Raw genomic sequence first — 288,358 nt, 5'->3', positions numbered from 1 at the left:
TCGTATCTATTCCCGCATCTGGAATGGTGAGGGAGGCCAAGGGGGCATAGCTATGGTGAAAGTAATTTGGTAGTGACTATCCCAGTCCTTGAGACCTAGAGGAAATGTGTATCAAGCAGATTAGGGCCAAAGACAACAGAAGGAAGCAATGTAATACAGTGGGTAAAAATAACTTTATCTCATGCATTTGTTTGCTTGCTTGTTTCCTTGGTGTTTGTAATAGTGCTAAGTAGTGGTTTTAAAAGGGAAATTCATGATTGTTAGAAACTTCTAAAATAAAAAAAAATCTTCATAAACTGACATTAATTATCTTTAGTAGTGTGCAGAAGCCTGGGAACCAGCTTGTTCTGCCCAGCCCACCTATGCTCTGCTTGAAAGCTGCCAGGGAAAGAAAACCTGATCAGTATTAAAAATTACCTAAAGTTCCTCATCCAGGGATCCTAGACACTTAAACTACACTTTGGTGTCCTTTTTTGATGAAGCTCAAAAATATAAGGGATAAATCAATAGGGAAAAATGCAACAGAACTTCACGGCTATCCTCATATCTAAGTTCCTCTTTCTTTTGTGTTCCACTTTGTTGGGTTTTTTTCAGCCAAAAAAAGAAGAATAGATCTTCTAGTTTAAGATGTGATATGTTACAGTTCTAACAAATTACTCATTCTACCAAAAGGATAGTGTGGGTTTAATCAAAGTGAGCAGCAAACCTCTGCAAAGGAAATTTCCTTGTTTCCCACTGGAGTCTTGTGTTTCTGGGACACAGTTCAGTAGCTGGACATGCGGGTGCAGCTTAGCAATCACCTTGGGAATTCTAATATTTGATTTGCAGGCATCTGTACACAGCTTGATTTTAGCAAGGAAAACAAGCTTGTTCAAACCACCTCTCCAGACTGTACAATTGTAATTTTTTTGGTTCCTACTTAGAGATTTTCAACATCCTTGTAATCAATTCTAATAGTCCCACTTTTAAGAGAGATAAAGAATGCCCTTTATTAACTCAGTGTATTTGAATGGGGGTTTGTGGTTTTTTATAATAGTTTTCTCCAATGCTTTACCTTGAAAATTAGCAGCAGCTGCTAATAAATGTAGTCAGATGATTAAATGAAATTCTGATCTTTGCACTCACATATTTCTAATCCTCTAGAGGAAAATAAGAACTATATTCAGAGGCCATGTGGGTTCTCTCACCAAACAGAGCTCAACAAGATACTGTTCCTTATTATACCTATTCAGTGGCAGCACAGGGACAGTACTTTGTGTCATATAGGAGTTTAAGTAATAATACCATGTGCCCTGGCTTTCTCTTTGACAATTTGTCATCAAAACAAATTGCTGCAAAGCGTTTTATATATAAAAGCATTTGCAGAGATTTGTATCCAGGCAACAGTTGTAAGCTTCTTGTAAGTTGTAAGTAATAAATTGCCTATTACTCATTGCTTGTAGATTAGTTCCAGCTAATTTCTCCTAGAAAACGAGGGCTGCATAGACCTGATAAAGGAAAGTGATTAAAGCCCATTGTAGGTAATCTGACAGAACAAGTATTGTTTAACCAGTCTTTGGCCCTACTTTTCCTGTGGATTATAAACTGAGAAGGACTTCTGTGTGATATTCTTGGCAGTGCTGTAAATTCTGACCATTGCAGAGTTGCTGATGAGGCTGCACATTTCTTTTCTGTAGATGGAAATGCTGCCTATTATTTGCACTCTTAAGAATTATAATGATAATATAAGCAAAGCATAAACCAGCTGAAAAAGCATCCCAATAGAAAACAAGTAACAAGGTGAGTACAGTCCCCCATGGCTGCTGAAGATGCCCCAGTGACCCCAAAACCCACTGATGGCTACTGGTGCATAACAGCAGTGTGCATGCTTTTGTCATAAACTGACCACAGTTATCTCTAGCTTCAGGATATGGTTTGTGGCTGATGTCTCCAGAAGACAGAAATAACCCACAGCAGTTTAGAAACCACTGCTTTGTTTGCAGACCAGTTGCTGGACTTTGTGGTCACATCTCTAATGGGAAGTAAAATGGAATGGAGGCTGTTCCTTGGTTCTGAAACAAATGCACTGGCGCTGTGCAGGTATACATCTAAACCCTCTGATTTGCCCTAAATAAAGCAGTTATATTAGCAATACATAGAGACCAATATTAATATATTATCATATTATTATATAATTAGTATTAACACATTGATAGATTGTTATGTCTATAGAGTAATTATCTACATAATAATTAATAGTATTACTCTATGACTATAATATTCTATTAAACTACTATATCAATATTGATGTATTATATAAATATATTTTATTTATTACATATATTCTATATGGTAAAATAATGTACTAATATTACTATTATGCATAAAACTTAATATATTGACATGGCTGTTTAGGGATAGTCTCTGGCTTGTGGTAATCACCCGAAGTCCAGAGACTGTTTGGGAAGCACTAGCTGACTGAAGAACTGGGCCAAAATCTGTGCAAATATTTTAGCAGATGGTGAACTCATACCAGAGCTCAGCCCTGGCCCTGTTAATGTACTAATGCACACAAAGCCTGTAATGCCTTCAGCCTTAGACAAATGCCTTATAAAAGACAGATCTTGATTTTAATCCTGTTGGATCAGTTTAGCTTTCAGGACACCAGCCATGGACAGAGGAGGAGGAGGAGATATTGCCTGGACTTGTGGATCTGGAAAGGGAGGCAGACATGAGTCTTTTACAAGTCATGCTATATTGCACCTCTGGGGCACAAATGGCATGAACTGTGCTGGGGTAAAGCGTAGTTTATATCCTGCACCTCCTGGCTAGGGAAAGCCCTACTGAGGATGCTCACTCTGCGCCTAAATCTGAAACACAATCACTGCCTCTTTATGGAAGCAGATCGGATAAGAGCCTGTCTCAAAGACCTGCATGATTTGTTTCTTTAAAAGAAGGTGCAGGGAGCCGTGTATCAGACAGTCAACAGCTTGAAATCGGAGTCCTCTTGTCTAGGGCTGCTGAATATGCATTTGATGCTGATAGGATTTCAAAATACCCAAGAAGGAGCAACATAGCGCTTCCGCATGTGTTCATCCTTTTTTTTTTGCTTTCCTGTGCTTAGATGCTTTTATCTGTAAGCTCTGTAGGAAGAATTTTTTCTTTTTACATTAAAAAATGCTAATTTGTAGAAACTTTTGATAAAAACAAACTTCCATGACAACAAATCCACTTCAATTCATAGGAAAATCAACTTATGAAGGATGGCAAGAATAAGAGTCTTTAAAGCACTGGAAATATTTTAATGTCTTTGCTTCCCTTTTGAATTAATATACCATAATATTCACAGTGTATTCTAATAGTGCATACTTTCTCTATTTGCAAACATTTGCCCATTGAAATTATTCAGGTATAATTAATTTAGATATAATCTATATTTATAAAGCCAGATAAAAATTGTAACACGGGAACTGTAAAGTTTATAGTAAGCTGTTAAAATACAGAAAAAACTATTCACTCACATGCAGAGACATGCTGTGTCTCACAATAACTCTGATTGTAATTAAGGCTTTTCAGGATTTAATTAGAGAAATCTGATTTTTAAAAGCTTTCTTTTCTTTCAACCCTCCAAAGCATTATGCCTTTTTTGGTTGTCTCCTACTAGTTTTGTACAGGACTTTAATAGAAAAATATCCTGATTTTTACAAAGGCACTTTTAGGTACAATCCAGATCTTGTTCCTGAATGTAAGTTTATTTCTATATCTCAAGCCAGTCTTCTCAGTTATGAAATAGATACTTCATCTAAGTCCTGCAGTTAGAACTATTTCCTGTGGCTCTAGTAGGATTTAGATAAAGTTTTATGTAAGGAATTAGCTTGTGTGAACCTCTGAGACAGCAAGGCCATGAGAAAGCAACAGTGTCTTTGTATGTGCTAAAACTAGCTGGTAAACAGGAGGTTGGCATTAGCAAAACAAAGGCAACTGAAGAGCCACCTGTGTAAACAATGGAAGGGAGTAGAGATGATATCACCACTTAAGTAAGTACCAATAATGAGCTTAATCCCTCCAATATGTATGAACCCATTATGGAGTGTATATTAAGCTGTTGTCAATCTGTAATAAAGGAAGTTTGTGGATTCTCATATTGAGCGTCCCGTGTCTTCCCTCATCGCGACAAAGTAAGAAAACAGGAATAAATCTTCTATGTAATTTGTCTCTTCACCCTTCTTTTGTGGCCCAGTGAATACATATAAAAGAGAAACAATTCACCTGTCTCCTAACCTGATGGTTAATATGCACAAGAATGTCATTGAGCCATTGTTCATGTTCTGTATTCTAGAAGTTGGGACTTCTGTATTCTAGAAGTCGACAGAGAGACCTAGATTTTAAAATGCAACTTGCATAATTCACCTTCTTGATCAGTAACACAGTAATGTCATGTTTCTTGAAGGCCCCAAGAGCAAAAGCAAAATCCCCCTCCTCCTTTCTTCCTTTAGTTTTAACAGGACTAGAGTCCCCTCCCAGCTACAGACTATTTTAAAACTAGTTTGGATATATTTTCCTAGTTGGAACTGACAGATTAGAAATACCACTTCTAACTATTAAATGCTAACTCTCCCATCCAGAGAAGCTTGTTTTCCTGTTATATTTATTTATAGATAATGCATATGTAGGAATGTCCTTACCAGAAACATTGACTCAGTTGATTAGCTTACCAGCTGCTACTGCTCACCATGGTTGTTCAACTTCCACCATTTGGTTATCTATCCTGAAAGCTAGATTTGCCAAAGAGGGAGAATATAAAAATAACTGCTTTGTTAAATAAGCTATAATAGTTGTTTAACTAAATAAGGTCCACTGTGCTTTGGAAGGAATATATTTCCTGCTTCCACATTCTTCTGTTCCAGTTCTTTCCCTTCTGTTTCTCTGCTTAGACATTAGCTGTGTTTTCTTCCTTTGTTATGGACTATTTCTGTTGATATCATTAGTTTGCCATTCTTATCTGGCAGTGTATCTGTAGGGCTTCTACCGTGGCTATTAAGCTTCTTCAGAAAATCCCTTCCCTTAAGCCTCTTCACAAAAATAAGATAAGTGGCATATATATATGGATGCTGGGGTTTACCCCTCAAATTTTCTTTGGAAGGCAAAAAAAAGAAGACATTTTCGTCTTTATTCAGGCAGTCAAGGCAAAAAAACAAAAGAAGGATAGGTGTGAGCTTCAACCATCAAACCACTTTCCAGGGAATAGTCTGGGCTGTTGATTTCACTTGCCCAAAAATAACATTTTTGCTAGAAAGATGTTATCCCTAAATCTGTCAATATACTTCCAAGGAGCATAATATTTGCTTTTGAAACAGATTAAAGATGACAGGCTTTGAGGAGGAGGTGAGGAAGCTGAGGAGGAGTGTTAGGACAGTTGACCTTGAAATTCACATTTCAGGATTTTCAGGTACCCACTCCATACTTCAACGTATGAAGTGTGATGAAGTGTAACATTCTAACCTCCCTTTGGCGTTCTTTTCTTTTTTTTTCCTGATTTCAACATGCTCACAGAGAAACATCTCTACAAAAAAGTTGTTTTCAGCCTCTGCAACATTCTTGAAAGTCTAGCAATAAATAACATACTAAAGCCCAGGCTACAATATTTAAAACATTTGCAGGAGAGCAGTATACCATAATATGGGGGTTTGAAGTCGGCCATAAGTCCTGAATCTAGCTAGCACCTTCCTCACGCTTGAAAAGTGGAGCAGAAGGAAACTATGAAACTGATGTCTGGCTCCTCATTATTTATGAAGAAAATTCTGCAAGACTTCCAGTCTTATCATATCTTTGGGACATGGTTATGGGGTGTTCCAGCAGCTATGCAACCACATTGAGACTGACTTTGAAGGTTTCAGTCAGGAGGATACAAGGGAGAAGTGAATGCTGGAAGCTGGCTGGGCAGGAGCCCTGTTTACTTATCTTCTTAGCCAGACTTTCCCAGGATCCCTGAAGCATCTGTCTCCTTAAAGTTGACAGGGAAAATGCCTCTAGATTGAGTAGTCCTAATCTTCTGTTTTTGCAAGAAAAGTGGGTAGAGTCCTTCCCAAATCTTCGTTCGCGAAGCCTAGCCATGATGAATCTTCTGTTTGCATTAAGTCACAGACAACCCTTTCACTGTGGTTAGACAAAACCTGAAGCCTAGCCAGAAAGGAATTATGGAAGCTCTTGTTTAACCAGAGAGGAGTTTTAGTGCATTTTCTGGATGGAGTTTTTCAACCTTTGAAAGTGTCCTGTCTCTGCTAGTAAATGTTCTGTCCAACCAGCAGGAGAAATTCTCAGACATCTGAACAAATATGAAACCAAATTTAATAAAACTACTCGACTGCATTCTCTTCAAATTATTGAAATTGCCAAAGGCAACATCTTAGACTTGAGGAAGTGAATGGTTGTTAAATGGTAGTATTTCTAAAGATTAAGTGAACAGCTATGGAGAATTCATTATCACTAGACTAAACTGTCTCACTCGGAAAGCATCCCAATAAATCAATTGTCTTGGCTAAGCCAGTTTCAATGAAGTGGAGTAATGGCACCTTCAAGCAAATACAGAAAGAGAGTTAAGTATAACCTCAGTGTGGAGCTGTACCTTTGAAAGACTTTTAGAAGGTATCCAGGTGAGTTAAGGACATTGAATGAATAAAATATACTTCTGTTCAATCTTTGGCTGTTAGCAATCACTGAATCCATAATCAGGAGTGTCAGGCATATGATATAACAGGAATAAAATCGAAACAGTTCCCCAAGAGGAAGGCTAGAATGAGTAAAGCCTCCGCAGAAGTGAAGATTTATAGTACCAAATACAGAACACAACTAAAGAAGATTTCAAGATACATAAAAAAACCACAAAACCTACATTAAAAATGTCCAATAAGCCAGTGAAGCTTTAGTCATTCTACATTCAATCAGGAATAAGGGGCTAAAAACTATTCCCCTATATCTGAGTAGTTCGACACATAGCATTGTATACAACAACAGCCTACAGGCCTAGAGTAGACTGAGCGCGGAGGTGAGGGTTGTAAAATTACCAGCATTCATGTTAAACCCAGTATTTCAGTAAAAACATAAGGCAGGGGATCAAACAGAACAAGATTCGGGATGTGTGTTAAAGAGCAGTTCTTCAGCAGCAGTCGAGGTGTTCTCAACAAACCCCAGACCAAAGCTGAAAGAGCCTATAAGTTTTATTTAATTCTATTGGCTCTAAAATAGACTTAGAAGACAAGATGAAGGGTTAATTGCTCATTAAGCTGCAGAGTAATTCCTTATTTTTTCCTCAGTGGAAAATTCTTATATCTTTGCGTGGAAGGACCTGCATTTATTTCTCTGTACAAACCTAGTGCTGGTAATAGTGCCAGCAACATTTCTACTCTCTTCTATCCCTGTTCAAATAATATCAGTGCACACACACATTTGCATTAGAAAAGGACATCTGTGGACCTGCTATTTACATTGCTGAGGAGTGCAGGAGAATTTTGAGTAAATTCATTAAAACTTCCAGCAAGAAGAAATGGACTGTACTGTGCACAGGATCATCCTTCAATGCTGTGTGATTTGTCAGCCTCACAATCTGAGCAGAAAACTGAACCTAACTTTCCCCCTTCCTGAACAAATAGTTTCAGCATTAGAGTATAATTTCAGAACTAAACAGCACTAATAATCCACCAGATAAGGAGCCTTTGGCACATCTGAGAAGGGAACAAACTAAATATTGCTTCTGTTCGGTTTTCTGGTGGAAAACAAAAGGAAAAAAGAAGAGAACCATCTCCGTAAGAAAACTCAGCTTTGGAGAGAAAAATCCCAGAACAAAAGAATTTTAGGTCTTTCTTGAATATTTGCCTGTTGGTTTGCGTGGGCCTTGACACGTTCTTTGCAGTCTACTCTGTGTGTAGGCACCACTTGACTCATGGCAAGGTCCACAAAGTTCTTCGATGGATCTTGCTCTTACCTGGAATCCCCCTCCACTTGTTGAGTGCTCATTTTGTACATTCATCTCAATAAATCTAGTGCAGTTTTACAACCGTAAAAAAACAGCTAGACAATAAAATTGCAGTAATCCCTTATGACATCAAGTACAAAAATTACATACATATTCCTAAAACCTTTTAGTCATATATGATTTCTTCCAGCCATCGTTCTGACTATGTCATGACTTTATACTTTCCACATCTATAAACATTCATAACAGAATTAATCATACCGTCTGGTTTAGCTGATAAAAACCTTTTTAGATAAGACCATTTGCCATCCAATGGATCCTAAAAGACCTAACTATGAGACAGTTGTTGTCAGAATGGCACCAAAGTTTACCAAGAGTTGATGAAAATTTGAAAACAAAATGATCTATCTTGTGCAGGTCAAATCCTCTGCTACCTGTGAATGAAGTCACATCTTTTTATCCATCATGAGCCACAAGAGGAACAGATGAATTCAAATGAATTACTCTTCCTAGGGTCCACTTCAGCATAGGGCAGGAACCCCTGTGCATCTCTAGAGCTGGCTTGAGCTTGCTCCCAAGTACAGACTTGCCTCTTACCACATTTTTTGTCAATCAAATTTTACCAGAGGAATACTCATACTCACTTGCAGTGTGATGAGGCAGATGTCACCCTCTTCTGAAACACAAGAAGACGCATCAGCTCCCAAGGAGTGCCGCTGACCGTATACATTAGCTTCAGTCTTCAAGTCCCTAATGCATCTAACCAGATCATTCCAGTGGGAAAGACTACACTTACATTCTTGTATATCAACTGTCTTGTAAAAATATTCTCTACATCAACTGTCTTGTAAAAATATTCTCTAATGATGCTCTAATTGAGTTCCTTCTAGAAGGACTCAATATTTCTGCAAGGATTGCACATGGGATTTCTCAACAAAGGAGAGATATATGGAAGTTAAATTTCCTGTAAACAAAGTTATAAACTAATAAAAGAAGATGCTAGTGATGACAAGCAGGATTCCTCTTCTAATGAAATATATGGCATGGTGAGAGATGAGTCTTACGTTTTTCATAATGGAAGGAAGATCTATCTCAAAAATAAAGGGTGTCACATTTGAAACAACACCAACAATTAAAAAGGAGACCATTTTTGTTCATTTCCACTAGCCTCTGTACATGCTTTATAAAGTTGACGTGTAGCATTGGAAAATCTATGCTGCCTATGCTTGCCCCACTACTCAATGGGCAGGTGTAGAAAGTCATGACAATACTCTGAGATGGATGTCTTAATCTCCAAGACATGCAAGAGTTCTCAGTCTGTCCTACATTTTCCTATTGGACCCATGCACAATTTTCTATAAATAACGCTCAACCAAACTGAATATGTAGTATAATGTAGTTTTATTTTCCTCAGGCAGCTTTTCCGGTGTGTCATTTACACATATTATATGTTACATATATGGCAGAACCCATGAAGGAAAGTAGATAGAAATAAAAATCAAGCTGTGGTATAGTTTACTTGTTTTCATGTTAGCAGTTCTGTGCTGGTATGTCTTTAGCTAACCTGAAGGGCTTATATGCTTGTCTGTATTGCTTTATATATCACTTTGAATATACCAGTTTCAATATAATTAGCACACACACACAGAGACTACGAATTTCCAATTTTCTGTGTTCTCCCAAACCATATCCTATGACTGGGACAGGCTAGCGGCTTTTTAAGACCACCTTCTGTGATCATAGTTCACTTAGGACAGCAGTCAAATTGGCTCCGACAACTATCCCAAGCAAGGGAGAGTTAAATGCAAAATGGTTTTGCTAGCTTGAGATGCAGGTCATTAGACAATAAAATGTTGCTAACAAAGCTTCTGGCTGACGCTGTAGCCAAGCTGTGTGTTGATCTGTTGTTGAATTAGGGGAATGTAACACCTGAAGCAGCATTTTCCTCCACGCTTAAAGGTGCAACCCCCTTTGAAGCACACCACAATGGCTCCCTAGCAATCCTGCCTTTTGCCACCCTTTCTAAAGCCTGCTTCGTAAAAACAGCAAGTTGTGTCTTGACTTTGGATGCACGTACACTGCACAGTGACTGAAGGGAAGAGTAACACATCTTCTGTTCAGCATCTGCTACCCCCTCCTTTCTCTGGCTAGAACTGTCATGAATCTGATTAATAACTGTGTTTTAGTTTCATGCAACTCAGGGGAGGTTATCTTGCATTTGTCATTGATATCTTAAACAGTGTTCTTTTACTTTCCTTAATTGAATGTTAGAATAAGAGGCAAAGAAGGAAGTGGCTATTTGTTTCTTGGTCCAGCTCCTCTAGAAACAACCTTTTAAAATCCTTTAGAAATCCTTCACACTCAAATGGCTACATTCTTTCCCTGCATTTACCTGATATTAACTTATCCAAAATATGATTTATTTTCCACAAAGGATGATGTAAAAATTATACAAGCCATCCTCAGACCTGCTGCAAAGCTTTGTTCCAAGCCATTGCTACGGTCTTCCACAGGAAAATAAGATTATTCTTATCCTGCTCCTATTTACTCCAAACTGGATGTGGCTATCTTAGAATGATCTGAACCCCACTGTATGTCATTGTTTATAAACAACAAAATCACTTACATATGCCAAGATTCTCTGTCTGGGCGCCCTTTTCTTCTTCCTCCCTTCCTCCCTCCCTCCCTTCCTTGTTTTTTCCTACCTTTTTTTTCCCTACCTTGTTTTTTCTTTTCTTCTTTTTTTTCTTTCCTTCTTTATCTCCTCTCCCCTCTCTCCTCCCCCTTTATTTGAATGGCAGCAATCAGATTTTCCAAAACAAAAAAGATAATAGTTGCTTTTTGCTGGCCACTTGGGAAACAGCTGCTACTTAATTAAGGGACCAAATGGATCTTTGTAGGCTTTAGCTTCAGGATCTCCTTTATTGACATTATTCCACTACATCTGAAGATACTGTTGGAAATCAGCAAGGCTCTCTGGTTGACATGAAAACAGCCTACAGAACACATCCTACAGAAACTTCCACAGTTGATGCTGCTGATGCTGATGGAGATGAGCAAGCAGAAGAACTTCCGGGTTATTTTTACTTCTTTTATCATTCAAGTATTCCTTCAAGCACATCTGTGTGTCTCTAAATGCACTACAATGGTGGATGATGAGCCTGTTGCTAGGCTACAAACCACATGTCCTTTTATATGTCTAAAAATACATTTAACTCCTGTATTTAATGATGATACTTCCTCTGTATTCTAAAGCACACATGATTATTGCAGAGCACATTGAGGATTCATGAAGATGTTTTTAAAATTGTTACAGAATCTGGGATGAGGCACGAGTGTCCCTGGTTCCTAATTCATACATGCTGTCCTTTCTTGGCAATCATAAGAAATAGAGCTGCAAAGGACTTTAGAGTTCCTATTACTTATCTGTCTGTATAAGTCAGGATCAACTAAATAGCTCTTGGGGGACATTTGTCAATCAAGAGTCTGGAAGTTTATAGTGATAAAGATTCTTTTACCTTCCTAGGCAACCTAATCCTATGCCTAAATACCTCCACTAGAAGGTATTTCCACAATATTCAACCAAGATGTCTGTGGGGTTCATATTAAGGGTGCCGAATAGCACTCTGAGAGTTGTGGTCTCCCAAGTGATCTATCACACTTGCAGTGGAGTGCCTTGGTGTGATTGGTTGAAAGGTCACGTGTTACAGTTTGAACATTGTATTTAAACCGCTGTTCTTGGTAATAAAGCTAATTCAGCACCACACTTCGTGCAAGCTGGGTTTGTGCCCATACAAGTGCTACAGATGTCCCTCATTGCTCTTGAAATTCATTAATGCTTTAAATAAATGCAGTTCATGGGTGTTGTCTGACTAGACATATTGAAAAAGCACAGCCAACAACAGCAAAATTAGATACCAGGCCTTTTTCAGACTACAAAAAGACAGTTATTTCCAATAAATAAAGGCAGCTGCTGCTCCTGTTTCAAACTGAGATGCAAGTCTCTTAAACAGTTTAAAAAAGAAAACTTCCATATGATCAGAATTCTGCATCTGGTTCATTCTCTTCCTGAGGGAAGGAAACACCATAGAAGAGAACTGATATGAGTTTGAGGGATTATTGAGGGAAGTCAACATGGAGGCCATGCTGAAAACTTACTGCAATTTTATTTTCCCACTTGTCCAGATTGCTCCACATAAGTACAAGTGAGTAAAAGTGAGCGTACACATAAGTCCTTACAAAGTCAAGTCCTTGGCTGTTGTGGGCCAGAGAACCAGGTCTTTGTCAACAAAAGCGGATAATGAACAGGACCCTACAGTCCTGTATGAGTAAAAGAGCAGATTTTCCCTGTCACAACAAGGAAAACTGCAACAACCTGCTTCAAAAGGATACATGCACAAAGCCCAGATTCGTGCTGGGTGGTGATGGATTTCTAACACTGTCACTGTGAATAATATATTTTTAGCAGCTGAACCAGAAGAGGAAAAGATCAGAAAATGAAGCAAAAAATACACAAGTGGTAGTACCAATGAAGTCTGATGCCTATAGATTTACATATAAAGCATGGATTCTCTCCAGCCTATTCATCAGGTCGCAGGACGATCTCTCTCATCTGTCAAGATACAAACTTTCATGAAACCTGTAAGACCTTATCCTACTCTCACGTTTGGCCAAACAAAAGTTATTTCCATGACAGACACAGGTATGCTCTGATTAGGAAGGACTCCAAAATTAGGTCAATGTTAAAACTATTGCTTTAATGCTAACAATAAACAGCACTTTGAAAATACCACAATGAAACATTATCATATTTTAAAAATGAGAATGAAAACCACAGCCTCAAAAAACACAGAAAAAAAAAGTTAAACTGAGTCCTTATTAACAAGAAAAAAAAATCAAATTAAAAAAGCAGACTAACAAGAAAATGGCACTGTCTACCTCTTGGCAGAATGCATGTCCTACCCTGGAAAATGATAAAAGAAAGAGAGGACGCATACAGGTCAGAAAATCTAAGAGAGGACCAAAAAATAACATGAAAGAAATCAATGTGTTGGAAGACTTGAAGAGGTGAATGATCCTTTGATATGACTTACTCAGGTTTTTTCCTTTTTAATAGTGGCTGGATGGAATCACCAGAAAAAGTTCAGGATTAATTGGGGTTTCTTCTCAGAAAAGACAGTTCTTCACAGGAAAAAGAAAAAAAATCTTGAAGCAGTGACCTCTTCATTCTTAGCGTAGCACAGATCTCTACAACTTCTCAACACTCATACTCCCCCACAGCTACACTTTCCAGACTGCATAATCCCTAACTAAGCAAAACCCCTTCTGTTTGTTAGTTAATTGCCTTTCATACATATAGTTGAGCTATAAATGTGCCTGTATTTTACTACAAAAGCAGAACCTTCCTGATAATGATTACTAAAAGTGGCAGAAGTGAGACTTTGTGTTTCTTCTATGGATTGTCCAAGACTTTTGTGTCAAAATCCTCTTCCAGGATAACTGGTACAGTAAATAATTCAGAATTAAGAACTTCAGTAGCTTCTTCTGACAGAGACAGAGATTTGATCATCCTATTCTAGTAAACACCTGCCGGGTTCACCTGGAGTACTGTATTCAGTCCTTGTCCCTGCAATTCAAGAAAGATGAGGACGGAGTGTAGAGGGTCCAGAGAAGAGCCACAAAGATGTTCAAAGAGCTGGAGAACCTTATCTATGAGAAAAGGACTGAAAGAGTTACATATCTTTTCCCTGGAAAAGAGAAGGTTCTGGGGGACCTCACCACAGCATTCCAGTACTTCAATGGCAGCTACAAAGAGGACAAAGGCTCCCTCATCACAAAGAGCCACATGGAGAAGACAGGGTGCAACATGTACAAGTTTCATCAGGAGAAGTTTCATGTCATTATAGGAAGAAATTTTTTACAGAGAGAAAAATCATTCGCTGAACAATGTCCCCAGGGGCATGGTAGAGTCCCTATCACTGAGGGTTTTCAAGACTCGATTGGACAGGATGCTAGACAATCTCATCAAGGCTCTTATCTCATCTGGTTGGACCATATGATATTCTAAGCTGGGCTGTCCCAAGATTCTGTGATTCCAGGAAAATGTAAGTTTACATTAGGATTCCTCCTGTTACTTTGACTGAAGATATCAGATATCAATTGAAGCTTTTAGCTGTATGTTTGCACATACAACAAAAAGAATAGTATTACCTGTGAGGTCTCATTCAACCATCATTCATTCTAACTAAGGAAAGATACTGACACTTCCTTCCTTCATTCCAGCAGAAATAATCAAACATCAGATTAGGAACCAAGTTGAACTTATATATGTTCTTTGAGCTGACATGGCCTGAAGCAGGCAAAGTATTACAGCTGCATAATTTGCTTTCTCAGAGAAAGCAGTTTGCCAACTCATTTGGTGGATTGCAGAAGCAGAGTGACCAAAGAGAAAAGAGAGCAGAATGCCATCTGTACATGCATATGGCATACTCACAAAACCTTTAGTCCTATTGATGCTGCTGTTACACAGTGATACTGCTTTACTTGTAACAGAAATATTTAATCTGTCACATCCGACTGCATTTGTGGCTTATTGATTGTAAGAATGTTCCTTTGCACAAATCCAAACTGTAATAAGCCAAACCAATGCTTCAATTTTTACAATGTAGTCATGACCCAGATAATGTGAGAGCGCAAAATTGCTTCAAAAATGTTGGAGGTGCCCGGTACAATTCTCTCCAAGGAGAGAAAATCAAGTATGTGAAAGATATTCTTCATGCTCTGAACAGCACTTTATGTCCACGAAGGTACATTCAAAACAACTTTGATCATTACATCTTTGTCATTGATCCATGTAATCAGAGTGGTTAAATTTCTTTTCTTTCAAATCAACAAAATTCCACCTAATTTAATTATTTAAGTTGTCATAATAGCATAAAAATTTTAGAAGAACATGGCATTCAGTGGTAATAGACTAAGATTGTCAAAGCTGTAAATAAACCAACAATCTAATCTTTTCAATAACTAACACCATCATGTATGAATTTTCAAAATAAATGTATTTCAAAATATATATATATATATTTCCTGGATGTTTCTTTGATTTACAAAACTTAGGTTAAGAAAAGAGATATTCAAATAGTGGTATGGACATGGAAAGCGATAGAAAAGAAAAAAAAAGAAAGTCTTGGATAAACCCCTTAAACTTTTAATGTTTAACTTTTAATGTTAACTTTTCTATGTCTAATATTGGAGAGCTAAAATTAAAATGTCCCAGAGTTTGGGCATCAGGATCAGTCATTGTAAATTAAAGCAGTTCTTCTTCATTTTGGATATGTAAATTAACAGCCAGCATGGTTCACCATTGAATGTGACTCTAAAAATCACTTATACTTGTGCAGAGCACTGTAGCAATAATTTAGCTGAAGACCGTATGAGGTGCAAATCTTTGAATAACAACCTCTTATTAGCATTTCATTTTATTTGGTTGCTGTTTTCCACAAATTGTGGTCAGTGCTGGCATACCTTATAATATCTCTCAGAAGGACATTCAAATACAGATTTCATGTGTAATAGAAGGGAAGGTTGCATGCAAAAAAAAAAAAGGAAAGCTTAAAAGACTGTGGTCTCTGGAATTCATCTCAACCCATCTTTACATGAGTGAACTACTCATTCCAGGCTCACACTATAACCACTTTTGAATAAAGAAAACTTCCAAAGAGGATTTTGCATAATCCAGCATAGTAATTTACTGAATGATGAGATGAACTGCCTTTTGGAGTTGTTCACTGACTGGAAAAGAAACTAAAGGTAATCTGGTTCAATATCTTCTGACTTTTAGATACCCAAATTGGAGTCTACATATCATAGCCTTAAGCACATGAAAGGGGAGTGTGTCCCTCTGTCAATACTTAAAGCAGTTCATTTGATGTTCTACATCTTCTTTGTTTAAATATTACCTTGTTGCCAGTGGCTGAGGTTCACCCCATACTAATGTCCAGAACTGCTTTGGTTGAGGACACACAACACAGCACATAACTCCAACAAAATCCTATTAGTTTCCAGAAGGAAGTCCTCCAAAGAGATCAATTCTTTAAGAAAATTAAATAGTGGTATTTAAAAATAGTGCTCTCAATAACTCTAAGTCTCTGACTGGACAGTGTAAACAAGTTTTGGAAGGAGGGGAAGAATGTTCCCAGCATTTACATCATTTCACATATAACTTTGTGAACTGACTTTTATTAGCAGTCTGGAATCAGTTTCTGTATCAATGCTTGTATTTTCTGTATTGCTTCCCTAAATCAGTTAGACTTCCAAGACTGTGTAAAAGCCCAGGTATTAGTGGGCCTTATTCTACACTGTGAAGGACCAAACAGTTGACATGTAGCAACTGCCTCAACTAACTTTGAGAGTTTACAGGTAGAATCACAGGAGCTCTTTTAATTAAATTAGAGCAGTCTAAGAAGCAGACCTCAGATACTCCTTTCTTTGGACTTGAGATTACAGACATCACAGGAGGACATTGGGATAGAGGGTGAATCTACTTTAGTACATGCTCACTGAAATGTGCACATTTAGTTTGAATCACTTTCGTCAGTGACTTAACATCACTAGGATAGATCAGGTATGTTGGTATTGTCTCTAATAAAGTCTTGTGTTAGTTGGGAAACAATTTCCTGCTGAAAGGGGCTGTTTCTGTATTGAAAAGCTGCTACAAAGGATGCATGTGTAGCTTGACAACCACACAGCCTTGTCACATCACTTGGAAGGTTTGAATTGCACTCAGTAAGGCATATAGTGAACAGCACTCCCAGATACCCACTGTCCCCAGTACCTCTCAGTAATAAACAAATGGAGTTTGGGAGAAAAATGTAATATTCAAATCCCACAGCTGTTTCTAAAGTGAACATGCTTTTTCTGTTGTAAAGCACATCAGATTGGCTTTAAAACCATGGAGCTCCACATCTAAGGAGCACCTTATTGGGAATGGCACCATTGTACAACTAATGTCAAGACAGTTTCATATGCACACAGATTTATTAGGGTGTTTCATAGCTGGTGGTGCACATCAATTGTAAGAGGGCAAGTTACTTCTCATGTAGAATAAAAACAGGCCAGGGGGCAAGGGGGGGAGAGAAGGGAGGGATAAAGGGAAAGGATGAAGAGTGAGATAAAGTGGGAAAGAGGGAGAAGGAGAAGGAGAGGAAATGGGAGAGGAAGGAAAGAAGCTGTACATGTATCCAAACAGGAAAAGCAGCAACAGTCCTCCTCTGGATGCTCTCTCCAGTACAGCGGGTAGCAACACTGAAGATGTCATGAAGGATGATTTCCATCATGCTTTTGCCCTCAGTACTTTCCATTGTCACTTGTTCCAGTTTGGAATATATTAATTAAATGTAAGTCCTGCATAACCATTGTCTGCTAAGTTCCTGCACACATGTATAATTGGATAATATTTAATTCATTTTTAAATTATGCCTTTGACCTTGCTGTGCTCTGTGCTTGCTTTTTCTCTGCTAGAAACTAAAGTCTGCAAAGCAAGAGGTGAAGGAAAGGAGCAAGAGGCAGAAAAGGGTGCGGTTCTCAGGCTCGTGGTAGTACCACCCATGAGAACCTAACCTAACCACAATAAAGAGGTCTGTAAGCACAAAATCATGGGACCAAAGACAGAATAATAACACATGGGGAAAATACTACCTCTGTGGCCCTGCAAAAACAGTGCCCTGGCATTTCAGGGGAGAGATTCTATCAGTGAGGCTGAGATATGAAGACAATTGTTCAACAGCACTGTGATACTGGGCATCTTCAAAGCAGAGCAGGATTAGCAGAGAAAGGCTGCTTTTCAGTTTCTTCTGTGAGAAAGTCTCACCTAATAGCAAGAACACAACCATGGAATACAAATATACAATACAAATCTAAAGTCAGCAAACAGATCTGAATCAAGTCTTTCCTTCTCTGATGGTTAAAAAAAAAAAAAGAAACCAAGCAGAAAGTAATAGTAAATGAACTCACTGGCATACATCTGTGGAGTGATGCAGATTTGATTGTGTCTGTGAGAAGCAATCATTAATATTTATAAAGAAACTCAGCAATGGCTGCTAAAGGATGAAGGGAATGTTCAGGAAATTTCAGACTGGCAATAAAAAAAGTTAGGGTTATAAGAATGGCAGGTTTGCATATGAAAGCAAAATGTGTCAATTTACTGAAGGTCTTGCAATATATATTCCTCCACAGTTGCAGTATTCCTACACTGAGAGTAAGAAGACATTTTTTAAATAAACCATTGCATTGATATCTGACAGGTTTTGGTGACTTGGGAAATCAGTACTGGGAATCTTTATTTAATTCCTGCAAAATATATCAAAAAGTTCAACTAAAATACAGTCAAAATGAGTCCACAGCCAAATCTTTCAAAAGATAAATTACTTTTGGAGTTAAAAAAATACAAAAAATTGTTCCCTCTTTCCTACAAAACAGACACAGTAAGAGCTGAGTGCTCAGATGAGATTCCCACAAGATATGCAGCAGAGGGACTATTCCCCTCCATATATTGTTCCATGCAGTAAATTTTATATGTAGAAGTTTTACAAACTGAAAATGCCACTGTTTGAAACACAGTGGAAAAAGAAATGTTCTGGTATAAAAGTCTGTAAAAGCCACAAAGGAAAGCAGCTAACACCAAAGCTGGAGAAGGGGTCACTTCCTCTCACTGCCAGTGACAGCGTGTGTCTGTGCTAGCATGTTACTGCACTGGCGTCTCAGGAATCCTTTTATTCATAAGAAATTAATGTCTATGTAAAAGGCTATCACATGTCCTATACAAAACTTGCATTTCCACTTAAACATGTCATAAGAATAACAAGGCACAAGTCATGTATGGGCTTTTCAACTTGGAAACAAGGTTAGAACATTGACAGAAAAACATGCTTTTGTATAGCCTGACATTTTTCCTTCCTTACCCACAATGCTCACACTCTCTGCTTCAGGCAACCATGTTCTGCCAAAGGACCACAGTTCCCTCCTTGCTCTGTAGCCATGTTTTGCCCCTCTCCAGACACAGACCTTAGGCTTCTCCAGCTGCACACAACTGGGTCCAGAAAGAGGGAATACTGCCAAGGAGGTCAGAGCAAATTTTTCATTCTCCCTCAGTACTGATGAACACTATCAAAGCTTGTATCTGAGAGAAATAACACAGGGCTCTTCTTAAATCATATTATATTCTAAGCTAGGGTCAAGCAGAAGCCAAATTAAATGGATTAATGTTATAAGAACTACTTCAATAACAAGTTACTGTGATATGAAGTTTCCTTGAGAGACATTTCAAGCAAAAATAATTTTCATATATGGCTAAAATTACTGATTTGGGCAGCACACTTTTTTTTTCTGGGACACCATAAAGAATGCCTTAAATACCATTTAGAAAACAGATGCAGACCCAGGACAAATATGCAACTAAGATATATTAATATAATTAAGCTTCTGTCTCTACAAAAAAAAAGGTAGCAGATATGGTGTTTAATTGCAATAGTTTTAGGCAGATGGGACTGATTTGTTACCCTGTAAAGGCCACACTTGAAATATTCAGAAAAAAAATAAATCAATCTATATTTCCAAGATCACCAGCAAATAGCATCAAATGCCTTGACACCCAGAAGGATAAATTATTGCATTAATGGAACAGTGACAGTTGCAAAGTAACAGATTTTGGCAGATGCAAAGTCATAAACCCAGGAAAATACGGCTCCAATCCTGACAGGCCTGAATGTGAAAAGGTTTATGCATCTTCTCAGGATGAAATATACCCAAGCAGTGATGCATTTGACCCCTTTATTACAGATCCTAAGTTCCAGTTTCCTTCATTTCATTTCCCCTACCTCTCAAGGACATTTTCAAATAAGAGCATATACATTCAGGTATGTATGCCCCGTTGGTATCTGTGAATCCTTTACTGATAAATGGAAGAATATCCACTCCAGTCTCAGTGGCTTGGAATTGACCATATTTGACCAGAAAGAATGTCTCCAAAAGAGGTTACAATAAGTAATATCGCAATATTCATAATTTTGCAATTTTCTAATCTATTGAGACTGGAAATACCCAATGAAAATCTCTGCTAGAGCAATAATAATTGAATTAAATATAAATGAAAGATCCATATCTGACAACAGAAAAGATCAGGAAAAAACCCCAACCAAACTCAAACATTAGTACAGGCAGAAAATCATCAGGCTGTGAATATTGTCTTTTGAAGATTAAGCCACATTTGGCCAGGTAATGATGAGGTTAATCTTTATGCAAGCTGCAAAAATACAAAGGAACATCTCACCTGCATATAGTCACTTATGTACAATAAACAAAATTTTATTTCAATATACACAGACACGAACACTAAGGCTTCAAAATAAAATGGTTAAATGGACTAGCATATGCTAATCTGCATAGTCATAATGCACACCATGACACATATATTGGTAGACAATGTAGAAGCCTGTGTCTTCCCTGTGCCTATAATAGGGATTAAATTTAATGCCTAATTGCTATTTTTTTCTCAGATCTTTGTTACTTGGTTCATAGACAAAAAGACTTCAAATCCTTGCTATTTGATGATCAGCTGTTACATGCAATCAAACTTTGCATTGAACATGAGAATTCCTCGCGGACTTCCTTTATAATACTTTTCTTTCCAGTATATGTGCTGTGAATACATATAATTGCATTTTCACAGCATCCTGTTGAGATAGTGGGTGTTATGAATTCTACTTTACAGATGTGGAGCTGAGGCACAAGAAAAACAAGACTAAAAATAGACACTAATTTTCAGAGCCTGGTTTGAGTTGCACATCGCTTGAACTTTCAGAGTACTTATTCTTATGCAAAAAATTGTACCTATAAAACGTACAACACATTACTTCTTATGCCATAGCAAACAAAGAAGGAAAGATGTTTTTACCCTTAAACTTTTGACAATATTTGAGATTATCTGGACTTACACTTTCAAACGTATCAATATAGGGACTGAAACCCCAAACTCAGCTGTGGCAATGAGTGTAAAGAGCTGAATTCAGATCAGAAATGTCCAAAGTGGCCTGTGTTGCTGAGGAACACATGGTCACATTGTGTACTATCTGGATTTTCCTAGCAATTGTAAATCTCTTGGCTAAATATACCCAAATATGGTTTTGTCCTGCATTTCCCACTGTGCTGTAGTGGGAAATGATTAAAAATAGACATAAGTAATGAAAGATTGCCAGGGAGCCATATTTCACTACACCGCTTTGCTGCAGAACTTCCAATGGCCTCACTAAGGACTGTTGAGAAAGTGAGATAAGTCTACAATGATGCATATTGCCATATTATATGAAAAGCCAAAACCTTGCATTTTATCTGATTTCCTAATCCTAATTAACCAACTAAACAACAAATCATCTACAACAAGCTGGAATATCTGTGACACTTTTAAAACAATCAATAGGTGGTTTTCATCGTTATCTTAAATTCTGCATGACAGCCAAATAATAATGGTAGTCAGAAATAAAATTATGGCTATTGTTTTAAATTATTGATGGCAGAATTATGATTATACAAGTAGGATTTTTTGAGATCACCTCTCATGGCATAAAAAAGATTGTCTCACGGTACTTTACTTGTACTGCCAATAATTTTTAATGAAATCTTTCTAATAAGGATGATCAATCCTTTATACAAACAGACTTCAGTATTCTTCACATCAATACCTATCACATGGGAAATATTTTCAGGTTATAATTGGAGTTTCACTTCCCAGTTAAATTCTGATGAGTTATATATCATATCTATGCTGTTCATGTCAGTGCCACAAGCTAATAAATAGTGTATTTTTGGAGTGTTCATTGTTTTGGCCAAGCTAGAAGCTTAGTCAAGCTTTAGTAATTCAGTTTGTAGTTAAACATAAGATATTAACTTTTTCTACCATTCATCGCCCATGCAAAAGAGACATTTACAGAATGTTTTGAGGATTTTTTCAAACATGAGAGGCATTCTTCTGGATAACCTACTCAAAAACAAGGAAGAACTGTTCAGGGATAAGACAGTCAAGGGCAGCCTTGGGCTGCAGTGACCACGATGTGGACCCTGAAGCAAGCTGAGAATGGTAAGTAGCAGAGTACTTCATGCAAGGGTCTAGGGAAGATGAAGCCAGACTCTTCTTGAAGGTACTCAGTGATGAGAGTCAAGGGTCACAAGTTAAAACAAGGCAAATTCTGAGTAGATAGACAAAATTTTTTTAGCACTGAATGTAGTCAAACATGGGAAGACATGGCCCAGAAACTGCATGGAACATCTGTCCTTGGTCCTGAGCAACCTGAGCTAGGTTGGACCCACCCTGGATGTGGGACTGGACCAGATGACTCCCAGAGGCCTCTTCCAACCTAAATTATTCTAAAAGCTGTGACTAAAGACTCTGGACTTTAGGATAGTAGAGTTATACTTGTTCAGGGAATTGATAAATTGGTCCTCCTGGGAGGCTGTTCTTACAGGCAAAAGTGCCCAGGGAAGCTGGCTGATCCCCATGAACAATCCTCATGATGTATAAGTGCAATTCATCCCAGTTTGCAAGAAAATAGGTAGACAGAGCAGAAGACCAGCTTGGCTAAACAAGAAATGCTTAAATTCCTAACCGAGCTAAATAATGACCAGACTGATGACGAGATAAAGGCAACTGCTACACATATCTTTATAAAAAAATGTCAAAAAAGAGCATTTGGAGAAGTATAGGCTGGTGAATATATCCCTAGCCCCTAGAGATCTAGAATGTTTCTATAGCAAATCCACATGGAAGTCATTCTACATGAGATAACCCTCATTTCAAAATAGCTGTGACAGATGACAGGTGACAGAAAGGAAAATTATTATTCCGTATGAAACTGAGGAACGAAGTGACTAATGATTTATTTAACTTCTTAAGGGTTGTGGATGCTTAGTTCTCATCCATTTAAATAGAAGCTGAGTTCAAAAACATGAAAAGACTCTGTAAATTCTACCCTGAATGGATTCCCAAAAGCATCTTTGGAATTCAACATATCTAATTTTTATAAACATTTAAAATAGCATATGTATGCTTATGTCTGTATCTGTTCATGCACTCTCTGGCTTTCAACAAGCAGTCTGCTCATCATATCTTTGCCTGAGTCAGATTTATTTGTATTGCTATATAGAATATCACATAATCCATTAATAGGACAGTTTGTAAATGTTTTGGGTAATATACAGCCTGAACAGTTTATCCTCATATACTTATAGAGATGTGGGCCCTGTAAACTGCTCAGCTTTCTCTACTGATTGAATTTTCTAAATGTCATTTTCAGCTGTGATTTCATTTTAGATTTGTAGGACACCACAGGCAAATTTTCCACGGTGATTTCAGTGCCAATGGTCTCTGGAAAATTCGCTCTCTGTGGGGTATTGCCGTGGTCCAAACTGCAGGCATAGGCAGGCTCCAGACTTCACAGTCACCCATTAGCCACAGGCTTGGCCACTCCAGCTTCTTCTCTGGCCATTCCAGAAATACTGGATGCCAAAGCTGTACACGGCCCACTACTGTCCCTCACACATCTTGCATAGATAGAAGACTGTGCAGGTTTCAAAGTAAACCCGAAGGAGAAATGAACCCAACTCAAGAGACATTTTTTTAACACCCAGCTTGTAGCCTGAGATGTCAGGGGTGCTCTGGGCAGCTGCTGCAAACAATCCATTTATTAACTGTCCATCAGAAATGACATAGAGGGTGTAGAATACACAGTTTTGGCTATACCCACATAGTGATAAACTGGTCCCAGCCCCCGTAACTGAGACAGAGACTTAAAGTAGACATACACATAATAGATTTGAAATCACTAGGAAGTTTGCCTTTTGGCTTTTCACTCTCCCAGTTTCACCCTTTCCTCTCAGTCAAACCTACAATCCATACAAGGCACTAGTGCTTGGAATATGACTCACAACTGTGTCCTCAAAAATCTCAGTGAAGATTTCACATAACATTGACAGTGAAATGAAGTAAGCATTTCCTTGATGTACCCTGTAGACTAATTGAGAGAAGACAAACTAAGAAAAGATATCTGAAAGACAGAAGACCTCTCTGGAGATGTTTTGGGCTTAGGACCTAAGACTCAGAGTGAAAATTACAGTGAAGACAAGAATATGATAAAAGACAGTCAAAAAACAGACAAAAGAATCTAATTGTAACTAGGTTGGCTTTAAGCTAGTAAATTATGAGCAGAAGGAACAAAGGAAAATAAGAAGCAGAGCACCATTATTCTCCTAAACAAACATGGGCTGACTGAATGGGAGGGACATTGTTTGATGGACTTGGCAGTGCTAGGTTTCACAGAATTTCATGGAATATTCTGAGTTGGAATAGAACCACAAGGATCATGAAGACAACTCTTAAGTGAATGGCCCATATGGGGGTTGAACCCACAACCTTTAGTATTAGCACCATGCTCTAACCAACTGAGCTAATCTCAGGGTCAAAGGTTAAAGGTTGGACTGGATGATCTTCACGGTATTTTGGAAAATAAATGATTCTATGTTTCTATACAAATCACTAAACACAATATTTTTAATGTTTAAATGAAATAAAGGTTTAAAATATTTATCATACTTCCTTTACACACAATTCTATCTCAAAAAAAGCAAAGACAAGGACAAGAAATTATCTGTCCCTTGGATGTCACAAGTATAACCATCTTACTATCACTCCTCCATTTGTAAAAATGTAGCCTACTTGTCAATTATTGATAAATGAATCTACTTCTACTACTGTCTGCCCCTGTTAAAGGAAAAATGTTCTCTCTCTCTCCCCTGTCATGTATTTTCTCACTGAACATTTCATCTTACCCAGATAAAAAAGCTCACTTTTATCATCCACAGTATTAAATTTTTCCACTCAGGGCTTATGTGGACCCCTCAAGGCAGCATGCTTGTTAATCTTGTACCCATCTTGCTGTGATTTTGGACATTTTTGAGACACCTTTTCAAATAATTATATCCCTGGGTGTGTATAGCAGAGAAGTAATACAGAGCAGCTTTAGATAAATATATTAGTCATCTCACCAGCATATGCTGTCTGAATAGTTAACAGAATGGTGATTTCTCTAGGGATGATCTCCAGACATTCAAGATAGGCTCCTGATCCTTCCGTCTGTCCGCCCCCTAACCACAGACAAAACCTTCCAGCTAGAGCTCCTATGCCAGCTTTTCCACAGGGCTGGTGCACCCTCAGGCTGAGAAAGTGATGGAGAGCAGCACAGTCGCTTCTCATATTTGTGGACATCAGTGTGTAAGTAGAAAGGATGAGGAGTATGGTGTCCTTATCTCATTGCCTCATTCAGATGTTTTGGGGTTCATACCTGAGCCAAAGGGTGGACCCCACTCCCACATTCAAGAGGAGAGTTGTGGCTTAAATTAGATATTGGCTTCAAAACACATAACAAGCAGCATGAAATTTTCTGGGGCAGGTTCAGACAATCAGGCACAAAGAGTGACTCCAGATATTTGAGTGATTGTTTTCACTTTATTCACTAAACCTCCATTCTAGCAGTGTGCTAGTAGCAGGTCAGAAGTAGTGATGAACTAGCTCTGAAGATAAGAGAGTTATGTTTCAATGATTGCCTTGTTCATTTTCATTTGAAGTCCAAGAAGTTTTAGCTTGTAATTCTTTTTCATATAATGCAGGTTTTAATAGCTGTTCAGAAGGACAGCATATCTAGCAGAAATATCCTTCAGAATCTCAGTTGGCTGCAACAGCATAAAGGAGGCACAAAAACTAACACAGACATATAGTCGTAGAGGGGTTATAATGCTCTCTATATTTGCAGAGTGCCCACTCATCTCTAGTCTTTTCAGGAAGGGCTGAGGGGTGACTCAGATCATTCTTCTGAAACACGTGTGTACCCAGTTCTTTCATATTTGGTAGTACATTGGGCCAACTGTTTTCTCAGAGACAGAGTCGAGTAAGTAATGCATATTTTTTAAGCTAAAACATTGACAACAACATAGCAATCGATTCAGAATTAAAAGGTTCTTTCAATTTATTGAAAGAAAAATTGAAAACTAATCATCTTGTTTCATTTTTCAGGTGAATTCCTATTTACTTTTTCATAAAGTGATAGTCTTTCAATGAAAAACTGATCATTTTGACATTGGGCAATTTTTTCTTACACTTTTTTAGCTGAAACCTTTCACTCTACTTGAACCAAATACTCCAACTGATTTGATTGTCTCAGACAAAGACAGCAAACAAAGTCCATACTCATCTTCTCATAGAGTGTCAAATGATGTACAGGGACTCCCCTAAATTCCTTTATTATGATAGCTATTAAAAAATTAAATACTTTATACACATTTCTGTGTCAATGTTAAAGGAAAGTTAAAAGTAATCCTTATCTCAAATCTGAGGAATAACCCAGTATGGAGGATACAAGGCAGCTGCTCTGACCTCACAAATGTCTAGTCAAACCTACCTATTTTCCTCAAGTAATCACACTTGACCACAAATCCACAGCAAATATTCCATCCTGCTGCTGATCTTGTTTGGACCAGTTGCCCTAACTTCATCTACAGCCAAGCCCCAGGGGCTCTGCCTCCACCATGCCTAGTGCTTGAGCCGGCTTCTGATTTCCAGTGCTACTTCTTCCTACTTTTAGTTCTTGTTGGAGGCTGAACTGGGTCGAATACCACTAGCAGTCTACTGCATTGCTACCAAAAACAATCCAGCATATTCACAATCAAATTCACTTTTCACTGTTCACTTTCTTCAAAGATGAGAGAAAAGCCCTGAACTCTTAACTGGACACTTATTAGTTTGAGAAGCCTCTGTTCATTTAATTGCCATTCCATAAGACAAGTATAGCATGCTTAATGAAGATAGGGATGATATATTCACACTTCTTTTAACACTCAGTTTCTTTGACATAGGCTGGCTTGCTAAGATACTAAAACTAGAACTGAGACAACATTACAAGCTTCACATTCTTAAAATTTGCTGTAGTTCCCATTTAAGAACATTTTATAGACATATGACGTGTGTCTTAGAATAAGCCACCAACACACTTTTCCAAATAGGCATATAAGAAGATAATGAGATTTACAAGAAATTTTGTATCTGAAGCTATGAAGTTAGGTTGAACTCCTGAGGAAGTGCATTCACTGGTATCCTTGGGTCCATCCCTGTTTATTCTCCTTGATTACGGTATTCACACTTTTATTTAGAGAACACTTTTAAGGGTCTTACTCCTTTCTCCCATCTCATTTTTTCTTTTCTTACCCATTTCAGTCCCCCTGTTTTCATATTCAGGAAGACAAATAGAAGTGGTTCTAAGAATGAGATATAGTATAACTGATTTGTATTTAAAATAATGCCTGTAATTAATCTCTGTTCTTTGATAAACAAGCTGGTTTTTTAAAGACTTGCACTTCAAAGATTGCTTTTTTGCTAAAATGACACATATCTTGGCCTCTTTCTTTAACCACACCACTACGGGTATCTAAGATACACATTGTATATCACACCGCATTGTGACTTGAAGATATAGTGCTATGGGTAGCTGATGCAGGCAGAAAGAGATGCACTCTCATTTAATTGCTAGCATTAATTCTTGGTGTAGTGTTGCTCTTTGGGATTTGAGTTCTTGTATCTGGGCTGAGACTGCTGAAGGACAGGACAGCTCGAAGTCTCTGTGTTCGACATCTGATGTATAGAGTAAAAAATCAAATAACCTATGTTGGGAAAATATTCACATTTCTAGATTCCCCACTGAGTGAAAAGGATCCATAATTTCTCTCTTTGGTCATCTGATAATGTGGTATTCAGTCTTAAAAAAAAAATGGACAATATTTTCTGGAAGGAATAGTTTATCTGTTTATACAGCACTCAGTATAATCAGATTTAAGACTGTTTTAAAGGTCTTCTTTCATAGTGTGGATGATAAGGGGATAATAAAGAAAATAACTGGTTTATATAATGGTCCCTCCCTGTCTGACACATTAGTGTGGACCAGAAATCTACTTATATGGCCACATACCCCTTGCAGAAGAATAAGATGGGTATCACCCCTTCCTTCAGAAATTCTGTAGAGCATGCCAGGGATCAGGGCAGTCCCTGAGGGCAGTTCCCAAAGGTTCTTCCAGACCCCTGCATTACTTCGAATCCTGAGTTTTCAACCAGACCTAAGATGAGGTGGCAAAAGGTGGCAGGTTGTTGTCAGCCACTAGATACTCATTGTTCTGACATTATGATTCAGCCACTGAAACTTTAATTTTGAACAGAACACTGTCAAAGTTTAGAAAAAATCCCAAGGCTTAGGAAGAAAGAGGTGCCAGTTTGTCCAAGCAGCAATCAACTTCAAACAGACATAAAAAAGAAAAGTCATATAAACAACCTAAAATTTGAACTGTTCTTCTGCCAAGGAACAAACTGCAAACTTTAATAGTTATTATGTAATTTGTAGATGTTCTCAGGGACATAGGAAAAAATTGGCACAGATGTTTCTGTAGTTGTGTCATGCAAATTGGCATTGTTCACTGACCCTCAAACCTATATTTTCATCTCTCTGTTACAATTTGTTGTTCTGTAGCATATGTGCTGCAAAAAGCTTGGTTGGTAACTGCCTGCTGTCAACAATCTGTGCTTCCTTTAAATGTATTTGCTTGGTATTGAGACAGGCTGCAAATGGGCCACTCAATTACACAGCAACCCAACAACTGGCAGCACACACAGACATTGGGCTAACATTGCATGGGAATGGCTCCTAAACATCATTCTGCACATGACACACTAAGGTATTTGACAATATTGTTTTAAAGCTTGCTCAGGGACAAATAGTCCCATTTTCCCCAGAGACCACAAAGGAAACCACAGATTTTCACATGATGCAGCCTTATGACAAACCATGCTTTAACCCAGATAAATGAGACAAACTTCTTGTCTTAGAAATGTTATATGATTGGGAAAAATCATGTTTGCAGTTTACTGTATTTTTATTCTTGTAGTAAGTGGTCCAGTTCTAAATAGCCTAAAACATAAAGAAGCTTTTAAAATATTTCTTCTGAATGGCAGCTTCTCCTTGCCTTTTTGCTAAATGGAGAATTCATTTGTTTTTATGCCTAAAGATATGCATATGGACTTTGTTTCAGACCTTGGTTCAGATCATTTTTTTTTTAATCAAGCCATTTTTCGGATTTATCTTGTTCACTGATGTACATAAAATACATGAAGCACTTTCCTCTGTGGGTGATCTTTCACATTCTTAGTGTACACCATACCTTACAGAGCACAGTCATATTGGGTCTGTGTGGCCACATTTAGGTAGTAGAAAGGCTACAGGCGTGGCTTCTGTGAGAAGCTTTTAGAAGCTTCCCCATGTCCAATGCAACCAGTGCCAGTGAGCTCCAAGATGGACCTGCCACTGGCCAGGATCATCAGCAAGGGTGGTAGCACCTCCAGGACAACAATGTTTAAGTAGGACGAAAAAAACCAGCAACCTCATCCAGAAGAGAGGAGTGAAAATACATGAGATAAACAACCCTGCAGACTCCAGGGTCAGTGGAGGAGGGGGAGGAGGTGCTCCAGGCACTGGAGCAGAGATTCCCCTACAGGCCTTGGTGCAGACCATGGTCAGGCAGGTCTTGCAGCCCATGGAGATTCTTGGTGGAGCAGAGATCAACCTGCAGCCCCTGGAGGACCCCATGACAGAGCAGGAGGATGCCCAAAGGATGCTGTGACACTGTGGGAAACCTATGCTGGAGCAGGCTCCTGACAGGACTGTAGTCCCATGGAGAGAGGAGCCCACAAACAAGCAGGTTTGCTAGCAGGATTTGTGACCCCGTGTGTGACTCACACAGGAGCAGGCTGTTCCTGGAAGACTGTTACCCAGTGGAAGATATCCATGCTGAAGCAGCCTGTGAAAACTGCAGCCTGTGGGAAGGATTCCTCAACAAATTAGAGGACTGGGAGATCACAATCATATGAGGTTCAACAAGGGAAAGTATCGTATTCTACACCTGGGAAGGGGCAACCCCAAATGCACGTACAGACTGGGGAATGAGATGCTGGAAAGTAGTCCCATGGGAAGGGACCTGGGGGTTCTGGTGGATGGCAAGTTGAATATAAGTCAGCAGTGCTCTGGTGGCCAGGAGAGCCAATCATGTCCTGGGGGGCATCAGGCAAAGCATTGCCAGCCAGTCGAGGGAGGGGATTGTCCTGCTCTGCTCTGCACTGGTGTGGCCTCGCCTTGAATATTGTGTGCAGTTTTGGGCACCACAATGTAAGAAAGTTCTTAAGCTGTTAGGGACCCCTGGTGGCCTAGTGGTTAGCATGCGGCACTCTCACCGCTGTGACCCAGGTTCGATTCCAGGTCCCCCGGGCAGATGGAGCTCGTTAGCCCTGTGAGGCCATCCATCTATGAGAAGGACACTCTAAACAAACCTACGTCCTGAGGACCTCACTGCCATTGTCCAAGCTCGCTTGGCCCCGGCAGATGAACCTTAGGATTAAAGTTCAGCTCAGTTCAGCGTAAGCTGTGTCTCACCTAAAAAATCCATTGCGCAGGCTGGAAAGGTAAAAGACCTTTCCCAAAATCTTCGTTCGCGAAGACTGGTCATTATTATATATATATATATATTAAGCTGTTAGAGAGCATCCAAAGGAGGTCAATGAAGGTGGTGAAGGGCCTTGAGGGGAAGCTGTTTGAGGAGTGGTTGAGGGCATTTGGTGTGTTCAGCCTGAAGGAGACTAAGAGTAGACTTCATTGCAGTCTACAACTTCCACTTGAGGGGAAGAGGAGGGGCAGGCACTGATCTCTTCTCTGTGGTGACCAGTGACAGGACCTGAGGGAACGGCCTGAAGTTGTGTCAGGGGAGGTTTAGGTTGGATATTAGAAAAAGGTTATTCACCCACAGGGTAGCTGGGCACTGGAACAGGCTCCCCAGGGAAGTGGTCACAGCACCAAGCCAGACAGAGTTCAAGTGTTTGGACAATACTCTCAGGCACATGGTGTGACTCTTGGGGGTGGTCTTGTGAAGGTCTAAGGGTTGGACTTGATGATTCTTAGGGGCCCCTTCCAACTTATCATATTCTGTGATTCTGTGACTCACACTGGAGAACTTTGAGGAGGACTGTCATCTGCAGGAGGGACCCCACACTGAAGCAGGAGAAGAGTGTGAGGATTCCTCCCCCTGAGGAGGAATGAGTAGCAGAGACGTGTGATGAACTGACTGCAGTCCCCATTCCCCATCTCCCTGTGCTGCTGGTGGGGAGGAAGGAGAGAATTCGGGAGTGAAGTTGAGGCTGGGAAGAAGAAGGGAAGGGTGGGGGGAAAAGGTGTTTTTTAGGGTTTAGTTTTTTCCTCATTACCATTCTCTGATTTTGACTGGCAATATGCTGAGTCAATTCCCCAAGTCAAGTGAGTTTTGCCCATGACAGTAATTGGTGAGTGATCTCTCCCTGTCCTTATCTAGACCCTCGAGCTTTTCATTCTATTTCACTGTCCAGATGAGCAGGGGAGTGATAGAGTGACTTGGGTGGGCACCTGGCAACCAGGTGGGGTCATCCCACTGCAACAGTGAGGTGAAAATGTTTTTGCCACTAATGAAAACTCTTCTAAAACACTTGCATTACCTTTTACTCCAGAGGAGTGAGACACTTTAAAATAACTAGAATTAATAACATTAACATTAATTTTTAGAGTTCTGGGGCATTCCATGAAGAGCAGAATTTTAAAAAGCAGTTTAAAACAATTTTCAGATAGAATTTTCAGAATTATTTCTGTTCCATTTTTCCATTTTTATTATTATAAGGTAAATCATATTTGATAACAATGTGAAATTATACATTGCTAAAATATTAACTATGAAGGTAAAGGATACACTACTATATTTTGACACTTTTTAGCTACTTAGCATACTCACAATACATTTTCATAATGTTCAGTGCTAGAGAAATGTTGAAACTTCTAGAAAAAACAACACTGCTTGCACAATTCCTTTCTCTTACAGACACAGAAATGTCATGAACAATTTGAATGCAGTTCAATTCTGAGACTTTTGTCTGAATCAACTCTGCATTTCTCTCCAGGACAAAAATGCATGCATAAACTTGTAATTGACTTCTTAACCTGAAGGCAGAGAAAATATTTCAGCTCTGGAGCACAGCATAGAAAAAAGCCAGAGTATTACAATATACACTTTGCATCAAATCACAAGATTAAATTTTAACGTATAAACACATCTATATCTGATATGGATATTTTTATTAAAAATTATTGACTTACCTTAGAAATTGATTGATAAAACAGTATTCTATAGCTTTCTTATGGGTACTTTTTTGCCTCCAGATATTTTACAGACAGTGCACATAAAATACTTTATTTCTTTTGATTAAAGTCCCAAGTTAACTCTTTGTCTGATATCAATTATTTAATTCTATCTTGCAGCCTTGGCAGAGCTTAAAATTCAGGAGGATTAGTCCAGTTCTATATTGATGATGTTCCTCTCATCTCCTTTGATTTATAGAAAAGAATCTTTAATAAAGGAAAACCTGAAGCTACTGAATTAATAGATAAGTCAGCTATTCAATCAGTCTTGTTCCTTCATTTCAGAGACTGAAAATCTAATTTTTATGTCTCCAGGTAATTAATACAAAATTCAACTCCTTGTGGCATACAGTCCTTGCTTAAATTGCAACTAAGATGAGTTTAACCGTCTCATTCTCAGCAGAACAAAACCCTATCATATAGTAATCCCCTTCTCTTGCAGAGTCATTCAGGAGTTTCTACCAGAAGTATCAGACTAAGGTGACATTGTGGGGAAAGGAGTCAAAAGATAAAGATAGCTACACATCTAGATGTTTCTAAGTTGCAGAGATGCAACTATGTGTTGTCTCCTCCTTTTATCCCCATGGAATAAGGAAGAGGTGGAGGTGAGGGGAGTGCTGGGCAGTAGAGCACCTCTGACCTCTGGGCTCCTGAAATAGGCAGTGGCACCCCAGTAAGACTTGTCCACACAGTCACCAGTACCTGCTGTGCAATGATGTCAACTTCCACACACTCGCTTTTAATCTGTTCATGCCCAGACAGATATTTAGTGCACTATTTCATGACACAAAAAAAAAAAGCATAGAAAGTAGTTAAGGATACGCCTGTACTAGTACCTTCAATATGGACACCACCTGAGATACTTAATCACTTTGCCTGTTTCTGTGCATATTTCCATGGGCAGACAGCCTTGTTAATAATACACATCCTTGTTAATAATACACATGTCCAGTTCTGATCATCTGTTGTCACCACTGTTCACAACATAAACACAATATGCTTTAGCCATACAGTATGCACCTTCAGTGCATATGCACTCTTAGTGCCATCTTACTCCTATTTGGGGAGCATTTGGGAGGGAAATTTCCTAAAGACTGTGTGTATGCTGGGCATGCCTCATCCATGATCCACAGGAGCAGCTGCAGAGCAGTCCTATGGCAGATCCATGGCATTAACTAGTTTATTATGCACATGCATACTGACATTCGAGCAGGAGTGAGGTGAGGGTTGGTCTCTTTTCCCAGGTAGCAAGAAATGGGACTGCACAAAATGGCTTTAAGTTATAGCAGGGCAGGTTTAGATTAGATATTAAGAAAAAGCTTCTTCACTGAAAGGGTGGTCAGGCGTTAGAAGAGGCTGCCCACAGAAGTGGTGGAATCACCATCCCTGAAAGTGTTCAAAAGGCGTGTGAAGGTGTGACTTGGGGATACAGTTTAGTGATGCACATGACGGTGCTGGGTTCATGTTTGGACTTGATGATCTTGCAGCTCTTTTTCAACCTTAACGATCCTATGAGTTTGTGATTTGAGAGCTCAAAGTGTTTGACTTTCCATGATATCATTCCTTTAACATAGTCTACATGAAAGGATCATACAATCCAGTATTATTTCTCTGTGTAAATGGAAACAAAACAAGCCCAAATGCTACAGTAGTGTTTTTAACCCCATCTTTCACAGCAAATGTATTAACTCCAAGACTCAGCACTCCCAGGTGCTGAGAAAAAAATAAGTATTCCTTTTCTGAGGTTTTTCTCAATTTTTTGAGAAGATAGTTACATCTAAACACATATCACTTCAGAACATGAGATGGCATGATTCATATTCCTAATCAAGAAAGGATTAGGAATATGAATCATATTCCCAATAGACTGTAATTGGTATTAAATGTATCAATAAGCAATGAGTTCACATCATGACTCTGCTTGCCAGAAGGCTTGTATTCTCCATGATGAAGTACAATTTTTCCCATCAGGAAGTCAAAAGCTGGATCCACTCTGCATCAAAACATTTGAGGCCAGACATCTATTAACACATTTAGAGACATGGGCAAACATTTTCAATACACTGCAATAGCTGGCAGATAATTTATTCCTAGTATCTCTTCAAAGGTGGTGATATTGATAATAACTGAACTCAAGAATAAGCTAAGGAATAGCAGAGTACCCTCTTAAAGAAAAAAATTTTTTTAACACATACACAAGTAAAATGTACAAACATGAAATACTTTTTTAATGTTTTGTGCCAAAATTCATCTTAAGGCACTCTTATGGAATTCAACACACAACAATATACTTGGAACCAAAGAATATATCTATATCCTTTTAGATAAATAAATAGCAACATTGTATATAAAGCTTGCATTTGAGATTGAAATAAGGTCTTTTATATTATTTCAGCTTCAGAACTGGTCTACATATGTCACACTGTGCCAAATCTGTGCTTTGTTTTAAAACTTATTGTAGGTTATATGCTGATTTCTTTTAAGTAGTCATGATGATGATTATGATGGCAATGACGATGATGACAAAATATCAAGTCTTCCGCGTGTCCAATATTTGTTACTATATCAATTGTCTTGAAAAGTCATTGCTGAGTAGTAAGAAGATGTCTCTCTAGTTGTATCCAACTCCCCAGCCATAGCCTCCAAAGATGTTCAAGGTCAAATGTTTTTATCTGGCATGTTTTCAAACTTCTTTTCAAATGGTGTTGAAATGTTTCCTCCACAAAGGCCTACTGATTCCTGTGTTGTTAACTCAGAATTCAGATTTGTTGCTAAAATTTGGGTAATACACAATTTTAACAATTTTTGGTATACTGAAATGGATGCAATAAACATAAATCCACAATTCTGAAGGTCTTTTAAAGTGTCAGTCATTATAGAAAAAAGCACTTGATGAATACAATAGCATTTGAATATGTTCGCACTGCATCTCTAGGACAACATCTGGATGGAAAGGCCTTTAGTTAGAGTTTCATTACCTTCAAAGTTCATTATGGAGATGGATGATAGACTATATTGGTTAAATTATTTGCTATGATCCAGTGGTGGAAAGCATATGCTTTGGACTTCTGTGCTGGCAAAAAAAAAGAAGCAAAAGGGAGTGGTTGTGGCCACTTCATTTTGCTCCTAAAGAGTGAAGGGCAAAATAATGAAAATTTTACAGAGGGCTTTTAAAAATGCCCAGAATTTGCCCTCTTAGTGAGATGACCTTCAGAAAGTCCTCAAGTGGCAATTGTAGGATCATCATACAAGCCTAAGGAAAAAACACAGCTTCTACCATTCTGTTTCAGAGAGGCAAAGTGAAGACAACCTGGCGTACCCCAACAACAGATTAGGGCAGGTAGAATTTGGGAACTATATTGTAGATCATGAGGTTCTACCTGGGACTGTGAGAGCATAGAGGGGCCTGCTGCTGACACACATAGGATTGAAGAAGTAGGATTTGGAATGCAGTTGGAGTTTTCATGTGGTAGCACAAATCACATCAGATTTTATTTCTGATTTTCTAACAGAGGGATTTCCTTTCAATTCAAATCTATATGGATCAGCTATGGATCATCATATATGGATCATCCGTAGAGAATAAATAAACCCTCTACTTCATAGAGAGTAACATTTGAAATGTTTGCAATCCTGTTTTGCTGCTTTATGAGCAAAATGTTTCATAATCATGTATGTTTCCTGAAGGTAGCCAGGGCATTCAGTACCAAACCTCTACCTTATGAAGTCAGAAAATGGCTTGCTTTCTTTTTCTTTTTTTTTTCCCCTCTAAGGAATCCAACTCAAACTGAATTTGCCTGAAAGAATGAGTAGCTGGATCATCTTGCTCTGCCTTTGTCTGCTAATGCTACCCGTAAGCCTAGAATAGCTAAAATTTGCAACCTCTTGAAGATACTTTTGTCCTGGCCATGTGTTGGAGAACTAGACAATGCAGCCATGTCTGCATGCCATGTCTGCCTCACAGAATAAACTCTGCTAGTTCCAGCTTTGATCTCCACATCACTCTGCCAGTCTTCCCCCAACAATGCAGAGACAGGAGCAGTTTATTTGACTCAGTAACTGGTTCCTGTTGCTAGAACTAAATGACCAAAGTGAAATTGGCAGGACATTAGTTTGGCACCATCTTTGAAATTTGTCAGCATTATTTCATTGAAAGATTAAAAAGTTTATCTCACAACACATCTGGCTTCAGTGTTCACCATTTTCAAGAATGTGAACTGGGACTTACAATGCAAATATAGGAGTAGTTCTATAGAACAACAGAATTATCAAAATACACTTAAGAATGCAAAACACATGTTGAGATTTTGCTTTTATTCTACTGTTTTTTGTGAGTTTTTCTGTAATAAATCTATACAGAATCAATAGATTACATTGTCTTTGATTCTTCTTATCTGTACTGCAACACATAAAATAATAATTTTTAAGAAAGTATCTAATTCCTTTTATTGAACTATGCCTTTCCCAAGTGGCAACAAAACCCTTGAAAGTCAAAAAAAATCCCCACCCAGATAACCAGAAACCATATTGCAGTGCCAGCATCAACAACATAGCTATTCACTTCAAGAGTGGGAACTTGTGCACTAGGTATTTTTCTACTCAGAAATTATTTGTGTGAGAAAACAGAATCTAGGCTTTGATAAGAAAGACTTTCATCTGATAACTGGATTTTTTCATTTTTATGAGCTTCCACAGTGTCTCCAGGGACTCGTACGTTTCAGTTTCTGATTCTCCCACATTGACTAAACACCCTGGACAGATTACACTGTTGTCCCACAGTCAATCCTCTCTCTTAATGAGATAATCTAATACCTGTTGAAAATCTAAGTGATAGTAAATTGGAAAGATATAGTCCAAATGAAGAATCCAACTATAGAGGAAAAGAAGTGCACAAGATGTTCAAACTACAATTTCCAAAAATACTGATGGCCAAATTTACAAAGAGAAAAATTTAATTATATTTTTAAATGTCATTTCTTTAAGAAAAATTCTGTAAGGGGCACTTTACTAAGAAAAAAAAAAAAAAAAAAAAAGAAAAATGTTATCAAAATGGAATTTTCCGTCATTTGAAAATGAGTTTTGATAGAAAATTGCGGGCCTGAACCAAACTCCCCACTGAGTGTGTCTGTCACTGCTGCCCATGGGGTAAGCAGGGCAGGTCATTTAGGATAACGAATTCCATCTGAAAAATGCAGCCTAGTTAATTTTGCTAAGAAAAAAAGCAGGAATACCTGTGTTCAAATACCTCCTGGCAGACTGAAACTAAAAGTGTCCATAGCCTGTAGCTTGTACCATAATACAGTAATATTTATTTTTCTCCTTAATGGCAGAACTGATCTCAGGGGAAAGAAAATGAAAAAAATCAGAAAGAAAGCACTTGAAAGACAAAAATATAATTGTTTTGAACATTGCAAACAATAAACAACCATTACCAAATTTAAGAAGTTTTGACATTTCATTCAACACATGATCAAAATATCTGAAATATGGTCAGTTAATATTGCTCTCAGACTTTTAAAGAACAGATTAAGCTACTGTTATTTAAGCTACCAGCTCTACCAAATTATTTATAAAGCCAGTAACAAATATATGAGCAATGCAGAAATATAAGTAGAAGTTACACTTTTTAACTTTAATTGGAGGCCAGAGCAGGTGGTGTCAAATAGCACAGCTTCACTGCAGTGTCTGAGCAGAACTGTGACTTCTGTCAGTTCTGGATCTGGATGACTCTTCGCGCATTATTTGAATGCCTGTTTTTCTTGCAAATGAATGCCTTTAGAGGAGTTTTGCTGCAAATACAGTTGTACAGTGACAGGTAATTCCTTGCAACATTTCTGTTTACACCACCTTTCAACACTGCATGTTATACTATGTAACTAACTGCAATCAACAGAAGTAGAAAAACTAAAAATCCCACCATTAACCATTATATTCAGTCATAAGGGAAAACCTAACTGAGAGCTAATTGATTGAAAGTCTTAGAAAGTCAGTGAATGGCTGAATATAACAAATACCCTATCAATTGTATGGATTATAACTTGGATGTTCTTACCCCAAATAACAACACTGTCACTTGAGTTAGAGAATTGCTCCAACAATGAATTTGTTGTGGGGTAGAATTAATAACTATTGATTAAAGAGAGGGGGAAAACACAAGCAAAAATATCAATTGCAATTTTTATAAGAGACTTCATAGACTCTTCTCATTCCTGTCTGGCACTGGTACTGCCTTGGTCCACCTTCCTTCTCTTTCTACTTGCCCAAGATCCATTCCTTTTGCCAGCTGGACTGGGACATTAGCTTTTCCTATCACAAAGGACAGCAATATTTGGTCTAACAATACAGGCAATAGAAAATATAAAATATTCAGTCATATCAGCACAGATTAACCTGAAGCGTAACTATTCACTGTACAGCAGTACTTCTCATAATCTGATCAGTATTTAGTTTAAATCAATATTTGAATATGATTTAAAGACAATTAAACCCCCACAATTTTATAGCTTTTCCACCAATATTTGAGACTGCTAGTATTCAGAAAAATGACATGTGAATAGCACTGCTGAAACACAGTACAATGTAGGCAGATGGTATGCAAGTGTCACCAAAGATCTCTGGGAATGCAGCTCTATTCTCACCAGAAAGAGCCTTGCTAATATTCCTACCATCCTCCTCTGATTAGATTGCATACATTGAAAGGGAATAACTAGCTACCTGCATATAACACCCACAAATCAGCAACCAAACAGCATTTTGAGATAAAAATATGCAGAGCCATTTTTACCATGAAGGGAAATAATTAAATTTGAGCCTGAAGGGGGTCTAAGCACACTCAGCCAATAAATTTCATGCCAGAACAAATAGGTCTGAATACCAAATGAAAGTGTACACTCCTAACACCCGTTTTTAGTTAAAGTATGTATAAGCATGTGTACGGGGTGTAGGGAGGTGTCCAGTTAACTGCTTGCACATCAGGGAATTCATGGAAGATAAAATCCCATGGCGTGAAGCCAAAAACCTGGACTGCTGCTATGCTGCTGATACCTGCCACCACAATGGAATTTGAAACTGAAGTAGATGTTGTGTAACAAGCACAAATTCCTTTTTTTGTTTTAATTATATTAAGCGGCTTGGCATTTTATAAATGTATATAAGGAATTGATTTAAACCAGTTACTATTAATAGCTGGCAAAAGATTTTTCTGACTTTGTGCTGCCCTTTTAAGATTTGTCAGACTGTTCCCCAATCAGACCACAATGATGAACAATTCGTTGTTCAATTTGAAAACATATTCAAATTTAGTCACGTCAGGTTCCTTCACAATTATGTCTCAATTTGTTGGATCAGTTAGTTGCAAAATGTTACTACTTAGAAATCCAGAATCACAGACCAGAAAGTACTTTTGGACACAAAACATGTAAGATGCTTTTTTTTTTTTAACAAAAATCCATTCTGATAAGACAGTGGTGATGGAAGCACTGAGTCTGGCTTGCACAACACAGAAACTTCCTGTGTATGCTACAGAACTGCAGAGAAATATATATTTGTGCAGCAAAAGACAATTTTCCAGCTTCCTTATCCGCAAAATAAGGGATGATCATAAAATATGGATATGTCTTACAAATAGAGGGAATGCAGCAAAACATCAAAAAGCATTCAGTATTTATGCAGAAGTACTGTTTTCCTCAGGGTCTCTGTCTACAAGGTGAATGCTCCCTGTGATCATCGATTCCTCTTGAGCTGAGGTATTCTCCACTTGCTTATTTGTGCAATATGGAATGTGGCCACAGAAATACATGTAAATCCATGGGTTGGTGCAACTATTTAAATTGCCAAGGAGCATGATAATGGTGAATGCCGAACCTAGAATGAAATAGTTAAAGGAATAAGAGAGTAAATAAACACTTGTACAAATAAGTACCATTTTCACAGTCTGCTGCTTTCTGCTGTACCTATTCATATATTGAAGTTAATCTAATAGTAGAAAATTCACATTTTAACGCAGTTTGCAATTGCTGAAGATATGAAGCACACTATTGCATGCATTTCAGAGTTAAATAGTTCCATGTAGCTCTTTTTTGATGTAGCTGCATTAAATTTAAAAGCAATTACTAACCCTTTATACAAATACAGATAAATACAGATATAGATATATATATAAATGTATATAGAATAAGACTCCAAGTCACATGGACAGGAATAATTCTTAAAACAAAGATCAGAAGATTTTTCTATCAGACAGAGCTATTATCTTCTTTTTCTTTTGTTTTTTATCTCTGAGTTTAAAACAGGTGAATTTATAGTCTGCCTTTCACAAAGAGGCAATAGCATAAGTTTGACAAGATTAATCTTGTTTACCACCTGGTGTTCTTTGTTAACTCTCTCAGGCTTGCTGTTTAGCTTTATAAACATCTGATTTACAACTTCCAATGCTACAGTGTGTACTACAGAGATTTCATCAATATGATTTCAATATTAAAAAAAAATCAGATGTCTTATAACACCCCTCTTCTATCCAGTAAATAAGAAACATTTATCTCATTCCTTTGGATAGTCAATTACTCCTTTTCATCTCAAAAATAAATACTAAATACAACCCAAATACTGTTGCTATACTACCTAAAACCTCTAAAAGTCTGAACCTTTCTGGAGCACATGATACTTTTCACCCCACTCTTCATTAATCTTTAAATTGTTAATCACACAAAACACACACATGGTGTTTTCATCATATAACACATGAAGTTCCCTGAACCTAATTAAATAAATGAGATAACCAATCCAGAAATTTCTTTTTAATCCTACTCAAATGATCACATGTAACTTTTACACAAAAGCAAAGTGCAAACATAAAGCAATTGATGGCAATGTGCTAGCCTGCTATGCAGTTAGTAATGAGGATGGAGAGTATCTTACCTTCAGTCACGACACTGGGGAACCACACAGACCACAGCTGCGCAATGAAGAAAGGTGACCAACAGAGCACATATGCAACAACTGTCACCACTGTCATTTTTACTGTCTTGATCATAGCCTTTGAAATACAGTTCACATTGCTTGCTCGGGATGGCAGGACTTGCTTCTGATTTGTTGCTTCACATTCATTCTGTTTTTTCACATATATATTTCTTCTGATTATTTTACAAATCTTAACCTGGCATGTGATAAGGATGGCTGAGGGAATGAAGAATATAACTACAAAAATCCAAGTCACATATGCCCTTGGGCCCCATGGTTGAATAAATTCACCCCAACATTCAAAGATACCTGGAGATATTTCAGTCTTAGAAAAGATAAATACCTGTGGTAGGCTAAGAATCAGTGCTATAAACCAGCTGGTGAAAATGGGGATGTTCCAGAGAGCTCTCTTCTTTTGGAATGTGACCATAGGGTAGCAAACTGCTTGATATCTGTCCACTGTCATGACCACTATCATATAAGTAGAGGCAAACATGCCCAGCAATTGTAGGTACTTGATAATTCTGCACAAGAAATCTGGCCCTATGAAAACATCTGTAACATCCCATATGAGTTGAGGCAGCACTTGAAAAAAGGCTACTACTAAATCAGCAATGCTGAGGTGAAGCATGAACACATACATCCTAGAGAGCTTCTTTCTTCTTCGCCACAGAACCAGTATGAGAATAAAATTGCCCACAGATGCTGTCAGAAATATGACCCCCAGTACAGCAATCTCTACTTGAGCTAATTGTTCATCTCTTTCTGGTCTTCCAACAGGATCTGACTGATTTGTCAAACTCGGGAATCTGTGAGAAGGACTCTCGGTCTGATATGTGTTATCCTGCGTAGGAAATGAAAAATTCTTCATAGTGCACAGAAGCTACTTACAGTAGCTGCCACTTACAACTCAGGTTGACAGCTGTGAAGCACCTGCTGGCAAACAAACCAGGCTGGGGTTCGAGTTTCAGTATATCTTCAAGCAAAACTCCTCCTGCTTGTGCAAACTAAAGCAGTGGGACCTGAATCTTGATGAAATTCTGTCTTGCTGGCGTGCACAAAGGCTTTATATAGGCTCCCAGCAGACAGAGCCTTATGTAATTGCAGAGCCCTCGGGTAGGCTGCAGGGACCGCAGCCAATGGCAGACCGAGCCACACAATTGGGGGAAATATATAAATAAAAGGCAAACTTCAGAGGCTCAACATGATTCAATTACTCACTTCAGTCAAAACCCTAACTTGTAAACAGCTGTGGCCAAAGTCATCCTCAAATGACCTTACTCAGGAGACCTCTTGCAAGAATTTTTCTACGCAAACCGGAGGAGCATTCTTCAGCTGAACTGGGAGGAATGCTTATAAGCAGAAAAAAGTTGGGTCCCTGAGCTCAGGAGCATCTCTCCAGGCTCCTGGGGCACAACCACACCCTAAATCCAGCACAGACAAATAAATGCCTTTTTCCATAGCCCCTTTTTTTCCTTCTCTTTTTGGAGTCACCTGATTCTAAAATGAAAAGTATTTGAACTGCCCTAAAAATAGTCTTTTTATTTCAAGATGGGGTCAAGACTTAAAGGTTTTTTCTCAGAAAAATGAAAAATAACACATGAAATAAATTACTTTTATTGGGACTCTGAGTCTACTGAGAATTTAACAGTAAAATAAGTGAAAATTCAGTGGGAAATCCAACTGAGGAAAAGGTCTCTATGATGAAACAATTTCCAAGCATCTTTATTCTACTATAGTGCTAAAAGCTAGGAGGTAATTTCTCAGTACCTAAACCTTTTCATTTTTGTGGTGCAACTTATATCATGACCACAGGAAATTCATTGTTCTTCAACCTTCCAGTATGACTTGCATATTGTTAGTCACAGATAAGTATAGGAATTTTGAATTCATTTCAATTTTTTGTCCCTCAGCCTTGCCCTCTTAATCACAAAAGAGAGATTTAATAAAATGAATTCACTTATTATGAAAAGAGATATTTGTATGCAATCTTATTTGAAGCTAGGGCACTCATATCTTTCTGGTTACAGTCAGGACACTAGTAATTTGAAGTCTTTCTGACGAGGAAACCAGTAAGGTTGAAAGTAATATCCATGCTGCATAAAGAGTATAGTGCACCTAAACTGATAGATCACTGTGATCATGACTATATTATAAGACCAGCTCAGGAAGCTCACAGACAGACTACTATCTCTTTACCACCAAAGGTTTTCGTGTATCAACAGACAGGTGAAGGACAAAATTCATAAACAGGATGGTGAGGTAGACTAGAACAGTTTACAAAAACAACGTGATCTCTTTTCTCTTCCTCTTTCCCCCTTACATCACACCGTGGGATGGATGTTAACAGCTCATGCAAGGGTAAGACTATGAGAACAGATAACAGACAAGCTGAACAATCTCAGGAAACTTTTCCACCAACAGCGGCTATAAGTATGTGTAATCCATAGTTGGCTAAACACTGCTGCAGCTGCCTGAGTCTACAACGGCTTTTCTCTAAGACTATGTTGCAAAGAGTATGAATCACAACCACTCAATCTAATATACCTGATAATTTTTTTTCCTAAATTAAAGCCTATTTGTAGTAAACTTGGATTCCTGAGGTTGTTTCCGTTTAGTTTCCTCTCTCAGTTTGGAACCTATCTCGTTTAGTGGGAAACAGGTATAGCAAGATCATAAAGGAACAAATGGGTTTGTCTTAACCCTCATTCTCCCTTCAACCAGAAACTTGCAGAAGAGCAATTAAACTGGTCACAAGTCATGAACCCCTGGCAATTCCACTGACAGCAAACACTGTGCTGTAGAGTAGGTGGGCTGATCTCAGGTTCTGCCTTCTGATGGAGACCAAGTTTCAGGCATGTACTCCATAATCATTTACCTTGACCATCCAGACTCCATGAGACAACAAAAAGCCAGCTGGGATCTTTATTCTTCTAGCAGGATACAGACCGAATATGTACATCTATGCAGAGCTAGGTCTAAGTGGGTTGAAATAAGAATACGTGAACAGAAAATTAAGCCCAGGGTCAGGCCTGGAAAATAAACATAAATAATCAAGCAATTGTATGTAAGAAGACCAGAATATGCAACACAAGTCAATTCTGAGATACTATTGAAAGACTAACCAGAATGTTATACCAGAAGCATACATTCATACAATTTGTCACAATGCATAATGTATGGGTAGACATATATTTCAGGCAAAGGTGTTTTGTCACCTGGAATCATTCAACAAGATCCATGGGAACAGGCAACTCTTCCTAGGCCTACACACATACAGAGCACACAGTGTCTGGGCAGCAGCCCTGGCGTCAGATTCAGCATGTGGACACAGGTTAAAGGGTAAGCACACTGAGAAACAAGTAGCCCTTGCCATGTTTATAAAAAGGGTGGTGGACCTGATTGTACAAATTGTCCTAGTGGTGTAAGACTCTATCTTGTATATAATCAGTTCAGTATATATTAATGGCTTCATAATTTTGGAATTGTGTCCTTTCAATCTTTTTCATGCATGCTAGCAGATAGTCAGGATAGTGTTATATTGAAATTTGATCCACTCTGGGAATCTAACTCACTGAGAAAAGAAAATTAAGATAATAGATAAAAATGTTTAAGTAGTCTTAGCGATTCTTTCACTCCAGTAGTGTCCTTCTCCCATTGCTCAGCTTTGCTTCATTCCAAGCTGTATCTGTCCAAGTTAAATTTTATTCCTAAATTATTTGCTTTCAGTAGTGTGGGAAGGCACATTTTAATTAACTTCTGCTGAACTTCTCAGTGTGGGCTCTCATCTAATGTTTGTCAGATAGCTAGAAGGAAGAGATTCAGCTCACAATTAAGTCTCAAAATTAGGTATCTTCTCAGAACTTCAGAATCACACAGCTGCTCAAGACAGTGACAATAGTGAATTCAGACCACTTTACCAAGGGTTTGTCCAGTCAGGTCTTGAAAACCTCCAAGAGCTTAGAATCCCCAAACCTCCCTGGGTAATTTTTCGCAAATGCTTATTTTCACTGTGAAAGAACTTTCCTTATGTGCCACTAGACCCTCCCCCAATTCTGAACATGTCCTCTCATTCTTCTGTCATAACCTCAGTAAAAGCCTGGTTCAGACCTCTTTGCCAGCATCCTCATAGGTATAGGAGGGCAATGTTAGGGCCTCTGAAGCCATCTCTCCTCCAGGATGAACAACCTATATTGGGAGCATTGTGGAAAATACTGTATTCAAGGAGTTAGTGATCTTGAATAAGATATGTCTGCTCTACTGAGCCTTGTACTTAAAGCCTGTGCTGGTGCTGGGGAACGTTATGACTCGGATGGCATCCCAGACTGTCAGGAGAAAAAACATGTGATTGTTTGCCCCACAAAATAAAAGGCTCCACATGGAAGGAAGGAGGAATCCCTGCACAGACAGCATCTGTGCAATGCGTTGGGGAAGATCTACTAGATGTCTGTCCAATGCTGCACAACAGCAGAGCTTCCCAGCATTGGAAGGGACCTAAGATTTCCTCACTATATATATTTCTGGGTTTTACCCTATCTTACAAGAACACCTATTTTACCTCTATATTACTGTGCCACCCTGGTGAGGAGCACAAGCCCAGCTCACTCAGCCTCCCTCACTAGGTTACATCTTCATAGCCCTATGCTGAGTTCACTCAAGCTCATCAACACCTTTACTGTGCAGGGTCTCCACAACCAGAGGCAATATTCCATATGTGGTGAGTAGTGAGTGCTGAGTAGGGGGGAATAAACACCTCCCTTGATCTATGTATTTCATGTGAGTTGTGCGTGTCAACTCCCATCACAATCTTTGTCTTCCAAAAACTGTATGAATTGCAGTGCATTGCAAATCTTTTTGCCAAGCCAGGCAAGGAATATATGCTGAAGCAGAAATACATGCATTTTAGGGTTAAAAGCCCCCCACAAGCTTCTAAAACCCAGAAACTGTTTAAACTCATGACAGATATTACTTATTAAATACAACTTGTGAAGATAATAGGTTTGCACACTTTTACTTTGGAATGCATAAACAAGTTCTAAAAAGTTCCTATTTAAAAAACCCCCATCATTAATTCAATAGTTATATTGTACAAGGTTCTTTGGACCAGGCTTAACGGTGCACTCCTATATCGTTAGAAAGTTACTAGACCGGCTCTGTGAAACTAAAATAGCCTCAAATGCAACAACTAAAGGCAATGTGTCAACAAAAACCAGAGAAAAATACGTTGCAGAAACCATTACAGACAGCATAAATCCAATCATGCAATGTAGGCAGCTAACATTGTCACCACACAAGAAGACACAAAATGAAGAATAGTGTCAATAACTTCACTCCTCAGAAAGAGTTAAGCTTTGATTTGGACAAAATCACTTTGGGGCAGGAAGTAGAGCTTTTAATGAAGCCAAAAGACTATTAGAAAATGTCAGGACAACCCAAAATCTCATTCATTTCCAGTCAAGATGAACTACAAACCACCCTTAACTTGTCAAATTAACATTATAATGAACATGGGGCAACATTCTGTCCTGCTAGCCCTGTTTATATCCCCAAAGTGGAATCACACATATTTATGTGTTGTGTACATGTGTATGCCTTTCACTTTCCATGAAACTATGTTCATTTCTCAAATGAGTAAATTAACTATTTAAAGGAAGGGGGTGTTACTTTAGTAAGATTAAAATCTACATAAAAACAAATTCAGCTTTATAGCCTTAAAATGTAAGACTGCAACATATCAAATTATTATATTTACTGTTAGGCAATATTTTGGAACAAGACCTTCCTAAATTAAGTGCATCCTTCAGTAGGAATTAGCCAGAGGCATTAAAGCCAGAGAAAAAAACAACGGGTATGGGTCCCCTGTGACTCATAACTAGTCATGTCCCAGATACTCACCATAAAACAGGACCACTAACTACGTACATTGCTACGCACCTCTTTTAAATCCCTAAGGAGATTATGTCTGAAACAATATTTTTTAAACTTGTTTCAGTAAAAGATTTATTATTCACTATTGCTGGTCTCATTCTTTAGCTTTGTTTCTGATTTCACAGCTGTTACTGAGGGCAGTGAGTGAAGGTAGCACTCAGTTCAAAGCTTGGAACCAGATTTCTTCATTCATGTATTTGCATTATGGTGGTAGAATTATCTTCCACAATTAGCAAATCATTTTCTAAATAATTCCTTCTTCCTATTGCTGCTGTAAAATTTTGTGCGACTTTAATAGTGTTCACTTGTAGAGTCCTGAGGTTTTACTGTTACTTCTACAACTTCCATCAGGCTACTTTAAGATAGAAAAAAAATCATTACAAATCAGTTACGTAGGCTTCTGCCAAAAATTATCTATTTCATTTGCAGCATTCCAGACAGTCTGGATTCCCTTTCAGGACACTTAATGGTCTGACAGCTCACCTGCCACCACAGTCGCAGGAAACTGACAGATAAGGAGCCTCACCAAGGCTGGTCAGAGTGAAGAAAAATTCAGAAATAATGTGTAACTTCAGGAAAAAGGAACTATCATGGACTGGTTTTGAAGAAGAATTACAAAATACTTTTTCCACAGATAAGAAGCTATGAACAGAGCTTTTTAATAAAGGCAAAAATGCTAAGATGGAATCTAATACAATACTTCAAGATCTGGAGCAAAGGTCAGCCATATGTCAATGTTTTAATTAAAAGATAACATAAATAACAATGACAGTAAATTCCACGAGCAATACTGAATAAGCAATTGCAAACACTGTGGACAGTGAATTCATTCCAGTAGACCTAAAGTGACTTTATGTTTTGAGCTCCTTCCATTTACACCAAGAACCTTGTATGACACTTGCACAATCATACTGTCAACCAGATGCTGCAGTTACAACATTCACATCTATCACTTCTTGAGTGCTGAAAGGTAAGAAAATGACTATTATGATAATCACAGGGGGCTGAAGAAGAATTTGTAATACGACCTCTAGCATGAGTCTGAATTTCAAATTCTAAGTAATCAACTGCATTATTCATAACTAGTATATAATGAAGTGATTGGTACAGGCAGGTAGATTTCTACAATGCACAAAAGCACTGATCAAGGACAAAGCCATAGACCCTTATGAGCTGTAGAGGAACAGGAAATTAAGGATAGATGCATAAAGGACTTCAGGTACCAATTCCCTGAGTAGAATCCAAACCCCTGATTTAGGGGTCCAAGCACCTTTATATTGTGTGGGAAGCAGAAAACTTCTTGGATTTAGTGAAGCAGGAAAATGAATAGAGCAGGGCATAGCTAAATTACAGATCCTAATTACAATCTAGAATCTTAATTCTGCACAAGAGCCAGGTACCTTTACACATTGAAAATGCAGAGCCTGTAACTCTTAACAACACCTTACAAGCATTCCTTCAATGAACAGACTGAAAATTGTCCAGTCCTTTCAAATGGGGTGAGAAAATGAAGGCCACTGGATGAGGAGAGGAGGAACAGTAGGAATTGGAAGGAAGAGGAACAGGAATAAGGTCATTGACAATATCTAGTGTAAGATTATTTTCAATGGAGTATTTACCCAGGTGATGCAAGAAAAGGGGATCAGTGCTATTTTTAGCCTGAGAAGGTTTAAATACACATTTCTGAACAATAAGTTCACCAATTTATTGGCAAGGCAGAATGGAAAAAGCTTTCTCCTCTTGTTGAAACTAGGTGACTATGCACAAAAGAATGGAAGATTCATGAAACCAAGAAGAAACCCTGGAAAAAAAGGGGCATGTATCCCTGTGGGTAAAGCACTCCTGTGAGAAAGGCAATGCCACAGTCTGGTGTTTGCTGCTATATATACATTTTATACCAAAAGCTATGGTGTAATGAGAATGATATAAGGAACTTAGACCAGAAGCTATGGATATCTTTGTAGCTGACTTTCTAACCACAAGGCAGGAAAGTCATACCTACTTTTGCACTTACCCTTCTGTTCCAGGACACTTACTTTTCTCATTTGGAACAACTCCAACAGGAAAATCACCATGGGAATAACTTGGGTCTTTTCTGATTTTAGTCCATAAGGCTGCCCAAATGAGGCACTGGAGATAGCCAGTCTGGCTTGGTGTCTGTGCAGTCACAGCAGCAGCAGCACTGAGTGGGAGAGATGAGGTGGAATTTGGTGGAATTTGTTACAGTTCTAGTATGGTATATGCACATCACTGCTAGCTAGAAGGACTGACATTTTAGCGTGGGATTCAGTGTGGGATGCAGAATCTTGAGGATTCTGACCGTCCCGCCACACCTCTTTTAGAGGATATTTCTGGGAGAGGAAGGGGGTAACAACCCAAAATATTCACTGGTTATTAAGTGAACTGATTACATAATATTTAGTACAACAATTTATAATATTCTATGAAAAGAGTTGCCTCCTTAGCAAACGTGTTACTTCCATACTATTGTCCAAGATTCAGTGACAATAAGGAGCAAAGGAACCATAATTACTTTAGGCAACCGACATAAGGCAAAGACACTAAACAGTTACAATATAAGTCTTCACTTTGGAAGGCAATTTCACAACTGTGTGACCACCTGGCGAGGACAGTTTTCTCTGTAAGCTTCTCTTTTATTTGAGTTGCTTAAGCCTTTCTAAGGCTTCTAGAATTTTTAGTTCTTTCACAAGAGCAAAATATTGAAGGGAAGTAACAGAGATAAAAAAGCAATATGAAAATAATGTAGAAATGTTCTACTTGATTATTTTCAGTGTTTGTGCCAAAAACCACAGCCAAATAAAAGGCTGCAGAAAGCATCCATGCTGTTATAAGCATGATATTTGTGTCATGTGTTCAATGGTCTTAATTCTTATTGAGAACTTTCAGTGAACATTCATTCAAGTTGCAATTTAATTTTTCCACATTCTATCCCTGAAACTAAGGAAATGTTTTCCCATTTTTGTCTGCCATCTAGTGTTAGGAGACAGAATCCATGTGTTTACAAAGCTGAGTATATTTGGTGGCACTAAACAGCTTCTGTCTATGTCATACTATACTGACGAAAATAGAAAACAGTATTTTCCCTAAGGCTTGATTGAAGAAGTTAGATTTAAGCAATTATCTCAGCATTACTAGCAGAGTACTGCTGCACTAATATATGTTAATTTGTCATAGCGCTTTGAAATACTTCGGGGTTTTTTTAATTTTTCAAGCCTCTTAGGTGACACTGCTGTGTTTCCAGGATACCATCCATAATCAATATGGCAAGTAAAAAACCCCATTTATATATATTCAAAGGCTATTCATATTATAGCTTTGTATCAAACCTACAGTGAAAGTATGTGGCTAACTCCATTCATAGTCATTTTCACATGATATGGATGATCCCATTTATGACATTTTGAGATATATTTTATTTTAATAACTATTTTCTCAACATTAACATCTCATCCCGGAAGATGTTCTATTCGGGTATAATTCACCTAAGATGAAGTCACTGAACTCTGCAACTGGAATAGCAACAAAGAGAAAACTTAATTTTGTAAGGAGTTCTAGAATTAATTAATTTCAGTGTATTTGTGCCACCTTTTATAGTGAAGGAGAGTGTAATATTTCATATTTCATAGATCAAGACAGAGAACCCTAGAAAGACAAATTTTGGAACCATTATTTCTGGTAAATATCCAATTTTTATCAAACTCTCCCATAACCCATTAGGACTTTCTCTCCAAGCAGCAGTCCAAGACACACATACAAATGTGAGGGTTAAAAATAATTAATAGCGATTAAAAATATAGCTTGCATATAAATGAACACAGTCAACTCACTTGCAGTATTGACACCACAATACTTCAGCTATAACAAGACAAAAGTCACATACACCAAAGAAGTCTCTTTCATAAAAGCAGGAAGATTTATCACAATTTACTTGTAACTGGATTTACAAAAGTTTGCATCTTACCTGCAAAAACATGTACAATGAGAAAACCTTTTGAAAGCCTTTGATTTTTTAAATTAAGTTACAGAGATAGAACTCACCAAAATCGAACTACTTTCAATGTTGTCCTAAACTGAAAGCAATCATGTTTCAAGGGACCACTATGAAAGAACCTGAGTGCTGGGTATGCAACCTAATAGAGATCAGCAAAAACCCATCAATAATAACAACAGATTTCTTTCTTGAGACTTCCCATGGAAAGTACTGAAATGGAAGTATTTTTAAAACAGCTAATGTACATCCTATTAGAATTTAAATGTATCTTAAAATGTCATAAATGGGATCATCCATATTATGTGAAAATGGCTAAAATTGGAGTTAGCCACTCTGAATACCGTAGGTGGATTCACCTCTCTTATCTAAAAAGCAGGTGTTTAATCAAACAGGATGAACTCACCTTTGACTGCCAAGAGAGCTTATAAAATTAGCTTAGTTGAAGTGTCTATATCTTTTAAATAAATTTGAGATATTTTTTCTTAATATCATGACTGCAGTACAGAGAAGGCTAAATTGGCAAAATGTTTGGGAAGGCATGGATGCAGAATTTTTGCCTGGCAATACATAATTTTATCTTTTCTTGTCCAGTGTTTTCCAGTTCTTTCTGAGTTGCATGAGAAGCTGATGAATCATGCACTTCTGAACATGTCAGATCAGACAGGTCTGCTTGTCCTTGAGGAGAGCCATGTGGCAAGAACACATAGGTCTGTGATTAGAACTGAAATGCGAAATCCTTGAATTTTTTCCTTAGCAAAGGTATGAACCAACATACCACTGTACATATCCCACTAGTGAGACAAACGTCTGAGCAGGCACAGGAGAGAATTTTACAATGAGATTATGGGAGAAAGTGTGAGTGTTTAGGAAGTGGGCATGTGCAGCAAGAAGGGATCAGTTGCCTCCTACCTCCAATATCTTATTTGCCAGTCAAAGAGAAGCAGGATGTGTCCTGGCAGCATGAAGCTTATCGTGTCCAAACTTCCTTCTTACTGAAGTTGTAGGTCTCATTTTGCCTAACCCTTTGTTGTCATAAGAATGCAAGTCAACCTGTTTTAAGCCAGCTCAGACTCTAGTTTCAGTTGGGCCACTGTCTCAAGTCATCTGATGAGATACAATTTGGTTCACCTCACTGGCAAATACACAAGAGTCCTGGGGCTTACAGAAGGGCAAACACACCCAGGGAAGCTGCTTAAGCAAACACTGCTACCACACTCTAAAATGTATCAGTACCGTGTTGCTCTCATAAGAGTAACTGGCCTTTACCTAACTCATACAGCAAGGGGCAGCGAAACCTCCCTGCTTAGCTGCATCTGGCAGGCACCACTGCTGTTTGAGCTATTTGGTTTAAAAACGAGCTTAACCATATATAATGAAATGTCATGGTAAATTAAAGAATAGCACACAAGCCCTAAAAACAGCTCCCAGGAGTAAGCTACCACTAGATAATACAACCAGATGTGTAGTAATCCACAAACAAGACAGGCAGACCATACCTGCAGAACAGGCCAGAAAGTAGCAGCTCTAAAAGCATTTTGGAGGGAACAGATGAGCACCTGGGTGTGAACTGCCACTGTCCTATGCAAAAGGATCCTAGATAATATGTGGCTCATGAGCTATTTGTGGCCACTGAGTACTTCACTGAGGAAGTGGCACGCCTTGAGTGTAAAAAGTTCATTGCATTGGGTTAATGTGACGAGGTTTTGGTAGGGGAGGGGGAGGAACTACTGGGGTGGCTTCTGTAAAAAAAAAACACCAGAAGCTGCCCCTGTGTTGGAAGGTGTCAATTCCAACAGGCTCCAAGATGAACCCATCACCGGCCAAAGCTGAGCCCATCAGCAATAGGGGTAGTGCCTCTGTGATAAAATAGTTAAGAAATGGAAAAAATTTCTGCACAGCAGCAGCTGGGAGAGAGGAGTGAGATTATGTGAGAGGAACAATTCTGAAGACATCTGGGGCAGTGAAGAATGAGGGGGAGGAGGTGCTCCAGGCACCAGAGCAGAGATTCCCCTGCAGCCCCTGGAGGAACTCACGCCAGAGCAGGTGGGTGCCTGAAGGAGGTTGTGACTCTGTAGGAAGCCCATGCTGGAGTAGGCTTCTGGCAGGACCTGTGGACACATGGAGAGAGAAGCCCAAAGCCCACACTGGAGCAGGTTTTCTGGCAGGACTTGTGCCCCCATGGGGCATCCACACTGGAGCAGTCTGCTCCTGAAGGAAGGAACACCATGCACCCCATAGAAGGGATCCATGCTGGAGCAGTTTGTGAAGAGCTGCAGCCCATGGGAAGGATTCGCATTGCAAAAGCTCATGGAGGTCTGTCTCCTGTGGCAGGAACCCCACGCTGGAGCATGAAAAGGGTGTTAGGAGTCCTCCCCCTGAGGAGCAAAGAGCAGCAGAGACAATGTGTGACAAACTGACTGCAGCCCCCATACCCCGTCTCCCTGTACCACTGGGTGAAGTTGGGCCTGGAAAGAAAGAGGGTTGGAGAGTGGGTGTTTTAAGACTTGATTTTATTTCTCATTACCCTATTCTGATTTAATTGTTATTATATTAAACTAATTTCCCCAAGTCAAGCCTGTTTTGCCCATGATGGTAACTGGTGAGTGATCTCTCCTTGTCCTTATCCCAACTCATGAGCCTTTTGTTCTATTTTCTCTCCCCTGTCCAGCTGAGGAAGGAAGTGACAGCGCAGCTCCAGTGGGCATCTGGCATCCAGCCAGGGATGTCCTGCAGTGGGAGATGTGTAGAGTTTAACCTGTTCAATTTATTAAAAAATACGTTATATTAATTACAGCATGTAATAAATACAAATTTTCCTGTGGGGAATAAAATGCAAGCTAAGAAAACTAATTTTACTTTTTTATTTGTGAGAAAGAACAGAAGCACATAACTGGTATCTGAAACTACAAATGGGATGTGACCTTCTAACACTGGGGGCAAGGATCCTATCACTCCACCCACACACACAGCACATCCATGCTCCCTTGCCATCATCATCCAAAGTCTTTGCAACTTCACTAAAATTGTGTTTCAGACAGGCCATGCAGACAGGAAGCTCATGGTTTTGCTGCTGCTCTGAAGCCTAGCTGTAAAAGAGCAAGGTGCCCACTAAGCCTATGAAACCATGAAAACCACTCTGTCGTCATTGCCCAAGAGTTAAGTAGGAGACGCCACGAGATATTCCCACAGCACCTGCACCAAGCGGCCACAGAGGTTGGGTAGGGGCTCTTCTCCTTCTCCCAGCCCCTCACTCACAGCGCCTCTGGCAGGGGACAGCACCAAGAACCCAACACCACCAGCAGCGTGGGACACAATGAGCTCCACTGCGCCCAACCAGAAAGCCAAACAAATCCTGGGCTGTGTCAAAAGCAGTGGGGCCAGCAGGGGATTCTGCCCTTTTACTCTGCACTTGTGAGACCCCACCTGGAGTGCTGCATCCAGCTCTGGGGTCCCCAATACAAGAAGGACATAGAACTGTTGGAGCACGTCTAGAGGAGGGCCACAAAATTCATAAGAGGACTGGAACACCTCCCCTGTGAAGACAGGCTGAGAAAGTTGGAGCTGTTCATCCTGCAGAATAGGTTGTGTGGAGACCTCATAGCAGCGTCCAGTACCTGAAGGGGGCCTACAGGGAAGCTGAAGAAGCACACTTTGTCAGGAACTGTAGTATTAGGACAAGCAATAGCAGGTACAAATTGAAAGAGGGGAAATCGAGGCTAGACATTAGTAATAAATTCTTTAGTGTGAGGGTGGTGAGGCACTGGAACAGGTTACCCAGGGAGGACGTGGATTCCTCAACCCTGGCAGTGTTCAAAGCCAGGTTGGATGAGTCTTTGAACAAGCCGTTCTAGTGAGAGAGAGGCTGGGACCGGTTGATCCTTTTGGTCCGTTCCAAGCCCTTCCCATTCCGTGATTTCGTCACGGTCACCGGGCGGCGCACCCCCCCGGCGTGCCGTCGCGCACGTCGCCGCCCGCCACGCCCGTCCCCGCCGGCGCGCACGCGCAGCAGCTCCGCCCCGCCCCGGCCGTGATCTCGCGTCACCGCCCCGCCCCCCGCGGCGACCCGTGAGGCGGTGGCGCGTGCCCCAGCTGTTTCCGGCACCCGAGGCAGCGCAGGCGCAGTAGTGCGGTCTGGCGCGGCGAGTGTTGTCGTTCCCGGTTCGGTCGCTCGCGCCCGCTCCCCCCGGGCGGTACCACTCGTGAGGGCGCGGCCCCGGACCGCGCTCGGCCCCTGACTGGGCTCGGCGGCGGCGGCCGGGGCAGAGGGGGAAGGCGGAAGCCGCTGCCCGGCAGGTATCGCCGCCGGGACGGGCCGTGTCGCGTCGCCACCGGGTCATGGGGGGAACGGGGGCGGGGGGAACACGGTGAGCGCGTGCCGGGCATACGGTGCTTGCGCGCGTGACGCGGGGTGGGCCAGGGACAGCGGGGACGGGACGGGACGGGACGCCGTGCTTGTTTACGCGGCCGCTCTCGGCAGCGATTCTGCGAAATGGCGCAAGGCAGGAACAGCGCCCGCTCCCCCCCGGGACAGGAGGAGCCCCTGTGCCTTTATAACACGGCCCACCGGCGGGGCCCGCAGCCCGGAGCGTGGCGCGGACCCAGCGGGACAAGCACAGCTCAGGCAGAGGAGACCGTAAGTAACGACGCCGCAGGGTGCGGCGGTGTCATCTCTTCTGTCACTGTGGCGTCGGCCTGCGCAGAAGTTGGCCTGCATGCCTACCTGGCAGCCCTCCTCGGCACTTGTCACGGGGGCTAGAGAAGCCTGGACTTGCCATTTGGGCAGGTAATGGATTTGTGCCTGAAGTGTCAGCGCAGCTCTGGTGTGCTGTGTAAAACGCTGCTCCGCCCGTCGCATCTTTCTTTGCAGAGCAAGGATTATATACTGCCCTTGGCTCTTGGGATAGACGTGTCCCATTGAACTTTCCTCAAAGAATTGGCGTCCCTCCTCCCCTGTGAGGAATTCTGCAAAGGGGTTGTAATATAATGACATTTCAAATGTGATTTCTGAACGAGGTAATTTGGTAAAGAAAGAGAAATTTCTCTCTATAGGAAAAAATAGCAATCAATTTTCTGTATGTCACTAAATGCTTTTGAGAAGTGTAACATTGCTTAAGATAGGCTTAAACTGGCCTTTAGGGAGTAGCATGTTGAAATGTTGGGGTGGCGCTACCAAATGTCCTGAGCAGTAAATATTCCCATGAGCTTATTTGATTTGAATGTTTATCTGTCTTTACAGAAAGCGTAAATAAGCTGCATCTGCCTTAAACCACTCTGTGATTTTTAGTTTACTTGTTACTGTATATGGGTCTCCATTGTTGGTTTTTTGTTGTTTTTTTTTTCTTTTTCAGATAACACTACAATATGAGACTTATTTATTGAAATATATTTTCTGGAGTCAAGTAGAAAGCAACATAGAAAAGGTGTAATTATTTATAAGTAATGACAGTTCAATTATCTTTGGACGCATATTTGGTCTTTTTTATTAACCCAAAAAATCTTTGGTGGAAGCAAAGAAACAAATATCTGTGTTTGTATAGACCTAAAGTCTGCTGGAGGATAAATCATGCCACACACCTGAGAGTTTTGCATACAAGCGAACCTCGGTGTAAATGGGCCAGAAGCAGAACATTTTGGTATAGCAAATATATTTACAGTCATGAGTTTTTATACTGTAGAATTTCTAAACTTCTGACTTCTTCCAAAGGACTTACAAAGGTGAGCATTCGCATGTCACGAATTAAGAATACTATAGAATCTGTTTCAAAGGCTGTGTCTGGCACTCACAGTGAACTGGTGTCACGAATAGCTCGACTAAAGTCACACTCGGGTACTTTGGGAAAAGCAAATAAAAGCAGTGCAGATGTAAATAACATCAATGCAGATCTAGGCAATGATAAAAAAGTCACAGATGCCAGAACTCGGGAGGATTGCAACAGAGGCCCAGCTGCAAAGAAATCCACTTGTGCAAGTGAAAGCGTGGAATCTGTGTTAGTAAGTTCAAGTGGTACTTGTCAAGATACTCCAGAAGTTTCAGCATCTACTAAAAACCACCTTTTTCATATAAGCTACTTTTCTACAAATTTTGGAGAGACTTATAACTTTGTAGCTGATCATATCAACTCCTACTTTGGTAATTCTGTTATGGAACAAGAGAAAAAAAGGAATGCTTCATTACAGGACTCTAAAAGTGAAGAGAGGAATAACCTTGATTCATCAGAATATACTGTAACGAGTGAAAAAAAGACAGTGGATTCAGCAGCTACTTTAGCTCCTGAAGCAGAGACTCTGGGTGCTGAAAAGACAAATACTGCCCTTCCAGTTTCCACTAAAAAAAGTATTGCAAACTTTCTTTCGTATCCCAGTAACAGCGTACAAGCTTTTGTAGACAGCTATATTGGGGGGCTGGTTCCCAAGTTAAGATCTGAATCAAAAGTTGTTTCACCAGAAAAGAGTAAACAGCCAGAACAAGAAGTGTCTGAGAAGACTGATGAGGAGAAATCAAAAGAGGCCAAGACTGCAGAAGAGAGGGAAAAGCATCTGTCTCTTCAGAGGGAAAAGGCAAGTCTTTGTTTAGTGTTAATTATTTATGTATTATTTCTATGTATATTTTATACAAGTGTATATATACACTGCACTAGTGTATATACCTATATGGAACCATACATATACATACATGCTTACGTAAATAAGTATATACCTGTGTCTGTACTTACATATGTGCACATACTTTTATTCATATGCATACCTACATATAAGTACATATGTGGTGTCCCTGTCCATGGCAGGGAGGTTGGAACTAGAGGGTGTTTAAGGCCCCTTCCAACCCAAACTGTTCTATGATTTATTCTATGTACTTTGATAAATAAGTGTATGTGTAAAACTGTATAAATTTTCATATATATGCATACTATATATAAACTTACAAATACATATATGTACTTAAAAATAGGTATATATACATCTGTATACATGTATAAAAATACGTATATACTTTTTATAGAAGTACACATATGTATATGTAAGTTTATATATAAAGCATGTCTGTATATATATAAATATACACACGTGTGTGTACGTGTGTGTGGTATATACATATATTTAGTTCGTGTATACGTAGAGAGACTCCATAAATACAGACAGATCGAATTGTGGGGGTTTTTTGTAGTTATAGTAATTTCACAGTTCATGGTTTGTTTATGGTTCAAATACCATGATTTCAGAGTTGCCCTGAAAATACACCTGAGTACATGCTGACACGTTTGTTTGGTGTATTCTTGCTGTGAGCTGACTTTATTTAGTTTCCTAGTTGAGAATCAAAAGGTTGTCTGTTTCCAGTTTAAGCAATGCTTACTTGGAACGTGTAGCAGGTCTCTAGTACAACATTCTGTTCATTCCTTCTGAGAAATCTTAAAATAACACATTGGAATTGGTGTTGACATAATTTGACACATTTCTTAGAGTAGTTTTATATTATCTGTTTATCTTTTTTAGATTATTGCAAGAGTGAGTATTGATAACAGGACTCGAGCTTTAGTTCAAGCCCTACGAAGATCCACTAATCGAAGAGTCTGTATCAGCAGGGTTGAAGAACTGACCTATCATCTTCTGGAATTTCCAGAGAGCAGAGGAGTTGCAATTAAGGTGCAAATAGTCCTTATGCTTGGATAAAAATTAAATATCTGACAGATGATTGATATAGAATAACATAAAACCTTGTTATTTGCTTCTGTGGACTAGTCTTATTTGTAAAGATTACAACTTGAATGTCTCTTTTTGTAACTCTTTAGCTGGTTCAAGCAGATTCGTGTCCAAACTATCAGCAGTTTAGCTAAAGGCTCCTAAGATTGCCATGTTTAATTTAGAAGCCTACGACATGGTCATGTGGGGAGGTGGTATAGCTTTTTCTAATGGTAGGGGAAGGTCGTACGCTGTGTCCTCTGTGGCAGTTGACCAGATGGGAATGTGCTGTACAGTTGATCTGCACATGCACAGTACTTTCTATGCTTGTTTACATGCTTCCTTCAAAGAGAGAAGGCAAGAGTGAAGTGTAACCATCAAATAAGTGCATCTAATCTAGTCCTACTCATTTTCTTCCCTGCAGTGAGGGGACAGGAGGTGGGTGGTAGACTATTCGAGAAGTACTAGCTCAATCACAACATTTGTCAGCCTTATGCCTTTTTCCACAAGATGTGATAAATGTGTGACATAGATTGTAGAATTTCTGAGAAAGCAACCTTTGGGAGTGGAGTGCAGGCCAGATGAATCATTTGGGCAGGGTACAGGTCAGGAGTCCACATAAATATATGTGACTTACTTTATTATGAAAGAGTATATCCACTCTTCCCATTTTGATTGTAATGCTCTATATATTTGTAGTAATGTACATTTAAAAAGTACTCCATGTGAGGAAGAATTTTAATATTTGTTATTAGTGTACTTAGAAGGCATTTCTTGTTTTGAAACAATGTGATACTTTTTAAGCAAAATCTGGGCTTTTACGTATACTTGATATGCTACATACTCAAATCTATATTTGGCTAATGTGACATTAGGCCAATTAAACTTAATTCCTGGTGAATGTAGCTTTTCTAGCTATTCGAAAGATTTGCGTTTCACCTTGATTGCTGAATTTTGATAGGTAGTTACTTTTAGCAATGAGGTGTGTACAACATAATATTGCCATCCTTTATTTCCATTTTTAGAGAGAGAAAGATAGGTAAATACAGTTTTGAAGAAGTTTTCCTTCAAGTTTAACTAATATTACTTCTATACTTAAATGCCAAACTAGTAAATTTAAGCACGGATTCTTTTGCTATAAACATATGGTTGGAATGAAATACCTTTGTATTCATCAATAGGAAAAAGTAATCCCATGCCTGCTGCGACTGAGACAGGCTAATGATGAAAGTCTTCAGGCTGCTGTTAGAGAAACTTTAGCTTTAATTGGATATACCGACCCTGTGAAAGGCTGGGGAATTAGAGTCCTCACCATTGATGGAGGAGGAACAAGGTAAAACTTCTGTAGCCTTTTTTGTACTGTAATTAGAAATAAAATTTCAGTTTCTCTTTGATAAATGTATGCCCAAAGAGGCAGTTCATGATTTACATTTGTGTTACATGGATATTGTTTTTGTATGGATTGGTACTTGACCGGTGCTCTGTTTGGTGCTTGTTTTGCCATACACAATTATCTTGCTCTATCCCAACTGAGTTAGCACGCTTGCATGCCAGAAGCACAAGTCTGTGGTCTGTAACGCATCTCTCCCATTATTTCAGACACATTGAATTGGGGTCATACAAACCCCACACAGAAAAATACTGTACCCCAAGGGGCATTGTACAGCCCTGTTAAGACCAAACTTAAAGTGCTGTGTGGTGTGGATGCAGCTAAAATCTCGAGTCTACATCCACAGAATGATCATCCCCAAGCCTTTACTACAAACCAATATGGCTGAAGCTGTTGAGTACTATTTTTGATATGTCTGAGTATGTAATTTATATTTAGTATTCATCATTCTATTTTAATTGTGTTCTGCTACTCTTTTATTCCCCGAATTATTCAGTATTCTTACTGTTGTAGTTATTGAATTATAATTAGCTCCAAGACCACCTTTAGTTAATTATGACTGTGTAAGATAAAACTGCCATTTCATGTGAGGGGGATTTTTGTGTTTCAGGGGCTTAGTTGCACTTCAGACTCTACGGAAACTAGAAGAACTAACTGGAAAGCCAGTTCATCAACTTTTTGACTACATCTGTGGTGTAAGCACAGGTAATTATTAAGCCACAATTTGGAATTTTGCTGTGAATATAGTAAAAGAACATCTGAGAATTAAATGTAGGTTTTACAGTTTCTGACTTAGAGGGTAAGCTGGGAAAGCATAGGTGTGATTTCTAAAGCCTGTCTTTTTTTTTCTATATAAGAACTTCGGGTGGTTTATGATAGTTGTGACTTCAAACTGATTTGTCATTGTTTTCAATTAATGTGAAATCTTCACTTTGCACACAGATACAGTTATCTTAGATATTTATGGGACTTCACAGACAACTAAGGTAATGCCCCTCAGGAACTCATATTGAGTCAGTAATGCTTCCCATCTTTGTTAATGACCTGCACAGCAGGACAGAGTGTGCCTGTAGCAAGATCTTGGATGATTTAATTTAGAGGAAGTGGTCAGTATAGTGGTACCCCTGTTCAGATTGGCCTGTACAGGTTTGACAAGTTCAGTAAAGCTAAATACAAAGCCCTCCATCTAGAAACCAGCTTTAAAGAAAAAGACCTGGTCTTGATTGGTACGAGCTGGACATGAATCATCAGTGTACCCTTGAGCACAGAAAGCCGACCACACTGGCTTGCATGGACAAGAACATACCTGACAGATGAAGGGTCTCTGTTTGGCTATAAATGTCTAGTTTGGGGCTTCTCTGTAAACCCTGAATTTGTGGGGTGTGTTCTTGTACATACTGAGTGAGTCTGGCAGAGGTCAAGTAGATAATCAGGTGACTGGATCTCATGACATGTAAGGGAGAGAGTGCAAAAACTGGGTTTGTTCAGCCTTGAGAAGAGCAGGCTAAAGTGAGGCCTTTTTGCTGTTTCAGTTAATGAGAAAAAATAAAGATGGAGCTAGAGTCATCTTGAAGGTGCACAGTGATAGGAGAAAAGCCAACGGACAAGCTGTAGTATGGGAAGTTATAATTAGGTTACAGAATCTTGTTTTTCTTGCAGAGATGGTCAGACACTGGAAGGAATTGCCTGCACAGGCTGGGGAATCTCCATCCATGGAGATATTCAAAACTTGGCTGAACAAGTCCCAAGTAACCTATTCTAATTGAACCTGTTTGAACAGAGGCTGGACTAGATGACCTCTACAGGTCCCTCCCAGACTTAATTACTCTTGTGACTCAGAGTTAAGTTACTCCTCCCTAGAAAGTAAGAAACTAAAGCATAAGTTTCTCTTTAAAGGATAGTCGTCTCCTTCAGAAATGGTGCTAGACCATTAGCCACGCAATGCTGATTTCTAACATAAGGTATATGCTGTAGTTCAATAGCTCAGTTTCCTTTAGAAAATCATTCAACATTATTCAAGTTTTTTGCACTATACTTATATTCTATACAGTTTAATTCAGAAATTATATTAAACACAGATGACCATGACAAGAGAAAATGTTTGTGTTTCCAGAGATTTGCTTAATAGACTCAGTAGTAAAGGAGAATGTTTAGGTCTACCAGACAGAATTTGTTAGTAGGCACAATATAGTTCCCTGTTTTACAGTTTAAATAATCTTGCAAAGAAATCCTTCGTTAGTTAATTTAGCAGTAAGTGGTTGTTTCCTTGGAAGATAGTTTCCCTGCAAAATACTTCGCCGATTTCTTCAATCATAACAAAGACATTTTATCTTGGATAGAGAGGCCTAGTGTTCTTAATTTGATCCCACTACTCTCACTAGAACTAACTTTATTTTTAATTCTTCCCCAAATTTTTGCTTTTGTAACTGCTACTAAGTACTTAACATATTCTTTTAAATGTTGTTTATACTATCAAGCTTTTGTCTGCAGTAGTCCAGCTCACAATAATAGATGACAAGACGTGGCTGGGAGAGGTTATGCACATCTGTCAGCATGTACTAGCAGTTCTGTTTGTGTTGACAGTACATATGCCAGTGAACCTGGATGAATTGTGCTTTACAGGAGTGATGTGTTAAATGATAAGAAAGGATGCCTCTTGTGCATTGCACTTCTCTTTTCTGCTGTGCTTTCTGTATTTCTTAATATCATTTGCCTTTGAGGTTTAGAAATAATCAGTTTTCTGTGAATTCAGCATCACAGAGTCTGTCTTTGTAGTTAGCTTTCGTGTACTTGTCTTCACTGGGGGCCAGAGCATTTCAATGCAGCAGTCACAGAGAAAGGTCACTGCGATGATGCTGTAATAGGCCCTGAAACCTTGGAAACTGCTCACCAAAATAGCAAATGTGTGGTAATGTAGAAGTGATGCTGGAGAGTTTAGAGGAAAACAAGATAGCAGAGGATTTGCATGATGTGGGAAAATGGTATTTCTCTGCTGCTAGGTGTTAGAATACAGGCATTTGGTGATTTGGCAATTAAGTTTCTCTTGATGAAACTTAGTGTCAAAGAGGCCCAAGTTTCCTTAAGCGTTTGTGCTACTTTTTAAGAAACTGAGACCATCAATGCACTGATGCTCAGCTATCAGGGTGGTGGGGTTTGTGAGAGCGAGGGGCTTGGAAGTCACGTTTCCTTTAAAGCCATCTGTAATTCCTGCATGTAGTTTGTTCTGCACATGTGTTGTACTCTTACTCTGTTTAAAACGTTTGCACCTTTTAGAAATAATTTTATTCAAACCTATTGCATTTATTTGCAAATTGAAAAAATCATGTGTCCTAACTATTCCTAACGCTTAATTACATGCTCTCACAGTATTGCACAATTAGATTTAAAGCTTATATGTGTCCCTTTCAGTTTATTATATCTAAGAATTGTATAATGCGTTAATTGTATTTCTCCGCAGTCTTTATTGGTATTCAACAGCCATGCTTTTTAGATGCTGTTGTTTTTTCTCCTATAAGGCTAGGTTTTTGTTAGGCATACACTAGATGGCAGCATGCATGAGACTAACTGTAAATGATTGCAACCAAATCCTAACTACTCAAAACTCCCTTATTTTTAAAGAATTTTCTGAGAATTTTTCTCTACTGACTTAAGAGTTTTCAAAATAGCAAGTAATGCTCCAAATATGTTTCTAATATCACAACATAGATTTCTCTTACTTATTTCTCTTTCCAAGTAAAGCAGTGGATTTAATTTGTTTTCTGCCCTGTACTTGTTTGCAGGGATGAAATCTGCAAAATGAAATAATGTCACTTTTCAACTTCTCATATTTCAGGTTTTGAAAGTAGACTGTTTCTATCTTATATATGTCCCTTTAAAACGTGGTCTGTGATGTCTGAACAGAAATTTAGCGATATAAATGTAAATTGGTCTTCCTATTTCCAGACAGATACTCTGCTAACCTATGACCTACATTAACTGTAATCCATCTTTGTAATCTCACTTCAGGCTACATTTTATATTGCAAAATATTTGTTTTTCAGGAGCTATATTAGCTTTTATGTTGGGGTTGTTCCATATCCCTCTGGATGATTGTGAAGAACTGTACCACAAATTAGGATCAGATGTTTTTAAGCAGAATGTCATTGTTGGAACAGTCAAAATGGGTTGGAGCCACGCCTTTTATGACAGTGATATATGGGAAAAAATGCTCAAGTAAGTAAATAATGATCGGGTGAAAAATAATTAATGTAGTGCCTGAGTGCATTTGGTTTTGTTATTGCTTCACTGGTAATGAAAATTCTTAAAACAATTAGAAAGGAGTAGCATATACTCTAATTCTTTTGAAATAGCTGCTTTCATATTTACCAAAACACTGAAAGCCTTTAACGTAATGGTTTCTGTTTCTGGGGAATAAAGTAAGCTTTAATGCACTGATTTCTGATTATATTCCTGTATGCTTGCCAGCTCTGTTTGATCTGACTCATTGCAGATTTGCTGCAAAATTTACTAGCCACCTGCTGTGCCTTTTTTCTTATAGGAGATTGGTGAGAAATGAAATTATGTGCTCTAGTAGGGATTTTTAATGTTGGGGGTTTGCCCATTGTCCCTTTCTTTGAAAAGGGAAATGAGCTGTAAGGATCACAATGAAAAAATGTCCTCAGTGTCAGAGTTGCCCATTAAATGGTATTTGTTCTTAGAAATGTATACACATGCATTAATGGCTACACAGGAAAAGTCACTGTAAGGAAGTACTGTATTATGTGTTTTACTCATCTGTATTGGTATTGATAGTTCAATTGTTTATAATTTTTAGCAAACTAGTATCATAGTCTCCCAACCAACATAAGCTGGCACTACCACTGAAAGAACTGAAACAGCCTTTTCTGAGAGAAAATGTAAAAAGGTAAAAGGTTCCTTCTGATAAATAATAAGTTCCTTTGGGAACATGATTAGTGTGTTTTATGAGATTGAAAGAGGTTTTTTTCTAGACTTTTTGTGGGAATACCTGTGCTGTTTGAGTTTTAAGCATATCACATCTTTGAAGCACCACTTCTCTGTGCTCTTGCATGTTTTTAGAAATAAATATGTTTATCAAATTAATATCATGAACTTTTCAGGTATCTGGAAATCTTTTTTTTAGAAATGAGATTTTTCTCTGCCTTTCGTCTTTCCCCCCCGCTCAACTAAAAGAAGTCTTGTGAAAATCACGATAACCTCATATGAAAGTATTTTACATGCTTTTAATTAAAATGCTATTTTTTTTTTGCAGCTGTAGCACATTAGGTGAAGAATTCCAGTGCAATAGACAGAAGCCAGGCAATTAATATACTATCTATAGACTGAATTAAAAATTAAATGTGCTGATCAACAAATGACTTCTTGTTGACCTAATTTTGCAGTGTTGAAGGGAGATTCTATGCCTACCCAACATTTTATTGAAGGGATTCCTGGAGGCTTCCTTGTGGTGTGGGAGCCTGGAACTAAGAAAGGGAATTAAAAGGCTGTATAGCATCTCTTTACACCAAGTGAAGGAGAGGTCTAACTTTCAGTCATAGTGTGAGGAAACTGCTCTCTATGTTTTGTTTTAAATTTAAAAGCCTTACTTGTGCTGGGTGGGTTTTTGTTGCTTAAATGCTAGCTTGTCTCCCTTCCTTGAAATAGAGAATATCCATTGACAATATACAGGCATGCAATATATGTTTAGCCATACCATGGTATCAGTGGTTATATTTTTTGACAGAAAGTATTCCCGCTGAAAATAATTAAGCTGATGTTACATTAGGCTAATGTTCCATGCATTCATGAGGTATGTTATAAATTCCATTTCAGAAAATGGCAACTAATTTTAGTTAACTGACTTTTTATTCAGAGTGCTATAGGGAATTGCTTTTAAGTCTTATGTATTTGTCTGTTTTAACTTTTCTTATATATTTCTCGAGTTGCAGTTTGAGGACTGGTTTTAATCAGTTACATTGTGCAGAAAATTATACTTACCACATATCAGTCTTACGTAGTGCTGTATTGAATTGCATTTGTAAGAAGAACCTGGCTTATAGTTCCAACTTTTCTGTTTTCTTTTGACTGTTGTTTGCATATACGATTTTTTTCTTGCATATGTCTGAAGAAACTACTGGAGAAATTTGGTGAGCAGCTAGGGGTTTTCACAAGCTAGCTAAAATACTGGAATTGAGAAGCACTCAATCACTTTATGGAGCGTAGGATAAAAGCTACATGTTCTCTTTTGGTAGGAAAATGGATAATGTATGTGTTTGGGAATGCAAGTAATAATACTTCAAACCAGTATTTGTTTTGCAAATTGAACACTGTTTTCTAGCAAGTGGATGGGCAGCACATTCTGTACCAGCATGTGCTATAAAAGTCTCTCCTGTAGGTTTGGTAAGGATGTAATAGTTTCCTGGTACTACTGTTGTTGTTAGAAGAGGGTGAAAGGTACAATTTTGCCTTTCGCATTGAATGCTCTTTCTCAAGTGTTTGATTGCACCGTTGCTGTAGCCCATTAGAATGTTTCTTCAAGCATGTTGTTGGCAGTATGTTGTTCACAGCGTTACTGAAATAGGTGTTGCAATATTAGTGACTTGAAGCAATGAAACAGCAACGTTTGTGAAAGAGACTTATGTAGGTCACGTCTAGAGGACATAAGCACAGACAGACACAAGCAAAGTAGATAAATGCAAAAATAGGGAAATGAAATTATGTGTAAAGTAATAACCTGTGAGTGGAAAAATGTAAAATGCTTACAGGATTTAAAGTAGCTTTAATATCAAAAGTGATTTGGGTGCTGTCATGGACAGTTTAATGAAATGTCTGTATTCTTGTGGTCAAACAAGGTGATTGTCAGTTGGGACTGAAAATACAGAAAATATTATGATGCCGTTATATTAATTTGTAATACAGTTTCACTTAAAATACTATTTACAGTCCCGGTTACCCCATTTTAGAAAATGTTTCTGTTGCAAGATTGTTAAAAAGTAGCCAGTGACCTAAAGACAACATACACAAAGGCACTAGGAGTCTTCAACTTGTTTGCTTTTTTTCATGATAAAGTGGTAATTTGAGATAAATAAGGTATCTTGAGAATTACCAGTCTCCTCTTTTCTTTGTGATCAAGGGAATATTCAATAAAAGTAAAATTAGAAGACTTTCTTTTTTTACTGCAGTATGTGAAGAAACTGTGGAATTACTTCTGCTGTGACTTAGTTAAAATAACTGAACAGCGAGGCTTGACAAAAACATTTATATAATATGCAATTACTGTATTAATGCTAGTAAGAGAACTGAAATAAATTTGGAGGTGATATTAAACTTTTATCTTTAGACCTTAATGTCTAAAGTTGCATAGTAGTTTAAGGGATTTCTTGTACCTACTCTGAAGCATCAGTTCCTGGCCTCCATAAAAAACAAGATGTGAGGAGATAGTTATTCGGTTTGATGGTTCCTATAATTAAGCAGTGGGTATTGCTTATGCATTTTTTTAATCTTTGCATTCAGGGCTTGGGAAAAAATAGCTAATATAGATATTTCAGAAGTAGATGAAAGTGATGCAAATCAGCAGATGTCTTTGATATCTCACCTCTGTCAGTCTCATGTCTTTTATTCTTACTTCATGGTTCTGTGTGCCTTCGTCTCCTTCTGTAATCAGTTAGGGAGTGCAGATGGCACTTTTCCCCTCCTGGCTGCTGACTGAGACTGGAATGAATGCATTTATTGAAAAAAAATAAAATAAAACAGTGCTACTGATAGAAGAATTGTGTCAGCAAGTGTTTTCAGTCATAGGACTGGAAGCTGTTTTTCTTCCTTCTTCCCTCTCAAGAACATGTACACAGCCATCCTTCGAGCACAGATATCCACTAGTGGAGCAGTAAATTGTCCTAGCTACAAGTACAGTCTACTGTCTGCATGGAGGACTGCTGCTATTGTAGCATGTAAAGCTTCTTTTATCTTCTGACCTGACTAGGTTGATAAAGGTGTTGTTTTTACCAGTGGAAGTGCTACCACCTAGTATCAAAACAGGTGTGAGCTGTAGGTGGATGATCTCATAAAAACAACACATGGAATATCCCTGCTTTAAAAGTGTGGCAATACTGACAACAGTCTTTGCAGAATAAGGCAAATGTACCACCAGTGTTTGGGTGGGCTATGTTCTAGGGGAGGAAGAAAACTTGCTTAAAGGACAGCCTGTTTTTAGAATCATTATGGATGACCACCAACTCTGTAAGAGTTTTAGACCTTTACTGTAAGCAAATCGAAGCTGAAATAGATGCTGAGGTGAGATTATTGGCTAGTGTGGTAATTTACTCCAGTCTCCTCTATTATACAGGAGGGCTACCTTCTAGTTAGCAATTGGAATACTGACCCTACTGCTAATGTGATGGTACATTACAATGCTGTCCATTCATGTGATTTATAAAAATGTATGCATCTGAAAAATTTTTTCCTCAAAAAGGGATATTAAATGCATATTGGATTACTGTTATGGAAGATTACATGTAGGTGTTTTAACTTTCTTTGAATCATGTGGAATGACATCTTTCTCTCCTTAGCTTTTGTTTTTGTAACAGTGCAGAAGAGTAATTTTCATTACTATGAAACTGCTTAATAAGGATGTTGAGTTTTTGATTCCTAAATGTAGCAAAGTGCTTAATCTAATTAAGTAGTTGAGTAATCCTAATGATTATTGTTAAATATGTGACGAAGTAACTTGAATCAAGACCTCAAACACTCTTCAGATTTATTTCCAACAGCATAGAAGGTTTGAAATATTGGTCCATTGAAGTCAGCTGCAGAAATCTGATTAGTAAAGTGAAATTCAAGCACTCCTTTTAAATGCAAAGGTTGCAGAAATAAGAATGATTAAAAATGTACATCTTTTTAATGCTAAACTGATGGAGCATTTTCAGTTTTGTCACTTTTTTTGTAGAGAAAAAATGGGCTCAAATCTTATGATTGAAACTGCAAGAAAGTCCAAATGTCCAAAGGTAAGTACAGTTTTCTAAGGTAAATACTAATTGTGTATTTCACAAATACTGTTAAGAGTTCTGAGTAAATTCTATCCCTTTAAGAATATTGGATAAACAGCACGAGTGTTGCTAGCTCTTCAGGCTTCCATTGCAATAACCTGGGCTTTTACAAGATAAAAATTAATTAGATTCTTAAACTTTTGGATCAGTTTCTCATATTTTTAATACTTCAAGTTGGAATACATTTCAGAGATGTTAAAAGCCTTGAAAGCATAGAAATACTAGATCAACATTTTGAGGTTGTGTAAAGCTTTTTTTTTTCATTTAAGAATTCTAGTGTCTGGAGATCCTGTCATGTCATCTGTGATCTGTGTTACTGTGTTGTGAGAGGACAGGGTTTCTTCTCACTTTATTTGGAGTACCCAGTTTTCTCCAGGCACATTCTTAAGCCTAGAGATCTCTTCTCTTCCTGTATGGTAGAAAAGGCACCAAGTCAGTGGAGGGGTGTTAGATACAGCAGCAGCACGAGAGTGAAAGATGAGAAAGCCTGGGTATTTTATTTTTGGTGAAGGATAGGGTGTGAAGAAAGAAGAGAAATATAATAGGACATATTTCAGAACAATCTGTAATTAACAGGTGTTTTGGTGTCATAGCACTATATTCATTGCTTTACTGTTAAATGGAAGATTTTCACATTTTTCTAAACATAGAAACATGTGCCTGACTGACTACGTTCCTAGTCCATGTCTAAAACAAGGACATGAAAAGGCTGGTGTGGTATGTTGCTTTCTGAGAGAGAAGCTATCCTATGTTGACTTGAAAGTTATCTTTGAACTGGGATCTTTGGCTTCCTTCCATGTTCTTCAGTAATAAAATGTGAATATAAATAGAGTTGAAACTAGCTGTTCCCAGTAATTGCTTTGTAGTGCTCTCAGTGGTGGCACTCTTTACAAGGTATAGCAAAATCAAAATAAAACATGCAGTTGCGTGCTCTGCTGCTGTAAAATCATGGCAAGATGGATTTTTCCTGAAGGTGCTGAGCACTTGGCAACTTAGACTGCATCATGAAGTGGAAGAATACATGGGTATTGCCAAAAATAAAATCAAACATCTGTTTAATAGGTTTTTTATTAAATTTCCTGAAGTTATTTTTCTTTCTTCTTCTAGTAGTACTTAGAACTAAACCTTCCTTTTGACAAAAACAGGAAACTTTCCCTCCATCAAATGATTGAGTATGAACCAGGCACGTGTTTTGCTTTTGCATTGTCACGTAGAAGTTACTCTTTTGTTTTCTTTTCTGTAAGGATGAATCTACTGTGAATAAAATTATTTAAATTAAGTAGCTGAAGAATGAAAATGCATAGAGTGATATCACAGCATCAGCTGTGCTCTTGGGTAAATTTCATGAAAACACTACTCTGTAAAATAGTAAACAAAACAGAACTGAGCAGCCACTTGGCTGCTAAAGAGTGTTTTTCTGATAGTGCCAGCCAGGCTGACTGCAACAACTCTAAAAGGTCTTGCATATTCTAACACTCATAACTGTAGGCACCTTTCTCTCGTGATTATAGCTGTAAGATGCATTTTTTTTGTCATACTTTTTTTGGTTTTTAATGGAAATACCATTTTGGCCTTTCACTTTGATATACTTATTGTGATTTCTGTTACTGACATTTCAGTGTCCTTATAAAAAACTTGAAAGACTTACATTTGATTCTTTGGGTTTTTGGATGGGTTTTTGATTTCTTTTGGGGGGGGGGAGATTCTTCCTGCAATTCTTTAACTCAGGTTTTGTTATTAAGTAATCATTTTTTGGGGGAAAGCAATTGATTGACAGTTCTGATATTCATATTTAATGGCATTGTTGCATTGCTGATTACAGACTTCTGAGAATAAAATACTGTTCCTAAAAGCAAAATATTCTGTAATCATATAGTTGGCAGCAGGTTTTTATTTAAACATTGTAGATATTTGTAGAAACAGAGTAGCTAGTGGAAACTATTTCAGGTTAAAAATAGCATTTTCTTTAGGGAATTGGGGTTTTTGTTTGTTTTTTACTTTAACTTTTTAAAATTTAGATAGACTTTATAAAAATGTAAATAAATAATGAACCTAGTAAGATTCCAGAAATGTTCTTAATGTATAGATACAATTTCGCATTGTGGGAAGCTGTCATTCTTATATTAATATTATCATCATATGTAACTAATTTTGTTCCTCCTCATCACTAGGTAGCTGCAGTAAGCACCATTGTAAACAGAGGAACACCACTGAAAGCATTTGTGTTTAGAAACTACAACCACTTTCCTGGTGTTAAGTCCCATTATATTGGAGGCTGTCAGTATAAGCTCTGGCAGGCCATTAGAGCATCATCTGCTGCACCAGGTTACTTCCAGGAATATGTTTTGGGCAGCGATCTTCATCAGGTGAGTTGAAATCTCCTTTAGTAAATATTTTCGATTTTACACTTGAGGAAAAAAAGTGGTCTGAATCTCTAAATCAAAACTAAACAAATAAATTGATAGCACAAAGGAAATCTAGGACAGATAGGGGTAAGAAAGGATATTTTCAGCTTCTATAGCCTTTCTAGAACTAGAAAGGTTATAGGCTTAAAAATCTTAGTGTTCTCATTACAAACTTAAGCTCTTCTACTGTTTCTTTCTTCTCTGCCTGGACGGAAACCTTATATGAGTTGTAAATTGCCTCTGTCTTCCTGCTTACAACTGGTATTTCATTGAGCATTATTTCACTAAACAGGTGGTGTGACTTAAAAATCTAACAGTATTGTGAAGTGGGAAAAGAACAGGTTATACACTTCAGTATTCTTTTTATTAGTGCATACTTTCAGTTTACTGAAAGGACTACTTTTTAATTCTTTCCATTGATAGCTTATTCAGCTCTACCCTGGTTCTGGGCTAGTAAAAGGAATAAGAGATGTCATGGCAGTAAGATTAAACTCAGGACAACTGCAAAAGAAATTTCCTTGAGGATAAAGCAGTGTCTCCTATTAACAGTGTATTCTGTTTTATTGTATTACAGCTTCTGTTGGTGACCCTGCTAAGAAAAGAGCAAGGCAAATTAATTTCTTTAGTAGTTTTTTTAACCGTAGTGGTTTCGTCCTCCAGTGCCCCTTTATTGTTCTCTACAGAACTCTACAGAAACTGAAGGGTGGAGGGGAAGGGCTCCCATGGACATCAACCGGATTCTGAGATTTCTTTCATTTTACTGTTTTCCCTTTTTATTTATGGCATTTTTTCCCCCACTCCCTCCCTTGCCTGCCTCTCACCCCACAGTCTCCCCAGTATGGTACATCTTGTTATCCTCCAAACATTTTAATCAAATAAGCCAGTAAGTTTTGGGGCTTTTTTAAAGCTAAAAATGGAGCAACACATTAAATTCCAAGCCAAAGCACAGCTTGAAATCCTGAAACATGTTCATCTTCCATCTGGCCAAGCAAAACTGGGAAGGGAGTTGCTTTAGCCTTTGGAGCTATTCCAAGCTGGTCCTTACTACTTGCATGGGTCAGTATTAAGCTATGCGAAGCAGTTTTCTTCCTCTTCTCACCTTTCCACACCCTATTTCCTTGAATTGAGAATACATCAAAATTGGTCTGTGCTTTTGTATGAAGAATAGCTGAATAAACAACATGATTCTTAACTTCTACACAGTGCTTACACAATTCTTTGTCTTAGTATTGTTTCTGAATTGCCAGACCTGTGTGATAGGCAGTAAGGCTGGTATTAATTTCATCTGTTCACTTTCAAGTCCAATTTACCAGACTAGAGGATGTGTAATGAGTGTTAATAGAGATCAGATCCAGTATTTTCAGACACAGAGGGCTGGAATGAAGTATAATTTATTTTTTCCTTGCTGCAGAGTTTTTGGACAAAGCCTTTACATCTGATCTTACAAACATCATTTTGCGAATTCACCATTCTTCTCTATTTCATGTATTTTAATTACTAGAAAGAAAGGGCTTAGGATGTGATTCACCTTTGTAAGCCATAAAGAACTAAATCTGTTTTCAGTAATAAAACTGTTTATTGTAGTAGAACTAGATGCTGAATTTTCTGACTCGAACTTCCCTATCATGTGAAAATATCTCTTCTACGCAGGCAGGAATATTTAAACTTGAATTCTTATAGAATCCGTCTTTCCAGTCATGTGTGCTTTTTTTCCCCTCAGATTACACTTTTTCTACTACATCTGTTTCCATAATTGTCTGGTTTGTGTGGGATGTACTTGGATGCCCAGCTAGCAAATTACCACATGGCAAATGCTGCAGGACTGTCTTCCTGCAGGTTTCTATCTCAGATTATAAATCCACCACTGCAAACTCAAGCAACCTTGAATTACCTTGTTTTAACCCTGGGGTAAGAGCCTCTGTGCATGTAGCAGACTGTTACCCTTTTTTCCTGGGTGTTAATAGTGCCTCAGTGGAAAATGCAAGGTAATCAAGAGCTTTATCTCCTTATCTCTGCTAAAGTATCCAAAGTGAATTGAAAGGAATACATATGCATAAGTACATTTTAAAATAAATAGAATCCTAAATGCAGTAATATTCCCGCTTACAATAATTTTCTTATTAAAATATGTTAATATTAGCAAATCTTTGTTCTTGATTATAGTTCATATCATAAATGCAGGAATAGTAGATTATTGTTAAGCATCTTTATTCTGAAAGTGCACTGCAATTGTAATTTTAAGTTCCTCGGCCAGATGAGGTATGATCCTATCCTTTGTAGTATATATGGAAATTCTTGCTCTTTTCTGTATTATCACTTTACACTATATACCATCTAACAGAATGGACTGCTTTTTATATGAATAAATGAAGCATAACTCTGTTAGACATTCTCAATAGTACCATGGTTTTCAAAATTGCATCAGCATAGTGTGCAGTAAGTATAAGTAATAATTTATGCCAAAGGCTTCAAAATTGTAGTACAGTGTCAGAAAGATGGTCTTTTGAGGATTTTTTTTTTCATGGATTGGAGACTTGCATTAATCACCATAATCTGTTTTCTGGACATAAACTGTACTAGTTTCTTATTAATTTATTTATAATTGGCCTTGCAGTGTTGATATTTCTAGACAATTCCAAGAACAGAGGTTGCCAAAATGTACATGAAAATTCAGAACAGTACATATATTGAAATTTGTTTCCTGACTTTGAAGTTTGGGACTCCTAAAGAATTATATATAGAGGCCAGGTTTTGTATTATCAGTCAGTTGTACATTTAAATTTGAATTGAGAAGCACTCTGGCATTTCATCTGATTTAAGACTCTTCAAAGGTGTGAAAATATTTATTTTGAAAATGGAAATTTAGTGGATTTGTTTCAGGGTCATCCTGCATATTCTTGTCTTATGGTATCTAGCTTTTGTTGGAATTGGAGTCCTTTCACAAACCTATGAAGTAGCTGAAAGGGAGTTATGCTTAAGGTTGACATGGATTCATGGAGTTTTTATGTATGACTCTAGACGTCTGTGCTGGAGTCGTGCCTGAACTGAACTATAGCTGTTGTCTTTATGACTTGCTTTTCCATAATCTATATAGTTATATGTGTATGTGTATTTGTGTACACACATACATATGCCCTTTCTCTGGAAACATTCCAACCTGACTTCTGTAATATAGTCACTGTAAATGTTCAAGGGGATTGTTAAGTGTGTTAATTTTTTTAGTGAGGTAGTAAATTAATTTTAAAGTTATTTTGATGTCATTGTTCAGAATGGTGTTTCTAGGTGCCTGCACGCTTATTTGTGCTGCAGGTGAGCTGATCTTGGTTTGTTAAATTTCCACAAAAAGTCAGCAGTTCCAAACCAAACAGCAATATTTACATTCAGGTCAATCGTGCCATGCTATCTGGTTTCGCTCTGTCAAGTAGGAAAAAACAGCGCAGCTGTTGGTAGATGAGGAGAGGAGGATTAATATTCTTTGTGGTTCAAAAGAGGAACACATTAACATTCAAAGGGATTTAATCCCTGTAACATGCTTCTCCAGGAACTGTGCAAGTCAAGAGAGACTAAGTCATGATGTTACAATATAGAAGCCGTATTGCCACATGTCAGCTCTTTTATTTTGAAATGTATTTATGAAGCTCTTAACCTCTTCCCAGTCCTGCTAAAAACCAGTGATTTTTTTTTTCCTACTTCCCACAGTAGGGTGTTATTTCTTATATTATATATTCTTTTTCTTTTCTTTTTTTGCCCTTTTTATTTTTCTGTAGTGTGAAAAACATTTGAGGTACTCAATGTCACTTCAGTAAACAGTAAAGTATGCTGAGGAAATTATCAATTAATTAAAAGAGCAAAATCATTATGCACACTTCATTTACTAGGTTTTACAGCAAAAACTAAATTTGTCCCACTGGATTAATTCAAAGGGCAGCAGGGATTATGTGTGTGATGGTGGTAAATTCAACAAAGCCACAGATTTTTCTCAAATAAAATATAGCCAATTTAATACAAAGGGCTTGATCACCTTTTTCTTGACAGCTTCCCATGATTTCATTCTTGTATTACAGTTCCATTTATTATAGTGCTGATGGTAATTTATAACACTGTTCAAATAACTGTTTTCTTTGAGCAAGATCACATAGTAAAGCAGTTAAATTGACACGTGGTCGGTTAGTGGAGTTTTAATAATGTAGGTGTAGCAGGATGTGAGGTGAGACTACAACCTAGAAATAAAAAATATATATGGTACAATAGTATGATGTAACTAAAGTTTCAAGTCACACCTTCATTGAGAAAAGATATTTTGTGATTTCTTCATATTTTTCAAACTTTCCCCTTCCTTTGATTAGACAGTAAATCTGTAAAACCACTTCATCTTTTGTAGCTTGTTACAGGAGAGGCCTTCAAAAGTGATTCGCTTAGTGGATCCTACCCTAATTGGTTTTACACGGTAGCTTTTAAAATTAGATTCAAGGGTGCTTCTCAGGCTCTAAGAAGACACAGAATATAGGTCACATTGAAGTTCTTTTCATTCTTAGGATATGCCACGGTGATCAGTATGCGCCAGAGCTTATGCAGACTCTGGTTTAGTAGGTGTATCTTGTTCTCACAATGATAGAAACAAATATTTCTTTGTTTCTCTGTCTACTTGTTGCCATACACATTTTCCTACAGCCATCAAGGCAGTGTCACATACTATTTAAGCAAGAGGGAACGTGTTAGCTACGTGGATATCTGCATTTATTTCTTTCCTATGGATTTTATAGGTTTGGTTAGCAACTCTGAAGGTGGACATGCATGATGTGGTTTACCAGCCTTTGTGGAATTGCTGGTTATTGCACCAGTAGTATTTTGCAGAGCAGACTGCTTGTAAAATTCCACAGAGGGCCTTGCTAAGTGAGATGCTACTGGAAGATTTGTTTAGTGATGTGAGAGTGTATTTTGTTTAGGCATTTAACTTGGAAGCATTATAATTTTTTTCTCAATTGATTCAGAGTGCTTATTTAAAAGAAAAAACAAAACCTCACTCAAATGATCTGTATTACATTTAACTACTTTTTTTTTTGCTTAGATTTCTGAGTCCATATGTCTTCAGTGGCACTGTTGACCAGCTAATATTTACTGTAAAACAAATTTTGTAAAGTCTAAGGAGGCTGGGTAGAGTGAAAAATTATGAACTGAGTCAATTCAGTAATCTCTGTACAAACAATTCAGGTTGTTGCACTCAAGTTCTAATGGTACTGGCTACCATTCCTTAGATCAAAAAGAACAATTTGTCAGTTCTTGATGGCTTATAGTTTTCAGTGTCCCTGATTGTGTGTTTGTCTAATACTGACTTAAATGGGGCCACATTTCAAAATGAAATAGACTGGTGATATTCATTGCAAATAAGAGCCTAAGAATGTAGTGGGATTATACTTTTACCTCTTTCCTTAAGGAAAGCTGGTTTATGATGCATAGTAGTCTGGTGCTTAATGTGAAAAATCATTTAATGTTTTGTCAGCTACCGTCAAGCCTCTAATTTGCCTTCTTTGTTGCAATTTAGGAAACTGCCCTTGTCTTGCCATGGATACATGTGATAGGAATAATTTTCACCATGCATACAAATGTGCATGAAGCCAATTAGTTCAATACTGAGTGCATTCCCATTCATTGAATAGGGCACAATATCTAAGCCCTATTTCCTGTACTGAGCTTCTCTTCCAATATAAGGATTAATCTGTGGTATTAATTTTCCAAATCTGAAATAATTTGGCAATCTCTTCAAAGATTCTTTGCATTTCAATGTTTCTTTTACTTGGGGTATGTTTACAGTGTTGTTTTTAGTAGCAGATTTGGATTTTAGATTTCTAACGTGGCTCAAACTGCTACACAGATAATTCTAGATTTTTGGTTACAGAATTCAATTATTTCAGCTATCACTTCCTTAGGAAAAAAAATAAGGGAAAACAGAACAAACCAGTTTCTCTCAGGTCAAATTGGGTCCTCTGTCGTGGTTACCAGCTGCAATAGAGGTTGCTGTTGATAAAATGTAAAGCTGTCTTTGCTGTTGCTGCTCTTGTAGAAGGTTATTTCAATAAGGTATCTCTTAATTTTTCTCATGGCCACAAAATTTTTCATTTTCATTCTTAAGTCTGTTCCTAGCTAATGGATACCAATTTTCCTTGTGCCAGTACTTACTGTTCTCTAGTTTAATTTACTTTTCTTCTTGAAGTATGTACCCTTCTGATGTTTATATACAAAACACTCATATCCTTTTTTATTTTGTTAGTCTGTCTCAATTTTGCAAAACAGACTTGTCATCCTAATACTCCTTTACTGCACCTGCTGCAGTGTGAGTAATCTTTCTTGAAAATGGACTATCCAGTATGGTTTTGGCATGACCCGAGACACATTGTGCAAAGTCAAATGATATACCAGATTTAAAATCGGCATTTCTAAATTAGAAGCAAAATTCAGAGGAGTTTATCTGGTCAGGCTGGAACACTGTATTCCACATGTTGTCTTAATTGTGTCATATATTTCCTTTTTCAGAGAAAGGCATACCGTAGAATTACGGTTGCCTTTTAACAGCAACAGTTGGTAGTTTAAACCATTCTGTGGTAGCTCTACTCAGACCTTTCTCATGGTGGTTCTGATTCCGACTGTATTTTGTCATCTAGTTACTTCTTAACTTAGGGGACCCATGAAAGCACAGAACTTTTCCTTCAGTTCTTTTCCCCCTCCCCCTGCCCCCACTGTGTTAGCTTGTTAGCTTGGGAAGTAAAATTAAAAGAATTTCGAAATTGTGAAAATCTGACATGGATCTGTGATTTCTTGTTTGCATGAGGAGGGTTTATATTAGTGTGCTTCTTTAGTGCAACACTCTGCCATAGCAAATGGAGTATTTATGTGCTTCCTAAGTTAAATGTTGTCAGAAAGGACGAATATTCTAGACTTGAGTACCCCAAACATCATCTGAATCCAGAAGGATTTTATTCAGACCCATGGGTTGGGATTTTTTGGTTGGTTGGTTTGGTTTGTGGGTTTTTTAACTGTCCTGTTGAACCTTGCCTGTGCTTCACGCATGTCATAAGGAGAACTTGAGTTCGGGCCTGTGTCTGGAGTCAGTGTAGGTTCAACCATGGGCCAGGTTTTTTTCTTATGTTACACACCATGATCTTTGCTTGTCATACTACAAGCAGTTCGTCATTTGGGAAACGCAGTTATAAGATATGTACTGTTTTGGTGATGTGTGCTGTTGTTCATTGCAGAATTCATTTAATTAGATCTGTTATGCACAGACTTTTAATGAAATATCTGACAATATATTTTAATGCCAAATAATTCTTTCTTTTATGGTGCCTGCTAATATTTAGCAAACTTCATCAGTACCCTGTAAGAGTACATTTTCTGTGTCTTATATCAACCCATGAATTCAGTGATGTTTTCAGAGCAACTGGTCATTTTCTGTGAATTAATGACTCACTGGGATGAGTTAATAATTGAAGATAATCACCTAGGAGCCTACCTCAGCTAACCATTCATTCTGAAGAAATGTCAAGAGCAAACATGTCTAATGTAGGGTAAAACAATGTAAAATATATTATTAAATGTTTAGCATATAATAGCAATAGTATTGACAGTTCTCAGAAGCATTTCTGTGTATGACCAGTGTATTATGGTGTTGCTGTTTTATTAGGAGGAAATAATAGTAAATACCTCATGGGAAAATAGTTGTGCTGAAAAGGAAGCTTTTCAATAAACTGTCAAACTTTATTAGATTTTTTTTCTTTGTCATGATCTCAGTCTAAAGTCTCTCTTTGTAACTTGTGTAGCAGAAGTACAAATGTAGCTAATGCATCTTTAGATTTTTTTTTTAATTGTCAAAGACTGCAGTAATGGAAGTTTTAATATTGGTGTCATTCAATAATGTACATACAAATGCATTTATTTTTCATATTCTATACAAATGTTTTCTAAAGAATTTTTTCGTTTGCCAGTTCAAGGGGAATCTCTTTTTCAGTGCATGTTTTAGAACTGTGACAAGTAACTGCTTATGTGTTTATTAGTGTTTGAAGAGAAATCATAATTTGGAGATAGCATTTCAAAGTAATGAGCACAAGATATTTATTTCAGGAATTTAAAGCAGTAAGTCTGTCTTGTCTTCCCTTAAATAAGGGAATTGGTTCTTTCTGTAATTGTTAGAAATTTGTTGTACAGGAGGATTGTATTAATATCTGTCTCCAATTAGGGTCTCTGTTGGGAATCAGCCTAGTGCAAACTGTATTATAAATTGTATGTAGTTGACCCAATAGCCTCCCTATTAGCATGATTATAAATTAAGGACGGATCTTTCCAAATAAATTGGGTGAAATGTTTGTAGGAAGAGAGAACTGCATATCATTGTATGCGTTATGGAAAATTACCTAATTTATTAAAAACATTTTTTCACTCTCCTAGAGCAAAGTGGATCAGACACACTATTAGATGAAGCTAAAACAAATTGTTTTAGGACACTATACATTTTAGATGGAGATTTTTTAGAAATATTAACACCACCATCCATTGCTTGTCAGCAAGATAAAGAGGAAACAGTTCTGTTTCTGTCCTGTTCCATGTTTATAAAACATCATATATTTTGTCAAATGCTTGTTCAGAAAAATAAAGATTTCCTGTCTTACTGGGAGCTCTTATTCAGCAGTTTCATCCTCAGTAGCACTGTGACCAGACTGACTGATTACTCCCAAGAGAAGAGCCATAATTAATGTACATTTCAAACATTTTAGTATATATTTAAAAGAACAGTATGATCATATAAGCTTTGTATTGAGGAGAGTGTATTAGTGCTGAATGTGATAGGGGTTAGTTTATTTACTGTTAAGTCTGAATGTATAGATTTCTTTTTCTCAAAGCATATATTAAAAACTGTAATTTGTTAGCCCAGTTATGCTTGAATGAGTAAGCCTTAAAGCCTTAGGGTGGATGTAGTGACATTTTCATAATGGGTGCACAGTGCAGTGAGAGGACTAGGCTGGGATGTGAATCTTGAAGTTATTTGTATTGATAGATCATCTGGGTAGTGAAAGAATTTTTCCATTTCTCATTCCAGTCTTCTACTCTGAGGATATTTGCTGCTACTTATATAAATGTATTGAGCTGATTTTACAGAATGATTTGACAAGGTGTACCTATTTTACTTATAAACAAGAGTAAATGTTTTTAGAGTAGTTATCTTAATTTTTCTAAGAAGCAATCCATTGTTGTAATGCAAATTTTCTTCAAACTCCTCATTTGCATTAACAAGCCTTATCCTTAATCTGTGTATTTATCATATTTATGTTGACTTTAACCATAGAATTTAAAAAATGCTTTTCAGAAGTCCATTCAAAATCTTAGCCTGTGATAGCTTTGTACTAATTCTGTCTCTACTTTTTTGCAAAGACAATGAAAGTAAACAACAGACCAAGTCTGTAAGAGTGAACTAAAATGCAAAGCATGTCTGCATAGGCAGTGAGGTGAAGTGGTTACTATGGAGCAAGCAAATGCAGCTTCCAAATATCAGACTTGGCTTTCTTACATTATATATCCTTAACAGTGCTAGATTATTTTCTTCACAAAGTTTAGCATCATTTAAGTGAAACCGTGCAACACACGAGATGTTACGCAGAATTATTACAAGACACAACTTGAGTCTGACAGAATTAGGAAATGCAGTAAGAGCCTGTGAATGTAGAGACTGTTCTGAACTTATGGGAAACAACTGCCCTAGCCACAGTAAAGTGTGGTTCAAACTGATTTTTTAATTTTAATATCTTAATTTTAAATAACTGTTTTCAAAGTATTGACTTAAATATATCACTGGTGACTTTATACACATTTACCATAATCATTTCAGTGGGACAAGATTTTCAGGAAGTTCTGTGCTACTAGGCTCCTAAGTGCTCTGGAGCACATTCTTTGAGACCTCCCAATCTATTTTGCTTCTGATGGCAGAATTTGCACCCACCTGTTTCACAATATTTAACCAGGCCTTTCTTTACCCCTAGAACTAGGCAAGCAGAGTATCTCCACCAGAGTATTTTTATTGGAACATATGCTTACAAAAGGTGCATTTTCCCTGCTTTAAGCAATTTAAGATCTGTTAGTCAAATCACAAGGGAGCCTTGCCTGACTATTTTGCAACAGTCAAAGCACTAATAGAAAATTTTAGCTACAGCTTTTGACTTCTTGTTACCAATCAGCAAATCCTAAATATATGCTCACAGTTGCATAGGGAATTTTCGTAAAAAATCTTTATGAAAAAAATTAATTTACTTCATCTGGGAATTAGCTGATAGGATATTAAATAAAACATAACAATTGAATGTTTACTACTTGGAAAGCCTTTGGCAAAAGACTGAAAATAATGTCCTAGTCCCTGAGTTCAGTGCTTTGCTATCACTAACAAAACTGGGGGTTTATTATTACTAAATTCCATTTTAAAATTAATTTATTTAATTACTTCCGTTATTTTTATTAGACATTTTAAACAATCCTTCTTCCCTACTGTCTGCCTACGTGATGTCATTGGGGGAGTTACCCTTTTTCAGTACTACCTTGCATTAGCATTCCTGCTATGGCACTTTGTGTTTGGTGTACTGCCAGCAAATTAAGTTGACTCAAGTGTGGGGTGGTTTTGCAAAGTTCAGCATATGAAGAAACATCTGGTACTTGCCAGTGCACTGACCGTGGCAGCAGAGAACACAAAAGGGAAGGGGTGACTCGTGTGTTTGGGAACTGGAAAAGACAGCTTGTGATTGGATTGAGAACTGGCTGAAAAAGAGATTGTGAAAGGTAGGGAAGGCCAGGCAATCTAAGAATGGGAGAACAGGCAGAATAAGGGATGTGCCCTGGCTGTTTGCCCAACACTGAGTCCTGTGTCCGAACTTGGGCCAGTGGCACTTTTTTGTGGATCAATAGTTTAGTAATTTGAAGAGCCCCTGTAAGTTACCCTTTCTGTTACAGATTCCAAGTGTGAATCATAGACTCATTTAGGCTGCAAAAAGACATCTAAGATCATCAAGTCCAACCATTAACCCTGCACTGCTAACACCACCACTAAACATTATCCCAAAGGGCCACATCTGCAGGTCTTTTAAATACTTCCAAGAATGGTGTATCAACCACTTCCCTGGGCAGCCTGTTCCAAGGCCTCACAACTCTTTTGGTGAACACATTTTTCTTAAATGTTCAACCTAAACCTCTCTTGGTACTACAAATGTTTGCGTTTTCCACAAGACTGAGACTAGACTGACAAATTTAAATTTCTAATAAAAATGGCTTTTAAAATGTAATTTCATTTTACAGCTAAAATAACATGCATCTATGATTCATACAGTATTTCTTTCAAATAGAGTAGAACCTTAGGAAAATTGGAGGAGGACAGGGCCTTAGGGGGCTCATTGGTCCAGCCTCCTGTTCGAAACAGGCTAAACCTCAAAGTTGAGTTGGGTTGCTAGAGGCCTTGCCCAGTTTAGTTTTGAAAATATCCAAGGATGAAGATTCCACAGCTTTTCTGGCTCTTATTCTGTACTTTTTGAAGGAATCTAGCTGTTTCTTCTCCCACTTTAGATAGGGGAAGACACTGATTAGATTCCTCCTTAGCTTTTTCTTTTTTCCAGGGCAAGGAAACCTAGTTGTGGGCATCCCTTCTCATATGTCATATGCTTCAGCCCCCCAACCATCTTAGTGGTTCTTTACTGTGTGTGTTCCAGCTTTTCAGTGCCTTGTAACTAGGTATCCAAAGCTGTACATAGTATCTATCAGCAGTTTGACCTTGTGAGTACTCAATAAAAGGGGATAATCACTTAACTTGATCTACTGGTTTTGCTTTAGATCAAGTGTATGTTGATAATGTAGTAGTTTATCCAATATTCTGTTCATATTCTCTCTCTTTTTCTTTGTGCACATGGGCAGTACCATACCATAGTGATAGAGCTAGCAAAATAGATGAAAGGAGGGACACAGTGAAGACATTCCCATCTCTCAAAAAGAAACTGATAAACTTATTAGGAACCGAAAAGGTTTAGGGCTGCACATAAAATTAGTGATGCTCTGTAGAATTTGAATTGCACCTGTAGCTTATAGTATAATTTAAAATATCACTTTATAGCAATAAGATTTTTACACTGTCATATGTGGTATAAAGATCCTTATTTTGTTTGTATTATTTTGTTTTGAGATTAAACAAGAATTCAGATTGCATCTCTGTACCTGTAGATCTGATAAATTGGCCTTGTTTACTTCCAGTTGTTTAATTACATGGAAATTTAAAGTGGGAAGAAAGTTCATAGAAACCAAAATGGAAGAGGAAGCTGTTGTGTTAGTTACCAAGACATTCCATACTACTGGCAATCATTCAGTCTTTTGGTTATATTGCATTTTGGTTAATGTGTTTTTATAAACATATTCTAAAAGCTGAGTGCCTATAAAAAATAATTTAATTAACAAGTTATAAATAATTTAGATTAGTTTATGTAGTATTGTATAGCTATAGAACAACAGAATTAGAAAGAAATTTAAGATACCAGGTTCAGCAGTTCTCCAAAACAAATTGTCAGGCTAAATACATAGAAATTTGGAGCAAGGATCAGTGAAGTTTCTTGTGATTTCAGTATCTTATGTATAAAACCACAAAGTTGATCACTTGGAATTCTATTCCAGTGTTTCAAGGACAGGCATGGAGAAGGATATGTCAAGATTTCTTAAAGTTACTTTTAAAAAAATTAGATCTGGCTTTCATATTTCTGTATTGCTAGTTTGATGTAGTTCTTGAGAAGGACTTTTTTCCAGTTTTATGAAGATAGAGGAATTATTCAGAATCAGAAAGGTTAATGTCTAGTTTTTAATCTTCAGAATGGAAAATTCTTTGTTTATGGTTTTTTTAGAATTCACATACATGTGAAATCATTGTAACTAATTTTAAAACTTGTGAAAATACTTTTTCACAGGAATTTCAGGTTTTGACATAATTAGCTCTGTGGTTTCTGGAGCTGCAGAATTAAATAAGTTACTGCAGTATTTCTTTCACTGAGTCCTTAATAGTACAGTTTAACTAATAGCTTTATTTACTGCTTTAGTAGTTCATCATTGTAAGCAAAAGAGCAATATGATGAGCACCACTTTTTTAACAGAGTAATCTGATTTGAAGCACAACAGGGATTGAGATGTGGTCATTATCAACCATTATCTCTTTGGAGGGGAAGAAAAAAAATCAGTTGCCCTTTTTACTGAGTCCTACTTCTAACTTTCAAAAAATCACATGTATCTATTATCTAAATAAATGCTAGAAGTTATGTGTCTAAATTGAAAATTATTAGGAATGTACTATCATTACCAGAAACCTAAATTGGAGAAGGTGCAATGATTTCCATATTTAAACAAAGCTGTTAGTTCTCATCACAAACTGAATGTGATATGTGTAGTTATGTGTACTTTATGTTCCTTTGATCTTTTATTTGTTAGTGTTACAAAAATATTGTAGGATTCTGGTATTATATACCCCCTAACTTCTGATAACACTGATTTTCTCATGATAAAGCAGTCATGTGTAATTTATTTATTCACAAGATCAGTGGAAATTATTCTGTAAGCATGTTTTTAATCTAGGATTTAAAGAAAGAAGGTAAGCACCACTAAGATAACTATGAAGATTTTAGATTAAGATTCATGGGGAGTTATATAGAGGACAAAAACATCCTTGTATTTAGTTTTCTGTGTAGAAGCTAATTTAAACATAAGCAAAGGATAATGGGCACTGAAGAGACCATTCATTTTAGCAGTGTTTTTAGTGTTTTGAGGAAAACGGATGATATCCAGAAGGAGTTCAAAGAGCTTTTTGTAGGCTGAAATGAAAGCTTAATTAAAAGAAAGTAAACTCAAAAAACTAAGCTCAGTAATCCTGGTTTTACTTATTTATCTAGCACAGCTGTAGTTAAAAGGAATTTTTCTGTAAAATGTTTATCAGCTCCAAAACCTTTTTTATTCTAAGCTATTCCTGAGTAGAGTTACTTTTCTTTATTATTCTAGTAATGTAATGGTCAGATATGGGATAGAGGGAGTTCAGGGAGCTTTAGAATAGGGGGGTGCTTGCATAATGCTTATTGTAGTCAACATTTTGTTTCTTTTATATTTTACATGTTTGTATAGATTTTGAATGGATATAAAGATATTCATCTCTGTTCTTGATAATGTTTTCAGCTTAAGTCTTGCCTTTATAACTGCTCCCTTTAAGGCATTACCAATATAGAAAGTTCTATTGAATTCAGATTCCAAAATAATCTATTTATTAGCTGGAGTCAAGGTCATTTTACTTTCAAGAAGTGTTGAACATACTTTTTGTGATTCTCTGGATGAAAATCTCATTGTCTGAATGCTTCTCAGACTTATTGTCAGTCACACTGATTCTTATTAGTCCTAAAGTGGTTTATCCCAGTTTTTAACATGTTGGTAGCAAAAGACATCTCTCCTCAATTCCAGACTAGCATTTGTTCCTGGTAGTATTGAGCTGAATTATGATCTTCAGATAACTTAGAGAGACTTCACGTTCCCTGGCCTGGTCCTCAGGAGGCCTTGAATCATCCTGAGACCTGATGAAAGGACAATACAGAAGAGCTCAAGCCACCAAGGAGATTTCTCAAGTGCATTGATGACAGCCACTGTTACAGTTGATGGAGGAACCAACAAGGAAAGGTGCTTTGCTGGACCTGTTGCTTACAAAGAATAAAGGACTGGTCAGGGCTGTGAAAGTTTGAGAAAGCCTTGGCTACAGTGACCATGAGAGGATGGAGTTCAGGATCCTAAGAGAAGGGAGCAGGGAAAAAAGCAGGACTACAGCACTGCATTTCAGGAGAGCAGACTTCATCCTCTTCAGAGCTCTGCTCGGAAGGATCCCATGGACTATGAGCTTAAAGAGAGAAGGGGTCCAGGAGATCTGGCTGATACTCAGTGATCACTTCTCCAAACCCAGGAAAGGACCACCCCAACCAGTATGAAATCGAGTGAAGGTGGCAGGCAGGGACAAGCAAGGTGGTCCTAACTGAACTCCAGCATAAAAAGGAAGTGTACTAAAGGTGGAACCGGGGCAAGTGACCCAGGAAGGGGTATAGATCTCCTGACCAGTCTTGCAGAGATGGGGCTAGAAAAACAAGGACTAGCCTGGAGGGTGATGTGAAGAGCAACAACAAAGGATTCTGTAAGTACATACACAGCAAAAGAAAAACTAGGGAAAATGTGGGCCTGCTACTGAATGGGACAACACAACTTGTGACAAGTGATGTGGAAAAGTCCAAGATGCTTTAATGCTGCCTTTGTCTCAGTCTTTGCCAGTAAAAATGGCTTTGAGGAATCCCCAGACCCCTGAAGCAAGAGGAAAAGTGGTGCAAGGAGGACTTGCACTTGGTGGAGGAGAACCCTATTAGGGAGCAGTTAAATGAACTGGTCATACATAAATTCATAAGCCTGATGGGTTGCACCCATGAGTGCTGATGGAGCTGGCTGATGCCATTGTGAGGTGACTCTTGATTATTTTTAAATGGTCACGGTAATTGGGAGTGCAGATATTATTCACGTCTTCAGGAACAGCAAGAAGAAAGCTCTGGGGAACTACAGGCTAGTTGACTTCAGCCCAATCCCTTAGGAGGTAATAGAGGAAATCCTCCTGAAAAGGACTTCTAAAGTCATGAGGACAAAAAGGTGATCATGAGTAGTCAGCGTGGATTTACAAAGTCGTTTACCCATGATTTACCAACCTGGTAGCCTTCTGCAATTGGTGAACAAGTGGAAAGCATCGGATGTTGTATACAACAACTTTGGTAAAGCCTTTTACATTTACCTCCCATAAAGTGGGGTTTAGCTAAACAAACAGTGAGGTGGATGCAAACTAGCTGAATGACCAGGACCCAGAGACTGGGATCAGTGTCACAAAGTCAAGTTGGAAGCAAGTCACTAGAGGTGTTCCTAGGGGTCATTACTGGGGCAAATTCTATTTAACATCTTCATTAGTGAACTGAATGATTAGACAGAGTGCACCTTCAGGAATTCCATGGGTGATACAAACGTGAGAAGAATGGCTGATACATGAATGGTTGGACCACCACTCAAAGGGACCTCAGCAGGCTGGAGAATTCTCATGAAGTTCAAAAAGAGGAATGGCAGAGTCCTGCCTCTGTGGAGGAATAACCCCATGCACAAATCCACACTGAGTTGTAAAGCAGCTTGGCAGAGAATGACCTTGGGGTGCTGGTGGACAAGAAGCTGAACATGAGCAATGCACACTTGTGGTAAAGAAGGCCAACAGCATCCTGGGCTGCATTAACAGCAGTGCTGCCAGTGGTCACAAGGGGTGGTCCTGCCTCTCTGCACTGCTGAGGCCGCAGTTACCCAATACAAGAGAGACATGAGCATATGGGAACGAGTCCAGTGCAGGGCCTCAGAGATCATGAAAGGACTGGAGCATCTCTCATATGAGAAACTGAGACAGCTGAAATTATGCAACCTAGAGAAGAGAAGGCTCAGGGGGGAACTTACCCTTGTGTACAAATAAAGGATGGGAAGGAATGAAGATGAGGGAGCTGTGGTCTTCCCAGTAGTGCCCACTGGTAGGACAAAAGACAATGGCATAAATGAAAATATATGAAATTCTATCTGAACACAGGAAAAACTTTTTCTATGAGAGTAGTCAAACACTGGAACAGGTTGCTGACAGAGGTTTTGGAGTCTTCATTTGTGGAGATAGTCAAAACCCAAGTGGACATGGCCTTGGGCAGCATGCTGTAGCTGAACCTGCATGGGCAGGGAGCTTGGACCAGATAAGCTCAATAGGTCCCTTTCAACCTAAGTGATTTTCCATGTCTTAAAACCAGGCTATAGCATCCTGCGTAATGACTGTCCTTACGAAGTAGCTTTGGCCAAGCTTAACTCTTGTGATTTTTCTTTTTTAATTTATTTTAGAATCTGCAGGTAGTGATTTAGATTTTGTTACAGAATATATCCTTGTGATATCAGTAATAAGCATTTTGAGGCACAGACTTTTTGATTGCTTGAAGTTGTCAGTATGCATATCTGTCTTACAAAAAGGGTCTTCAAAAAATGAAGTCATAACTTCTTCCAGTACTCCAGTGAACACTGCTGTTTCAGCCTACCTCTTCTATATAATGCTCACAACAGCAGAACCAAGCACAGCCCCAGCAGCTGCTCTGACAGTGTCCGTGAGCCCGGGAGGCCGAGTTACGCAGCTGCTGCATAGCACAAAAAGAAAATTACACTGAAGTTGGAAATTAATGCTTGTTGAATTTAATTGGTTCTGTATATGAGGGCTATGCTAGTTCAATTTATAGCTGCAGTTTATGAACATATGTTATGTATAGTACCAATATTTGTATTTCTTTTTAATTTACAGGATGGAGGTCTGCTTCTAAATAATCCTTCTGCACTGGCAGTTCATGAGTGCAAATGTCTCTGGCCAAATGTTCCACTGCAGTGTTTGATATCACTGGGCACTGGTCGATATGAAAGTGAGGTGAAGACCAATGTCACACACACCAGTTTGAAAGCCAAACTCACAAATGTTATCAACAGTGCAACTGATACGGAAGGTTGGTGTCTTAAGATATATTTGTATTGTGACTGTCTTCAGTTTTATGTTTCTTAGAATTATAGTTCCAATGCAGAGAGCAATCTACAACCTTTTGTCTTTTCCCTTCTCACCTCTACCAGCCCCACGAAACTAATAGAAGCATGTCTCTTCGTAGTTCCTCATGTATAGTGTTTTAGTACCAGTATTACAGGTTTTCTGGAGATGATGGTATGAATCTTTTTCTTAGCCTATTTTCCTTAATCTTCATCTTCACTATGTTGTTGCTAAGCTCTTTTAGTTTATGTGTTCTCAACTGTTAATATGAGGTTGATTTGTCAGAATCACAAAGATAATCTAATAGGATTTATACAAAGTGATACATTTTTACTTGTGCTTGAGGATAAAGGCATACTCAGGAATTCATTTGAAAATCCTATTTTCTTACATTTTATTTATTTTTCATGTAACAAAGAAATGCTTAATAGTTAATATAGAACATTGATTTTTAACAGCTTCAGAAGTAGAATTTTATTTATGATCTCTTTTTATATGTGCTTTTATACCTGGACTTTTCTAAGGACTAGACTGTATCTGCCAATGGTCATGACTTCAATTGCTGCCAGGAAGAGCCAAGCATCTGTTTTCCAAAATAAACTTGCTTCCTAGATGGGAGTACACTAGAACTCTATCAGTAGCAGTTTACATCTGTTTTGTTTTTACAAACAGGAAATATTGATAAACAGCTGCTTTCCCCTCCCCCTTACAAAGGAAACTGATACTGCAAAAAGGGAACAAGAAATGCTCTTACAGTCTAGATCCCTTACTGTATAGTCTTTGTCAACTGACTGTCATTAGTAAGAAAAAGCTAGATTTGGGTTGCCTTTTGATTTTTGCACAGTCATGGAAAGGCAGTGGGAATTGTGAGAAGGAGATATGTGGTGTCCCCTTCCTGTCGAGGGAAGAAAAAGTTTCATTGCAGCTGAAAAATGAGGCAAGAAATTAGATGGGAAGAGGAGGAGAAACTACATTGTGGAGACCAAAGGTGAGGAAATGGAAAGAGGGGAGAGTAGATTTGAGCAAATGGGAACTTATATTATGAGGGGAAAAAAGGGAGAGCATTAAATAGGACAAGAAAGACTGGATGTGGTGAGACAAGAACAGACATAGCTGAGTAATTTGCAGGAAGAGAGGCCAAGCCAACAAGATTTCAGGTTTACAGGAATCTTTTGCTGTGATCTTACCCAGGATATTTTTTTCACTTTAAATTTTTTATATGAGAGTAGGTGTTTAAAAGAATGGAGGAATACAGTAAGAATGCAAAGAAGACAGAAACAGAATGAAAGCTGAAGGAAGTCATAGAAATGCAGTTTTAAGGGAGCCAACAAAGAGAAGAGAGATCTAAAGGGAGAGAGAAAACAGATTATAAAAGACAAGAACATACAAATGCATGATATAGCCAGTTTTTTATTAATATACTAGTTAACTGAAGTCTAATAACTTAACTTGAACATTTTAAATTAAATGAATGTTAAATTCAACCCCCAAATCTGTAGTAATATATAAAAAATTAATTAGTTGCAAACAAAAGAAAGTTTTAATCCCACATATTTTTACTTAGCAGTCTTTGAGATTACAGAAGAACGTGTATCTGTGGTTTTCACAACAGCTGCTTCTCTTAGTACTGAGTGTAACAAATCATGGGTATCCTGAATGGGAATATGTAAGTTACATTCCACTCTTCATGATGCGCTCTCACTTGTAAAGGAATGGAATGTAATTAAAAATCTAGATAGCTGCAAAGCCTGCTTAATTGCCATACCAGTAAAGTTGTCTTGGAATGAGAGATTAAGCTTTTCCAGAGTAAGCAGAGTTGCAGAGACATTTACAAAGATTCTAATGAGAAAAGGGTTTGGTAAGGCTGTGGTGGAAAAATGTTTACTCAGCAAAGCAGCACATATTTACTCTTACTGTGTCACTCCAGAGCAGTTGTTGTTCAGAGCACTTGTAGGACTATTTGTCTACCAATGTGAATATAACTGTTTCCTTCATTTGTTTTCAATACAGAAGTTCATACCATGCTGGATGCACTGTTACCTCCGGATACTTACTTCAGATTTAACCCTCTTATGAATGAGGACATCCCTCTGGATGAAAGTCGTAAGGAGAAACTCAATCAGCTGCAGACAGATGGAATTCGCTACTTAGAGCGAAATGAAGAAAAATTGAGAAAAGCTGCAAAAATATTAACACAAGAAAAAACAACTTTGCAGAGGCTTCAGGACTGGATGAGATTAAAGGCTGACATGTATGAAGGCCTTCCTTTTTTTTCCAAATTGTGAATATGTAATGCATGAAAGATAAATATAAATCTTGTTCCAGAAAATCCATTTGGTACTGTAAAGGAAGAATGTTTATTCAGGGTAAATGACATCTCTGGAAAGCTATCAGAATTTCACAGAAAGCAATTTAAGATGGCTGTTTTGTGCACACTTACTTGTTACAAGGTTTAATGGTGTTAATTATTTTTTGAACCTAATGGATCTTACTGTTGCTCTACTTAAGTTTCTTCAAGTTGGTAAAACTGAAAATTATGAAAACAATTGTGCAATGCATTTTTGGATGTATGTACCATAATTACGGTGGCAGAAAACCTTTATTTATCAACTACCAGGCTTATTCAAAATTAACAAATAAAGAATCATCATTCACTTTAGTGTAGACAACATACCTGTTAGGCTCTTATGTAGCCAGTGAATTTAATAGCAATGTAATGTTCTTACAAAAACTTTGCCTATGTTAATTGCACTTTTACATCGGAAAGATAACTTTTTTTTTATTTTAATGGATTTTGTACATAACTGTATTGAGTAAGATGTTTGGATGACTGTAAATGGCCTATTAAATTATCAAAATTAACTGATATTTTTAGAACTTGCTTCTTTTTTTTTTTTATGGGGATAACTTCCAATTGATTGATTCATTATTTGAAAATAATCCCAAACCCCAAAATGTCACTTGACTAGCTATTCCAGTCACAGGATAAAGAAAATATAATCATGAAGTAGTTCACATGAATGAGCAGCTTTTTTTATAGAAGCTTCAGTTTTTGCTGCCAAACTTCAGGTGTATCTAGTCAAGAAGAAAATTAGCAGGAAATTGATACATGAAATAATATGCATTTCTAACTTCCACATGTGTATTCTCCTGAAATTATCTCAGAGCTGTGAAGTTAACATTTAGATCTTACTACAATCTTACTGCCCATTCCTTTGCAACATTCTGCGTATGCCATGGGGGGGTGTGTGGTGTGCTGTGACAACATAGTGTGTCAAACAGCATTGTCAACCACAGGAAGGTACATGGGAGTGCTTCAAAATGGTGCAGCAAAATTTGCGTTAGACACAGCAGCTGTCACGTGTGGGCACATACCTGTTAATAAGATTGTTTGAATGCTTGCCAGGTGCCTAAGTTTTTGTCTCCTAGTAGACAGCTACAGTGCATGAACTTATTGACTAGATAAAAATGGATGTTCTATGCAGTAGCTAAAATGTCCAGTTTCACCAAAAAACAGTGCATTTGTCACTTCGCTTTTTGGGAATAATCACTTGCCATTGCATTACCTACTAAAAACAACATTTTGATAGTGACTTTCTGTATTTGTTGTCTTAAAACATTAAAAATGTTATTAAACTGCCTTTAGGAAAGGAATTTGTGGAAGACAGCTGAGATCCTTTGTTATCCTTGGAGCTGTTGCATAGTATCCTGTGACTGTGCAAGAAAACATTTGATTGAGATGTTCTTTTTTTAATTTGACATATTTTTTATTTTTACCTGTGTCATTTTACTTAGATATCCATACTTTTGTTGTTCTCCCTCAGTTCTCTGCCTTGGATTTGCCAATGAAGCTGGTAACTATTATTAGTGCAGAAGCTGTAGCCTTCACCTTTTTTAAGTTGTTCCCAATGCAAACAAATTCTAGGTGCATAAGGCCTATAGAAGCCTTTGTCATTCAGTGTGTGAGGAAGGGAAAAGAGGAGAAATGGAGAGAAAGAAAAGTTAAAAAGATAGAGCAATTTAAAGATAAGTGAAAGAATGTGTGTTATTCATCCTTCCCTTTTTAAAATATAAGCACTAAAAGTAATGCCTTGAGTAGGGCAATAAACATACTAAGAAGGAATGTTTTGTGATTTTAATGCAACTTAAATTCATACAACTTACCTTTTTCATTCCAATGACTAAGAACTGAGTAAAAGTGTAAAGAGATCAAACTTTTTCCATAGATGTGAGATGATTGGAGCATATAAAAAAGAAATGTCAGCATTATTCTAATGAAGGCACCTTGTATAGAGTTGAACTGTGTTGCCAGCATCCTAAGTCAAAACAGACAATATCAGGTAGTCTCATGTAACAGCACACGTAAGACAGTTCTTTCCCTGGCAAAGAGCAAAGTCACAGCATCGTCTGTGAGATATCTGAATTCATTTTTCCAGTCACAGCTTTTTTGGGGCAAGTATTATTTAAGAAAACACGGACCTTTGGTGAACAAAGTCATAACATTTCCATTTAATTTTTTTATACAAATAAAACCTCCTCATGGAGGGAGGCATTTATTTCCATCAGGGCAAGATTGGGATTTGTGATGACACTGTTTTTGCTGCGAGCTACTATCTTGTCTTCATTCACCCTTTTTCCCTCCTCTTTAGTTCTGTAACAGTATTTTCCTTAGGTGTGGCTTTTAAAAGTATGGATGGAATTGAGTTGAGCTATAGAGTAATTAATTCAGACTGGTTTAGGCTACTGTGTATAGAAATTCACAAGATGCATGTATCGAATCCTTTCAAACTAAACTCTTTGATCCTCAGTGCCACAAGTGCTGCACTATCAGGCACTAATTAGCAGTTTTCTCCTCTCTAAACCACATTAAAATGTGGAGATGCAACAGTTGTATCACTCAAGCTGTAATTAGTCTTTAGTTACTTCAAAAACTTAGCAGTTTGCAAGGAATCCTAACTATTGTGGGTGTCTTCCTACAATATATAAAGTAAAACTATTTTCAGGAAGTTTACGCAGGATCACCCTTGAGGAGAAAAGACAACGCAGAAAGAATTGAGCCTTGCAGAATATACCACCTAAGGAGTCTTTCTGCTGTGTCTTTTGCAACCAGACATGCCTATCTCGTATTGGCCCTTTTTAGCCACCAACGCGCTTGCAAGAAACGTGGGTAGAGCCTTTCCCAAATCTTCGTTTGCGAAGCCTAGCCATGATGGATGTGGAATACTGCATAATACTTTAACAGAACAGAATGGAATAGTGAGAACTGTAGAGGAATCAGGACTGGTGAAATAAGGAAATAAGGAAAAAGAATTTTAAATTAAGGGAGTTTATTGATAGCAAGCAGGAGGATTAGTGCTGGGTCAAATACTAGCAGCTTTTAACTGATCATTTGAATGGGCCAAAGAGCATAATTCCCTTTACGGATGAATCTAGGGGGGCTCATGAATATTTTGAACGATAGGATTTCAGTGCAGCATGGATTTGAGAAGAGAATAGCTAGAATGAAAAAGTGCCTCTGAAGAATAAAGATGTATAATTAACAATAGGAAAAGGAATATTCTAATGCAGAACACATTAAATGAACTCTGCTTTGAAAAAGTACCCTTGGGAATGCTGTGCAGTTATACAGTTAAAAAACTGAAATTGAGGCAGCAGTCACAGCTACAAAACTAACAGTGTATCAGTGCACGAGCAAATTCCTTGACCAGGAAAATGTGAACAAACCTGAAAAACGTAGATGAATGTGAATTTTGAATCTAGAATAAGCAATAACAAGAAGGTAGTGAGATAAGCATTTTAGGTTGCTTGTGTATTCAGAGAAAACAAGGTTTGTCTGACCAGATGAGTGTTGCCATTTGAAAATGTGCCAGGTTTGTATCCTGGAAAGAAAATCCGGAAGTTTGTTGATGTCCCTCCCCATGGCAGGGGGTTTGGAACTAAGATGATCTTTACAGTCTCTTGCAATCCAAGCCTTTCTATTATTTCTTTGATATTCTTTAGTTGAGTGAGCTGAGAAAGTGATAATGTCAATTGTAAAATTGACATAAATGTCTTTGCTCTGATTTTGAAAGGCAAGAAGAAGTCCAGACTGGGAAATGAAAAGGTGTAGGCGTAAAATAATCTTCCTTTATGCAAAGTCAGAAAGAGAAAAGCCTCTTAAGTTTTTCTTAGATAACATTTAGGTCACCTCTTAGTTTCTAATTATCTATGCAGAAGGAGATAGTAATTGGAGAAAGTTTCATTACCAAAGAAAAGTACAACTTTTAAATGTTGAAGTGTGATGACTTTAAGATACTTCCTGTCAGTGTCCATTTCAACAGTGATATGAAGATATCAATTCTATTGCACAAGCTGTGGGCAACAGCAGTTGAATATAATTATAGTTTTGGTCAGTGCTATTAGAGAAAGAGATATTCAGACTAAAACAGATGCAAAGAAGGGCTGTCAAAGGGAAGATTAAGAGAGTGCAGTTTGTTTCGTCTAACAGAACAAGGGCTGGAAGGAGAGTATGTGCTACTATGTAAAAATGCTTCAAGAAGGAAAAGATAGTAGGCTAAAAGACAGCACTTGCATAAAACCAAAGGTGCTCACACTTAGCCAGATAGTAAATTTAACCAGAAAGTGAAAGATGTTAAACAGAATGGCTACACAGAGACTTAACAGAGCAAAAGAAACTGTTTTAGTGTGAGTTTTAGAACCTGAGCTTCTGAATGAGGTTCTATAACACACTGTGAGAATGGCTACCAGTCTCCATGGCTGACTGAATCCTTCCTAACCCAAGTGGCAGGTGAGAACTTGTTAATCCTGCATATATATCAGAAGCCATAGGCTTGTGGAAGTGTCTAACAGCTCCTTCTCATTAGGTCTAATAGATAAGGATTATGTCTTGTCTTTGATCCATCACTTATGTTTTATTTATTTGGTAAAGGGAGCCGATACAGGTTGAATTACTACAAGACATATGACAGGTGAAGGAAAAATCTGGTGTGTGCATCCTACTCATTGGCACCATTAGTTTTTCATCTGAGATTAAAATATTTTCATGCTGCTGGGTCAACAAATAGTGCTGATTTTCTTTTATTAAAATACTGTTCTCAAAATGACAAATATTAAATCCAAACATAATCTGTTGCAGGAGAGAATGTGTTAAGGCTTCCTCTTTCTGCTTAAGGACTGCACTCCCAGGCCAGCTGTGATACAAACCCATAGTCCTTTACACTCAACTACATAAAGCAGGAAGGGAAATGCAGTTGTTTTGGGTTTTTTTCTCACTGCTTCTTGAAAAGTGAGTCAAATTTTCAGACCTTGCAGAACTGTTCCATTTGAGGGACAGTTTGGTGCTAGAAGTAAGGTATATTCTTAGTGTGATCATATTCATTTACAAAGAAAAACAAGCATACCAAATGCTTCTTCCTCAGACTGCAGGAACAAGAGGAGTAGGCTCTCCTTGCTCCAGGCACACAGCACTGAGCTGTGAACTCAAGGGGCTGCTGCCCCCTCCGATTCCCCTGTTCACTGCTCACCCTCCTCATTTCCAGCCTCCTCACTCGCAAACCTAGTCATGTCTGCTCTGGGTACTTACCCATTAATTCCAGTGTGACATCTGGTCCAACTGATGGCCTTCATTGTTTGCAGATACTCCTATAAACAAGAACTAATTTTTTTAATTGTTCTTTCTTCCAGATTTAACAAGGACAATTCTATTATTTATTTTAATAAAATTGGCAGATTTTGGTAAGGGGGAACCATTAGCAATTTTTCACATATTGTAAAAATTAAACAAGCACTGAAACACTCCAGTACTTACATCCCTGGTAATACATGCTTAGCAGCAATTCAACTTTACTTTTTAATTATTATTTCATTTATTTTATCAGTTTCTCATAACAACATCATTAACAGCTATTTCTCTATATAATCACAATAGCATAAATACACAGTAGTAGTTTGAAATCTTTGCTTTTCAGGAAGAAGCTGTAATATAAAATTTTCATGTAAAACCACAGAGACAACCTGGGCATAGAACTAAATACCATTAAAGTGTACTGTAAATTCAGCACAGTTGTGATTTTAGCATTTGAAAGCTTTTTGTTCATTTTCAAGACCTTGTAAACCGGAAAGGGAGAAGCTTTATGTTCTTACACCATTATTTTCTAATTGAATAATGTAATAATCATCACACTAATACCACAGGGAAACAGTCTTCCATAATGTCTCAAAATTTGGATAGCAAATCCTCGAAAGTAACATCTTAAAAACCTGGTCTCTGTCCAGGGCATAATTTCAGCAAAGCTACTGTTTCATGGTTCCTCACTGGCTGCTCTGTAGAAATCAGACATATAGGCCTGTCCTGTCCCTTTGTACATCTCATTTGAATGTATTTTCAGGCAGGCAAGTTGGGCAGTCATAGAAAACTTCTAACTATGGAACAACAAGACCTATATAAAAAAGCAGAACTGTTGGAGAGTTTACAAGGTAAGGAATGTTTCTATCATCCTACAAGGAAAGGTAGGTATCTCAGGTGCTGCTTAATATGTGGAATCAAAGGACAGTCATTTACACTACTAAATCTGACTTCAAAGCATTACTTTACATAATCTATTAGGACATAAGCATGCCATAACTTCAGAACTTGAGCATTGTGTGCATTCTAGCTGGTTTATTTCTTGCTAAATATTAGACTTTAGGACATCACCAAGCAGGTCTAAACAATCTGGTTCTGAATACAGCAGGAAAGACAATGATATTTCTATAGCAGACAAAGTTTTAATAATTTGCACTAGATATGTCATAAATCCTTGGGAAGGGCTACAGATGAGTAACTTAGATGAGATTGTCAGGAAGCAAGTGTGCTCTGAACAGCTGTTTATTGTGTGGGTTCATATATATATAAATAGTTGTGTATATTAGAGATAGTAAAGAAAAAAGAAAGCCAAAATACTTCCAGTGTGATGTTGTTCCTTTATATTTTATGTCTGTAGAGTGCTTTCACTTCAGGCCATCTCTGAGAAACTGAAAACTTTTTCTCATGCATTATGCAGGGCTCAGCACACTGCAGCCTCTCAGGTAAACATCATCTCTTTTCAAACCAATGCATTTGCAGCAGGTGCCTCATAATTCAACTTAAAACAAATACTGCTACAAAAGAGGTTAGTTTCCTGAACTGAATATATCCAGCATGTGTTAGATCACAACTGTGGGGTTGCTGCTCTCTCTTGTCAGCGACTGGTATGAGTTGGTCACTGGTATGAGGTGCTGTCCCTGTGGCACTCCCAGAAAGTAGCATCACTGCCACACAGTTCCTGCTGCAGGGACACTTGGTCATTCCATAAACGGTCCCTGCTGGCACCAGACACTGTGGCTGCTGCACACAGGCAGCAGATACTCTCTTCCTCCACATTAGAGTTGTAGCCTCTTCATTTTAGTAGTCATTATGTCCCATCGGGCCTTTAAAAAGTCAAAGCACACAGAAAAAGATAGTTCTCCTTCCTTCTGGAGATAATGAGAAAGAAGACTTAGATCATTATTACCATTCAGGACACAATGCCTTTGCTCTCTTCCCTCACAATAGCTCATTGTAAAGAAGAAGCTCTTGCAGCCAGACCTCAGAAAACAATACTCCATGGTCACAACAGCTCAAAGTCACTAAAAGCACTAGAAAGGGTGATTTTTCAGGTGCCCAAAATATTTTGAAATGTTTGTTTTCCAGATGGGCTTATAATGGGACATGCCAACTGTCAAGAGGTCCCTCTGCAGAAGGTCCCCATTGCAAAAGCACTTCAGAGATGTGGAGTTCCCATAACAAGTAAAATTCATCTCACAGTAGATACCTTGTTCTAGTAACCTTTGCTATGAAGAGCATCCGTGACAGAGCTGGTACCAAGTGCCCAGTTGACAGATAGGGATGTTTGTGAAATAGGCAGACAGCTATTTTTAGCAGAGAGCTGGTGCCAAGCCTTCTCCTTTCTGCCTGGGACAGTTTTTCAAAAGAATACTCCCATGCCAACCTTCTGTCCTACTGTACGAGACAATGAAGTTCCCAAGCCAGATCCAGTGTTGGGCTGAGGGGTGTTAGGCCAGGTTCTCAGATGTGTGTGGAAGGGATTGTGTTTCTTGAGCAAGCCAAAGGATCAGCATGGGCGCTGCTCTGTTAAGCCTACAAGACAGTTGTGTGACTTTGGTTGTAACCATGGGGTGACAGGGGATAGGCAGATTGCTATTCAAAATTTAGTTTTCTATTGTGTGAGAGGGCACCCTTCTGCTGGTGGTGGAAAAACCTAATTGGCCTTGATATGTGCCTGTGCAGCCATGCTTTTTCAGAGATCCGCTGTCTGTGACTCTACAAAAGCATGCCTCATGAAGGGGACACGGAATATGTGCTGGCAGCCTGAAATCACTGCAGAGCATGTGAGGTGATCTGATTGGTAGTGTAAAAGTCCTGTCCTCTGGACTTGAGCTGAGTCTTTCCCAGAGGCCTAAAGCATTATGGATGCAGTCAGAGGCATGTTAAGTGAAGATAATGAAGAATTCTGAACGTACACAAAGCAGAGCCAAAACCTGTTCAAAGTAGCAAAGAGAACTCTCTAATTAGGTGCTCAGAAGTATGTACTTTTTTACAATGACAGTTTCTAGACAGCTTTTCTTCCCTAGATACCTAAAAAGAAATGAGAATAAAGAGCTTCTTCAGAAGATAAGTCACCCTGTCAGACTATATTTGTAAAAACAAACACACTGCATCTCATAAACCCCTTTTCACAACAGTAAACAGCAGATTAGAAAATGATTGAACACAGTTGATTTTCTAATCTGATGCAGACAGGGTCAAATAGATTCATAGAGATATAACACCACAGCGTTCCTTTAGCTTAGCTTGAATTAAACAGTAACTGCTACAGATAGTCTATATTTTAGTGTTAGCCTCTGGTCTACAGTCACTGCTGTGAAGGTCAACAAATCAGATCACATAAGGCTCAATGTTAGTGTCTTACATCTTTGAGCTTTTACTGAGGTATATGTGTTAGAGCTGTGTATCATCTCTAAGCATCTGTCTCTACAGTCCCAATAAAACAAGATGGTGGCAAGTAGTCAGCCATGCACACAGCTGCACCTACCCTTCCACATCACTGCAAAGAGACCTAGCATTTCATAGTTTTGTTCAGATAAGTCATCTTGCCTTGTTCTCATCTTGCTTTAAAGGACAATAGCTGTCGTGAATCCGGGTCTAGGTTTACTTCCTTAGGGACAAAAGGTATGATGGCATTTCTGTAGGAGTTCTGATCTGAGTACCATTTCAAGATGTTCCCTTTTTCTTTCCTAGAATAGATCAATTTTTTTATATGTCACTGTTCCCCATTCTGAAGAACTCTTGTTTTTTTAGCTCTGCCTTGTAGAAGTTGTCTGACTTCTGACACCCTATACCTCTAATGCTGTGTTGTAAAGTAGTGTTTAATAATCACATGCCTAATTTTGAAACCTAATGTTGTTGTTACAAACAATTGCTAAATGGCTTATAGAACAGCCCTTGTGCTCATCTATTTCTCTGTTTATTTCTGGACAAGAGTGTACTTGCCTAAAATAGCTCTCTCCATGTTAATTCTTGAATTTGTGCCATAGAACACAGAATGATAAAAGTGTTATAGGAAAAAAAAAAGCAATAGTCTTGTCTCTCCTGCTTAAAATGTCAGTGTTACAGCATTTCTAAATCTTTGAGCAGAGCACAAATGTTTCTCAGAACAACAGATGATCAGAGAAATAAGAAAATCGTTATTGCATAGCTAAAATAACAGAAAATCATACATAGATGGTGCCAAGAGATTTATTTTGATGGTAGAAGGTTCCTTGCTAATCACAAGAACAAAAAGTAACTTCATAACATAAGTGGATGTTAGCAGAAAAAACAAAGTTTGATGTCAAAGGTAATATATATACACCATGTTTTTGAAGAGAAATCTAGATGACAAATGAATCTATTGAGCTTGAAGTCACAGATTGAAACAGTAAGCCCCAAATTCATTTGTGTATTGATTACAGACACTCATATATCAAATAAGCAAATTACTATTGAATGTGCTAAATAAAATGGTTATTCAGCATCTTTAAATATGTGAGGGAACTCAGACAAACTGTTTCTGTGATCCATGGTAGTGGAAAATAATGAACGCATGGATGCACATATACAGAAAAAAACCTGGATGTATCGACAATCAGTTAGGAGTACGCCCTGGAGTAAGGAGTACAGGCATTCTCCTGACCCCATTTTACAGACTGTATTAGATTAAAAAGTCATGGAATCAGTCCCATAGATCCAGAGGTCTCCACTGCCTCTCCTAAGGTTGTCCCACATTGTCTCCAGCTGTGGGCATCAGAGCCTGCCAGCTACACCTGTGAGAGCTGGTGGCAGTCAACAGACCATTTTGCTTGTCACCAGTTGGGACTTCCAGCACCAAGGAGCAACAAAACTGCAATGCTTTACCTGTTTAGGTTTGCTTCCCCTCTGTCTTTATTATTAAAGTCATAGAATCATGGAATATTCTGAGTTGGAAGGGACCCAAAAGGATCATCAAGTTCACCTCCTGGCACTGCACAGGACAACCCCAAGAATCCCACCATGTGCCTCAGAACATTGTCCAAACTCTTCTTGAACTCAAAGAGGCTTGGTGTTGTGACCACTTCCCTGGGGAGCCTGTTCTAGTGCCCAACCACCCTCTGGGTGAGGAGCCCTTTCCTAATATCCAGCCTATTCCTTCATGTTATTCCCTCTGGTCCTATCGCTGATCACCAGAGAGAAGGGATCAGTGACCACCCCTCTGTTTCCCCCCGTGAGGAAGCTGTAGACTGCAATGAGGTCTCCCCTCAGTCTCCTCTTCTCTAGGCTAAATAAACCAAGTGATCTCAGCTGCTTCTTGTAGGGTTTCCCCTCTAGACCATTCTCCATCTCTGTGGCCCTTCTTTTGACACTCTCTAATAGCTTTATATCCTTCTCATATTGCCCAAAACTGCACACAATACTCAAGATGAGGCTGCACCAGCACAGAGTAGAGTGGGACAATCACCTCCCTCAACAGGTTGGCAATGAAACAAAAAAAAAAAATTTCAGTTGGTATTAGTCATTTTGAGTAAATCAGGGAAACCTCTTTGCACCACTCTCGGTGACTGAGGAATTATCACACAGTCTGTGCTCTGTTACTTCAGCCATCTGATTCCAGGGCACATAGCTGGTAAATACACTAATTTACATCTGCAAGTTTTCAAAATACTCAAGGGAACTCCCGAGCTGGGGAAACTGCTGGAATTTTTTAGCAGGCAGCATCACAGCAAGCAGGTAAGCAAGTTCTAGCACCACAGGAGACAAATGATTATCATTTATATGTGAGCCCTGCCTGAGCACTTTGGAAGGAGCAAAGGTAGTTACAGAATGAAAGACTGACAATCTTAGGAACACAAATTGGAAAAGGGCTCACTTCCAGTGAGAGGAATGTGTGAACACCAGGGATCATACATCATTAACTACAGTTTTTCATGTATTTGAGTGACATACAGCATATACATGGAAGATACCCAAACTTCACGATAATTGCTGTATGTGATACTTGCTCTTCTGGCAAAGCGTAAATAGTGACAGAGTTATTTCCAGTATTCTTAGAAATTGTGTAACTTTCCTCCAGTTTGAAAATGAGATGCTCTTGCCAGAAACAAATGGAAAAATAATGAATCTTGAGGCTTATGCGCAAAGAGCAGGGGGTTGGGGGAGATCAAGCACAAGAGGAAATAGTAAAGCATTAAGGTGCTGTACTGAGGAGTGCTACACAAGTATACCATGAATTGGAAATGATCAAAATACAGAAACACAAGCAAAAGCTGATCTGCTAGAGACAGAATAGTAAAATTAAACAGATCTGCTTGCTGTTTATGTATCAAATTCATTGCACCTCAACTTAATCTCAAAAGCATGCGGAAATTATTTCCAACAGTATATCACCAGATAGGTTTTGGAAAATCTCAGCATCTTTTAATTTTAAAATTCCTTTCTTTTGTTAAATCTGTGCAATCACACATCGTGTGATGCACAAATGCACTGGGTTTAATTAATTTGTTCCATAACAAACATTTTCAGCAATTTTTTTTCCAAGTAGTTTAAAGTATTTGATTCATCTGGGGCAGATTTCTTGAACCCTTCTAAATTCCCAATTCCTACCTGGAAGTCCACACAACTAGAACATTCTCAGGGGATCTTTTCTCCTCTTCCAGGTTTCCCAAAAGGGCTAGTGATTAGCTGTTCCCGTGATCATCAATCACATCTTCTAGCACCATTTGGTGCTTGGACCATAACCCTAGGATTTATTAACTACCTCAGTGCCAGTTAAAATTGAGAGCACTCACACAGAGAATTGCAGTACACGGTAACTGAGGTGATGGGCTCTCCAAGGATTGCTTTTCCTCATATCCTGGGTGTTTTGCCTGTGTGAATTGTACACTTGCAGAGCCAGAAATTGTTTTATTCTGTGGTATTCTGGACTACCATAAATAAACCATGAAGTGTGAAACCTTTCACTTAAAGTAATTATAGTTTTCTGGACCTTTAAAAGTACATTATTATCCTGATATGGTGACCAGTAGATGGAAATATGTTTGGTAATGCGGAAAAAAATAAAGTTGATTCTTCACTGTTGTCTGCTTAAGAAAGCTCCAAGGACCATCAAGTGATGTCTCTCCACTAGGAACCCAGTAGAGCCAGTCAATTTATCTAGAGATTTTCTCACTGCTCAAGAAATCCAAACACAAGCCATTAGGGCAATTGTGTGTTTGTAATTTAAAACTAATTTCATCCTCAGAAGGTCCAGCAGATTTAGAGAACAAGGTGTATCCTAAGCAAGCAGACTAGAAAAGCCCTTTGGGCACTTTTGTAGTTCAAGACTAAAGGATAACTTCAAAAGGACTTAATTGAAATAATTTTTCACCAAAGTTTTCCTCTCCTTCTTTTAAGTTTCCCAAGCAAACCCTTTTCTTTATTCTAAGCCTTTCTACATGTGATCAAAATTTATATTCATATGTTGGGAAAAATGTCTTGCTTTTTCAATGACTTTGTTCTTTTTCTCTGTCATCATAAAAGACTTCAGTACATGCTTAGTTTTTGTGAGTGTGTGTGAAAATCATTAAGTCCATTCACATTATAGATATGTACAATAAACAAATGCATGACTATTGGGTAGATTGGAATAAAGTTTCACTAAGCAAGAGTTATAGCTCTAATAGCTATTATTAGGCTTTTCCAGAATCCTGGCATTGTTTCCTAGCTCATTTCCATAATGGAAAACACCCCACTGAAGACAAACTCAACCTATGAGACACTTGGCTGAAGGATGAGACAGGTTAAATCATACTGTCAAGCTTGATACTAAGCTCCTGTTTTTGATAATGGAGTTGCTTAGTATTCAGCACTTTAGAAGTCCCTTGGACAAATTGCCTGATGTCTGTAGACTTTTGATCTTTATGGAGTATTTTTTCAAGAACCTTGAATTACGAAGCAGGGTTGTAAGAAGCTTTTAATTGTCTCAGCCAATCTTTTCTAATGGAAAAATGTAAACTCTAATCATGCACACAAAAAGTGTTTGGTGTTTCCAGTTTAATCTGCCATGTGTGAAGGACTTCCTTCCCTTATTTATATATCAGATAAAACACTGGTCCTGGTGAAATTAACTTCCATTGACTTCATGGAATCACAGAATATGATGAGTTGGAAGGGACCCACAAGGATCATCGATTCCAACTCCTGGCCCTGCACAGGACCATCTCCAAAAGTCACACCATGTGCCTGAGTGCATTGTCCAATGAACTCTGACAGGATTGGTGCTGTGACCATTTCCCTGGGGAGCCTGTTCCAGTGCCCAACCCTCCTCTGGGTGAAGAACCTTTTTCTAACATTCAACCTAAACCTCCCCTAATACAACTTCAGGCCATTTCCTCAGGTTCTGTCACTGGTCACCACAGAAAAGAGATCAGTGCCTGCCCCTCCTCTTCCTCTCACAAGGAAGTTGTAGACTGCAATGAGGTCTCCCCTCGGTCTCCTCTTCTCCAGGCTGAACAGACCAGGTGACCTCAGTTGCTCTTCATACGGCTTCCCCTCAAGGCCTTTCACCATCTTCATTGCCCTCCTTCGGATGCTCTCCAATAGCTGAATATCTTATATTGCAATGCCCAAAACTGCACACAATATTCAAGGTGAGGCCACACCAGTGCAGAGCAGAGTGGGACAATCCCCTCCCTTGACCAGCTGGTGATGCCTTTCTTGATGCCCCCCAGGACACAGCTGGCCCTCCTGGCTGCCAGGGCACTGCTGACTCATATTCAATTTGCATTGACCAGGACCCCCAGGTCCCTTTCTGTGACACTGCTTTCCAGCATCTCAATCCCCAGTCTGTATGTACGTCCAAGGTTATCTTGAACCATTTCACCATGTTGAACACATTTGTCAAAAACAGATATAGTTGCTGTAATATGCCAGAGATTGTACTAAATATAAATTTTGTATAATTTTTTCTCTCTGAAGTTTCTGAAAACTTCTAACTTTATATCTGGGCATGGAGAAAAGTACTGTCATCTGCATATGTTGGTATCTGTGAACATTTCAAGAAGTTCATCTCTCTCTTATACCTGAAAACCTTTGTCAGAGAAATCCATCTGTTTGATTAGACTTGACGGAAAACCAAGCTGATGGTACTATCTTCCTGTGATTAGAATTGTTTAGGGTGTGTGATGTGTGTTTAACTCCTTTTTCAGCCTTTGCTACTTAGCAGCTAAGAAATGGAGTATTCCAAAATAAAATGGTGCTGTCCTCTCTCTTTTTGAAGGCATTTCACTTTCCATGGAATTATTAAATACTCACAGGCACAAGAGAGAATGCTCTAATCATTAGTCAAAATATAACCTAGACAGTCAAGCTACTGGGGAGAAGGGAGGCCAGTTACAAATCTAACAACAACAAAGACACATAAAAACCAGTGAAGTATGTGCAGACATAGGGTTAAAACTCAAGTTTTTCCATACACAGGCAACTATATCAAGTACAGTTTCCTTTTTTGTGTGAGATGTATTTTATGTGTGTAGTTTTATTTTCACCTCCGCACGCTCTGAAGTTCCTCCTCTCCTCTCCCACGAGGGCGCAATCCCCGCTGGCGGCCACAAGTGCTCTAACTACTGTGGTATTACTCTGCTCTCCACTGCTGGCAAGATCCTGGCAAGAATACTTTTGAACAGACTAATACCTGCTATAGCAGAAGAACTTCTTCCTGAAAGCCAATGTGGTTTCAGAGCCAATAGGAGTACCACAGACATGGTATTTGTTCTCAGATAACTGCAAGAGAAGTGTAGGGAACAGAATAAAGGTCTCTATGTAACCTTTGTTGATCTTACAAAGGCTTTCAATACTGTGAGCAGAAAAGGTCTATGGCAGATTTTGGAACATTTAGGTTGTCCCCCCAAGTTCCTTAAAATGATCATCTCACTTCATGAGGATCAGCATGGCCAAGACAGATATGGCGATGCACTTTCTGAGCCCTTTCTAATATCCAATGGCGTGAAACAAGGCTGTGTTCTCGCACCAACCCTATTCACAATCTTCTTCAGCAGGATGCTCCAAAAGGCCACAGCAGACCTTGATGATGAAGATGGTATCTACATTCAATACCGTACTGATGGAAGCCTATTCAACCTAAGGTGACTGAAGGCCCATACTAAGACCTTAAATCATCTTGTCTGGGAGCTGCTTTACGCTGACAACGACGCCCTCGTTGCTCACACAGAAGTAGCTCTGCAGCGTTTAACATCCTGCTATGCTGAGGCTGCTGACCTTTTTGGGCTGGAAGTCAGCTTGAAGAAGATAGAAGTTTTCTATCAGCCTGCACCTCAGGAAGTCTTCCATCATCCCCATACCACCATTGGCAAATCAGAGCTCAAATCAGTCCAGCAGTTTAATTACCCAGGTAGCCTCATCTCCTCGGATGGTAAGATTGACGGAGAGATAGACAACAGGTTAGCAAAGGCATATAGAGCTTTCGGAAGACTCCATAAAAGAGTCTGGCAAAATAAACACTTGAAGAAAAGTACAAAGATCAGTGTTTACAGAGCCATTGTGCTGTCTACTCTCTTATATGGGTCCGAAGCATGGGTCATTTACCGCCACCACCTGCGACTCCTAGAACGTTTCCATAAACGCTGTCTCTGTACAATCCTAAACATCCACTGGTCAGATTATGTAACTAACACATCTGTTCTAGAACAGGCAGCAGTTACGAGTATTGAGGCCATGTTGCTGGGAAAACAGCTGCGTTGGGCAGGACACGTCTCAAGGATGAAGGATCACTGCCTCCCTAAGATCTTGCTTTATGGTGAACTTGCCACTGACTGCCGCAAGAGAGGAGCCCCAAAGAGAAGATACAAGGACTCCCTGAAGCAACATCTCAGCCTTGGTCACATTGATCTTCATCGCTGGTCTACCCTCCAATCAGGAGGTCTGGAGACACACAATCCATAACGCTGCTGCTTCCTTTGAGAACGCACGCAGGATCACCCTTGAGGAGAAAAGACAATGCAGAAGAATCATATCCTGCCGATACCATCCAAGGAGTCTTTTTGCTGTGCCTTTTACAACCGATCTTGTCTATCTCGCATTGGCCTCTTTAAGCACCAGCGCGCTTGTAGCAAATGTGGGTAGACCCCTTCCCAAATCTTCGTTCGCGAAGCCTAGCCATGATTATTTTCAGTGTTTAACTATCCTGTGCAGAGTGGATTGAAAACTCTGCCTTCATCCTCAGATTCTCCTATATGTTTTTGAAAGGTTTGTGCCCTGAGAAGTTAAAGTTCATTGAGCAAAGAAAACAACTGAACCCAGAGCTCCTACTTCCTTTTGCAGCACTCTAATGATCAAGCTAATGGAAGATGGGACAGGTGACAGCACCAACAGCTCCTCCTCTCCATCTGCTTCTCAAAGAACAGGATCGCTTCCTTTCATTTTGCATTCAAGCATGTAATTCCAGGAGGAAGTTTTAGCCCTGTGAATCCCTGGCAGTGTTTGCCACCAGCTTCGAATATCTAAAGTCCTAAATAGGCATGATTAAACTCACGGCATTTCCATGTGGCTGTCTCCAACTGCTTAGCTTGCTAGCCTTCTAGGATTCCAGTAGAACTCTGATTTCTTGTAAGGGAAACCTAGGCAATAGCTTATAAATCAGGCATGGCAGTACCTAACTGTAGTCACCAATTGTCTTTTGGGAGAATAGTTCTGAAGCCTTAAGTATTTTTTTTCAATTCTTGACAGCACATCAGAACACTTCTGTGCAGTGTCTATCCTGCATGATACTCTTGCTACCCTAGTTCTCAACATATCTTACATCAAAACACATCCTCTGCCTGGTAGTCTGTGAAAGCTGATTTTGTTACTGTATACCAAGCAGTGCAGCTTTTAACATTAGACATTATCACTTAAGCTTTTGATCTTGTCTTTGGGCTCTTTTCTGCTTAGAAATATTCACATTTTATGCTGCTATCGTAAATAAATAATAATGGCCAGTCTTCGCGAACGAAGATTTGGGGAAAGGTCTTTTACCTTTCCAGCCTGCGCAATGGATTTTTTTAGGTGAGACACAGCATGCGCTGAACTGAGCCCACCCTTTAATCCTAAGGTTCATCTGCCGGGGCCAAGCAAGCTTGGACAATGGCAGTGAGGTCCTCAGGACGTAGGTTTGTTTAGAGTGACCTTCTCATAGATGGATGGCCTCACAGGGCTAACGGGCTCCATCTGCCCGGGGAACTGGCTGGATTCGAACCTGGGTTGCAGAGGTGAGAGTCCTGCATGCTAACCACTAGGCCACCAGGGGTCCCCGTAAATAAATACTAGCTTCTAAAAAGTATTAGACCAGAAGTAAGTGCATTTACATTACTTTTATGGTATCAGGAGATCCTCCAAAGGAAATATGAAATGCCCATAAATAAACTAGATTAAAATAATCTCAAAAGTTGTTCAGTTTTTGATTGAGGGGCCCCATAATCTATCAAATATGATTAGTCTAAGTTCTATTGACTTTGAATATATTCAGTGGGGCACACCTCACCATTTTACTTTGTGCAAAGTACTTTGTGTGCTACACAGTGCTCCCTTCACCATTGTAAGACCTCAAAACAAGTGGAACAGTGGAATAACTCATGTTAAAATTACATGGGTGGCATTCAGCTGAGTAAATGCAGACTCTGACAATGTAGACACTTACAGCTGCACGAGACACCCGCTGGTCCTGTTAGAGTCAATGTATAGAAACCAGCATTTCTAGGATGCAACTTGGTTTATTCTAATGTAGACATCTAAAATAGGTTAGATGAATCATACACTAAAACTGCCTATTTCTGGTTCCCTTTATGCTCAGTGGAGAGAGTGACTAGCTCAGATACAGACATTCACATAGTAGACATCTAAAGTTAGGTGAGATGTCCAACCCAAGATGTCTTTCCATAATCCTTAAAAGTGTCTGCTTTAGGAACAAAATGCCAAAGACTACCAAAAAACCTCAATAGGTAAAAGAAAGCAGTAGATGATACCTAAGTAAACTAAGGCTGGTATTAAAGGATCATGAAGACTAAACCACTATGTTTGGAACTGCCAATCCACGGATATAATTGCAGCAGGCAAAGTGAGGAGAAAGGCTACAAAAAGTAGAACGATGACTACAGAAAAGATGCAAGGAGGCATAGAACTGAGAAAGCTAGTATTCCTTCAGCCACACCATTTCTGTTTATCGTAATGGCTGAGAGGTATGTTGTTTATGCCAACAACCCCACCTGTTTCTTTTTGCTTGATGCCACCATCCTACTGCCAGTATGGATGGCACTCATCCACAATAGTGGATGCCATCACCAGCAGAAGTAGCTCCTAGTATAAACCTTTGAATTTACTTGTTTACTGTATGATTATATGTATGCCACCATTTGGAAACTTCTGCTTGGTGCTATTGAATGTGTGTATTTGTTTATCTCAGTAATATAAAAATTATAGAGTTTAAATTCTCAGGGGAATCATAAGAGTGTAATCATACCAGCTGCAACATTTCAGTCTCATCATATATCAGTATAGAGTTGTCTATCACGCCCTCCCTGCAACAGTGAAATCTCTTCATTTACTTGGTTTCTGTGGTCTACCTTGCACCTAGTGGTTTGCCACAGCCCAATGTTTTGTGCTTTTAAACTAATGTTGGCTATCCAAATAATAACCAGATCTTTGATCCTACATTTTAAGAAACACACTGATGCACAGTTACTTAGTCTGTAGTGGTTTTATATTTAAATAAATCAGTTGAGAACATGGGAGTTGTATAGCAAAACTGAAAAGGTTAGCAAACAAATAAAAGAATATTCAAGCACTTACTTCCCCTCTTTATAAAGGATTTTCTTCACATTCATTCCGATCTTCTTTGCATATTCAGGTCTCAAACATTAATATCCTGGCCTCAGATTAAGAGGAGCTTGAATATCTCCAAAGTCTGAAGCAGTAATGTCTGAGTTATTGTTTAACCCTTGGATATTTATATGCATGTGCTCTATCATTTATAGAATCTGTTATTCATCTAGAGTGTTGTTTTTCAGAAGGTCAGACATTCAGATTTAACTTGCCAGTCGTAAAGGGGTTTCTGCAGAGTTGCAGGATAAGGGCTTTTTACTCATCTTAGGCATCATGTTTTGCACTGTTAAGTTATCACTATAGAGTTCACCTTGAGATCTGTTCCCTCAAATGTGTAATAGTTAACCATTATAAAAGTTGCTACCTTGCAATGCACAAAAGGCTATTCTTAAATAAGCTGATCCAAAGGCAAGTTCAACAGTGGCAGTTAATCGCATTTACTACATGTTAAAGGTATACTTGAATTAATTTTGAGCAATACTGAGCACAGCCCTCAGACGTCTCAAAATTACATTAAAATGCTTTCTGATGTCGTGCATTAAATTAACTGCAAAATGTGAAAGGGAAGCACTGCAAGAGGTGTGTTCAGCAGAAAGGTTTATTTGAAATAAGCCCAGTTCCAGGCTGTTATCCAAATGGTGTCACCCAGTGCTTCTCTTTGAGTGATCGCATCCAAGCGCCTGCCTTCCTGAACTTATGAACTGGAAATTTAACGAGTTCAACAGGACAATTGTCGAGTGTAAAATAATATCCTTGTCTCCAGTTTGGGAACTCGCTGAAACCATCTATTTAGAGGGGCACTGCCGGGCTAAAATAATGCGGCTATTTAAAACGCCGCCCTCGCCGGGGGGGCGGCTCTGGGGGTGCCCCGGGGAGCGCTCGGCTGTGCCCAGCCGGGGAAGGGCACAGGTGGAGCCCGGAGGCTGCAGGGCACCGGCGCTGCTGGGGAGGCTCAGGGCCGAGTTGGTCACCGTCCGGGCACCCCTGAGCGGCAGCACGACGATGATTCTACCCCCATTTTAACCTGGGTGGCGGAGAGGGAGGGAGGAACGCCAGCCCAGCATGGAGGTGCCTCCTCAGGTGCGAGGGACACGCGCCCCGCCCCGCCCCGGCCCCCGTGCCGCGCGCGCGCCCGCCCCGCCGCGGCTCGCACAGATGCGCGCGCCTTCCCCGCCCCCGCGCGGGAGCGCGCCTTCCCCGCGGCGCGGCGGGGGCGGGGGCACCGGGGAGGGGATAGCGCGGGAGCGCGCCCGCCGCGGCTCTTCTTGCCAGGCTGCCGAGCGGGCAGCACCAGCAGCAGAAGGAGAGGAGGAGGAAGAGCAAGAGAAAGAGCGTGGGTACCCTCTTGACCCTCTTCTCCCCGGGCGGAGGGGCCGCACCTTCCCGTGAGTACTGGCCTGGCAGTCCCTGTCGCCGCGCCGCGCATCACGCTGCAGGAGGTGCCGCGCCCGCCGCCGCGCCGGTATCACATCCCCCCGCGCCGCTGCTGTCATCCATCCCCCCGCACCGCCGGTGTCGTTCCCGCGCACCGCCCGTGTCACATCCCCCCGTACCGCCGGTATCAGCCCCTGCACCGCCGCCAGCCCCCGCACCGCCGGTATCACAGCCCCCCGCAGCGCCCCGACGCCGGGGAGCCGCCCGTCCGCCGCGGATGCCGCGGCTCCTCCGAGGGGCCGGGCGAGGAGGCACCTGGTGAGCCCGCCCGGTGTCGCGGGGCCGCTGCGGGGCTTTGTTGCTGCGGCGGCCGGTGGCACCTCCCGGGCGGGGGGGGGTCGGTCCCGGCCGGGCCGGGCGGGGACGCTCCGCGGCTGCGACGCGCCCACATCCCCGGGCGGGCTCGGTCGCCATTTCGTGCGCTGGCCGGCGGGGGCGAGGGCCGGGCGTGTGCGGGGAAGGAGCTGTCGGTGCTGAAGTGCCGCGCTCCGCGTTTCGGCTCTTGCGCCTTTATTTATCATCCTCCCTCTTTTTTTCCCCCCGTTACAAATGCGATGTTATTTAGATATAAAATAGCTACAATGTGTGTCAATGCCGGGCTTTTCTTGCTTTCTCTTGTTTTAATTCTTGATTACAATTAATGCAGAATATCACGGCCAAGTCTGGGCAGAGAGTGCACTTGCCTGTTAGGTTATAAACTAATAATTGACTAAACCGTCAGCTGCCGTTGGACTCTTTAGCATAGATGTGTTAGTTTTGAAGTCTGAAATGTGTTTAAATCAAGACTTCAGAATCTAAGTGTAAACAGCACCTGATTAATAAATCCGAGCTGTTTAAATATTTGAAATCATAGTGTGCTTCAGCCCAGTCAATAAGGCCGTTCCATATTGACAGGTACTCTGTGAGAGGAATGCTATTGCTTACCTCTTTATGTAGTGTAGTAGTTTGAACTACGACATGTAGTTGGATGAAAACAATGGAAAATGTGGTATTTAACTCTATAATGGAACCTATAGATCATGACAAGATGTTCTTTTATCCATAAAGCTCCAGCTTTTTGGTGTTTATTAAAACCAACTTCCTACTGACTCAAGAAGCCAGTATTAACTACCTGGGTTTCTTTTTTCTAATGTTCCCTGTCTTTGTGCATTTCTTTCTCTGTGTCTATCATTTTGATTCTTAGGTATGTTGGGGGAAAGGTAGATGAAACCTGAAGACTTCATTGTATCTAACAGATGCACTATTAATCATTTCAACATCTTCCATAATTTAACATAGTATATGTGATAATTTATAGATAGTAGTTATATGGGTCTGTGCATAAAACAGGTCACTGTACAACATCAGAAGGCATCTAGACTTTATTATGAGTTTGAGAGCAGTTTATATGCCAAGAGGGGGATCTTGCTGGTGTTCTTTGGCAAAGGTTATCAGCTGGAAAGATAGTATAGTGTTACATACTTACTCAAAGGATCTAGAAGTCAGAAAACTAGCTTGCAGGTGCAGCATCTTTCTAATATTTGTCTAACCTGTTTGATGTTATCATTCCTATGAATACCCCTCAGGCATTTGTTTAGTTTTGAATAGAAATTGCAATGCAAGTGACCAGAGTTGTTGAAGAGTTTGATGCCGAAGTCTGTGAAAGTTACTTATTTGAATTTCAGAGTAGTGTAAAATTCTCTTGCGTGTCTAAAATTAGCTGCCAGATATACCTAGATATATTCTAGGTAGATCAACAGAACTTGGAAAGTGTTATGTTCTGAGAATATTGAATATAAAGAAGCAAACCCAGAAAGCTGCTTGCTGTTGACAGAACTCGGGATCCATTGAATGAATTTGCATTTAGGGTTGTGCAAAGGCAGTGTAGCTAAAGGGAATCTGTACAGCTGTGTGACCACATCGGACAGTGGGTTGGCATATACCAGCTGGTGTTAAGGATGGAGCTAAAACCCTCTTCACAACTGACAGATAAATCCACAACTAATCATACTCGTATTAATATCTTAGTTCCGTCACTAGTGTTACTGGCTACAGTAAATATACTCAAAAATAATAATGTTGAAGGTGAATGAGATCTCCAGAACCTGAGCCCTAGTTACTGTTCCTTATCTTCTTGCAGAAAGTGTATTATTTATCACATATACCACAGCTTGTTTCATAAAAAGGGCTGTAGTAAGAAAATTCAGCTATTTTAAGTAGTCTTTATTTTCAGAAAATGGAATAACAAATCCAGTGACACATACTGATACCTCCTGCTAGCTTGTTGCACTTTGGAGTTTTGGAGCTTTAGTAACCAAGTCAGAGTTTCTTGGGGTCTCTCTAATTGTCAGATTTTATTGGTTTGAGGATTCTGATTTCAAGTCAAGAAAAGGTAATGTCCTGCTTTAGGGAAATGACTCTCCATGGTATCTGGACATAAAAGATACTAAATACACTAAGGGTTTGGGATTTTCTTAATAGATTACTGCATAGCTCAAATAGCTCAGTCAGCCTAAAAATTAAATCTGTTTTGCCTGCAGTTGTGGAATTGCTATTAGTCTGTAGTTTTGTTGATTTGTCTCAAATCACCTTGAATTGTAATTACTTAACTTCCATTACATTGAAATAAAACAGTAAAACTCTGTTGTACAGTTTTCACCGGACTTGTTCATTTTGTCATGTTTTATGGACAGAGCTGCTAAAATGGGAAGCCATACAGAGGAAAATATATGTTGGTAATGTAAAATGAGGGAATGATGTAGGAGTTGTGTGTTGGGCAATATGCAATGAATTTGATTTTTGCCTTCCTGAGTGGGCTGCTAGTATTCAAAAAATTTAGTTATACTTTCTCCACAGTGAGAATTTGTTGCATTTTAAGCTGGTAAGTAAGTGTATTGCCTATTCAGTTCAGTATTAAAGATACTGTAAATTTTGCAGTTATGAAAACTGTCTAAATATAATATTAAGGGAATTTGTAAAGAGTTAATCTCCAGTAATAAGATTAACATGATGCACCATAAGTTTTGTCCCACAGTTTGTTAACCAGGAAAGGATAGTTGCAAGCTAGCTATATTGCTTTCTTCTGAGCTACTAGAGGCTGGCTGAGCTTTCAGTTATTTACCTCAATAGAAAACTGAAAGGGAAAAAGTGAACAAAGGAGGTCTGTTTTGCCTGTCCCACTTGCTGGGCTGTTGTCTTTGCCCTTTTCAGTGAAGGAGGGGGTAGAGCTGGGTCAAAGTTGAAGAACACTGAAAAGGAATTCAAGTCTTATATTGAAATGTGAATGATAGCTTAGTTTGAGTGCCGAACACATTTGTTTGAATTGATTTTTTTCTGTCTGTGAAAGCTTTAACTGACAGATGGTGATGGACTGGCACATAGACTGCTAGAAGGTACAGCTAGATATGTGCTCAGACCCTGATTAAGATGCTCAGTAAACAAGTACATATCTGATGAGACTTTTAATACTGGAGATACTGATGCTAGACACTGTGTGACACACTAGACATTTGATTGTGTGAATTAAGGGCAGACCCCTGCAGCTGGCATACATTCAGACTTACTTGTCTAGCCTAATTGCATTGCAAATACTGCTCTGGATTGCTCTTTAGCTTCTCCTGTCTAGTAAATGTTGAATAAGTACAGAAATGTTCATCTGGATCCTCTATTAACTATTGTTAAGAAGCTTTCAATTTTTTTTTTGGTTTGCTGTATGAATTGGGATAAATGTATCTTAGTATTCATTTTGTGAATACACTGTTTTCCTACACTGTTTTGGTTTTGAAATGGCTCAATTCATAATGTGATTACAGCTTTCCCCTTGTTAACTTTTTAGTATGGAAGCATAACAGCTTGAATTATAAAATGTTTCTGTAAGAGCTCACAGTACCCCCATTCTACTTTAAGCAACTAAACTTTATATAAAAAGCAGCATTTGATGCAGAGCATCTCAGATGCACAAAAATAGCCAAGAGAGGAAAAAAAGGCCAGTTCAACTTATGAGGACGTGATAACTTTAAAAAACAGCCTCATTAGAAAGGAACTAGCTGTCTAAATTGTCAGTTAAATCAGACAGAATCAGTACAGATGTAGTCTTTCTAAATTCTGTAAATACTCATGTAAGACTGCTGAATTTGGATGTATCCCAATGGGAATTGAGTTGTCCTAATAGTTTGTCTGCACCATTAGGTATACATGACCTTTTAATTTCCTCTGGTTTAAAGTATGTAATTGTTACTGTTCAACAGCTTGTCTGAGGAAAACAAACGCCGATCCATAACTTCCTGGTTGTGTGAGTTAGTCTTTGGCCACTAATTAGGTTTTTCTGGATGGCCAACCAAATATTAACATACCATTTTCCTTTATACTGTTACCTGAGTGAGGAGCTGACAGTGTTTATACATGAGTACAGATTGTCTTTGTCTTTCTGATCTGTGCCACTCACTTCTAACTTTCCTGATTCTGTGTTTGCAGTGCTGTTTATTTGTCCAACATGGTTTGGAGGGTTCATGTAAAGGAGTTGCCTTTACAATGTCACAACACTGTAGGGCTCTGTGTGTGTCTGTGCATGTGCAAAGGAGGTGTATGTAATCAATTAGTGCAAAACTTAGCTTTTGTACCAAATTTGGAGTCAGGGAACAGTTCTGCTGGTGGAGAACAATAGTATGGAGTTAACCAACCAGCACATAGGTGCTGGCTAAGTAGGGAAGTCTTCCCCACTGAATATTATAGCATGGGCAGAATAGTAGAAATGAACAAAATTCAAAAGAAGAGGGGAAAAAAAAACCTTGAGAAGGACCACTTTTCAAGAGTATTTAAGAGTTCAGTGTTGTTCATCAGTAGGCTTATACACCACAAGTTACCCTTTGTAACAGGATAGATGGTTCTCTTCATGATTTCTCCAGTGTTTAGAAGGACTAAAAAGTGGGGTTTCTGACCCTGCTGCTGTTCATATCTCTAGGGGAATCAAAATGCAGGAGGTGCTTGATGTGCCTTCCTTCTTAAAATTTTCGGGTAATAGCTTGGCTACAGCTCTTCTTTGGGTGGCATAAACAGGTTTAGTAACTTTGTTACTGCCACTTTGAGTAAGCTGGAAACTGTGGGCCCTTCCGCGAAGCCACCTCCATGCTGTGGTCTCTGGACAAACTTAATATATAATAGGAAGTTAAATCCCCTTGCATTGCTGGGGGGTTTTTGTGTGTTTCTGGGGGTTTTTTGTTTGGTTTTTTTTTTAATGGAAGGCATTTCTTACTTGTCAGTTCTCAGCTGAATTAGGTATATTTGTTGTGTTTGTTACATGGCAACATACAATCAAAATCTGGTTCTCTCTTGGGGTGAGGTGAGATGTTAATATGCTGTGCTAGCCATTTTACTGTTTATTAACCTGTTCTAACTAGAAAAGGGGGATACATGCCTTTTCCTTTCCCATCCTTTCAAAACTGTACAGGACTTGAGTGAGTTTACAAGAGGGGAGTTCTGCATTAAGAAAGAGAACAGAAATGGAGTCTTTGCATGCAGTGTTGAATAAACTGTGGCCTCTAGGCATTCTTGAGTCTTGGACCTGTAAGTTTTGTGTTCGGTTCCAGCTGCTGTGAAGAGCTGTGCTTTCTCCGTGTATGGCGAGCATTTTCAGTTAAGAGCAATTTTAATGGTTCCAGTGTGATTTGGTTTTATTGTTGATGTTAAATAATTTCAGGACACAATGACAACCCTTTTTCCACACAGTGAACTGAGTTCTGAGTAACACTAAAAGCCAGAGCCAGCATCATGATGTGTTGTAGAGCCCTGTCCTGTTTTGAGGAAGTTGCTTTCTCTGGAGTGTGACGAAATCGTTTCAGTATTGCAGTGGTCAAGTCCGTAAGTTATGAAGACAAGAGCCCTTGTGACCAGAGATAAGGTCTTTTCACCAAATATAAAGGATTCCTGCTTCCACTTACCAACATACTTCTTTATTTATAGTGAAGTTCAGAGACACCCAAAGAGAGGGAATATCTTGGCAATGAAGGTGGAAGGGGGATGTCGGTGCTTGTCAGGCCACACCTGGAATACTGTGTGCAGATTTGGTCCCCACTAAATAAGACAGATGTGGACAGGCTGGAGAGGGCCAGAGAAGAGCCACAAAGATGATCCAAGGACTGAGAAGCTTGGTGTGAAAAAAGGCTGAGAGAACTGGGTTGTTCAGCCTTGAGAAGAGAAGGCTTAGGGGAGACCTTAGCACCATGTTCCAGTATTTAAGGGATGCCTACAAAGAAGATGGAAACCTCCTTTTTACAGGGAGTCACATGGAAAAGATTAGGGGGAATGAGTACAAGTTACTCCTTGGGAGATTGATTGGTCACAGGAGGAAAGTTTTTCACAATAGGAACAGTCAGCCAATTACTCAAATGAGTAACCTCCCCTGGGAAGAGGTAGATTCCCCAACTTTGAACACTTCTAAGATACATCTGGACAGGCTGCAGGGCCATCTTGTCTAGGTCATGCTTTTGCCAAGAAAGGTTGAACCAGATAATCCTTGAGATCCTCTTCTAACATGGTGTTGGATGATTCTGTGCTATGTTCTTCAGGCTCTTGCAGACAATCTACAATCTTCTGAGCTCTTCCTTCTGATGCAGGTGTCATTATTATTCCCTAGGTCCAGGTTTGATTAGGTTATAGAGACAGATGGGAACTATTACCACTGTTGCCACAACTCAGTAATACTGCACTTGTGTTCAGGACAACTTTGGGGTTGTGAAGGAACTCATCCTTCATATTGGAGCTGTATGTACCTTATGTATAGTTGGCTTGCCTTTTCCTACTGGAGTGACTATATATGTATAGAAGTTTCTAAGTAGTGCAGCTCTGACACCTTTAAATGTGCAAACAGTCTTTTAAATATTCATGGTTTTCCTCAGAAGCAGTTAATGTATTTATGGACCTTGGAGTCTAGTAGCCAACATTTCAATGTGTTACGAGTTGTAACATCTTTTCTAGACAATACCAAACACATAATCTCAATATAAATTGAAAGTTCAGGTGTTTTCTGCTTTTCTGTAGTTTGAGTGCTTTAGAAACTGGTGTCTAAGCTTGGTTCTAGATATGGACAAAACAAGAAATATCTTAAATTTTGTGTGAGCTATTTCTGCATGATAAAGTTGAAATGTAAGCAGTTGCATGACTGTAAAACAAGCCATCCCAAGGTGACTAAAAGCTAAATATCTATTAAACCTTTTAGGTGGTAGTTGTATAAAGTGCATTTTTAACTTAAAAAGGTAAAAATGTGAGTGTGACCACCAGAGGGCAGATACATTGTTTAGTGACTACAAAACAAAATCCTTAGAAAGGTGTCTATGGCTATAAAAATACAGTGAGATAATGACTGAATAAATAACATAGTATAGATGCACAAAATTTCATACATTGACAAAAATATAATAATGTTTAGTGTTGAAGAAGAAGCATCTGCTTAGAACTCACTTGTGGTTTTGTATTTTTACAGTGGAAGTCAGAACAGTTCATCAAATCATGTCATTTGACCTGTAAATACTGAGTTCTTAAACTTAACTCATTTACCTGCATATTGATTCCAGTAATTTTAATTCAAGCATGTTTTTCAGGACTGTATCTGTCTTCATTTGAAAATGGAAAGTACACTCCATTCTCAATAGTTTCTCCTTTGTAGTTGAAAGAATAAAGAATCTGTCTGAATTAAATTTCATGTTTTCCCAGATATCCCTCAGGATTTGCATATTCATATTTTCCTTTTTATTAATAACATTTATGTCCTTTAAAGTGTGTAATTTTGCTCTTCAGAGTATTGTGGAAAATATTTAACGTTATGGGCCTAAAATGAAATGCTTCATTAAAGTAGCCTTTTTCAGGAATGCTGTAGTGTAGTTTTTAGTGAAAGATGATGGCTAATAATTTTCATTTAGCTTACTTGGTAGGAATGTAGGTGTTTAATTAAAGTGTGTTGGCTTTTACTGCTTATGCACTATCTCAAGTTACAGCAATAGTATCCTGTCTTTAAATTATCTTCCTCCAAAACCTGGACAGTTTTTGCGAGGAAAGAAAAGTCTTTATCCCATTGTTTCGAAGTCACAGTATTCTTTACAGGCATGTCTTAAGAGCTTTGGTTGCTCTCTGGGGATCTCAATTCTACCAGTTATGCTGGAGTGAAGCATCATCAAAATAGCCTTAAATGCTGCCCCAGATTTCCAATCTCCCCACTGTCATTTCCAGCAGGCACAGTTCACTTAATAGCAGGATTTCTGGAGAGGTCTTTTGTAAGATGGTTTGCAGATCACCCCCAAAACTTTATCTGGAGGAATTTCTCCAAGTTACTTCTAAAAGTTTTATGTAATTCACAACTTTCTCACCCTCTTGGCATTGGAATACAGGAGTAGGTTTCTCATCGCATCCAGGGAAATGTACTAGCAGAATTGACAGCATCAGACACTTGAAAGAGTATCATGGGAATTAGCTATGAAGATACAAATCTTAATAAATCAATTACTTGTCTAATGTGTCCTAGCTATTTTTTCCCCACCCTCTATGTCTAGAAGCATAGAAACATCTAAAAATGAAACCACAGTTGCTCTTAATAACTGGTTGATTTTTGCACCTTTTTTTTTTTAAAGTTCAGCTGAAGTTATGAGACTTGACAGCTCTCTACAAGGGCTCAATTCTGTCTCTTGGATACAGGGACAGAAACACTATTGCTGAGAACACATGCAATAGCTGCAACTTCTGTTGGAAGTTAAATGGCTGCTGGAGCTAATGCCAAAGTTCACATTAGTAGGAAGATTAGTCTTTATGTTCATTATGTTATATAGACACTTATGTTTGTTTTCTTTTCTGAGGTAAAGCTGTCCTAAAAGAGTCAAACATTTCTGTGAGTTTCCCCACTCCCTTAGTTTAATTGAGATTATACTGAAAGACACCAACAGTTACTAACCATACTGAGGACAGCAAGCTAAAGTAAATAAATACCATTATTTTTATTGTGATAGATGAGAAAGTTCAAATTGCAAACTTATAGGTAGCTTCCTGGTTTGACTACTGATAAAAAGACATATTGATTGGAATGGAAGAGTAAGGAGGGAAGAAGTGCTGAAACCAGAAGAAAATGTGAAGGTAACAAAGTAAGGGGAGATAGAGCAAAGAGAAGAGCTCTATTTAATTACATACAAATAGCTACTAACAGAATAGAGCTATGATTTCTTGTTTACTAAAACAAAACCTCAAGCTACAGTTTTAGCGATTGATGCTCATAACTCTGAAGTATTGTCTGAATTAGCAAAGAATCAAGTTTAAAAAAAGTAATTTGTAAGATTCTTCTCATAAAGACTGCGCATCTGTTCCTTGACTTGCTGCTCACAAATGGAGAAATGACCTTTCACTGATGGTGTCTTGAGCTAGGCTCCAGTGATTATTCTGCACAGATCTGAATTGCGCCAGAATGCTAAAATGAAATTGCAAAACAGTACAAGCATGTATTTCTCTGAAGATACAGAATAGCGCTGATCCCTGAGGTTAAGTGCCTGGATTATCCTGGATGGTAAAGGATGGAGTGAAACATCTGTTTCTGAAAGCATGTCTGTAAAAATAGTTAAATATTTGCTTTTATTGGTCAGAGATAAAAATCTGTGATTGTGGGAAATAATTTATAATTCACTATGATGAGCTAGTGCACTGCTTTAATTTTTGATATTAGGGATTTTCATTTATTAATGAATTGTTTTATGATAACTATAGTAATTTTGCCCAGTTTTAATATTAATGTAGTTTTGTTATTAAAAAAGGAACTAAATTTATATTGTGTTGGCCTTGAAATATGACTTGAAATTTAAAACATTTTATATGCTTGTCAATATATTGCCATTCGACATTAAATATTACCTATCCAAAATAGAGCTATTGATAATTTTTAACACCAAATATCATTGGAAAAAAACACTCCTCTGTTTTCTGATAGAACTGAAAATCTAACTCAACCTTTGCAATGTAATTCAATTTCCGAACACTAATCCTCAAACAAAGACTTTTACAGAGCCCAAAAAGAAACACTTTCCAGTCTGTAAGTAGGACCCAGAAGAGCAACATTTTTTAGTCCCTTTGTCTTCTTTATCCCTTCATTGCTGTTTCTACCATCCTGTGATAGATTTTTAAATACCTGCTATTCAGGCATAGGCAAGTAATTAGTATGTAAATCTTACTTTGAGTGCAATTGTGTGTTAGTAGGCACAGAATTGTAAAACAAAACTGAAAGTTTCCTTTTAAGAAGGCTTACATGCTTAAATGTAATTAGACAGTCAGATTTTGAAGTATCTTAGAAGTCATTAAGCAGCAAAGGTTTTGAGTTTTCATATAAAATAATTTTGCAAATTTCTATGTGTTTTTTGAGGCTGCAGCTATCTATCCATACATTGCCAGTCCTAGTGAGACTGTAATGTATGATTAGAGCTTCTAGGCACAAGTGATGGGTACTGTGCAATACAGTTTTTTAGTACGTATGTTTTTAAAGAATATTAAAGCTTGGTCCAATTATTGGTGAATTATGTTACTGTTTTATTATGTTACTGTTCAGTACCACAGTTTAAAAACAGCATATGAAAGGACATGGTTAGCATGAGTATTCCACTTTCAGAAGCACTTCATGTAGCGTACCTAACTCATCAAAAGTTTTATTTGCTATTAATGAAGCTGCATTTAAGGTGATTAATTTTACTGGGGATGTGGAAAGAAAAACTTGGAATTAGATCAAACTAGTTTAGTCCTGAATCGTGCTTCAGTAGTTTCAGTACTGGAAAGCTAACAACTGTACTGTAAAGAAATTATAATATCCTGCAGATGGCTGAGGGAGATGGCACTAATCTAGAGTTTGGAGAATCAGCATGGCCAGATTATCCTCACTGACTTCAGCATGAATGGATGATACTCTGTTGTAATGAAGTTATTAATTAGGTTAACAGATACAAAGCTTGATGACAAAAGATGATTAGTTTTGAGACTTTATTTCATTATACTTTGCAGCAGGATGTGTATGTGGGTGGAGCACCCCTTGCACATCCAGCCAATTGTCCTGAGAATTGATAGTGGTTTTAGTGTTACACTGGCAAGTTGTAATTGTTAGAAGTATCGTCATACAGCAGCTTTACATAAAAAGCTTTCCCTTATATGTATTTCTGTTGATTCTCCAAGCTGTGGTTTCTGCTAAGGTTAATTTATTTGTACTTATTTGTCAGGTTATGTATTAACTGTACAAGTTATATATATATGTATACATGTATAAATGTAGAAGTGCCCAAATTTGACTTCTTGTGAGTAAGCTTAGGTCAGAGAGCAGGAGAGTTACTTTTTATGCCCTGCTGTCTGGTCTGAGGTCGGTATTGGTGAAGGGATTTGTGTCCATTCATAGTCAACAGTGTAACTTTGATATCAGTTATACTGTTGAGTGTTCTTCTATAACTTATTACCTCTACACATGTTATCCCTGTGGCTTTTTTTTTTTTTTAAGTAGTTATCTGACTCATTTACTGCCTTGGACAATTGAAATGTAACTATGCTTGGAGGGGAGGAGATGAGAGTGGGAATACCTCATGAGGTGATGACTGTATTGCTCATATCAAGCACAATCCTAGCATATCCTAGCTGGTCCTAAGGTGTAACCTGTTTGTAAGATGTACTGCTGCTCATCACTATGAGTTCAAAGCAGTCATGGTATAAATGTCTAGCCTTTAAGGAATAGGAAAACTGTTGAATCACTTAGTGTACATAGAAAAGAAATCGAAATAAAAACGAACTTGGCTGTAGCAGATGGATTTTTTGAGAAGCCATAGCTGAGAAGCTGATCACACTTTGACTGAGAACTTATAACGTGAGTGGTAGATGCAACCTTCACTTGGGAAATACTGTTCTAATTCTGTCTGGGTAGTATTTTAAAGTACTCGGAGGAACATTGGTGATACAGATAATTTAACATTTTTTGAGAAAAATTTGTGAGTAATGTGTGGACTTTTATTTTTCCATCTGGTGTCATTACTTCAAAATTACATGAAAATGTCTGTCTGGCTGGCTTTTTCTGTTCTAATGTCTATGTAAAATGGGAGTAATGCCTCTAGGATTATTCTGAAGCTGGAATTGGGTTTTTGATCATTTTCTGTCATTTAATTCAGTGCAACTTTGATAGAACAAATATTTCTAGGTATTGTGCCAAAAACTTTAACCTGAAAATCATTAAGGAAGCAACATAGATGCAGACAAAGTAGGCTTAATATGTTGACAAATGTGGGAAGATGACCATAATGTTTCATTGAAAAAGACAGTGTAATCCCTTGTTTCCAAATAAATTTTGCAATATTTTTGCACCGTCAAACAGCTGTTTGTTTAAAGAGTGGATGGGAAAAGTACTTGACTGGTTTCTGTTGTGTTGAGTAATGGAAACCTAATATCTTGGATAGGGTCTGATGGTCCTTTACCAGATGATGACGGTAGCCTGGATTAGATGAGGCTCCACAAACTGTTTTCTGCTGATTATGCATGATCTGTTTCTTTTGGTTTACAATAAGCTCTATACAAAACATTTTCTGGATGTCTTGCATATATACAGGCGATTGCTGTGTAAATAGGAACAGTTTCAGCTGCCTTAGGGAGTCTCTGGAAATGTGGGATTCTTGACCTCAGATGCTATTCATGCTTGCAAGCAATTCCTACCAGTTGGTCTATGCACAGCAGGAGCTGCCTGGGGAAACTTCAGGTACTGTCCATTATTTTGAACTGGAGAGGTCCTGTTTACCAGCTGCTTTATTGTAAAGGCAGGTGAGAGTTCAGTCAATCATCATGCTGCAGGGGGACTGCAAGGGACTGTTTTTAGAGATTTCAGTTGAACAGTTCTTGGTCCTTGCCGGGAGCTTCAGAGTGTGCTGGGTGTGCACACAGACCCAGCCCGTATACCTGGTAACTATAGGGTACCTTGAATTTAATTTTATTTTTCTCCACAATTATAAATTCTGTAGATCTTGCCACAATATAGAGGATATTTGTCTAGGCCATAATCTGATAGTAAAATCAGAATAAAGGAACTGATATGTATTTTAAAAAGTTTCTGGAAAAGTTCTATGGTATTGCACTGTTTTCCTGGAAGTATACTATGTCTCAAGTGTAGTTTCTATGTTAGTGTTTATTGCTAACTTCAGAGCCGTTGCCACTAACAGCGTGTGATGTTTCAAACAGTGCACTATGGCTTCTGAAAATGAATGTCTTTATTCTGATGATAGCAATGTTGTAAAAATGTTAGTACTTTATCAAGGCAGTATAGCAGTAGAGTTGAGCAATGGGAAATTTCATCAGGCCTCTGAGCTTTCAGTTGAAGACTGGGAGAATATTGCCACAAACATATCCTTTTCCCTCAGGCATCTGCTTTTTGCTACTATCAGAGATGAGACCTTTAGGATGCTTGTTATTATGCTAAGTGCATGCCAGACTTGATAGGACATGCAGCACTTGTATTTGCAAATTTAAAGAGAACATCAGACTTTAAACCAGCTCAGGGCTTGGAACCCTATTGGACTCTCTAGGATACATAGTGTTCTCTCTGTTTTTGTGCATAATAAGAGTAAAAAAATCCTGTCTTCATAATTTAAGCTCAGCTGTACCAGAATTTGAACTGTTTGGGATAGGGTAACAAGCTAGCCTGCCCAATAGAACTTTGTTTTTAGCATTTTTTTTCATGGTGAAAAAAAAAAGAACTCTCTGAAGACCAGTCCAGTGAATTACTTGTTTTTCTTTCATTAAAAACATTAAGGAATCATTAGGACATTGTATCTAATTCTGAATTTGTTCTTGTGCTGAACAGAGTGGGAGACAAGTGTTTAAACCAGGTGACTTCCAGAAATCTCTTCCAACCTTAACTAGTCTGTAATTCTTCTATATGTCCTCTGTCCATTTCAGAAGAAGTCCATCTATAATTCTTCTGTGGGCAGACATTTCAGAAGTATTGAAAGAAAGAACACTCTTTTTTTTTCCCTCAGTGACTGGAGCACAGAAGAAGTGGGAGATCTCGGTTCTGTTTTTTACTGGGCTTCACGGGATCTCAGTCACTTCTGTGCTCTGGGTTCCAACTGCCAGGACCCAGAGCATGCTTCATGAAAGTTTCCATCTGCTCTGAGCCCCTGTGCAACAGAGAACGAATGGCTGGGAGAGCTTGTATGCCAGATTATGCTCTCCAATGAGCCTGTATTCTGTAATAAGCCATCAGCAGCCCTGCTCTATCAGCTGTTCTCATGTGGAGCTGGAAGTTGGATCTCCCATCCTTAGGTATGTGCTCTACCTACCTCATTGAGGAGAAAGTGGGCAGGATTATCACTGTTCCTGATTCTCAGTTGCTGTGATCTCCATAATATCTCACTTTTGCAATTCTTCAAGAGAACTCTTGTAGACACCAGGTGCTTTTAATCACATCTACTTAGAGAGCTGTAGAGTGTTAAACTAAGTGTTTATCTAACTGGAATATGTGCTGTGTGCACAGCTGAGTGAATGAAGTCAACTCTCTAGGAAATTCTAAGGCTAACTGGGACTATTGCAGTGAATTTGGGTATCTGCCTACATTCTGGGACTTTATTACGCTACAAACTGAATTGCTGTTCAGAATTTAAGTGGGATAAGGTGAGTTAGCATAAGGTTTAATATTAACTTCCTACCATAAAGTTATAATCTTTGCCACTTATAAGTGGCAAAACTTTGTGTTACCGTCCCATCCTATGGATGTAAATAATTCACCAGACTGGAACATTAGACTCTAGTTTAATTATCTAGGATAAGTGGTGATAATTCTCTAATTTAATTTATATTTGTACTAAAAGACTAAACTTCAGTTTATACCGCCATGCTGTTTATCTATACCACAAATGCTACAAAGACTACTCATAAAATAAAGAAAAAGCCCCAAACCAGTTCTGCTACATGAGTCCTGGTTTGGATATTGAATTTGTGATTAGAAGGCATTGATTTGATGTCACAAGTATTTTTAACAGGATTACAAAATGCAAATAGCATTATGTAAGACAGATTACCTATGGCTTTAATACAGGATTGTTTTTAAGCCAGAGGCTACATTTTGCTGGGTTATATATGTTTGTTTAAAACTGGGCACGGTAGGATTAGGCTTGGCAGAATACCATTTTCCAAGTCCTTGATATTTTCTGGTTAAATGACTTCAATTTTTTGAATTAAAATATGAATTGAAAATGAATCTGAATTGTGATTATTTTTTAAATAACTTTCAAGGTGGGTAGCTGCTTGAGTCAGGATTGTTACAAACAATCTGATTTGTGTAGGTAAGATCAGAAATTGCTGTAGTCCATCATACCCCCATAACTTTTTGCCTATGGCAGAGAGCTACTTGGTTCCAAAAACAGCAGAAAACACCAAGTGCATTTCCTGCACAGCAGAACATATGTGGACAACATGTCACATTGCCAAGCTAATCAGTGAAATGTTAGCTGTGTACTGAACCACAAGGAAAATCTTACAAGCAGTTGAACTTTTCTCAAAGGCCTCATATGTGCAGTACCACAAGTTCTTGACCTTTAGGTGAATGAAATTTCGGGAAGCTTATACAGCTGGTGCAGAACAACTTCATGTGACTCTGCATTGTTGTCATTGCTTTATGCTCTGAATGCCTGAAATATGCCACTCCCTATTAGACAGGCATAAGAAAGTCTCTTACAGTGGTAATGTTTCCTTTTGGAAAGCTAAATTGTTTGCTATACTCAGCAGCCAAGATTCCCCATTAACAGACTTAACTGGAAGTATGCTTTTTCATCAACCCTAGACTAGTTTTAATTTTTGTATTTCACACATAGCTTATACCTGGTTTCATTCAAATATGTTGACACCTTCTAGTTTGTGCACCAGACCTCTTCCAAATCTTTATGACCCTAGTATTTTTCCCAGGGAAACATTTAGCAGTGTTTCCTGCATTGCAAGGCATATTTAATATATACAGACCAAGGAAGAAAAAGTAGAAACTTAAGAGGCGGAAAAAAAGATTTAAGCACCTGTGAAGTGTTTGTATTGCACATAAATATGCAAGAAAACCCCCCCAAGCTGTACCTTGCATTCTTTCTATTTTAAAGAATAAAGGTTCTTGTATTCTGTGACTTCTGTCATATCTCTTATTACAACTAAATGATTTTCCCACTGGCTTAGTTTTCATTTATATGGAGCTCTGTTCTGTGAGCACCAAAATACAGCTCCCAAATGCTTCAGGCCATAAGGAATTTGAATGTTACAGAAATAATCAGAGCCTATCCTTTTAGAAGATAAATTCCTGTAGTATTCTCCATCTGCCATTTCTAGATGGATGCTGATGTGCTCTGCAGAGGGGGATGATGATTATTTCTGAGACCTGAGAAGTTGTATGCTGACTTTCAGGATTTTAGGATAGTGATAATTTCTGGTAAAAATTGGCTGGAAGGCACCTTAAGAAAAGCTCCTTTTGAGTGATTACATACACTTTTGTTCAAAGACATAAAAAGTTTGATGTTCCTTAAATACCAAGGAAGCAGCTGAGAAAGCCCATGGCTTCCTGTAAAGCACAGCTTCCCCTGTACCCCTCAGTTTCAAGTAGGCAGGGAGTAGTCTTGAAGACATTGTACACTCGGCTCTTAAATGACAGTCTGATCGAGGACATACCTGTGATTTGCATGGCTTTTACATCTCTGCTCTTGAATAGATGGAATTAGTGGGGATTCTTGGCTTTTGCAGTACGTACCCTGAAATGTGTACGAGGTGAATGGTTGTGAAACAGCACCATGATGGAACAGAACAGCAGTGGTGATTGCTCCTGGAGTGAGAGTGCTGCTGGAGGAGATGGTCCTCTTGTGCCTGTTGAGCTGCAGGTGTTGGCTTTGGTTTTTTTCTCTAGTAGACTCCTTGTAACCTTCTCTGATGCCTTTTGCTCCATCTGAGCAATCTGCAGAGCACACATGCCACAGGCAGGCTTGGTATGAAGTGTGATGCAAAGGGGAGGTTTGACTTCTTTGAGTCAGAAATTATGTCCTTTTCTTCGACTGATACGAGGAGGGAGTAAACATGCAGCTGTGTAATAGGTATCGCTTCAGAGTGACACCTGTTAGCCTCCACCATGTCTTTACCCCCTAAACTCATTTAAATAACTAAGAGAAAGGGTGCATGTGGCAGCTCATCTCACCGGTACAAATGAGCCAGAAATTGGCACTGAGTTGATTACCAGCAGAGCTGAGGTAAATACAGCAAATGTCTAGAAAGTTCTCTACTGCCACATCTCGCAGTAGTACATCGTCTGAGCTGTTTTTACCTCCAAAAGCAGAAGAATGCTTGTCTACCTGGGGAGGGGGAACTGTTGGTCTGGCAACTTTAGAAATTTTAAGCTCTAATGGTGAGTTTGATCCCTCTGGATGCAGTCTTTCCTTGAAGAGGCTGACACGGCACTGTGACCAAAAGGGCATGGGTTTGTTTTACACTGCGGATGTGAGTATGGTGATGATCTAGCCTTCTGTTTTCCAAAGCTGTATTAAACCAGTGTGGCCCAGCCTATGTTACTGCTTGCTCAGCCTGTTCAAAGAATCCAAACAATTAGCTGTAGATAATATCACCTAATTCCACGATTAAATAAAAGAGAATGGATGGTCAAAAACCTCCTGACAAGAGCTGTTTTGCTTAGAATAATGTAAATGAAGCATCCTAACCCAGTGAGCAGGGAGCTTTTTGCCTGTAGCTACGGTCTTTGTTCCCTTTTCTGACAGACTGCATATCCATTCATCTCTGTGATTAGTAGACCTACTGCTGTGGTCAGTCAGAAAGGGCAAGTGTGTCTAGCTGGTGTTGGTCTCTCTTGCATTTAGGAAGTCTCTGCACAAGCACATTTAGCTGTCTGAGCTTGTTAATGGTCAGGGACAAGCTACTATAAATTAATTTGCAAATCACTGCTTATTCCAGTCCCTTTGTCAGAGATATGAGCAAAAACTAGTATCTCTGCTAAATAGAAGTGCTAAATGTATTGTAAGAGAGAGAATATTTAGCAGAAAATATTTTTTTGTAAATGACCTGAGCATGGATCCCTGCAGGATTCAGGATAGCTTCCCTTCCCTCTGACATGATTATCTAGTTAGAATTTTAAAGCTATGCCTTTATTATAAACCGAATCCATAATGAAGGCTCCAACCTTTTACTTTTTCCTCTCCCTTACTTAATGCCTAGTCTGCATTTAGCAACCAGTGTTCAGTAGCCATAACTGCTGTTAGACACTTTCTCTGTCTCCTGGTTGCTGTGGTTTTAACCTTCTTTGGTGTCCTAAAATAGGGACTGAAGCTGTGAGACACCACTAACTCTAAACTACTGAAACTTGGAACAAAACATCTTTAATGCTCAATTCACCTATTGAAACAACTTTGTTATTAAATGGAAATGCATGGCCAGACTGATTTACAATTAATGTTTTAATTACTTAGGGTATAAATACATGACTCAAAAGCATGTGGCATATCACTCCCAGAGATGTAATCTTTCAATGATAGTCACAGTTTTGTATAACTTTTATACAGACACTTGTTCACCTTCAGTTGCTGACCTAATATATGCTGACGGTTGAAGATGAGGTCATTCTGAGCACATTCTTTTATCAAATGTTACTTACCTTTGCATCATAAAAGCAGAAAAACTAAAATGTATCAAATTTGAGAAATGGTAAGTTGTCTGTGGAGTGATGATGTATTGTTTTGGGTGTGCGAGCAGCTGCCAGGCCACAAAACCAGGCTGTATTGGGGGAGAAGAGGCAGCTCAGGCTGCAGGGCAGAGCCTCCTGCCATGAGGAGTATGACTCAATACTCGCAGTGATCATGCTTGACTTGTAAATGCATTTCCACCCTTTTCTTGTATCAAAAAAACTTTAACTTTGGGGCAGCCTGACAACATTGTCCTTCTGCATAGTCACATTGAGAAAGCTGACTGACTCAGACTTCTTTTTGAATAGTTGCATGTGTAGAGGCTTTTCTGGTTTTGCAGTGCGTTGGTTGTTATGTGCTGAGTTGGACTGGCAGTAATTCCTTGCTATAATGTACTCTTTTGGGTGTGTATTTTTTCTCTTATGATTCAAGTTTCCAGTAAATTGCAAATAACCATCTTTGTTCTATATTTCTTCCTTCCTTTTGTTAGTCAGTGTAAGTGTAAGGGTCTCATTGTGCAGGAAAGTAAGAAAGAACAGACAGTTGAGGCGATCAGAAAATGAAATTTCAGAGCTCTCAAGGGATGGTAAGTGACTAGTAGTGGCAAGATAATAAAAGATTTTATTCAAAGAAGTGTGGAAGAAGTGGAGAACTAAAAATGTTTTCAGCTGTATTGAGAGTACAAACAGTCCTCAGACTAGAAAACCATGGGAAAAAATAACAGGAAAACCACATGGAGAGGATTGTGTTGTCTTAAGGACAAAATTCAAAATGAGAACAAGAAAATATCTTTGCATTGTGACATCATAGAAGACCATAAAATTTGCCCTTAGTGAAGCCACGGGTAATTGGCTGTCACCAATTACCTTCTTTTTTTTCATGTGTGTAAACATAGTTTCTAGGAGTATCTGCCCCATGATCCTGCCAGGCACAGAGATGAGATTGACCAGTAGTTCCATGGGTCTTCCATTTTTGTCTTTTTAAAAATGTGGGTTTTCTTTCCCCCTTTCCAGTCAGTGGGAACTTCAATGTGCTGCCATGTCTACTCAAATATGATGGATAGTGGCTTAACAGCTTCATCCATCAGTTCCCTAAAGGCCTGCAGGTTCATCTCATCAGGTCCCATGGACTTGTGCACCTTCAGATGCTTTAGATGGTCTCAGACCTGATCTTTTCCTACAGTGGGTGGTTCTTTGTTCTCCCAGCCCCTGCCTTTGCCCTCTGTGACTTGGGTGGTGTGGCTGGAGCAGTTGCTGGTGGAGCCTGAGGCAAAAAAGTTGTTGAGTACCTCAGCTTTTTCCATGTCCCATGTAACCAGGTCTCCCATTTCTTTCTGGAGAGGGCCCACATTTTCCCTGGTCTTCTTTTTATTGCAGACTTACCTAGATAAGCTTTTTTGGTTGCCCTTGACATCCCTGGACAGATTTAATTCTATCAGGGCTTTAACTTTCCTAACCTGATCCCTGGTGGCTTGGACAATCTCGCTGTATTCCTCTCAGGCTACCTGTCCCTGCTTCTACCTTCTGTAGGCTTCCTTTTTGTCTTTGAGTTTGTCCAGGAGCTCATTATTCCATTCAGACCTCCTGGTGTTTTTGCCCTCTTTGTTGGGATGCATTACTTCTGAGCTTGGTGGATGTGATCTTTGAATATTAACCAGCTTTCTTGGGCCCCTCTTCCCACCTGGGCTTTATCCCATGCTACTCTACCAAGCAGGCCACTGAAGAGGCCAAAGTTTGCTCTCCTGAAGTCCAGGGCAGTGAGCTTGCTGTGTGCCCTCCTCCCTGTCCCAAGGATCTTGGTCTCAGGGTAATCTGAAGTGTTTAGTGTTGCTCCTGTGGCATCTTTCTGGTGCACTGTTACTTTCAGGCTCATGTTTATATACTTCGAAGGGTAATGTAAAGAGTCCACATTGTCTCTAGGGCAGTAGCCTCATGTGTGAGAGGTTTTCCCTCAGTCTCTTTCTTATCAAAGAAATGTGCAATGAAAACACAATGCAAAGTTCTCCCATGTTCTTTTCCTGGGCTGGATTAATTAAATATATAACAGGCTGTTGTCATACCATCTCTGTGATCACAGACATGCTGGTAAAGAATTGAGCTGACAGATGGAGGCAGCACGATGCACTACTGAAGAGGTGTCTGTCCCAACTCTTTTTTCCTCAGTTTTCCTGAGGCAGTTCATCTCAGCACAGTAACCTACTTTAGTCTTACTGGGCTGTGCTGCAGATTTCATTAAAATACAATTAAAATGTAATACAACAAAACTTAATAAGACAAACTTGATTAGGAGATGAACTATTAAATTCATATTACCCCTAGGTGTTACTTGATCATTATAATTTTTATTTGGATTTGAGAGCAATTATCTGTTGTAACTAAATCTTGATTTCTAAAAAAAAAAAGGATTTAAAAAAATCTTGTGTTTTGGAAGACTTAATAATCTTAATTCTGTAGTTGATTTATATCTGTTAGAGCCAGAAGTTTTTACATTTTTTAAAAAAGTCATGCTGTGTGTAGTTTTCATCTTCTGAACTAGGATGTCTTGGGTGCAATTAGAGGTAATGTTGAATCTGCAGTTTATCCTGAAGGTCAATCTTACACACTTGCAATGATAGTAAATTTTTGTGTTGATCGACTGAAAAAGGCTTGTGTGTTCATCAAAAGAGGTTGAATTATCTACCTAATAGATAATTCAAAACTCATAAATATGTATGGCGACGGGTGTGAAACTCTCTCTAGGAAGCATCTGTGAACAGAGGGGAACTGTGGCTCTCCTGCCTGGAGATGCAGAAGTTCAGGCATCGGGAAATGACACCTTTTTTGGTCCTGCCTCAGAAAATAGGCTTGTGACCCTTCCCCTTTACTGCTTTCCTGCACTCCATGGGTTCTCACCTACATCTTGTGTTACATCACAAATTTATGTCAGACAAGATCTATTTTGTCAGACAGAGCTCGAATTCACCGTCTGGGAGCAGTCATCGGGCCTACTGTGAAAGAAGTAAGGTAGAATAAAATCTCCCGAAGTCCTTGCTTGTTCTGTGACTGCACAGGGCCCTGTTCCCTTTGCTTGACCTGCCCAGGTGTGACTTGCCCTGTGGCATTGGGCAGCAAAGCTCCTGTGAGTCTGAGATGGGCAGATAGCCACCCACACTCCAGTTGGTGAACATTGACTCACTATTCTTGTGTAGAGATAAACACTGTGAGGCTCCATTCCTTTCCTGGCAAGATACCTACCTGTTTTCATTGGTTTCTGTGGTCTGGACTATTAGTTTTCAGTTAAAGTGACCATTTTTAGACCAAGAACTTTTATGCTAGTGATTAGTTAGTACTGACTAACTTCGGTATAGGTGTGAGGAATGTGGAATGTGAGGAATTGTAAACTTCTCAGCCACTAGCACAGAAACCTACCTCTGAATTTACTCCTGCTTCCATCTACCAAAAAAAAGGCAGATTGGCTGGAATAAAGATACCTGACTGTGATCTATACCTGCCTGTGATCTGCTGGATTCAGGAACTCTGAGAGAACTCGCTCTTAGATTTATGGATGTGCATGTGTTAGAGTTCATACTGTTGTCGACAGTGGGAATTGAGTCATGATTTACTTCACCAGAGAATTTATTTGTTTGGTACTGAAAACATTTGCTTATCAGTATGATAAGTACTCTTATCAATTTTGTTCTGGCTTGGTGTTTCGTATGGAAACCTCCTATTACCCAGTTTCAGAGTATGAAAGTGATTGCAGAGTATGAACGTAGTTCAGTGATTCATGAACATGTTGCCATAAGCATTTGTGGCTTATTAAATGAGGCTTAATTTTAGTGATAGTCAATTTTGGTATTTTAATACTGTGTTTCAAAATAAACCTAAATGGTTATTTTTAAGCTTTTTTTGTTTGTTTAATTAATCATTAATCTAGGAAAAACATGTAGGTTTTTAATCTACAAAAGTGCTTATCACTGGGAAATAATTTTACTGCTCCTAGTATTTTACTGGGAAAACCTGTTCTCATTCACAGTGTAAAACTAAATTATGTCTGTTCTCATGTGGTAAAAATTTTGTACACCTTGGCATTTTTTGTTTGTTTGTAAGATCATAGCAAGCTGCTCCTAGAGTGGACAAGTGTTAGTCTGGACAGGGAAGAGGCTGAAATGTCCATCTGAGGTGGAAGGCTGGATGAGCTGGATCAGAGAGGCTGCAGCAGCACAAAAGGTTCCCACTCAGGGCTTATCACGGCCCTACCTGGACTCAAGCCGTCTCCTGCTGTCTCCAGATAGGGTGTTTCTGCTTTGCAATCTTCAGCAAGTGCCAGGAGGCGTTTGGCTTAGGTTCAGTATTAGATCTAAGCCAGCCTTATGCATTCATGCATTAAATGTGAAGCTGACAAGCTCTCTTGGAGTTCAGGGTGCTGGGCACATCTAAACTCTCTCCAGTAAGCAGCCTGAGATCCAAGCATGAGGTTCAGAGAGCTAGTCCGACTGGTCACAGCCTCCCCAGGCTTGGCAGGATTTACTAGCCCAAGGTCAGCACAGAGAACCTGAGCGTGCCGTTCCTCACAGGGTTATCTGAAAGGCTGGTTATATGCGAATTTTCATAGGGACCTACTTTACATGGCTATACAGGTGCTGAGCTAACCTGTAATGAGCTGAGCTGCCTCTAATACCGTGAGCAGTAGCACAGGCCTCAGAAGAGGCCAACTCTCGTCACTGTGGGAGTGAATGTCTGGTCCCTCACTGCCCTGGAGACAAAGGTTTCTAGCACCTGAGCTTCTTCAGGTGTAGCTACACTGTGCCATTATGTCTGTGGAGACACACGGTCAGAGATAACAGAGTTCTTTGAAACAGTCTGAGGCTGAACACTGTCTCAGTTCTAACATTAAGAAGAAAAGTAAGTGTGGGTAGCTTGTAATAAATGGGGGTGGAGGTTAAGAAATGAGAGATAAGAAAACAGAAAAAAAGTGTGTCAGAAGTGCATCTTCACTTATGAGAGAGGGAAGTTTCTCAAGCTCCTTCAAGAGGGAGGAGAGGATGGGAGTAGTGAGGTTTTCCAGTTGTGAAACATGGACTGTTCCCTGTATGTTTCCTGTTGATAGCAGTTTCATGGAAATCATTCGGGGGCTAAACTGTATGGTCTATCCTTCAAGACAAGTATCTTAGCCCAGCCCGATGTCCTAGGCAGCATTTCCCTGAGGAGGAGTATCTGACCCCTTCTGTACTGGTGACTGTGCGTTAGAGGACGCAGTGACCCAGCTACGGCAAGAGGAATTGATAGTTCTCTCATATTGGCTTCATGTGGCTGAGATCAGTGCCCTGAGTATGGGAACAGGGTGGGTTATCCTCTGTCAGTGAGGAGTGGGTGTTGAACCGGGATTGCAGTGGTGTAATTATGCGCAAGATAGTTGTGGTCTCCACCATGTTTGGAATCCCGAATGACTACCTGCCATCCCGTTTTCCAAACCCAACTCAAAATAAAGTAATAACCTTACTGGGCATGTGAAGTAGGAAGACCCTTCACCTCCTGGGAAGAAGTTACCTGAAATCTAGGACAGAGGTTTTTTTTCTGATCTGCTTTTTGGAATTTGGAGTTTTAAATTTCTGTGAAGTTAGAAGTCTTGGCTAAACACTTGGTTGCCTAGATGAAACAGGGTGAGAGAAAAATCCTAGTTGGTTTTTGCAGTTCCAACCAAAGGCTAAGTTTGTCTAGATTTTCCCATTCTACTTAGCTTTAAAAGCAGGAGTTGTAGTGTAATTTTTATTTGTTTTGGGCGTTTTTGGTTGGTTGTTGTTCATGCTACTAAGTCTAAGAAACCATACACTTCAAGAAGGAAAGGTTTTTAGATGGAGAAAAGTGGTTGGAATGTGTAATGGAAAACTTCAAAATAAATATGCATTTGTAGTTGAAGGTTGAACAGTGGAATACTTTTTAAGGTATGAGAAAAAGGTGTGGTGTTTCAGGGTGGGCTTTTTTGCCTTACAGAAATGTAAACCTTTCATTTCATGTTTATTGAAGTATGGAAAGACATGGAAAACAGAACTTGGTTGTCAGGCTCAACAGGGATTCTTATGACTTCCTTTCATGTTTCCCTCCTGCTTAATCTCTCCTAAATCAAGAGAAAAAATCTTGTTATGCATCCATGTAATGTCACCATTTTCAGTCATGATTAATGCTTGATAGGCATTCTAATTTCTTAAGTCATTAGTAATGAGTTACTAAAAAAACTGTGGGGTTTTTTTTTTCTCTGCTGCATTTCATATGATACTTGTTAGGGAAAGCTAAACAACTTTGCTGCTTTCAGCCTATTTCAGTAAGTTGTCATTATTGTTCTGTAGTGAATTATAGGATGTAATGTTGTCATTCATTTAGATTCTTTCTCTTCTCTCTGCAAAACAGCCCAAGATGCATGTGTATCTGAACAACCTTCATTGAAATAATCAATGAAGTTCAAGATGATTTATAGAAAACAGTGGGCGATCCTTCTTTGTTGGAGGGTCTTTTGTAATCCTAAAGATGGCACGTCAGTGGGGTATGGCAGTGAGTGGGCTTTAAAGAGCAAGGGTGCATAAGAGGTGATTCATGGAATACTGAAACGGGATGATTTCAAGTGAGGCTTTTCTAAGTTTAAATTCAAAATGCAGAGAAACATTTTCTTCAAGTACAAACACTGTAAATATGTGAAATATTTCTTATTGTACACTTCATTTGAGCTATTAAACCAGCCTGAGACAGTTCTTGAGTTTGTTTCTGCTTTCCATCCTCTTGGTATTGCCTTGTTAACTTCCTAGTCCTAACAATAAAGACCTTGGAAAGATTTTCGTGTATTGCCAGACAGATGATGCAAGGCATAAATACAGCCTTCGGAACATCCTTTAGTGTCTTTCTTAATGAAACCTGAGCATAAAGGTTGGTATTTTTAACTGGCAGGATTTCAATAGACTTGTATCGCTGTTGGAGCCTAAGTAAATGTTATTTTTTTTCTTGCTGTATTCTTCGAAGTGATGTAATGGGAGAAAAAAATAAAGTTGCAGCATTTCACAAGACAAAGAAGAAAAGCCCCCATGGCATCCGAGTGCTGGTTTTGACACTTTTTAGTGTGAAGGAGAGTGATGACAATGACCTCCAGTTCAGATAATGATTCCCAGTTAATCATTATTTGTGAGAATGGGCTCTATTAAGAATTCAGTGCTTTCCTGACATAATTTTCTATTGACTTAATAGCTGTTAAATTTGACTTGATCTTTTTATGCCCTACTAGCACGTGTTGCTTGGGAAGGCCTCTTTTTCCTTGTTAGCTGTCTGTATCCTCAACTATATTATTCTTTCTGCCTTCAACAGGATTGTAATTTAGTTTATTATATGTTCTAGCAATCAGTGACATCTAGTCAATTGTCAGATGTTGCTTGACAAACTTAACACTGTTTCCCCTGATGACCTCTCAAGGAATTTTGAAGCTGTGTTGCCTTCTAGCACTGGACCCATAAACTGATTTTTGAGAAGATCAGAAAAAAGAATTCAGTTCAGGTGTAAGGAGAAGCATACCCAGTTTCCTTTTTTACAGAAAATACTTGCAGGGTTTTTGCTGAATAAAATATTTTGCTTTTTCACCTTTTACTTAGGATGAATTTACAGTGGGTGGTATCAATATTATTCAGACATCACTATAAAATGATAATTCAGAAAAGTGAAAAACACAAGAAGTGATGGAACAGGCAATAATTTTTTTTATTTGAAGGCCATCTTCATGTTAGACCATGAACACTTGACAAAGTTTTTTTTCAAATGAGCATCATGAAATACTAGATTTAGTTACACTTATAAAGGTGCACATTCTAAAGGAAAGCAAACTACTGTTGTCTGTTCTCCACATTTCTATATTATTTTTCAGTTGAGTTTTTTAGGTATCAATAAAAAAAAAGTTTTGCAGTTTTTAATCATTTAACATTCTTAAAGTCAGTATCTTTATGTCAGCAGATAACTTGTGAAACTGGATAAGATATGGGTAATTCAGTGCATGTATTAGCCTAACAGAAGCTTTTAAAAAGGCCATGACAACCTCCCAAAACCTTGACTGATTTCAGTATTAATAAATATTTTAAGAAACTTCCTCAGAGAGCCTGTCTAATGATTGGATTTGAGATCTATGTTAAGTTATTCTGTTAATTTCCATTAATTTTGATGTGTTTCTTCCTTATTAGTTTTGACCTCTCAACAGTGTAACTTTCGTCACCATAAACCAATCAAAAACAGTTCACTAATTTTTTTAATGAATTAGAAGTTTTCATAATATCTCTTCATGGAGTGGAAAAAAGCAATTATTGCCAGCTATTTCAGATATTAATATGTTCAAATGCTTACTTTAATATATTATCTGTGCATTTACAAGTTTAGCATCTCTGTAATCTTGGGAGAGCTAAAAAACATTACTTCACTCTGTACTTAGTGAAAATGATGTATATACAGGCCTTTTAAAAAAGTTAACATTAAGAGTATTTTAATCCTGTGCACTTATTACATTGATTAAACAATTTGTTTTAAGAATGCATTATGTGGAATATATTTCTATATGCAGCAATTCACTCAGTATAAATTACTCAAACTTTGCCATATAGCCTCAGTCCCAGTATAAGATCTGCGGGTGACTGATGAAGACAACTCTCCGTGCAAAATGCCTAGAAGACCTTTCCCTAATCACTTGGTTTGAATCCAAACCTTTGCACCAGGAGCTGGTGACACTGTGGTCCATGAACAGGTACATAAATGTGTCTCTACAGAGAAGGCAAGCTAGCCGAATGAGTAGAAAGCAAAACAAATCAAGAAAATGGGACGGTCTGTGCATGACTGGATATGTGAATTCTCAAACTTTTATGCAGCTAAAGAGAGAACTTGAATCATGAGTCAGTGTGTCTTGTCCTCACACTCAGAGATTTTTTTTTAGCTTTAGATCTTTGGCTTCTTAATATGAAAAGCCCTCTGTATGCTCTATAGGAAAGCTGAAGTACGATTTTTAAAGCACCTAGTCTTTTAGTGTTCTCTTTTTGGGGGTTAGTGTTTTGGAACAGAAAAACAGATTGAAATGCTCCTTTTTCTGGAGTGCATTCTTAGCCCTCACATTGGAAATTTCCTATTGAGGCGGTGATGGGTGGAAATTGGCAACATTTATTTAAAATACAAATCTCCACCACCATGCTTAAACCATCAAATATTCAAGTGCCCCTTTTAAAGGCTTATTGGATAATTGAAACAATTGTATACGTGTGTTTCTAATAATTGATCTATTTCATTTACTGTAAAATGATCTCACACAGCATGTGAACAACAGTCTAACTTGTATGGTTGTGCTGATCAGTGTGTATTGCAGCATTCCTTATCCTTAAAAATACTGGATTGTAGGTATATGGTGGAGGTTTGCTTTTTTTAATGTCAGTCACTTGGGAGTTCTTGATTTGGTGAATCATGTAGGATGGTGCAGTGATTAGATGCCAAGTCACGATCCAGTGCTTTGAGCTAATTTTACTTCCAGTGTGCTGCTTTTGAATTAAAAGCTCTTCTTACTGGCACTGTGATGTTTCAGACAGGAAAGGAGCTCTCTTTTAGCTGCTCCTTAACGCTGGGTTTCCCTCAAGGGTCTGTGCCTTGCAGTGCAGGCTGCTGGCATCTAAGTTTGGGCTCTAAGGATCCCAGCTGCCTCCACAGTTGTTTTAGTGGATGACATGTATGTACATAGTAAAGGATAATCTGCTGCTTGATGCTTATGCTTGCTGCAGTCCTACATCCAGAGTAGGCTCCTAAAAATGTGGGAACGCTGAGCCAAAAGTCAAGTATTGCTCTGAGAAGAGCAGACAGCGCTGAGCCATCTGAGTAATCTTTGTGCTGCACCAGTTCTGGATGCAGGTTTTCCTCCAGTGGTTTTTAACAGTGGTTGAGAACAGCTTTCATACTGTAATATTTAAACACTTTGAAGGAAATTATACCTGAGGAAAGGGTTACACAATACTGAGCTAAAATTAGAGCTCTGTTCAAACCTGGAGATTAGTTTTTATTATGTGTTCTTTCCTATTTTAAGTAATTTTAATTCATATGGACACAGTGATATCAAATTGCATGAAATAAATATAACTTGTAACAGTTGATCATGTCTCACCCTTTATTATTAAGGAAGGGATTGTTAGTGTTACCTCTTTTTAAAGCTGTCTGCTAAATTTGTTTGAAAAACTTCAGCCAAAGTAATTCAATCACTTCTGAAGATGATGACAGAGTAGAAGTTATTAAAAACAAAAAGCCACAGCTTTTACTTAGGAACCTTTTCCTTCCTTTCAAAGATTGGTACTTTGCCATAACTATGAACTTTTGCTTATTACTGGCTGAATTAAAGAATCTTCAGCTTTTCTGTTTTCTGTAACAAAGCATAATCTGTAGCAAATAGTGTACCTGCACTGAGTGCATCCCAGATCATACCTACAGGCTTTCTTTGTATTTAGAGTAATAAACTATCAGGAGCTTAGCAGGGAAAGAAAGTTTTCCCTTTGGTTAATAATATTGTTTGTCAGTAATTTAGAGGGATGAATAGCTGGTAATGTGGAGGAGCAAGGAGAGTCAGCAAGAGGGTGAATGGATAGGCCCAGAGTCTGTGAGGAGCTGTGGAACTGACAAAGCTGGGACTGGGAACTCCTAGACAAGAAGGGCATCTGTGCCTGGTAGGCAATTGGGATAAGGTGTCTAAATGCTGCATCCTCTAGTAGCCTGAGCACTTCCACACCATGTGGCATTTGGTGCTGTCTCCTCCAACTCCTACAAAGTAATTCTGTGCCTTAAATCAATTGGTAGTTTTAGAAGATTCAATTCAAAGTGTCTGGTATAATGTCAGGACTCTGCTGCAGCTCAGCAGGATGTTATTTTCCATGGCATGGACTTAGTTACATATGTTGTGCGTCTTGGGGAGCATAAGAGCATGTGTGCCAGGAGCTGCCTAGGGCAGTGTTGAAGCACTGTTGGATAAAACTGAGGTAACGCTGTCTGTTGCCAACAGCCCCCAAGCGAGGTGACACTTCAGAAAGCTAGCTGAGGGGACCAAACAGTGTGGATGATCAAGCAGATCGGTGCTTCAGCTCCTGCAAATACCTTTTTTTGTGAGCAGTACTCGTGTTGATATGATGAATTTGGCACAGATTAGGCCTCTGAAGTTGGGGAATTGGGAGAAATAGATTGGCCTAAAGACTGGAAGCTTGTTGATGTGCATGCGTTTGGAGGACAGAAAGGATAAGTGGAGTAGGTAAAAGTAAGAGCTGGGACAAGTAGGAGAAACCCTGAGGAACTTTAAAGCTGAAGCTTGGTTAACAGAGAGCATGAGACAAAGTTAAGGAGTAGCAATGTAAGAAGAGATGGGACACGTACAAAAATGCCTCTAGGCTGAAATGTGCTTCTGAACAGTATCCATTGCACAGCTTCAAATGTTGACTCCAAAATTCTGGGGTCATCTGCTGTGTATTTCACTGCAAAACCATAAGTTGTCTCTTCCACTGGTGATATTTTGCAGAGAAGTTCCCTTTTTGTTTCTGCTTCTCTTTAGGCCGCTTATGCAGAGGTAAGACCAGAGTTTAGATTACTTGTAACACATCTAAAGGTCCCAACTTCTTTTAAGCTATGTCATTATTTATAATGATGAATAGATAGAATTTCTATTCCCAGAAATTTCTCTGAAGATCTACTATGAAAGTTTCACTGAAAGAGATCAGAAAAACTCCAAAATAGAGCACTCAATAGAAACATTAGAATAAATTTGCAATTTGCAATTGTGATAAGAGCTTGAGTTTCAATCACTCTGAGTGATTCTAATGCACTCATAAATGTGCATTATAATCATTACATGATAAGGCATGCTGTAGTTGATGTAATAAATCACCTGCTTATATAAGGGGCAGGGCTGAAATTGCTGCTGGAAAATTTGATTTAATTATTGATAAGGGTATAGAGATTAGTGTAAAGATAACAGATCATCCTGCCATGTACTGTTTATGAAATATATATGAAATTGGATGATGGGGGAAGCACACATAGAAGGAACCGACACAAAGAAGGCACTCCCAGAGAATTAAATATCAAAATCTTCAGGAGAACCACTTGCAGAAACTTTCCCGTTCCCTGGGAATGAATTCTCTATCACTTCTAGCATGGATGACTTGAGTTGTCTAATTTCAGATATTTTCATATACGTACTAATAGTCTTCTGGATCTTTTCCTCACTTTCTTCTCCCAGAGTTAGTGCTTGCAGGATGGTTGAACCCCCAGCTTCCAGGCTTAGTGACAGAGCTGTCTTTGTGGTGCTGGCGGATGATCTATCAGCTCTTTTCCTGCCAGTCAGTGGGGGTTTGCTGCACACAAAACCCCAGTTCCCACTGCCCATTGGGAGAGCACAGAGCTTGGCAGCTTTAATCATTTGCCAGCTCACAAAAACATGTTGGGTTTTCCAACCTTATAGCCAAGATCAAAATCATCACTAATGGAAGTTTTGTTAGCATTCTCACCCCTTCTTTTTCGGCAAAAGCAATTTTTAGTTGTTGTTGGATTTTATTTTCTTTGTTATCCTAAGTTTTGCTTTTTACTAGAGAAGTCAGGTGGTTTTTGTGGTTGCTCATGTTCTCAGCAGGTGGTGAAAATTAATTTGATGCCCTGTAGCTTTGGCAGCTGTTACCAATATATATACTAGGTGCAAAATGAAAATATCTTACTATCCTTCTACAATGACTGTCTACTGCAGACTGTGTTGTTACTATTTAGTCAATCTAGCTCTTTTTCCAGTGTTTCAATACCTTAGTGCCTGAACTAACTTCCTAAATCCAGATGCACTTTTCACTTGCCTCTGATATATAAAAAGGGTAAGGACATATTCCACGGTGATTTCAGGGAATGAAGTGGAGTTTAGTTGAAAGGAAGGCTGATTTAGACTGTCAGACATGTTTAGCAGAAAGCTAAACATAGTCCTAAAACAGGTACATTACAGTGTTTGCTAAAAAAGGGCATGATTTATACATGGAGATTCTGGCCACTGCTGACACTTGGAAGTAACGTCCTGTTTTGAATTGGATTCGGAACTAAGGTCAGAAGAATCAGAGATTGCAGGGTCCTAGTAGCTGCAGAATGAGGGGGAGACAAAAAGCAGAACCGGATTCATTCTGACAGGTGCATGCAGAACACAGTGAAGTACTAATATCTCTTGCTGTGATTTTGTCATCACCAAAGTTTCTTGTCTTTTGAAGCTTGTGTAATTGCTGGTCTGTAGCCCTGAGTCATTTCAGCTCTCAACAGGATGTGTAAAATAAGAGCTGCCATTTGACTGTGCAATGTTAAGTGATGGTTTGGAGCTTGTAGAAGTCTCTGTAAAATAGTCTTGTATTTCAATCTGTATTAAAAAGGTTTTTTGAAGTTTTCATTTTCCAAATAAATGAAGGTTCTTGGACTTCACTTGTGCACATCTGAATTTTATTAACTTCCATACTAACACAGAAGGGATGAGGGAACATAAATTTTCAACTGACAGGTCCCGTTACTCTGTTGTTCGACGTCCCCTAAGTTAATCCAAGTTCAGCATCATTTATCAGGTTACAGTGAGGAGGCCAGACCTAACCTCAGCGTAAGGTATCATTGTGTTTAGTTCTCGTTTCGTTTAAACATAAACCAGAATGACATTCTTGAATTATCAAAAGCTGTTGTTATTTTCTCAAGATTCTTTTTTTTTCAAAATATGTTTTGATTTTGACTTACACATTTATTAATTTTTTTGTAATGTGGATATCTTGGTCGTGCAGATACTGAGTTGGTAGTGTTGTAGTTGGTGGGAAGGCAGATGTCCTCAGGAACTGGAAGCTGAAAGTTTTGCACTGCGTGCTTTAAACTTCATTCTCAATCTCAAAAAAACTTCTTTAAATAATTTTTTATTTTGATAAAATAGGCATGTCAAAATAACATTAAACATTAATAACGCCATGGCTCTAACTTGCTGTTTGTTTTTGAAACTATCTCGTACTTCAAAGTTAGTTGGTAGCACTTGATGTTGACCTCAATCAATATATGCCTATAAATCCTTCTAAGGAAATTACAGTGTCTCATTTTATTTTTTTTTACACTGTTTGTTTGTTGTTTTTTATTTCCTTTAACCTGTTTGAATGCCAGTTCCCATATTGGATTTGGTTTTATCAATAATATACACTTAATCTCTTGCTGTTTGTAGTGTTTTGAGAGTGAAAGTATGTTTTTAAAGGTGTTTGCTACTTGTGGTCCTTGTCCAAATATTGTAATTTTTCTGATAAGGGAGAACTGTGCATGTATACCACCACTGACTGTGCTGATGGATTATCCTAGGCAGACTACAACACAGTGGCAAGTGCAGAAAAGAAAAATAATCTGATTTGCACTTGGAGAACAGTTCTATAGCAGCACTGGAATGAAATATACTTTTGATTTTATTTTCTAGGTTACTTAGTATGTCTTCAAGTCCCCAGTCTTTGTTTTTACATAATCATCCTTTAAGTATTTATTGGTTTTACATTCATCCTAATAAATTTTACTGTTCTTTAACGGAAAATGAAATAGTAGCTAAAATAATTAATATGTTAACTCCTTCATTTCAGGTTTAAGTATATTTTCAAACAAAAATCCCTAAAGCTTAGCAAAGTGAAAGCAGATCTTTGGTTTGTAGAAAAGAATTGCTAAAAGCTTATTTACCAAGTCAAGAGGTGGTTTACTTGAATAATCTCTTATTTAAGATGAAAGAAGATATATTTTCAGTTTTTTGAGGCTAAATCATTTTTGATAGGTTATATTTGCTAAGGTAGTTTCCAAACATGTTTTGCAGAATTTCAGTAAGACTTGGGGTTGTCATAATTTGGCATTTCACTCATCATAGATCCTGAACCAAAATATTCCTGGTTTTATAATGAGGTAACATCTCTAACATCAGGCTTTCAGGAAAGATGAAGTATTTATATACATGTATATAATATACATATATATATATACACATATCTCCATAGATCATAATAGTACAACTAGAGTAATTAGGTAACATTAAAGTTCAAAGTCTGACTTTTCCAGTAAATAGTGAAGTTAGAAAAATACTTGAAGGTTGCTGGGAAGAAGAACTGTAACTCGTTGGAACTGGGGGCTTTGTTATTTTGGAGAGGTGTCCAGTACAGACAGAGAAGTAAATTGGGAGACCATATGATGATTGAATGTTCAGGCTTCACTGGGGTATTCCCAGATCCATTCTATGATTTTCTTTGTGTGTCAAAATAGTGACTAATACCAGTATACTGAATAAAATAGCATTAATTTTAGTCATGGCCTTAGAAGCCCCTCAAAGGCAAACCCCCCACTTTCGAAGTTCGTATTTGATTACCATATATGTTGTAAACACATCCACCTTTGAGCCTTGAGGCTGCATTTGTTAGGGACATGTGTTATGTGCACTTTTAGAGGGGAACACAGCACATTTCTGTTCCATCAGTCACCTGCTGGAAATGCATTGGTTTCCTGGCTATAGCCATTTGGAAACCAGAGCTGCAACTTCTTGTAGAAGTAAAACCTGTCCTAGGGATGGAGATCTCCACTGAGTTTGTGAAACAGGTAGCTAATTTGCAATTCTGTATATGGCATGCAATTTGGTAAACAAAAAGTACTTTAAATGACTTATATTTAAATAAAGAAATTATATGTAAATTATATTCCTCCTTCTGCAATTGGAAAGTAAAATAATTTGATACCTTTGGACTCTTGTCATACATTCCTAATGAAAGTACAAGACTGTGTTATTACCGCCCCTGGAGGTAATCCAACAAACTGTACTTGTTGGTGTCACAGTTACAGCTGTGCCATTTTTCCGTCTGCTGCAGCTATCTCTGCAGCAGTTCTGGCTGATTCAAACCAGATTTGCTGTACAGAAGGCAAATAGTAAATAACTGAACTAGATGGTTGGCAACTCCAGCCTCCTAGGTGCAGAAATGAGTCCAAACACCTTTCTTCTCAAGCTGCTAGGAAAAGAGAGGTGCATCTGCTGCTCATTAGCCTGTTTGAAAACAGGTGTCTGCAAAGGTCAGGTTCTTGTTGAGACTTCTAGGTGCCTTTTTTTTTTCTTTTCTGATCCAATAAGAAGTCATTTGACAAATGTGCAAAGTAAGGAAAAAACTATAAAGGGCATAACTTCTTTGGGGTTTTTAGTGATAAAGCCCATTTTTGTATGTGTGTATTTAATTCTGTACTGTAGAGAACACAAAATCATGCAGTGCATGCAAATCAAAACCTGAACCTTCTGTGAATTTGGATGTGTGGAATTTGTCTATAATGAATCTGATATTAATTATGTTAATAAAAATTCCATATTAAAACATTTTAATAATGACTTATTTCTACATGAATCATATCCTCTTTGGTCTTTTTGTATATCTTAAGCAACCTACTACTTTCTTTCCCTACTGCTAGTATTTGCATATTATATTTTCTTGCCGAAACTATCTTTTGAGTGTATGATTTTATTGTTCAGTTGACCACTATTGCCTCTATTGCCTCTGTAGTTTTACTGTCTTTAAAGGAAATACAAATAGTTCAACTTTTTGTTGTTGCAGATGTAAAGAAACCATTATGCCTGTGTGGCTATTGCTTATTACCCCTTCAGTGGGTATTGTAAAAATGAAATATTTACTCTATTCATGCAACACTGGCTCAGAGAAGTTAGTTGCTACACTAAATCATTTGACAACTTACAAAGTATTAATGCCATGTAGTCTTTGTGCAGATGTGAGTGACATATCTAGAGACAAGACTTTGAAATCGGCGAGTATAATTACAAATTAAAATATGAAATGTCCTCTTTCCATAAGTAATGCCAAGTTATTCAAATGTATTTAAAATCAAATGTAGTTCAAACTGGACTGCAGGAAGGAATGGTTTCAAGACTTTGATTTTTTTTTTTTTCACATCCAGGTCAACAGTTGAAATTCCTTCCAGATCAGTAGTCATCAAAATTAATTGACCTATTAGAAGATTGACAAAAAGACTTTTTAAAATTGAGACCTTAAAATCTTAATTGTGTAGTATGAAAGGGCTCAGCCACAGTGGAAAACTTGCAATGTTTAAAGAACTTAAACCTAAAAACAGTTTAGTGTGTGTTAATAGTATAGATGTTCAGCCTCAGATATAGAAGTTTTGAAATGAAAGCTTGTGGAAGATGATGCCCAGAAATGCATTTATGAACAATGTGCAACTTTTCCCTTTTGAACAGCTAAACAAGGCCCTGTTCCATTCCAACCAGATCCTCTCTGGGTACTGTGGCCTCAGATATAGCATGGATATCAGATGTAAATGTTCAAAGAACATGTGCCTTACCAAGCTGAAGTGTCTCAAAGAGGATTTCTGTATCCAAAGAAGACTCAATTTTATTAATTTTTTTTCCTTCCCTTGAGCATGGATTGAAAAGTGTATATGCCAGAATCTTGATTCTCTCTTCTTGCGGTTTTTTGTTTGCTTGTTTGGATGGATGGTTTTTTGGGTTTTGTGTTCCTGTTTGATTGCTTTGGGTTTTTTACAGAATCAAGATTCTAACCTCACTTTGTAGCTGTCATCTTCTTCCTTTTATCCTTTTCCCATTCTCCCTCAGGCTTGATTCTGTTCAATTTTTTATTTTTTTATTTTTTTTTGTGTATGTGTATGTGTGTGTAGTTGATGCAAATTGATTTAGGCTATGCACTAGATGTGTTTAGTTTCAGTAACTTCTTCCTTGGTTGCCTACAGGCACTGCAGCATCAGATCTGTTTTGTTTCTGAAGCTGCAATTGGTTTTCTAGCTGCTGATAAATCTCCTCATCCTGAGGCTGGGAAGTGTACATTTGTCTACATTTACACTGCATCTCTGTGACCCATGTATTTAAACTGCTTTAGGCATCCAGCAGTCAAGGACACTCATTGTGCGCAGAGAGGAAGGGCAAAGCATTTGTTCCTCTATGAAAAGGGATGGAGAACACTACTAGAGAAAATCTTAGTATAATTAAAGTTAATGCTGTGAATCTTACTATGGAACATCCTCATCAAAAACTAACATGAAAAGAGAAAGAAAGCCTATGTACAATGCTAAGCTGTATGTCCTGGTAAAATAAAGTGAATGAACCTTGAGTTATTGAAGAGGATGCTTCTCAGTCAGCTGTGCTGGAGTCACTTCTGGGAAACCTCACTCTCCTTGGCAACTTCTCTGTGTGATTAACAGCTTATGTGCCTTATGTGTGCAAACAAAGTCTCTCCCTGTAAAAGATTCAGAGAAATGGAACCTGTATGAGTCTGCATCACCAAAGTGTTTGAGAAGTGATTTTCTGTAACTGGCAAATAGCCAGCTTTGGCTGGTACAGTGAGCATCAAGAAAATGTAGAAAAGAGACAGAGAAACCTAAGAATGATAATCAGGATGTATATGCTACAATCCTTTTGGAACAAAGAATAGTTATTCAGGTCTAGTTAAAAATTACTTAACCTACTTTCCCTACTGTGGTCTGCTGGTGACTAGTAAGGAATAACTGGCCATGTTCTGGTTGGTAGAGAGCATCCTGTATGCTTGTAGGAAAAAGAACCCACAAAAGGAATAAATTATTGAGAGAGAGCAACAGCAAAGTAAGTCCATGAAGTTTCAGTGGTAACATCTAAAACCAGTAGAAGTGGTTATGATGACGTTTTAAAGTAAATAAACAAATTCTATAATCCTTAGAGGATCCTGCTCTTCACAATTTTTCTTTGTAATATCACTTAATTTATTCATGGCTAGGCTTCGCGAACGAAGATTTGGGACTTAATTTATTAGATACTCTTTAAAATTCACCTCCCAACCCAGATACTTGTAGTGAGTTTTTGGGATAAGGATACACAGATGACAGTGAATAGTCATCTTGCATATCTTGCTATGCCTATGAAGCTATCTTTTTGAAAGTAGTCTGCACTTTAAGGTGTCTTCAGACTCTGTAATTGTAAAGGCATTTTTCATAAAGAAACTAGAAACTTTTGCACACAAAATTATGATCACTGAAACCTTTACTGGTGAAGTAAAGGAAATTGAAGCTGGCAAATGAAAAAGAAAAAAATCAGCTTGTATATGCAAAAACATGAGAAAGAGAAGATGAATTTATCAAAACGTGCACAAGGAACAAAGCTAAATCATGGCTATGCATTCCCTAAAGTCCCATAAATGGAAATGTTTTCCCTCCTGCTTTTCAAACAAAGAAACAGTAGTAGTAGTAGTAGTAGTAGTAGCAGTAGTAGTAGTAGTAGTAGTAGTAGTAGTAGTAGTAATAAACCATCCAGCATGCCTAATCTCAGTCCTGGTGTGATTATCAAATTGAAATACCGTCCTAGTCAAGTGGACATGCCAGGAGACTTAATGGTATACCTTTCAATACTTACATCTTCCAATACTTAAGTCTTTACTCTAAAAATAATATTTACATGACTTCAGTTGTAATTGTTAGGCATACAGAAGATTTTTAAACATTTAATGTCCAAAATAACAGGTGAAACAACCAACCCATTTTATTAGAGTACTATGACTGTAACCTTTCTTTCTTCTCCACTGCCCTACCCTAACTGCACAAGCATCTTTTGAGTCTTCCTGTGCCCCGTCCGTAGGTAATTGTGAACCCCACTGCCTTTTGAAAGTTACAGATCCCATATGTGTTTGCCCAGTCCAACCTACTGTAGTCTGAGGCCAGCGTCTAGGGTTGAACTCCATAATGAAGTTAGCTCTTGAGCTGCTTCAAGATCTCATCTGAGTATTGCACTAGCTAAATTTTGGTGGGAATATGGGTTGGCCTCAGAAAGGATAAATGATTTGTTACTTTTCCTGATCATTATCATATGTCTGGAAAGAGTTGAGGATGTTTGAAAAGGAAGGCCAAAAATGCATGAAAAAAGAGATGGATGAATAATTAGCGTCATCGGACAATTACTAGATATTTCTTGGAATCTGTTTTTTATCTTCTCTAACAAGGAGCTTTCAAAGTAAGGAATTGTGTGCTGTACATGCTTGTCAGTTATTTTTAGCTTAAACAGTTCAAGAGGTTAAAAAGTAGTTTTGTTAATACGTGAATTTTGCACTAAGATGTTCTTAATGGTTATATTAGTTTAAAACTTCCTGAGGCTAAAATGGTACTAAGATGAAATAAAAGATGCCACCGGTAATATTATTATTACAAAACGTGCTTATCTCAGTGAACCTTTACAGAGGCAGGCATGATTATTTCTGTTGAACTAAAAATAGCTGCTGTGACTGAAAATCTTCTCCTAATAAAAATGTATTGGGAAGTAAGGGAACAAGTTCGAAGGCTTCTTTGTAAGTCTCCACCACAAAGAGTCTGTTTTATTATGCTAGCTGCTGTCTTTACAGTCAAGTAACAGATTTTGCTATGGGTTTTGAGCTGTCCATTAAATATAACACCTCAATTTTTTGAATGTTTTGAGTAGCCCACTGAGTAGGTACTGGCTGAAAAGTGGGAGTCACAGTGGGAAGCTGAAGGGGAGTGGGCCTCTGGAGCATTTAGTGTTTAATCTACAGCTGTAGTGAAGCAGTGTGCAGAAATAATGCTGATTAGGCTTGGTCAATCAGATGATAAAATGAGCCCCTCCGTCATTCAGCTCTAAACTTTGGAGAACATGTTCTGCTTAAACCCAGTGAAACACAGAAACTCTGGTCAATCAGTTATATTTTAGCTGATTTCCTGATATAGTATGCTGTCAAAGGCAGAGGGGAGCAAATAGTTAAGCTACTGCATTAGTGAAATCCTGTTTTCTTCTGGCATTTCGTTTTGGAAGGAATGATTGAAACAATGAAAGTAGTGGTTTTGAGAATTGAGCTTTTACAAGAATGAAATGTTACTAAATACAAATAACAGATTAATACTGTGCCCCATTTGTGGCATGGTAAGTAACTTCTTATTTACAGTTTCATGTCAGCTATTGTCATTTGAATATACAGCTGTAAATGTGCAGTTAAGGATCAATAACCTTGAATGGCAGAGGTTTTGCCTTATCTACACTATATTATTTGATGCTAAATTTTCACATAAAAAAATTAATTGTAACTTCTGTTTTTCTAGGATTTTTTTTTGTCCTTCTCAGCTTAAGTGTTGGCAGCTCTAGAATTGCAGCATATATGTGACTTGGGAGGATACTCTGGTTCTATTTCAGCAAGTTTAAGAGTTCAGGTGGATGTAGTCATTATTGAACCTTGCTGGCAGTCTGCTTTGAAGTAGATTCTTAAGTACAGCTCATGCTTTTGTGAGGAAAAGCATTGTTCTAATAAGCCTTGAAAACAGAGTAGGTTTCAGAGGACCAGATGAGGTTATTGTTGTGAACTAATGCTGGTGCTAATAAAGTCCAACAGAATTCTTTCTGTTACCTATAAAAAGATGAAAAGCCCTTAAAGGTAGAAATGTTTTAACTGGACTTGAAAATACTAATAATTAAAAAAAAAAAGAAAATTATGGATTTATGGCAGAACAGAAACAACAGTTTTAAAATAGTGTTTCTTTCTTCAGGAGTTGTGAAAAATGGCAGTGTTCTGTACTGTTTAAGGTAGTTTCTTGGAAAGCAAAGGTGGTCCAGAGGTTAACGTGGTGTGTGAAATCAATGTCTTTAGTACTGTAGGCAAGCACATTTGACTCTTTAAAATATTTTCTTTTGTATCTCAGTACATTTAAATTTTCTTCTTTACACTGGAATTTCACCACTGAGTACATATTGTAGTTTTTGCAGTGGTCTGCCTCTTAGACACTGTTGATGGAGGCCAGAGGATTGTCCCACTGGCAAGTCATCAAGTAGAATGAATGTAAAGAAAAAATTAAACTATAGCTCTAAGTTAAGAGGCAAGTTACAGGTAGTTGCTTAGAGGGAAATTGTGGATAAGGTAAGATCTGGATACAAATCTTAATGTTGTTTTTTACCAGCTGCATACTTTATGCACTGCATATAATGAAAAGAAACCATATATATTTTTTTGTTTTGTTAATAGAACCCCATTACTCTTAAACACAGAAACAAATGGAAAAATACCCTAGTAGCGTGTGCATCATTTTATTAAAAGGTTCATGCAGCTAAGCAGATTTAGCTCTGCTTTTATATAAATACAGGGAAATGTTTAACCCCTATTGTATGGCCACAAAGCCTGTGCTGATCACACAGAAGCTTGGGAGGGCTGAGGACAAAGCGACGGGCTGCTGGAAACGGCTCCTTTTGTGCGTGCCTTTGCACACAGGCCAGCAACAGCAGGGCTTAACAGCAGAGTTTTGTCAAGTTTGCAACATGAAGAGGAGCATGGTACAAATTCTTACCTCTCACTAACAGAAAGAAAGGAAAAAGTAACCCACCAAAAAAGGAAGAGGACCAAGACAGCTGTATAGCTACATGCACAAGGTAACAGCCAAGTTCCCTTTTCTATTCTGGTACTTCTCAATCACTTACATAGTTGAGATTTATCTATCATAGTGTTAGTTAGTTTGATTTATGTGGAATGAAGTAGCATGAGGAAATGCAGGCTATAACTCTGAACAGAATAAACCTACTCCATGTAACATACTGAAACATTTGACTTTAGTTAGTCTCAGGATTGAAATCAATGCAGTTATAATTTCTATCCGTGAAGGGAGGGCATGACTGCAACATGTTAAAGATCACATGAAGTCTATACTATTGATTAGTATAATATGTGTAAAAATTTGGGCATTGTTCTTATGGATAATCTAGGCTGGAATACTTTCCCTGGGAAATGTCTTCATGACAATGTGTATATCAGAAATGAAAACCCAAAAAGTTGCTTTTGTTGTATTTCCAGGATATTTTTTTCCATTGCTACTTTGTCAGAATCATCTGGGGTTGAACACTCCCAGAAATAAGAAAGATATGACAGCAAGATGGATCACTGCCCTCATCAACCAAACGCAGTAGTTTCTCCTTTTCTGAGAGTTCCTCATTACTCCTTAGTTCTGAAAGAATGGACATGAGGGTGAACAATGGAGCTCTGAAGTACTGGATCGCATAAAACTGTGCTTAAAAACACTGAATGAATTTTATATGTCACAAAGCAAACATTTTGTGTTAAAGAACTTTCTGCAGTATTGTAAAGTAAACAGAAACTGAATTGTATTTTATGTGTATATAGATATATTATTAATTTTAGGAGAAAGCTGCATATTGTCTCACTATGGCTTCTTAAGGCTACATTAAAAATATCTTGACATTTTAAGGAATATTTTTGAATACATTTTATATAAAACCATTTAGCCAATCAGATTATAAAATAAAAATGGATTTTTTACATTTGAACTTTTTGCATAGTTACGTATTGCAACCTATGTATTTCTTATTCTAAATTTAACTTTTCCGAAGCCTCTCAATGCTGTTACTAGAAAAGCAACAATACTATGTAAATTGTAGTTCTTTCGCAAATTTTTAAATTAATAAATATGCAGTAACATAATGTCAAGTGCAGAAAAGTAAAAAGTATGCTTTACATTTCCACAGTATGCTAGTGGCTAAGCAGATTACATGACCCCAAATATATCTAATAAATTTCAAAACATATTTCCTCTAATCTGCAGACTTTTTAAAAAAAACATCTTTTTTACCCTTCTTGATTTTTCCTTTCATATTAAGTTTTTCCCCATCTTCTAATGAGTTTTACCATTCTGCAAAAGATTACCTGCAGTGTCAACAGAGGTGTGGTTTTCTGCTGTATGTGAGGTCTTACACAAGTCATCCCTGGGTTTCAGATCACGTGTAACTTTTAAACAATGTCCTTGAGGCTACAGATGTTCTTTACTGGTAATAACAAGTCAGGGACAAATTCCTGTTATCAAGGTAGGCTGGTTGGCAAGGGCTGGTCTGCATCTGCATTTTAATGCTTTAGAAAAAGCAGACTGGCTGTGATCTGAGTGTTGTCTGGGTGCTGTGGTGTTTCTGCAGCCCCAATACGTAGCTGGTGTCCTTTAGTTCAGAGTACCCGGAATGGTGAGGTCTATGTTGCAGCCCATCAACGTTATGATGGTGCAGCCTAATACTGTAAATCTGTGGGGTGCTGCAGGGTGTCCCATGGAGGGAAGGGGAGGCTGCAACTGAGGATGCAGTGCCTGGCATGGGAGAATTACAGGGCTGCCTGGAGTGGAAAATCAAAACTTAAGGCAGTCTTGTCCATGCTTTTGTTTGGAAGAGTTCTTTTGGGCTGGAACATTCTCTAAAGCATGCTCTGTTTTTTTCTTGCAGACAGTGAGTTGGTGGACCGAACCAACCAGGAAGCAGCGTTAATGGCAGGGTAGATATAGCCATTACCTGGATATAGTAGGATCTGTGTGATCATTGTCAGATTGTGCCGTGGCCAATTAGGAGTTGCACGCATGTAGCACTGCTGAATGCAAGTTCTGTGTTGCCTTTGGCTCATCAAGGTCCCGCTGTTTTGCAGGGAGCTGTTCCAGCTGAATATAGAGGCAGGGGATTGCAAGCGGTTTGAGTGCTGAAGAAAGAGGAAGGCAATGGAGTGAATCTCCAAAGTGAATTTCACCCCAGTGAAATAAATTATACATCCCAAAACTCCTGAGGTTACAAAGATAATGTATTATTTCCAGTGCTTTATTATGTAAGAGCAACAAGTTGTTTTGAAAAGAGCATGATAAAAATCAGTTGATGAGAAGCGTTGTTTGTTACTGGAAAAAAAAAGCTACAAGAGAGTTGTAGTTTCTAGTCAACAGTTAAGGTTTTGCCTACTAGCAGACCAAATTAACAATAAAAGGCTTTTAAAAGTATACAGAAAGAAATTGTATGATTGAATTATCAGTTTGATGGGAAATTAAACTGATCTTCCTGTATCACTGCTGTAAGCCGAGATGTTGCAGTTTCTCCTGGTTTACCTTACAAAACAGTGCCAATCTGCAGTTAAGAGTAAACAAGGAACTTTAATTACTATTCTACAGGTAAAATGTACATACTTTTATGTACAGTACACAAAATAAAAGGTACTGCAGTGATGCTAATTTGTTGTTGTTCGCTCCAGTTCAGCACCAGTTCACTGAAATAAGGACTGCATATTATGGCAAACATTGCTGAGTTTTCAGGTGAGCAAAATGTGCTGTAAAATTAAAAGACTGTAAGGGAAATCCTCAGTTAGAAAATTTTTGAAGTTCACTTTCAAAATTCCTGATCCTACTTGAACCTTGCTAACTTGAAAATTCAACTCCACATAGGCATTACTACCATGGAAAGATAAGCAACCTTCTTCTCAGCAAAATACTGAATGTGTTTAAAATAGGTTAAAGTAACAAAAAGTAAGAGACAAGAGGAATTGGATGTACAATTGTTGTGAATAAATGAAGGAAAGGAGCAGCTGAATTCAAAACAAACCTCTCCTGCTGTTTTCTCTTTCTTTGTCTTGTGCTTTTAAATTAGAGGGTGTTTGTCAGTCCCATCCTTTCACTAGAATATAGAATATTCTCCTAGAAGGTGGGAGATCAGGCAGATTACAAGTTGCCTATAAGCCACATCTCTGTCTTTCCGGACAAGTTCTGTGACCAAAGGCTTTTCCTGCAATAGATGTTTGCTGTCAGCTGCTATGACCTCTTCCAGTAGACGTCTTTAGAAGCTTTGGCATCTGTATCCCAAAGAGCACTGAAGTGTTTAGTCCTGAGGAGACAGAGGTACCCAGTGTGCCTTAAGTTGGGTTACTGGACATTGAAAAGATGTGGTTAGGCTTCTCTATTGGCTTGCTCAAACTTTGTGGAGCACTGACTGTTTATCACTGATGGTACAGTGAACCTGGATAACTGTATGGGTGCTCCGGTTTGATCTCATGTAACTGGCTATTTTGGAGAGCTAAATGCAGAACATGATTTTAAAACCTAGGGAGCTGCTTTTGTTTTTATTTTTTCTTTGGCCTAACATATATATTCTACTATTCCACTTGACTTAACTGAATTTAGTATTGCAGCTTTATCAAGACATATATGAAGTATTTGTTGTAATTTAGCAGTGAACGTGATTATTGACCTCTATGAATATTTCAGATTCTATATTATTTTTTCAGGCAAAGCAGTGACATAAAGACCTGTCATACAGGGGATAAGAAAGAAGGAAAAGTAAAAGGATAGACCATCTTGCTCAGAAGTTATTTGTACAAAGGTAAGGTAATTTTTCCCTCTAAGTTTTATTTTCCCATGCTATCTGGGAAAAAAGCCCCCAAACTACTGGCATTAAATTTCCATCTGTTACATTTCTATCTTTCAATTTAGTTTCTGTTAATTACTATCCAGGGTAGTCATATAACATGTTCTGCATTTACATGCATTTCCATGTTTGTTTGAGTTAACAGTCTATGATTCAGATAATTTTTTTAATTTCAACTCAGCTTTTAACTGAAGGGCACATATCAAATATGTCAACTAGAAAAGCAGCTAAAAGTATTTCATAGCTTCACATAATTGAAAGTAGACTTACTTATGTCTGATGTTCCTTACTGAAGAGAACAGGTGTCAGGACAAGTCAACTAGTAAAAAAGTGAGTCTGGAAAAATGGACTTGGAAGGAATGTGAAATGTTGTACCAAAAAATTGGAAGTTTTTTCTTCTAGCATAGATTACAGATTTAGTGATGGGGACATTCTGAAGTCTTTGTTGTTATGGTTTAGGTCCTAAGGTTAAAATGCCCATTTTGGAAGTTCTGAAGTAAGCTTTTGTTTCCCTCTCCACCCCAATCCTCCTACAAACCCCTCCCTGCTCTTGTGTTTGAATTGCATAATTCTTTCAGTGTAAGTGTAGCTTTACTTGAAGTGAGTAGTAGCTGCTGAATAGTCATCTGTATTTTAGTATCTGGTTGGGTTTTTTTTACTACAAATATGATTTGGGGGTCTTGAATACATCATTGTGTGTAGTTCACTAGAACAGACCTTTTCTGTCTTTTGTAGTGTGTAGGCGTGGATGGCTGCACAGTGTTTTATCCCTCATTTTTGTGGTCTAGCAGACAGAGCATCTGAAAGCATCAGTAGTATGTTTAAAACAGAAAGGGAGAAGATGGTCACTGAAATGTTTTGACTTCTGAATTAAATGCTAGCAGTGTTATTAAAAGTAATATTTAGTGCATCCTCTCCCTGAAATGCAGATATTTTGGTTGGTTGGTTTTTATCTCTTCTGAAACGGTTCTTGTGTTAGTCACTCAAGAGTTAAATATATCTTTGGAGAAAGAGGACTGTTACTGTAAGCTTTTTAAACTAGATTGCTCTGAAAAAAAGATGACCATTGAAGACTCTGAAAGGGTTTTTGGATGGTAATCAAGTTAAGGAAACTCTGAAGTTCTTTGGCTTTGCTACTGGCTGCTCTCACTCACCAGGATCCTGGCACCCTATCACTGTGCCTTCATCGCCTCCATAGCTCCAGTTCTCCTGTCAGGGAATGCCACCATACAATACATCCCCTGGGGCTACTTGGATGAGTGACAACCAGCCAGCTCCAAAGTGACAAGTGCTTGAATGCCTAATTGGGTCAGTGCACAGGTGCCTTCTCTTCATGAATGAGATGTTCTAGCTTTTCTCTGTGACGTTCTCTTGGTTCCTCTCATTTTTCCTACAGTGATGAAACAAAACTGTCAATACTTTGATGTGAGAGAATAGGCTTTATCAAAGGAGAAAGATGATTTCCCATTGCCCTGTTTTGGTTTAACTAGCTTTACTGCTTGAATACTGAGTTTGCAGGATGAGAGGCAAAGAAATCCAAAGGATGAGAGGCAAAGAAATCCATTAAAGTGACGGAAGTTTGCTGATACAAAGGGACATTGCAATAGAGAATAAGGTGATTTATTTGACTGGTGAAAGCAAATATATTGTCTTATTATCTATGTTAGGTAGTTCTCATACTGGTTAGACCTACAGGCTTGGCCATCAGGAAACGCATGGGAGAGAAAAAGAGCTTGTTTTGTTGTACCTGCACAATGAGACTTTTCCTAAGTCAGATAAACAACTTGACTTCATATAATGCAATCAGACACAAGCAACCGATGTACAAGGGAACTGTTTTATCTTATTGAAGGCTTGGTGTTTGCATAGAAAACAACTGATATTAAGTCCATAGTCCACATTACTCAGATGTAGTTTCCCTCCTTTTGACTCTTCCACAAAAAAACCATAGGATACCTGAGGTTGGAAAGGATGTCTGGAGATTGTCTAGTCCAACACCCCCACTGCTCAAAGCAGGATCAACTAAAGCAGCTTGCTGCTTGGACAGCTGTTTCCAGTGCTTGAACAACCATAGAGTAAAAAAGTGCTTTCTTTTGTTCGGGTAGAATTTAATCTGTTTTAGTTTGTGCCCCTTGCATTTTGCCGTGTTGCTGGGCACCACTGAGAAATGTTGTTTACCCTGTCCCCCTCAGCTATTTCTACACATTGATAAGATCTCCTGGAAGATCTCCTGGAGGCTAGAGTCCCAGTGCTTTCAGTCTCACCACGTCAGATGCTCCAATCCCTTAATCTTCTTGGCAGTCCTACACTGGACTGCTTTATAGGATGCTTATGTTTTGCTTATACTTGGGAGGCCATGAGTGGACATAGCCCTCCAGACGTGTCTCAGCAGTGCTGAGTGGAGGGGAAGGATGATCTCCTTTGACCTACTGGCAACATTTTTTCCTAATGCAGCACAAGATGCTACTGGCCTTCCTTGCTTCAAGGGTACGCTGCTGGCTCATGATCTATTTGGAGCCCACCAGGACCCCCAGGTTTTTCTTTTGCGAAATCGCTTCCCAGCTGATCATCCCTCATTGCGTTCTGGTGCTTGGGGTTATGCCTCTCTAGGTGCAGGACTTTGTATTTCCCTTTGTTGAACTTCACAGTATTCCTTTTGGTTTATGCCTTAGGCTTTTCAAGGTCCCTCTGAATGCCAGTGCAACCAGCTGGTGCATCAGCCACTCCTTCCATTTGGCGTCATCAGGAAACTTGCTGAGAGTGCACTGTGAAGTGGTCATTAGTAAAGTGGTTAAAAGGTACTGGCCCTAGTGCTGATCCCTGGGGTCCACCAGCAGCATAGTTCTGTACTCTTTTCTCTAGCTGGACTTCATGCTGATCGCAACCCTTTGGGCCCAACAGTTCAGCCAGATTTCAGCCCATCTCACTGTCCATTTCTGTTTGTCTATGGGGATTTTATGGGAAACAGTGTCAAAAGCCTTGCAAAAGCCAAGATAAACAACATCTGCTGCTCTCCTGTCACCCACCGTGCCAGCCATTAGCTGGTCTTTTCTGCCCAGAGTATCTCAGTCCCAGCAGGTGCTGCTGGCAGGGTTGCTCCAAGAAATCAGTGTCTCCCCAGTTCGACGTTTGTTTAAAACAGTATTGTCCCTTTTGCTTTGGCTGACTTGAATATGTATTTCTAAAATAAGGCTTTTTCAGTGGTGTATATTTAAAAGTGTGAAGAGAGTTATTTAAACTTAGTTCAGGTTGAAAATATTTAAGTGGTGGGAAGTCAGCTAGGTAGCTACTGTCAACATTACAGCAACTGTGTTCCTCACTATCCTTACTAACAAAAAGCCCTGCTGACAGAAGTGAAAAATAAAGAGGAAAAAAAGGTTTGACACAGTATCTCACAGCTGTTTGCTGTAAGATTAACAAACAGAAGAAAGGAAATGAATTGGTAGGAATCAGAGGAATTATCTATAATAACAGGAGTACAATTTTTCAGATTTACATTATTTCTTCTAAAAATTTATTGTGAAAAATGCCCTCATTCTAACAAGACTGGCATATCATCTAGTTAAATTTAGGAGAAATCATCTGGAAAAGGGAAGCATATTTCAATGATCTGTAATTTCTTAACATTAGCAAAGAAAGGATGAAAAGAGTTTTCTTATGCAAGACTGAAAATGTAAGTATTTTAAGTGACAGAAATTCCCTCTAGAAGTCAGAGACCTTTTTAACAGATTGGAAAATGAGAGGCTGTGGAAAGGGAAATCTACTAGTTTAATTTGTGAAGAAACATGAATTTATTTATATTAAAAAATGCCTCCCCAAGCTTTTATTTAGTGATAATAAACTGGTTTCACAAATTTGTTTACAGCTAAAAAGAGTTTAAACAGAAGTAGCTGTAACTTATTTAGGGATCACAGCCACTCTGGTTCTATTGAAGCCTGCCTGAATGTAGTAAGTGTATGGTTTCTAGAATAATTTTAATGTTCATATAAAACATTAGGTTTTGCCCAACTTTTTTTCTCACTTTATAATCTCTGATTTCCTCATATGTAAATTAAATGGACCACTTTCATCACTTGTTCCTTTTTTAGCTGTCTTACTATGTGTTTTTCAAATATGCTAAAAAAGGACAGCATGTAAAGAAAATACATAATCCTCAGTTGCTCAACTACTGATGCATAGAGTCTTTTTACAAGAACTTTTGCCAATGACTTATGCAGGATAAAAGTGATACTCCTACATTATTGCATATTTGAGTCTGTTTCTGTGGTAATCATGCATGCAACCACAGATGGCAAAAATAAACATTTTATAACTTTTTTTTTAACATAATGCTAAAAGAGGAGGGATAGTATAGAAATGAAAAGAAACATTAAACCAGGTTTTCTTCAGGTTTTTTTGTGTCTTTGAAAGTTTTCTGAGCTTTCAACTTCCTGCAAGAAAAGCAATGGTGAAAGATCTTCAGAATATATTTGAGTGCCATATTTTTGTTCTTTATTGCTTATGGCTCCACTAATATTCTGACTGACTGTGAAATGTAGAAGGCAGCAAGCAAAAATATTTAAGATATGGAGATATTCCACCTCATTTCAGGTGCTTGGGTACCTCAGTGAAATTAATAACATAGTTGTTTATATCAATGGAAATTGATCCAATTAAAGAGAAACACGATTTTTGATAGGTAATTTTAATTATTTTGAAATTCAACTCGTCTACTTGTACTTTTTTGTACAAGCAAAAAAAAGAGTTGGTGCATAAGTGCTAGTGAGGAGTAGGGAAAGTGGCAGTAATTAGAAATGAAGGGGAATAAGAGGTCAGTGAGCTGCTTTAGAAACATTTGTTTGTGGAACTTCAGCCTATGAATTTCGCTGCTTTTTTCAACTGTTCTTCTTTTTCCAGTTCTCTCGATCAAGTTAGAATAATTCCTTCTGTCCAAATGTTGTTTCCCCCATTCTCAGTGGTTTTGTCCATTTTGAAATATACTGTTGTTAGTATGAAGTGGGCAGCTTTAGGAGAAATACTTCATTAGCGTTGCTTCTTGGTATTGAAACTATTGAAAAAAGCTAGAACTAGTAAAGATCTTCGACAAGCAAATGAACATACCTTGCTGTTACCGCTGTTACCATCCAGGATTCTTTTATCAGAATTAAGTATTTCCATGCACCATTAAAATAGTTTTTCAGTTAGCAGGATTTATTTCCAAATGTTTGTACATTTGTAACAAAATGCGTGGTTAGCAGATCATGTAATGGCTGAACTTGGAGGGGACCTCTGGAGATCATCTGGTCGCTCTCACGGTAAAAACACTGTTTCCTTGACGTTCAAAAGGAACTTCCTGTTTGTACCAGAGTGAGCTCAGTATGCCCAAATGATCTTGAAACTTTGCTTTCCAGAGATCCATAACTCACTTTTTGTGTCTTTCAAAGTTTAGCTTTTAGGAGTGCTTGAAGTTCAAGAATTTTATTTTAAAATATACTGTTGAGTGCACAAGCTTAGAAAGAAAACAGGACTAGTAGTATGCAAGCCTTCCTTAGTTTGTAAATGCTTCACCACTGAAAACTTACTTGAAACTTTCTGGATCAGTAAGAGGAGCAATTAAAACCATTTTAAATGTTGTGAAGTCAGTTACATACTTCTAAAGTGATACAATCAAACGTCTTCTGAGTATGTCACTAGATAGAAAGAGAACCAAAAGCAAGTTGCAAGTTTCCCAATGGTTGACAGTACTCCCTGTAGCTGATTCTGCTTTAATTACAGAACAACTACTAGATTACATCTACTTTTCTTTTAGTCAGTACATTAATACCAGCTTGGGTGTATCTTTGTTTTATAAAGAAGCATGGAGGGGAAATAGAGGAGAGGTAATAAAACAGTAACGCTTATAAATCTGACACAATTTTTAAACTCTAAATGGAGATTTTTTTTTTTTTAATGCGAGTGCATATAAATTTCAGTTGTGACTTAAGCCCTCCTCAGCTTTGGAAGACATGAAGTGCATATAGTTTTGTCAATAACTTTTCCCCTCATAAAATAATGATGCTTCAGTGAAAGCTTAGGTGAAACTTTTACACATGCTTTTACTTACAGCAGTTACTCTGTAAGGCAAATATATAAATTGATCTTTAACGAGTCTTCAAGCTATGCAATTAGTAGAATAATAAAATAATTTAGTTATTGCGGTCTTCTGGTGAACCTGAAAGTCATCCACTCCAACTTCCTCTTCAAAGCAAGGGAAACTATAGAGTCAGAACAGATTATTCAGGGCTTTATCCCATTCCGTTTTAAAAATCTCCAAGGGTGGAGATTCTGCAGTCTCCTTGGGCAATGTAGTATATCCTTACCAGCTCTACCTGGGAAATTCCTTATTTAAGTCTGATAGAACATTTTGTTGCTGTAGCTTCTCACTACCACCTCTTGGCTTTTTGTAGTGCACCTCAAAGAAGTCTATCTGTGAATTTTCTGCCAGTCCCCTTCCCCTGTGTTTTTAGGAATTGGCATTAGGAATATACCAAAGCCTGAGCACCACCCTGACTCAATACATTATGAAATACTAAGATGTAAACCCATGCTCACAGTTTCAGTGGTGTGTAGTAAACGAACAAGCTGAAAAAAAAGGACATAATAATTTCAGAAAAACTTATGATACTGTATGACACAAAAGATGATCTTAAAAAGTCAGTTAGGAGAAGACCACTGGAAAAGATTACAGCACTATGTAAAGGACAAAGGAAAACAGTTCAACATGGAGAGGGATGATTTTATTTTTAAGTCACTATTATTTTATTACTGTTTACAATAAAGGAAAAAGAGAAGATGCAAATTCTTGGTTTTATTATAAATTTATAGAAGAGGTAGAAAATATAATGAGCAGACATAATATTATGGGATAATCTGGATAGATTTATGCATCAGAAAAATGTAATGAATATAATAAAGGCAGCAAATGTGGTGCATTTTAATATCCGGAGGGCTTTGTTGAAGGCTGATGTCTTTTTGTAGAGAAGTCTAGATAACCCTTAATCAATCTGAATATTTTTCTAGTGTTTTGCATCAGGAGTGTGTTATGTCTAAATTCATGTGAATATTTAAGTCAATGATACAATGTAGCACTTCATTTTATTTTTGCATTATTTATACCAAGGAAATCATATTCTAAAAACATTGAGTCATTTCTGTGTTATTGATTGAGTTACATGTTCATCTCCGCAATAAGACGTTCATGTTATCAGTGTTACAAATCGGTAACACATGAAGAGGTATCTTGAATGTATGGATTTATTTCTAAAAAGCTGGGAATGTTATAGACTAGCAAATCTAGATCTGTGCTTTAGATAGAAAGACTAAAGGCAAAAAGTGGGTGTTTTGTTGAGATATCTCTAGGAAAAAATACCAGTTCATTCACGGGGGTCTGAGTTGCTTATGATTTCTGAGCCTCAGTTGCTCCTGAATAAACTGAAAATTTATTTTAACCTCATGAAACTTACAGAATTGTTCAGAGCAACAAGGTGGAAGCTGAATTTATTCTTTAAGTCCTGCACTGCTCCATGATGCTGTATGTGTGTCACCCAGAATTAATTCCTCACTGACCCCTGTTGTCTTCAGAGGAGGATGAGGCTGGTGCCTGATCTCAGAACAGTTGTCCATGTGGCTCTTTTCTTCTTCAGTAGAGGAATTTAGCCTATTTGCAATTAAGAAGCTCAGCAGGGACAGAGGAGAAGCACCTTCAGTGTCTCTTGCTTCTTTTTGTGAGCAGAGGGAGGACTGTTGGTGTACCCCAACTACTCCTCCACTGACTGCATCACATGTGCCTCTGCAAGCAGGTCAGATCAATCTTTAACATAACAATTTAGCTTCACTATGGTTCTTAAAGCTTATATTTAATTAAAAATTAAATAATGCTCTTAAAAGTAGCCCGTCATGATAAGGTATTCCAACATCATTAGCAGGCCTGAATATCTAATGTTTACAAGTCTTGAGTCTTCTGAATTGACAATATAAAAAAATATTCACTAAAATCTTAATAATAAATTGTCTCATGACTGATTAACAGCCTGTAGTCTAGCATAAACTTTTTTTTTGGTAAAACATTTGTTTCCAAACAACAAAACCCAGATAGAATATTCATACCATGCTAGGCATTACTGAATCTCAGTATTACCTCAATTTACATTTTCCTGACAGATAACAGAGTTTCCAGAACTCCATGAAATACATAGGTTACAATATTGTGAAATGAAGTCAGCACATTTAGGATTTTTTTAAAGTTATTTGGCATTTTCTCTAAAAAGAAATGACTCCATTTTAACCTTCATATTTCCTGATTTGCTAGAATTTTGAGTCCTTTTGTTTAATTGTTGACAATTATTTACTTTCTGAAGGTTTTAAACTGAGACTCTGACATAGTTTCAGTTACTAAAAAAAATTATTTAGTAACCTAATGTTCCTCTCCACTGTGTTTCTTATGTTGTGTCATCATTTGAACCTTGCTAACTTGAAATAGTTTAAACTACTACTGTAGTAGTTTAAATTGTTGAAGAAAAACATTTTGAAATATCAAACATTTTGAGTTGTAGTGCCTATATCACTAGATCCACTAATTATCTGAATATCCCAGTTCTCCAGAGTATTGCTCCAGTGGGACTTCAGATTCCACTGAGAATGGTGCGAGCTTCTACCTCTTGTATATGACTGTATTTTGCTCAGTGAACTTTGTCCAGTCAGAAATTGATTTTTATGACTGGAGGAGAACTCTGCCCTCCTCACTGACTGTGGAAAGATGAATTAAATATTACAGGCTGTTCCCTCTGGTGTCTCTCAGGGCTGTTCTACACTTGAAAGTTTTGTTGGCAATTTACTGGGCAATTAAATTCTCAGGAAGTACTTCAAAGGAAAATGGATGTTTGGCTGGCAGGAATGAATGTTTTCCAGCCAGGGAAAGGAGAAGAATGTTGCAAGGAAGATTTAAATCCTGTAGGTATATTTTAAATAACCTACTGCCAACTGTCATGTCTGTTCAGTTCAAGTGTGTTCAGACAAGTTTCTCCAATCCACCATGTGAAATGGTAGCTCTCAGGCCACAAAGATTTTTCAAGGTATCGAAGCTCCTTTACATCTAGAACAGCAGCCTGCAGAAGGATGACATGCTGCCACCCATTAATGTTTTTCAAGGAATTATAAAGGTTACGAAGTAGAGCCATACATTGAGTGATGATATGGAATAGCATATAGCAGACATTGACCCAAGGTAGTTTTAGTTGCCTCGGAGTGTTTGCAGAGCCCTGGAGAATCAGACAACTTCAGTTCATGCAAATTAATTGGATTAAGTTTCTTACCATGTATTTTAACAGTTTTTTCACTTTACTTCTCCATATATCATCAATTCAGTAAGCATAATGTTTGCTGTTGAAAGAATAGAGACAGTAGTTTGTTCTTTTGCAGCCTTTGGGATCTTTTCCAGAGCAATGAGATGGTTGAGGAATGTGGAAAAGTGACATGTTCATGACTTCTATTAGTTGATATAAACTTCTGGAAACACACAAAATATTCATGCAGCCTGCAGATATTAAAAGTGGTTATGGGATTTATTGAGAACCATAAAAGAGTTATTTTTCTATGTTACCATTTGATTCTTGCTGCTTTCCTAACACAGTTCCCCCAAAACAGTATCTGATGTGAAATACGATTGTGATTCTCAACATTTTCACATGTATGCTTCTATCAGCTTTTATTTTACTTTATAAGTAAAATATTTAAGCTGACGGTTTTGTAAAATCAATTTGCTCACTACAGAATTACACTTTGTTTAATCAGTTAAAAATTAACACAAACCTAGAAAAACTGATTGGGTATTTTTTTTTTACTCATTTTTTGGCATCAATGCAGAAAAGTGATTAACAACTTTTGCCTAAACTATCAGGGAACTGGATCCACACCCGTTCTTTTTAAAACCAAAGTAATCCTTTCAAGATGTTTGATGCTTGTTCACTTGTATCAAAAAAGTAAGTTATGAAAAGGATTTTGAGAGCTTATTCGTGTTGCTGTTCCAAAAATCATGCAGATAACCTGTACAAAGTTGAGGAGAATTTGTCATTGATGCAAGGTATTTTTCATTGATGTAACTGTTTTCCTTAAAGGTCCAAGGAGAATGCTTAGGTATTCCAAGTACCTTGTAACAGGATCTACTGTTTGTCAAGGGGGACTTAGCATTCTTAAGGATCAGAAATAGCTTCCACAAAACATCAACTAATGTATCAGAGTACTGCGTTCCTAATATAGGGCAGCCCTACACTTTGATAGATAGTGTACTCCTTATTATTAATACTTCTTTGCTGTAGATGTTTCATAGAAGCAGGGATTTTTAGGTTTTCTTGATGGCAGAATGGCCCATGTTATGGAGTAATAGAAACTCCGGAGAGTCTCATGATTACGGCCTTTTACTATCTTACACGTGAAATGCAAAAAGCCTACCATATAGGTTTCCTCCTATCCATAGTTGCATGAGCACTGGGACAGGCTTCCCAGGGAAGTGATCACAACACCAAGCCTGGCAGAGTTCAGAAAGCTTTTGGATAATACTCTCAGGCACATGATGTGATTCTTGGGACTGTCCTGTGCAGGACCAGGAGTTGGACCTTGTGGGTCCCTTCTACAAGGGGAATTCTGTGATTCTACCACACTAACGTGCAAAATGTTGCTGCATCCTTCTTCCATACTCAAAGTCATGGTATTATCACTGCACAACAGGTTTGCAGCTCTATTTTCTGGTTTCGTGCTGATATAACAGTACTTTGAACTCTAAGGGAGAAAGAATTTTAAACATTTCAGTACTTTCTGTTGATTGGGATAGGTGTTTTGTCACTGGGATTGCTAGCTTTTGTGGATGCTCTGCACAAATGTCTTTCATGTTCAGTGTGATAGGGGACATAGATGCTGAAAAACAACAATGTGAATTATTCTTCTTATGGTCTTCAGTGCTGGGAAGCCTGTGCCTGTTTTTGGTTTTTTGTCCAAGGTGTTCAAGTAGGATCTTGCATACAGTATTTGATATTCTCATCTTGTCCATTGCAGAGTTATTGGATATCCCTGAGTTGCATAGGATCTGGCGAGGAGTAAGCTAACCAGTCAAGAATGAGGTTTTCTTGGAAAAGTACAAATAAACAAATACACAAACACTGCATTTCAGATTGTAACAGCAAACGTTATTGCATCCGTGATTCTTCTTGCATGTCTTCTCACCAAAGTTCAGCTCTTTTCCTCCACCTGTTGTTCAGTGGAGGGCTCTGCTGTAGCTCTTGCCTTCAGAGAACCTTCAAGAAGAGATGTTGTACAGAGAACTGAGCATGTACGAGAAAGGTTATGGAGAACACTGGCTTAGGGCACAAACAGACTGTAAGGGCAATATGTGGGGTGTGCATTTGTACCTTGACAGGTGTCAGCACTTATCTCTGTTATGCATGCAGTTACCATCCTTGTCTGCTCAGTACAATAACTGCATATGACATGTTGTGTCTGACAGTAGCTTCTCTGTGGAGCCTGTGAGATGTGGTTGGCACAGCACCCTTGCTCTCGGGCACTCTGTTGTACCCTGCTTTCTTCTCACAGACCTTAGGAAAGCAGATTACTTGATCTGTACTTTTCTCCTGAATTTAAATCACATTAGTTCAGGATAAGTTTCATTTTGTTTCCAGGAGGAACCCATTTTGTACCCAAGTGTGTGGCTCCTTTGATACTTGTACTCACCCAGGTTTGGTTATTTGGTTTGGATGCATTGATGTCTAACTGAACTTAGCAGCAGAATTCCTATGGACATTACTAAGTTAGGATATAATTCATTACCATTAGGTGTCTGTGGTGGGATTGCATTCATAGTGGTATATGAAAACTGACAGAATTAGATTCAGAATATTTAATTTACTTCTCTAGTTGATTTCTGTGAAGCTCTATCTGTACTAGTCTACAGGTAGGAAGATCCATACAAAGATGACTATGCTTTTTTCAGCTTAATTTGAAAGGAGACTGGCCATGACAGGATATGAAAAGCTTTCTGTGACACTGTGTGTGCTGGTTTGGGCTTGGGTAGAGTTAATTTTCTTCACAGTGGCTGGTATGGGACTGGGTTTGAAATTTGTGCGAAACACAGTGATGATAACAGAGGTGTTTTTATTATTGCTGAGCAAGGCTTACATAGAGCCAAGGCCTTTTCTGCTTTCTGTACTCCAATGCTGGTGAGGAGACAGGAGGTGCAAGGAAGGCTGGGAGGAGACATAGCTGGGACAGGTGACCCAAACTGACCAAAGGGATATTTCATGCCATATGACATCATGCTCAGTATATAAAGTGATGGGGAAAAGGAGAAAGGGGGAAGACATTTGGAGTGATGGTGTTTGTCTTCCCAAGTAGCTGCTACACATGATGAAGCCTTCATCAGAGATGTCTGAACACCTACCTGCCCATGTGTAAGGTAAAACATATGTAGGTATTCTTCCCAAGAATGCCAAGGTAGTGGAAGGTTAAAAAAAAAAGTTTATTTCGGATGGAAGGACCACTTTTTAATGGTGCTGTGCGCATTGGGCCCCCAGGGGAAAAAGGCGAGTTTCTGCCCTCTCAGGGCTTCTTTATCCTCTTTGTTTCTCCCCCGCTGTCCCAAGGCCTATGTACTTGTGTTAGGGCTATCTCTGTCCTCTCACATATTAGAGAGAGAGACTGAGAACTTCTCTTGCTATGTGGGGGATGAAAGCATTGAAACTGCCTTCGAGAAAGAGTTGCCATTTAGGAAGAAAGCCTTCCTAGTGAAAACTGAGTTCCTAGCTTTCCCATTACAAATTCTTCTGAAAATTAAACTATCCCTATACCATGGGAAGCAGTGAATTCATTCCTTGTTTTGCTTTGCATGGCTTTTGCTTTCCATACTAAACTGTCTTTATCTCAATATGCAAGTTTTCTGGCTTTTGCACTTCCAATCCTCTCCCCAGTCCTACCAGTGAGGGAGTGAGTGAGTGGCTGTGAGGGGCTTGGCTGCTGGCTAGGGTTAAATGACAACACAATGACTTTTTGTACAGCAAATACACTTGGTCCTTATTTGGCCATTATCACTAGACAGCAGTAACGAAGCCTTTGCTTTCTATGATGCCATAAGTCTTCACCATTCATTCACAACAGAAAATAGCTGAAGGAGCACAACATCCTGTGTCCATAAAAATTGCTTTCTAACACGTGACTTCTCAGATTAGGTGTAGGCAGATGGGTGTTCTTCCAACAGCTAAACCAGCAAAAGATCTTACAGCCTATCAGCTTGCCCGACTTTCTCCCTGCTGATGGGTATTGCCTTCCCATGACAGCCAGCTAAGTCACTCATTTGATATTTTACATGTTTAAATCTTATTAATTCTTTTGTTAATTGAGCCAGCTGGAAGAGGACAGTTGTCTATAACCTTACAGAACCACAGTATGGTAGTGATGAAGTTAAAATGGGCACACACCTTTAGCGGTGGACCAGAAGCCAGTATAACTTGATGAAGGGTAAGGGGTGGTTTTGCCAAGTGCATTTGTGGAACCTAGTCTAGCAGGTATGAGTCTAAGGATAGAAAGCTAAAAGTTTTGGCCACAAACTTATTAGGCAGAGGCCGGAAGAAGGACCTCAGTTTTGAACAGAGCTGAGGTAAAATCTCACTGACCCTATAATGTGGTAAGTAAAGTACTAGATTGAGCTGTGTGGGCACTATCACCAGAGGGGAGAAATGCTTACAGTATCACTTTGCATTCACTTGGGATCAGAATTAGAATAGTATTTAAAGTAGTAGGTGATTTCAAATTTCTAATTAAACACCAGGGATTGCATTCCCTCTGTTGCAAAAGGCGAAATCTAAAATTTGTGATATGAAAATTCTCCAGTTAAGCCTTTTTCTGCAACCCTTGTAAGTAATTTGTGAATCGGAAAAACTACTACATTTGCAAAAGTGTCTACGGAGCATCTACATTTTCAAACTTTTATTAAATGGTTATTCTATATAGGATTTGTGAAATCCAAAGCAGAAACATTGTTAAATAATGCATGCTGAAGAGTATGTAATCTCGTATTTATTCCACAGAGGCTTTTGGTTTTGTTTTGGGATTCATGAACTCTCACGGGCCTTCTAAAATTTAGCAGAACTGAGTACTGTAATAGTTCAATAATGTAATCTGTCTGGCATCAGGAACCCTCTTTTGCAGTAGCTAAGTGTCTTTTGAAATGTGATGTGGTCAGGTAATGTTGTAAAGCTCTCTGGCTTCACCGGAGGGTAAATGACTGAGTATCAGCAGTTTGTAAAGCCTTTTAATACTACTGAAAGCATAGATAATGACAGTACACAGTACTAGAACAAAACAATAAAGACTGGATATACAAATGTTGATGGCCGCTTAGTTTCTAAAATAATTACCTATCATGTGATTTTAGCTTCTACTGCTTTGGAGTATAAATTCTTGTTGTTAGATTTCTATAAAGTGTTATTCAGGAAACACATTTCTTGAAGAAAACTGTCAAATGTTTAGCCACAGAAAGCAAAACCACTTCTTTGAAACCTGTCATCTGTCTGTATACTTATTAGTTTTTGAAATGCCATCAAAGCAGCCATGAATTAAAAAAGAAAAATTGTTTTGAAAGAGGATATATCTTTCTTGCGTTAAAATTCATAATAGAGTTTTGCAAGGAAATTACTGACCTAATCTAGTGGCAAGATGACAGAAGAAATTGAATATTCTGCCTGGCAAAATACAGTAAAAATAGAATCTGTGGATTATTCACAAAATGCTTTTTCTTCTGTAATTCCTTTAAAGCAAATCATGACTGCCTAGAAGAAGGATGGACAGACTCTCTGGGAACAGTAGAAAGTCCCTTTTAGGTCCACCTGCTGCAGCACTCCCTCAGTCAAATGGCAAAAGTAAAGGCTCTCTCTACTCTCAGTGCCAGAGGATTGCATTCACCTCTGTACAAAAGTTGTACTTCTGTCATCAAGAAAGGTTAATGTGCTTTTCATTGCATTCTGTAGTCAATAAAAAGATTGTATGTAAATTAATTTTGAATTTCTGAGTAGAGCACCTTTAAACCTACAATGAGCTTAGTAGAAAACTTCTGTGAAAGTTCTTGTGCCCATTGACATCCTTCTATTATTAATGCAGCTGCTACTTTTTTCATGCCTTTAGGGTACAAAATGAATGGGGTTTTATTGTTATCAGATAAAGCTTCTTGATGCTGATAGACTTACTTAGCTACTTCAGTGTGTCTTGGCAAAGCTAAACAGAGCTAAATGCTTTTCCACTCAGAAACATTTTTCCACAGAGAAACCCCCAAACAAGTGAAGTATTCCTGCAGATTTGAAAAAATAGTAGCTGGCATATGTGTACCCACTCACACAGGTAAGAATGAAATCCGTGCAAGACGACAGTGCTGAAAGGGAGGGAGAAGCTTTGACAGAGCCTAAAAAGTGTCACTGTGTGGCCTGGGCGAAGTGGAGGCAGTGGATGCTGGCTGAAAAGGCCACGAAGCTTTGAGCACAAAAGTAGCATTGGTTTTGCTTTTGAAAGAATGTCACATTAGACTCTTATAGGTGAATGAAATGCATTTTTAAAATCTCCTTTTAGGAATAACCTACACAGTGGGATGTCTCTTGGTCAGCATTCATGTCAGAAGCAGTATTTCTCTTACTGTATTGACAGCGCTTTGAGTGTTTCTTTTTTTTCTTCCTAAAAGAACACCAACAGTTGATATGAAATTAGTAGCCAGAACCTCTCGCAAATCTTTATTCCTCTCCGAGCTTCTCTTTAACATGGCACACAGTTTAATAACTGATTATTTAACAAAAATAGATTTAAAGTTCTGATATAGTTTCATGAGTTCTAATGGAGAATGTTGGGTTCATTCTTCCTCTGTGCCGTGTTCCAGAGTATTATATTAATCTAACAAATGTTCTGTCAATGACCCAACTTTGTCTGCAACCCTTTTCCATAAATACCTTAAATATGATTTTTCAGATTCCTTTTTAATAGCTGCTTTGACTTTTAGTAACTAAAACATATCATTTGCAAACTAGTGTGCAAATGGAAAAGCTCTGTTGTGCCAGGCATATTTAAATTGCAGTGAGCACAGAAACTGCACAATCAGGGTGCTTTTTTGAAGGAGTGTATTCATCAGGACAATAAGTTATGGTTAAATTGAGAAATATGGCTCTAATTTGTTACAGAGCAGACTAAAAATTATTTTCATATGTGTATGTGTGTGTATGTAAATATATCTACACACATATATTACTAATTCTGTAAGTATATAATGTTAGTAAGTTTATGTATGCAATAATTTTCATAGAGTTACAGAATGGTTTGGTTTGGAAGGGACCTTAAAGCTCATCTAGTTCCAACCCCCCTGCCATGGTCAGGGACACCTTCCACACAACCAGGTTGCTTTAAGTCCCATCCAACCTGGCCTAGAGCACTTCAGCGATGGGACATCCACAACTTCTCTGGGCAACCCATTCCAGTGCCTCACCACTCTCCCAGTAAAGAATTTCTTCCTGATATCCAATCTAAACCTACTCATTTTGAGTTGAAAACAGTACCGGTCCCAGTACCGGCCCCTGAGGAACACCAGTCATCACTGTTCACTATTTGGACATCGAGTCATTGACTGCAACTCTTTGAGTGTGACCATCCAGGCAATTCCTTATCCACTGAGTGGTCCATCCATCAGATTAATTTCTCTCCAGTTTAGGGACAAGGATGTCATGTGGGACAGTGTTAAAAGCTTTGCAAAAGTCCAGGCAGATGATGTCAGTTGCTCTTCCCTTATCCATCCTGTCGTAGAAGGCTACCAAATTTGCCAGGCACAGTTTGCTATTAGTGAATCCATGTTGACTTTCAGCAGTTACCTCCTTGCACCTTAGCATTTTTTCCAGGAGGTTCTGCTCTCCATAATCTTGCAGAGCACTGAAGTGAGACTGACCAGCCTGTAGCTCCCTGGGAGTTATGTTTCCCAGTTTCCAGTCAGTGGAAACCTAATGGGATTGCTATGGCTTCTCAGATATGATGGATAGTGGCTTAGTCATAGTTTTTCTACTTTTAGAAATAAAAGCCTTCAAATATAAAATTTACACTATTTATAAAATACATCCTGTTAAATGTATGTGAAGGATGGTACTATGTTAGAATTATTTTGCAGGAGACTGCATACATTGGTGTATGGTAGTTGCCTATACTTTTTGAATTATATTTTTCTTGATAAACCAAATACACTAATCTATTCAAGTATGATTTAAAAGGTTGGTGGATATAAAACTCAGTCAGGGAAATCCAATAAAGGTTTGACATTCCTTTTTACATGACTTACAGAGTTTGCAGAATATAGCGCTTCTCTTCAGAATGAAAAATTCACATATTTAACAGCCTACACTAGGAACAATGCTGCAAGTCATTAAGAAGAAATACAAGGACGTTTTGAATCATAAGGATAGGAAAATAATATGTCAATGACGTGTTTTTTAATAAAAATATGTAGTGAAATTTATGAATGCGTCTATCATCTTGTGAAATGCATCTGAGACATGATGAGAGAAGAGTCAGTATGACTTTACAGACTGCTGTGCTCTTGTAATACAGACATGGGACAAGAAGCGTGTGAGGGCAGGAGACCCCATTCTGTTCTCTTCTTGCCTATGTGTGTTAGAAGAGATTCCACTGAAGTTATTGCAATTCCCTGCCTGTGGAGCGACATAAGTAAAGTAGAACTCAGTTCGAGTTAGTGTTCTTGTTAGCTGGATTGCAACATCTGGAGTCAGTTTTCTATGAAGTACAAATTTTAGTGCAGGATTTCTAATGGTAGAAGGACTGTAGGATTGTTTGCTTACGGCATCCTATAGCTGAATGTATTTATACCTGAAATGTTACCATCCAGAAGGAAATGGGTCCTTTCATGAAGCAAAGAGAGGAATAGTACCAAAGCCTTTGAATGTTAAAGCCACATCTCTCTTGCTGATCATGAAAGAAGGCAGGAGGAATTAAAAAACAAGACGAAGTATGAGATTAAGTAAATTCTAAATTATTACTTACATGATCTGAAGCTATCAAAACCTATTCTGCACTTAATTAACTGTCTGATAGGTAGGGAGAATTTAGCATCCCTTCCCATTGTTAAGTTAGCCTCTTGATAGCCAGCTCCTTACAGGCTAATCCTGTGTCATGCTTTATCCAATGTCTTGTCCTGAACATGTGAAAAAATGTTAAAGACTGTGTATTTTGAAGTTGCTGAACATGAGACAAGAATTTTAGCAAGTTATCTCAAAATAAAATGTATCTCTTGTTTTTCCATAATTATAAGCATTAAATGACTGAATGGTGTAAGATTCTGTTAAAGTCAGGAAATGAGATGCTGTAGTGAAAAGTAGCTTAAAAAGAAAGTGCGACTGTTAATCACAGAGACATGAAGAAACTCTGTCCTTTCTGAAGGTCATGGAAAAGAATGTCTGAATAAAAGTCATTCAGAATAATCAGCTGTTCAAAATACTGGACAGCTGATTACTCTGAATGAAAAAGCCAAGTATAAATGAGATTTGAAGACTAACAGAGTTCCTTGGGAAAAAGCAGTAAGTTTGCAATTCTAAGAAGTTCTTTCAAATTGCAAAGTAGGTGAAAAGAAAGCCTATTTGGGAGGCTGTCTTTGAGGAACATATTTTAACCTTTATGTAGTTGGTAGTGATTTGAAAAATCATAATGAATGCTGTTGACTCACCGTTCAGAGTTAAAAGGAGTAAGTCAGAGATACTAGGATCTTTATTTGATTTTTTAAATCATTGTTTTTAGAAAAACAACAGTGCATAAATTGCATAAATATCTATTTTCAAATGTTTGACTCTACTTCTGAAATAAATTTCCTTGGCTTTGCAGAGGTTTCCTCTCCAGTGCTGAAGTAGGGAGGAACAGAGTCAACTTAGAGTGATGTCAGTACTTCAGTATTACATTCACCTCCCTCAGATCCACGAAGACTTAGGCTGTGGGTACAGTTTCATATGATGCTTTGTTTAGTATCTGGCTGTCATCCAAAAGAGAAAGTTCCTTTGGGGAAATCTCTGTCATGTCAGAACCTAATCCTTTCTTGCAGCAGTTTGTTTTCTCTTGGATCAATGAAGTGATGTAGCTCACTGGCGATGCTACAATTCTTACATGTGAGGAAAGAGGGCAGGAACTTGTAGTGAGGAACAGAAGAGCTCAGGACCTCTCCATATCTTCCTGACAACTACTTGTCTTTAGAACAGAGCAAACCTAGTGTGAAAACTCACCATTAAATATAAGTACCAACATTTTCATTTAAGTAAAAGGAAATGCTGGAGAGAACCCTCTGGTCTGCTCTTGCAAGAAAAAAAAGGGGTATAGCCAGCAAATGCAGAGCCCTAATTCCACCTTTTCATACAAACACCGCCCCCCCAACAGGTTCTATTTTAATTTGTAGAAATTAGTTTGCTGCATAATTCTGTGGCTCTGCCCAGCAAGCCAAAGAAAAAAGTCATCATTCTAGTCTCTGTGAACGTCTTTTTTTTTCATACCTGCAGTTATGTAGGATATATGGAAGATTAAGTACTGAAAAGTACCTTCTAATAAAGTACTTCGATGATCAAGAGACTGCAGTGATTGCTGGCAATTAAAGGGGAAACTACTTTTCTAACCCGGCCCTTAATGCTTTTATAGTAGCAAAACCAGTTCTATAGCTAAGTCCATTTCTACACAGCATCAAGTTAGTTCAGATTTAATTGTATTTGTTTCCTCAGCTCAGATTTTACTGGAGGCTTTTTTTTGGTGCGGGTGTCTTTACTCAAATACATTAAAGTGGTTGAGTTTTGTTAAAAAAGTATTTTAACTATTCTTCTGTCCTTTTTAAGCCTTCAGGTCTTTCCTTCCTCTTTCTGTTTTCCCCATGACATTCAATATCTCTGCTAAACCAGTGTAGTGACTTAGGTAAACTCTCTCTGATTAAACATGTGAGAAAGCATATGTTTGAAGTTCAGGGTTCTCTGTCATGCCAACTGTTGGCTTTATGTCTGGAAATTCTGGTTTTTTACATTAATCAAAAGGTATATCGTACTTTTCCCAGCATATACTGATGTGAATACATCAGGCAATGTTGCAAATAGCTGTTAGATTATCAGCCCTTGTGGAAAAAAAAGGAATGTGGTTTAATTAAGCAGAAATTTATTATCTTACCTGGCAACGACCCAGCAGCAAGCATTATATGTCAAAATGCATTTAATTTGTTGCACCCAGCCTAATGCTGGGAACTCATGATCAAGATTAAAGAAGACTGAGAAAAGATCTTACTTCATCTTTACTTCCTCCATGATTTTGTGAAAGATATTTCCAGGTGATTCATTTTTTACAGCTCCTCTTACAGAATGAATGATGAAGTGAAAAATGAGACATGAGATTGAATACAGAGATCCTGGTGATGCACTGTGGAAACCTGTAACATTTTTAAAACAATGGTAAGGGTACAAACAGGTTCATTCCCTTTGTGTTCCACTCATGTTTCAAATATGAGAAAACCAAAACACCTTAAGATGTGAGACACGGACTCTTTGCCTTTTCTGCTGTTCAGGGTTATAAGAAAAGTATTCCTATGCTCTGCTGAAAACCCTAAATATGTTGATGGTTGTTTTCCACTTTTTCCTCTGGGAAAAGGAAGCTTGCAAGGGTTTCTTTTGTAATTCTTGTCTGGTGATTGCTGCACAGGTAACTAATGTGACATAACCCCTTTCATAAATTTGATCCAATTCCTTTTAAAGTACAGTGCAAAAGTTTGCTCCAGGATCTCAAATGACAAAAAAACCCTCAAAACACAAAACCCAACCAAACAAAAATCCCCACTGCAAAACTAAACCAAACCAAAAACCAACCAACGAAACAAAACAAAAAAAAAGACCGCAAACAAACCAAACCCACAAAAGGTAGAAAACCTTAACACACCCTGCCCCTCCCCTCCCCATCCTTAGGGCTTTTAATATCTCTTTAATGAAAAATATTGTGTTCATGCACTTAGAGATCAAAGTTGATTTGCCACTTTAAATTTGATTCTGACAGGAAGTGAAGATATTAATTTCACGGTAAATGTTGCCTGGGCAATTTGAACCTAACTGAATTGTGGAATATAATCATGAATTTAACCTGTTGTTTAGGCTAGAAACTGGTGAACTACTTACCAAATCATTGGAGTGAAACAACTTGAGTCAAGTTCTTGCTAAGCAAGGAAGGAATGAAGGCTGGGAAAGGGGCTGCTCAAATTTTGCTGCCTGGATTTGCCACCCAGTGTCAGCTATTGTAACTGCTCTCTGTGAGAGGGTATTAATAATTTAGTATTTTATTGTTCTGACAGTAACAAAAGTTATGTCTCAAACACTCTCTTTCACTATGAGGTAGACTGTTCTTATTCAAAGTCTGATTCTTCCCTCGATGGGCTTTATTTGCCAGAGTGGATGTGGCACTTAGTGCCATGGTCTAGTAACCATGGTGGTGTTGGATCAAGGATTGGACTTGATGATCTCGTAGGTCTTTTCCAACTCAGTTGATTCTATGATTCTTCCCTTCTTCATAGATAGCTACACTCTCAGCAGTGTGGAGAGTAGTCTGGTGGCACCTGGCTGTCTTACATACAGCTTTTGTGAAGGAAGAAAGGGCAGCCCCTGTCTGTCTTTGAGAAGGAATGAAGCTTAGGAGAAATCAGGGTGAGGGAGGGAGAGTTGCAGTACATTCACAACTGCTTGTCCATTTTGAAAGGAGGTACTCCAGCTTGGTAGTATACTCACACATTGACTCCGTGAAGCATTTCCAAGGAGCCCTAATTTAGGCTTCAACTTCTTCCCATAGAAAATACCAAAAATTTGGTAAGACATCCCCATTTCCACAAGTCTTGCTTTCCAGAAGTGCTTTGAGATACGTTATTCTTTTGAGCAACTCTGAATTGGGAATTGAAGCTATGGAACCCTAGGGAATAATGCCTGAAGGGAAGTTAAAGGTGAGACTGGAAACTAGGCTGGTTTCAGAGATATAAGAACAGAAGATCAAAAATTAGTTTCTTCTCTGTGGTGCAGCAGTTTCTACATGTCCTTACAGACCCAATTAAAATAACATTTGATTAAAATGAATACAACAAAGCACAGTTTTAAGTGGTACTAAGTCTCTGGATAAATTGAAAAACCACCAAAATTTAATTATATATTAAAGATTAAAGAGTACTGTCGGGTCTTAGTTATATTACAGTTTCTCTGGTGTATAAGCAGTAAGGCAATTTAATGTAAAATTAAAAATCCTTGGACAACAGCATCTCTCTCAATTCAAATTAGTATGTCTGAGAAAATAATTTTGGCCTTCAATGTTGATTTATAGCATTTTTTGATTCTTTATGTGTGGAAATCCAGAACAGTGTTGTGCTAATATGGCTGTATCACCTGCAGGTGTTGCTTCAGAGTCAAGTGAGCAGTTCTTTGTATTTTCTTTGAAGGATCAATATTTCAAGATGCGCGAAGCGGAAGGGTCTGACTGACAAGCTGCCTTGATACACTGTTATTCTAACTATGACTGGATTGACTGAAAATAGCCTCAAAGAGTAAGATAATTTATAAAACCTGTAAAGCATAGCCAAGTGTTTGAAGTAATCGAAGCTAATTAGGAATTATTTATTTTCACTTTTTAAATGTCTTGCCTTTGCTGTTATAGTTTTTTGAAGTTTTGCTTCTGAAATGTCCATATTTTATACTGCATTTACATGAAAAAAATACATTAGGTGTTACAACTATGCAAAAAATTAGAACTGGTAAAATTTAATGAAAAAATTTCTAATAATTGTGCTGTGAGAAATTACTGTTAGTGTACCCATGTTTTTGGAGAGAAATTTGGTTTTCATTTTTTGTGTATGTCTAAAAATTTGGTAAATAACCTGGTTAAAAAAGAGAAGGTAATTTGGAAAGAAAATGGATGCATAATTATAAAGCAGTGACTTTTCTTGAGAATAAAAATTCAATTTAGTGCTGCCTTGTTTCTGTGCCTAGACATATTATCATAAAAAGCAAATGTTTCTTTGGATGCTTCATTGTGTGATATAAGTATTATATATGTATATATGTAAATGAGCTATTTTTATTTTTGAATCATTAGATGTGGTCATTCTCTAGTGTGGATAAAGTAGTAGGCTTATCAGTCTGCTAGTACCACTTTACAGTCTGGTTTACAAGATGTGTGCTGAAGTGCTTTTTCAGTACTCTGAGTAGAATTTCAGAAAAATTCTTTTTGTAGTTATTTTGGGATTTTGTATTGTGTTTTCCTCTTCCAATGCTATTTTTTCCTTTACCTTGAAGAATCTTTCTTTAATTCAATTTTTAGTATTAATTTTGTGGGAGGATATGATATATGCTTAGAATAGTATTCATATAATGAGAAAACAGACTACTTGAGAGAGTACTTTGAATGGAAAAAAGTTTTTCCTCATCCATTGGTGTGTCTTAGCAAGAACAGTATTTTTTTCTGTTTAAATTAAGCTCAGTGAAGTTCTGCAATGTGTGACATTTGGATTTGAGATTTTGATATAAAGAACAAATTAGTCTTAAAAAGTCAAAGAAAACAATAGTGAACATGGCAGTGTGAAAGAAATTTCTTTTGTCTCCTAGGTGGTAATGTGAATGTGAAATTCAAATGATTCTGTGAACAATGTAAATTTTTACATCAAAGTGTAATGTTTACTTACATAATAGATATGAAGTCCTGGGTAAGATTTTTTTGTTTCATTAATGAATAGCATATCCATGCAAAAAAAAAAGCAGGGAAAGCTATTTCCCAGTTAGGGAACAAACTGGATTAACTTCTTGATGAATAAATGAGCTTTTTTTACCCTAAAGGTTTGAATTAGTGATTTGTATAAAAAAGCTCACTTAGGCTCTAGTTATTTGCTTTGTTCTATACCGCTTGCTTAAATTGCACCTGAAATAGTTATTTCAGTGGTGTAAGTGCCTTCTCTGATACTTTTAAACAGAAAATTGAAAATATTCTTAACATACAAGATGTATTTAAAATGAAAGGGCAATAGCATGGAAATGTAGGTTAGCACAGCTCATTTAGGTTTCAGTTTGATAATGATGTTTTAAACTCTGCTAGAAGTGCAAGATTTATTGTGAGAATTAAGCTGCAGGGTTTTATTTTTGATACATTAAAATAAAAAATACAGTCAATTAAAAAAATTAATCCTTTAACATCATAATAGCAGAGAAATTTTTCACATTTACATAAATGTGAAATACATAAAAATAAGCCCTTCTTTTATATTTTTGAATCAATTCTCTTTTTTTGGTCCTTGATAGTCCAGATGCAAGGAAATGGCTGGGGAACAGAGATTTAATGGAATCAGCTGCAGTAAAGTTTATAGAATAAATTTTAATCAAACCAAGTTCAGATGAAGCCAGTGGCAGATTTGGTTGAATAACACCAGCAAAATGAAGGATAAATCCTAGGAAGATGAATTTTAGTACATTATATTTGTTATTTGAAGTTGTCCCACTAAAATAACATAACAACATTGGGTCTGTCCTTTTGTACAGATGCAGTTTAATGCTCAATGGCAGTAGAACTGACTAAAATCACATAGTTTGTTATAAATGAGAAGAAAAATATAGTAGTAAAAGGAATGAACACAGTAGTTGTGGATAACAGTAGACTCCAGGTGGAGAATGTGCAATGCTGGTTCATCCAACAGGTGCAATGCTGGTTCATCCAAAATGTCATCTATGCTTCCAAAGGTTTTATCCAAGGCACTTTTCCTTCTCTAAACTAAAAATGTTCCATTTTATAAAAATTGTAGAGCTGTAGAATGGATTAGGTTGGAAAAGACGTCTAAGATCGTTGCAGTCCAGCTGTTAACCCAGCGCTGCCAAGTCCAATACTAAACCATGTCCCAAAATGCCACATCCATATGCCTTTTAAATATCTTCAGGAATGGTGACTCAGCCACTTCCTTGGGCAGTCTGTTCCAGTGCTTCACTACCCCTTCAGTGAATACATTTTTTCTAATATTCAATGTAAGCCTCCCCTGGCACATCATGAGGCCATTTCCTCTTGTCCTGTCACTTGTTACTTGGGAGAAGAGAACAACTCCCACCTTGCTACCACCTCCTGTCAGGTAGTTGTAGAGAGTGATAAGGTCTCCTCTGAGCCTCCTGAGCTCCAGGCTAATCACCCTTAGCTCCCTCAGTTGCTCCTCATAAGACTTGAGCTCCAGGCCCTTTACCAGCTCCATTGCCCTTCTCTGGACTCACTTTAGCATGTCAATGTCGTTCTTGTCCTGAGGGGACCAAAACTGAACACAGGATTTGAGGTGTAGCCTCACTAGTACAGGGACTTCCCTAGTCAACCAGCACCTCCAGGTCTTTTTCCACTGGGCAACTTTCCAGCCACTCTGCCCCAAGCCTGTAGTTCTGCGTGGGGTCAGTGTGACCCAAGTGCAGGACTCAGCACTTTGCCTTGTTGAGCCTTGTGCAATTGTCCTAATCAGCCTACTGATCCAGCCTGTCCAGATCCCTCTGCAGACCCTTCCTACCCTCCAGCAGATCAACACTCCCACCCAGCTTGGTGTTGTCTGTGAACTGACTGAGGGTGCACTTGATACTCTCATCCAGATCATTGATAATGAACAGGAAAAGCCCCAAGATTGAGCCCTGGGAAACACCACTGGTGACCAGCTGCCAACTGAATGTAGCACCATTCACCACTACTCTCAGCGGCTGGCCATCCAGCCTGTTTTTTACCCAGTGAAAAATATGCCCATCTAAGCCATGGGAAGACAGCTCCTTCAGAATAATGCTGTGGGAAACAGTGCCAAAGGCTTTATCAAGGTCCAGGTAGACAATATCCACAGCCTTTCCCTCATCCACTTAGCAGGTGATAGAAGGAGCTCAAGTTAGTCAAGAAGGACTGGCCTTTCCTAAACCCATACTGGCTGGGCCTCATCCCCTGGTTGTCCTGTACATGCCATGTGATGGCACTCAAGAGGTCAGGCTGACCTGTAGTTCTCCAGATCCTCTTTCTGGCCCTTCTTGTAGATGGACATCACAAATCCTAACCTGCAGTCAACTGAGACCTGCAGTCAACTAGGATCTGAGTTAGCCAGGACTGCTGATAAATGATGGAAAGTGGCTCGGTGAGCACTTCCACCAGCTCCCTCAGATCCTTGGGTGGATCTCCTCTGACCCCATAGACTTGTGTGTGTCTAAGTGGTGGAACAAGTCTCTGACCATTTCCTCTTGGGGTATGGGGACTTCATTCTGCTCCTGACCTCTGTCTCCCAGCTCAGGGGGGCTGAGTACCTGGACAACATCTGGTCTTACTATTAAAGACTGAGGCAAAGAAGGCATTAAGTGCCTCAACCTTTTCCTCATCCTTTGTCACTACGTTTCCCCCCCAGCATCCAATAAAGGACTGGGATTCTCCTTGGCTCTCCTTTTGTTTCTGATGTATTTATAGAAACATTTTTTATTGTTTTTTATGACAGTAGCCACATTAAGTTGTCATTGGGCTTTAGCCCTTCTAATTTTCTCTCTGCCAAACCTTGTGTTACCTTTGCAATCCCACCAAGGTGCCTGCCCCATTGCCTTGCGTCCTATTTCTTGGCACCACAAAGACTAGCCTGGCTCGATCCTCTTGACACTGCCTTCAAATACACTGATGATGTCCCCTCTCGGTCATCTCTTCTCAAGGCTGAACAGACCCAACTCTCTCAGTCTTTCCACATAAGAGAGATGCTCCAAGCCCTTAATCATGTTTGTTGCCCTCCACTGGACCTGCTCCAGAAGCTCCGTGTTTCTCCTGTGTTGAGGAGCCCAGAACTAAACACAGCACTCCAGGTGCAGACTCACTAGTGGAGGAGCAATGAAAAAAAACCCAAACAAAGGCAGCAGGGAAAAAAAGAGAACTTGAATGGCAACCTTCCCTGCTTTACTTTATCTACAGAATTGAGGTGTCCAGCTGCAGCAGTCAGGTTTTATGAAGGTGATGAAATTAATTAGCACTTTGTGAGTTGTTATGAAGTATTTTAGAGTGAGGGGGAACTAGAGATACTCATATAAAGAAGTGATAAAGTCAGAAAATGTTAAAATATGCGAGTTCTTTCTGACTGTTGTTAAGGCACCAGTCATCCCTGCACATATGATCCTCAACAGCATTCCTGAGCATAGTGACCTGGCTGTGATATGTAGCACAACACTGGTGATATCTGCAAATTTTTAGGAGTTGTTTCGTTTGCTTAGGTCTCACATAATTCTTTTGGGAACAGTGACAGCATGAATTAGTGTTGTTTAAAACAGGAACCGACCTGATTTGCACAGCTATAATCATTGTGAACATTATCAGCTCTCACTTTAAGAGAGAAAGACAGGAATATTTCTATAGTGTTGAAGTGTTTGTATCTGAGTTCTCAATTCATTTAAGTTTTTAATGGTGGGCAGACACTGCAAGCTAACATGTAATTGTAGCTACTTTAACAGAATTATTTAAAATTAAAAAAGCAAACATGCTTTTACCTGTTAAATAAATGTTGCACATAGGTGGCTAGTCCCCAACCCCCATCTCCAAAAATGTACCCAAGGCAGCTAGCACTGTTTGTACAGTTTGTTCTTTCAGCACTGTTTACCCTTCTTTGTTCATGTACTTGTTAGGGTTTTATATCTGACAGAATGCCTTAGTCCTCAGTTTCTGGCACTGTCTCTATTCTGAGTGACCTCCTCTTTAACATAACTATTCTGGCATTTCATGCTAATATTAGTGGTTTTTGCTCTACTTCCCAAAGGGAGGAGTTGCCCTGTCTGTGAATCAGATTCTGCTCTTTTCCACAGTATGCTTTTTACAAGAATATCTCCAGGATTTCAGGAATACTTCAGTACTTCTGGACAGTCAGTGCTTTTGGGGTTGGCTGTAGGGATGCAAAGAATGTAATTACCCAGAGTAGTACAGAATATATTACTCATGCTCTGAATTCTGGTGAGTGGAAAAAAATTAGAAAAAAAGGAAAAAAAATCTGTTTATCATACCTCCTGGGTAAAGAAGTTAAAATTTCAAGGAGCATTTCAGCTGAGTATCCCCTTTGCATATTTACAAGGAACAAACTGTAGTCATTGAATTGGGAGTCTTCACACAGGATGATGGTATTTTCCTTCTGTCCACTCCGCAGTTTTCCTTCAGGTTCTGTTTGCACACCATGGTGTGTCTGTCGTAGCAGTCTGATAATACAATATTTTTTCTCATAAGCACTGTTTTCTCATAAGCACTGAGGCCAAATGACCTCACCCACTTCTCATACAGCTTTCCCTCAAGGCCCTTCACCATCTTGATTGCCCTCCTTTGGATGCTCTATAAGAGCTTAATAACTTTCTTATATTGTGGTGCCCAAAACTGCACACTATATTCAAGGTGAGGCTGCCCCAGTGCAGAGCAGAGCGGGACAATCTCCTCCCTTGACTGGCTGGCGATGCTTTGCCTGATGCCCCTCAGGAAATGGTTGGCCCTCCTGGCTGCCAGGGCACTGCTGACTCATATTCAACTTGCCATCCACCAGGATTCCCAGGTCCCTTTCTGTGGCATTGCTTTCCAGCATTTCATTCCCCAGCCTGTATGAACAGGCAAGGTTGCCCCATGCCAGGTGCAGAATCTGTCACTTTCCCTTGTTGAACTTCATATGTTGGCGATTGCCCAGTCCTCCAATTTGTCCAGGTCTCTCTGCAGGACCTCCCTGCCTTTGAGGGAGTCAACCGCTCCTCTCAGTTTTGTGTCATCTGTAAACTTGCTTAGTATCCCTTCCAGTCCTGTGTCCAAGTCATTTATGAAGATGTTGAAGAGCACAGGGCCTAAGATGGAGCCCTGTGGAACCCCACTAGTGACAGGTCACCAGTCTGATGTTACCTCATTCACTGTCACCCTCTGTGCTCAACCCGTGAGCCACTTGCTCACCCACCACATGATGTGTTTATCCAGCTCTGTGCTGGACAGTTTGTCCAGAAGGATCCTGTGAGAGACAGTATTGAAAGCCTTACTGAAATCCAAAAAGATTACATCAACTGGCTTCCCTTGATCAGCTAGGTGTCATAAAAGGAAATCGGGTTGGAGAAGCAGGACTTTTCTCTCATGAAGCCTTACTGGCTGTGACCAATGACTGTGTTGTCTTTCAGATGATTTTCAATACCTTCCAGAATAATCTCCTTAATTTCACCAGGCACTGAAGTGAGACTGACAGGCCTGTAGTTTCTGGGGTCCTCCTTCTTACCCTTCTTGAAAATCAAGGTGATGTTCACCAGTTTCCAGTCTTCCAGCTTCTCTGTATTCCCAAGACCACTCAAAAATCATTGAGAGAAGGGTTTACAATGATATCAGCTAGATCTTTGAGGATTCTGGGATGAATCCCATAGATTTGTAGAGATCCAGCTGGAGCAGCAGATCCCACACAATTGCATGGTCAACTGGGAGTTGATCATTCTCACAGTCATGGTCCTCCAGCTCAGGGCACTGAGACTCCCTTGGTCTATCATCTGTGTTGAAGATAGAGGCAAAGAAAACACCTCTGCCTTTTCTCTGTCCCTGTTTCTGAGGTGACCATCCTCATCTTATAACGGTCCAATGATATTTCTATACTACCTGTTGCCATGAATATATTTGAAAAAACTCTTTGTATTGTCCCCCACATTTCTGGCGGCTTCAACTCCAGTTGAGCTCTGGCTGCATGAATTTTCTCCCTCCAGTGCCAAGCAGCATCTCTGAATTCTTCACTTGACCTTGACTTCTTCATTTGACCTTCACACCTTCCTTTTTTGCCTTCTTTCCAAGAGAAGATCCCTGCTCAGCCAAGCTGGCCTTCTGCTTCACCTGATTGACTTCTGATATTTGGGAATTACCTGCTCCTGTGCCCTTAGGAGGTGATGTTTAAAATGTGACCAGCACTGACGGACCCCAGCACCTGCAAAAACATTTTTCCAGGGGACTTTACTTATTAATTCCCTGAACAGCCTGAAGTCTGCTCTCCTCATGTCCAGAGTTGAGGTTTACTGGCACTTTTCCTCCTGTCAACAGAAATTTTAAACTCGATCACTTCGTGGCTGCTGTCGTCAAGAAGGCCACCAATATCCACTTCACTCATGAGATCAACTCTGTTGACAAGCAGCAGATCAAGAAGGGCTTTGATCTGAGTCAGCTCCTGCCTGGGTACCTCTTTTTACCATTCACGTGCTGTAAAAATGTGTTTTCTTAGTTTGTTTTCTCTCACTCACTCTGAATGCTTTCTAACTTACTGAGAAATTTAATAATCAAGCAGAATTCTCTCCTTTCCTTGACCCCCCCTATTTAGTGATTCACTTCAAGCCAAACTAGCTCTCTCTAAAGAGATGCAAGTTATGTTTCTACTCCCTCCTGTGTAAACTCATGGTCTTCGGCAGATTTGCAAAGTTACACTCAATTCAAGCATTTCAACCAAGTCTTTGAAAGACAGCAAAGTATGCATATGTGCATAGGAGATGAAGCATATTTGTTCAGGCTATAATGACTCTAAAGGACTGCTGAAATAGATGTCACTAAACCATTATTTTTATGCTCCATTCCATCATTTAAGTGAGGAGGTAAAAAAGGTGAAAAAATCTGAATCTAATCAAGAGTTTAGGACACCAGAAAGGACCCAAGCAAGACTGATGCATCTGTTTAAATTTGCAATGCAAAAGTGCTGCGTATGTGTTCACTTGACTCTTGAGGCATCTAAACTTGCCAGGCTTACTAGCCTTACCTCCCTGTTTGAGGGCTATCCACAGCTTTGCTCTGCTGTCTATATAGTCATCCCAGCCAAAGCAGTTTATAATTTAAGCTGAGCAGGATCTAGAAAGTAAGTGCTGCTCTGTTTAAATCCTCAGAAGGGCCAAATCCAATATAGGACTTCAGGGAATATGTAAGACAACTGTAAAAGGACAGATTAGCTCTGCTCCAGTCTTTTAAAGATCAACTCTTAAATGGCTGCTCTCAAGATTTGAGTCTGTGGCATGTGACTGAGCTTACAGGCTTACCTGAAGCCCTTAATAACACATTTGAACCCTGTGCTTAGTTTTTTGTTTTGGTTTTTTTTTCCCTGCATTTTTGGGCGCTTCTAGATTGTGGCACTTGTACTTCTAAGAGCAGAGAGTTGAAATAGGAGTGGAATTTTTAAGGATCTGCATTTTTGTTTTTTTAGCTGTATCACAATGCTTATAGTGGTCTACCAATGATGCTGCAGTTAGCAGCTCTGAAATTTTATGGTGTTCAGGGAAAGACAACACTAACCCTGCTCAGTCCTGGCAGGACCACAGAAGTCAACCTTGTGCAAGGGTGCATCAGCTGGGTGGGTGTCCAGTGACCTGGTACAAGTTCAGTTCAGTAGCGATGCAAAATGGGTGGATAATTGAAGCTGTTCTCCAGTGCTGGCTCAGCAGTTGATACTGAAATTAGGCTTGGAGCAATCAGATCTCATTGTGCTGGGGCTGTGCAGATGCACGGTCAGTACTGATACTTGTGTGAAAGACCTTCTGTTCTCATGGCAGATGTGTTGGTCATTGCCATGGAGGAGACAAGCTGACAAATATTTGCGTTTTTTTATAGGACCAAGTCTTAAGAACAGAAACAGAGTTAGCATTGTTTTGTAATCTACTTCACAATCATTTTCTTATCTTTCTGTTGTTATATTATTGCAAGTAACATGATGAATTGGAAGAAAAATTATGATGCATCATGTTCGGATGGAGAGCTTTTTTAGTAATAGAAACCATAAGTAGATACTAAATAATATGTGTTGAAGATACATGATTCTATGTAATTCAGCAGGTCTAGGTACAAAGTGTCTATCTGTGAGTTCTAGAGGAGCCAGTGGGGGAGATCTCTAGTTCACGGGTTTTCATTTTTAAAATGTTGCTTAAAACTGAAAGAAAGCTGGTGTTCTGCACAGATTCAGAGTAGACAAGCAGATTGAGCAGGGTAAATATAGCCTGATATAAATCACAGTGAACATATGGAAAAAGCTGACTGGGGACTCATCTGCTAGGGAATTAAAGGCCTTGAGTAAAACTGATTCTACTCAACATAGTTTTCTGGAAAGTAGGGCTTGTAAAACAAATGATTGCCAAAAACTTGATTTTAATATTTTAGTATCTGAAAAAATTACAAGTTTAATAAGATGATGGTGTCAATGTTAAAGACTTTGAAAAGCATTTGACTTATTGCCATGTGAAACTGGTTAATAAATACATGAACTGAACTTGTAATGAAACAGACCAGACTTTAATGAATAACAAACCAGCTAGCATGTCTTAATATAGGATTTTCTATGAAGGAGTTTCAAGGCCTAAGTGGCTTTCCCATGGTGGAAAATAGAGGATGAGAGTAGAGGGACTGGAAATTGTGTCTGATTGGTGGGAAGGAAGGAGACCACTGTGAATGCTGAAGTACAGCCTCCGAGCCAAAAGAATAATGCTGAGTGTAGGGGCAGTCCAGGCTGGTGATTTTTCACTGCATATGGAACTGCTAAGAATGTTTAGAGTGTGGCACACGGCTTGGCCATCTGCCTTTGTCAAAAAAGCTTGAAAATTACTAAGTACATATAACCATCTAACATTAGTAAGTATCTGCAGCATCTAAATTAGTGCTGAGGAGATCTTGAATTCAGGAGTTCTGTCTGCACAGTTTATTTTTCATCCAGTCCTCTTTACATGTATGTTTTTACAGCACAAACGAAGCAATGGGCTTAAGCTTCATAAACAGGAGGTCACAGAAGATGATTTAGTATTCCCTGATGACTTTAAAGGCCAAAAGTATCGTAGACTGTGACAAACGAATAATTTGGAGGAAAGCAGTAGGGTGTTTTCAAGAAAAGTTCTAGAAGATGAGAAATAGTTCTAATTTGGTATACTTTTGAAAAATTTAAAAATTATTTCTTTTTATGGACACCTGTGTTCAGACACCCCAGAGCTATATGTCCTGTGGTAAGTAGATTAAGACTGGATAATTTACATCTAATAGATAAGAGATTGATGGGGAAAGCAAACCAATGGGATTTGAATTGACTAAACTTTTCAGGAGTGAATAGTACTCAGGTTTGTTGACACACGTATGGGTATTTAGCCTATTATGTCATGCTACCTCCATAAAAAATAGCTATAATAAAAGCAATACTCAAATACCATTCTTGTTTCTATTAGTACTGTGTCCATGACACTTAGGTACTGTAACACTGTGTTGTTATCTGTTTCTGTTTGAAAGATTTTAAATTAAATAAACATTTCCAATCAGAGTTTTTTATGTTACCTATTACTGCAAATGCCAGATAAAGAAGTGTGAAATTCAAAACCAGTTGTTCAAAAATACTTTAAATCATTTTATTGATACTTGCATAGTTAGCATAGTTGTATAAAACACATAAGATCTTTCATTAAGTGATAAAGGTATTGCAGTTGTCCTCAAAAGAAAGCATTTTGTTCTTTTTATTTATTAATCATCAACACTCTTTTCTATGTACAAGTCACTAAATACATTTACCTCATTTGAATTTGCTTTTCATGATCTGCGGATATGTTTCTGTGTCTTCTTTGAAACAAATTTCCTTGAAAACTCTTTTTTTTTTCCTATATTCTGATTGTATCTGTCTTTCACTGTGATAAAAAATACAGGTATTAGACAAATTAAGCAGAGGAAGTGTTTTGCTCAGTAGTAATTTTCCTCTAATTTTCAGCATCTAACTTGTTCACCATTAATTCGATCATGTCTATATAGAAGAGAATATTTTTTTCCTAATGTATATGAAATATTCCAGTTTTTCTGTCTTGCAATTTTATAACCTTTTCACATTTCTTACATTGACCTTGATTTTCATTCACATTCATAAAGGCCTTTTTGTCTTAAAATAATGTAACAGTAGAAATGCATAATCAGTTGATACATCAAATCTCTGTGAAACAATAGTACATTTAGAAAATACTATCTTTAACTTTGCAGTAGGTTCAACGTCAGTAAATACACTCCCTTACACATATTACATCCTAATAAAGAAATATTGCAGCACCACTTTAAAGTCAATTAAAGATCCCATGTGATTATGTTGAAGACAACTAGAGAAAAAACATGTTCCCTCTGTCAACTGGAGCCTTAACTGATTCAACTTTGAAATGTCCATTGAGAATGTGTCTGTCTGTATTAATATTCCAATTAGGAATTAGTGTTATTCAGTACTAGTATAGCTCAGTAAAATATACTGAGGGGTTGCGGGTGTGTGCGCATGGGTGTGGATCTACAATCCCAGATACTATTCAATTGTTAACACTCTCTGTGGCAGATATTGACCTGATCCAATCCTAATTCTTCTAGACAGTGACTGGACATGATGAAGGGAGTAGCATAGAGACTTCCTTCAGAGGGGAAGGATGTAACCTGTGATGTACCAGTGTCTTCTCCCAAGCAGCAATCAATAGGACAAGAGGAAACAGCCTGAAGTTGCTCCAGGGAAGGTTTAGATTGAATATTAGGAAAAATTTCTTCACTGAAACAATTATCAAGCAGTGGAACAAGCTAATCAGGGAAGTGGTTGAGTTGTCATCCCTGGAAGTATTTAAAAGACAAATGATTGTGGCACTTAGAAACATAGTTGGACTTGGCAGTGCTGGGTTGGACTCGATGATCTTAAACGTCTTTTCCAACCTGAACAATTCTATGATTCATTTGCTCTTGAGCTGTTAAAATTAAGGAGAAGATCCTTGTCACATTTTTATAGTATGAAAAGCAATCTTGGATTCTGCCTCCCAAATGATCCCTTCTGTATATATGTTTTTTGTGTTTGCGAAGTATCTGGTGTTTTTGTTTACGTCCAAATGGTACCAGCGAAGAGACTACTGAAACCAAACTGTATTTTGTGCTTCTCCATATAGTTTACCTCAGGCTCACTGGTACTTTCATTCTTCCAGTTGTGGCTTTCTGTAGCTCATTTGTAAAAAGTAGTACTTTTTTTTTTTAAGTGAAAAAAAGTTGGATGTCTCTCACTTGATCCTTATCTTTTGTCATACATAAAACCCCTCCCTTTTGAAATCTGATATTATCCTTTGTGATAAAATATTTCTATACTTTGCTCATGCATTTCTTACTTACTTTGACTCCCGTTTGCTACTCTATGGCAAATGGGAGTCAAAGTTGTTAGCCACAGTCAGCATCTCAGCAAGAAGCACAGGAGACATAACAAGTGACGTTTTGTTAAGTACATAAGAAGTATGTAGGTATAGAAAATCTTATTTTTACAAATTGGTGAGTAGACTCCTGAACTAGCTGTCAAAATATATATGTTTTCCTATGAAAAGGGTAGAACAAAATGTCTGAGTTACAAGAGATCTTAAATTAATCATCTGGAGGAAAAGGCAATCTGCTGTATAAATATTTCAAGTTTTGAAATTGAAGCCTTTACACTGATCGCTTAGAGGCCTGGCCTTATTTTGTTGCAGATAATATTATGTCAAAGCAATGTTTAGTTTTACTTAGCAGCTGTTGTATTCATAAGAAATTATGCCAGATTTAGCCTTGAATATATTCAACAAGAGCACCCAGTTGTGCTGACAAACCTAAAACCATTTTCAGTGAAATATGTTCTATCACAAACCATTTGGGCACATTGCCTCTCTGAGGAATGGTGAAGTCAGTGTGCAGGCTCAGCTTTATAATTCCCGCTGCCTGCTGAATTCCCATAATATATCCAAATGTCCAAGCAGTAGATTCAATAGGTATCCTACTAGAACATTGCAGTAGCACAGGTATACAATGTGAGATATTTTCTCAAGGGTATTACTTTCCCAATCATTTTAATTGCACATGCCTGATTCACCACTGCTTGTGCATTCATTTGTACTTGTTCAAAGGAAATGCAATTGAATTTTAAAATACTCTCAAATCACTGCAATACTCATTTTACATGGTGAAAGAACAAGACAATAAATTGGATAATCAAGTTTTCTGGGTTTTGTAAGGAGAACTGAAATGTTGCTTGGAGAAGAAACAACAAAAGTCAAGCTTCACTTGTGGAATACTTCAAAGGGTATCCTGTAAAACCTGGGTCAAACACATTGTACAGAGAGGATACCTTGTTAATTGTAGTGATGCTGTAATGAGGAGATGACATAAAGATCAGGAGAACAGTGTGTGAGAACCTAGTTTAAATGGAGAAGAGCAGACAGCTGTGGTTGGTGGAACGAAATCAGCTTTTCTGGAGAGCGCTTTGTTGCAGGAAACACTCTGGAGTGCTCTCAGGCACTCTCAATGGAAGCTCTTCTCCTTCCCCTTACCCACTGCAGCAGGAGTGTAATAAATTACATGTGCCAAAAATGGAATGAAGAAAACACTTCTCCCCTTCCCCAGCTAAACCCTCAGCAATTTAGGGTGCTCATTTAAAGTGTAATAAAGTTCAGTTTGCTTTTCTAGGAAAGTCTGAGTATTTGTCATGCTTTCCTGTTGTATACCTTAAACCGGTATTTTGCCACCTTGTCTGTGAGTGCAGTTCCAATTTGTATAAATAATTATGCAAAGGCTACAACTCTGGTATTCTCTCTTAGATGAGTTTTGTAATTTTTCTAATCTGCCATGACAAATAAATAGTTTTTACATTACAGTATGCAGTACTATAGATAGTTTTTAATGTGAATAAGCAATTTGTCCTCTACAGTGGTGCTCCAGCCAGCAGTTCCCAAGAGCTCCAAGGAGCAGCACATCTCTAGGACTCTAACCTGCTGGAATATTTTGATTTCGAAACAAACATTTGTGTTATAGATAGTGGCAGTAAGAATCAGGGAGTTTGATGTGCTAGATTAGGATGAGAAGTTGAGCTCTACACCTCAGTTCTGGTTTCCAGTTCCAGTCTCTGCTCAGAAGACTATACAAAGAGAAAGACCATTTACAGCAGCAATTAAGAGGCATAATTTCTTGTTTAATGTGAAGATTGAGGAAAATTCTTAGCATAGATGGGGTAAGTAATTTCAGAAAGCACAAATAACTCTTTATTTAACATTGGTAAAGCAGCTGCTTCTTTGCAACTTTAACTCTTTGTGGACTGGATAACATTGTGTTTCACATCTGTAGCCATAGCTGAGGAAGTTTTCTCTTCAAGGTCAATTAATGCTGATGACTGTTAACTTTCTGAGCCATCTGACATCTGGGAAGTAGTTTCTCAGCTGATGTCCATTTTCTAAGAAAGCATTGTGTAAACACCATTTGGATTCTAAGGCTGTGTAGCTCTTTTTAGCTCACTGGTGGTGCTGATGGGGCTTGCAAGCAGTTAGTTTTCACTTCTTCAATATTCTTATAAGTTAGAGCTTGGTCCTAAATGCAGCGAAAATAAGGAGGGAACCTGAATCGTTCTGTGTGGCTAATGTGATCTCTCATGCTTGGTCAAGGAGGAAAATCTAGCACATTTCCAAGAACAGATTTCCCTTAAGTTTAATTTCTGACATTCCATCACATAGGAAAGGAGAAGAGTGTTTGCTAATATGCTGACAGTTAATTAGATTTTGGTTTCAGGCTAGAAATGACAAATTTTGATGTTATCTATTTTGAGTAGAATCAAAATATCCAGGAATAGGAACCTAGGTACAGTACATAAGGTAGCACCTCAGCACCTTCATGAAGTCTTCTTGTGTACACTTCATGAAGTGTTCAGTGTACAGCTGTGTATTAGAAAGAGTTCCAAAGTGGGGAGAAGCTGAGATACCTAACTCAAAGCCACAGGGAGATCCTACAGTTTACTTAGCAGATTTGTGGCCAGACATGTTTTCATTGGAGTAGATGCCTAAATAACTCTTTCCAAGGCTGGTGTAAGGTGAATGAAAGAGAGACTAGGTGGGCCTTCAGAGCTTTAATCCATTAAATCTACTTCAGAGGACTATTATCTTTAGTATATACTCCTTTTTAACTAGCTGGACTGATGCTTTATCTTTCTTAGGAGAGACATTTCTGTTTCCATTCAATAAGGTTATAGGAGTTGTTCAGTAGCTTCCTTAGGAAGGTGATATGATCTAGGTGTCCTAAGAACTTCTGGATTTCGTTAGAAAACATGGTGTAACTATTACCCCTGGATATAGTATGTAGACTGCTTGTATTTCATAGTATTATTAAGATGTATGTGATCATTCAACTCTCCATTGTATCTCCATATTGTTATTCTTGTTTGTTTGTTTGCTTACAGGTTTCTTGTCTATATTTACATAACTATTGCAAGCTACCTAGTCTGGTGAAGTTGAACTTCATTCTTCAAGTGTGATTTACTCAGTACAACCTAAAATCATGATGAAAAAGAAGAGCATACCTGCAAGTAAACCTTTCTTGATCCTCTTTCTGTGCCAAATTATTTCTGCATTGGACGTACCTCTTGACTGTAAGTATTAACCTGCTAAATAAGTGTAGAATAATGGAAATTTAGTTAAATAATTTCTGTAGAAAGCTGAAGATAACTCCAGCATGGAGCTAAATGTGGAGATAAACATTTCAATCAGGGCATTATGATTATGAACGTTTACACTTATTTACTGAAGATTTTCAAAACTTCTGCAGTAAAATGAGTTACATTGTTCACTTGAGAAGGTTTAACACAGGATTCTCACAGGATTCTACTTACACTTCAGTGTGTCTTTGTTGAACAAATTATTTGATCAAAATTAAGAAGGGCAGAGAAGCCCAGCTAAATGCTAATTATTTGTGAAGTTAGGATCATACTGATAATTTGCTGAAAACCCCATGACAATTCTTAGTTTCTGTCATCAATCACCCTTACCTCCAGAGAAGAAGTCTGCAGGAGCTGATACGTGAACTGCTAAAAGATTCAAATACCTAAAATTCGGATACTCAAAGCATCTTATTTTTTGATCCCAAAGGGTAAATTAGGCTCTTAGATTTTCTAAGCAGTGCCTGAAAATGGTTAAATACTTAACTTTAAGTTAAAAATATGTGCTGAGCAGGGAACTCTAGCATCGATATGTGAGGAAACATCCGAAAGAGAGGAAATCCCAAGATCTGAAGTTCTTGTCTAATATAAGACTGTGTTAGTGGGGAACCTTGAAGGTAGGACTCCATGCTGAAAAGGAAACAATTGTAGATGCTGCATTTTATAGTCCTAATAGCTGATTTTATTAAATTATTCATGCTTTACGTTGCTATTTTCTTTCTAAGATAAGCATGATCACATTTTCAGGATTCAGTGAACCAAGTTACACCTCATAGTGACTATTCATTTGTTAAACTAATTACCAGGGAAGAGAACATTAGGGCTGGTGTTAAATTGATGGATTAATACATCAGTAAATTTGCTTATGATTCTAATGTGCATGACTTTCTTTACCTCCATGTTTGTGATACCTTCCTGCCTTCCACAATGCATGTTTTTCTTTAATAATTTCACTGACATAAATTGCAACGGCTTTGGTGGGTTCCCCCCCATGCATTTTACAAGCCTATCAAACCAGTGACCTGTATTTCTGTAACAAGATCAATATATTTGAATCACATCAAACTTGTTGTGCTCTAAATGTCTTTAGAGCAATAAGCTTCGGTTTAAAGAGGGATTAAAAAGTTTTTTGAATTAATGTCTTATTTTCTAAACTTAATTTTTCTGCATAAATATCTTTACAGTCTATAAATAGTGTTTTAAACCCCCATCTTGTAGTTTAGGAACTAATATAAATTGTGCACCACTCTAATATCTTTATCTATAGAGCAAGACTTCAGGTTAAATTTACCAGAAATGCATCAAAAGACAAAAATGAGTAGCTCTTTTAGATGTATCATTTTAGTTCTCTACTGAGAATTCAATTCCCTACTCCTTAATGCTTAATAACTTTGTTAGGTCTGATAAAGTCACATACTTGAATTTTTAGCCAAAACTAATATTAACAGAAATTGCATCTGTAATGATGTTATTGCTTTCATAAATAATGATGAGAATGGGCTCTGGGAGAACACCTCAAGGGAAGGACATATATTTTCTGTGGGTCGTCCACAAATATTCACTGCAGAGAACACAGTTGATTACTTGAACCTTTAGGTTTCATCCAGATTGGCAGTTCCTATTCTTTGCAGTTCATTAGTTCCTAGTCAGTGTCTCCTCAAAGCAGGTAAGGGATGACTGAAAATGTAGGTGACCCAAAGGCATTTGACCTGCTGTAATACATTATTGGTAAAGAGACGTGTATGCAAAACATTTGAAGTAAGCAATAAAGATGTGACAGCTGATTTTTTTTTGTTTTAGTTATTTTTCAAACCAAAAGGGCTTGCAAGTCTGTTGAGTAGAATTAGGTGCTTCTGTCTTTACAAGAGTAATTTTAACCTGAAGCATTCTCTTTGTTCTTCTTTGTGATCATATGGGTGGATTGATTTTGACTGCAGCATGAGGGCAGTGCACTCCACTAATTTTGAATTGCTGTCTCCTCAGTATTAGTGTTTTGTGTCCTTGCAAGACCAAAATCACATATCATGGTTACCCTTAAAAAGTCAACACTTCAGAAAAGTTTCTCATACCATAAACTTTGAGATAAATGTAGTAATAACTGACACAATGAAAACTGTAGCTGGAATTTCAGGCCTTCCTGCATGGGTTACAGTGCTAAATGTTTTATATGTTTACTTTTTAATGGTGACCAATGTACTTGTCAGAGATACTTATCTTCCCTCTCAAAATTGCTAATTTTCTTTTCACTAACAAATGTTTCTCTTTAATCTCCATTTGTCCATTCAACTGCTGATTCTGATGTGGGAATAAAAGCAAAACTTCTAGAAGAATGTAAGTTCCTCTTCACTAAAACTAGGCTGTGTGCTGCTGTAAAGTAATACTGATTGGTTTGCTGTATCTAGATGTTTTGTGCATGCAGTGTTCAGAAAAAAACTACTGTACATAAATCAACATTCTAAAATTCTGAATAAATTAATTGTGTGGTTTTTGATGGTGTGCTATCCGAACATTAAAATATTTACTCAATATCAGCATGTGCAGTGTTTTATGACTACTTTCAGGAGTAAAAGTATTTGATAAAAAATAAGTTCATTGGAATATATGTACTTTTGTACTATTATACATATCTGAGTTGGAGATACTTTTATATCCATAGTGGATACAGTTATTTAAGTAGACCTCATATTTTTATAGCTTCTCCTAACTAAGCTCTAGTGTCATGGTTAACTCAATCAGTTTTAAGTGCAGTGCATAGCACAGGAGTGGAGATTTCAGGTCTTTGATGTGCATCAGATGGAATATCCTGTGGGTTGGGCGGTGTTCATGTCATGTCCCTTTTCAGAGTGTACTTGCTTTTCCCAAGTAAGCATCTGGCATGTATTGACCCTGAAATATGCCCCTGAGAGGGAAAAGGACTGTCTTCAAAGTGCCTCTAAAGAAATACACACAAAGGCATGATCATGTAAAAATACTTCCTCCCTCATTTAAGGACTCTCCCCTCTGCAGTGAGGAGCAAAACCCAGTTCTGCATGGCCTGTTCTGTTCTGCTTAGCTGCTGTATTTTGTTAATGATTTCATGATCTGATGTTTTTTTTCCCTGGCTGTTTCTTGTCAGTAGGGTTTTACAGAAGGCTACCTCTGCTGTGCAACTGACTACTTAATAAATAATGGTAGGGAAGACTTTAAGTAAAAATCCCAGTTTTACAATTTTAACTGGCTAGAAAGAGGCATGAGAATACAGCTAACTCTAGTGATTGAAATATTTTGTTCAAGTTGCTAGAAATTACCCCAAAGCAGTAGCATTGCTGGACAGGCAATTTACAACATTCAGACAGAGATGTTAATGGGCATGTTATTAAACAGGTTCCTTTAGATGATACTAAACTGTAAACAGATGAATAATGTTGAGGAAGACACCTTTCTCACTATCTTAATATCACAGACGGGACCCCTGGTGGCCTAGTGGTTAGCATGCAGGACTCTCACCTCTGCGACCCAGGTTCGAATCCCAGCCAGTCCCCCGGGCAGATGGAGCCCGTTAGCCCTGTGAGGCCATCCATCTATGAGAAGGTCACTCTAAACAAACCTACGTCCTGAGGACCTCACTGCCATTGTCCAAGCTTGCTTGGCCCCGGCAGATGAACCTTAGGATTAAAGGGTGGGCTCAGTTCAGCGCAGGCTGTGTCTCACCTAAAAAATCCATTGCGCAGGCTGGAAAGGTAAAAGACCTTTCCCAAAATCTTCGTTCGCGAAGACTGGCCATTATTATAATATCACAGACATGATATTTTTAATGCAAAAATTGGCATAGATATTGATAAAAGATTATAAATTATGTTAAATAGGTAGGCACCAATTACTGTGTCAGGTGAATCAATTCTGTTCTGTGCTGCTCATTCTAGAGTACTTGACAAATTACAAATGTGGAATGTTTGTTACTTCCAGGGCAATTCACAAGATTGACTAAATTCTTATTGGGTTCCTTATTGGGGAATCAGTACTTTACTTTTCCTACATGTTTACTTTATTTGGAAAGTAGATACTATTTTTTTCATTTTTACAGAGTCTTTTAAGACATTTTTTACTCCTGGAAAGTAGTTCCTAAAAGTGTGCTTTATAGATTATGTTGAGCATAATAAATGTATGAAAAGGGTTACACCCATAGAGAATTTGGAAATAAAAAAATATTTAGAAACACAAAGCAATGTGTGTTTCTTTCCTTCTGTGTAGTAAAAAACATTTTATGAAGGTTTATTCCTTCCAACTCTTCATTTCAGATTGTTGGATTTAGAATTGAAGTGTCCTTTGGGTTTGTGGAAATCTGTTGAAATCTGAGGTATAGAAGTGACATACATTAAACTTTTTGGCCAAGATCTTCATCCACAGTAAATCAGGATAGCTCAGTTGGAAGTTAGTATAGCTACACTGATTTACAAGGGTAGAGCACTTCAGCCTCCTGATACAAAGGATACTTTAATCCCATTCTTCTGTCACTGATTTGGTTGCTAATCACAATTCTGCTTTCTCTGTTTACAAAACTGGTTTGGTGATACTTTGAAAGCATGTTAAATTCGTCTCTCTTTCTTATATTCCATAATGAAGTGTCGCAACCTCCTACGATAACTCATCAATCTCCAAAAGATTACATTGTTGACCCTCGAGAGAATATTGTAATACAGTGTGAAGCCAAAGGAAAGCCACCTCCTAGGTTGGTAGCATTTTCTTTTGCTTTTGTTGGTTTAACAGCATGGAAGAACTAGGAGAAAATACTGTAACTTTTGTAAACTAACATTATGTGTATGAGTATGCTTGCACATGCAGAAACATGCATGCACCCCTACCTCTGTAATTTAAACAGTTACCAAATAGCGGTAAATTTGACTCTTCTCATACTTGACATTTAAACTTTTCTGTATTCATCAAGCAACTGTGGTATTTTTATTCTCAAAGCTCTACCAATAAAATAATAAACAATTATTAGGTAAATGCCCATGGAACACCCTAAGAGGCATGCCGTATTATGAACTGGATCACATTCCAGATTTAAGCATTTTATTTAAGAACAATGGACGTTGAATGAATTCAGAGTAACACTAATAAATTCACATTTAATGTTTTGTAAATCATTCTGGTTTTTGAGGCTCATCTTGAAATACATTTTGTCAGAATATAATGTGTATCAGTTTTAATGTTCAGTAGCCTTGATTTACCAAGAGTATTTAATAGGCTTAAGTTTCAGTTTTGACAGAAATGGTAGCCCTCTACGTGGATCAGATTCCTGATCTTTGTCCATTTTAAGGTCCTCTTTAAATGTAAGGTCCTCTTTCAGGGTCTTTAAATACTTAAAACTATTCATTTCAAGATACTGAGTACCTGTACTGGAAACAGCAATAGCCATGATACATTCTGGCACTGTTAGTATCTGCCTCTGATTTCAGAGACCATGAACATAGAAATGTGCATCTCTCTGTGCTCAGCAGTGTTATGCTACAACTTACTAGTAAGGTCAGTCTATAACTGTTCATTCAGATACAAATAGAGCTCATTAAATGTACTTCTTCTGGATAACCAGGCTTTTTGGTACATTATTCCTGCTGGTTGCCGTGGCATCCTGGTCATTATCATGCTGGGCAGCAGAATGGGGAAGATAGAGATTATCTGGGATATTCTTACCCTTTCTAGTGTTCTATTAATGATAGGAGTGCCACTGAGCTGCTGTGTTTACCAGCACTTTAATTTAGCTGGCCCAATGCCATTTTTAAGAGTCTGGGTATTGACCTGAAGGATCAGATTATTATTGTGCACTTTGGGACAACCGTATTGCTTCTGCAGATGTTTCTCTAGCATGTCTTTTTTGATTGGAATTACCTGAGAGAAAAAGGGTGCTGTCTGTGAGACTAACTAACCTGAGCTGTGTGCTAATGCTCTCTGCTGTACATCCTCATTTTCCCCCTGTAACTGGCTTTGTTCCCCGACTACAGAGGAAGTGACAGGATTTAAGTACAGAATTTTCTCATGAGTTTTACAAGCTTGTGCTTAGTCTTCCTTATTTTTCAAGATATGACATCCAATAAATTTATATCAATAGTTAGTCTGGTCCATCAGTCCTGATAACCTGCAAATGCATATTGGCACTTGATCTGCTCAAAAGCTCTGAAGTTGAAGATGAACTTTCTCAGCCCACGCTGTGAATTGTTTGTTAGAACAAGGCAACTTCTTATTGGTCAGAGCATCTGCATAAAGGTTTATGGATGTGCTGCTTGAGCAGCAAAGACTCTGACTTTCCTGTATCTCAAATTCAGGGGTTTGTACCACATATGCTACCTCTCAATTGAAGCTACATTACAATTTCCTGCATCCTTCAGTTATCAGTAGCAGAGGATTACAGAAACGCCACTTTCTGAAGCTTCATTCACAAGGTTGTAAGAAAGAGATTTGCTGTTGGGTCGCTGTGCCTTCTAGTCCTCCCAGAAACACTGCAATGTGGTGCAGCGCAGCTGGTCAGGTTTGGTTCTTCTGTCTCACACCACAAAGTGCAAATAGCATGTCAGCATGCTGCAGAAGGTCAGTGTACAGTGTGAGTCCCTTAGAATTTCAGCTTTTCCAGTACCATTTAAGTTTCTATTTTAGGAAGCATTCTAACCAGTAAGCACATAGACTGTGCTTAAGATTCTGAAGCAAAAGTGTAACAAGTATGAAAGCTGCTCTTTTACAGCATTTGAACCTGTGAGCACTCAGCACTTCACAGACGTTGGTCTAATTTTCTATGACTATACTTTTGACCATTAACAGAGCATATATAAGAAATTGGTGTTTACAGTAGTCTAAGTTGCAGACTGTGAATCTCTGCTTCTTTACAAATTTTTTGTGAGTTCTGTTAGTCTTCATTTTTAGTGACTACTTTTCAAAACGTCACTTGCTTTGAGTAGCACCAGTATAAATTTACTAGATTAATTATTAGCTATCAGACTATATAATTTCGTTTAAAGAGTCATGGTTGGTTGTGTTATAATAGTGAAAAGAAATCAAACTCACCACATAGTCTTTAATTCATTTACATAACTTCAAAAGTACCAAACCAATTAAAAGAAATGGTCTTCTGTTGGGGCCTGAGATGACACATTTCAGCCCAGAGCAAGTTTTTAAAGACAGGTTTACAGACGCTTCCAACAATAGGTTTTATAATGGAAATGCTAATGCAGCTTTAGCAATATCAGTTCTTGCAGATGTTACTGCATCATTTTTATCAGAAACAAAATCAGTTCTTTTCCATGTGTGATTAACCTCAGAATCCTGTAATGTATTTTTTTTAAAAAAAAGCATTGACTTTGAAATGGCTCCTGTTAACAAGTTCAGCCAAAACCTTTTATCTTAAAACATTGCCCGATTTCTCATATTAAAAGTACTGTATTACATTATTAGCTCATTTAGTTTGGGAAGAAGTCTTACTTATCTGCTAAAGAAGAAATAACATGCATTTTTTGTTAACTACTTTTTTCTTCTTTTCATACAATCTACAAAAGGCAGCTGAAGAATAAACTTTTCTTTTTGTTTTTATTATTTTAGCTTCTCCTGGACACGAAATGGAACTCATTTTGATATAGATAAAGATGCACAGGTAACAATGAAACCAAATTCAGGGACCCTTGTCATAAATATTATGAATGGTGGGAAGGCAGAAGCATATGAAGGAGTATACCAGTGTACAGCAAGGAATGAACGAGGAGCAGCCATTTCCAACAATATTGTTATAAGGCCTTCTAGTAAGTAAAAGCTCTTAATTTTCAGAAAATGTGAAACACTTTGGTTTTCTTATTTTTTTATGAACTTTTTGCCTTTTTGTTTTCCTGTCTTAAAAATGTAATCATCAAAATGATTATGTTAGAAGTTACTGTCTCTTTTCTGATACTTAGATTTAATACTGTATTGCATGTTCTCTCAAATATTTTTTTAGAAAATTTAATAACGGGTTTTTTTCTAAGTACATCTAGATGACCTATCATATTTAAAACTGAGTTGTATATATGACACTACTATTAAAATAAAATATTTAAATCCTTAGTGCACATCATTGCTGATGAGAATTTTTATTCTTTTTACAAAGCCTATATTCCACAGTTTTTGTAATAGCTTTACTACAGAACAGATTGGGACTAAAAAGAAGATAAGGCTTAAAAATTATTATTAATGGTAGACTGTTTTTACAGCTTTTTATGTGCTTTTTAATCTCAGATTAGTTTTTCAAGCTTCTCAGCTTAAAATGTGCTGTTCTTACGTTTTAATAAAACTGTGTGTATAATATTGTTTCAAGAAGGCCTACTCCTTCTAATTTAGCACATCACTTTTTTTTTCATTATTGTAGTTAAAACTTTTCAAGATACTGATATAAAACCTTTTGTGAGAAGGCAAAATTATTTTAATCAGTTGATTATACTTTTGGCAAATCAATACTGCACTTTTCTTCCAGAAAACATAAAAAATAACAAAAATGAAATCTTTATTAAATGTGACAGGACTTAACATTCCAATGCATGTTGTTCTTCTGTTTTTCTGGAATATTATGTGCATTTTCCCATAAATTTTGGAGGTTTTGTCAATCCATAGTTTGTGTGTGTGTTAAAATTACTTTTTGTAGGATCGCCTTTGTGGACCAAAGAAAAACTAGAACCAAATCAGGTTCGCGAAGGTGATTCACTAGTACTGCACTGCAGACCTCCTGTTGGCTTACCACCACCTATAATATTTTGGATGGATAATGGTGAGTTTGGTTTTTATGCAGAAGTAGTTTACTTTTTGCAGTTTTTCTGCATAGTAGATCATTGTTTACTTACCAAGACCAGATGGTGGAGTTTCCCTTTAAGTTAAAATTCAGAGAATTTCCATTTCTATAGAAATGAAGAAACAAGCAGACATACAGCCCAAAAGCATGAAGTCAAAAGCAGCTGGAGATCTTCATGTAAGTTGTAGATTAACCCACTGGGGAAGAATGGGAAGACAGGGGAACTTGCTGGGAAACTTAAAACTGTCTGTATGTACAAAGCCACAAACAGTGTAATTGAGCAAATGTGGAGTCTGCAGATCATAATAATGGAGTGTGTATTATAATTGTGATAAATGTGTCCTTGTTTTCCCTTAGCTTTCCAAAGGCTGCCTCAAAGTGAAAGAGTTTCCCAAGGTCTAAATGGAGATCTTTATTTTTCTAATGTACAACCAGAAGACACCCGGGAGGACTATATCTGCTATGCAAGATTTAATCATACACAAACTATACAGCAGAAACAACCCATTTCTGTAAAAGTCTTTTCAAGTAGGTATTACATTACCTAATTACATACTTACGTAGTATTTATCCAGAGTTCTCAAGTTACATGATGAATTTAAGTAGTGTTACACTAGGGAATGTTGTCATTTTAATTCTAAATAAGAAATTGTCCTACTGTATAAACTTGGGCAATGTAATCTCCTGTTTTCTTGACATTTTAAAAGCTGTCATTTTTCTCTTTATAAGGCTTTGTCTTCTGAAAAAATGTCTTGTAAGATTTGAAATATAGAAAAAATACCATGTAAAAAATAAGTTTTCAGATGGTTTTCCAATGCAATAATATAAAGGTATTATGAATATTGTAACTATTGAAACAAATTAATCAATCATTTGATTAACTCACCATGGCCATATCATCACCTTTTGTTTCCCAGAACTTTTATTTATCCCTTTTGTATGCTTTCTTCATGATATTCTGTTTATTTCAGTGGATTCATTGAATGACACTATAGCTGCTAATTTGAGTGACACTGATATTTATGGTGGTGAGTTACACTGGTCCCCACTGATACTCCCTGTTTCACAGTAGCATTTAGTTAACTAACCTCACCTCCATGGCTACTTAACCTTTTACTCTCTTTTCAGTTTCTAATAAAGGTATCAATTAGTGCTGGTGATAATACATACTTTAGGAAGGGACTGCACAGTGTGATCCTTTCAAATATTTAATTTTTCAATGTTATTGTAACATATGGCTCATAAAAAATGTAAATGCTTATTATAAATGTCCTTTCACACTGGGGCAGATTTTAAAAATGGTCTATTTGATTGCTTGTATACTATGTTGCTTTTTCTTATTTTTCCTCCAATTAACCAAGTAGTTTGATAGTTCATTATCACTAGGACTATTCAATATCATGTGTTGCATAACAAATAACAACAATTAAGCATTTAACAGATGCGCTTCACATTTAATATCTTTTTATATGTACCATTTATTTTTATCTTAATTCATAAGTGTGAAACTGGAATTAATAAAAATCTGAACACTTTAATACTATCTGTATAAATAACTGTGTAGGGGTAAGATGACTTTTGTTTGCTTGGTGTTTAAGCTGGTCTTCCCATTAATTTATGTTGAATTGTCTTTTGCATATTGTGACTTAAATCCTCCCAAACAGGCCTATGTATGTTTAGCGAGACTGACTTTGGAGCACCACTGATTCTGTAACACTTGAGGTTCTAGACTCTCCACTTGATATTGTGTGATGTAGAAAATAATTGATAACTTACTCTATTTTGTCTTTTTCCTTGTCAAATGGGGCTCTGTACATATTAAACCATAACTTATGTAAATCCAAAATAAAACATGGGCACAGAAATTTTACTTCTCTACATAAAACTTATATTATTATTCAGGAGGAACAAACAAGGAATAAATACTTGAATACAAAACAATACATTAACTAGAATTAGTTAGGAAAATACTGTTCGATTGACTCACAACTCAGAAACACCGGGGTAATTCTTCTGAATTTTCATGGTCTCAAAATATGAGATAGATTAGTTGTTGCTGTGACTATCAGCTGCATTCTTGACTCTAGACTTCCCCTTTCTCTCAACAATGTTAAGTTGTGTACTAGTTTTTAAGAAATTCACAGCACATACTGTATTTAAAATCATATTTATGTTAATCTGTCAGTAAATCCTGTACCCTAACAAACTTAGAGTTTATTGTGTTTCTAATCACATTTAAAAAAAATAAAAATTACTGTAATGTTTCAGACTGCTACTACACTTCAGAGCAATTTAATCCTATATATTATATTGCTGTAAGAGAAAATTAGAGGATGCTCAGAAAACACACTATAATTACAGAAAAAACTCTTATTTTGACTTCAGTAAAGGCACAGGAAATTCTATAATACTTCAAAAGCCAACAGAGTATAATGTCAGAAATTGGTCTTATATTTATAGCTGCCTATTTACTGTAGTTATTTCTTACAGGTTAATCAATGGTTCTTTATTACAAGACTGGGGAAAAGCTTGAATTAAAGTTAAATACACAGTAAGAGGAAAATCCAAGGCTTCTGAAACCACATCTCACCTTGTCTAGAAAGTATTAAAACATACTGCAAAACAGGGCATACTTTCATCCCCTTGGTTTATATTTTTGAGTAAAATAACTTTGCTTTATTTTTATTTTTCTGGAAGCCCAGAAATTTTTGGTGACTTTGAGTCTTGCACTGTGCCTCACACTAGTGGCTTATTACTCCCCATAATAATTCTGCTGAAGTGAATAGGGGCTGCTTAGGATTAAGGCTGCATAGTTGTCTATGTAAAAGCTTTGTATTGGTTGCTCCTGTCTTTAATAATAACATTTTTCATGTATGTGTTCAAAATTGTGGCATTTAACAGATATGTTATGTCTGTCAAAACCTAATGTGTTGAGCTCTGTAGTTGTGTTACACAATGACTTAAATGGCCAATGTAGAGCAAAATCTGTCCAAAATGTGAGAATGGATGTATGCATTTGATCAGCATTGAGAGAAAAAATAGAAATTAATTATTTGAATTTTTCTTGTTTCAGCAAAGCCAGCTACAGAGAGGCAGCCAGTTCTTCTAACACCAACAGGTAGCACGAGTACTAAAGTGGAACTCAGAGGAAATGTGCTTTTGTTGGAGTGCATTGCAGCAGGATTGTGAGTTACTTTTTAGATAGGTTTTTTTTTCTAAATAGAAATACAGAAACAGAGGGAAACCTTTCAGAGATACTTAAAATGTTACCACTGTATAAGCTTGTGTGTTTCAAAGAAGCAGAAGTGTAGAATGGAAAGAGCCGTATTGAGGAAATCCTGCATTTACTTGGGGATCAGCAGACTTTAAAACTGATTATGAACATATGTATGGCCTCTGCCTTCTCAGATTCCCAAACCCTATGCACAGGATACGGGTTATACTGTTGATTTTAAAGGACACAAGCAAGAAATGCCATAGGGTGAAGTCAGGCAAATATCCGAAGAATTGCACTCAGGAATAAAGCCTCTGTTTTTTCCTAAGTTTGCAATCATTAGGCTCTCAAATTATATAAAAACAGACACGAATTTGCTGTTCTAATCTGAGAAAGCTTCTTATATATGCTAGTAATTACTTAGTAGATCAGCTAGGTGGGAGTTGTTAGAACATATCTTCAGCTTCTTACATCAAATTTCTCATTGTAATTGAGTTTAATTGGTACTTGTTTCTTCAATGCAATGCAAGTTTGCTTCTGCTGGTTATTGGGCAAGAAGAAAATTACTAAAGAGCAATTTAACTTCATTAATTAGGTTGATCTTAAGTTAGTTTCATTCTCAGGAAGAAATCTGAGAATAGATTGCTTAGAAATAGAAAATCCTCAGTACCTGTTTCAGGAACTGTAAATGTGCTTACAGTGCACAAAGGCATATAATGCAGAGGGCTCTGACTTAGCCATGAGAAAAGCCAATAACTGTAAATCATGCACCACAGCATCATGCACATGTGTTCACTTGCATAAGCTCCAGAGGGCTTCTCATGCACACTTGACACAGCTTGATAGGAGCATCGGTGCATTGTTTTTGTCTCAGCTGTGGTCTGCTCAGGTGTTTGCACCAACAGCACCAGCAGCACCAGCAAAACCATGACTGTGAGTGGGAGTAGCATCAACTCAGGTAATCTTTGTCTGCAATATGGTTACATGCTTTTTGACAACCCTGCAATAAAAGTATTTGGTGATTCAAACACAGGTAAAATAGCTGGATAAAACACGTGAAAAATATAGAGTATTATATAGGTTAGTGTCTTTAGCTGTCATGTAATTTAAAAAAAAAAATTCACTAAGAGAATACTTGTCCACAAAGGGTCAGATGCAGATTTTTTTTTAAAACAACTATTCCTAATTATGGACACCATAAATAAGTGTCTGTGTTATAAAATCTGTGATATTAGGCTGCTAAGGGACTATTTGCCTAGAGTCATTACTATTTGGGAAAGGACATTCTACTCAGCAAGCAACACCTTCTAATTTCTTGTAATTTTAAAAATATATCTCCATGTGTTTGAACAACTTTTCAGCTTCAGTGAACAACTTGGGGCATAGCCAAGGTTTAGACATGGTGCAGTGACAAGTAGCTATACTTGACTCAGCACTGACATTTTTTTCTTCATTTCTCATAAGAAATATTTCTCTCTGCTTACAGCTCTGCTGTAAAATTTATGATGTTCATGAAGCATTAGGATATTGCTCACACTAAGGACAATTATAAACTTGTCATTATCTAGAAGCTACCTTTAAAAGCACCATAAGCATCAATTTAATAGTAGAAGCACAATGAGATTTGAAACTTGTCTTCATTTATCAACCATCAGGTATCTTAAATTAATCAGCAGACAAATGTATTCTGTAATTATTAATCCTATGAACACATGGCTATTGACAGTGCTAGTGAAGCTTGTAATTTCCTAGAAACAAATGCTGGCATATTTTTCATATTTGTTGCATGAACCCCTGAATCTGGGTAAAGGCTCTCGAAATCACAGAATCACAGAATATGCTGAGTTGGAAGGGGCCCCTAAGAATCATCAAGTCCAACCCCTAGCCCTGCACAGGACCATTCTCAACAGTCACACCATGTGCCTGAGAGTATCATCCAAATACTTTTTGAACTCTGTCAGACTTGGTGCTGTAACCACTTCCCTGGGGAGCCTGTTCCATCACCCAACCACCCTCTAGGTGAAGAACCTTCTTCTAATCACCAACCTAAACCTCCCTGACACAATTTCAGGCCATTCCCTTGGCCTGTCCCTGGTCATCACAGAGAAGAGATCAGTATCTACCCCTCCTTTTCCCCTCATGAGGAAGTTGTAGACTGCAATGAGGTCTCCCCTCAGTCTCCTCTTCTCCAGGCTTTAACAAAACTTTACCAAAACATATGTTAAAAAAAATTAATGTATTGAACTCTTATCTTCCTTTTCTTCAATCCCTAAATTTGGTCTGTGCTTTTGCTTCTCCAGACCCACACCGGTAATCCGCTGGATTAAAGAGGGTGGGGAACTGCCAGCCAACAGAACATTTTTTGAAAACTTTAAGAAAACTCTCAAGATTATAGATGTTTCTGAAGCTGACTCTGGGAACTACAAATGTATAGCAAGAAATACACTGGGTTCAGTTCATCATGTCATTTCAGTAACCGTGAAAGGTAATACTAAAATTATTATTAACGTAATGTTGTCGAGTATCCAGAATACAAGACTGAAGTAGGCTTTCTAGGATGAAGTACACCTGGAAGGATAAATGATAATGGTTAAAAAATACTCTGAGGAAACAATCATTAAACCATCTGAATTCTAGTACTGGAAGGACTATCTCTAATATCTTTTTCATTTTTTAATGTTCTTTTATAAAGCATCAGACTAAATTGATATTGTATTGTAACAGTAGTAAGATAATTTATTAGTTTGCACCAGTACTACATTTATTTTAGATCCTTTGATTTTCTGTCATTAGACTGCTTTTTCTCTTGTTTTTATATTTTTCTCCCCATTCTCATCATCTCTTTCTTATTTTCTTCATGTTTTCTGCACACCATTCATATAGCCCAGATTCTTTCTTTTCTATTTTACTATCATCTTACAGTCTTATATTCTTCCTTTTTCTCTCTTGACTGACATTTCTGAGTTTCTATCTTCATGTTTTTTTACTCAAGATGATGCCTTACTAGTTCTAAAAACATTTACAATGTTTGTCTAAACAGGAATTGTAAGTATGTTGTGAATACCATGAAACAAAAACCTGTAATGGCAGCTAATTAGTCATTGAAATAATCAGTTGTAGTGCTTACTTTGCATGCTAAATAGCCCTTTATTGTGTTGTAGATCAGCATCATTTTATGATCACATTGAACCTCCTTTTTAAGAGAAGTTTAATTTTCTGTTTGCATCTGTCCATCAATCCAAAGTCTGAAATTTCATTGCAAGATGTGATAACATATGCTTTTTGTTGTTATTTATTGTAAAAAGAATGGAGAAATAGTTGGATATTTTTTATTAGGGGCAGTGTTCCACCCATTTTGATCTCAGTGTGTTTTCATCTTTCTCAGGTAAACATCTGACCCCACTGCAATCATCCATTTAATTTATTGAGACCAAGGGTTTTTCCATTTCTAAATTTCACCCTTGACACGAAATCTTTTTATATAATCAAACCTAAATTCATTCCTAACAGCCTAACTATTGTGAGCATGGCTATCTCTGAAATTAATCAAAATACCACTGCAGTCTCTGCAGATGCCATACTCAGATAAATTTTGCTTGCTTTAGGAAAGGCAAGTTAGATTCAAAGCCGGCAACCCTAAGTGAAAGACAGCACTTGTTGTTTGTATCAGAATTTTGATGCAATAGGTAGCCAGTAGCTCAGTTTAGCCAATGTATAATCTACCAGTTAACCCTTGGGTATCACATAGAGAGAGAGATACGTACATATATATATAAAGTAACAGCATAGGTGTAAGTCTGTATCTACACATACCTTGTTTGAATTATCTTCTGGTTACTGTACCTGTGCCTTATGGCTTTCTATACATAATTTTGGAAAATGATTGCTGTCTTTCTCTTCTTAAAACCAGCTGCCCCATACTGGATAACAGCACCCAGAAACCTGGTCTTGTCTCCTGGAGAAGATGGAACATTGATCTGCAGAGCTAATGGCAACCCAAAGCCCAGTATAAGCTGGTTAGCAAATGGCGTTCCCATAGCAAGTAAGGTTCTTAATCACCTCACAGGAGCATGAATAAGAAAATATGAAGAATATCAGGTTGGGTTTTTTCAAATATAAGTGAAGAGCCTGTATTTGAGTAGTTTTTACCTGACAGGTAATACTAAATTATAAAATATGTGGTAAAAATACTGTGGTTCATGAAAGTGGAACAACAAAATGTGCCCCTAACGTGTTTGAGAGCACTAAAATGTGTAAGCATACTCCATTTTGTTCTGTCTAGTGTTCTGCTGGTAAGTATCTTTGTGGAGATCAAGTGGTAGTAACAAAGCTGTGACATTTGTCCCTTTCACAAAGCCATTGCTGGGGTGTAATTTTTACCCTTGTGTTTCTGTGGCAGTCATGTCTGCTAGATCACTCCTTTGGTGCCCACTGCAACTCTAATGTTCTCTAGGAGTCCTGAATGTGACATAAAAGATCAAGTCCTCACATCTGTGGATATACAGAGCACTTGTAGGGTTTGCAGGATTTGCAATACACTGCGGGATTTGCAGCTTAGTGTATGTTTGAGCCTTCCAGGCTTCATTATTAAGAAGCTGCAGCAGCAAAACTGACTGAATGTGTCAGCAGCTACCTGGCAAACAGCTTGCGCCAAGTAGGTGTCAAAGAAAAGGAACCCCTAAGGCAGTGGAACGGCTGTTGCTGTGTACCTGGATAAAAAAAGCAGGCCTGAATTGGTAATTGAGTCACTTAATTGTCCTTACACGGGCAATGCTGTATGACAAACACAAGGTAGCCACTATATATAGCACAACTTGACTTGGGAAGGACTTGCTGGAGGACACTGCAGGGTGTGCACTCAGTATGCCCTGTGCCGCAAAGTCACGCTTGGTTCTTCTAGCTTTATCCTTCCTCATTCACAAAACGGTAGTGTAAAAACAGACAATCTGCCCTGTTGGCTCATGAGAGACAATGTACTCTAAAATAGTCGTCTCTGCTTACCTGTTTAAAGTATGACAGTGTCACTTTCAGAAGTTTAGGAGTTAAGTCTGTTGATGAAGCAATGTCACCCAGTTTGGAAAATGGAGAAGGATTGTCTACAGTCAAATCTAGGAAACAGCAACAGGTAAATGAGAACCCTCAATAGATACATTCGAAGTATTTGGTATACAAGCAAGATTAAACTTAATTGTTTATTTAGCAAATAACCTGTTTCATGAATCCTAATTAAATGTAAGTGTTACGACCCGCCCTAGGAAAAGGGGAGGGGGGGGTAACCCAGGTTTTTATCAATAATTCCCTTGGGGTGGATTAGAGTGAAACGACACTGAATAATCGGTGTCTGAAAACATATATTGGTAAGGTTTATTTCAACAATTTTGTATCAACAGGCATGCTAGCATTTTGGGTGTTGTCATCTATAGCATTTATAGCAATATGGCATAGGGATAACTTCAGGGTGGGAAAATGCATAAGGGAGAGAAAGGAAAGACAGGATAAGGGTAAGGGAGAGTAAGGGAAAGAAAATATGAGAGTGGAAAGATGCATATAGTCACCGCCCACGGGGTCCAGCAATGACACTTGGTAGTTGCCGCTTCCATGTCCGTCAGTTGAAGTGGTGGCCTTGATCTGCTGGGGGTGAAGGAGGGAAGCCCTCACACTCAAAGAAGTTATTATATCCATGGTTAGTGTGACGGGCCATGTCTTGAGCCTCTAACCTCTCCCTGGGCCTGTGCAGAGTTTTTGACTCTGGCCTGGTTCCCGCCTTTCAAGATTGGCAGGGGGGGGTATGGACCCTATTGCCCAAGAGAAGTGTAAGGCAAAAGTCAAAAGCCTGCAAGCTCGGCTCTTCACTGGAGGGAGGGGCAGGCCCAACTGCCCATAAGAGGTATAATGCAAAAGTCAAAAGCCTGCAAACTCCTGGAATGCATAAATCATTAACCATTTCAGTCTCTGACAGTAAGTTGAGATCTCTAGCCTGAGATTTAAAATGACAAGTTTCTATTGGTTAAATACTTTATGTAAGCTGACATTAACCACCTCATCAAACAATGGTTTGACAGGAAATCAGTAAAGTAGCAATGTAGTTTTGTATTGTGTATATTTATACATAAATATATCATAGTGCATGCCTTATCATAGAAGTTCGGTACTTGTCTTTCACTTTCCTTTCTGGGTTTTTGGTGGTCTCCTCTTCCTTTGCTATTTGCCATTCACTTTTTGTTTGTTTGTTTGGAGGAGATTTTTATCCTGCTTTCCTGGTAGTTTAACTCTTATTTCAGGCCTCCTGACTAATAAAATCCTTTTCACCTGGCTATGAGAGTCACCTTTGCCTTGCACTACTTCCTTGTCAAAGCTGTAGGACATTCTGTTCAAATGACAGACAAGTATATTTTCCAGAAAAGCAATGATGTATTCTGCATTCTTGCAGGGTAGCAGTAAATCGGGGTTTCTGGAAGCAGCTGCAGGATGCCACCAAATTTCCCAAGTACAAAGGCAGCATATATTGGCTGGCTGGCCTTGAGGAATCAGTACACAGAGTCTTGTTGAAGGAAACTCAGTAAAAATTAAAGACTTTAATTAAATTACCCACTTAAACTCAGTAGGGAGGAAAAAAAAAGGAAAGAAGACTGGAAATAAACAAGTGAGTATCTCAGCCTTATGAGAAGGGTCAGTTTCACTGCTGAGAAAAGCTGAAGTTTTATCCACCTTAAATCTTTAAGTGCAAGATGATTGGATGCTCCAGTACAGTGCATCTGTCAGCACATCTAAGAGAAGCATCATAGCCACAGAAAGTGCAGTTCTTAAAATTCTTGTGATTATGTCCTATTCTGAGTTATCAAAAGCTGTTCTGGAAACTCCCAAGTACAGTGGACCTTTTTGTTCACTTTTTACTAAATTATAGAATTGAACCACTCGTCTTCCAACCAAATTATTAGTAAATCACTGTAAAAGGAAACTAAAGCAGCTGTTTCAGCTTCAGGGCAGTGCTGAGACAGCTACACCCATGGCAGGATTTCAAAGAAAAAGAGCTATATTTGAATTTCAAAGCCCTGCTGTCATCATATATCCCACAATGTGCCTCCTGTGGCCTAGTAATCTGTTTGCAATACTTTAATTTTCTGTCGGAAAGCACAACTGGGAGATACTTAATTCTTCTGGTTTTGTTTTTTCATAATAGAGTCAGACAAGGAAGGGGGAATGTTGAAGAAAGAACCATTCGTCCATATCTCAGTCAAAGGCTGAGGCTTAAATATCAGTGGGGAAAAGGGAAAAATAAAGAAAAATGTAGTGTGTATTAAGTACCTATGAAACAAAATTGCAATGGTAAATTTTGTTCAAGATTATAATAGTCTGAGTAAACCAATATTTTTAGAGGAAGATTTTAGGTTTATCTAAAATATTTTAATTAATTTTCTTTAACAATAATGCTGAAAAGAAAAACACCAGCATTTCTGAAAAAAAAAAAAAGCTGCTTCAGACTTACTGGAGTGATAAGGACCTAAGCTAACCTCTCAATGTTTACCAACAGGAGTATTTTGAACTCACGTGCACCATCCTGTTGAGGTCAATTGGAATTACTTTGACAAATAGCAATTGAAAGTTCAGGCCATGACTCTGCCTTGCCTCATGCTTCAATTAACACTCAAGATCTGCATTATTTATACTGCTGCATAATCCATTGTGTCTTACTGCTTAGATATTCAGCATGGTTTTACAAAAGGGAAACCATGCATAAAATATCTCAACTTTTAAGAAAGTAACAACCCAGATTAATTGGGAAGGGGAAGCACTTTCGTAATTGGACTTCAGAAAGGCATTGCAAATACTGTACAAAAGACTAATTTATCGGTTCAGTGGTTTATAGTTCATGATGAGCTATTAATTATTAGATACAGACACCTAGATTTATACAAAGTAGTGCACTCAAAGGCACTGTTTATCATCATTCAATATGTTCTTCTCCTGTTTATATCACATTTCAAATTAAATTTCTAGATTTGAGTTAGTCTCCGTTAGTACTCATATTGAATTTAAGGGAGAAACATTAGCCTTTAGATTTCCTTCATGAAATGCCTTGATAATCCCTGGCTCAGAGATTTGTCATCCATTGTGTTTTCTCTGAGTATACACACACACTGTATATACTGACTGTTCATGGCAGCCATGGGTGGGTGAGGAGAAATTTGCTGGACTGGGATACCCTAAGAAGTTCAGTCTCAAACAGGAGAGCACTGCCAGGGCAGACATCTATCTGCTGCTTCTGCTGTCATTGTGTTGGAACTGTGCATCTGGCCTAGGAACTGCAGCAGTTATAAAAACCTTTGATAATCAGTTTTTCTTTAATTTTGCACAAAGTAGTCAAAGGATGGTCATAACTAGTGGAGGTAATGCAGTCCCTTTGGAGATAATAGAACTGTCAGAATCAGAAACTCAGAAATCAGAAACTTTGCTGAGAAGCATGTGAGATTGGTAAGAAAAGGAAAAGAGCATTCTTTGCCATTTCAGTCATTCAGTTATGGGTAGTTTTAACCCCAGAAAGATTTTTCTAGTTTTGAAATTGATTACTGTATTCCTAAAGTACTAATGAATGTGAATTTTTGGAAGAATAAGTAGGTGAAGAACAATAGGATACTTCTAGCAAAAGTTACTATAATACAAATGATCCTGATGATTCTCTCAGAAGGTGACAACTGTGAGTATCACTATAAAAGGACCATATGTTACTATACTCATAGCGGGGAAAAAAGCGCCTAAGCTTCTGTATTTGCTTTCTTTATGTATTTCCACAGTAACTGTCTTCAAAGCTATCTCTGAAGTTAGAGTTGTTAAAAATCATGGCTTAAGAGCCATTGCTAATCTCACACTCTGATTTACATTCCCTATTGTTTGTGCATAAACTTAAGGAAAAAATTGTAGAGTAATACTAGAACTATGATAACAAATGTTCAGTATAAAAATCTACTGCAGGAGAAGATCACTCAGACCGATCTGATACAGTAGTTTATTGAGTTCTAATCAGTAAATTTAGGTATATAAAATATTTAATAAGTACAGGTGGGTTGGCGGTCAGTACAATTTACTACACTTATAGTTAGAATGCAATACAAAGATTATCACGAAAGTTCACTCTAAGTATCTTAAAAGTTACATGAATGCACAAACTTGTCGCTTACTAACCCATTAACGTTTGGTGTCAGTTAAGCAATTCTTACCTGACTCCATGTTACTGGGAGCAAATGTTAGCTGTTACAGGGCACATGCTTAACTGTCCTGTTACAGCAGCAGAACTCCTATAACAAATCCTCATCGTTCATATACCCGCTTTAAGTATTACATAGTTTGGCTATCAGTACCAAATTCAGATTTGGCTATCATGCCTTTTTTGTGCAGCTATCCTGTAATGTGACCAGAATACTCTTACAGGCAAACAAGCAGTGCTTGAGTGGCTCTACACTCCTTTTTCCCTAGGAAAAAAGAAAAAAAAGGAAAAGGAAAAAAAAAGGCTGGATTATGGAAAGGGCTGAAGTACTACATGCCTATTTTGCCTCACTCTTAATTTACTAGCAAGACTGATGTTTGGGAATCCTAGGTTCCAGAGACCAGGGAAAAAGACTTGAATGAGCTGGACCCTCGGTGGAAAAGGATCAGGTCATGGGATACTTAGGCTAACTGGACTTACGTAAGTCCATGGGCCCTAATGGGATGCACCCACAAATGCTGACTAAGCTGGCATATGTCATTGAAAGGACACTCTGGATAATCTTGGATTGATCATGATAACTGGGAGAAGTGCCCGAAGACAGGAGGAAAGCAAGTTTTACTCCTATCTTCAAGAAGAGCTGGTAGGAGAACCCAGAGAACAACAAGCTAGTCACCTTCACTTTGATCCCTGGAAAGGTGAAGGAGCAGCTAATTTTGGAAACCATTTCCAGGCACATTAGGAACAAGAAAACTGTCGGGAGTAGTTAGCATGGCTTCACCAAGGGGAAATCATGCTGAACCAACTTGACACATTTCTATGATGAAGTGACTGGCTGGGTAGGTGGGGGTAAGAGTAGTGGATAATGTCTACCTAGACTTTAGTGAGGCCTTTGACACTGTCTCCCATTAGATGCTCATAGACAAGCTCTTGGTGTATGGGCTGGATAGAAAAATGGTTGAATGACCAGGCCCAGAGAAGGTCATCAGTGGCACAAAGTCCAGCTGGAGGCCAATAACAAGTGGTATACCCCAGAGGTCTGTCTTGTTTAATGTCTTCATTAATGATCTGGATGATGAGGCAGAGTGTACCCTCAGTAAGTTTGCTGATGACACAAAAGCGGGAGGAGTGGCTGATATACCAGAGGCTGATATACTACCATTCAGAGGGACCTCATCAGGCTGGAAAAATGGGCTGACAAGAAACTCATGAAGTTCAGCAAACTGAAGGGCAAAGTCCTGCAAGTGGGGAGGAACAACCCTAGTGCCAGTACATGCTGGGGAGAATCCAACTGGATAGTGGCTTAACAGAAAAGGACTGGGGTGTCCTGGTGGACACCAAGTTGACCATGAGCCAGCAATGTCCCTTTGCAGCAAAGAGGCTAAAGTTATCCTTGGCTACATTAAAGTATTTCCAACAGGTCAGGGGAGGTGATCCTGCCCCCATCTGGACACAGTTCTAGGCAACTGGCTCTAGGTGGCCCTGATTAAGACAGGGTTTGGGCCAGATGACCAACACAGGTCCCTTCCGACCTCAGTGATTCTGTGTGCTGTGTGTGCAGCAGTGTTTAAGATCATTAAAAATGCTAAATGATACAGCATCTAACTTGTATGGCCTGGCACTGCAAAACACAGTATAATACATGGGCAAAACCTTGTAGGTTCTGTTCGTGTTGCGTGGGAGGATGAGGCATGTCAGAAGACAGGCTGTTGACTAGATGCCAGTCTCAACAGGGAGCTTTTGAATCAATGCCCTGCAGCATGCAAGTGGCTAGACCAGTTAAAAGGAAACACAGACTAACCTGACACTTTCCTGTTTTCTTTCCTCTTGGGATGGACTGCTTGAAGCTGTTTTCTGAGAACAGGCACCTTCCTCCTTTCCTTCAGATAGCTGAAAAGGGGTATCTCTTTTTTTCCTTAAATACAGCAGTGGGAAGATGCTACCTCTCTTTTTATATAATAATTTAGTGGTTAGATTATTATTAGAAGGAACCCAGTTCCTTCTTCAGTCATAGAGAGTTGAATGGCTTCCATCTCTTTGGATTGGCCCTACCATCAGCCTGTAAAGTTGGATATAGATACACAGATGTATGAGAGTGTGTGTGAGGGGGTCAGTCTGTGCACCCATTAAAGACCTTTCCATGTGCAAAAAGTGCTGCAGGATTCAAAGGATACGAGTGGAGGGAAGCACAGAGCCTAGGGCAGGAAGTAACCATGATTGGAATGGCTGTGGGCAGATCTCCATCCTCCTAGAAGGGCAGTTGTGCCTATTTTCTATTTAACTGTGATTTGTATGCAGAAACAGACCATTTCTCACAGCTGGCTGGCCTGCCTGCTGGGCAACTCACCTGCTTCATCTATTTTCAGCCCATGAATCTTTTAATGAAAACGGCATTTACATAGAGTAGGAAGCAATGCGAGACACGGAACACAATAGGAAGTAAAGCAAAAGAGATGAAAAATAAGTGCCAGCAATCCAGAAGTCCAGAGAATAACCATTTAAAATCCCAGTGGTACCTTTTTTCCTTTTCAAAATATTTGACTTTGTGATGTCGATTTGAACTCAGAGCGATGGAAGACCAGAGGGAAAAATAGAGTTGAAAACTGTTCTCTAGGCAACTCTTCGGAAATAGATGTAATTACTTTACATGAAAAATGGCCTTAGAGTTCACTCATCATGGAAATACCCTTAAGCAGAAGCACAGAACTGTGGTCCTCTTTGTCTGGTTCCTTCTCTTGTAGAGAATTCAGTAGTAGATACTTAAAGAAAATGCAGGAGAAATTTCTCTATTTTCTTTACAGATAAGTACTAAGACATTGTCTGAATCGAAAGGTCCTGTCACTTTTGGAAAATTGATGTTAATTTAGTTGATTCATCTTTTCTATGAGTCCAAATAAATGAGAAACTTTTTAATACCAAATTGCCTTCCACAAATATACTTATTTTCTGAAGCTTCAATATAGGTGTTAATTTTGATAATGCATCCAAACTAGGGTATATAAATTTATTTTTCATTTAAGAACAACATTAATTTTACTATTAACTTTCAATAATAATAATACATCTGCTTTTTAATACATTAATAATATCATCTGCTTTTACTTAATATTTTCGTAAAATATTAAACTATAGTTTGTGTGTTTTTATTGTTACAAGCTAAATTTTTTCTCCATTGTACCTCTCTAACTTCATCCATTTGGATCATAACTGACAAGCTATTATTCTTCAGTATTATCTTAGAATTTTATTTTCAGTTATGTCCTCCATGCTTCTGGGATGCAAGAGCTGTTTGACAGCTCAGACTACTCCAGAACAGTCAAGGAAATGGCAATGTATAATTCTTACATAAGGGAAAGAGTGCCACCTGCTGAATTACTAACTGTGCTCTTGTGAAGACTGTTTCTTGATTTTGTGGGAAGCAATTGCTTATGCTTTACTCAACTTACTTCAACTGAGTATGGCTATTTTTATATTTGGGGAATTATTTATGGTATAACAATTGATTTGAAACTTTAAAGTTACAGAGGACTGTGTCATTCTATCAGCATTTTATTTTGACATTCAGAAATACTTCTGTATTTTTCTAGATATTGTCTGTATTTGCTTGAATCTTGTCATATCTGTATTTTTTCTCTGTATTGCATGTAAAATACAATTTCAGCTTCGCTTCTTTGGAAAATAAAAAAAAAAACTCTCCAAAAATGGGAACTCTACCATCCTGAGTTAATATTGTAGAATTGGGAGAACTTCCTTTATGATATTAAAATTCACGTCTTTACCAGTGAGCAGCCACCCAGGAAAAAAAACATAAAGGGCATATTGGTCTTTCAGATTCTTCTCTTCAGAAGTATGAAAATTACAATCCAAGAACAGTTTAGGAAAAGCAATAATTCTTTTTCTTTACACCAACAGTTGCCCCAGAAGATCCTAGCAGAAAGGTAGATGGTGACACCATTATTTTCTCCCATGTGCAAGAAAGATCAAGTGCCGTCTATCAGTGCAATGCTTCTAATGAATATGGATACTTGCTAGCAAATGCATTTGTGAATGTTCTGGGTAAGAAACAGATTTTATATTTTTCAGTTTTCTTAGCTATTTAGTTGTCTCCTGCTACTACACAGACACTGTGCTCAAGCCTTGCTTGAGGTCTTTAGTAAGAATCAATGTATTTCCTGACCCCTGTAAAAAGCAAGTGTATACATACCTGGTTTTTCTAGGGTATTCCTGAGTTTCACTTTCACTGTACCTAAGTAAGAAGGATAGTTGTGAAAGCTGGAGAAAACTTGGAAGAAATTTTCTCTCTCTCTCTTTTTTTTTTTTTGTTATGTAAATCAAGCAAATGGAAGTGTAACAAATAAGGCTGGAATTAGTATTCCTTAACTTAGTATGTTTTAATACAGTTTCATTGAGTGTGGATATTTCACATCAGTTGAATAGATGAATCTCTAAATTACTGTTGCAAGGGGATATGATTATGCATTTGTCTTGAAAGGCCTCCCAAAAATATGTTTCCAGTTACAAGATGTTGTGGCCTCTCTAATTCACGCTGAATTTAACAAAGCTAGTAACAAAATTCTAGGCAGAATGACCTCTAACAACTCTCCTGCGGGAACTGGCAGATCTGTTGATTGAGAGACACTGTCTTTTCAAAGAAACAAAATGTAGGTGTTGCACCAAAAATATATCCTAGCTTCTTTCTGCCTGCAGCTTTGTTTGGATTATATAGTTCACTCTGTTCCCAGGAGATTATCTTCTTGAAGTATTTACTGATTTAAATTTTCCAATTGAAATCATTGCCTTTGCTACCCACCACTGTGACTTGTAAACAGGCAAGAAACATTTGTTTTTCACGAGATAATTCCCCTTCATTATCTTCTCCTCAGGCTAGTGCCAGTAGAATGTATTTGGATCTTGACTGAGACCAGAAGTCACTTCAGAGAAGGATGTTAACATGTAATTCTTTAGGCCAGTCTTGATGTCTTTGAATTTTGTATTTGTATCTTTGTATCTATATCTAGATATCTTTGTCTTTTCAGCTGAACCACCGAGAATCCTAACTCCTGCTAATAAGCTATATCAAGTCATCGCAGATAGTCCTGCATTGCTAGACTGTGCTTATTTTGGGTCACCTAAGCCTGAAATTGAATGGTAAGCTGTAGCTATGCTTGAGATATGGAAAATGAGCTGTTCATATCTATGGAGACTTTAAAACTATTTAAACTCTATTTACAATTTTAAAATAGTGTATTTTAAAATACATGCTGATTACCGTTCACTAATATATTATTACATATATTTAATGTAGCAACAGTTAAGTTATCCCACAGAGTCAAGTTTAAATTTCTTTAGGTGATTCTGTCTGTATTTTCTAACGTGGCAGTCCTAAGTTTGCATTTTCTGATAATAAAATACTACAGAATTTAACTTTGATGCTGGATAATGATATTACTTTTTACATAAAGGTTTAAGGGAGTGAAAGGTAGCATCTTGCGTGGAAATGAATACGTTTTCCATGATAACGGAACCTTGGAAATTCCGGTGGCTCAGAAAGATAGTACTGGTACATACACATGTGTAGCAAGGAATGAATTAGGAAAGATACAAAATGAGGTGCACTTGGAAATTAAAGGTAAGAAATTAATCATTCATTCGTCACTGATTAGTACAGAATTTCAGACTTTCTGAATATCTAATATTAATTCTAAATTTCAGATCCAACAATGATAATTAAACAGCCAGAATACAAAGTGGTTCAGAGATATGGCCAAGTTTCATTTGAGTGTATAATAAAACATGATTCTACCTTACTACCAACAGTTATGTGGTTGAAGGACAATGATGAACTTCCAGATGATGAAAGGTATGGACCAATTAGTTTTCCTTTATTTTTTTATTTTCTAGGTCCTTTTGTCTGCTTCTTTTGCTGATCTCTGAACGGTACATATTGACCTATTGACATTTTCCAAGGAAGACTGATAAATATCATAACTATTCCATATTTGCTGACTCAAGGACTTACCTAGTGTGATGAAAATATTAAGATAGAATTAAAAATAAAATGAGATGTAATCTTTTATAAAAATGTGCACACTGACCATGTATATTAAGTGTAAGGAGAAGAGAATTGATATAAGAAGTCAAACAGATAATGAAAGACTATTTTGCTCTAGATCACATATATTTAAAAGTTGTTTGAGTATATTTGGAAAGAAAAGCACATTAGGATAGACAGTTACTGTGGGAAAATGGTCAAGAGCAATGTAGAAAATGAAAGCTTACATTGTGCCTTAGCTTACCTTGCTGTTTAGGTATGTGCTGCAGTAGACACATACAGGATTAGATAATGTCTTATGCAAGTTTCTTATAACACTACCAGTTATTGAAAAATCAGTGGCTGAATCTATTGTATTTACAGGTTTCTAGTTGGTAAAGACAACTTGACCATTATGAATGTAACTGATAAAGATGATGGAACATACACTTGCATAGTTAATACTACTCTGGACAGTGTTTCAGCAAGTGCTGTGCTTACTGTTGTTGGTAAGAATACTCTCAAACTTTATGATAGCAGAACTGTGTTTAATTACTCTTAAGTATTAAAAACAGCATTAGATTTAAAGTGAAAAGCGCATAGTTTTGGTTTCTAGGACAGGACAAAGGAAATGCCACCTATGTGTAAATGTGTTTCAACTTTTAGAAAATGTATTCTTACCCTAAAGTTTGCCTTTAAATCAGCTACTTACAAAAGGGTCCAGTAACTGCAGGGCACATTTGCTTTCGCACTGTATAGGTTTTTATTTTGACCACATTTAAGCTAGCAGAGTATTTGTTCATGAACATATAAGAATCGCAGAATGGTTTGGGTTGGAAGGGACCTTAAAGATCATCTAGTTCCAACACCCCTGCCTTGCACAGGGACACCTTCCACAGAACCTCTCTGGGCAACCTGTTCCAGTGCCTCACCATGCTCACAGGAAAGAATTCATACTAATACCTAATCTAAACCCACTCTCCTTCAGCTAGGGCCATTCCCCGTTGTCCTGTTGCTATAGGCCCTTGTGCAAAGTCCCTCTCAGCTCCCTTTACGTACTGGGAGACTGCCTTCTTTTCTCCAGGCTGAACAGCCCCAACTCTCTCAGCCTGCTTTCATGGGAGAGGTGCTCCAGCCCATGATCAACTTAGTGTCTCCCCTTGGACTCATTCCAACAGCTCCATGTCTTTCTTGAACTGGGAGTATGTTATCTCAGGAATCTCTTTCTCAACTAAATTATAGTTCAGAAAGACTGAGCATACTTGGTTATATGACTTCCCAAGGATTTTATTTTTACCTTAGTTCTCTGTTAAGTTTTTATGATTTCAGATTATTGCAGAATATATTACTTTGCACCTTCTCCAATTTATAAGAAAGTTCTAAGTAGATGTGCTGAACGATTCTTACCTGAGTTCAAGCTGAGACTCAAAGTCAAGTATGTTTGTGTTTTAAATTTGTTCTGTGATCTTATACCTATCCAGGAATGATCTAAGCCAAACAACTAGTACTTATTTAAATGCTTTTATAAGATTGCTTACTTTATTTATTTTCTTGATCTATCCTTCTTTAAAAAATGAATAGTTTTCAAGAATAGTTTTATAGCTTTTCAGTGAAAAATTATCAATGTATTATTTTTAAGTAACCATTTATCTAAATAAGTTAACTTTTCTTTGTCTCTAATAACTATAGTCTTTAACTGCCTACAGTATTCTGTTTCTTTGGCTACTAACTGATTAAATCCTTTATATTAATGTCCTTTTCAGCTGCTCCCCCAACTCCAGCTATCATTTACGGTAAACTAATACGAAGTTCTATATCTACATCATTTGGCAGATATATTTCTGATTTGCCTACTGCGAAGTGCAACATTTTTTTTTCCCCCTTTTCCTCTGTGTGTGTCTGTGTCTGTTTGTGTGGTTTCATCCCATTTTACCAACTGCTTCATTACTAGAGTACTGGACTTTGGAATTTTACAGTGCAGGTTGCTTTGTATTTTAGGGAATAAGTGGTTTTCAGAAATAAATTATTTATAATTAAGGTTGGTTGTAGTATGACAATGTTTTTCTCATGGGTAAATCCACTCATAAGATGAATATGACCGTATTGACCAGTTTGGTTTACAATCGATGAAATTGCTAAGATTTTAAAATTAAAGTTGAAATTAAAAAGAAATCTATTAGTCAGATACGGTATTGAATTTGATGGTATAAAGCCTTTAATTTTATAGCATGTTTTCTGAATTTAGGTTTTAAAGTGCAAATGCTAAAACACTTCAAGGTATAAGGGTCATAAGCACTTTTATGTAAATCTTATCACATTCAATGAAAATGCTTATGTATTCTTAAATGAACCTACTCATTAGTCTTGATTTTTGTGTAAAAAATCATATAATGAATTACCTTTGGGAATTTGGAATGGATAGTTACATCTTTATGCATTATAAGGATGCATAGTAACAGATTGTATGGACTTTTAAAAGAACAGCCAAAAATAAATGAGTCAGTAACTTGCAATTAGTTTCTATTTGAACTATACTTGATTGAATTCACACAAAAAATATTTGTAGTGCTTCTAGAAAAGCTTCTTTGATGTGAATACTTCTTTATTTTCCCTGGTTTTTTAGATATTTCTACTACACTAGGTAACCACCCATAATCATTCAAAGATAAACTAAACATGCATTTCACAATTCCTTACATCTCATCACATTTTTATCAAAGTGCACTCAGACATAGATAAAAATAAATACAGATTCTTGTTAATATATAGAAGTTTTCAGGATACATCGTTTCTCCCTTTTTCATTTGTTTTGTAACAATTGCATGCTAATGGTCATTAAGTCCCACTTACATAAGTGAGTAGATATGCCCTGCTGTGGAATTCTTTTGATTGGACTGTAAGGATTTTTTTAAAATATATAACTACATATTCTGGTGTGGTAATTTACTTTGTGTCCATTTGATTTATAGCTCGGCCAAATCCACCCTTTGACTTGGAATTGACAGGTCAGCTAGAAAGAAGCATTGAACTTTCATGGATACCAGGAGATGAAAACAACAGTCCCATTACACGTATGTTTGTTTTTATCTACTACACTACATTGACAGCATTATCTTAACTGTTTTCAAATTCCAAAGATTTCTGAGATAAATTTTGTGTGAAGCATGGAAAATGTTAAATGAATTCTCTGCAGCTGCCATTTAATTACATTACAAAGAGTCACCTAATGTCCTCTACTGTACAGCCAAGCAGACTTATTTACTGCCCAAAAGAGCTGGGCCTTTTTATTCAAAAAACCTGTGCTAGATAACATAGAAGTTCATGCATATATGAGGTCTGTCTGACAAGATCCAATCTCATGAATAGGTGGAGAGTCGACTTTTTTATTGGTTGTATGGTTGTATGTTTTTATTGATTGTATGAAGGAGAGAGCTACTACCATCTTGCAGTAACTCCTTTGTAATTCCTGGGAATTTGAAATAGCATCAGTACCACTATTTTTAGGGATTATCCATCACTACTGATACAGAAGCTTATTCTTCATGAAAATATAAGGCAGACAGTTTTTCTGGTTTTCTTTCTTTTTCTAGTCCAGACAGTTAAAAGAGTAAAGCATGTCCATGCAACAGAAAAATAAATGTCTATAAATTTCTGAGACAGAAATTGATCTTAAATGCTGTTACTCTTCCCAGTAAAACATGATGAAAGACATTCTTGCTTATATTGAGCAGAGAGGATGGAGGGGGAATTTAGGAGGAAGGAACAAAGATATTACTGTTTGTTTTCCAAAAAATCATATGATCAGAAAGATTTGTTGGGTTAACTTTTTCCCCATGAGGAACTTAATGGAATTATTTAATTATTTGTGCAGTGTCTTTTTAGATAGTAACTGCCACAAGTTACCAAGACCAGTGTACATGTTATGTTTGGTATGAGTTAGTTAGGCTGATTTACTGGGTGTTGCTCTCCAACGTCTGATGTTGGTCATTATCAACACAGAACACAAACTATAAGGATCTGTAAAGGAAGTTTTATAAAAACTAGAATTTCACAAATTTCAGAGCACATCAAAGGTTTTGACTGCATTTTAATGAAACACCACGTGATTTTGCTGAAATTTTACGCTCTCGGACTTCTCTAATGTATATCAACTAGTAATATTCTTTAAAAAATATATAGAAGGTTAATGTAAATAGTTGAATTTTATTTAAGTTATGGTTTATTCATATGCTCTTTTATTAATATTTTCATTTTATTTCCAGACCAGAAGACACAAATCTTGTCTTTCTGTAGGAATGAGATCACAGTGTATGAAAAAGATAATACTAAGCGGTGTTGGCTTATGTAGGTTTTTCTAGAGTGAGATATTGCATGCACTCTGATATCGGAAACTGAGCTCCTCTGACTAAATAATGCTGGTTTTAATTATAATGCAATTGATATTGCTGCATGGTCCCCTTAAAGCCTGAAAAGTAAGGCATTTGCTTCCTGAGTAAGCCTATTTTTCCTGCTGCTGCTATCACTTCAAAGTGCAGATCAGGACTCAAGGATAGCACTTCATTACCAGTGATCCCTTTACACAAGTAATATGATTGACATGGTAGAATCTTTCTGAAAGCTCAGATAGATTTTTTTCCCTTGAAGTTGTTCTACTAGAGTTGCAGACAGAATGCTAGTTACTAGGGAAGCAAATAGCAGTAATGAAAACTTTTTTAGCATGTAATATTCTCACCTTTTCAGCAAAGCTTTGGTCCAGAAGACCTCCCATCCCAAAACCTTTATCGCTGAGCACACACCACCAGCAGTAATTCAGACAGTAGTTTGGGGTCAGTTCTTTTTCATTCTTACTACTTAGACCGGAAGGAAATCTGCTAGCCCTAAGTCCAGAAGGTTAAGATTAGTAGTAGTTATCTATTTTATGTCTTGGCTCCTCAAACTCTTGCGCATTATTTCTATGTGGTGCTGTAAGTATCCTTCTAAAAGAAATTTCTAGATGGCCCTCAGAATTTCTTAGTAGTGCAAAGAGGATGTATTCTGAATCATACTCTGTCTTCTTGTCCCCACCTATACATGAGATAGGGAAAAATTCTTGTTACACAACACACAAATATTTGATGCTCATGTAAATTTCATACATCTAAACTTAAAGTTCCATAGAATGTACTCAGACTGTGCATTCTTGTCCCATTTATTTACTGTGTCCTAACAATTCCTCCTAAGTCTTTCAGAATTCATATCTCATACCTTAGAGCAGTAAGGTTTTTTGGGTGTTTCACAGCTGGAAAAATACATCCTTTTGTCTTTGATAATGAATGTGATTTTCTTTTTGGAACTCTACAAGCCTATTTATCCCTGAGGTTATATACTTTGTAGGGTCTTAATAGTAATCATTGTAATGTTCTCACAGAAAACTCAAGAAACTTAGTTTCTGAACATACATTCCCTGACTTAATTTGAAGATACTGAAAAGTGCTCTCAAAAACCATCTAAAGTATTGATTCTTCATTAAGCTAACTTCATTGGGGAAAATGGAGTATTCAGAATTTTAATTTTGTACAGGTACTAGATGCTGTCTGCTTGATACAACTAGGAACAATATATTTGACAGACAAATTTACATCAAAATTCCAATCTTGTCCCTCTTTTGTGCTGTGATAGTTCAAGGGTTCCCATTAAATTAAAATCCGGTACTAGAGAGAGAGTAACATGTTACCTGAAAGGTACCTGCATTAGTAAGAATACCAAAAGATAAAAGTGAGGGTGTATTTACTATATTTCTACCTAAGCAGTACTTCTGGTATCCTCATTATAGATCTGTGTTATGGTTTATGTATTTATTTCCAGTTCCACAAAATTTAAAGGCATTGATTAGAGCACTCCCTTCTGATTAGCTCGTTCAGAAATGCCTACCCTGGTCTAGGAAGGTGTTGCAAGTTTTGACATGAAGTTAGATTCAATTTCTGTTTGCAGACTTTGTAATTGAATATGAAGATGGGCTGCATGAACCAGGAGTATGGCATTACCAGACGGAAGTTCCTGGAACTCAGACAACAGTACAGTTGAAGTTGTCTCCGTACGTCAACTACTCATTCCGTGTGATAGCTGTCAATAAGATTGGTAGAAGTCAGCCCAGTGAACCATCTGAGCAGTACCTCACAAAATCTGCAAGTAAATAAGTATTTCTTCTCACCAGTAATTGATTTCTACTATGAATAGCATTGAATTTGCTTGGAATCAAACAGCAGTCATTCTTGTTCACATGTAAATATTTTATTTTAGGCCCTGATGAAAATCCTGCTAATGTGCAAGGGATAGGCTCAGAACCCGATAATTTGGTAATAACATGGGAGGTAAGTTGGATCTCTTTTTGAGGTTCCATTTGTTTTCAGGTCTGTGAGTAGCATTTTTTGAGAAATAATGATGAGAATACCCTATACATTGCTTACTTAAAATATTCTTTAAAAGGAGTTAAATTCAGATATTTCCCTGTCTTCATTTCCAGGAAAAAGCTGAGTGCTTTTTGAGAAAAAGTGAATTAGTTAAGAGGCCATATTTTCCTGAGTGATTTCTCAAGATAAGCCAATAATTAGGTAATACAGGATGTTTTGCTGCCAGTTTAGGAAAACTTAAAGATGTAAATTGAGGTTTGTCTCAAGTAGAGTCTTATTTTTAGAATAATTTTTAATGTAAATCCTACTTGTGCTGTCATCTTTTGTGATGAACTAAATCATTATGCACTTTCGCAGTAAAAAACTTCCATCAAAGTTTTCTCTATCGTGCCTTTACCGTCGTGATGGGAACTCAAGCAGAGCCATATAAGCCCAGTTTCCCATGGGCACACTGTTTATAGGGAGTCAGTGTAAGTCTGCTTTTTCCTCTTCCACTTCTAAAGAAATATTTGAAATCAAAACGTGTATACAGAAATCACAACGTCTTGTTGTGTGAGAATTAGCCACCATCACCATTCAGTGTGATTTTTATTAAAGAGTGAAAAGCAACTGAACTGACCTCTGGCAAAAGCTAAATTGCATAACTTGGAAATTTCAGTAGTGCTTCTTTGTCACAGAACACAGTGGTAAATTTTCAGTGAAATTCTAAAGAAAAATCGGTATATTTCCTTTGTGACTTCGGAGTTTTCAGATGCTTCAGAATATTTAAAAAAATGTTTCTTTTCATTCAGTCTTTAAAAGGTTTTCAGTCTAATGGACCAGGACTTCAGTACAAAGTCAGTTGGCGCCAGAAGGATGTTGATGATGAATGGACATCAGTTATAGTTGCAAATGTATCTAAATATATTGTGTCTGGTACACCAACTTTTGTTCCCTATGAAATAAAAGTACAAGCTTTAAATGACCTGGGATATGCACCGGAGCCATCAGAGGTGATTGGACATTCAGGGGAAGACTGTAAGTTTTGTGGTTTGACTCAGTTATACTAATTTAAAGGAACTAAATGTGTAACCTAAATGGGTATTTAAAATACTGAAATACTGATAAGGAAATAGTGGTTATTATTTTAATTAAAAGGAAGTAATTTGGAGATAATAAGGCTTCATAATACTCTGTATTATTAATCCTGAAAACATAGAAACATTTTAGTCTATTCCTTGAGTACAATGCAAAGACTCAGTTTGAAAAAGTATGTTTGTGTGGTTTCTCATTCTAACTGGGTGCTTGTTGCATCCTTTCCACACAGTGCCAATGGTTGCTCCAGGCAATGTGCAGGTTCATGTTATTAACAGCACATTAGCAAAGGTGCATTGGGACCCAGTTCCACTAAAATCTGTCCGAGGACACCTCCAAGGGTATAAAGTAAGTACAGTCAAAAGCATTCTCTTTTTCATTTGTTAAAATAGAACACTCTTCCTATATGAGATTGTATTCAGATTGAAGTACCTGATGTATAAGAGGACTCTTCAGTGAGCTCCAGGTTTTGCTGATAAGAGCAACAGCTTTGATACAATTAATATATAGTTCAGCTATGTTCCAGCCTTGTAGCACTAGACGCCTGTGACATTGTCCTTGAAGGAAAATGGGATGTGTTTGCAATTAAGTTTGCATACATGAAACCGATAAAAAAATGATAACAGTTTTGCAGATCTTATTAAAAAATAATATTTAGAGGATGTGAAAAAATTATTTCTGTAGGAATCTCTTCTAGGTCTAATGCTAAGGTTACTCATCTTCTGCCGCAATATACTTAATCACATCTTTAATTCTGAGTAACTGGCCACTTCCTAATGTGTGCTGGGTTCAGTGTCTTTTTGGAGGCCAGGTTCAGTGTAAAAGCTTAATTTAAGGATATAGGAAATGGCAGAAGAGTTGAAGTGCCCATAAAATTGAAGGAAGCTTATGGTAAGGTATTGTGTTCCCTTTGGTGATAACTGAAAAGGCTGTGTTGGAGACAAAAGACTGCAATATGTATAACAGAATTAATATAAAATTAGAGAGTGCAATATATTAATAGAGAATGGGAGACAGAAGGTCTTCAAGATTAGATACTGGGGGAACTGGTATCCCTGGGGGATAAAGAAAATCTGATGGCAAAAGTTGCTTCAGAGGTTGCACTAGAATCCCTTCAGAAGAAACTCAGGTGTGCAATCTGAAGCAGCAGGGTAGAATGGTTGTGGAGGGAAGAGTGGAATGTGAGGATATACTGACTCCTTATTCAGCAATAGAAGAAAATAAAAAATAATATACTTCTTTGCTCTTTGCTCCTTAGCAAGTATTTTGATAAGTATGTTCTAACAAAACAGACTACTGACACAGCCTGAACTAGGTTACTTTGTAAGACAGACTAATTTGAACTACTTCTCTTTAAATGAAAGAAAGTAAAAGAAGTATTTGAAAAATTAAAAGAGTAAAGAGAATTTGGAAGAGAATAAATGTACATCATACTTATAAAATGGAGGACTAGCATGCAAAAGCATTGAAACTGAACTTCAGTGCTCTACAGTTGTTTACCACATGAATGTGAGTTCCTGGTATGTGAATATCACTTGCCTGCACAAAATACCACCATCCAGAGAGACTTAAGCTAGTTCTGTATGAGCTGGCATGAGTGTTTGTAGTTAGTGTGATGCTTTGCGACTAACTCACTAACCCAACTGAGAAACAGGACTTTATTAACCTCTTAAATGTTTATCTGTTAGACAACAGTTTTATATAAACTTGTTGTTTCACACAGAAATGGGTGACCAAAAGTAAAGGTCCATTATGTGAGGATTAATGAGTTAGAATTAGGTGAAACTAGTGCTTATTATTAATCCAGTAATCCAGTGCATCCACCCATACATCAGGTGTTAAGTTCTCATCCTTCAACAGCATGGTGACGGTGAGTTGTCATCATCCAAAGTTTAGGCAGAGATTTCTTTTTCCTCAGACTTGCAGTATCTGAGAATTATCTTCTGTCCTGTCATTACTAATGGGTTACACACTTTCCTTTCAAGTTTATCTAAGGGGTTAGTCATGGTATGATTACTTTTCTTTAGTGTCATATATATATACACATATATGTACTCTATATACAGTATCATTTTTTATTGTGAGGAGGAGAACCACACAATTACACAAAGCTAAGCAAAACTGAAGTTAAAATAAGTTACTTGATAATCATGAATAAAACAATCTGAGAACAACAGGATTGACAACAGATCTGACCACTGAGTGGTTTTGCTGTTCTGCCTAGGACAAATGTGACAATGGTATATCCTTGAATAAGTTGCAGATGCAGCAAGAGTTTCTTAAATAATTTTTGCAGATACAGCTAAATCAAGCTAAAATAGACTAAAAACTAGGCAAGGCATGAGAAGTCCTAAGACCTGGTGGATGGTTATTGTTATAAAGCTTTCTCTGAATGCAAAATGAAAACTTTTCATGGATGCATAGTATGTTTTAAGTCTCTCTTTATATTGACGTAGCTTACAAAGCACACGATTAGCTCTTTTTAAACAAGGGAGCAAAATCCTGCTAGCATACTCAGACTTTCCTAATTAATAAAATTATTTCAGTAAGAAGCCCAATATACAGTGTTTCATTAGGGACAGATTTGTTAATAAAGAGAGGGGTGCTTCTCTAAAGAGTCATGTGATGAAGACAAATTTACGAACAAAGCAGGAAGACATCTAAATAAGCAGCAGTCTACAGCACATCATTCATATTTTTGATCTTGAATTAATCTAGCTATTACTCAATGGTACTATAAAGCTTTTCAAACCTAAGAAGAAAATAAACAATTATGTATTTGGAGGTGACAATCCTAGGAGTAACACAAGTCTTTGTAGGGGCAACTATTAATATCTTTTGAGCTATCATGGTAGAGATACTGTGTAGTAAAGAGAGTGCAGTCAGAGTACCTCTGAGGCTCAGCAAAATGGACAGCAGAATCAGCTTTGTGGTCTGATCGAATTGTCACATAAATGGCGGAATAGTCTTCTATCCCTGTGTGGAAACCATTCCAATACTGTAACCTCAGAGTCGTTTCAGAATTTGTGTGTTTTCCAGCCAAATCTTTTGGTTTCTTTCCTATTTAATGACATATACTTGTAGACATCTTACTGGAAGAATAGATGGTATGGGTGACTTCTGCCTCTCAGACAGTCTTGCTAACAGGAGAATCATCACATACCAATGCAGTTTCAGACCAGAACTTGTGTCAGGCTGTCTTTGAGCATTAGCAGAACTGGCAGGTGGTAGTCTTTGCCCAGTTGTGTAGACTGTTTCTGGACAAGGTCTGTTTCTGGAGCAGGAAAGCTGTATGCTATGTCTCACCAGAGCTTATTAAAACTGCTGTTATTCCTGTCTATAATTCATGAACACTCATGGAAAGCTTAGAGTTTGTAAAATCAGAACACCTAAGCACTCACTGTAGATTTTTTTTTTTGTCTTTAGGTTTACTACTGGAAAGTGCAGAGTCTATCCAGAAGGAGTAGGCGGCATGTAGAAAAAAAGATCTTGACTTTCAGGGGAAACAAGACTTTTGGAATGTTACCAGGGCTGGAGCCCTATAGTTCTTACAAGCTGAATGTTAGAGTTGTTAATGGTAAAGGAGAAGGACCAGCAAGCCCAGACAAAGTATTTAAGACCCCTGAAGGAGGTATGAAATGAGAATGCTAGAGAATAAACTGAAACGTAAGCTTGGACATCATAAAATAATAATCTGTCTCAATACAGTAATATTATTAAGAATTAATTATTCATGACCTGTTTAAAGTTAATCTACTTTGTATTTACTGTATGTTCTTAAAAGTTCCTAGCTCACCCTCCTATTTGAAGATTACAAACCCAACATTGGACTCTCTGACTCTGGAGTGGGGTTCACCTACCCATCCAAATGGTGTTTTGACATCATATATACTGAAGTTTCAGCCAAGTAAGTTAATTATGAATATATTATGGGGGTTGGACCCGGATGATCTTTAAGGTCCTTTCCAACCCAAACCGTTCTGTGATATAACTCTAACTTCGGCGATACATCTACCAAATAGTAATTCATTTATGAAGAAAAAATTATGTTAATATAATAAATTATGTTAATATATAATGTAAAAAAGATATGATTGCATTGTAGATGTCAAGTTTGAAAAAAATTAATATATTTTGTTAATATAGATAATTGTATTTGGAAAACTTTCCTTGCTCAAGTACAAGGTTAACATTTTTCTTTTATTTCTTCAAATCATACTTCACGGAAAAATGGAGGTGAAGTCCTACATAAAAGTGGCACCCAAGTTAGACACAAGATACTTACAAATTCTATATTCTAACTGCACAGAAATTATCATCAGAAACAGATCAAAAGACATCCAAATACATTGTCTTCTGTTGTTTCATTTGTCATGGTATTGTAATTTTAAAATGAAAAACTAATAAATGTGCCATTTACTCATATCAGAGCTATTAAATCACTTCTTTAGGATCCCAGCTGCTTACTTAACCCACACATTTGTCAGCACTGACAGTGGAAATTTAAGAGTTCTGTGTACATGGAACAGATTAAGGAAGTTTACTTTCTTCCACTATTCCACCAAATTCCACTATTCATTGGTGTTTGACACAAGTCACTTCAGTATTTTCTTATCCTAAGGATACTGAATTTAGAGTTTCAGAATTCTTTAATGATCAGTGTTTCAACTCTGTGTAAGTTCAGATGATCTGATGTGAACTCAGTTGCCTTGGATTCATATATTTATGAGAATGGAACTTGAACTTAAAAAACTGGCACATTTTTTAAGTGCCTGTTAATTTCCCTGTTAATTTTGGCCCCTTGAACTGATTCTTTTTACACAAAGGAGACTGTTTACAAATACAAACCAAAAAAACCCTTTTTTAACACAATGACAATGTATGCAACTTTCCTAACTTTTTTTTTCTTTTTCTTGTAACAACAGTCAACAACACACATGAATTGGGTCCCTTGGTAGAGATAAGAATTCCTGCCAACGAGAGCAGCTTGATATTAAAAAATTTAAATTACAGCACACGGTACAAGTTTTACTTTAACGCACAAACTTCAGTTGGATCAGGAAGTCAGATAACTGAGGAAGCAGTAACAATTATGGATGAAGGTAAGATGGGTATGTATAAGGAACTTCCATTGTGTTTAAAAAAACATTACAGATTGTATTAAAAATACTGCTATTACTTCCTTCCACTAAGGAAATAGGCCCTAGTGATTTTTTTCCTAGAGCTTCCTTAACTGTATTATGCACTAATAAAATATGTTAAATGATTTTTAAGAAAATACATGCAAAGTTTTTGTACTGAAGTGGAAGCCCCAAAAGAGGTGTAAAGCCCCTTCTTTTGATATAAGCTACCAAGCTCTAAGACATTCACTTTTCTGGGCTTCAACTTTCACATTTTTTGTGCTCTTTGTCTATTCACCTGTTCTGCTTCATTGACCATCTTTGGTCACAGAGAAAAATACAGAAATGATCCAGCTTTATAACTAGAGAAAGTTTTTTGGCTTTTGAGGTATGCAACAACTTCTGTGGAGTCTAAATTTTTTTCACAGAGCTGGCAAAAAACTGTAAAGCTGTTGCAATAAATTTGTCTTCTATGGCCTCAAGTAACTGGTGACATTGTATAGTATTTAAAAACTACCAAGTATATTGTTAAATCCCATCACTATTGATTTTTATATTTACAGGCATTCTGGAGCTTTGATTTTGGCAGGTTTTTTTGTTGAAGTTGTTTAATTAAATATGAAAGCTTAATAAAATAAGAGTAATTTAAAGCCATTGGGAAATTTGCGTGGAATTTTATTATTTTGCTCATCTTAATATGAAAAGTTTATTTCGGTAGCATCTTTTTACATATTTTTATGCTTAGTAAAGATATCATTTGTTGTCATAGATGAGTTGGTATGCAATGCAATTTCTCTGATACTGTATATTAAGGTTGCATATAAACTGCATTTATTTTAAGAATGGAATCTTAACAAGCATGAGCAATAAAATTTTGTAAATGCATGTATATTAATTTTTGTCATGTAGCAGTCTGTCAGTGTTTAGCTTCTAATTTATTTGAATTAATGCATTTTATCTAGTCTGCATGCTTTTTGTTATGAAGTTATATATGTATGTTCCCTTTGGTGTTGTATCTAATTATATAGTGTTCCTATTCTTGTTTTCCTCCATTAAAGCTGGTATTCTCCGTCCTGCTGTAGGTGCAGGCAAAGGTAAAATGAAACTGCATGATTTATTAATGTGTGGATTTTGCAGTGTTGCAAATGGGGAAATTGCAGTGGTAAGGACAGAAAATCTTGGACTACAGATTTTTATACAAAGTATAATCAGTGCTGGAAGAAAAGAGTTGTGGGGTTTTTTTGTTTGGGTTTCTTGGGGTTTTTTAAGGAACACAGAATGCTTATTAATACCTTTCATCTGTTTATTTTGCCACACAGTTCCAGGAGAATTCATTATCTTTGCTTCAGCAAAATCTAATTATTTCTGAACATTAAACAGATGTATGTCACTGCCATAAATATTCAGGGTCCAGGTGCACTAGCATTGATTAACCACAGTAGAAAAAACAGCACTTTTGCAAAGGAGATTCTTTTGCTGCTTGTGCCATGTGCATTTTTTTGTTTTAAAAGTAGGTGCATTCTTGTTGTCACTGTGGATTAATGCTATTATTTGATCATATTTATTTAATTTGCAAACCAATTCTGCATAAGAGACAGATGACTGACAATACTCTCTGTATACTTCTCAGTTCGGGTGTCAGGTTGAATATACAGACAAATGTCTTCCTGCTGTTTTAGATTCACAGATCTTGTGAGTGAGTACTTGAGGATATTTCAGTGAGTGGAACGTATTATCATCCCTCTTCCTGAATTCAGTAATATTTTGTTCTTTATTATGCAGTTTTGCACACAGTTTTTATGAATTTTGATACCTTTGCTGTCAGAAGAAACAGTTGTCCTGAGAACTGTAAGGTAGCTCAAAGTCAGAAACATGTCTCTATACATATGTGTCATTTAATCACAGGTGTCATTAACACTGATGGACACTGTGCTTCAAATTCCCAGACTATAAACATCCCAAATAAAAATCTGTACATGAAATATCCAACATTTTTTTAAAAACTTGGAAGAGACAGCATAAATTGTTTTACCTATAGTTTCTTTTCACTTGATTATCAGGTGTTTTGAATGATAACAGCCATAAGAAAGAAATTCATTCAGTCTGGTATAAATCAGACTATATATATATATATATGTATGTATGCCTGTATTTGTGCATATATAATTAATATACATTTTAATATGTATATATAAGTGTATTCTAATATCAGTTGTGTTTCTGGTAAGTGTTTGGAGTTGTGGAATTATTTTAATGACGTCTTCCTCGCTATTTTAGTGTAGTTGTAGCTGAGAAGTCAGCTCAGATTGGAACAATCAAACTGGCTTTAGTTGTGGACATACACAGCAGAAATGTAAATTAAGTTCTCATTATTTATAGATGACTCTAAAAACTTATGCAAGAAAAAATGGATTCTCTGTGTGAAACTGAGGTCTAATTACAGCTGTATCACAGTCTGTGGCTAGGAGAAAGCATCTTACTTGTAAAATAAGCTGGAGCAGCTCACATTTCAGAACTGTCGCCTCAGATCCTCTGAAAACTAAGCAGATGTCTTTGTTTGGTTCCATATTTCAAAGTTCTCCCATATTTCTGTAGCATCTAGCTCTAACAATCACAAAGAAAACTTTGGAACTGCAAACAGGACAGAACTAAAGCCATGACATCTGTTAGGACATCTGAGTTGCTGCAGGTCTGAGATTAATGTTCTCAGTGGTTACTTATGTTAACATGTTAACTGTTTTGCTACTGATCAGGGACTATGAGTAAGAAAAAGGAGGATCATAGTATCAAGATCGAGTGTCAAATTATTTGGTGTCATGAGTGGGTGGATTTGGAAGATAGAAATGCTCAGCCCACTCAAGAAGAAGCTGTACCCAGCAGTGAACTTTTCTTCCTCTTTTAAGTGCAGGAGGGCCTATACATCTATACAGTTCTTACTAATTTGGACCCAAAGCCAAACCAAGGAGGAGGTGAAATTTAGATATTCTGAACCTTTTTATGATCTATCAAAAATATCTCAAGTTTTTGATTTTTTACTAGGAAAATTTAAGTATGCTTTTTATTTCAATGTGAGCACATTTATCTTGGAAGTTAACAAGACAGTAGCTCCCAGCTTCAGCCAGACCAAATTGCACTGAAATTTCTGCACTTGGTGTTTTCTACTGGATAGCTGCCCCTGAAGACATGCAACTTGGCCAGTCACAAACATTAGGCACAATGTCCTGGAGGAATTAAAATCATTTAAACCTGAGTGAGCTGTGCCACTTGGGACATATTTCACTTCTCAGAGTAAAACTATATATTAAAGTACAGGGGAAAATATTGCTACGGTAAATCTAAGGATCTTAATAGTCTCACTACTTTTATTGTCACAAGTGCATGTGAGTAAATCATGAGACACGTTATTTATATAGATGGAAAGCTATCCTGTTTGACTTGCATTGTTGTTTTTCCTTTTTGATACTGTAATGTTGTTAATTACTTAAATTTGATCAAACTATGGTACTACAAAGAAAAAATAATTTTTTTCTTAATAATCTCTACTCTAAATGTGTCTTAAAACTTCATATGTAAAACGTCATATATTATACCCAGTACTAGATACTCAGTACACATTGGTATTGCTATTTATGTATTGGCAACTAACCACAGGCATGAGGTAACAGAAGTATGAGAAAAATTGGAGAATAACCCAGTTACATATAAAATAAGTATAGTAGCAGCTGGAAAGTGACTCAGGTGATCACTGGAGTCAAGTCTTTTCTGCTCTTTTCCATTAGAAGTTTTAAAGGACTGGTCTGTAGAGGAAGGAAGGGAATACCAATTTGACCAGTGATAGAAATGAAAGTTACTGGTTAAAATAGAGAGTCACAGGGGTGCGTGTTTATTGTAAGCTGAAGTGTAGGAGCAATGCCATGGCATGTCAGCCTTCTCATTTAACTTATTAGTTTTTTTTTATTTAGTCAACATTTTTATTTGAAAGCAAGGTCTTGTAATCTGCATGCACACAGGCACTAGTAACTAGTAGTCTTGAACTGCAATTAAAATAAGTTTGTGAGATCACAGTAACCTTTAATTGTAGCAAGCGCTTTCTGTCACTGTGGTACTCAGTCTGGTCTGCCTTCTTCATGTGAACTTCATGTCTTAAGTATTATTGACAAATAATACTTTTTGCTGCAAGGGAGAAAAACAAGTAGTCTATCCTCTGGGTTTGAAACCGTTTCTTTGGACCTTTTGGCTGAATCACCAATATGTAACTTTTCACTAGAGTCTCAACAAAGTTCATATCTCTGATCTCTTTGTAGAAGGCAGGATCATCTTGGTTTTCTTTGTTCTATACAAAATGCTGTTCTTTAATAATTTTCTCTGTCCACCATCTGCTTTACCTCCCTCTTTGAATCATTTCACATAATGTCTCCATATTTTTTCTAACAATTTCAAGCTGCTTTTTCAGTCAGGTTAAGTGCAGTATTTTTGTACTGCTCCTTCAGCCACTCTCCCCCTGTGGACTTGTCCATGATGTATCTATGGGATTTCAGTACAGCTTGCTATGCAGAACCACTGTTTTGTCCTCTTTTAAGTTTACTGGGAACAATGCTCATACTTTGCATGCTAGACTAGAGAAAATTATTATTATCACAGTGCAAAAATTACTCAAACACCTTTTGCTTTGTAGATGTCATGCAAAATCCATACCATGCTAAATGCTTATCAGTGAAATGATTTCTAGTGGTTTTTATTTGGCTTCTGTATTTCTCACACTGTGGGAATGCTCTTGCAATTGGCCTAAATAATCTCAGAAGTGACTAATACCTATCTCTCACTGCCAGAAATGAAATTCACTCCTACCATTATTCTAAAGCTTGAATGTTATAGGTTAAAAAAGCAAACAATACCAAAACCCCTTTCTGACAGGCTCTGGCAGAATCTACTACCTTTTTTCTCCATCTTTTCTTGTGTGTGGGTGTGAGTTTTTTCCTTTAAATTTATTTTTCGCTTTATGTATGCATTTTAACTAATTGTCGATGTTATATTGGTTTGCGGGTTCTTTTCCATTTGACACCAGTCTTCAAATTTTTGCTTGTCACTTACCTAATTTTTTTTTGGATATCAGGTGAATTCCATGAAAATTCCTAAAGTTAGTTACCTTGGGGATTATTTGATTTGTTGTTCTTCTGGACTAAATCTTGAGAAAGAGTACCTATTCCATTGTTAAAATACCTTCATATCTCATGTCCTGTCTTATTAAATTCTGTTTCTGCAGCCCAAGTCTAACTGTTATTTGTAGGAACTGTGTTGCTGAAAGACTGAAAAATTAAACAAAACTCTACAGAAAACTCCAGTAAAAAAGCACTGGAATTAATTTGAAAAGAAAGGGAAATTTTAGTTGGAGCTTAGGCCTCTTTCTCAACAATTGGCAAATGCTTCTATACTATATCTCACTACAGGAATGAAACCATACTCAGCAGCGCTGACTAAATTTTGCAGTGTATTGAGGTGGGAATAAAAAAAACTTAATTTGCCAGAGGTAGCCAAATAAGAGTCATTCTGTATAAAAACTGTAACTTATTGGCAGCCCATTCCCTTAGTTTTTAGAGTGATGCTTTTGCCAGCACTGCTGCACAGTGTGGTACATGGTGCATGGCCATTCCCTGAAACAAAGCTTCCTCCCCTCCTCCCCTTGTCACCAACTGGCACTCAGACACGCTGAGAGTTGCTGCCAACTGATAATGACACATTTTGCATATGTGAACGGTACTGGGAAACATATTGAAGAACTCAGAGGTTAATTATAATTAGAGGTGTGGTGATTGAAAAGACAAGTCTGGGTGGATTAGAGACACGCTTTAAATGTTGTAACCACTTCAGCTCTAGGCTTTCATCACCTGAGGATCCATCAGCCATCTTTTATCTAATTATGTGTGTAGTCATGTAAAACTTTGCGGGCCTGATGGTAAATGAGATCAAGCAATAGTGCAAAAGAGGAGAATTACAAAAATAATATTTTTGAAAAGAAATGTGCTACTGAAAAAATTTCTTGGTGCACTGTATTCAAAGGGAGAAAACAACAGAATTTAAATCTGACCAAATACTACACATACATAAATCTATACGAACAGCTGTTGGTAAAAATCTGATAAGAGTACATCTGATAAATATAAGCATAAATCAGTCACTTAAGAGGATTTAGAAACTAAGACACCAAGGAAATGAAGGTAACTTTCAGAGCCAACTTGATTGTTACACGGAATCATATGAACAGAAAGAATTTTACCAGATACTTTAATCTAGCAAGCAACTCTTCAGTCAGAGTAGAGACTGGAAACTGGACATGGAAAAAAACCCCATAAGATAAGACTGAGTGATTATTGAATTTCCTTAGTGTTACAGAAGCTCTCTGTCATCTGGAGTCTTTCACACAAGATGAGACAATTTCCTTCATCCCAAAGGTGCTCAGGCATGAGAAGGGAGAAGTTAGGGATAATGTTGTGGCATCTGTGTGCAGGAGTATGAAACAGATTATTGCTAACATTTTGTTCTGTCTTTAACATTGGTGACAGATATCAGTCATATAGTTATGCTAATTAGACATCTTCTGTGGAAGACCAAAATCCAGGAGAATATGGCTTTGAGAAAATACAATTTAATGAAACAAAACAAAGTCATATTTAGAATACAAGCCAGTTGTTTTCTTGGCACAGTAAAAATGCTTAGATGCTGATTGTTACAAACACCTGTTCCTATGTGCAAATCAAGAAGGAAGTTTATATATCCTGTCTGCAATCTCAGACTCTGCACTCTCCTAAATTTAGAGATGGCTGTTCTTTCCTCTTGCTGCCTTCAAGTGGCACAGAGAAACAGAATCTAATCCCCTTGCATAGTGTATATGGTTACATGCTAGATTTCCTGTAGACAGCTCTGGCTTTGGTATTTCTTCGGGTTGGTGTCTTAGTAACCTAGATAGCTTTTTTCTTTTTAATCTAGTGATTTCTATTTTATTTTGTTCAGCTGATTTTAGCCAATAAATAATTATATTCTTTATTATTTAAATAATAGATTCCTTATTATTTTGGTTCATGAAAGAAATTATATATAAGCACAACTTACCTACAGAGACATCAGATGGGGTAGTAATCAACAACTGATTGAATTGTTGAATGAGTACTACTGGAATAGAGTTAAGAAGAAAAATTTGATGCAAATATGGGGATAAAAAATCTCATATTGTAAGAACGTGTGATAATCAGAATACATTCTCAGGAAAATTGATGGAATTTGCATAATTTATTAAAAAAAAAGACGCAAAAACTATAGTTTTCTAGACATGGCACTCGCATTACTTAGTCTGTGCTAGGGGCCAAAGTAAGCCATTTTCTCTTTGAATATAACTTGAAACTTCTTCCAGTTGGCCATATGGACAAAACCATCCTGTTTGAAGGAGAAAATAATTTATAGATAAATTCTGTGCAACCCTCTTCTTGTGTAGCTGAAACCATTGGAATTCTGCCATTGATCTTTACTGAGACTAAGTTTTTACCTCTGATGTTTCATGGTCCTTTGGGAAGCATTTTTAATGTTATTTCTAACAGAAAAGATATTTTTAGCAGGATAGAAAAGTCAGTGACAAACCAAGTAAGGCATTTTCATTTAAAACAAATTTCATGCCTTAGTGGAGCATCCTCTTTGTATCTGCTCTATTACATCATTAGAACTATTAAAATCTATTTTTTCATTAATATTAGGCAAGCAGAGATACTGAGATATATGTCAATTTGTAACAAGCGTAAGTGGAGCTAAGGTATGAGCAAAGAACTAAGATATGAGCAAAGAAGTGGTGAATTACAGAATGCTGAAGAGAAAAGCTCTTCTTTTCACAGATGTGGGCATTATGCATATCTGTGAAAAGTGCTGTTGTCTAACCAGAATGTCAGCAGTAAGACACAGTACCTTACAATGAGCAGCTTCTTGCATTCCAGTGATTTGTGTCCTTCACACCAGAGTATTTTGATATTGGCTTTCCAATATCTGATGTCTAGTGTTCCAGCGTCTAAAGGTGCCATGAATCCACAATGTTAACAAAGCTGATTTCGGAAATGTCCTGTGAGAGTAAAGCTGTCAATACACGCATACTTCAGTTTGTTTTCAAATACATGTGTATCATTGAGCTGTTCTATATTTAACAAGCAAAACTAATTGAATCTTGCATGATCTTAGAGTGTGCATGTATTATTTATTTTACAGGTAAGGTTTTACGGTATTATTTAAATGTTACATTTTGATGTAAAGTGTTTTTACTCTTTATTTTTTCTTCCCTTCTATCTCTGATGGTGAAGGATACTCAGAAATCCTTTTTGCAACCTCCCCAGTCATGCACACTGTCCGTCCAACATTCTATAAGGGTATTGTCTTCCTTTTTTATCATTATCAATGCAACAGAGACAAAATCCTATAAAGGCTTGCAGTTGGGGCATTTGCAGTTGGGGCATTTGCAGTCCATTCGATGCCATGTGCCATAAAGGGAGAAGTGTACAACCTTCATACCTCCCTTCTGTCCTACCATTTCCCATTACCCTGACAATGTTCTCGCTTTACAGCTGTCTGCATTTTACTTCCAGATGGATAGAAATAATGTTTTGCAGAATGTTGGCAGTTTTTGAAGTATTTAAGCAGGTATTTTTTGTGCTACAAGATGTGCTCAGTAGAGTACATGAATTTTACTTTATAATTTCATAGTGTAGTAATTGCCTGGGATTCAATTGCAAAATACACTACTGCAGTCACTAATTTCCAGTAATGGAAACAATGACAAATGTATACTTCCCCTGTATGTAGTCTAAAGTAACATAGCAACTTCTTTGAATATTTTTTAAATGTATGAAGTCACAATTGCATATTCTTTGTTTTTCTATTGTGTATTCAGTTCAACCACTTTATCCAAGGATCAGAAATGTTACAACAGCTGCCGCTGAGACCTATGCCAATATCAGTTGGGAGTATGAGGGACCAGATCATGCGAACTTTTATGTTGAATATGGTGTAGCAGGCAGTAAGAAGTCGTTCCATTAAATTTACTGAAGTGTTCAGATGTCTTTTCAAAGATCTTTATAGTAAATGTGGTCTTAAATTGACCCAGCATTAATGATAGCTCTTAAATGTCTAGAAAAATGATTTTTTAAATTTGATCGAGAAGATCAAATAATTTTCATTTTAATAAACATCAATGTGTAGCAGGTGTTTGATGCTTAGATAGAATATGAACCTTTGTTCCTTTGTATTATTTTATAAATTCTTTGGAATGTGAACTTCTAAAAATGTACTTTGCATTCGGTTGTTTATCATGCAGTGATTACATGAGTAAATGTATTACATTACAGGTACAGTAGTACCTCCATTAAAATAGGACATAACAGTTTTCCTAAATTATGCCCAATTCAGGAAAAAAAAAGAATTAAAAAAATATTCTTTGTTAAATTAGAACTTAAAATAAGATATCAACCAACTTATGTACTTTTTTGGCATAAAACCAAGTTTATGTCTTTGATAATACCAGTAATAATTAAAACACAATTATCTAATAAAAGCAAGATACTTCTTTTCAAATACTCCACCCTTCTAAAGTTATCAGTAAAGGTGAATAATCTGAAAACTGGGATATAAATGCATTTTTCTGGATATCAGTCAGAGAAGTAGATGAGACTGTAATAGAAAAAAGATATGAGAGAAACAGATTCAGATTTTGAAATAGAATTTCTTGACCAAAGTAAATATTGACTGAAACGGCAAAAGTGTTATTTAATTAGAGATTAAATCTATTTTAATGTATTTGATCACCATAACTGGTCTACTCTGGCCTCTAATCGGGAGGCCTGGAGACAGACCATTTATAACACTGCTGATGCTTTTGAGAAAGCACGCAGGATCACTCTTGAGGAGAAAAGACAACGCAGAAAGAATCGAGCCTTGCAGAATATACCATCTAAGGAGTCTTTCTGCTGTGTCTTTTGCAACCGGACTTGCCTTTCTCGTATTGGCCTTTTTAGCCACCAACGCGCTTGCAAGAAACGTGGGTAGAGCCCTTCCCAAATCTTCGTTCGCGAAACCTAGCCATGATGAAATCTATTTTAATGTATTTAATAATTATAAGTTCAATAAGCATTTAAAAATAAATTAACTTAGTATTTCTCTAGTACAATGGAACAAATGTTTAAAATAGTTTCATAATTACTGTACAATGTCTTCTTCAATATATTGCATGCAATCTATTAGTCATAATTTTATATAATTTTATTATTTTTGAGAGAACAGTTATTTTTCTCAGATGATCCATAGTTTAGTCAAGTAACTGTCAATAGTATTCTGTCTAGAAACTTTCAGTAATACAGAGAAAATTAAAATTCCAATATGTTGTTTTCCTAAAATTTTTGTAGGCAAAGAAGATTGGAAAAAGGAAATTGTAAATGGTTCTCGAAGCTTCTTTGTCTTAAAGGGTTTAACACCAGGAACAGCATATAAAGTCCGGGTTGGTGCTGAGGGCCTGTCTGGTTTTAGGAGTTCAGAGGATGTGTTTGAGACAGGTCCAGGTGAGGCACACCGTACCAATTCTGTATCATAGTCAGAATTTTGATAGACCAGGTGCTGAAATGCTGAACTGCTTCTAGCTAAGAGATGTTGTAGATGGCATCTTTGCATGTTCCTTTCATAGAGCAATGTTAAGTTATTTTATAAACTCCTAAATAATGCCAGATTATGAATGTGTCCATCCTTTCAATTCACTCTGCTTGACTGATGTTTATACTTAGAGGCAAGATATGCACTGCTCACAATTCATCTGTGCGCTGTGCATTGGAGATGACCTACTTTTTATATTTCTAATTAATATAATTAGATGGCTGTATTTAAGTAACGTCTCGTTTAATAGAGCTAAAATATCTGCATAATCAGTGCAGATTCATTTTGATGTCTCATGTGATCTATTTATACCAGTGTTAAGACATTCCTACTTGTAAATGTTTCTTTTCCTGCCATATACTGGTTCTATATAGATTTTGATGCCACATCTATATCCTAGGAATCAGTAAGTCTGTTTAAGTTCCTTATGTACATATTGCAGTCCTATTTCTTCATAAGCAAATCAACAATGGTTGTCCATTTCACTCAGAGAAAGGGCTTTTTTGGAAGTTTTTTGATGTTATGCTAAATACGTTGTTGCCATCACAGCATGTTCTTGGTTCAGCTGTTACTATTATTTGGGTCTTTGCTAGCCACTTCTGCTCATTCCAGACATTTAGGTCTCTGCATAGTTATATAGCAGTAGTCTCACCAACTCCAGAACATTATAACAAAGTAATTTAAATATGAAAATATGTGTGAACATTATGTAATGATTATCAGGCAACAAAATACGTAATGGATATGCCAGTTTGAAAGTGAGCACTTTCTAAAATCATCATTTTGTTGGTTTGTTTTGTTCCATTTCTGTTCACAGTTTATCATGTTGCAGAAAAGCTTTGAAAACATGGTGCTGAATAACAGTGCCAAGCAAATATGTACAAGCTAAAAGCAGAGCCAAAAACAGCTAGTGCTACAAAAGCATATCTGTAAAATTGTATGCAAATACACATCCAAAGCCTAAAGCAGCAGTAAGCAAGGATCAAGACTATAATATAATCCAAAACAAGCTGAATGGAAACCTTCCCAAAAGCATCTTTCTGCATAAAAAATACTGAGCCAATAGACAAGGAATCCTGTACTTACCTAGTCATGTTGACTCAGGCCCTTGAATAGTTAAGGAAAAAGTGAATTTAAACACACTCTCTTCTGCTTCTTGCTAATGGAAAGTTTCAATATCCAGCATGAAATTATATACATAATCTATTTCTTACAGAAAAATTTTGTGTCACAGTCTCCAGCCTAAGTCAAAGCTTTTAAACACTGCAAAAATGGAGTGGACAAAGAGGAAAGTACTGGAATACGGAATATATTCTTAATAGAAATGAAACTACAACGTTTCAAATGTGAGGCTTTTGCCACATTTTTTTCTTTGACAAGCATTCCTATAGAGCATTTTCCCAGTGCACAGATTTATCTTTTTGGGCATTCCCAGTCCAGAGTACTGCATTGACTCCTGCATTAGTGGTTCAACAGTCAAAGTTTTTCTACCTGAAGCAGATAATTTGCTTAGCATAAACAGGAATTGTTGTGCCATTTCAAAAGTTGCACAGAGATCTAGAAACCCTTTCCTACTGGATATGCAATAAGTTAATACAGAAATCTGCATAAATAAGTTTTCATCTTTATTCTTTCCCATCTATCTTGCATATTTTTATGCGTGAATTGTTTGTCTTGATGATATTTCTTACTACATTTGAATGTGAATTGTGCTTTTGCATTTTGTTGCAGTATGTATTACACAACCTTTAATGCCTTATTATGAATGCATATATGCAAAACCACAAATAATTTTAACACTAATGTGATAACAAAGTTTTATCTTATTTTGATTTATAGTTCAGAGGAAGATAGCCTTTGTGATTTTGTTTTTTAAAATTGCCACATATATTTTATATATATTTATATGTGGTATATAAAGTATAAATATATGTGTATATAAGGGATATATTTATATAACCTGTAGAGAGTTTCATGCAAAAATAGTTTAAATTATTGTGCATTTAAAAAAAGAGTTTCTAAAATATCAGAAAATATATTCTTAAACAAGGGCTGAGAAGACTCCTGATCATATCTCCACAATTGGTCTTCTGTATGGAATGGATAGGAGATACTATATCCAGACATCAGAAATACTTTGAGTTTCAATAGAGTCCCTGGAAAACCCTTAGGAATGTGGGCCCATTGAAAGCTGCTTTTCCAAGCTAGCTGTCTCAGCCTCTCTCTTAACTAGGAAATAACACTGAGACATGGGCTTGAACTCTGTCTATTGGGAAACGCTTCATAGAGTTTCGTACTCGGGGTTTAGGACTAGAGAAGAAAGTGAAGAATGAACACAGTAGGTTTGAATGGATGCCCATCTTCCTCCACTTCATATCTTCCTCTCTCTGTAGCACCCCAAACACCTCTCACCCTTCGCACTTTCTCGGGACAGCAAATCCTAAGTCCAGTTGCCTGTGGCGAGTCTCCGAAAAGCAGAGTAGAAAATCAGCTTTACCAGAAAAATCCTCCTACAGTGTTTGAGACCAGTAGGAGAGATCCAACCCCAAAACCACACAGATCTTATTAGTGACTGTAGTGTTTCCTGTGCAGTTTGCTTGTCATTTACATTATCTTCCATCTAGACTCAGCATTTGGAGAGAAACAGTGCCAAGGAAAGGCTTTCCGATTGCATCACTAAACCTAAATCATGGCAGTCATGATAGGATGTAGGAAGAGTAGGATGAGGTTTGAGGAAAGGCAGAAAACATAATGTTTAATAAGGTTTTAAAGGATGCTTCATTTTTAATTTTTATTTGAAATTGAATGTTATGGCCTTGAATGACCCATCTGTTTCCCCATTTCACACTGATGGAAATGCCTTAGCTAATGACTATTGACTTTTTATTCATTTTGAGAATGCAATTGACATGTTTGTGTGAATTATAATTTGCTATTTCATTTCAGTAGTTTAATTCATGTAAAATGGCTCAGAATAGTTTTGAGGTTTGTGGAAAGCAATGTAGTGTGTGTGCAGATTTCACAAAGTAGTTGCTAAGCTTAAATGTTGGCAGAATTCTTATATACTCAAAAGTTCTATGTACTTGGAAACTTTTTGAGTAAAAAAAATACATAATACTCACTGTCTTTCTTAATACTTTTTTTTTTCACAGTGAATGCTATTCCCTAATGAACAATGTATACTGGCTTATATTTATCTGAATTAGCATAGCATTTAAATGCAGCAAAACATCTAATTTTTCTTCTTTTATCCTCCAGCAATGGCGAGCCGGCAGGTAGATATCGCTACTCAAGGATGGTTCATTGGTCTTATGTGTGCTGTTGCTCTTCTGATCTTGATTTTACTGATTGTTTGCTTCATAAGGAGGAATAAGGGTGGCAAATATCCAGGTATGCTGTTTAACAATGACATTAAAATTCATCTGTTGGTAACCCATTAAGACAGATTTCAGGTTTACTGAAAAATTACGTTTGCTGCGGGGTTACATTTACACTGTGTATATGGCAAATCAGTCGTCATGTGGTGGGCTTGGCAGGAGCAATCTGCATAATGGTAGAAAACCTCAATCTCTTTAAGCATAAGAGAAGTACCTCCTTCAGTCCTGGAGAGTCATATTACTGCATGACCTCTCTAGAGGTTTGAAATACCACCACTCCTGCATATTCCACTTTCAGAAGTATAGTCCAGATGGGTTCAATCCACTAAAATGAGCTGAGTTGCAATTTATTTATTTGGTCAGAAAGTGTGGAAACATACACCTGATCACAGCCAGTGCATTACTTTAAAGTACAGGGAATGTATTTCATAGGACAAATCTCTTCATATGTTATTTTGTCTCAAATACAAAATGCCTTCAATTCCTTCCCAGAATCTGTATTGTCTTCAACCTCTGCATTTTTGCAGCTAAGTGTGAAGTTACCGTCCTTCAGTAAGGCTGTTTTTTCTTCTATAAATTTTTTCTTTATAAGAAGGGGAGGGTTTTTTTTTTAGTATTGGGTCTATGAATGGCCAAGTAGATTTTATAACTTTTAATTAAAAATTGAAAGTATACAATGTATGTCTCCTATCAAAACTCTCATTCCTCCTGGTGTACATATTAGAGAAGGCATATACGTGTATGTATGTATTCGTGCGTATATGTATCGTACATATCTTTCTCCGATCTTACATTTCTGTTTATGTAGTAGGTCCATAGACTAAAGCTCTCTTGAAAAGGATAGTGGGAACCGATTTGCATAGTATTATCAGAGAGGATCTCAGAGCAGCTGTTGAGGGATGAGTGTCTATGAACAAACTTCAGGTGAGCATCTAGGGACAGAAAGTTAAATGCGGAAGATTTATTTGAGAAGAAAAAAGAGTTCTGCTCAAGGAGGTTTTAACTGCTGGGAAAACTAGGTCTGGGAAAAACCCAGTGTGGGAAAAAACTCCTTCCCATAAAACTCTTTCCCTATTTTTCTGGCTGTCTGGTTTGAGAAGTTAACTCTCTGGTTGCAAGAAGAGGCAAAAGTTCTCACAAACATGCTTGAAGCCCCTGCTGGGAGAGAGGGAGATCATAAAGCACCGGGGGAACACGGCCTTGAAGTTACGAGCATGCAAAAGCTGTTTATATAAAAGCACTGGAATGGATTTTCTGGGCTGCTCTTTTGCCCATTGCTTGATTTAGCCGTGTATTTAGGGTTTACACCTTTGGAATAAACTTTTCCTTAATACCCTAGCCGTAATTTGGTTATCTGGGTTTATCTGTGTTTGTATCAATTCTTAAAGCATCAAATGAGAATTTGATTTTTCATTTTCCTCTCCTAGCTCCAGTAGAAAGTACAATTGCTAAGTTTCATGTAAAATCTTGACTTTGAAAAAATTCTGTTTTATATTACAGACTCCAAAGGTTTGGAAATTATATAAATATTCAGACTCTAGAATGCTTATCTGAAGTCACCTCAAACTTCTTGAAGCTGATACTGTTAATTTTGGCATGAAAAAGCAGGATGCACTTACAAAAGTGCAAAAAAAAAAATCCATACTTTGTTTTAATTTCTCTTGCTTGTTTTGACCAGTGCACTTCTGAAAACTAGTGTCAGTGAACACTAAGAACTTTGCCTCTTCATAGGGGAATCTTTTATAGCTGAACATAGCATAGCAGATTATTTTTATAAGAAAATCACCTCATTAAATACAAGAATCCTACTCTGCCCAATCTAACTGTTAAATTGTTTTATAGAGAGAGCAAAGATTTGTAGTAACAGCAAGAATTGAGCAAGAGAAGCTTCTGTTCCAACTGCCTATGCCCATGAAGAAAAGACAGATTATTAAGGACCAGTGTTATGTAAAGTTATATGACAGGTTGAAGACATCATCTTAGGTTTTTTTCCTTATATTTGGATTATTTAAAAAGAAAATGAGATTATTGAGGATATAGGAAAAGTGACTCTCAGTGGAGAGAACTGAGAAAAGAAAATGAAAGTTTTAAGATTGAAACAAGGAAAGTGATGGATCTAAAAAGAGTAGGGAAGACTTGAAATGAGCCACCATCAAGAATAGGGCAAAACAGAGTTTTTGAGTAAAAACATAGAAGGCAGTTGGATGCTAAGGCTGGCATTACTTTGTGGATCCCTGATATGCCATTCTTTTCTCAGCTTCTGCAGAATTATTAGCTGTAAGGTATTAATATTTTTATGCACAGCTACATATGCATATACACACACATATATAAAGGTAGACCTTGAATGTTTATAAGATTTCCACATTCAGTAATTACTGGTGTTTATAGTGGTGACTATATAGCTAATTTTATTTCTTGTCTCATTGCAAATGTACTGTTTTGTAGTGACAAATGGGAAGCACAGTTATGAAAATCTATGAAAATCAAAGTTATGAACTCTTTTTCATCATAATTTTAGCATGTCATCTTGATATTTCCTATGGTCTGTAGAAAGCAATCAATTACTTCAGTGTGAAATTACAGCAGCCAGATACATCCCCAGGTGTTATGCCTCACTGCAATTATATACTTAGTAAATACTATCAGGAGTGATTCATATCCTCTTAAATAACAGCATATAAATTAATGATGTAAAAATTAAGTGTGGAAATTACCAGATTAAAAGATAATATATTGTATATTGGGTTATATAACTGTATCTGCTAAACAAGGGAAAGATTTGAATAGTTGCCAGAGAAACAGAAATGAAAAGGCAGAGGGAAGAACCATGAAGATAATGCTTCAAGTCAGTATATTATTTTACTCCATGAACAATCATTATTTAGATGAATATGTGTCATCTGTAAACATCTGACTCCTCAGGTGCTAGTGGGTTTCTCTGTCAAAGTTTCTGTGCTACATGTATTTTTGTACAGGGACAAGTTATATGCCTGGATTTATTCTCACTAGGGAACGATGACTAAACATAAACCAAGGATTTGCAAGAGATACAATAGTGTTAAATTTAGGTTCCAGCGTAGGTGATTTTGCTTTACTTTTGATCATGTTATAGAAAAGAAGAAATTAACAGACCATGCCTATTTTTTTCCAATATTAATAACTCTCAAAATACTGTTTAAAATTCCCTGGAGTCTTATTGTGTGCAATGAAAGCAGAAAATGTAGAAACTGACAGTGAACCCAAGTGAATCTGATTCAGTTTTATCAATCAGTATGAGACAAATATCAAGAGGAAACACAGATCATGGTTAAGTAAAACTAAATTATTCAGATATCAATAAACAATAGCTCTAATAATAATATAAGTAAATAAATTATTTTAGTAGGATTTTTAACAAAACTTTAGTGCTAGAAATGAAAGGAAGAAAATGTTCTACTAATGCAAAATGACATACAGTATTTTATACTTGAATGAAAATAAAATTCTATAACTAATTAACAGATCTTTTTCTTCAAGAGAAAAAATGTAACACCCTAAGACCCTATTTAAAAAAATTATTCAAACCACGTTCCTGCCAAATGTGATCAATTTGAGAAATTAAGGACTTAGGGTTTCTCATCTTGCAGTTCCATGATAAAAATTACCATTTCAAATATTTTAGTGAAGGAAAAGGAGGATGCACATGCTGATCCAGAAATACAACCTATGAAAGAAGATGATGGAACATTTGGTGAATACAGGTGAGCAACTGATGTGATTTGTCATGTTCACTGTTATGTCACACATGTGCTGTATATAGTATCACACTTATTAATTCAAAACTAACTTTTTTTTCTGTGTCAAAGATTCTGTATCCAGTGTTATATAGAACTATAGGTAGCATTTCAACCGCAGAATTAGAAAAAAAAATTATCCAAGCTTAGTATAAGCCATCTGCTAGTGCAGGGTGAAATCCAGATTCAAACACAATTGTCTCAAAGTGTGGAATCTTTATTTACAAAGCCAGCTTTCAGATAGTTCAAATAGATACAGTGTCCTTTCCGTTAGGGCACATTTAGCATTATGGTTTTTTGAAAATAAATTTCCAGTTAAAGCCTAGTAGAGACAATCTGCTGTTAAGTTGACTTGAAAACAAACATTTAAAATGGGTGCTAGTACTAACATCTAATCCAATAACAATGAAGTGATGTTATACACAGAGGTGAAGTCATGTCCTACAAGAAAAAACAAATCTCCCTTTCAGTTTTTCAGTACAAGATACATAGCAAGCAGCTTCAAAGCATGCAACACAGCTCCTATTCCTGATTCTCTTCCTTTATTGTAAATGCAATCTAGCCAAATCTCCTGGCATTACCAAAAGCATGCTGGGCAAGTCTGTTCATATAGCGATTATAAGTATAGCTTATTTAATAAGCAGCATTTTATTTGTTGTTTTTTGATTAGTGCAGTAAATAATGTTATTATTTTCTAAATAGGTCAATATCATTATCTTCTACATGGGTGATATAATAGATTTTGTAGTGCATTTCTGTGTCATAAGCATTATAGAAGCCCTTTATTATTTTTAAGATTTGACATTTACAAATGTACATTTAAAAAAAAAGGGGTTTTTTTCAAGAAGGATCTACACTGTTGCCATAGCTTCTTCATAGAAGGGAAATGTACATCTTGATCTAACAGGAATAGATGTACAGTTCTGAATGCCAAAGAGCAGTTTCTGTTTATTTTCCCTTGATTAAAAAAATACAATACTCTGTTCTTACATTAATGAGTTCAGAATAGTATTTTATTACAGTACATTAGTACCTAAGAATTAGTTAAATTCAGCTGATAAAAAGAGAAGTGTGAAGCAATGTTTGGAAGCAGAGGTAAATAAGTACTATCTAAGTTTTCCTGGGCATTCCAGTTTTCATTCTCCTTTGTTGCTCCACTGGTTTTTGATACTTGGAACTTCCAGCAGCAGAAATTGACCTTTGTACAGAATTGTACAAATGATATGACCTCAATACATCTTTTCTCAGGCCTGGAATAAGTATGGAAGTCTTTGTGGGATCTGTAGCAAGATTTGAATTTATGCCTCCATATTTAAGTGGCTTGAGTTAATCTATAGAATCATCTAGAGCTTTATAAATTATTTTATAATGCATTTATCCACCTCATGTCTGGTGAATATGGGTAGCCAAGCATGCCAAGCTTTCAGACTTGTTAACATAAAACAGCTTGTCCTATGTACCATGCAAAAACTCCTTCTAAAATGTATTTATGTGTAATTAGTCTATATTGGGCTTTCCTGTTTTTTCCTTAGAGACAGGGCAGCAGCAGCAACCAGTCAGATTACAGAAGATATCTTGCCACCCTCTCTGCAGCCCAGCATCACTGCAGTCACTCAGTTCCCAGTTTGTCTGCCTCACATGATGCAGTGCTTCTTTAAGGACAAAGGGTATAGGGTTTCTCTTGAAAAAAAATGTAATTTTTGAAAGATCTAGGAATTCGAGTATTTTGAACTTTTTTCATCACTTCAGGTCCATGTCTGCTTGGACAGGAAAGCAACTGGACAAGGAAAAGAAAAGAAAAGGTAGCTGTGCCAATTCTTCTGAAGCAGACCCTGTCTGTACCAAAGCAAAGTCTGTGAGATCTGACAGATCCAACTTCTTCAGAAGGTCAGGGGATCAATACTCCAGCACCAGATCAGAGACCTCCTACACCAGGAGGAGGGCTAGGCAGTCTTCAGAGCTGACAAGGGTTAGTTGTGTCTCTGCTTCTCTCTGCCGAGAGGAAAAGAGGTCAGACGAATGGAAGTACAGGCATGGCTCTAGACATCATGCTTCTGAGCAAGTGATAATGGGGTCGGAGAAGGGCTCAGATTCTCAGGCAGGACAGCCATCCCCTTTCCAGCAACCCCTCAGCTGCAACTCAGTTGGTGGCTCACTGGCAAGGCAGCATTCTTCTCTCCAGCACTGGTGCAGCCAGACCCCAGACTGCAGCTCAGATTCAGAAGACACTGAGAGCTCCTGCCACGAGAAGGTAAGACCTTCTACTGCTCCTCACTTCTCTGAATCTGAAAAGAATTCACTAATGAAATCTGTAATTGTGCCTGAGCTAGCTACTGTCTTAAAGGATGCTTTGACAGCAGCCAGACAAAGTATAACATCTGTGGCACAGGTTAGGTCCCATTCAGTAAAGCATCCCAGGATACCAATTACAGAAGTTCCAGTGGCTCCTTTAGAAGCATCTGGGAGCAGTTCCCAGACTTTTGAGTCTGACCATATGGACAGCTTAAAAGATCAAACAGCTTTTGGGAAGGAGAAACCTGAGCCTGACGAGGCCTTCTTGGAGTTTGAGTCAACCCCTGAAGATGGGGAGGTGGCATCTGAGTCCCCTACAGAAGATAAAGAAGGACCAGATCCTCTGCGTAAATTTGACATGGAGAATCAGAATTATCTGTTCAAACACATAAAGAGGGTGTTAATGCTAAAATCTTCCAAATCTGAGTGTGCTTCAGAAGAACTGCTTATCCCCTCTGAAGAAGGCAAGGTAGATAATGCACTTCCTATCCATTCAGCTGTGGAAGATCTTGTCTGCAGGATTTGGGGTAATCCTGAGGCCAAGCATGAAGCCCCAGCAGTACTTCATAAACTCTATCCTTTTCCAGGGGATAAAGCTGCTTTGTGGGGGACCTTGCCTGAGGTAGACAGAGCATTGGTTACTGGTGATTCTGTACTGTCAGTGCCTGATAATAGAGATGCACTCCCTAAAGATCCTACTGACAAAAAGATTGAGGAAGCAATTAAAAGATCTTTCAAGCTAGTTGCAGCTCAGCTTGGAGTATCTATCTACTGCACTTATGCTTCTAAGGCTTTACTTATATGGTTGGAGGAAGAACGAGCCAGATTCAAAAAGAAACGGTTCCCATCTGCTACCATGCAGAGGAAACGCAGGCTATGTAAAATTGCAGCTAATTTTATCCATGATGCAGCTGAGGATTCTCTTAGACTCACTGTTAAAAATATGGCATGCCTCACTGTAGCCTGGAGAGCTATATGGCTGCGTCCTTGGACCTCATTGCTAGATCTAAAATGTAAACTGCTGTCTTTGCCATACACAGGGGGCAAGCTATTTGGTGAATCCTTAGTCCAGATCATGAAGGATTTCTCAGAACACAAATACTCCTTGCATCAGATGAAAAAAAAGAGCTCTGTTGGAAGCTGTTCCTTTTCTTATCCTCACAAGTGTCTGAGCTCCTTGCGTTCTCCTTCAAAGTTCAAAGGAGGGAAGGGAAAGTATAAAATCTCACAGTCATTCCACGCCAAGTACAAAAAGACATCTCACTCTCAGAGAGACACCAGACCATCAAGAGGAACTTTCTAAGAACATAGACATGCTTCCTTCTTTCTCAGGAACTGAGAAGAGTGAAAGATGGAAATGTTTCAATATTTCTGGACAAGTAAGCCCAGTCCTCAGAAAATTAGTTGTTTCAAAATAAAATTTAAACTATTAAGTTGCTTAGATCTTAATGAATAATTAATACGTTCTAGAGAAATGACAGCTCTTAATTTTAGGGGAGGTTTTTTCACATTCCATGAATGGTGGTCTTGGAATGGCTTGGATTTGTTCACAGTTTTGCACTCCTCAACTTCATCTAAGAGCATACCTTCTGCAGCCAACATCAGATTTTTCTGCCATATCAAACTGAATAAGGAAATAATGGTTTAGGAAATGCAGATGTTTCAAGAACCATGGAATGATTGTGTACACTATGGTCCTGTGACTGGATTCCTTCACTTTTACATAATAAGGGAAAACAGTGCCTCTGTAGCAAACTGCAATGAGATAGTACATTGTGGACAGTCAATTCTTACACCAAGCATCTGCAAGAAACAGAATAAGTAAGACAGATGTATATTTATTTAAATTAAAATAAAAGATTATCTAGAGCTCCTGTTCAGGTGTATGCATCAGCCTAATTTCCCTCCTGGTCCCTAAATTGAGAGAAATTAAGAAGTTATAACAGCTACAGACCTATGGGTTTATAGGTAGGGAGAGACTGGAAGCTTGCATTTTTTAGTTAACTACAAGGGGAGGACAAAATTGCAGCAGTCTGCAGAATGTTCTTAGGAAGACAAAACAGGACAAGGCAACTCCAATAGTAGGACTGCTAGTGTGGTAACAAAGGATGTTTGCACATTTTGTTGAATTATTTTGCCTCTTTTCTTCAACATTTTGACATGCACAGTATTTTTCCTAGAAATTCTTGGAGATGCTACAAGAGACTTTCTGGCAGAGAGTTTTGAGATTGCTAGATAATGTATTACTCTTCCTTCATGTTCTGGGTTGATTTACAATGAGAATATGGTTTGTAACTGCAACTATTTTTTTTCTCTTGTACTTAAGTTTTAGTGCAACTTGGGTGTGTTTCCAAAGGGACCTAGCCATGATTTGTGCCTCAGCACTGTAATTCTAAGCTTGGTCCCTTCTAGCACAAGAGATTATCTCAGCGGGCTGCCTGAAAAACCTAATAGTCCAATTGGATTTGGCACTAGTCTTGCTGTGTTCTAAATTACACACATGTGCTTTCTTTGACAGTTCTTATTTTAATTATTGAGTATCTGTGTGATTGCTTTTTAAATCAGTACTTGATTTCCCTTCATATAATTTTCTACCAGAAATAGAAAGGGTGGAAAGTTGTTTAAATTTCTCTCAAGCAGATTTTTCTTTAAAATTTTCACAAGGAGCAAGTCAGGTTCTTTGACTAACAACAATTTTTTCAACACATTGCCATCTAAACTAGAGCTTAACCTCCCAGTTTTTCCAGCTTCTACCAGGATTGAAGAGTGAGTATTACAGAGATGTTAAAGAAAAACTACTCAGAAGACTAATATAGATGTGCTTAAGTCTTAGCTAAATAAGAAATAGTAAAATGGTTTGATGTCTGGATTGATACATGTGCATAAGTGTATAGGGCAAGCATTTGTCACCTGCACAGTCCTAACAAGTTAGAAGTGTGAGCAGAAACCTGTAAGGTGTTAGGGCAGAGATTGCCCTGGAGGGTGCAGGGAAGCCCTAGTGAAAGGTACTTCTGTGGCTTTACATGACTGCTTATACTGAAACATTTCTGGACTATTGACCTGAGGGCACAGAAGAAGGAATTTACTGCCAACAGTTTTCATCTTCTGCATCCTCTTTCTGCCTCCCATAGCTCAGGATGTTTTACCCATTTTGTTTGGTTTATGTTGCCTTTCATATGACAGTTATGTTATAAGGAAAAGTAGTATATTGCTAACTGTATATTGAGTCTTTTTGCATGTCCATGAATGTGGCAAAGTTTAGTGGGAACTAGTTGCCTGCTGGACTGCAGAGGCATCGTAAAACTGTCTTCCCCATTCTGACTGGTTGCTGCATGTACCCATATCTAAGGAAGAAAAATTGAAAAGTTGAAAGAAGAAAGGAGATTTCAAGGTACATATTTCTCTCGATAACTGATGAGCTTGTGAAATGGAAGTACTTTTTTAAAAAAATAAATTTGTACTTTGCACTTATATTATTGTTACCTTTGTACTTCTTATCTCTCTTAACAATTAGCTGCAAGTCTGATATTGTTCATTACACTAAGAAGAAAAAGAAACATGTATTCATATTGATGCCTGCTCAGCTGGTGCTTAGAAAAAATTCAGGAGCCGTTAGTTGGGGTGAGATAAGGAAAGGATTTAATTGTGCCAAGGCAAGAGATCTTACACAGCGCGCGCCGGGCTGTGCCCGAGATGTTACATTTATAACAATATCTGGCCAATCCCAAGTGTGTCCATCCTCTGACTTTTGCTCTGGTCCACCCCCTGGCCCACCTCCCGGAATTGGGTCTGGGGTCCTTTTGGGACCCTCCCTTCATCATCTTCGGGGTACAGAGAGCAGAGTCACCCAGTTCCTTGACTCTGTCCTGCGGTTTAGGCCTAGATACAAGCGTTCCCCAAACAAGACAGGCTTGCCTTGACTAAGAGACTAAACATTTTCTACTGGATACGGGAATAGGGTTGATATGGGGGGTATGGAATGGGGTAAGAGGCTTAAGGAATGTATAAACTAAGGGGTGCTAGGGGAGGAGGGAGAAAGGGGTTGCTTCTAAAATCTACTTCTATTACCTATAAAACTTATAAGGTAGAAAAATAAGAAAGCTATTGGGGTTTAAGGCATCAATATATTAGCAATGATTCATGAATAATATTGAAGTCATGCTTTTAGAGTATGCTTTAATATTAAATACTGTTCTTACTAAAAGGGCAAGAAGTGTATGTTGTACATGTCAGTACTTATCAAAATGATTGGTACATATGAGTCTTCATTGAGAAACTTTCATCCTTAAAAAGCTACTAGTATGGAATTTATTTATACAACAAAAAGTAGTAAAAGTATCACTACACTTAACTTCCATGGCTGTCTGATCTAAATATGGAATTCATACCCATTCTCACATCTTGTTTGTTTGGTTCCCTTCCAGTCTTGTTTTCTCACTACTAATTGTATGCACTGCATACATGACTCTTTTCAAAAACTTCTTCAGTTTCCCACTGTAATTTTAGTCAACTCAATTTGCACTTTATTTTTTATATCACAATATTACATTAGGTAAGTATAAAAATCAGCAAGAAAAACCACAAACAGAAACGAAAAGAAATTATTTTTTATCCTGATTGCATTTTGGAATAGTTTTATGAACAACTGTAAGCAAGATTGGCAAATCTTGCAGGTACCATATAAAAATTTATTGCTTTAACATGTTTTTGCAATATAATGTTATATATTCTACAGCCTAAAGTGTTCTATAGCTGTGTAGGCACCCATATTCATAATGCAATTCAGCAGCTTTTGCAGTTTGTTTCTTAGCAGCAAACAGGTAATACATTTATTTCTCCAGAGCACCAGAGCCCCTTCTGTGTTTTGCATCCCCAGGGTAACAAAATTACTGTCCAAAACATTGATGTCTTCAATTTTTCTCCCTCTCCTGTTTGTTAGGTTTTTTCCCTCTTTCTTCCTCAGTTTCTTTCTTTTCCACCCAAAACATTGTATTCATCTAATACAGGAGTCATAATCCAGTTTGATAAAGAATAAATGGTATCATGGCATACGTTTCCTTTTCCTGAACATGGAGTGGAAAGCACCCTGGATAATTCCACTTGGTTTTCTGCCAGAGTCTTGGCATAACCTCGCTCTGGACTTGTGTAGTGCAACACGGGAAAGGAATCCCCAGGTTCACATTTGATTTTTGCATCTGCTGTGACCGTGCTCTCTGACCAGTGCCCACCTCTATGCAGATACACTCCTGGGTAAATCTGCAGGTTTGTTTGTTTTTAATTATAGAGACAGTAGATTCCGCATCCTTATTAAAATATAGAAAAATCACAGACACAATGCAAACAATACTTACACAATACTGTGTAAGTATTTCTTCATTGTTTGCCTTATAAATAAACTTTGTTTGTAAAAATATAGACAAGAAAACCATAAGAGCAACACAAAGCAGAAGTTCCTATACTCAAATTTATCTAAATTATAAAGGAAAATCAAGCTTTTTATTGGATTAAACACAAAAGTGTGGGTACTTTTAATACAGTGTATATAATAATGGTGTATTATTTATTTAATGTCTATTTCAGCCTAGTGAATTACACTGGCTGGGGTCACACTGGATAGGGTCATACTTTAGAATATTTGCACAGAGATTCATAACAACGTGGAATATGGTACAAATGCAGTTTTAATTTATTTTCATTCCTCTCTATTATGGTGTAATAATTATGAAGTTATCGACCTAAAATTAAACAACAAATCATACGTCAATGTCTTTTCTTTAATAGTCTTACCCAGAAAGCAGATTTGCTTTGGGAGAAGGGCTGGTTACTATTTCAAAGTGAGGGTCTGGTCTTCATTTGACATGTTTGGCCTGTTTTAATAACTCCCCTCTGATGAGGGCAATGGGGAAACGATTTTTTGTGTGAGTATTAAATACTCAATTCCATTTCCAGCCTTTTAAATATAGGGTCCTTCCTAAATGAACTCTCTTCAGTAATGTCTCTGTAATGTGTTTGTGTTTAAAGTGTTATAAACATTTTCACTTTGCTGCTGGATTCTTGATATTTTGGAGTACAGTTGTTTAGATGTTGCTGGCTTGTATGTTTGCAGCACCAGTGAGCATGGAAGATCAATCACACAATATTTTTCCTTGTGGCTTGTACACAAGGAAAACTAAAAAGTCAAGCCTGATACTGTCAAGTTCAGACATCTTGCCTTTGTGTGTGCTTTGAGCATAAGGTTTCATTACATGTATATAAAAGAGATATTTCTACCACTTCTTTTTTGGTGTATACACAGAATGATAAAATCTCTGGAATGCTTTTTCTGTAAGTATATACATATTAGAGACATCCTTCTTTTAGAACGTGATCTTCCAAAGCCAAAAAAAGGTAATGACATAAGGAGAAGCAGCTTGATGGAAAATATGTGTAGTGGTTTTCTAGCAATAGTTTCTCAACAAGGCTTTTGTTAGGCAACAATATGATCTATGTGACCTTGTACATGCTATGTAATATATATATTACATCCATATAAATATATATGGTTTCTGCAGATGTATATATATATATATATATATATATGTGGTTTCTCTGGGTGTTCAAAGATATTAATTAGGAAAAAAAGAAAACGGCTTATTTGAAGATCTAAGGTATTGGGGTTTAGGAATTAGAGGGTTAAAAGAATTTGTTGAATATATATGCATCAAATATTCTGGAAATTGTAAAATTTAATTTCATTTCTTTGATATTTTATACATTTTTCTTTATATTTCTATAAGTTATGAGTCTAAATAAAAACCCCAAACTACTTACTTTTTTTTGTGCACTATATGCAAATAAAGTCACATATTCTGTTTAAGATATTAAGGTAAATAATGGCACCCAAAAGTGCAACTAGCAGTAGTGGTTTTTAATTCAAAATGCTTTGGAGCTGCTGAAATCTTCATCTTGAAACTGAAGTGCAATGTAAAGGATTCTGAAAACAGCCCAACTACATCTGTTTCATGAAATACAAACCTACTACAGCTGCAAATTTATTTGAGGATGCTGATGGTGCTGCAGCTTTTCCATTGACAAGGAAAGACCATGTTACTTTGCTACAGAAATCTCTTCTCCCTATCTTTCTTTCCTTTATCTGTTGTCCTCCAAATCACTGTCAGAATGTTATCAGTTATGGAGTAGGGTAGGGAGGTAGATCTGATAAGAAATGAAAAAGAATAAGCATGCACTCAACTCCTCAATTCTAGCTACTGTAAGCTAAATTGTTGCTTTACCTGTAATACAGTAAATATTTTAACAATTTTAAGAGCAACGTACTATTGATAAAATACTGATCACTATCAGGATATGGACTTTGCTTTTCTTCTTAGGCTATTTTCATTTGTTTCTTCTGCACCCTTTTAATGGAATATGTAGGTCTCTTGAAAGGTAAGGCTGAAAGTTGTAAGTCTGGCCTGCATTATGTAACAAATTATTTCAAAATGCAGCACTTTTATTTTCTTTATACTAGTAAAGAAAATCAGTATATTTCATTTAACCAAATTCATTCTCCATTGATGTTCAAGGAATCAAAGAAATTAAGAAGTTTAACAGACTAACTTCATGGCACATCATAAGCTTGCTACTTTGGAGAACAAACAAATTATTTTTTTTATAACTTTACAACCCACTTTTTAGTGCTTGCAGTTCCATCTAAGTGGCTTCCAAGCCAAGGATCCAGGTCTTGTCATTGAAAAGTCATGCACGATGGGGAGACAAAAAAAAAAAAAACCACAACCCCCCCTCCCTCCACTGAAGACATTCTCTGTTTAAACCATTCCTACACCATGTTTTCATGTGAACTGCATCATATTGATTTTTCTTTACAATGTGATGTGGGTTTACTAAAGGATTATTGGGCTGCACATATGCTTTTCATAAACTCAGCATGCATGGCTGATTTTGTCTTAATAAATAATAGATCCATTAATTCCGTGTTTGTTTGTTTGTGTCTCCAGTGATGCAGAGGACCATAAACCTCTAAAAAAAGGAAGCCGGACACCTTCAGACAGAACTGTGAAAAAAGAAGACAGTGATGATAGTTTAGTTGACTATGGAGAAGGTGTAAACGGTCAGTTCAATGAGGATGGCTCCTTTATTGGACAATATAGTGGTAAAAAAGAGAAAGAACCTGCAGAAGGAAATGAAAGCTCTGAGGCTCCTTCTCCTGTAAATGCCATGAATTCATTTGTGTAACCACAGAACTCAATCCCCTTGTATCTTCAGTTTGTTTAAAGCACTTGCACATCTTCCTTCTCATACTATGAACACGCAGGTAATGGAGCTCCTCACCACCAGGTGTTAATGCTATGAGAATATGCAGGTCAATACACAGTGTAATGACACAGGAAATGGTATGTTAGTATGAATCAAAATACAAAATTCAAATTTTGTTCAAAACTTGGGTATTTTTACTTTTTTTCAAAGGAACTGACACAAACAATAATATCAACTTGTAATTTTGTTTCTTGTTGAAAATGCAGTATAATGCATGGGAAAAAAAAAGCTATACAATTCACAGGTAATCTTGTCTACACTATAAAAACATGGTTTGACAATTTGTTACGCAGTCCTCTGCTGAATCCCTGGATATGAATTCTGTTCCCATTGTCAGAGTGTTATAGTAGTATTATATAGAACTTCAATGTCTTTGTGGACATTGTTGTGAAATTGGTGACTTAATGTCTAGCTATCATATGTCTTTTTGCAAGACAGTTAGGAACAGTATGTACAGTATATAATTGCTAAATGATTTAAGTATGACACTTGCATTTGCTGATGCTTAATGAGACCCTATTATCTGCTCTTTGCTCCTATTACTTTATAGCCTTTTTAATCTATCAAGTATTACAGCAGTACAGTGTTCTATTTTTACATCAAAACACGTTGAATTGATTTTAGGGCATAAAAGATACGCATTGCAATGCATTTTGGAATTTGTACAGTCACTGAAAGTAAAACTTCAAAAATGAGAGAAAATATTCCAGAAGACACAGGGCAGAGTACATTCAGTGCCTTTATACAATATGCATTCCGTAATGCGCTGCACTACTCAATCAGTTGGTGCAGTAAACTGTGATTAGCAGACTACTATCATTGCCAAATAAAGGAAAAATGTAAAGAAAAATAACGTGTTATGAAATTGTTGTGCTAAAAATGGAAAGTTTAAAATATTTTAAATTACACAAAGGAAGGCATGTGGTTTTTTTCCCTTTAAAATAAAATAAATGCTTTCTACACAGTTACAGCACAACGTTTTCATGGCCTTAGAATATTTACAACAAAAACAACCAAAAAAACACCCCAAAACACAACCAGAGTTAAATTATTTACTAACACAGCAAGGTATAAGCTCTTGTAAAATAAATTGTTAAAAACCCAAACCAGCTGACTGCACCGGTGAGAGCGCATTTCCCTCTGTGTCCCAGCCTGATCAGTGTGGCAGCTTTGCAATTATCTACACCCTGAAGCAGTGTGGGGGTTACCGCTCGGAACCACAGGATTCAATCTGACAAGTGTGAATATGGTTTATTTGTAAAGGATTACCCTTATTGGTTAAAAAATTATTTTATCGCATACTATATCAATCAAATGTTTACCTCCAAATATAAATTTTTATAACAACCTATGGTTGAAGGAATGCTCAGTTTCATTTGCCAATAAATTGGTTTTTCATAACTTGCATCAAGTTTAATTTTAAGTAAGCTTTTTATATGTAGATATTTCGTTGAATTTGTAAATACACTTAAAGCGTAGATGCTATATGCTTCTAGGTGTTACAGACAAATAAACCAAGAAAGCTTATGTTGTACTGTGCAAGAAGTACTATAGCCAATGGTGTGCATGGTATTTTAAAGCATCTACTCTTTTTTTTTTTTGCTGTGAAAACTGTTCTGCTCATTTACTGCAGATTCCTAATTGTACCACTCAGAGCTTTTGCCAGTGCATTACATTAGCCCATAAGACACCTTGCAGCTTTCATGTATATATTGTAGGTAAAGCACAACTGAAGTAATCCCAAATGTAAGCCAGCTGTAATAAGCTTCTTTCACACCTTTGAGTTTTCCATTGATCAGTTTTCTTAATGGGAACCGGAATATGAAATTAGTTATATGAACATTAATTACAAAGCACAAAGAGAACACTTCTTAACAGGATTTGCCAACGTTTTTGGTAAAAGAGAAATATAATTTTGCTCTTATTTCGTAGATGCTGAATTATCTGTGCATGTGGGGGTAAACATACAGGCTCACTTCTGTAATAGTGCAACAGATTTTGTATTAAAAATAAATGTGATTTTAAAATTTCACTGTTTGTTCTGTTTACACTAGCAGTAAAAATCACAGCAGCTTCATACTGTAATTAAGAATTGAAAGTGGAAAAACAGCATGAAACAAGTCTGGCAGAGGTTGTTCCCTTGATGTTCCAGAACTTCCTTTAATGCAACCAAATTATTTACAGAAAGTTGCATACCTTTATATGGTATAATTTGAAAAAATATAAATTTGTCTGACCATTTCCTGTTGAAATTTCCTGCTATTTACATTTTACTTCCATAGATGCTTTTGTTATTTATTTAGTCATATTTCTGCAAAGAAAAAAAATTAAACAGTCATGTTCCATATCTGCAAGAGTGAATAAGAGAAAGTTAGAATGCTGATTTGAAATTAAGAGCCCTCAGACAGAATCCCAAATAAGGATTTTGTGTCCTAAAGGAATTGTCAGACATACAAATTTCTGGGCATCTGTTTTTGAACAGTATATGAAGTGAGGAATTTTAAAATATTTTATTTTACAGTGCACAAAATCCATTGCAATGCTCTTTTCATATCTTGTCTATTCTGTGTATGAATGGAAACAAACTGGGCAGGAGGGCAGCTGTTCTGCATAGAAGACTGCAGGAGAGCCATGGATTCCAAGAGATACAGGTGCTTCAGGAGATGAATCCAAAAGTTGATGATGCTTGAAGGAGGAATCTTATCACTGAATCAGAAGCCATTCTGTCAGCCCTTCTATATGTAATTGGAAACTCTTGGATATTCTAGCTCCTGTCATCTGCACAGTCTCAGATCTGACACTTTGATCTTCAGATACTGGGCTGCCTGGTTTTTTGTACAGGTATCTGTTGATTTTTCCAGCAATGTGCATTGACTGGGAAATATGAAATACAGCTGTTTATGTTTCAATTAAAGAATAATTCCTGAAAAGAAGGGTCTGAGTTCCCTAGGCTTAGCTGGGAAAAAAAGATTTCATATGGTAACAATTTTTGGAGACACACGTTATTTGTGCATGTTCCCCAAAGTGTGCTACTACATATAGTTCCTACATTTTCCTTTTAGTGATACACATTTGCTTTTGGTTTTATTCTCACTGAAGTGATTGTATGAATCCAGAGGGAATTAAAGAGGATACCCCAATGGTAATTTTTCTTGTAATCTATTCTGACATTGTTCCTAGGAAAATACAATTTCCTCATGTAGCAGAGGCAAGTGGCAAAATATTTAGGAACCAAATTGTCCTCGTATGTTGTCTGGCCCATTTTAAAACAGAACCTATAGAAATAGGTTATTATTATATATTATTATAAAGAAATATTTTCTACAGTATGGAAGAGTTTTCTTCTCCGAAAGAAGAACTGGGGAGAAAAGCAGAAAGAGGATGAGATTCAAATAATTTCTGAAAAGCAATTGTTCTTTGCTGTGTTTCTGTCCCACTCCCTCTCTCAGTCTTCCCCCTTCTACCTTAGGAAAGAATATTTCACAGAGTTGGCAGAAGCAGCAACTGGTTCCATGGGAAGATGGAAATAACTACTGGAATGTGCTACTTGTAGGAATCTACCACCAAATGATGCCCTTGGGCTGGAAATAAATCCAACTGGCCATCATGTTTTAATCTTTGAAGGGATCCCTGGCTGCTCTTTGTACACAAGAAGTGGAAACTTTAGACCAAACTGTCAAGATAAATACACATCAGCAGAACTTTGACAGACAGTAGATGTGATCCATTGTGACTGTAAGCAAGGAGGAAAATGGTGATCCTTGTGATCTCATGAATTTTGGCAGCAAAAATATACACAAAGTTCCTGTGCTCACATGAAGATGAGCTGATGATAAATTCAGATCACGTTTGTATGGCCAGTCTTCACGAACGAAGATTTTGGGAAAGGTTTTTTTTTTTTACCTTTCAAGCCTGCGCAATGGATTTTTTAGGTGAGACACAGCATGCGCTGAACTGAGCCCACCCTTTAATCCTAAGGTTCATCTGCCGGAGCCAAGCAAGCTTGGACAATGGCAGTGAGGTCCTCAGGACGTAGGTTTGTTTAGAGTGACCTCTTAGATGGATGGCCTCACAGGGCTGACGAGCTCCATCTGCCCGGGGGAGTTCCCTGACCGGGAATCGAACCCGGGCCGCGGCGGTGAGAGCGCCGCATCCTAACCACTAGACCACCAGGGGTCCCCATAATCACGTTTAATATCTGGTCCCCTGATCACGTTTAATATCTGAAGGATGGATCCTTTATTTGGAGTTGGAGAAGTTTGCCCAACTGTGAGTGTGGCAGCACTGGCTTTGTCTCCCCAGGGAAGCCCTGTGGGATAAAATTGAAGCCATCTGACAAGTAATGGGTTTGCATATGTTTAGGTTGAAGAGGGGCAGGGCAAGAGACAGCTCCTGTCATTGGGACCTGGCCAGCCTTTTGACCTGTTTTCCCTTGCCCTGAGGTGCTCAAGTAAAATACAGAAGTTTAGAATGTAGTATGGTTTTCCTGTCAGCTGAAAAACCTCATGGTATTGTGTCAAAAATCTAAGCCACTGCTGTAAATTTGATTTAATTCTGCCTGGCTTTCTATCACATTTTGGATATAAGTGATAAGGAGAAAAAATGCCTGGTCCCCAGCCTGCCATATTGTATGAATATGCATGCCCAGGGTTTCAGTCATGAGCCTTCAAACAGGGAAAATTCAGTCTGTCTAATTCTTGTACTGAACTTCTTAAACATTTCCAAGTCTCATGCTGCATTACGAAAGGAACTACATTTACCTTCAGTTATAAATTGTACTTGATACATATCTTCCAGAGGTGCTGCATTTCACAGTCCAAAGTCCTCCAAACCTTTGACCTTAAAACCCAGCATCTTTCCTGACAGAGGATAGCAGCCCACTCCATACCTTGTGTTTGCAAAGATCTAAGGAGTTCACAGAATTAAGGGGACAAATGAAGTTTTCTAAATGGCAGTGTTCAGGACATATTCTAAGTAGATGGTCTGCAATATATGTACTGTAGTGAGAGAGAGCTTACAGATGTGCTGGCATGAAAAGTTTGCCTGTCTGGCGTGGTAAGAGGAAGTAAAAAACTGTTGGGACAGAGAAAATACAAGAACAAAGGTGTAATATATGAGGTTTCTTGGAAAGAGTGAGACACAGCCAGTAGGGTAGCTGGCCTGAAGGGAGAAAAGAGAAAAGCAGCCGTTTTACCCACATGGCAGAGGCAGCAGGAGCCCTTGCTAGTGTGGAGCAGCACAGCTCACTGGGTGCAGATCACACCATATTGTTCACAAACAGCTTATAATAGATAAACAGCACATCATTCTCCTTCCAGAGAATTTTTTTCTATTTACCCAGTTATTGGTTCAAGAGACTTAGAAAGACTTACCAATCTTAGAAACATCTGTCAAACTTCACTGGAAATTGCCAGGAAGTTCTCAGGTTTGGGGTAGAGGAAGTACTTTGGCAGCTGGACAAACTAACACGTGAAGCAGTTGCTTTAATTTCCTTACTTTTTGAAACAAGCTAAAACTAACTCCTCAAAAGCACCTGCTTTCTGCAAGAATAGGGCAAGGCCAGATGAAGAGACCCTTTTCCCTTTGTTTGGGAATTTGACTAGTGGTGTTCCAGCAATATGATGAAAAGTGGGCTTTGTCCAAGCTGTTAAGATAAGGAAGATACAAGGGAGCCATACAAACTGTTTAGCAGGTGAAGAACCTACACAGAGGACTCCAAACGTGGAATACCAAAATCAATGTTTCTGAAGAGCTTCAGGAATAAAACTGAGGAGAGGAAAAATTAAAAGGCAGATAATTGCAGCAGTTTCTGGACAAGTCAGAGGACAGATGAATGTAAAAAAAAGGTCACATGGACAAGAATAGTTTGATTTCTAGAAAGGAGAGAGCAAATGTCCTTTGCTAGGCCATGTGATGGCCTGTAGACACAAACACCACATGCGGAAGCACAATAAAATTGGTTACACTGCCTACAAAGGAATAGTATAGCTTATTTTCTAGTGGTCCACAACCGCAATATTTAGGTATTACATAACCTGAACAATTAGCCAGCAAGAACTTTTATTTAGCTGAGATTATTTTTCCTTCCTGTCCTTTTCCCAACAGGTGCTATAATAAGAAAACAGCCTCTCTGTTCTATTATAATTAGGCAATGGCCATAAACTTTATCAAAAGGAAAGCTCATATATATTTTTATAAAACAAGCTGATTTATCTTTTTTAAAGTGAGAGGCAGACAAGACTTTAATCACTAGTGTTTAAAAATAACAATTGGCCACTAGAGGGAAGCCACAGTTGTTGGTTACCAGGAGCCTGGGGAAAACTGCTGCCCAAAAGCAGGGCATCTAAATTCACATCCCATTTGAATGCATATAAATGTGTGTGTGTATACATGTATGTGTATATATACACATAACCACTATACTATAGTGGTTAGTAAGAAAAAGTTCATAATGATTTGCTTGTTTTGCATAAAATAATAATGGTGTTTGTGTATGAAGTAATGACCTTTTTCTAATTCACCCATCATGATCGTAAATTGCAGGGATGTTTTGGGCAGAATTGCTGTTTGAAAAGTAAATTGGCAAGAACTATGGGATAGAGACGCTTGGTCTGAAATTCAGCAGCTAGCCCTATCCCAAAGGTGCATGGAAACAGCACTTTTTGAAGGCAGAATCAGAAGCCAGATGAATGCCTTGCTAGGCTGTCAGTTCCCAGATACATGTCTGGAGGTACATGTGCTTGGAAGCTGTACAATAATAATAGTTTAAAAAATGGTGTTGACCTGGTTGGTATGTAGCCAATTAGCTCAGCTTTTGTGATTCATGTGAAGCCTCCACTGCCAGAACGGGTTCAGAAAAGGGAGATGTGCTGCCAGTTGCTGCTGAACCTGTGAAACTGGAGGGGACAGGTTCCCACGAGCAGCCCAGGAGTCCAGCCTGGCTGGGTAATTTGTAGGGCAGTGGTTCATCTCACTGAAGTACTGCGCTTGATCTGTTTTTGAATTTGTCAGGATTGCCCTTAATCTCTGTGTCAAAGAAGAAAGGCTTAAGGTCTTGACGCATGAAGAAGGGAACATCCCGTCAGGCAGCAGATTGCACTCCAGCAGGCGGGTGCTGGCTTTGGAGTGGGGCTCAGAGCCAGCTCCGCACCCCCAGCTTGCACACTCATTAGATTGCTCCTGTTAAAGGGTCTCCAGGACAGTGGCCACCATTAAGTGTTTTGATCTGGATGGGTAACACACAGCACGCTTCCAGTGTCACAGCCCCAGGAGCCCTGCTGCTCTGAAATGAGATCAAGAAAAGCTGAATTGATCTGTGTTGTCAGACAGCATCATCTTCAGAGGGACCCTGCCTGGGGCAACCATCTCAGCACGTCAGGGTCCATTCACGTGAGGAGGGCATAGGCTCTTCCCTTCGGGATTGGCAGCGCATCATCCCTGTGGTGGCAGTGAGGGTGGAAGGGGGAGGCACCTGCAGGGTGTGCATGGCTTTGTAGCAGGAGACTTGTTGCGCAGATGCAATTGGTAGAGTAAAATAAGAGAGCCTGAGGTGTTAAGAAAATGGCATAAGCTGTCAAAACACTACTATAGAAAAATCATCATGTATCAGCACCATACAAAATGCATAGGTGCATGCTATTTTAGAGATGGGAATAAAGCCACAGGTTAATGATTAACAACAAAGAAAATGTGTCCATTTTTGTATTTTTACTGGTGGTGAGAGCAGAGATACTGAAAAGTGGAATCCGGGACAGATGTTTCAGATAGAGCAGGCAGTCTCCACCCCGCTAGAGCCACTGAAGCTGCATTCATTTACACCAGCTGAGACTTCTGCTTGCGGCGTTTAGGCAGGTCTTCGAGCAGAGGTTTGCATAATGAATATTTTTAGTGGATAACTGTCTGATAGGGTGTCAGGGTTTCTCCACTAATAACAGCAGCCTCAGCCTCCAGCGAGGACATCACAGCCACAGCCAGTTCACATGCTGGAGACAGTCACATGTCAGAACCTTGATCTTTCTTTTCTAAATCATGTATGACTGCCACTGAAAAACATTCTTCTACTACAAATATTAAAATTTCTAATACAAATATTGACAGGCCCGTTGCAGAGGAATAGTCTGTGTTTTTAAGAGGCTCACTCTCAGAGTGTACATTTTAATTCTACACACAAAAGCTTGGATAGAATCACTAGAACATCCTTAGTTGTCTGTCGGGCTTTTTTTTTAATACATCAAGTAGGATAGGTTTCAAAAGTGATTTACATCCATTTGTCACTGGATGATGAGGTTTTCAGTAAGATGTTCAGAGAAAGATTGCTACATACCATAAGACTATGCCTGTCAAAAATCAGATGTGACTACCAGTACAACCTAGTCCGGCATTTAGCAATAGTCTTTCCTGTAACTTAGATTTTTAATGTCAAATAAGCTTTCTATGTGAGACTTGAATTGATATAAAAATACACAGATATTGAATCTGAAATGTTCAGCTACTTCAGGTGACAAAATAAAAGCTAACATATGCAACACATGGATTACTCTAGTTCAAGAGTAATAAAAAAACCAGTAAACTATGGGGGGTTGATTTCTATTGAAAATAATGTAAAGTGAATCCTATAGGAACAGAAATGATAGCCTTACTAAAAGTCTTGCCATTAGTTTATTTCTCAGCCTCACATAAAGAGCTACACCTCTGCTCCATGCACTGCCTTGAGGAGCCAGCTCCACTTTGAGCAGGGCTCTCACCCAGGGCCAAATCCTACCACCACTTCAAAGAGAAAGAGTTATGGAGGGGAAAGATTGCTAAAGAAAGGTTAGTCCTTGAAGGACATCTGGTTTTCCACCCCTTCAAAGCACTAGGTGAACCTTTTGCACCCTAACTGGACACACACTGGAAACAGTTCCTGCAAAAAGGGTGGCTGTGGCCACTTGATTTAACTTTGTCTTAACAAGTATTTCATTATGCATTTTGAATAACTGCTGTACACAGGGCAGAGATTGGCATTGACACCAAGATGAACCTTTACCAAGGTTAGGAGAGACCAGCCTGCCCACTGTCATGAGGCTCCTCAACACCTGAACCACCCCTCACAGCCACCTTTGCACACTCAAAGAAAATGTGCAAAAAACATTTATTTCAAATGCATTAGTTGATGTGTTTCCTTTGCCAGCATGGGAAAACCCAGCCTGATCAGAAAAAAGAGGGACCCAGTGTCCAGGTCCTTCTGAGCCAGTGTGATGCTGGTGCTGGGAGTCAAGTTGTCACCACAGCAAGTGTCCACTAACCCTGGTGCAGGACAAAAAAGGAGACAGGCAAAGCAGGATTTACCTAGAGCTATATGTCTGAACCCCTCTTGAATTACTCTTTGCCTGGAATGACTGATCACAAGTGTGCTCATGCCAAAACAGAGCCCCATGGCTCCCTAGGCAGGACATGCTTTGGTGTAGAGAGCCATGTGTCATTCTCATGTTCTCTTTTGTCTTGCCATAGGGGTTGACCCCGCAAATAAGCTGTGACTTATGTAAAAGTCAAGTGACTAGATACTGTGCTTTTCTGTTAGTTCATATTGTTTTTTGTAATAAATGCTAATACAGTAGCTGTGGGTAGGACAGTCAAACTAAGTACTTAAAATGAACTCCTGAATATATTGTGCCACCACCAATTAATGCTCCTTACTGACCTCATGATAAACAGATGATTTTATAGCATCTTACACCATTGTGCTCTTACTTCACATGCTGGTCAACAGCACACTTAGATCTATTCTGTTCACTTTTGGCTTTTTAGTTCTGATAAAGACAGTTGAGACATACATGAAGGAGCAGGAATTTAGACATCAGCATGGATTTCCTAAACACATTAACTTTACAATAGATCTTCACCTCCAAAACACCCTTCAGAAATGAGTACACACACACACAACTTTGTTATATGAAATAAAAAAGCATGTGGGATTATGTCCTCACTGCACATAACACTCGTAGAGCTAAATCCTGTTAAAGCTTATGTTATAGAAAATTAGTATATTCCTGAGATCCTTCAGGTTGACCACAACCATGTGCTGTGAATCACATGGAGCAGCTCAGTGATCTATAAATCTCTCAGTGTTTCATTGCTCCTAGAAACAACAGGTAGCAAGCTGAAAATGGATTGGTGCAATTTTTTTAAAACTAAGTGTCTTTGGTTTAACCACAGCTGGTAACTAAGTACCAAGCAGTGGCTCACTCAAGATGGTTTTTACATAGTTTGGCTGGATAAATATGTTCATTGAAAAGTTATTGTCCAGATTGAATAGCCCCAGGCATTCTGCTTCAGTTTTGGCATGAGTCCATGCACCATCCTTGCAGAAAGGGTTGTCAACTTCATTAATCTATACACTACTTTCTTTTTTCACCTTCTAAGATCCTTGTAAGATGCACACTGTCTAACTTTGAAGTGATAGCCCAAATCATATTTGAGGAGCTGTGTTCTGGAATAAACTCAGATAAAATTGAAATATGGACTGTATAAAATAAATGGTACATAACCAAACTGCATATGGCCAAGTGCTACTAATGTGATATTGTAATTGCCAGCTGCAAGCACGTACTTTTTCAACAGTGTACTCAAACCACATCTAGAATGTATACGTATTTCCACTGAAATATATATATATACCCAGGTATTTTCAGTCATAATTTCTTAGAAAGCTCGAAAAAGTGCTGAAGCCTCTCTATCACTCCTGTCTAAGGCCCTCTTTAATTTGAGGATGTGCATATAGCTGCACTGCCCTAGTCCTGTGACAACTGTGCCACCCTGAAAAGGGAATGGGGTAAGAGAGAGAGGGGACCCTTCAAACAATAATTACGCTAAAGAAAATAGGCAAAAATGACCCAATCATATTATCTGAGAAAATAGTTAGTTTAGAAATTCAACTCTGCACATTTCTTTTTGCAAGCAGAGCAGGGGCCATGCCCACCAGAAAGCAAGATCACACAGAGTTCACCCCAGTGTGAAATAAAATCACAGGTGGTGACCAGGGCGAATACTCCACTTTTCTATGATGTGTTGAAGACTGTCCCCAACTACTTACAAGATACGAGGAGGTCCTAATGGCATTAATTGATCTCATGTAGCTGGCATGTCCTATTGCAGTGCTCAGCTTTTGCTATGTGATCACAGATGAGCTTTACCAGAGGTTAGTTGTCAGAGGATGCTTTCTTCTCTCTCGTATGATATATCTGTTAAGATAATATGCAATTAAATTCCATTCTTTGCTTGAGGCACAAGAAATCATCACTATGTTGAGGTTTTAAAGAGTTCATGAACACCTGTGCAATGATGCTGAGAATGGATATTCCAGGTAAACAAAATATTTTACTTTTTCAGGACATGAACTAACAGCAAAAATGAACAGGAAAAAGTGCACAGGTCAGAGAACATGCATATATCTTATACATAGGGTGGCCAGTATATATGATGTAAGTGTACCAAGTGTATGGTATGTTTCACATACACACTTCTTCCAGCATTAAAACCCCAAGAGAATTCAGGGGTAAGTGCCAAAGAGGAGGGCACAGGAGGAGTGAGGATGATGAGGAAATAGGTTAGCAATGGATTGGAGATAAAAGGGACAAGGAAAGTGTACGAGTTTTCTGCCACAGATGTATTTACTTTGGAAGCTTTGAAAAAAGTGAATCTTTAAGGTCTTCACATTGGGTTTCTATGAATAAGCAAGAATAAATCCACCTAGAAAAATCTTATTACCACTAAAACATGATGAAGGAAGGATTAACCTTGAGAAGACAAAAAACTGACTGCCTAAATCTAAAAGGAGACTGCTTACCCACTGCTGCATGTACACCTTTTGTGGTTTTTTTGGAGGGAAAGAAACAACTTCAGAGCCAAGTAATTGCCACTCTTTTACTGAATAATAGTTAATAAGACATCTGCGGAGAACTGGGTTGATTTAAATACTTTATTCTAGAGAGTATTCAGCAATCATGTTCTTTCTAAATGGATAATCAAATAAGTCACACTCTCCATTTGAAAATGCAGTCATTGTTAAGGTACCTAATATCTGAGTGGACAGTTTTGTCCTTGAATCCAGCTGTAGGTGCAGTGAAAAGCACAATCCCTTCAGAGACTCAAACTGCTCTGAAACCAACTCCGAGCACCAAAGAAGCTGAGAAAACTCTGCTTATGTTTTGTATAGTCAAGCTACAGGTGGTAGACCACAGACATGTATGCTATCAGCTTCAAAATGAGTAACTTCCTGTGGTTAATAACCTTAATAGTAAATTGAAATTTATATGGCAGTGAAGTTAATGGAAAAAAGATCAGATTTCCCCTGTTCATACAATATACTTTGCTAATGTTTTTTCCCATGGGTTCAGCTTGCTGTTGTGGTGCCCTGACCACTGTGTACCCTTCCAGTAGTGAAAAAGAACAGATCCACTCTTCAACTAGTCCATGTCAACCTGCTCCCACTAAGCTGAGAAGGACTGAAAGGGTTGGAAATAGGCAGGTCTAAACCCTTTATGAAAATGAGAAACCTAGACAGTCAGAATCCAGGCAACTTGGAAAAGAGATCTCAAAATAATTAAATAGGTCTCTTTTTCCTACTCTTTTACATCTGTGATTTTATTCCTTGAGATCAGATCCATTACTAGAAGGAATGAGTTGTGGTTGTTATTATTTGTGTTACAACAGCACAAGGCTTTTGGAGATCCCAGTGTGTTAAGTGATACTAAAAATGTGATAGGGCCCATCTCACCTAATTTACTTAAAAAAACAACTTAGTTGTTGACTTTAAGTTCATCTTTATCCTCTCACAAGAAGACACTGATAAGCTACTCCCCTACTTTTGTCAATTCTCTTATGTAGCAGCCAACCATTAATCTCAGGCCTATGTCTTAAATCCTTCTGCTAAGAGTAAAAAGGCACATTATGGACTGGGAGAGGAAATGGAGACAAAGCAAAACTGTGGGACTTGACACTATCCACTTACTTGTCTGAGATGTTTACTTGGATCAGTCCCTCATAGCAGGAGGAACCAGCTTTACTATTCTTTCCCAAGATCTGAAAGGGTGTTGCTCAAGGGACAGACTTTTCTATAAAAAAATACTCACCACAAGCTAAAAGCAGAAGTTAAGGTGCATAAATTTCTTTGGTAACATGGTGTATAGATCCCTGAGCAACCTGACATAAACGTAATTGTCACTGCAGGACCTGTCTGAGAGCTGGCAGAGAAGGAGAATGATGGGCAGGGGGATGGCTTTTGGTGTTCATGGGAAAAGTTCCCACTTTCTTCTTCTGCCACCATCCTCAGACCTGTTCTCCTTGCCCAGCCCCTGGACATCCCTGTCATAGGCATTGCATTCAATAGGAAAGCTGAAAGCTTATTAAGTAGTGGTTAAGTGCTACAACTTTACTGCTTAATCTCAGGGGAATTTAATTTGTTAGTTTAGAAATGGGAGCGTCCCTTCAGTATATTTTAAGGATAGAGCCACAGTATTAGCTTGGTGAAGGCTGAGTACAGTATGGTTTTGTCCTGTGACTGCTGATAACCTCTTGTCCTTAGAAGACCATACTTTTTTGTGCATGAATGAAGTTCAGGAATCTGAACATTAGGCTTAAAAGTAACCAGATGATTTAGCAGCTCAGGTTAGCAAACTAAAAAGTTACAGAAATTTAATGCAGGAAAACAGGAATTTAACAACAAATTCTGTGTAGTTTACATTTTGAATAGGAACAGAAATCATGGTATTTAAAGGTTGTAAACCTTTATTGAATCTGGCTGTAGGTACCGTTAATTATCAGTTTGGCATCAGGAAACTCAAAACGCGGGCAAGTTCATTAAAAGAGAAGGATAAATGGGAAGCTGTGCAAAAAACAAGTTGTTCTTAAATCACAGATTGTGTAGGAAATCAAATCTCTGCCCTTGAAGAAAATGAGAGATTTCAGTCCGTTAAATCCTGGCAAGGGCGATTTGAATCCGTTGTGTCAGAAGTATACTCATCCTGCTGGAAGAACTCCAGAAATGAGATTAGCGGTTGTTCAAGCAGGAAGTAATAAAAGCAATTCAGCCTCCTCTAGGGAAAGGTAATACCACAACAACGTGATCTTCCTGGGATAATGGAGCATTAGGCTGGTGAGTGAGTTGATGTCATTGATAAAAGATAGACTGGAAACCGTGATTACTCCAGTGAAATAAGTTTCACTCTAAGAGAAGGAGCATAAATCATGATATGTATCTGAAAAACAGTCTGACAGTATGCCCAAGATGATAAAATGGCTACAAACACACATGGACATAATAAATAAATTTTAAAGACTACATTGATAGCAATATTCCATCACCTAATATTTTAGTTATCAAGTATGAAACTCTAGGTCCCCTCCAAAATCAATGAATTATGGACAAAAAAATAATATTTCTTACAACTTCTAGTTTTGCCCACATGGCTGCAGAACAAAAAAGCTGAACCCTGATCCTTTGGCTCCCTATGAGCCCATTTCCTTTGTGCACTGACATTGCAAAGAGTTGAGGTCCCACAGCCCTCTCCCATAGTAGGTCCATAGCTATCAGGGATTTGTCTTGTACTGAGATGAAAGGCTGTAGGATATGTGCAAATCAGCACTCCAACCTGCAGCTGGATGTGCCACTGAGAAAAGGTACTATTTCAAACAAATACATGATATTTTTTAATTATCTTTCCTAAAAGAACACAGAACACAAAAATAACCTGAGCCAGTGGGTCATGAAGATAAAAACAAACTAAGGCTAAAAGCACTGATGGCAATTTGGCAGCCTAAGGAGTACTGGAGAGACCAAGGAGAGATGATAATGAATAGAAACTGTTTTTTCAGGCACTGAATACAGCTACTGTGATTCAGATTTGGGAGCTGTATAAAGGTCCGTGAAGAGTAGGAAAAAAACATTATTGAGGCTCCAGTTCTGAGCAGATCGTACATAACCCCAGGCGTCAGAGCTTGGTGCTGTGATAACATGTCTGACTACTTAACTGGAACATTTTCATAGCTATATATAAAATGATTATTAGGAACATGGACCTGCAGCTGAGCCATTTATCACTGTTTACGGGCTGACTGGGTTCAGACCATGTCTCATGGGCAAGGGTGCTTCCTATGGCTCTGACTTAAGCATACATATTAGCATAGACATCCTTTACTCCACAACTGGCACCCTTTTTCTCTACACTGGAAACTAAACAAATCTGCACTCTGCAGTGGCAAAGGAGTTCTTAATGCCCTTACTGGTCCAAAACAGTCCCTTTTCAATTTCATGGTCTGTACATTACCATGTGCAGAAAATATATGGGCACAACACCTCAAAAGAACTCAATTTCTTCTGTAACAAAGACAGATTTCTTTTTTCAAGAGACAGAAGTAGACACAGACAGACAAATATTTGAGAGAACTATTAGTATTTGGAGACAGAAAAAAATATGAAGGAGACAGAGGAGTGTTTCTGCAGTCTGTAGATGTAACTCTGATTCAGACAAGGGAGAGACAGGCTAAGACCCAAGTCTGAACAGAGAGAGGCAACAAGCAAAGGGTTAGATCTGGAAAGTATCAGCCTGGAAGCTCATACTGATTCCAACTAACTAGATAAACTAAGTAGGCACAGAAAGAAAACAGAGTTGAAATGAAGAGAAAGGCAGATGAGTCACACAACAGGAGACCTTAAAGAGGGGTCAGATAAAAACAGAGGATGAGATGCCAAGAAAAAAATATGTTGGATTCTGTGCTGAAAGCAGAAGAGAAACTGAGTTGGAAGACACAATATTTCTTCCTCCAAAAATGCTATAAAGGCTCTAAGCAGAGAAGTTTCACAAAGGAGGCTGAATCAATCCCAGTGGAAGCAAGGAAAGAGCTGGGCAGAGGAGATTTTAGCAGCAGCCACAGACAGCTTATTTGGTAGAAATATAAAGGTAGGTAGGGAGATACAAGGAGCAGGCTGAGATCTGCTCTTTTGGAATGAAGAAATTAGATACCAAAATGCTATGTATACCTTGGTATTTCTATTGCATACATACACAATAAAAATTCTTTATGAGTTTATGTGATAAGACTGGAAAACCCCTCATATTTATTTCTGATTTACTCACTTAATAGGATCTTCTGCATTTTGCCAGTATGAAGACTGCAATGTAATTAAATGAGTGTATAAACTGAATAGATATCATGGTCAAACAGACATAACCTATTGCAGGGAAATGCCATTGAACTTGCCCCACATAATTAACAACCAATCATCAGCTTTCTCAGCCCCTGCAGAGATGTGTTTTCATTAGCCTGAGCTGGCTATTGATAGCTTCCCACATTTCCAACACCCCCTAGAGCACAAGTCAGCCCTTCACGCATGTCTGTATTCAGGACTGGTTGGTCAGATATGGGGAAAGACTGCTAGGGGCCAGCTGGGATAATGATTTTTAACAGCTGAACTACAGAATCCAAGGCAATTATATAAAATTAATTCAGTTTGTAAATCCAATTAAAAATAAATTTTAACACCATGAGAAAACAAAGCTTTTTACTATAATTATAGATATAATAATAATAATAATAATGGCCCATCTTCGCGAACGAAGATTTGGGGAAAGGTCTTTTACCTTTCGAGCCTGCGCAATGGATTTTTTAGGTGAGACACAGCCTGCGCTGAACTGAGCCCACCCTTTAATCCTAAGGTTCATCTGCCGGGGCCAAGCAAGCTTGGACAATGGCAGTGAGGTCCTCAGGACGTAGGTTTGTTTAGAGTGTCCTTCTCATAGATGGATGGCCTCACAGGGCTAACGGGTTCCATCTGCCCGGGAGGGACTGGGAATCGAACCCGGGTTGCAGCGGTGAGAGTCCCGCATGCTTTTATTTTTCTCACCAGCATGCAAAACAATGTTTGATGAATACAGTTCTGTACTATCAGCAGTTTACAAATATCACAGAAGTTGTGTACGTTTGAAAGCTCAGCCCTGGTCAAATGAGAAATGAAGCAAGTCTGAGCAAGGTCCCACACTGAGTCAGGAATTGTAGCAGGCTTTTGATTTAGTGGCACCAGGAGCTACAGAAGGTCTGTAGCCAGAGAGGTTCTCACAAGTGAAGAAGCAGCTCCTTGTTTAATAATTTTAGGCTGCCCATGTACACTGGCTCATGGCCACAGGTTGGAAAGTAAATGAGTGAAGCTTTTGTGGGAGTGCAGGAGTAGCTCTCAGTAACTGTGTGATTACTGGGTTTTGGCATTCATCTGACATACGTGATCAGATATTCTAATCTAGCATGTTAATGTTATAAGATTAAATAAGTCTTCAGTAGGCCACCAGTATAATAATTGTTTCTGTTGTTATTGTATGTGATGTTGCATATCTTTCATGTTATCAACATGGCACCATAAAGAAAAAAATCAAAAACCTTTAAAATAATAACATTCAAAATTGCCATGAAACATCCCATTTCCTAAATTCTATAGGAATGAATTTATCATTCAAATTCACAGACAATTTTGGCAGTTTCAATTTACATGTCTTTCTCTTCAAGTGTAAGGATAAGAGTTTCAGGATGAGGGATTCTCCAGAAACAGGGTATATTTTATTTTCAGGTAATGTGAGCAAATACACTGGCAATGACCTGCTTTTCTTGAGGTGAAGGGGTGCCTATCTAGGTAGGTAGAAAACATATAATAAATAAAGTACAGTTGCCCGTTTTTCAGCGTTGGGTCTAATTAGATGATTAAAGTACATCTGAAAAGATCCAGGTACTCTCTCTGGCCCTTAATTCACAACCTTTATTCATCTGCTGAGATTTCTGGCTCTTGCTGCCTGGCTCAGCACAGCCACAGCTGCTATACACCAGATACCAATCAGGTGGAAGATCCACATAGCTGTGGCTCCTCATCTTCATTGGCTTCTTCTCCTTCCAAATGTCTCTTTCGCACTGGTCTTTCCGTAATCACTCATCTGATGTCTTTTTCACTGAGTCCTCACAGTCCTTTACCAACTTGCACAGCCTTTTCCCAGTACTTAGCCTACAAGACTCAAACTGCTTCCATCCAAAGAAATACAGAAAACGTTTGACAGAGTGTTGCCAAGGGAATGGTAGCTGGAAATTGTAAGGACCCATAGGAAGGCTTCAGGAACATGACACTTCCTTGGGAGGTTCATTGCATGGGTTGTTTGCTAATTCTGAAAACTGAAGTAGTCAAACCCCTGATATTTGTTCTTATTGTGCAGCTGTCTAAGATGGAACTTGATGTTAGCAGAAGGACTTACTTTGCTCTTGAGTGTTTTCAGAGTGTGTTGTGCCCTCCGGTGCCCAGGAGCCATTACGGAGTTCTGCTTCTGGAACTCCTGGAGTGGCAGAGCTGATGGAAGGACTCTGTGTGTGGGCTGCCTTCAGCTCTGTAGGACTTGGTGAAAAGGGTGGTGGCAGCTCAACCCTTCTATGCTTTTTCTGTGTGGTACAATAAATATCAAATGATGTGAAACTCTCCGGAGCCTGTCTCCCCTGGCAGCAAGGCTCCAGGCTTCAGATGAGTCTTGGCTGTCTCCCACTGCAGGGCTGTGAGCCCAAACACAGATGAATGATCCTCTTCTGCTGTATGGGTGCAGAACACACGCTTATTTTGAAGGGAACTGCTGTGAGGTGAGATCTTAAGGTGTTCTTGCATTTAGTATGCTAAGATAAGGACCTCATTTTAAGAGGGATGTGCTATGGACATAGTCGGCTTGTACAAGATGAGTGTTTCTTTAAAGTAGAGGGGAATTTTGGGAGCTCAAGGAAAGCAGAGCTATGTATCTCTCCTGTCTAAAGCAAGCTGATAAAAACCTCAAACCTCACAGTTATTTCACTTTCCTACCTGTTTACTGCCTGTTAAAAGCATTTGGCAGCCCCTTGGCAAGCATTGTCCCAATGAGAACAAGGGGTCGATGGGACATAAGGGGTGCCCAAGTAGTGCCTAAATATTTCCTTCCAAATCCTGGACAACATTCCTCCTACTCCATTCATTTAAACGACATGGAACTCACAATAGAGGCAACACAGGCAGGGATAAATGTATGCAAAGGAATCATTGGCTTGGTTTGTACTTCCTCTATCTGGAAATACATATGTATATGGATATATGTATGGAATATCAAACATATAGCCATCTATGGTACTTACTTTGGCTGAAGAGGGTGAAAGTGCCAATTGTTTTGAATCCTGATATGGAGCCTTCCTCATATTTGGATAGTACTTTTGGACACCCAATACAGACAGTTCTGACTCCGGATCCTGGCATCTGAGCACTTTAGCTCTGCTTGCCATCATGTCCTCCTCTGACTTTATTAAGTGGAAGGCTAAGACTATCTCAGCCTGCTGAGATAAGAGAATACCTAGTTATGTGTGTCACCGGCAAAGAAGCTCCTTTATGCAATACAGCCTACACATTTCAATGTGCTCTAAGGGGAGACATTGGCTGCAAAGCACTGCCAAAAATACGTTTAAAAAATTAGTAGCTTTGGGGGATAAAAATTGGACTTGAGCAGCTATAAAGATAATTAGCTCCTTAAATCTCTTCTGTGAATCCCATTAAATTCGATTTCTACTGCCTGAAGAGCTTCTGTCCTCTCCCCCTGTCAGCTCCCTAGAAAAAGGGAATGTATAATGCTGGACAAAATATTACTCCAATAGAAGGCTTCCTTCATGAGAAAAACACTCATCAGTTCCCAAATTATGTGGGATTCAGCTCTGTGTACAGACAGACTTCTTGGCCTGTCTTTGAGCTAGTTTTACCTCCCCTTTGCTGACTTGCAGAGCTGTTCGTGAATACTTGACAGCTATTGACTTCCTACACAACCTCAAAAGCAACCAAAGGGAATGTTTAGAACCACTGCATTTCCAGACAGTGCTTGGCTGTTTTCTCTTTCCGTGGAACCGAAGAAAAGCTGAGCCTAAAATTATTCCCTTTTTTGTACTTGAAGATGTTACAGTAATGTACAATGGCTCAGTTGGCAAGAGAAAGGGCCTGTTGCCAAGAATATCCACTCCCTTTCATAAAAGCTGTGAATTCACTGTGACCCCATCATCCTGCCTATGTTTAGCTGAGCTATCTGGACCCAAGAAGAGCCTGGAGTCTGGACTGTCTGAAAGATACTCCCATGCATTCTCAGCTTGTCCTTGTAGGCAATCTGAAATCAGAGATGCAGTTTCTCTCCACCCTCATACAACCCAGAACATGCAGTGCATATTAACCCTCTGATTTCCTGTCAGTTGGCACCTGCAGAGACTTTCCACATTCATTTTGATAAAAAGAATAGACACCTAATCATTTAGGACCCAGATTTTAAGAGGCACGGAAGTGCTTAGCAATGCACATAAACAGGTGTGTATAGCTGGGGCCCCACGGAAGATGACATGAGGAGTTGGGACAGGAAGGTGGTGAACAGCAACCTGGATAAGGGTCTTGCGGAGTTGAAAATTCAATACCAGTTGAATTACTAATCTCTGATATTTATTGGGAGCATTTCTCACAAATAAAGTCATGCAAAAACATGGAGTTTGTCTAATTGCTCTCTCCATGAGCATGTGGTCCCAGTTCATTTTGAATTTTAATCTTAACTGTGGCCATTTTTTCCCATCCTCGAATCAAGCATACTTCCCCAAACCCCATACTTGAAGTGCATGAACACAAGCAACACATGCTGTTTGACTGCCAGCCAAATCCTCATTATCCCACTGACAAGTCCAATCACATACTGACCAACATGTCCAAAAGGGAAATACAGGTCAGGAGAAGGTGGTGGTATCTGCTGGTGATGTAAATCTGTGTCCTCACAGTAGCACCGTGATTTCGTCACTGCATCTGACTCCAAAATACAGCAACGGGTATGTGGAGTTGTAGAGAATCTACAATGTGTTCTTGGGAGACAAGGGAACATTTTTTAATATGAGGGGAGTGTCTGGGTTTGTCTCATGATACTTGCATGGATAATCCATTTCTTATAGAATTGGTTGCTTGCATTTTAAGACACTGAAATAATCACCAAATGCCAGATGTGACAAAAAATGTAATCATCCTGATTTTGACCCCATTTTTAATCTTGTGTTAGCTTTTTATTTAATACACACAACTGAGGCCAAACAATAGGGGGTTTTATACTTTCGTGACAGAATGAGTACATATTGTGCCTCCAAATCTCATAAATGCAATAAGGGATCTGATGAATAAACAAAATTTAATGTAAGCTCTGCATTAAAAGGTTGCCTCCTTTTAAGTCTCCTTGTCTGACCTATTATCTGTGAATATCTCATATGTTCTTACTGCAAAGCAAAGACTCAATTATGTTAATTACTTTACAGTCCATCTGATATAATTAATATTTAAAAGAGGTCCAAACCTCATTTGTATTTTCTGAGGTCATCACTTGTATTTCCATGTCTAAAACTTTGTGAAGTTTTGAACTAAATTGACACAGCCTCCCTACCAGAAAAACAGGAAAGGCTGTTGGAGGATGGTGTCCTCTGCAGACAAAACCAACACTGAACTTCTCAGGTTTGATTTTGCACAGATGCTGGTATACAATACAACACAAGAGTTCAAGCAACTTCTCTGAAGGCAATTCATTACAACTCTAAGCGCTGCGTAAAGCCAATGAGTCCTTAATCGTCCCATAATACAGACTGTTTGTCAAATTCCTCTACTACTGAAACAAACATGCAAAAATGCTCAAACTATTTAACTGCAAATATTGTTATCTAAATTTTCAATCCATATATTGCATTTCCTAGAGTGTTTTGGCTCAGTCATAGTACCAGGATGCTCACGACATCCATGAACAGAGAAATTTTAAATACATATTCATGCATTTTATCTTAAATGACAAGTCAGAAAACCTGTTTTTAAAACTACATTATTGATATTGGAAAGACAAACACTAAAAAGTTACAAGGTGCTAAAATCAGACTTCTCTGCTCAAGCTTATTTTGCTCTTTTTATACACGGATTTTTGAAAAAATTAGCAAAGACTATTTTCTCCATCAAGATGGTGTCTCAGTTAGCATATGGTAAGTAGCGTGTAGAGTAGCATCATGGAGCTACTCTGGGAATGGGATGGCACTATTAAATAGGAAATGCTGCTCACAGAGCTTCAATCAGTTGTGTACACCTGATGATGATGCTTTCCCTGCCTAGGCATTCCCAGTCTCTCCAGCAGCTGTAAGTGATAGCTCTTCAATGTCTCCCTTTGCTCTGTCTGGTCCAGTACTCCCTCAGTCAGCACAACAAACCTAGCAGGTATCGAGTCAGGCTGCTTCTAGCACAATGCCAGGACCCCAAAGTGAGGAAAAGGGTTTTGTACGGTTAAGAAAAAAACCGTTTCTAGGAAAGCTTGGTTTGCCCCAGGTAATTCTGGGCAAACACAGATGTTCTCTGTGTTGCTCATGCAACTCAAGCTTGTAATGGAACAGGGGAAGCATGTTTGTATGTGATAATGACACATGGGATCGGGAGCTCTGAGGTCAAAGCTGTACTAGTAAATTAAACAGTCTCAGGGCACTGACACTCACCTGTCTGCACTCTGAAGTGATGGCACAGTTTTGATCTGGGCCAACAAGCACTCTGACAAACAGTTCACTGGCACCATTCGGAAAATAGCACAGTCGGGGACCCTTCCCAGCAGGCAGCAGCAATGAGGCCTCCCTGCTGTACAGAGAGAGATTATAATGATGCCACAGGCAATGTCAGGCCAGCTGGTCTCTGTACCAGTTATCAGGCACATTTAATTTTTTTTTTCCTGAATATATTCTGACTCAGTCATGCTTATTGTGCCCTGACTTATTATACCTTTAACCTGTAAAACAGCGGCAGTCTTTACTCACTTGGGCAGTAATTTATGAGTTTGAGATAAAATTACAGAAGTAACAGTACAAAAACTACCTCCCTGTCTAATGACAAGACCTTTTCCAAAGGATAAAGTCCAAGGGTTTCCTAAAGAGAAACATCAGCATTTTAAAAATTTGCTAAAGACTGTATTTGGGCACGGAAAATGTCAAGCCACATGCCCAAAAAAATCCCTAGTTTTGAAATACTATGTGTAAGTTGAACAAAATGTCCTAATGCAAGTATAAGTTACATTGATAGTACAGTTACTGCATTAATGACACCTGTAGACAGCTCCTTTGCAGAGATTAGAATTACTTTTCTTAGTTCCACCAGCAGAGCAGCAGAGAGCTCATCAGCCTCAGTGGTGTTTAACCTGTGGTGCAAGCAGTCCCTCTGTTCTCTCCAGCAAACTGCCAGCTAGTAATTTATATTTGGGATATACTAAAACCTTAATTTTCAGTGGCTTTATATTCCGCTTGGTCAGGCATAAAACATTGCATTCCTTCTCTAGGATCTCTCTTAAAGGTCAGCTCACCAAGGAGGGCCTTTAGAAAGCTGCAGGAGTAGCATGTGGGCTGCCACATAAGGTGCGTGCAGCTGGTGTTCAGCAACTGTGAGCTGAAAATCCGTATACAGCTCCAAAAAGACTGCTGCCAGGCTGCTAGCTTGTTGGATTTGGGGGTTTGAATTTTTAAATTGTTTTACTTAACGGTGGCTCTTTCTAGTTTGGGGTTTTTGCTTTCTTTAGATATGGCTGTAAATTCCTCATTTGCTATGCAACTGACAATTCCATCTTTTATGTTTGATTGTAGTCAAGTCTGTACACAGAAGAAGCCTTTCTGGTGCGCAGCTGCAGCATTTTGCAGAGATGACTGGGTCTGTCGGAAAGTATCACCTAACAACATGACAGTGTCACTGACGATGCCTGAAATGTATCCTCATACTTTTAAAAGTCCTTAATGCAGTTGCACTTTACTGGACAGCTGATTTTCAGATTCTGCTTGAAAACAGAAACTGAATGGAAAAACAACACATGATATCACTTGTCATATGTGACCCTGGTCTATGGGTGCTTTGGGGCCAATGGCATAGTATCTCAGCGTTCTCCACCACTGGCACTGTGGTCAAAGGCCAGACCAGGAATTGTCCAGCCACAGCCAGAAGTGTCTGTCAGCATCTGCTTCTGAGGCAGTCCTTCCTTAAAACGATTTGTAAGTTGCTGCAACCTAAGCCAGACACTGGGGGAATAAGCAGTACCTTTCGTACTCCCTTCTGATTTGCACTCAGTCTGTTCTCTGATATTTGTTTGGTTTGTATTTCTACTGTGTTATGGAATATCTCACAGATATTTAGGTTCTCCCACTTGGAGCACCTGCTTCTTTGAGAATACAATTTAAACCATAGCAAGGAGATACATGGTTATTCTGAATTTTAACTGCAGAGAGCAATAACCCTGTGGCATTCTGGAATCTGCTTATTTACCCGCCTGTGCATGTGGCTTTTCACATCTATATTGTTTACTTATAATGCAATTCCAGTGACTGCAGTCTGGAACATACTAGCTATCTGGAGGTGACTGGAAAATAAGTAAATATGCACATTAAATATTGAGGAATCATTTTTTCTATGGTATTTAAAGTGCTAAAATGGAAATTAGGAG

The 288,358-nt window shown here is 38.0% G+C and overlaps 3 protein-coding genes across 36 annotated transcripts; 2 read left to right on the top strand and 1 right to left on the bottom strand.

The window, feature by feature from the left end:
* Positions 1–36,590: 36,590 nt before the first annotated feature.
* LOC113967034 (arg8-vasotocin receptor-like) lies at positions 36,591–42,287 on the bottom strand. Its single transcript, XM_027682270.1, has 2 exons — positions 41,212–42,287; positions 36,591–40,158 (listed from the first exon to the last, which is right to left on the bottom strand). The coding sequence occupies exons 1-2, from the start codon at positions 42,122–42,124 to the stop codon at positions 39,959–39,961; spliced, it is 1,113 nt and encodes a 370-aa protein (XP_027538071.1). The 5' UTR covers positions 42,125–42,287; the 3' UTR covers positions 36,591–39,958.
* A 13,157-nt stretch (positions 42,288–55,444) lies between these two features.
* PNPLA8 (patatin like phospholipase domain containing 8) lies at positions 55,445–92,218 on the top strand. 2 transcript variants are annotated; one of them, XM_027682292.1, is made up of 10 exons: positions 55,445–55,557; positions 56,542–57,751; positions 58,685–58,834; positions 60,052–60,203; positions 60,871–60,965; positions 64,301–64,472; positions 69,199–69,256; positions 71,470–71,664; positions 89,120–89,315; positions 91,361–92,218. In XM_027682292.1, the coding sequence occupies exons 2-10, from the start codon at positions 56,633–56,635 to the stop codon at positions 91,633–91,635; spliced, it is 2,412 nt and encodes an 803-aa protein (XP_027538093.1). In that variant the 5' UTR covers positions 55,445–55,557; positions 56,542–56,632; the 3' UTR covers positions 91,636–92,218. The 2 variants fall into 2 exon arrangements, with proteins under 2 accessions (XP_027538093.1, XP_027538094.1); XM_027682293.1 differs by having other exon boundaries at positions 55,448–55,486.
* A 19,802-nt stretch (positions 92,219–112,020) lies between these two features.
* On the top strand, positions 112,021–265,875 carry NRCAM (neuronal cell adhesion molecule). 33 transcript variants are annotated; one of them, XM_027682124.1, is made up of 34 exons: positions 112,021–112,177; positions 156,966–157,060; positions 195,354–195,542; positions 197,922–197,939; positions 200,211–200,316; positions 203,175–203,371; positions 204,244–204,366; positions 204,745–204,915; positions 205,359–205,415; positions 207,461–207,572; positions 209,902–210,086; positions 211,512–211,643; positions 220,716–220,859; positions 221,840–221,951; positions 222,266–222,432; positions 222,516–222,663; positions 223,219–223,343; positions 224,598–224,627; positions 225,804–225,905; positions 228,805–229,002; positions 229,114–229,184; positions 230,015–230,240; positions 230,530–230,645; positions 233,724–233,928; positions 234,082–234,204; positions 235,223–235,399; positions 236,476–236,511; positions 243,751–243,816; positions 244,338–244,463; positions 245,845–245,997; positions 249,344–249,475; positions 253,127–253,205; positions 262,944–262,955; positions 263,525–265,875. In XM_027682124.1, the coding sequence occupies exons 3-34, from the start codon at positions 195,452–195,454 to the stop codon at positions 263,760–263,762; spliced, it is 3,978 nt and encodes a 1,325-aa protein (XP_027537925.1). In that variant the 5' UTR covers positions 112,021–112,177; positions 156,966–157,060; positions 195,354–195,451; the 3' UTR covers positions 263,763–265,875. The 33 variants fall into 33 exon arrangements, with proteins under 33 accessions (XP_027537925.1, XP_027537924.1, XP_027537930.1 ...); XM_027682123.1 differs by having other exon boundaries at positions 235,223–235,408; XM_027682129.1 differs by having other exon boundaries at positions 235,223–235,408; positions 262,898–262,955; positions 263,525–263,576.
* Positions 265,876–288,358: the final 22,483 nt, after the last annotated feature.

Source organism: Neopelma chrysocephalum, unplaced genomic scaffold (assembly GCF_003984885.1).
Source record: "Neopelma chrysocephalum unplaced genomic scaffold, ASM398488v2 Primary Assembly neopelma1_62, whole genome shotgun sequence".
NCBI classification, from domain to species: domain Eukaryota; kingdom Metazoa; phylum Chordata; class Aves; order Passeriformes; family Pipridae; genus Neopelma; species Neopelma chrysocephalum.
The sequence above is the reverse complement of the archived record's forward strand: the minus strand, read 5'-3'. Positions and strand labels throughout refer to the sequence as shown.

Bases quoted from the DNA above. Each gene is read 5' to 3' on its own strand.
- LOC113967034 (XM_027682270.1), bottom strand. From the start codon at position 42,124: ATGAAGAATTTTTCATTTCCTACGCAGGATAACACATATCAGACCGAG. The intron at 40,159-41,211 runs GTAAGATACTCT...ATTTCATTCTAG, and splicing joins CCCCAGTGTCGTGACTGAAG to GTTCGGCATTCACCATTATC.
- PNPLA8 (XM_027682292.1), top strand. From the start codon at position 56,633: ATGACAGTTCAATTATCTTTGGACGCATATTTGGTCTTTTTTATTAAC. The intron at 58,835-60,051 runs GTGCAAATAGTC...ATTCATCAATAG, and splicing joins GCAGAGGAGTTGCAATTAAG to GAAAAAGTAATCCCATGCCT. The intron at 60,204-60,870 runs GTAAAACTTCTG...TTTGTGTTTCAG, and splicing joins ATTGATGGAGGAGGAACAAG to GGGCTTAGTTGCACTTCAGA.
- NRCAM (XM_027682106.1), top strand. From the start codon at position 195,452: ATGATGAAAAAGAAGAGCATACCTGCAAGTAAACCTTTCTTGATCCTC. The intron at 224,628-225,803 runs GTAAACTAATAC...TTTGATTTATAG, and splicing joins AACTCCAGCTATCATTTACG to CTCGGCCAAATCCACCCTTT. The intron at 234,205-235,222 runs GTAAGTTAATTA...TTGTAACAACAG, and splicing joins TATACTGAAGTTTCAGCCAA to TCAACAACACACATGAATTG.